The sequence below is a fragment of the Globicephala melas genome, chromosome 4 (assembly GCF_963455315.2).
Source record: "Globicephala melas chromosome 4, mGloMel1.2, whole genome shotgun sequence".
In the NCBI taxonomy this organism is placed as follows: Eukaryota; Metazoa; Chordata; class Mammalia; order Artiodactyla; family Delphinidae; genus Globicephala; species Globicephala melas.
Window position 1 is genome coordinate 88,409,102 of NC_083317.1, and position 288,358 is coordinate 88,697,459.

At 37.8% G+C, this 288,358-nt stretch overlaps 1 long non-coding RNA gene and 1 other non-coding gene across 3 annotated transcripts; one reads left to right on the top strand and one right to left on the bottom strand.

Moving 5' to 3' along the window:
- Positions 1 to 59,433: 59,433 nt before the first annotated feature.
- On the bottom strand, positions 59,434 to 233,119 carry LOC132597201 (uncharacterized). Of its 2 annotated transcripts, none has more exons than XR_009563616.1 (3): positions 232,997 to 233,119; positions 151,076 to 151,137; positions 59,434 to 59,652 (listed from the first exon to the last, which is right to left on the bottom strand). It is a non-coding gene; the product is annotated as an uncharacterized lncRNA (long non-coding RNA). The 2 variants fall into 2 exon arrangements; XR_009563617.1 differs by lacking the exon at positions 232,997 to 233,119 and adding an exon at positions 157,320 to 157,450.
- Positions 64,149 to 64,251, top strand: LOC115857646 (U6 spliceosomal RNA). The gene has a single exon (XR_004041322.1). It is a non-coding gene; the product is annotated as a U6 spliceosomal RNA (small nuclear RNA).
- Positions 233,120 to 288,358: the final 55,239 nt, after the last annotated feature.

Sequence of the window (288,358 nt, forward strand, 5' to 3'; positions counted from 1 at the left end):
TAACTTGAATCACAGCAAAACTTTAAAACATTTGCACTCCAAAGACTCTGTTAAGAGAATGAAGACAGGCTAACCACCTCGAGAAAATATTTTTGAATTACATATCTGACAGAGGATTAGTAACTAGAATATATAAAGTACTCTAAAAACTCAGCAGTAAAAACCAAACAATCCAATCAGAAAGTAGGAAAAAGACGTGAACGAAGATTTCGCCAGAAGATATACACATGATGTTTCACATAAGCTAAAAATATATTCAACTTCATTAGCCATTAGGGAAATGAGGACTAAAACCCCAATGAGATATCACTATACACCTATGAGAATGGCTGAAAGAAAAAGTAGTGACAGCAGTAAATGTGGAGAAACAGGATCACTCATACCATGCTAGTGAAATTTTAAATGGTGCAGTCACCCTGGAAAACATTTTGGCAGCTTCTTGTAAAACGAAATGCCCAACTACTATACAACAATTGATCTCCTGAGCATTTACCCCTGAGAAATGAAAACTTATGTTCATGTAAAAATCTGTAGTTGAATGTTCATAACAACTTTATTCATAATAGCCTAGAATTGTAAACAACCCAGATGTCCTTCGATGGGTGAATGGCTATAAAAATTGTGGCACATCCGCACCACAGAATATTACTCAGCAATAAAAAGGAACAAACAATTGATAGACACATCAACTTGGATGAATCTTCAGGAAATCAAGCTGAGTGAAAAACACCAATATCCAAAGGCTACATCATGCATGATTCCATTTATGTAGCAGTTTTGAAATCACAAAATTTTAGAAATGGAAAAGAAATTAGTGGTTGTCAGGGGTCAGGGACAGTAAGGGAGGAAAGACAAACGTGACTATAAAAGTGCAACAGAGGGGGTCCTTGTGGTGACGTGACTGTTCTGCACCTTGACTGTATCAATATACGACCCTGGTTGTGATATTGGAGCACGGTTTTGCAAGATGTTACTTAACACTGGGGGACACTGGGTAAAGGGTGGTACCTCTGCATTATTTCTTACAACTGCATGTGAATCCATAATTATCTCAAAACAGAAAGATTTTTAAAAAGGGTTATGGGGCTAAAATATTCTTTTAAAAAAGGAGCTGCTGGACTTCCCTGGTGGCGCAGTGGTTGAGAGTCCGCCTGCCGATGCAGGGGTCGCAGGTTCGTGCCCCGGTCCGGGAAGATCCCACATGCCACGGAGCGGCTGGGCCCATGAGCCATGGCCGCTGAGCCTGCGCGTCCAGAGCCTGTGCTCCGCAACGGGAGAGGCCACAGCAGTGAGAGGGCCGCGTACCACAAAAAAAAAAAAAAAAAAAAAAAAGGAGCTTCTTCATCCTTACTTAATTAGAACTGCAGTTGGACCCATTCTAACAGAAAACATAGCCTATTTTTCAAAACTATGAGAGAAATTTTTTCCTAGTCATTTAATGTTCTCTCCTCATCAAGAAAGTCTTCCTTATTCTAATCTAAATAGCTCATGTTCTATCAGCTTATTTTCTCTGAACCTAATGAGAGAGGAAAGGTCACCATCCTCAGAATGTTATTCCTCATATAGGAACTGACGTTTTAAAATAGAAATAATTTAATTATTGCTTTTCAACTGATATTTCATGAGCTGAATGTCTGACAAGCCTTCCTATCTAATCAAATGATAGCATTTCATAGCCTTTTAGTTTCTTTGGACTTGTAAAGTGGAAACAAACCAATCAAAACCCTGGATACTCACTTTTACCTGTTCCTCTTTTAATGAAAGGTGATGCACCACCTTTCCTTTGTCGATATTTTTACTTCTTTACTAGGACTTGGGTGGTGGGGAATATTTTGCTGCTAATTGTACTGACGGGTCATTTCTACTTTGGAGGAGAATATTCATTGTTGAGCAAACATATGCCTTAACTTTCTGGCTTTCTTCCAAAATTTCTCTTTTTTTCCCAAGGTTGGTGAGTCAGTTGCCATTTCACAAGAGAAATGATTGGGCCTGGAGCCATCCCTAAATTTTAGACTGCATTATTATTAGGAGGGATACGGTTGCATTGACAGTGCTGTCACTGGGGTGTGTGACCCTCAGGGTACAACTGGTTGCAGAACTCATCTTTACTGTCTCTGTTCAGTGAGTTATATCGTGCTTCCTTCTCGGGAGGAGGCTGGCACAGCCAGTCCTAAGAAGGCAAACATTAATCTCCTTTCACCCCTTTAGGCCTTAATAAAATCGACTCAACTGATCCTTGAAGCCATGTGCTGTTCTCTCAAATACAATCAACTTTTATCAATTAGAAGGAAACTGATTTTTGGGTGCTTTTATGGTAGGAAAAAAAATGGAAGTAAAGATGCCATTTATCTGTAAACCATTTTTTCTGGTTGTCAAAGTTATTTGTCTTCTGCTTTTTCTTAAAAACAAAACAAAACAACCACAGTGAAAGAAAAAAAAAATCTTCTGCCCTGCTTTCTTGACTTTATTGATGACAGTTGGTTACAAATGTGCAGCAGTGGCCTGAGGTGCAGCATCTCAATAGGAAAACAGCAGCACAATGATAAGTTGTGATAGAGCATAAAAGAGTTGGTGTAGTTTCAATATTGGTGTTTTTTGTTTTTGTTTTTAATGTTTTTTTTTTAATTTGATTTTATTTATTTTTGGCTGCGTTGGGTCTTCGTTGCTGCACGCGGGCTTTCTCTAGTTGTGGTGAATGGGGGCTACTCTTCATTGCGGTGTGCAGGCTTCTCATTGCGGTGGCTTCTCTTGTTGCGGAGCATGGGCTCTAGGCACGTGGGCTTCAGTAGTTGTGGCTCGTGGGCTCTAGAGCGCAGGATCAGTAGTTGTGGTGCACGGGCTTAGTTGCTCTGCGGCATGTGGGATCTTCCTGGACCAGGGATCAAACCCGTGTCCCCTGCATTGGCAGGCAGATTCTTAACCACTGCACCACCAGGGAAACCCAATATTGGTGTTTTTTAAGGTAGGAAATATTTTATTTTTTCCTTTAGACTAAGAGCTAAAAATGGAACAAGGGACTGATTTATTACAATAGAGAAGTCTAGACTAAGACACGCTCCTTTAACGTCTATAATGAAAGCTCAGCCTCTTCTCTATGTCATCAGCATGATCTTAAATTAGCATGACCATCCACTGGTCGCCTCTAATTTGCAGTAACTGGATACAAGAAATAACAAAGTGTGTTCAGTCCTCAGCATCAGCAGGATGCTGGTTGGGGGCCTATCCTGAACATAAAATGAAACAATAAATGAGTGTGATAGTGCTTCATACACTGTCAAGTGTTATAAAAATAAAAAATTGCTTTTGTGATAAGTCAGAACAAAATAAATGCTAAATATAGGTAGGAGCAAAATTCTGCATGTTTTCTGTAATAGAAAATGAGTCCTTTGAAAACAGGGACTTTTGCCATTATGTTTATCTTTGTAATTTACCTTTCCTGAAAACCACCTCAGTCTTCTGATTCCTATCCAACTTTTACTGTGCAATATACAAATGATGTTTTTTGAATTAACGTCATTAATGCTTGAATTAACTACTTGAATTAACTGCTTGAATTAACTCTGGCAAATATGAAAGATGAGGTGCTGGTCCATCAACATCAGCAAGCCTTGTGCCTGTGGTACTTCTCTACCCTACTGTGAATTTGAACACAGTTGTCTCTCACCTGGTACCCATATGACAAATGACTCACCTGGGTAAAGGCACCTGGTCTGAGCTCAAATTATTTTATACAAATTAATCAATTGAGTAAGCCTTTGTTCTTTCCTTTTCTTAGGTACTTTAATTGTAAATAAAAACATCTAAATATATGAAACAGAAGCAAAATGCTTTAAATGAGATTTAACTCAGTTCTACAATCTCTCCTCACCCTGGAGCTGTGCTTTGGAAATGAAGCTACAGATAAGATATAGACTTTGCCCTCTAGAAATCTTAAAGAAGTACAGAGAAGAGAGAGAAAATAATATGCATAAAGTGTGGTGGTGAATATGCAGAAAAGAGTGCTTAATACTGAGTTTGCAGGTGAGGGTTCTTCTAGAAAAGTTTGCTCAGGAAGAGGACATTTCACTTGAGCCTGAAAATGTGGGTCAAATGCTGAGAGGCAAGGAGTACAATCATGTCCTGCTGAAGAGTTTTCATGCCCAATCTCTTCCTTTCTCTGGAAAAAGAAAGGAGTCTACCAAATGGGTCTTAGCTTGAAGAAGCATGTTATAGTAAAGCAAGACATTGAACTATTGCCCAGAGAGACCTTAGTAACAAATTTTAGGTCTCTTCTGCTCCTTTACGTTTTAAAGTAAAGCCAATATACTGTGGTTAAAAACATGGGAGTTGGCATCAGACAAGAATTGGGTTCAAATCTCAGCTCTGCTACATGAGCAAGTTATTTAACCTTTATAAACCCCACTTTCTTTTTCATTAATATGAGGATTATAATGGTATTTAACTCACTAGAATTTTGTTAGGATTAAATGGCATCCTGCATGAAAGGGGCTTAACCAAATGCCTGGCACTCAGAAAGCATCTAATAAACTTAAGCTATTGCCATTACCAGGAATATCACCCTTCACTACTATATTTCTCATGCCTGCACTCTCCATTGTGGGAAAAAACACAAATTATCTATGCTAGGGCAAAATGCTTGATTTTAAAACGTGGATTTGGCTTACGAATGCTAATAAGAGGAAAAGGTGATTTGCACTTACCCAACTTCACCATGAACGGAATCACGCCAAGTGGGGCATACAGTGCCATCGTCAGTGTCACAGAGGAAAACCTACATGGCTGCCTCTCCTCATTCCCAGCAGCAGCAGTTAGAGCAAGGGTTGATTTATGATGCCTCCCACGGCACAGGCCATCTGGGATGACTAAGGAGATCATCAAGTTGGGAGGGTCACTGTTTCGACTTGAACAATCTGTATAAGCTTGGACTCTCCACCAGAAACGTAGCTCATTATGCTGCTAAGCTATTAACTATCAACGTTCATTTTGAAATATAAATTCTGCTCTCTTGCCTACCCCACTGATCTGGTTATAATGTGCTGTGTGTAATGGAAAAGTACATAGGGAAAAGGTGGAAATTTAAAGACTTACTAAAACTATAACAGCAGTTGATGACAATGCCGATTTCTTCATGCAAATGAATTCCTTTTGCCAACTATCAATGTTCCAATTTAACTCATTGCCCCAATTTTAAGTATCATGTTTAATTAGGTATGTAATGCTCCTGTTACTATTCCTTTGGCTTTCTTTCCTGTCCAGGAACTTATTCTTATTTGGGGTTTGTCTTGCTTTTCCTTTTGCTACTCTAATTTATTTTCCTTTTTTAAATTTAAATATTTCCCATTTTAGCTTTTCGGGGGCAGAGGAGGAGCAAAAAGAATGTTTTGAAGGATATTACACGAAGACTTCAATTTATCATTAACAAGAAACCATTATACTGGTCCGTCCTAGGGCATGTACACACAAAACTCATTGCCCAACCAAACCAAACCAAACCAAAAGCAAAATCTATGTACCATGCATTGCACTAGGCACCAAAGATAGTACAGATGAATACATGTATTTCTTATCTTGATAAGGTGGTTCTCACTGATGAGGCTTATGCTTCTTAGTCCCTTCCTGTGAAAGCATTCTGGGGCTTTGCTTAGTTCCTTAATTTTAATGGAAGGTACCAACTATTGTTCTCAATGGCTCTGGCTTGCTAAGGACTATGTTAACCATGTACTGCTGAGCCTCCCTGCAGAAAACTACCAATTAAATGTGGGGAACAATATCAGATTTAAATAATGGCATGCAATAATTTTATATTATATAAAATACTCCATGAATTTAATATCATTTGCATACTTTAATAGAGCCATGTAGCCTTGCAATGCAGCTTACTTTGTAATAACTTTTTCATTCTCAGTTTCTTTATACGCCATGGGCCATAGCCTTAGTTGCTCATACTGACCTTAGCTTGACTTTTCTTTTATCTCTCTCAAAAATGTTTAAACGTCCTCATCTTTAGGTCCCATACCTTAGGGTGAACTGAGCATTACAACATGTCTCTGTCTTCAAGTATTCCCTATAACACATTGATATCCAACTATAGTTGGATATCCCGGAGCCATTTTACCCCCTGTTAGAAAAGATAAGTGTTACTATTTTCCAGAGGCCCCATTGCAACCATAACCCTAAGCAATTCTCTCTCTTGAAATTCAAAGAGTTCCTTGCTTCTGATTCTGGAACAATGTCAATAACTGTAGGAGAAGCTCTACTCTTTTTTGCCAAGCTAATTTCTATATAACAGCTATCAAAATGTTCTAAATTTTTCTATGGATCTCAATCTCACTGTTCTGTTTCTTTTTGGATACTATCCAATCTTATCTTACTTTTATTTTTAAATTCATTCAGTAGGTCACTCTAATTCTAAGAACCTTCTAAACAAAGCCAATCTAACTCAAAACCTAACTCTAACTTCTTTTATCCAGGCTTCATTAAATCTACTCCTTACCCATATATTTCAAAACAAAAAAGAGTTTGCTTTATCTTCTGTATTGATCCAACTGATGCAGCAGATGTTCATATCTATAACTGGCGTGACCATGTTCTGTTCAGGAAGATTTCCCATTGCTACAATTTGAATAAAGCCAGGTCAGCACAATCTACTGGCGTCCATTAGGCATCTCTGATAACTAGGATACAAGGGCAGCTGAGAGGCCCAGAAAGAATTCACTCTTAAGCTCCCCACTGTTAGTCTACCTATAAACATAAAGAATTGCTTGGAATGTGGACATCATAATGTTTTAAAAAATCCAAAAGGATAATGTGAGTGCTCATTCTGTGTGGGACCAGATGTGGGCAAGGAAAAATATGTACCCTGGAAAATAAAAAGAAAACACTGTCTCTCTGCTTAACCAAAATAAAACACAATTCCTTTAAAGTTGATCCAAAAATTTTAACAAAGGTACGCCAGAGGAAATGTCAATCTAATCATTTCCCCAACATCCCATGTGATTTTTACCAATCACATTACAAGGATTAGGGAAATTTGCTATAGTCCCTTGGATGTACTGCCACTAATCTTACTTTTAATAACCACCTCTTTATAGAAAAGTAAGCATGCTTTCCTGATGAGGACAGATCATGGGAACTGCTTTCTATTAACAACTAATGATGAAACAAACCCTTTCTCAGGGTTTATAGTCTCCGTCCTATATCTGTCCTTCCTTGGGACCCCCAGGTTTTGGACTCTGTCCTACATCGCTTCCTGTGGTGTCATCCTACTTTCATTATTTGCTACATTACCTGTAAGATAGCTACCAGAAGTGCCCGCATAGAATCTTGTGAATCGAATGGGATTTAAATGGAGAAGGGACCTTAAGGGTATTTGCATTTCCTCCAGATATAGAGATAAATACTCAAAATTAATTCTTATATCCATAATTTCTGATTAAGTCTAGTGTTGAGGAAGATCCTATTCACCAAAAGGAATCTCCAAAGCTAGTGCTAGCATCTCAAGTCAAATGTGCAATATGTGCCCCCAAGAGGTAATTTCAACATGGTTCAATTGCAAACATTCCCGTTAGCCATGGTTTTACTTACCTGATGGAGCTTTCCTATTGAACATAAAAGTCTTTTATATAGTATTGTATATACAGAGGATTATTTAATCCTTTCATATAATATGTGCTACTAACTTTTGCTACTATATTTCTATTTCAACCTCCAAGTAACCGCCACTGCAAAATACATTTATTCTTGGGGCTTCACTGGTGGTGCAGTGGTTGGGAGTCTGCCTGCCGGGCTCTGCAGGTTGGGAGTCTGCCTGCCGGTACCCCTGGGGACACGGGTTCGTGCCCCAGTCCGGGAAGATCCCACATGCCGCGGAGCGGCTGGGCCCGTGAGCCATGGCCGCTGAGCCTGCACGTCCGGAGCCTGTGCTCCACAACGGGAGAGGCCACAACAGTGAGAGGTCCGTGTACCGCCAAAAAAAAAAAAAATTTAGTCTTTCTGAAAGACACTGCTGTGTAAGCTGATGATTATTCAGCTTCTGTTTCTCAAGGAAGATGGGGAAGGTTATCTGCTATCTTTAAAATTGTACATTGTACTTCTATTAATGTCCTTTCTTCTTTGTACATCCACTTTTGAAAGACTTCTACTATATTTTACTGGTTACCTTGATTCTGGTGGCAAGAACAAGCAGTATGCTATGGCTATGAATTAACTATTTGCTGCCCAGCATACACAAAATAGCCTATACTGCTAGGTTAAGAATTATTAAAATTCTCCTCTCAGCATCGTGACATATCTAATTTTTTTCTAACTTTACCCTTCTCCTTTCCCTCACAGTTATAAAAATAGTTATAAATATTATAATAAATATTAGTGATCTTTGCCATTCTCATTGATTAGAAGAGAGTAAGTGATGGAAGTCTGGGCTTCCCTGGTGGCGCAGTGGTTGAGAGTCTGCCTGCCGATGGAGGGGACGCGGGTTCGTGCCCCGGTCCGGGAGGATCCCACATGCCGCGGAGCGGCTGGGCCCGTGAGCCATGGCCGCTGAGCTTGCGCGTCCGGAGCCTGTGCTCCACAACAGGAGAGGCCACAACAGTGAGAGGCCCGCGTACCGCAAAAAAAAAAAAAAAAAGAAAGTGATGGAAGTCACTCTCCTTCATTAATAAGCACTGAAATATGTTCTCTGCAGCTTCAGTCACTCTCACATGTTCTTTTCCAGAGCAGAGTTACAACATCAAACAGAGAGAGGGAGAAGAATATCAGGATGAGACCAGGAAGTGTTCTACAAAGGCTGACTTGGTGTATGTTTCCTGGCCTTTCTACACACCTAATGTATACCTCTATACCAGTGACCAAATACTCCTATCAATTAGCATTAGAGGAATAAGAAAGGGAAAGGGACTTTTTTTGTTGTTAACAAATGTTAGAGTATAATACCATTTTTCATAAACTATGGTCAGTGGACCACGTGCATAAGGAAAATCTTAAGTAATTGTGGAAAATTCAGATCCTTGGACGGCATCTCAGATCTAATGAATCCTTGTCTCTGTGAGTAGTCTCCTGAATTTTTGGCAGGCTTTCCAGGTGAGTCATAAACATACTACAGTTTATGATTACTCTATGGGTGTGGTCAAAGAATAATATGTTTACTGAAGAAGGCTAGGCTTAGCACTTAGTTAATAGTGCTACTTAGTTAATAGTGTTAATAGGTATGAATATGTAATAAGAATATTTGCAAATAGCATTCGTTATGGGTTATTAAAAGATTAGTAATATTGGATGCAGTTAGAGGAAGAAAAGTGATTATGCAAAATGCTTCTCAAACTTTATTGTGCATACCGATCAGGTGGGAATCTTATTGAAATGAAGATCTTGATTCAGTAGATCTTGAGTGTGACTTGAGACTCTCCATTTCTAACAAGCTCCTGGGGGATAGTGGAGCTGCTATCTGTTATCTGCTATCTGTCTGTGGATCATAGTTTGAGTAGCAAGGATTAAGAAGGTTTAAATGTAAGCTTACAAGAAATTTCCCAAGAACCTCTGGTGAATAGTTACTTCAAATAACTATTTGAAGTATTAAAAAATACTATAAATAGCTATTTGAAGTACAAAAATGAATTTTACTGAGCAAACTCCAAAATTTCTAGTGGAAACACAAAAAGATATTGTTCAATTTGAGATCGAGGAAATATGAATACCTTTGGAACTGTTTCCTTAACCTGCCTGTGTTCCATTTGACTTTCTACCTGACATGATTTGGGTTGGGAAAGCTGTAAATATAAGCTATTTTCCCTTCCAGAAGGGAAAATGAACCTGTTTCAAGGTCTGTATAAGTCGTAGCATTTTATGGAATCGGACATGACAGACAGTGTATGAAATAATGCAGGAAGAAGTGTGATTTCAAGAAGATGGAGGGTAACTGGCATCAATAAATTAATGAGTTGACCAATATAAACTAAAATAATTACTGGGGAATTAAACTTACATGAGAAGCATTGTGCTAAAAATTGCATAGGGATTTTAAAATGTAATCCCCAAACAGTCTTATGAAAAAAGTATATTTTCCTACATTTTACTCTTGATGAAATGAAGCTCAGAGAAGTTTTCCTAAGATCACACAGCTGGTAATGGCAAAAGCAGGACTCCCATCTCTCTGACTCTCAAGTCTCTAATCATTCTATTATGTCAAATTGCCTTCCTCCAAAAAAGGAAAGAAAAGAAAAGATACTCAGCATTATCAGAGCTGTCCAGCACTCATGCCATTCTTTTCATAGAGCATGAATTCTACATGGGGATTGATACTGCCTCAATAGTAAAAATCAGTTCCGGGGCAGGGGCGTGAAAAAACCCTTAGTTATTACAATAGTTGGAGGACCATGGTGCACAAACAGATAAACAGTATATCAGTGGTAATAAAATATCACAGAGGTTGGAGGAGGTAATTAGGGGAAAAAAAACTGAACTGAAAAGGCTCCTGGGGCTTCCCTGGTGGCGCAGTGGTTGAGAGTCCGCCTGCCGATGCAGGGGACACGGGTTCGTGCCCCGGTCCGGGAAGATCCCACGTGCCGCGTAGTGGCTGGGCCCGTGAGCCATGGCCGCTGAGCCTGCGAGTCCGGAGCCTGTGCTCCGCAACGGGAGAGGCCACAACAGTGAGAGGCCCACGTACCACAAAAGAAAAAAAGGCTCCTGGTGGGTGGAAGGCTAGAAGAAGAGTGTGATAATGAAAAAAAATTGAGAAACAGATCATAGAGCATGAAGTTCAACCTTAGAAGAAACACTGACTTCCTTCAACATTGTCACAGACAGTAGTGATGACCCACAGATTCTAGCATATTGGAGTTATCCATCACCAACCAAGGGAAATGCAACTCACAGGGGGGTAGATGACTCCATATTGAGACAACTGTTAACCATTCATATGGCTGACACGGTTAATGTAGAATTCTGCTGCTTTCAACAAATAACTTATTCAGAGAAGAAAAAAGTAAGAAGGAAGGGAGGGAGGGAGGAAAGGAAGAAGGAAAGAAGGAAGGAAGGAAAAAGCTGATAGCAACATCCTTTAGTAGGCACTATTTACCCAGTATAACCAGAATATCGTCTACAGTTGCCATTTAGAATTCTCTAAACCAAATATCTACCCAAAACCACACAATAAATCATCTGTTAACTCAGTACTTTACAAGAAAACAAAAGGGATTAATTAGTTGTAGCAACTGATACCACATGATAGAATGTGAATTGCATACATCTTTTTTTGTTTGTTTGTGGGTTTTTTTTTGCGGTACGCGGGCCTCTCACTGTTGTGGCCTCTCCCGTTGCGGAGTACAGGCTCCGGACGCGCAGGCTCCGGACGCGCAGGCTCAGCAGCCATGGCTCACGGGCCCAGCCGCTCCATAGCACGTGGGATCTTCCCGGACCGGGGCACGAACCCGCGTCCCCTGCATCGACAGGGGGACCCTCAACCACTGCACCACCAGGGAAGCCCTGCATACATATTTTCAAACAGTTTAGTTAAATCTGAGATGGAATGGCTGAACATGAATGGAAGGAGGGGCAGGGGGAGTCTTTGGTGCTGAGGAGCTTCTGACAAAGAACTCTTCCTAAGGGAATAGGACTTATGCATGTGGTCCGTTCCCAGCACCACACTCTGGAAGAGGAAAATTGTGAGTGTAGGACATCATCTGTCCCTCTGCTTATTCTCCCAACCTGTATCCTCAGGGGGGGGAAAAATGATGGTCCACAGATTCTGAGTAAAGGAGCCTTGTCTGAGAAGAGAAAGATGTAAGTCAGGTGGAAAGAATTGTTTTCTTTAAGAAACTGGGAGCGTAGGATAAACTGTTTTTAGGACCCAGATACAGGAGTATAACACATAGGTGAGGAAGAGGAATTCTTCCTAGTTGAGCAGAAAATGCAGGCTGATCTTGCTGCATCAGGAGAACTGATGCATTAGTGGCACAGAAATATTTTGTTGGCAGAGCAGAAGGGCTTCAGAACTTCATGACGCTGGCACAGCGTTGTTCTGGCCAGCTGTGGTGGAAAATGGTGTGAATAGTAATGATAGCACTTTCAAAGGGATTCAAAGGCAACAGACATCACCTAATGAAGGCAGAGCTAGCACAACAGAAGAGGAGAATGGCATATCCATTAGGACTGGGCCTGTGAACCCAATAAATGAGGTGATTTTGGAAGGTTCTACAAGATAAATGGGAGACATGGAGGGTAGCAGGAGATCCTGTCAAAAACAGGAGGTAGAAATAAGACAGTCATACTGTAATTGCGATGTGACTTTTTATTTCCCTGCTGGTCAGGTTGGTCTGCCCTGGCCATGGGAAAAATCAATTGTATATAAAAACAAGATACAGATAACACAGAGTGTGTTCCAGATGTTACACTACCCATCGTCTCTTTTGGGCTCATTCATTGTAAACGGGGTCATGTCTCTCTGGCTCTGGTCTACATCCCCTTCTTTAGTCATCCAGCTTTTTACCATCTCGCACACTTCTGAGCCCTCTTCTCTCTAAGTTCTATGCCTTTTGAAATGGATTTGTAATTTCTTGTGCAAAAGAGGTGAAAGAAAAACAAAGTAGAAGCATATATAATCCTCTACTTTTCCCATTCCACCTTCCCTGCCTTTTAAAAAAGAAAATATCTTTTCTGGGTTTTGCTCCTACTAATATTTGTTTTGCTGATAGGTATTAGTGAAGAAGAGAAATAAGGTAGAAACTGAGATCAAACAAAGTGCTCTACTTTGCATGTGAACATACAAGAGAGAAAGGAGAACAAAGAAATGAGGAAAAGAAGAGAAAGTGAGAAAGAAAAAGAGATCACGAGAGAAACTGCTGTAAACATAAAAGCTACAATTATAAAATTTCAGGGAGAAAACAGTGGAGAAACTTTTTGATACTATGAGTAGGCAAAAATTTTGTAAAGAGAACACAAAAGGAAAAAAGTATAAACTGAATTTCATCAAAATTAAAACCTTCTGTTCTTCAAGAGACATTATTAAGAAAATTAAGAACTAAGCAACAGTAAGGGAGAAAATATTTGCGGCACACATATATGACAACGGACTTATATACAAAATATATAAGGAAGACTTACAGTGCACTAGTTAGAAGACAACTTAATTTTTTAAAGGGAAAACTCTGCAACAGGCTTTCTGCAAAAGAAGATATACAAATAACCAATAAGCACTTTAAAGGGTATTCAACATTATCAGTCATCAATCAAATACAAGTAAGAGCCCCAATAGGATACAACTAGAATGGCTAAAACAGAAAAAGCCCAAAACGCCAAGTGCTGGAGAGGATGTGGAGCAACTAGAACTCTTATTATAAACTGGATCACTTTGGAAGGCAGCTAGGCAGTTTCTGATAAACTTAAACATTAATTTATTGTATCACCTAAAAAATAAAAACGTGTTAAAAAGAGTTGTGCATGAAGGTTCATAGTAGCTTTTATCAAAACAGTTAAAATCTAGAAACAATGCAACATCAATAGGAGAATGGATAAACAAATTATTGTATTTTCATAAAATAAAATACTACCCATCAATGTAAAAAATGAACTATTGCTACACCAAGGACAAAACTCAAAAGCATTATGTTGAGCAAGAGGAAACAGACACTCTGGAGTTATGACGCTGTTTGGCCTCCTAGAACAAAGCTATATGAGCCACCAGAAAATTTTAAATTACCTAAGTGGTTCCCATTAAATTTCTATTTGACAGACACTCTGGAACAAGAAAACTGATGACATCAGCGTCTACAAAACATCAGATCAAAGGCTACTTGGGGAGAGCTTCCCGGAAGATGGCGGAGGAGGAGGACGCAGAGATCGCCTTCCTCCCCACAGATACACCAGAAATACATCTACACATGGAGCAACTCCTGCAGAGCACCTACTGAGCACTGGCAGAAGACCTCAGACCTCCCAAAAGGCAAGAAACCTCCCACGTACCTGGGTAGGGCAAAAAAAAAAAGAATAAACAGAGACAAAAGGATAGGGACAGGACCTGCACCAGTGGGAGGGAGCTGTGAAGGAAGAAAGGTTTCCACACACTAGGAAGCCCCTTCGAGGGCGGAGACTGCGGGTGGCAGAGGGGAAAGCTTCGGCGCCGCGGAGGAGAGCACAGCAACAGGGGTGCAGGGGATAAAGCGGGGAGATTCCCGCACAGAGGATCAGGGCCGACCGGCACTCACCAGCCCAAGAGGATTGTCTGCTCACCCACCGGGGCGAGCGGGGGCGGGGAGCCGAGGCTCAGGCTTTGGTTGGAGCGCCGGGAGAGGACTGGGGTTGGCGGCGTGAACACAGCCTGCAGGGGGTTAGTGCACCACGGCTGGCCGGAAGGGAGTCCGGGGAAAAGTCTGGACCTGCCGAAGAGGCAAGAGACTTTTTCTTGCCTCTTTGTTTCCTGGTGCGCGAGGAGAGGGGATTAAGAACGCTGCTTAAAGGAGCTCCAGAAACGGGCGCGAGGCGCGGCTAAAAGCACGGACCCCAGAGATGGGCATGAGACGCTAAGGCTGCTGCTGCCGCCACCAAGAAGCCTGTGTGCAAGCACAGGTCACTATCCACACCTCCCTTCCGGGAAGCCTGTGCAGCCCGCCACTGCCCCGGTCCCGGGATCCAGGGACAACTCCCCCAGGAGAACGCACGGCGCGCCTCAGGCTGGTGCAACGTCACCTAGGCCTCTGCCGCCGCAGGCTCGCCCCTCACTCCGTGCCCCTCCCTCTCCCCGGCCTGAGTGAACCGGAGTCCTCGAAGCAGCGGCTCCTTTAACCCCGTCCTGTCTGAGCGAAGACCAGACCCCCTCAGGCGACCTACACACAGAGGCGGGGCCAAATCCAAAGCTGAGCCCCTGGGAGCTGTGAGAAAAAAGAAGAGAAAGGGAAATCTCTCCCAGCAGCCTCAGAAGCAGCAGATTAAAGCTCCACAATCAACTTGATGTACTCTGCATCTGTGGAATACATGAATAGACAATGAATCATCCCAAATTAAGGAGGTGGACTTTGCGAGCAAGATTTATGATTTTTTCCCCTTTTCCTCTTTTTGTGAGTGTGTATGTGTATGCTTCTGTGTGAGATTTTGTCGGTATAGCTTTGCTTCCACCATTTGTCCGAAAGTTCTATCCATCCGTTTTTTTTCCTTAATAATTACTTTTTACTTTAATAACTTTATTTTATTTTACTTTATCTTCGTCCTCTTTTTCCTTCCTTCCCTCCTTTAGACAACGAATCATCCCCAATTGAGGAGGTGGACTTTTAGAGCAAGATTTATGATTTTTTCCCTTTTTCCTCTTTTTGTGAGTGTGTATGTGTATGCTTCTGTGTGAGATTTTGTCTGTATAGCTTTGTTTCCACCATTTGTCCTAGGGTTCTACCCGTCCTTATTTTTTCTCTTAATAATTATTTTTTTATTTTAATAACTTTATTATATTTTATCTTACTTTATTTTATTTTACTTTATCTTCTTTCTTTTTTTCTTCCTTCCCTCCTTCCTTCCTTCCTTCCTCCCTCCCTCTCTCTCTCCCCCCCTCCTTTCTTTCTTTCTTTCTACTTCTACTAATTCTTTCTGTCTATTTTTTTCTCCCTTTTATTCTGAGCCGTGTGGATGACAGGCTCTTGGTGCTACAGCCAGGAGTCAGTGCTGTGCCTCTGAGGTGGGAGAGCCAACTTCAGGACACTGGTCCACAAGAGACCTCCGAGCTCCACGTAATATCGAACAGCGAAAATCTCCCAGAGATCTCCATCTCAACACCAGCAGCCAGCTTCACTCAACGACCAGCAAGCTACAGTGCTGGACATCCTATGCCAAACAACTAGCAAGACAGGATCACAATCCCACCCATTAGCAGAGAGGCTGCCTAAAATCATAATAAGTCCACAGACACCTCAAAACACACCACCAGACGTGGACCTGCCCACCAGAAAGACAAGATCCAGCCTCATCCACCAGAACACAGGCACTAGTCCCCTCCAACAGTAAGCCTACACAACCCACTGAACCAACCTTAGCCACTGGGGACAGACACCAAAAACAATGGGAACTATGAACCTGCAGCCTGCAAAAAGGAGACCCCAAACACAGTAAGATAAGCAAAATGAGAAGACAGAAAAACACACAGCAGATGAAGGAGCAAGATGAAAACCCACCAGACCTAACAAATCAAGAGGAAATAGGCAGTCTACCTGAAAAAGAATTCAGAATAATGATAGTAAAGATGATCCAAAATCTTGGAAATAGAATAGACAAAAACCAAGAAACATTTAACAAGGACCTAGAAGAACTAAAGATGAAACAAACAAAGATGAACAACACAATAAATGAAATAAAAAATACTCTAGATGGGATCAATAGCAGAATAACTGAGGCAGAAGAACTGATAAGTGACCTGGAAGATAAAATAGTGGAAATAACTACCACAGAGCAGAATAAAGAAAAAAGAATGAAAAGAACTGAGGACAGTCTCAGAGACCTCTGGGACAACATTAAATGCACCAACATTCGAATTATAGGGGTTCCAGAAGAAGAAGAGAAAAAGAAAGGACTGAGAAAATATTTGAAGAGATTATAGTTGAAAACTTCCCTAATATGGGAAAGGAAATAGTTAATCAAGTCCAGGAAGCACAGAGAGTCCCATACAGCATAAATCCAAGGAGAAATATGCCAAGACACATATTAATCAAACTGTTAAAGAAATTGAAGATGATACAAATAGATGGAGAGATATACCATGTTCTTGGATTGGAAGAATCAACATTGTGAAAATGACTCTATTACCCAAAGCAATCTACAGATTCAATGCAATCCCTATCAAACTACCACTGGCATTTTTCACAGAACTAGAACAAAAAATTTCACAATTTGTATGGAAACACAAAAGACCCCGAATAGCCAAAGCAATCTTGAGAACGAAAAATGGAGCTGGAGGAATCAGGTTCCCTGACTTCAGACTATACTACAAAGCTACAGTAATCAAGACAGTATGGTACTGGCACAAAAACAGAGAGATAGATCAATGGAACAGGATAGAAAGCCCAGAGATAAACCCACACACATATGGTCATCTTTGATAAAGGAGGCAGGAATGTACAGTGGAGAAAGGACAGCCTCTTCAATAAGTGGTGCTGGGAAAACTGGACAGGTACATGTAAAAGTATGAGATTAGGTCACTCCCTAACACCATATACAAAAATAAGCTCAAAATGGATTAAAGACCTAGATGTAAGGCTAGAAACTATCAAACTCTTAGAGGAAAACATAGGCAGGACACTCTATGACATAAATCACAGCAAGATCCTTTTTGACCCACCTCCTAGAGAAACGGAAATAAAAACAAAAATAAACAAATGGGACCTAATGAAACTTCAAAGCTTTTACACAGCAAAGAAAACCATAAGCAAGACCAAAAGACAACCCTCAGAATGGGAGAAAATATTTGCAAGTGAAGCAACTGACAAAGGATTAATCTCCAAAATTTACAAGCAGCTCATGCAGCTTAATAAGAAAAAAACAAACAACCCAATCGAAAAATGGGCAGAAGACCTAAATAGACATTTCTCCAAAGAAGATATACAGACTGCCAACAAACACATGAAAGAATGCTCAACAACACTAATCATTAGAGAAATGCAAATCTAAACTACAATGAGATATCATCTTACACCTGTCAGAATGGCCATCATCAAAAAATCTAGAAACAATAAATGCTGGAGAGTGTGTGGAGGAAAGGGAACCCTCTTGCACTGTTGGTGGGAATGTAAATTGATACAGCCACTGTGGAGAACAGTATGGAGGTCCTTAAAAAACTACAAATAGAACTACCATATGACCCAGCAATCACACTACTGGACATATACCCTGAGAAAACCATAATTCAAAAAGAGTCATGTACCAAAATATTAATTGCAGCTCTATTTACAATAGCCCAGAGATGGAAACAACCTAAGTGTCCATCATCGGATGAATGGATAAAGAAGATGTGGCACATATATACAATGGAATATTACTCAGCCATAAAAGGAAACGAAATTGAGCTATTTGTAATGAGGTGGATAGACCTAGAGTCTGTCATACAGAGTGAAGTAAGTCAGAAAGAGAGAGACAAATACCATATTCTAACACATCTATATGGAATTTAAGAAAAAAAAATGTCATGAAGAACCTAGGCATAAGACAGGAATAAAGACAGAGACCTACTAGAGAATAGGCTTGAGGATATGGGGAGGGGGAAGGGTAAGGTCTGACAAAGCGAGAGAGAGGCATGGACATATATACACTACCAAACGTAAGGTATATAGCTAGTGGGAAGCAGCCGCATAGCACAGGGAGATCAGCTAGGTGCTTTGTGACTGCCTGGAGGGGTGGGATAGGGAGGGTGGGAGGGAAGGAAACGCAAGAGGGAAGAGATATGGGAACATATGTATATATATAGCTGATACATTTTGTTGTAAAGCAGAAACTAACACAGCATTGTAAAGCAATTTTACTCCAATAAAAATGTTAAAAAAAAAAAAAAAAAAACAAAGGCTACCTGGGTGGTCATGCAGGCTTGACTGCCAAGAAGCATTTGTGAGCTTTCTGAGATGAAAATGTTAAACCTCTTAACTGCGGTTGTAGCTATTCAGGTGTATGTGTTTGTCCAAACTCATCAAATTGTGTACATAAAATATGTGTGTTTTGTTTTATGTAAAGTTCATTTCAGTGATACTGATATAAATAAATAAGATAGTGATTAGTGCTATGAAGGAATTAAAAGAGAGTCATAGGACAGAGAATGAGAATGGGGGTGGAGAAATCGACTTCAGATGGCAAGATCATGGCTGGGGAAGGGTTTGAGCTAAGACCTAATGACAACCATCAACTGACTATGTAAGGATCTGAGAAATGAGGGTTCCAGACAAAGTGCACAGGTCCTGAGGCAGGAGACAAGTTTGTCATGCTCCAGGAATAGACTGAAGACTGGTGGTGTGGCTGAAACTCGGTGCAAGAGGAAGAGAGTGGTAGAGGCTCCTCAGGACCTACCTCTTTGACTAAAGAGGACCTACCTCTTTGACTAAAGAGGTAGGTCCTGAGGAGCTTTCTAGCGGACTTTAAAAAAATGTAATGAGAAGCCACTGGAGGGGGTTAAACAGAGAAATAAGATAATCTAATTCACTATTTTAAAATATTACTGTGACTCTTTTGTAAGGACTTTTTAACAATGCCTGGTGAATGCTAGGGGATCAAGAGAGAAGTAGCAAGTGGAGTTAGGAAACTACTGACACTGTGGCTTAGTCTAGGCTGGCTGCAGTGGATACAGTGAATTAAATAAGTGAGGGTGTATATTAAGACCTTCAGATGATTAGAGTTGGGGATAAAGAAATAAGTCAGATAAGACCACCAAATTTAGTTGTTGATCCGATGGGAGTGTGATGGTGCCATTTATGGAAATAATGAAGATTTGGGGAAGAACAGTGGGGAGAATGTAAGTTAAGTAAGCCTTTGGACATATGAGTTGAAATCTCAGAGAAGTCAAGGCTGGGGATGTAAATGTGGGTGTAGAACTTTTCTTGGCTGTGGTTTGAGAGAGATGTGACTACGAAAGGAGGTTCGGAGAAGATGAGGGGAAGGTAAATGAGCTGGGATGCAGGCAACAAGCGCGAAAATATAAGAAAATGGTTCTCTTTGAGAGCCTTCAGAAAGGAACATGGCCCTGATGACATGTTGATTTTAGTCCAGGGAGACCTGTGTCAGACTTCTGAACAGTAACATAAGACATTTATGCTGTCTTAAGCCACTAAGTTTGTGGTAATTTTTTATAGCAGCAATAAAAATCTAATAGTGAAGGACTCAGTTCTGGGAACTTTCAATATTTAGAGGCCAACCTAAGGAAAAGTCAGCCAAAAAAGCTGCGAACAAGGAACCAACATGAGAATAAAAAGTCCAGGAGAGGGCTTCCCTGGTGGCGCAGTGGTTGAGAGTCCGCCTGCCGATGCAGGGGACACGGGTTCGTGCCCCGGTCCGGGAAGATTCCACATGCCGCGGAGCGGCTGCGCCCGTAAGCCATGGCCGCTGAGCCTGCGCGTCCGGAGCCTGTGCTCCACAATGGGAGAGGCCACAACAGTGAGAGGCCCGCGTACCGCAAAAAAAAAAAAAAAAAAGTCCAGGAGAGAATGGCATCATAAAAACCAAAAGGAGAAGGAAGTAAATAACTGCATCAAATGTGCCTAAGATGTAAAGTGTGGTGAGTAAGGAAAAGTGACTGTTGGGTTTGCCAATATGGAAGTTGGTGATGCTCACGGGGGCAGTGTCAGTTTGGGTGATGAGGACAGAACCATACTTGAGCAGAGAACAGTGTGCAAGAAATGAAAATGGGTGTGATGATAACCAACAATTATGTTAATATGTTTTCTTGTGAAGATGAGCAGAGAAATAGGACCAGTGTTTCCAGCTGGGACAACTGGGTAGATGGTAAACTTGGGATAAAAGAAGGAACAGTTAGGGACTTTCCTGGTGGTCCAGGGGTTCGGACTCCGAGCTTCCACTGCAGGGGGCACAGGTTCAATCCCTGGTGGGTAACTAAGATCCTGCATGCTGTGTGGCCAAAAACAAAAAAAGATGAAAAAAAGTTATGGGGAAAAGATACATTTGAGGTCCCTGAAGGTGGAGATGTTCAGGAGTCACTTGCACACACGTTTGCAGCTTGAGATTCACCGTGGACCCTGAGAAAAAGAGATACAGATTTTTCAAATCAAGGAAATAGAAATGTTAGTTTAAGTCTTGAGTGAGCTTATGAGATTAGTCAGAGAAACTTAGAAGTAAAGGGAAAGAGAAGTAGCATTGTATGTAAACACAGTACTAACCTAGATGGAAATTTACAATTTATAAAGTAGAAGTATATGATCCTGCTAAAATGAAAAAAAAGATATTGATGCTGTTTTAGAAGCACACTTCAGAGCTTTGAGATTAAAAGTAAATGATCAATAAATAACAAAACTGGTGCTGAGGCAAGATAAAGTAGCTTCAGCTATCAATATAGCTGCTGGAAGCCTTATTCTGCTAAAGGCAGAGCATCAAATAGTTCTTGACATGCCCTGCTGATAGTTTCATTGCTCAAAAGGCAGAGGTGATAAAGGCAGCAGTGAGAGGAAATGCTATTGGCACCTAATTCTGATCAACAATGGGAACTGATGAAGGTATAGAAGTGATGGGAACCTGGGGTGAGAATGATTATGCCATCTTTGAGTTTATAACAATGTAAGAAGAGAGAGATAATATTGTACAGTTATTAAGGGTATACCTCTGGAGCCCAGCTTGCAAGATTCAAATTCTACTTCTGACACCAGCTGATGGATAGCCTTGGACAGGTTACTTAATCACTCTATGCCTCAGTTTCCTCTTCTGTAAATAGGAATGATAAAAGTAATTAATTCATTGGGTTGCTGTGATAACTGAATGAGCTACTACTTGTAAAGCACTTAGGACAGTGGTTACCACAATAAAAATATTTTAAAATATGTTAATAATATAATAATAATATCAATTGTGTACCTTAAATTTCAGGGAAGTTATTTTTTAAAAATGTGTAGAGGAGGTGCATTTTCTAATGTACAGGGAGTGGATAAATTAAGTTTTCAGGAGATGATCCCCCTTTACTGGGTGTCAGAGAATGTCCACTTACACTTTTCAGGTCATTCAGCACTGAACCAAGGTTGATGTAGTAACCTGCAGTAGTCAAGAGAAGGAAGCAAAGGGTGACTTAAAGTCTTTTTCTAAAGGAGGACCACACCTTAAAATGAGGAAGCCAAATTCAGTCAACAAGTCTCAGATGAGAAGTCAGGGTAGGGGCCTGGGACAAAGCCAAAATGATGGAGAAATGCGTGGGCTCTAGAGCAGAAGAGGAAGTGACAACAAGGGTGGGAGGGAAGCTGAAGGGCCCAAGACTGAACACCTGTGACCTCATGTTTCCAGAGTCTGTTGTTGTCCTTAGTCATATGGTATGACTGAGGACCATGCGGATTTTGACACCAATAATACTAAATTCTGACTATGTGATCACAAAAGATTCCAGACCAGAGCAGAGGACACTGTTGGGAAACAAGTGAAATATTTTATCTTTTGTTTCACAAATATTTGTAACCACATACACACAGTACACTCTCTCTCTCTCTCTCTCTCTCTCTCTCTCTCACACACACACACACACACACAGATCCACCACATAAATTGGTGACAGCAAGATTTTGGAGGATTTAGAGCTATGGAAGATACTTTTTAAGGAAATTGGAATCCAAATGCCAAACATAAGAGGGGATGGTGTGGGAAAATAAACTCGTGGTATGTGTGATGGTTAATTTGTGTGTCAATTTTGATGCCCAGATTAAAGAGTGTTTCTGGATGGGATTAGCATTTGAATTGGTGAACTTAATAAAGTAGATTAAGATCCCCAATGTGGACGGGCATCATCCAATCTTTTCAGGGTCTGAATAGAACAACAGTAGGAGGAAGGGGGAATTCACCCCTTTCTTTCCTGCCTCACTGCTTAGCTGGGACCTCTCATTTCATCTTCTTCAGTCCTCATACTGGGATGTACACCACTGACTGCACTGGTTCTCAGGCCATTGAACTTGGACTGAATTGCACCACAGGCTTTCTTGAATTTTCAGCTTGCAGATGGCAGGTTGTGGGATTTCTCAGCCTCCATAATTGTGTACACACAAACACACACACACAGTGTATTTTCACCATCTTTTAAAACAATCAGAGGATTCTGGGAATTCCCTGGCAGTCCAGTGGTTAAGTACTCTGCATTTTCACGGCAGAGGGCCTGGGTTCAATCCTTGGTCAGGGAACTAAGATCCCACAAGCCGTGTGGTGCAATAAAAATATATATATATCTATATATCAGAGGAGTCTACCACAGTGGACCATCAATCCTGCATGGCGGTCAGTTGAAGATGGATGAGTAATGGCTGCTCTTTCTGTAGGTGTACTTTTGGTTCTCTAGTTCTCCACCTTTTACCAGCAGGGCCATTGTAGGATTTGAATTTGTGAACCATGATCAAGCACCAAGAGTCAGGGAAAAGAGCACAACACCCAAAGCAGTTGGCAAAAAAAAGAAAAGAAAATATTTGAAGAGGGAAAAGCAGTTAGCAACTTTGACTTACATGCATGGACCAAAGTGTGTGTGATGGATAAATTAACTGACCTGGTTTAAAGGGAAACAGATACAAAACCATTTATAGTTGCAAAGGACACTTCTTGATGAGCTCAGATTTTAAAGGAACATTGGAAGGGGATTCAAGGAAGAAGGGACATAAAATTAAAGATTAAATAAGAAAGTTGGTTTGGATGTCTAAGAAAGAGGTTGAATACTCAAAATGAGCTCGTTTGCAAAAACTTTTTGAAGGCAAAATAGTGGACTTTTTTCTTTTTGCTAAGGTCAGAGCAAGAAGGAGATGAAGGAAGGCGGTCTGCTGGTAACAGATAGTACAATGTTAACGGATGACAAACAGCAAACAAGGCTCAACTAACTCCTATTTAGCTTTCATCTTCTCCAACCAGAGAATGATCTGGAAAGTAGCAAAAGGAGAGCAAACGTGGTTAGGAGGAAATTGAAAAGCAAGAGAGGCAAGGAGATAGTGTGAAAATATAAAGGCTTTTTAATCCTCCAGTCTCAGAAAAAAATTACATCTCAGTGGAGTGAAAGAACTAGAGATTTGATTACAAAACCACCACAGTCTTTGAGAACACCTAAAGAATAGAAAAAATTGGAATTAGAATAAAAGAAATATTTTTTCTTTTCAATTATTATTTTGTTTTCTCTATTAAAATAATACATGTTGGAAATAGGAAAGTTAGGACTTACAGAAAGGTTACAGGAATTAAAAAAGAAATCATCTATAATTTCAGCTTTTAGAGACAAGTGTGATTACCACTTTGGCATAGTTTCTTTCTGAAATTGTATATGCATTTTTAGGTAGTTGTGATGCCCTAGACTACACTATTGTTCATTGAGTTTTCCTGACTTTAGCATTAAATCATAAACATTTTTCAATGCAATGGTAACTCTTCAAAAACATCTCTTTAATAACTATATACATGACATGATATTATATATTATAGTTATGAAATTATAATCATGTAATATTTATACATTAAGATTAATAATATTATATAGTTTTAAAATTAAATATATATATTTTTTCCTCCTAAGTAATATTTGTTTCCAGTTTTTCACTGTTACAAATAAAGTGTGATGGACATCACTACATATAAATATTTGTTCCTTTTCCATATTTTGCCTCAGGATTCATCCTTTATTAAAATTTGAGGTAAAATGACTCTATAAAAGGTCTCCATGCACATTATTGAGCTGATTTTCAGAGTTTGATTCAATGTACATATATGAGAATGCTTTCCCATGGAATCCTCAAATGAATTTAGTATCACAATTACTTAAGATTTTGTAACTTAAGAGTAAAAAATGTTATCTTGTTATTTTGATTTGCATTCTTTTGAATCTCGGTGGGGTAGAAGAGTTTTGATATGTTTATTAGCCATTTGTATTTTCCCCTGTTATTATCTCCTTATATCAATTGTCATTTTTTGGTAAATGTCTTTATAGAATGCTTGAAATTTTTATTCTGTTTTAGGGTAGAAAAGGTTATCAATGTAAAAAAAACCCTATCTCCTTTAATTATTTTTGTTTTGGATAGTTTATCTGATATCAGTAATTGAATTTCTTCTTTTTGTTCCCGATTTTCTGGTATATCCTTGGTCTATCTTCTCATAGTCACCCTTTAACATGATGTTGTAAGCAGCACAGAGACCATTTTTTTTAACTTTCTATTTATAACCATTACTGAAAGGATTAGTATTATATCTTATATTTTGTTTTACATCTTCTATTTTGATGTGTTTCCATACACTTGACTTTGTTTTTACTTTTATTTGTGCGAGTCTATTTTTTGTTTTATTCTGTAGTAGTTTGAGGAGTTATTGTTTTCCTTAATTTTACTAGTGATAACATTTCTCATATATTTCTAAACCTGTATTTCTCTATTTTCCAAGGACAAAAAGAAATTATGAACTTGAATCACTTCTCTACTATAGGAATTTATCACTCTTATGCCATTCTTTTTCCTCCCACTTCTCAGTTTTGTTTATTTTTTTAATGAGAGTTATGGACCTGGCTTATTATTATATGTTGTTCTAATATATGAAATCCATTTTTAGTAATTATTTTTCAATTTTGTATCCTATTGAATAATCACACTACTATAGTTATTTTTTATTCATCCAGTTAGGTTGTTTTAAATCTCACAAGCATCCTTTTATGTTGCCAAATTAATATTCTTAGCTTGTTAAGGGGACTGAAGAATATGTTTTTTTGAAAGAGTACATAAGTCTTATGTTTAATGGAGCTTTTAATACCTAAGAAAATTCTTCTGTGGTCTTTACATTTGAATGACATCTTAGATGGGCATATGAATCTTGAGTCCCTACCACTTAACTTCAACAAAGTTAAATGCCAGACTTTTCTCTACCTTGAGTTATCCACTTAAGTATATCTTCAGTTGCAAGAAAAGGAAAATAAGGAATATATTTTCAGAGCCCTTAAACACAGCTATTATCTTGCTTTATCATAATAAACACAACTCTTAGTCACTATTCTCTGTCTTCTATAATTTTTTAACTTTCTAAAATTTCTTTGTCTTTTTATTCAGCATACTGGGAGAGCTTCTTAGCTTATTATTACCAATTTGGTTTTCTCAATTTCATTCCTTTACTGTTTCTAATGTGAATTCTAATTTTTCTCTTTCAGGTAGTTTCCTTCTATAACCTACTACTTTATCCCATCATTTTCTCTCCCTGTAGTCCTGAAATGGATGTCATAATCTACCCAGATAATTTGTCTAAACCAGTCATAGCTGTTTTATTTCCCATTTCAGTAATTGCCTGAGGATCTGAGGAGAAATTGACTAGGAGATTTTGCACAATGCTTTTCCCCTATAACTAAGAGACTTAGGAAGAGTCATCTCTTTTTATCATGTTCACATTCATATGTGTGGATGTGACACGTGGAACTGCTGCTTGAGACTGTGAGGTAAGCCAGCTTGAAAACAAGGAACCAACACAATTAGGTTGGAAGAACACAGAGGCCCTGATGACAACTTGACCAGTGTAATGAGCCTACAATACTATCCACTTTGCCTCCATACTTCTAGTTATTTGAGAAAATAATGTATTTATTGTGTAAGCCATCCCACATCAAAATTGTTGATTGCAGCCAAAGACATAATTAATACTGGCCTCTGTTTCTACTTCATACTGGACACATTATTAGACTTTCATTAGGAGAGTAAGGGAAATATTGTCAAGCATTTTCCACCTCTTATAGAAAATTATTTCTAAAGTATGTTCTTTTTCTGAATCTTCAGGGTAATTTTTTTTTTGCCTTTATACTGAAAAATCTTTCCATAAACCCTATGTCATGCTGTTTAATATTACCCTGCTTATTCATCCTTAATACTTCTATACTGATGCTTTATTTTATAGAATACAGAATACATGTATTAATCCTATCCAGATACTTAGCCTACTGTGTACTGGTGAATTCTTGTTTTTAGACCAGACCTGCCTGCAGTAATGTGTTCAGTATGAGATAATGTGTTCAGTCTCTATTGTGTTGAAAAGGGAGGGGGGGAGAAGTGTTATCTGTCCCACTAAGGAAATGCCTTTTCCTCTAATTAGTCTGTTTAACTATGGTAAACAGTCAGAGGTATTGTAATTCTTTTTTGTGCAAGGGAAGTACATAAAAAACTACATCTATCAGTGTGCACTACTTAAATGGTCCACATTATTGCTCACCCAGCACCACATACAAAGCTTTCCCTGAGATAAGTTCATAATACAAGATACAATGCAACACTTTCTCCTTTCTCTACTCTCCATCATGTTTTATTCTGGAAATTATAACTTCTGAATGAAATTAGAAAAAGAGGATTGCTGGAAAAATTGGAGGAAGGTGCATGATACTATTGTATGGTGGAACATCACTCTCCTGAAATGTCAAGGACTTGACCTATTCCAGACTCATGACATTTCCAATTTTAATTTAATGTTAAAGAAGTAAAAATCATGAAAAAATAGATTGAGCATATAAATATGGGAAATGAGATAAAATATGTTAAGAAGTAAATGAAATTTAAAATCCACTGGACCACAGGGGAATTCCAGAAAGCTTGTTTTAATGGAAAAAATATTGATCTCCCAAATCAATCATAGATTACATGCCTTTTGTTTGTTGTACATGAAAAAGAAAAAAAAATGACAACAAAATATCAGGTATGCATATTCTGGGCTTCTGTGTATCATCACAAATTGTTTATTTAGTCTGCCTATATCCTATCATTCATCATTCCAAATTTTTATTCAATTATTACATTGGTGTGATTTTACAAGCAGATGTTCATTTAAACAAAAAAGACTCGGTAGATTGTCCCTTTTGTATATTTTGGCATTAGCATCCTGGATATATTATTTTCTACCAAAGTTCTTGTGCATCAGGGTTTGGTTGGCTGCCAGATTTTCTGTTCAACATAATCCTTAAGTCACAAAGTTAGGAGGAGACATTGGGGATGCAGTTGTCCATGCAATTCTGGTACAGCATGTGGATTGTGTCTATACTAGAATGTATATTCCAAGTCAATGGAAATTCCCCTCACACAGTAGCATATGGTCTTTTCTTATTTTTAGTTTCCTGTGCCATTGCAATTTTTGTCCTTTAACAGATCTTTTCAAGTATTTTATCTTAGAGTCATAAGAGGACATAACAGCCTTTGCGTTAATTATAACTTCTCTATTATAAAAGGAGAGGTATAAACCAGTAAGCTTGGAAGTATTTCTCTTAGACATTCTATTAACTAATAAAAGTAGTAAACAGGATCTAAGGAGTATTTCAAATAGAAGAGTGGATCCCAAAGCATGAGTGTGTGTTCCTTTTGTTTATGCCATACCTACTTAGCCTCTTTTCCTTTATAGTCTCTTTTTCTTTATGGTGAAGCTGACTCTACCGATAGATATGATAGGATGCTAAAAATCAGTGTCATCAAATGTTTTCCTTGCATCCCTGAGGTTTGTGGGGAGCCATGGTTTAGGAAGGGATTGAGAGGAATGGAGGTGATGAGTGTAGGTGTTCTATCTTCCTACCCTACCTATCTTTCAACCACAGCAGCTCCACATTTTTTATGTTCTATAAATTATGATTCCATATTAGACTACGTTTGAAAAAACAAATTATGTTGCTTTTAAAAATAGAATCCAAAAACATTCCTATTGATGAAGTATTTTTCTCATAGAAGGAAATTTAATAAAGTCTCTTATGATATTCTTGAGACTCACAATAAAGTGTGGACTGGACAAGAGTACAGTGGAGCTAGGTTGTAGCTAGTTAAACAACCATGCCTACCATACCAACCTGCTCTTCTCTAGTGATATGGCAATGAGATCCTGACCAATTAAGTATTTTGGTTACCAACTTGAAAGGTTAAATGATATGCCATTTAAATTTGCAGGTAAATAAAAACTGAGTTAACCGGGTAATATGCTGAGTGTCAATCAATATTCAAAATTACTTCAACAGACTAAAAACTAATAAGACTAAGTCAGAGATATAGTTCAGATCCACCCTTAAGCCTTAAACATAATTTTCTCAATTGAAAAACAGTTGAAGTATAACTTAAGTACTTCATTCAAAAGACACCAACATGTACTTATGAACAGCAAGCCCACATGAGCCAAAAACTATTCAAGAAAATAAATGTAATTTTAAACCACATTATGTGTAGAATTTATAACACTTCCAGCTGGCCTCTACAGTGGCTGGTCTATATCTGGAGAGCATATTGGGTTTGTGAAACTAAAATATTTATCAAGGAAGGTGAAGAAAATATTGAGAGATGAGCTATGTTACATGAGAAGGGGTTGTAGGGGTTGAGGATGTTGGGACTAGAGAAGAGATGGCTAAGAACAACATCAAACTGGCATCAAACACCCGGAGGCCTACTAGATGAAGTAACACTTTTCTATATTCAAAAGGACAAAACCAGGACCAATGGACAGAGAATATGGAAGCAAAGATTTGGTTCAGTACACAGGAAAAAATTATAACTAGGACTATCCTACAAGAAATGGTTAGCCTCACCAAACAGACTTACAGATCTTGGTAAATCTTCAAGCAGAAGCATTAGGTAAAAGATTAAATTACAAAATCCTGAAGCATTTCTTTTAGAATTTAAGCTTCTATGATTCCATGTACAATAGAAGTGTGAGGGAAGATCTTAACTTTTCGGTAGCAGTTTACCCACATGGAAACATGGGAGGACACCATGATTCACGGCTAAGGACATGGGATGGCCACAAGGGAGAATAAGCTCATGGTGATTATTTATCACTTTATTTCTTTTAAATGAAAATAGAGCATTCCAAACTATATGACTTTAGAAGAAAAATGAACTCTTGGTTAATGTTTTCGGCATTATAAATTACTTATGACCCAACTTGCTGTTTTTTCATTTTTGTTGTGTTGAAAGATGATACATCAACTCTATGAGACATTTTAAGAGTAAGAAATATTATCTTCATCTCTAACACACTATTTTTTCATATCATCTATTTTGTCCTCATGTATTCATATTTTTAGGTTTGCCATTATCCAATACCAACATTTTCACATATATCATTAAAATTTTTACCTTTTTCTACTGTTCTATAGCATTCATAATATGTCTCACTAACTGATTAATATTCTCTTTCCACAGTGTTTCATAATCAATCTATAAGGTTTGGGGTTTTTTTTGTTGTTGTTGCTTTTACACATAATGTTAAAATAAATAGCTTGTTGAATTCTAAATGTTTCTTGGCTCTTATAAATAATTGCACTTACAGAAAAAAACTTTAGGATTGATTTATAAAGTTTAGAAAAGGCCATATTGTAATTTTTACTGAAGTTGCATTGAGTTTATATGGTAATTTGAGGTAATGTCTTTACAATATTGAATCTTTCTCTTAAGAAACAACGTATTTGTCTTTGGTTAGTTAAGATTTTTTAAATACCTTTTTGTATAGCTGTACAATTTTGTTCACAAAGATCATACATATTTCTTAAGCTATTGTTATATTTTTGATACTATTGTAAAAGATAACTTTTTTTTTTTTTTTTTTTTTTTGCGGTACGTGGGCCTCTCACTGTTGCGGCCTCTCCCGTTGTGGAGCACAGGCTCCGGACGCGCAGGCTCAGCGGCCATGGCCCACGGGTGCAGCCGCTCCGTGGCATGTGGGTTCTTCCCGGACTGGGGCACGAACCCGTGTCCCCTGCATCGGCAGGCGGACTCTCAACCACTGCGCCACCAGGGAAGCCCAAGATACCATTTTTAATGCAGTTTTCTAGTGGTTTCTTTGCAAAAGTACAAACCTAAAAGTCTTCGTAATCCAAGAAGGTAACATAAATGATTCTACCCTTTTTGAATCAATTAATAGAAAAATTATATTAATACACTTCCTACAGTTGAGCTGATCTAGCATTCCTGAAATAAAAATCATGGTTGATTCTGTTGTATTATTAATTTTAATTCACTCTTAATATGTGTTTTTAATATTTTATTTAAAATTTTACTTCTACATTCATAGGTGAGATTGCTCTAAGTTTTCCCTGCCTTGTTTTCATATCAAGGCCACTCCTTTTCCTGACAAATTTTAAAAATTTTAATCAAGCTTTCTTTCACCTTTTTGGTTTCTTTGAGTGATAGAGCAGTTCTATCTTATATTTACAGTATTATGTTGACTGTTTTTTTTAATTTATAGAAATGTATTTTAAATGTTTCCTCTTAATTGCAAAAGCAATCATATGCATAACCTCTTACCATATTCCAAAATAGAGGCTCCAGCATACATTTTTCCTGCCTATTCTCCCATATTTTGTTAAATTCATGTAGAATTCTAACTTTTCTTTGATTGTAATTTTACTGTCTATTTTGCCTCATATATAAGAAAGAGTTACCTCTTAGCTATAATTTTAAATTTCATAGCCATATCATCGTCAACTACTTACATTTAATTAAAGTTTTACTGGATTCTTCTCTCCCTCACTACTGCTTCTTATATCCTAGGTATTCCCCTTGAATTCATTTATTTTTACTATTGTTTTGCTGGAATATTACCTTGAATAACTTTTTTTCCAGTAAGTACCTATGTAGCATATCGATTTTAGTTTTTACCCATTTTGGCATAAAATTCTATGATCAAATCCTGTTATTAAATTGCAGACATTGCTCCATAATCCTTTAGCATTCAGTTTAACAAATAAGAATTCATTTTTTCATTCCTCTTTCTCTTAGATTTTCTCTGCACTTTGGAATTCAAAAATTTTACCAAAATTTATCAGATTTGTGTCTTATTTTCCTCTTTAACAATGTTATCTTAAAATGTTTGAAGAGCTCTTTCAATTTGAAAAAAAACTTGAATTTCTTCAATGTAGGCAAATTTTCTTCTAATATACTATTTTTTTCCATACATATTTTCTTCTAGCATGTCTATTAAACTGATATCAGATATTTTAGATCTGTCCTTTGTCTCTTTTTCCATAAATTTAACATGTTTATTATTACACTAGTACTCAATACATTAGCTTCCAGATTAATAGTTTAGCTGTCAGCCATGTCCCTTTTGCAATTCAAACTTTCTATTGACCTCTTTAAATAATAATATGTTTTACATTTCTATTCTCCAATTCTCCTCCCCACTTTCATACCAGCAGCCTATTCTTGCTCTATGGATGATATAAAAGCTCAATAAAACACTGCAAGAATATCAAATAGACTTACTTTAAGGTTTTCTTTTGTTTCCTGAATTAACTATTTTTTCAGAGGTTAGATCTTTTATTTGTTTACATTACTACCTCCTTTTCCTTCAAGTGACTTTTGCTTAGCGCTTCACTTTACTTATGAACATCTAGAATTAATCAGTTTAATAACCTATGTTTCCTTAGCACTTGTGAAGAATCATTTTTCTCTTGTCAGTGAATATGCCTCAAAGTTGCATGAGCACTATGGCAGGAGGGAAAGGGAACATACAGAGATGAGCTTCCTTTCATGCTCAAGACACTTTCTTGACATGAATTCTAAAAGCCACGAGTTACTAGTCTTGATTAGTTCTCCAGCCCTAATGCCCAGACAGGGAGTCCACTTTTGCAAACTCTATTTTATTTAGAGATCTATATTTGCTAGCTCTAGTCTGGAGGCAAAACCTAATCTAGACACCCTGGAAAGAATGGTGAACTAAAAATCTTTCGGTGATTTACCTGCCAATTTTCCTGTGCTTAACAGCAGCCTTTACTCTAATCTTAGTTTCTCACTGTTCTTTCAGGAAAAGCAACACTCACTTTTCCAGTACTGTCTTTCAACTATTACAGCTCCCTCCAAAATCAATCCTAACACATCTGTTTTTCTTTTCTAATTTTTTCAGTTTGTGATATACTGATGGCATCCTTCCCAGTTCTTCAGAATACTGTGGATTTCTTACGTCACTTCAATGAGATTTGAGAACAGATTAGTGTTAAAGGTATGCGCTCAGTCCCTCAACTTGAACCTGAAGTCTCCCTTAAATTTAACCTTTAATCTGAAGAAGATTTTGCCAATAGTCCCAGCAACAATTACTTTCTATTTCTTGAATCCTACTAAAACTTTTCATATAACTCTATTCATATTCTGTCACATTGCATTATAATTATGTACATGTTTTTCTCTTAAATTGACCATGAACTTTATGAGGATAGCAACAACATATTTGTGTGTCATTTCCAGGGCCTAACACAGTGTCTCGTGTAGGGTAGGTACATAATAGTTATTTAACAAACAGATGAAGGAATGCATACTTCAAATAGGAAAAGTGCTAGCATGAGATGCGAAGACACCAGTTTTGGAAGGTTTCTATGAGTGATTTTTGAAGCTTCTGCAGAGAGTAGAATTCAAACTTCGTAAACCTGTTTATGTCATGATTCCTTATGACTTTAAATACTTATGAAACACAAGTATCCAACTGCAGTTGCCAGACTTTTTAAAAGAAACGGTGATTGTCTCAAGCCCTTTCCCTGTTGGTGGCTTGAGGGAAGACTAATGTCCCACCAAAGATTTCTGCAAACTTCTAGGGAGCTTGTTTCTCATGGACACCTCTAACCCTAGCCCTTGCTTCTACAGAATTACTTTAAGAACTGTCTGGCTGTCTTGTGTGTGTTATACCTTTTCTTCATTGTGTCAACACAACAGGGCACTTGATCATGGTCATTAGTAAAAAAGGAAGCTAACAAGCAAACAAACATAACTCATAGAAAGCTTTTGTGTGAACATAAGTTATTATAAAATGATAATGGATCAAAGTGGGATTTACCTACACAAGGCCAAGAACTGAAGATTGAACATTAGATTTTCCTGTTCCAGGAGCCCTTTCATTTAGCCAATAACTGGGAATTTTCTATCAAATAAATGACCCCATAGAGCATACAGGCTTTTGTGATATTGCTGGCTCCCCTCTCTCTTAGTCCTCATTCCTCTCTCCTTTGCCCATTCCTTCCCTCCCAGACTGCTCCTAAATCCAGCTTCTCCTCACTATAATATTCATCTTTCTTTGAACCCATCTTTTGAACTTAGCTCCAGGAGCACCTTTGAATATCCAAAACTGATTCAAGTGTTTACATGAAGGAGCTCTATTAGCAGCCCAGTCATCTATGACATTTAGATTTTATTTAAGGACCCATCTTCCTTAAAAGGAAGTTATGCTTTTAAGTAGTAAAGCTTTTATATTTGTATTAAATATAAAAATAACTAGGTATATTTAATTATCTGCCTTATTTCCAAAAATTCAAATTTTGCCCAGAACATAAGCCCCTAAAATCAATCACTCACACACCAAAATCTGTGGACATTAATTCACCTAGCAGGCTATGTGACATGAAAAGACTAAGAAATATTGAAATAATCCACACATCAGAAAAGCAGCTATTTTAGAATATTTGTGTGTAATCTATTCACAAGCTAATCCATCCGCAAATGCCATACATTCAAATAATTGCAGAAGAAAATATAAAAATTACATTGTTATGTCATTATTTGATGATGATAATTCCAAAATGCCAATCCACAGGAAAAGAATGAGACAGCTATTTTATTATTTAGAACATAAATTCATTGGCAATATTTTTCTAACTAAAAAATATATATATATGACATACTTAGGTTTAGAAACCTAAGTATATTTAGAAACATACTTAGGTTTCTAAAAGAAAATATTTTTACCCACAAAGTGCTACTAGTCACTATAAAACAAAGAGTTCACCAGTGGTATTTACAGCTTAATTAAAAAAAAAATTAACAAAAACAAAACATTACCCAGGTGTGATCTGTAATACATATTTTCTACATCTGTTTACAATGAATACGACTGTGAAAGGAGTGTTTGCTCTCTGTCCATGGACCATTTGCTATCTCTAGAGAAAATAACAAATGGTATATTATTTCATTTCAGCACAGAAGAGAGGAAAGTTCAGCTAGCCTGTGCTTAAAGGTCCATTTTTCCATTAAGCAGCAATTACTATTTTTATTTCTTAGAAATGTTACTATCTTTATTTTTACTGGTTATAAAGGTAATATTTGTTTCTTGCTGAATTTTCAAATAGTACAGAAGTAGATAAAATAAAAATTGTACCTACTTCTAACTTTATCTTACTCTGTGTACCCTTATAATTCACAATTTGGGGGGAAATACATAGCTAACATACATACATAAAACATAGTTCTGACCACAACAGGAAAATGTTGGTTTTTATCTACAAGAAAGGGTCTTCTTTAATTAAGAGCAACATGCTCTTCTTTTATTTTTTTAAGAAAGGATTAAGTAATCATCTATTACCTAGGACAAGCAGCAATTACTCTTAAGTCTCCTTCCCTCTTCCATCCTGATAACCCCTCCAGAAGATTCTAGGACCCAATGAAAAAAATCATAATAGGGTACCAAAACTATTGTCTCTCCTTGCATACCATCTTTGACTTTGAGTTTCCTTTGCATTTGATAAATCCAGTTTCAACACATGCATCCAAGAATTATTGGTACAATTTTCAACATTACATGCATTATAATAAAATTTCATTCCAATATATATCTAACGTATGCATCATCCTGCATCACATTATATTGGAATTTGACAATTTTTTCCATTCATAAAATTTCTCCTATAGTTTGAAGAAATTTTTTCTTAAATAATTAATAATAAATAATTGTTACTGATCAATTTTTAAGGTTTAATTTATTATTCAACATTTCTTTTTAAATCCTGGGCTTTTTTCCCTAATTAAGTCTGTAAGGAAATCCATTCCAAAATGTTTCTTCTTCAAATGACAAATTAAATTTTAGAATTTAGAAAATAAAATATTTATTGTAATCTCCACTCAACTGTATTTGCTGCAAATTTATGTCAGATGGGTAGAAAGTAGATCTTTTTGTATTCATACAGCAACATGAGTGTATACACTTTTATACAAAAGGGAAAGTAGGTAATTAGTGGGATGGATTTTGGGGGAGAATTTATTTAGTCGATCAACTATTATAACGAGGCAATTAAAATGCAAAACTTTGATCCACAATATGCACAAAATTAAATATGAAACAGGAAGACAAATCCATTTTATGAGAGCAAACAGAATTTTGGTATGACAAAGACATATCAAGTGTAACTAGCTTTTCCAGTTTTCTAATGAAGATTATGCTATAAAACTTTAGGAAACTAGGAACTGAGAATAATTCAAATCTATCTTCTTAATAGAAGCATCAAAATATATACTATACAATCCATTACTTAGTATCATCAAGGAAAAATAAAGGTTATATAAATCTGCGGCTATATACAACGCACTCTGCTAAAAGTTGCACTTTCCTTTAATAAACTGTTATTTTAAACTGTCTTTGTGTGAAGCATAGACACCTCTTTTAAAGCACCCACACGTATATAGTTATATCCTGTGTGGCAATCCTTTTAGGACCTTAATGTCAGAAAATGATACTGGAAGCAGTAAATGGTGACTCGATTGTGATGATAATAACCTCATTCTTTCTTTTTGTTTTCTGAATATCTAGGCACACAACCCCAAACAAGGCAATCAATGCATCTTTAAATAGAAAGATGAACAACAAATAACACTGAAAATTTCTGAAGAATATCTAATTGTGTGAAACAAACCAATTATGCTACAGAATTCCATCTTACTAAGCTGAATGTGACCAAGTTACAAACCTTTGATGAAGTCTTTTTATAGGTACACACCAATATTTGATTAGCCTCATGTTAAATTAAGAGACAAATGAGGGCCTGCCAGAGAGCAACCAATCTATCAAGCTGACAAATCATCCAGTGTAGGAAATAGCCCTGACCTATATAAGTAGTAGATCTTTTACCCACACTTAAAGAGTCAGCCATGCTTTAACATTTTGCAATATTAAAGCATAAACAGAATTTGGGGAGAAAGATACCACTGCATTAAAAAATAGCATTTTTTTTTCCTTAGAGGATCTCAGGTGTTTTCCAACCTCTAGGTGCATGCTTTGGTTCCAGGTCAATGGGCGGTAGCAACATACCTTTGAAAATCACCCAAGGGAACTGTACTTATTTATCTCATTTTTTCATGGAGAAACCCAGCTTCCACTTGCCTTCACTGGCAGGCCTTTCCAAATCCCTCCTTTGATCTTGACCAGTATAGCTCTTCTTAAAGTGATAGGATGAGTAGATCACATTCTAATAAATTGGCTGATTGCTACTATAGTCATCTTCATTTTACAGAATTGGAAAATGATAATCACCTTTATCAAAAGGGGAATTCATTACTGGATAAAGGAGAAAGGGGTTTAGCGACAGAATTTGTAAAAGTGAATTCTAGGTTACATGTTAATTTAATAAGACCTGTTGGAGAGCGAGTCGGAATAAGGAAGGTTACACCATAGAATGTTTGCAGTCATAAAAGTGGGGTAAGTTAAGCACATAAATTTTATCTCTTGAAGCATAAAGTCCAACTGAAGATGAAATGCTCATGCTATCCTCCCAAGATAGTGACAATGGGGATTTTTACCCATTATGATGACAGAATGTTTGTGATATTATAATGAGAAAAAAACACATGCAAATAAATGAACACATAATAAGAGGCAGTAAGATACTTGATCTAGTAAACTTCTTGATAAAAGGTCTAGGGAAAAGTGGAGGAAAGGTTTGTGCCACAAAGAATGACATAATGAAGGATAAGAAATTGACATCTGTATAAAAGGGTTAATATAAACATTCAGCTCTGGAGACTGCTGACCTCTTGGTTTTTCCATTGATTGTGGTCAAGTCAGTATGGGAACAGAGTTATGCAGTTTTGTTTTGTTTTTTTCCACATCTAGCCTCTTCTACTTATCTGCTTGGGTGTCCAGAAATTCAGCACTGGGGTAAATGGGTGCTGATTAACTCCTCTGGTTCCCTGGGTAAGATGGCCTGGGATGGTACTTGCCTCTAATATTGCCCTCAATATTGCTCAGAAGTGTTGGATACACCCATAGGGGTAATCAAACACATAGTCAATAGAAAATGACTCTAAAATTTATTATCCCAAAACAATTCAATAGTGAAACATTTACTTGTATTATGAAGTTTGATTTGTACATCACCCAGATTGTCCTAAAGCACAGCTCTGATCAGAGCCTTACAGAGAGTAGGGCACCTATGAGGGACTCAATCAGGGTGTCCTAAATGAAAACTCTCACTACATTTCTCAAACTGTCTTCCGCTCACTCTTGCTTACTGAATACAATTTCTGTGCTTTTCCCCAGCATGCTAAATTAAGCACTAATTTACCTTTCCAACATTGTCTCTCTCACCTTTGGTCTTGAAAATTTCTGTTCACAGATCCTCTAGAAGAGTGTTATAAAAACATGTATCTTCTCATATATTTTTTTAAACATCTTAATTGGAATATAATTGCTTTACAATGGTGTCTTAGTTTCTGCTTTATAACAAACTGAAGCAGTTATACATGTATCACCATATCTCTTCCCTCTTGCATCTCCCTCCCTCCCACCCTCCCTATCCTACCCGTCTAGGTGGTCATAAAGCACCGATCTACCTGTGCTATGCAGCTGCTTCCCACTAACTATCTATTGTACATTTGGTAGTGAATATATGTCCATGCCACTCTCTCACTTTGTCCCAGTTTACCCTTCCCCCTCCCCGCATCCTCAATCCATTCTCTAGTAGGTCTGCGTCTTTATTCCTCTCTTGCCACTAGGTTCTTCATGACCATTTTTTTCTTTTTTTTTAGATTCCATATATATATATATATATATATATATTAGCATACGGTATTTGCTCTTCTCTTTAGGACTTACTTCACTCCGTATGACAGACTCTAGGTCCATCCACCTCACTACAAATAACTCAATTTCGTTTTTTTATGGCTGAGTAATATTCCATTGTATATATGTGTCACATCTTCTTTATCCATTCATCTGTTGATGGACACTTAGGTTGCTTCAATATCCTGGCTATTGTAAATAGAGCTGCAATGAACATTGTGGTATAGGACTCTTTTTGAATTACGGTTTTCTCAGGGTATATGCCCAGGAGTGGGATTGCTGGGTTGTATGGTAGTTCTATTTTTAGTTTTTTAAGGAAACTCTATACTGTTCTCCACAGTGCCTGTATCAATTTACATTCCCACCAACAGGGCAAGAGGGTTCCCTTTTCTCCCACCCTCTCCATCATTTATAGTTTGTAGATTTTTTGATGATGGCCATTCTGACAGGTGTGAGATGATATCTCATTGTAGTTTTGATTTGCATTTCTCTAAATGATTAATGATTTTGAGCATTCTTTCATGTGTTTGTTGGCAATCTGTATATCTTCTTTGCAAAAATATCTATTTAGGTCTTCTGCCCAATTTTGGATTGGGTTGTTTGTTTTTTTGATATTGAGCTGCATGAGCTGCCTGTAAATTTAGGAGATTAATCCTTTGTCAGTTGCTTCATTTGCAAATAATTTCTCCCATTCTGAGGGTTGTTTTTGTTTTTTGTGTGTGTGTGGTACACGGGCTTCTCACTGTTGTGGCCTCTCCCGTTGCGGAGCACAGGCTCCAGACGCACAGGCTCAGCAGCCATGGCTCACTGGCCCAGCCGCTCCACGGCACGTGGGATCCTCCTGGACCGGGGCATGAACCCATGTCCCCTGCATCGGCAGGTGGACTCTCAACCACTGCGCCACCAGGGTAGCCCTCTGAGGGTTGTCTTTTTATCTTGTTTATGGTTTCCTTTGCTGTGTAAAAGATTTGAAGTTTCATTAGGTCCAATTTGTTTATTTTTGTTTTTATTTCCATTTCTCTAGGAGGTGGGTCAAAAAGGATCTTGCTGTGATTTATGTCATACAGTGTTCTGCCTATGTTTTCCTCTAAGGGTTTGATAGTGTCTGGCCTTACATTTAGGTCTTTAATCCATTTTGAGTTTACTTTTGTGGATGCTGAGAGGGATTGTCCAATTTCATTCTTTTACATGTAACTGTCCAGTTTTCCCAGCACCACTTATTGAAGAGGCTGCTTTTCTCCACTTTATATTCTTGCATACTTTATCAAATATAAGGTGACCATATGTGCGTGGGTTTATCTCTAGGCTTTCTATCCTGTTCCATTGATCTATCTTTCTGTTTTTGTGCCAGTACCATACTGTCTTGATTACTGTAGCTTTGTAGCATAGTCTGAAAACAGGGAGCCTGATTCCTCCAGCTCTGTTTTTCTTTCTCAAGATTGCTTTGGCTATTCAGGGTCTCTTGTGTTTCCATACAAAATTGTGAAATTTTTTGTTCTAATTCTGTGAAAAATGCCAGTGGTAGTTTGATAGGGATTGCATTGAATCTGTAGATTGCTTTGGGTAGTATAGTCATTTTCACAATGTTGATTCTTCCAATTCAAGAACATGGTATATTGCTCCATCTATTTGTATCATCTTTAATTTCTTTCATCAGTGTCATAATTTTCTGCATGCAGGTTTTTGTCTCCTTAGGTAGGTTTATTCCTAGATATTTTATTCTTTTTGTTGCAATGTTAAATGGGAGTGTTTTCTTAATTTCACTTTCAGATTTTTCATCATTAGTGTATAGGAATGCAACAGATTTCTGTGCATTAATTTTGTATCCTGCTACTTTACCAAGTTCATTGATTAGCTCTAATAGTTTTCTGGTAGCATCTTTTGGATCCTCTAGGTCTAGTATCATGTCATCTGCAAACAGTGACAGCTTTACTTCTTCTTTTCCAATTTGGATTCCTTTTTTTCTTTTTCTTCTCTGATTGCTGTGGCTAAAACTTCCAAAACTATGTTGAATAAGAGTGGTGAGAGTGGGCAACCTTGTCTTGTTCTTGATCTTGATCTTAGTGTAAATGTTTTCAGTTTCTCACCATTGAGGACGATGTTGGTTGTGGGTTTGTCAGATATGGCCTTTATTATGTTGAGGTAAGTTCCCTCTATGCCTACTTTCTGGAGGGTTTCTATCATAAATGGGTGTTGAATTTTGTCGAAAGCTTTCTCTGCATCTATTGAGATGATCATATGGTTTTTCTCCTTCAGTTTGTTAATATGGTATATCACATTGAGTGATTTGTGTATATTGAAGAATCCTTGCATTCCTGGGATAAATCCAACTTGATCATGGTGTATGATCCTTTCAATGTGCTGTTGGATTCTGTTTGCTAGTATTTTATTGAGGATTTTTGCATCTATGTTCGTCAATGATATTGGCCTGTAGTTTTCTTTCTTTGTGACATCTTTTTCTGGTTTTGGTATCAGGGTGATGGTAGCTTCATAGAATGAGTTTGGGAGTGTTCCTCCCTCTGCTATGCTTTGAAGGAGTTTGAGAAGTATAGGTGTTAGCTCTTCTCTAAATGTTTGATAGAATTCACCTGTGAAGCCATCTGGTCCTGGGCATTTGTTTGTTAGAAGATTTTTAGTCACAGTTTCAATTTCAGTGCTTGTGATTGGTCTGTTCATATTTTCTATTTCTTCCTGGTTCAGTATTGGAAGGTTGTGCATTTCTAAGAATTTGTCTATTTCTTCCAGGTTGTCCGTTTTATTGGCATATATTTGCTTGTAGTAATCTCTCATGATCCTTTGTATTTCTGCAGTGTCAGTTTTTACTTCTCCTTTTTCATCTCTAATTCTATTGACGTGAGCCTTCTCCCTTATTTTCTTGATGAGTCTGGCTAATGGTTTATCAATTTTGTTTATCGTCTCAAAGAACCAGCATTTAGTTTTATTGATCTTTGCTATCGTTTCCTTCAGTTCTTTTTTATTTATTCCTGATCTGATCTTTATGATTTCTTTCCTTCTGCTAATTTTGGGGTTTTTTTTTGGTTCTTCTTTCTCTAATTGCTTTAGGTGTAAGGTTAGGTTGTTTATTTGAGGTGTTTCTTGTTTCTTAAGGTAGGATTGTATTGCTATAAACTTCCCTCTTAGAACTGCTTTTGTTGCATCTCATAGGTTTTGGGTCATCATGTTTTCATTGTCATTTGTTTCTAGGTATTTTTTGATTTTCCCTTTGATTTGTTCAGTTATCTCTTGGTTATTAAGTAGTGTATTGTGTTTGTATTTTTTACAGATTTTTTCCTGTAATTGATATCTAGTCTCATAAAGTTTTGGTCGGAAAAGATACTTGATATGATTTCAATTCTATTAAATTTACCAAGGCTTGATTTGTGACCCCAGATATGATCTATCCTGGAGAATGTTCCATTAGCACTTGAGAAGAAAGTGTATTCTGTTGTTTTTGGATAGAATGTCCTATAAACATCAATTAAGTCCATCTTGTTTAATGTACCATTTAAAGCTGTGTTTCCTTATTTATTTTAATTTTGGATTATCTGTCCAGTGGTGAAAGTGGGGTGTTAAATTCCACTTTCACAACTGGACAGATCATCTATGATTGTTTTACTGTCAATTTCCCTTTTCATGGTTGTTAGTGTTTTCCTTATGTTTTGAGGTGCTCCTATGTTGGGTGCATAAATATTTACATTTGTTATATCTTCTTCTTGGATTGATCCCTTGATCATTAGGTAATGTCCTTCTTTGTCTCTTGTAATAGTCTTTGTCTTAAAGTCTATTTTGTCTGATATGAGAATTACTACTCCAGCTTTCTTTTGGTTTCCTTTTGCATGGAATATCTTCTTCCATCTCCTCACTTTCAGTCTGTATGTGTCCCTAGGTCTGAAGTGGGTCTCTTGTAGACAGCATATATATGGGTCTTGTTTTTGTATCCATAAACCCAGTCTATGTCTTTTGGTTGGAGCATTTAATCCATTTACATTTAAGGTAATTATCGATATGTATGTTCCTATTACCATTCTCTTAGTTGTTTTGGGTTTGTTATTGTAGGTCTTTTCCTTCTTTTGTGTTTCCTGCCTAGAGAAGTTCCTTTAGCATTTGTTGTAAAGCTGGTTTGATGATGCTGAATTCTCTTAGCTTTTGCTTGTGTGTAAAGGTTTTAATTTCTCTGTCAAATCTGAATGAGATCCTTGCTGGGTAGAGTAATCTTGGTTATAGGTTTTTCCCTTTCATCACTTTAAATATGTCCTGCCACTCCCTTCTGGCTTGCAGAGTTCCTGCTGAAAGAACAGCTGTTAAGCTTATGGGGATACCCTTGTGTGTTATTTGTTGTTTTTCCCGTGCTGCTTTTAATATTCTTTCTTTGTATTTTATTTTTGATAGTTTGATTAATATGTGTCTTGGAGTGTTTTTCCTTGGATTTACCCTGTATGGGAGTCTCTGTGCTTCCTAGACCTGATTAACTATTTCCTTCACCATATTAGGAAAGTTTTCAATGATAATCTCTTCAAATACTTTCTCAGTCCCCTTCCTTTTCTCTTCTTCTTCTGGGACCCCTATAAATCGAATGTTGGTGCATTTAATCTTGTCCCTGAGGTCTCTGAGCCTGTCCTCAATTCTTTATATTCTTTTTTCTTTATTCTGCTCTGCAGTAGTTATTTCCACTATTTTATCTTCCAGGTCATTTATCCGTTCTTCTGCCTCAGTTATTCTGCTACTGATCCCTTCTAGAGAATTTATAATTTCATTTATTGTGTTGTTCATCACTGTTTGTTTGCTCCTTAGTTCTTGTAGGTCATTGTTAAACGTTTCTTGTATTTTCTTCATTCTATTTCCAAGATTTGGATCATCTTTACCATGATTATTCTGAATTCTTCTTCAGGTAGACTGCCTATTTCCTCTTCATTTGTTAGGTCTGGTGGGTTTTTACCTTGTTCCTTCATCTGCTGTGTGTTTCTCTGTCTTCTCATTTTGCTAAACTTACTGTATCTGGGGTCTCCTTTTTGCAGGCTGCAGGTTTGTAGTTCCCATTGTTTTGGTGTCTGCCTCCAGTGGTTAAGGTTGTTTCAGTGGGCTGTGTAGGCTTCCTTGTGGAGGGGACTAGTGCCTGTGTTCTGGTGGATGAGGCTGGATCTTGTCTTTCTGGTGGGTATGTCCAAGTCTGGTGGTGTGTTTTGGGGTGTCTGTGGCCTTATGATTTTAGGCAGCCTCTCTGCTAATGGGTAGGGTTGTGTTCCTGTCTTGCTAGTTATTTGGAATAGAGTGTCCAGCACTGTAGCTTGATGGTTGTTGAGTGGAGCTGGTTCTTGGTGTTGAGATGGAGATTTCTGGGATATTTTTGCCATTTGATATTACATGGAGCTGGGAGGTCTCTTGTGGACCAACATCCTGACTTGGCTCTCCCACCTCAGAGGCAGAGCCCTAACGCCTGGCTGGAGCACCAAGAGCCTGTCATCCACACGGTTCAGAATCAAAGGGAGAAAAACAAAGAAAGAAAGAAAGAAGAAGATAAAATAAAATAAAGATATTAAAATAAAAAATAGTTAAAAAAAATTTTAAAGTAATAAAAAAAAAGAAGGAAAGAAAGAAGAGAGAAACCAAACCAAAAAACAAATCCACCAATGATAACAAGCTCTAAAAGCTATTCTTAAAAAAAACAAATAAGAAAAAACGGACAGAGAGAATCATAGGACAAATGGTAAAAGCAAAGCTATACTGAGAAAATCACACACAGAAGCATACACATACACACAAACAGAGAATTAGGGGGAAAAAATGTATATATAATTGCTCCCAAAGTCCACCTCCTCAATTTGGGATGATTCGTTGTCTATTCAGGTATTCCACAGATGCAGGGTACATCAAGTTGATTGTGGAGATTTAATCTGCTGCTCCTGAGGCTGCTGGGAGAGATTTCCCTTTCTCTTCTTTGTTTGCACAGCTCCCGGGTTTCAGCTTTGGATTTGACCCCACCTCTCCGTGTAGGTCGCCAGAAGGCGTCTGTTCCTCGCTCAGACAGGACAGGGTTAAAGGAGCAGCTGATTGGGGGGCTCTGGCTCACTCAGGCCAGGGGGAGGGAGGGGTACGGGTGCGGGCGAGCCTGCGTGGCAGAGGCTGGCATGACGTTGCAGCAGCCTGAGGCGCGCCGTGCGTTCTCCGGGGGAAGTTGTCCCTGGATCACGGGACCCTGGCAGTGGCGGGCTGCACAGGCTCCCCAGGAGGGTAAGTGAGGATAGTGCCCTGTGTTTGCACACAGGCTTCTTCGTGGCGGCAGCAACTGCCTTAGTGTCTCATGCCCATCTCTGGGGTCTGCGCTCATAGCCGCAGCTCGCGCCCGTCTCTGGAGCTCCTTTAAGCAGTGCTCTTAATCCCCTCTCCTCGTGCTCCAGGAAACAAAGAGGCAAGAAAAAGTTTCTTGCCTCTTCGGCAGCTCCAGACATTTTCCTGTTCTCCCTCCCGGCTAGCCATGGCGTACTTCAGTCTGTGTTCATGCCGCCAACCCCAGTCCTCTCCCTGGGATGTGAACTCCGAAGCCCGAGCCTCAACTCCCAGCCCCGCCCGCCCCATGAGCAGACAAGCCTCTCGAGCTGGTGAGTGCCGGTCCGCACTGATCCTCTGTATGGGAATCTCTCCGCTTTGCCCTCCGCACCCCTGTTACTGTACTCTCCTCCATGGCTCCGAAGCTTCCCCCCTCTGCCACCCGCAGTCTCCGCCGGTGAAGGGGCTTCCTAGTGTGTGGAAACCTTTCCTCCTTCACAGCTCCCTCCCACTGGTGCAGGTCCCGTCCCTATTCTTTTGTCTCTGTTTATTCTTTTTTCTTTTGCCCTACCCGGGTACATGGGGAGTTTCTTGCCTTTTGGGAGGTCTGAGATCTTCTGCCAGCGTTCAGTAGGTGTTTTATAGGAGTTGTTCCACATGTAGATGCATTTCTGGTGTATCTGTGGGGAGGAAGGTGATCTCCGCGTCTTACTCTTCTGCCATCTTGATGCTCCTCCTTCTCATATATTTTTAAGTTGGTATTGAAAAAATTTTGTTACAAGTTTAAATTGTTATAAATATGTAATTCTAAATATTTATGTCTTTAATAAACATTATAATGTTTATTATATAATTATTATATTACTGTATATATATATTCAATGAAATCTAAATAATATAATTTGATAATCACCATAACCCATTTAAAATGCACTTAAACATGACCTTCTTTAACAGTCAGAATTTTTACATCACTCACTTTTTTCCTTAAACTCATATCTCCATTATTCTCCCTCAGAATTTTATCATAATGTAGTTTTATGCTTGAAAGTCTTTTATTGATCATTTCATTGTATGTCGCTGCAACAACTACCTGTCTCTTTAGATATATAGTTCTCCTTGTGACCACAAAATATTAAACATTAAATATTAAAGTATTCAATAATCTGATAATTTTTTGGCCAAAGTAGACGGCAATGCTCTTCTATGATTCTGAATAACTTTTCAATGAAATACAACATACCAATTTGCCTCCCATATGTGTTACTTTTGTCAAATATTTCATAATCTTTTGGAAGTAAAGTTTCATTTTCTCTCTTTCTTTGAAATAATGCATAATACACCCCTGAAATGCAGACAGAAACACAGGTACATGAAAATGCTTACCAAGCTCACAAGATGGAGAATGGCAAAAGTGCAGCAAAAGCACTCTCAAGAGATTGGCCTTTACCAGCTTCCTTTTTACAAATCTTAACTATTCTAATTCTAAGGTAGAGAGAGATATTGAACACTGGCCTGACTTTATTGGCTGGATGAAAAAAGATGCCACAACCTTCAGTACTTCTTACCACCAGGACCAATTCTTGGAGAAATGCAGTATTTGACAACTTTAGGAAATGGAAGAAGCTAGTTTACTGAACAAAATGAGCCATCATCAATTCTGTTGGCCAATTTCTGAATTCCTATCACCTTGACCCAGGCCATAATATTCTATTTCTAATGCCAAGCTTTGCCTTAACCCAAATATGTATAAGATGGGAAAAGATGGAGAATCCTACTGCTACTGACCATGGCATAATTACTGGCAGACCGCAGTATTTCAAACATTTGTTTTGTTTTCTGTTTGGCACCTCAGAGTATTTTCATCTCAGAGCAGTTTACCAGAGTAAGACTCAGAATGGGTGAAAACTGAACTTTCTCTGTCAAAATAGAAGAAAAAGGAAGTGAAAAAGGAAAACCAGCACATTAACTCAAAGTCAACTAATTAAGGACCTTAGTTACATTGGCAAAAAATCTCTTCATCCTTTCCCATGTCAGACGCCTAATCACAGAATGACAACTACTATATTTGCAGGCTCCTTTCATACTCTAAGGAGGGGATTATATGGGGCATGAACCCAGGAAGCAGGAATCTTGGTGGCCATCTCGAATCTGCCTACCACACAAAACCAAACAGATCTTCCTAAATTTCAAAAAGTGCTAACATTTACTAATGCTATTCATTTACAAATAGGCTCTACACACATTGTCTTTAACTAAATGCCCCTTTTCTATTTGACCCAGCTTTCAAGGCCTAGTTCAAATTCCTTCCTTCCACAGTCCTTGATCTGTATTTCCCTTATGGTAGTCTTATTATTTGTGTAAATATTTTATTCCCTTTATAGACAAGTAACTCCTTGAACCATATCTGATTTATCTCTACAACATTCACAGGATCAAGTTGTGCCTTGAAAGAGAAGGCACCAAAATATTTGATTAATGATTAAATGAAGAAGTAAAAATTTGCACTATCTAAACTTGAGTATGTTTCTAGCTCCAGCTTCTCAGCCTCTCTCTATGCTTATCTTCAGTTATGTCTATGACTAGGTTGTAAAGATACAGAAAACAGGGATGTAAGGTACGCTCAAGGATGTATTGTATAATACAGAGAATATGGCCAGTATTTTGTAATAACTGTAAATGGAAAGTAACCTTTAATAATAGTATAAAAATAAACATTAAAAAGAATAGAAAACAGGGTCAATGTGTTCTCTGTCTTTCCTAATATGTTTCATTATAAAACTTAGATGTAATTTCTACATATATGTGTATTTATAACCAAGTGGCCTTAGCTCACTGATACAGACTGACTCTAAGAATAATCGAGCATGTGCCAGCTGTGGTTTAAGGTAATATGTTTTTCATTGTTTCCACCTATTTTGAAGTGGGGAAAATTAATACTGTTGAAATATCTGAAGAAGTCAGAGCTGTTTGGGATTCCAGGTTTCCAATATTTAGCAAGTATCTTCCTCCACCAGATTCCCACGGGAAATTTGAATAGAAGACCCACTACTTCAAAATATCTTCCTGTGACTATCACCACAAACCATTCTGTGGAACCCCCCAGCTCCGGTAAGATGAACAAAATCACTGGAAAGCCACAGTGGAAATATTCGGCCTTTAGTCTAAAGCCCAGGTGAAATAAATAAATAAATAGATAGATAGATAAATAAGAGGGTCCTTGGAAGATCTATGACAGACTCACATCTTAACCTTGACCCTGATGATCTTGCCACACAAATGGCCATAGGTAATCCCCCCACGAAAAAAAAATGCATCAGAGGAAAGGAAGCATTTTTCTCTTGGGCTAAGAGCAGAGTTCAACTAACTCTCACACTGCTGAGACTTTCTAATACAGGAAGGTCCCCTCCTTTGGGAAGTAGCCCAAGACCCATCTACCATACAAAAGACGGAGTAATTCCAAAAGGGAGAACTACAAGGGAAGCAAGTCATGCAGACATGCACACTTTGAAACTCTTTGTCAGGGGAGAAGGGACACCTACTTGCCCTGAATTTACAGATTAATATTATACTTGATCTTGCCCCACAGCAGTCCTTGCCTTGTCAGGTAGAGAGAAGGTGTGTGGGACATCTCTGAGAGAGCTCCTACCTGTTTAGGGATCTGACATGATGAGAAATCTTCCTTCCTAGTATTCTGTGGATCATGTTTTATTAGATGCTTACTTGTTCTGGTGATTGGCCCTCTCCATTTCCTCTTTTCCTAAGTACCTGTCAAATACTGAAGAAAAGAAAGTGAATAAGCTTGACATTAAAAAAAGAAAAAAACCCTGAAGTCCTTTAAGCTAAATAGGCCACTCTGCAATAGAGGAAGTTGCATAACAAGTAAAAATCCTTGAGAAAAAAAGAGAAGCATGCATGCAGGATTTAATTGCCAGAGTCTAATTAGTTTTTGACTGGTGCTATAAAACTTAGAGAGAAGCAAAGATAAATATTTCAGCTAATTTCCCTATGTACTGTGAATAAAAGAATGGAAATAATTCTCAAAATTGAATGTTATGAAGTCATTTGCAAAGTATATTAAGCCAGTTCTTCTTTGTAATGAAGTATCCTTTACAGTTTAAGAGACTTTCCAGAGCTGACATTTCTCTCATAAAGAACATGGATCTTGTGGCTTCATTATGACTTCTTGAAACAATCTGAACTTTAGACCTTTTCATCTGCCAGCTGAGGACACATCTACACACTAACTGGTGTTTAATAGCAGTGCAGGGCACCAAGGCTCAAAATTATTTCAACTCTCATGACCTAAAAATCTGGCCAGTAGACATGTTGAAAGCCTCTTTCCTAACAGCTCATTTCTTTTTTCTCCCCACACTCAGTGAGAGAGTTGCACATTGTGCTGATTTAAAAAAAAAAAATCAGATTGCATGGTGGAAGGTCACTGAGAAATGAATGTCATTATGAAACAATTCAATGCATCACTTCCTTTCCTCTGATCAGTTTGATTCCCTTCACTGGAGGCCTGATAACTTCCCCCAAAGTGGTCTCCTGTGCATGATTACCTTGAGGCAATCTAGGTGATGCTACATTAGGGAGGTGAGAAAGAGCAAATATGAAAACAGAAATTACTATGTATAAGTTTGCAAATGAGTCAGTAAGGCTCCCTTTGCCACCTTCACTGAGAAGCAAATATGTTGATTTCATTTTGAGTTATAGATTCTGATGCTCTTACCTTTAGCTTGGTGACTGGTAAATCTATCCAACATGCAATTTCATTTTATATAATAGTTACCTTTTTAATGGTTCTTTAAATATCCTATATCAGTTTGTAGGGTTTATCCCCACATGTTTGCACAGCAAAAGAGCATATTTTCTCTTCTAATTCAAAAGGCATCCATGGGGTATTTTATTCTGGAATGACATTTGCTTTATAATGAGAGTGTTTCCTTTCATTATGTATTAATACATTTATAATTTGTTGATACCATATTTTTTCCAGTGCACAATTCATTATTTTCATCTGGAGAAGAAAACATAGGACAGAAGAACTTGCAACTAGGCTGTGAGCTCCTTGAGAAGAGAGAACTTAGTTCCTAGCACAGGAAGCAACAAAATCTGAGTAAATTATTTGTTAAATTAGTAAAAGAATTAGTGTAATAGCAATACTTATAATATATATGAATATATACAAATATATACAAAATTTTCACCAAGTGAATCCACTGTACTTAGGAATTAACTATGCAAATTACCTATTGATAGCAACTGACTCAAGATTAAGCCTCATATATTTGGAAGTATAACATGCAATTTAGAGGCAATCAAATGCTATTTCAAATAAATATTTTAAGGAAATACAGAAAAAGTTGAATAAAGAAAATATGATATAGTTTCCAGTAATGGAAATGGATATAATCCTGGCATTTACCACCTAAAATATTTATAATTTCACATCTAAGGCTATTGTAGACAATTATAAAAACTGTCATCAACTAAGTGGAAATATTGCATATTAACATTATTCATGCAACAATATTTGTTTTTTAAATTGTATTAAATTGATTAAATTGTATTGAAGAAAATTATATTAAACTGCCTACAACCTTGTCTATGATTCTTGGGTTCTGTGATTTTTTTCCTCCAAAACAGATTCTGTCATTAAACAGGAAACTACTTAAAGTCTGGAAACACATTTCCTTTATCTTGGTATTCTCTTCATCTTGCACCTAAATTTTTATGGAATAAGAAACAGTGAAATATATGTTAATTTCTGAGAATTGACAAAAATACTCTGGGCTTCTTATATAAACATGAAATTAGAAGATTTGTTCAACAATTTGTAAATATGAACTCCATATATTATTATTTATCAGAGAAGCATGAGGATTATGACTGCCATCATTCAACTGCCTGTGGGAACCATTTGATAGAATGGAGTTTGTGGGTCAGTTAGAAGAGTACTGGCTAGGAGCTGAGAGACTTTGGCCTTCTCATGATCTTAGCCACTTATCTTCTTTGGGTCCTATTTCCTCAAGTGGAGAATGATGAATTAAATTAGGTCCATAGCTGTCAATATTTTTAATTCATGATAGCCTTTGTTCAAACAAAAATCTTTCTTGGAATTTACATGTGCAAAAGAGGTAATAGCTGAGATGTTCCTATTGGAATGGAGTGAGGGCTCTTCATCCCTCCTAGTTCACTCTTCATTTACCTGTCTTTCTCCTACCCTACCTTCCAGTGGTAGCTCCTTAGGGAGTGGGGCATCTCAAGGAACTCTCATGAACCAAATACTAGACCAGGTCACTGAATCACTAAAATCCCTTTTTAGTTCTAAAATTGTGACTTTAGCATTCAGTACTAATGGTAGCCTAGGATATATCTCTATAATTATGAGCTAGAATATAGCCAAATATGCAACATAGATATTATTCATACTGTTGTTTTCTAAACTAAGTGTAATAATGAAGGCATAAACAGGAATAAAGTGATAAACTTCAGATCCCTTTTAATTCTAGTGACCGGTCAGTAATGACTGAGCAGCTCCTCACTTTTACTTTGCAAACAGTGGCTAAAACTGGCCAAGCCAAGCCAGCATTCTGAGATGATCTTCTGCAATCAGAAGTGGAGTCTGAAGTCCTCACCAAGAAAATAAGAGACAGACACTAACTCATTAGAAATTAATAAGTAAAAACTGCAATAGTGCCAAGGCCCAAGGTGACAAGAGAGAGGGTCAGAAAGATCATTTAACTTTGGGAGACCAGAAATTGAAATATAACAGTAAATTGTGAAATCGAACTTCAGGGTCATAGAGACAAGAGTAAAGGTAAATAAACCAGAAATAAAAGAATCAGAAGAAGTATCTAAGTTATTCCAAAGTCATGAGCTAGCATTTGTGAGTTATAAGCAGGCTAGGCATGTGAATAGTCCTGGTCTAAAGAACCAGGAATGAAGGGAACAGTTTAATTTTGTGTGTGTGTAGCTAAAATTATTATCAAGGGATTTTAAATGTCTAAATTTCCCTCTTTCCCTGTTACCGCTGATAATTAAGAATTAGCACTATTCATGCCAATTTATAGTTCAGCAAAAACAGAGACAATCATGACTTAAACAGGGCTTACCAGTGGAGAAGGGGACCATGAAAAATGGCTTTATTTTTCTATCAAAGATCTTAAAAAGTAAAAATACACATAATTCTCTTAAAATACTGTCTCTAAGATGCAGAGACTTAGAATAGCTCAGTCCTGACCCTAGGTTATGAAATCTCACTTCTCAATATCCTGAACTTTTGCAGTGGATTCAAACCTCACCTTTCCCTCTTTTGCTAATAACTACTCTGCAAAGTGCACACAGGGCTTCACCACCTTCAAACACCCCTATTCTCACAGGGGTTTAACAATCTCTGTCAAAAATGCATATTTTAGGGCTTCCCTGGTGGCGCAGTGTTTGAGAGTCCGCCCGCCAATGCAGGAGACACGGGTTCGTGTCCCGGTCCGGGAAGATGCCACGGAGTGGCTGGGCCCATGAGCCATGGCCGCTGAGCCTGCGCGTCCGGAGCCTGTGCTCCACAACGGGAGAGGCCACAACAGTGAGAGGAAAAAAAAAAATGCATATTTTAGACTGAATCACATATTTTCCCTCCCCTCAAGTTAAAATGATGTATTAGAGATTGAAAATAAATAAAAGTAGACTGCACAAAATATAGCTCATTTCCCCAGAATGTAAATGTTAAAGGCTGATGTGTTAACAGGCCAGATGACTCCTTTCATGATATACATGTGCCTTAGCAAAAGCCTTTAATCTCTTCAAGTCCTGATTTTCTTGGTTGAAAAATGGAAAATCAAAATTAAAGTAGTAAAATCTCAGCTTCAATAAGGAGTGGAGATTTATGGTTTAATTTGGTACCAGGCTAGCCTGATAACTGCCTCTCCCCAACTTCCATTAGGCTTACACCCATACACAGATAGTCTGTGACGGTGTCCAAATGCAAACATCTACAAACAACCCCTGGAGACGTTCCTTCCAAAAATAAAGCCAATGTCAATTGAGGAAAAAAAAAAAACAAAACAGAATATATATATATATTCTTTTTTTTAACTTCATAAAACAAAGCACTCCAACATTCCTGAAAGAAAGGTGGGGAAACACCTACTGCTTATCTTCATAGATCAGAAATCCAAGATCTGTACTTGTGATTCTCAACCCTGGTTACACATTAGAAACCCCTGAAGATGGCTTGAGGTAGGTAGAATTCTAAAGATGCCCCCCACCACATACATACACACACACACACACACACACACACATACATATCCACAACATTCTCATGACCTGGTTATCTGATCAAACACTAATATAAGTATGGTTGTAAAAAGATTTTTTAGATGAAATTAAGGCTAGTTACCAATCAACTAATTTTAAAATAGAGAGATTATCCTGGATAATCCATGTGTTCCTATGTCATTACATGGGCCCTGAAAAGCAGATAAGGAAGGCAGAAGGGTCAGAGATACACTGCAGAAGAGAAGTCAGGACAGATGAGGCAGAAATGGAGATTGGAAAGAACTTAAGCACCAGAAGGACTCAATCCATCATTACTGGCTGTGAGGACCGAGGCCAAGAACCAAGGAACGCAGGAGGCCCCTAGAAATTGAGTGTGATCCCCAGACACAGCCAGCAGAGAAACAGGGTCCTCCGTTCCACAGCTGCATGGAAATGAGTTCTGCCAACAATGTGAATCAGCCCTGGAGTCATCTTCCCCCAGAGCCTCCAGAAAGGAACACAGCCCTGCCCACAACTTCACATAGGCCTTGCAGACTTGGAGCAGAGGAGCCCACTGAGCCTGCTGGGCTTCTGATCTACAGAGCAATGAAATAATAAATCGGTGTTGCTGTAAGCCATTAAGTTTGTGGTAATTTGTTATGGCAGTAATAAAACACTAATAGGTGCTTTCTCTCTTAAAAAACTTAGATGATAAGGCAAGGCACCAGTATTTTTCAAAAGTTTCCTAGGTCACTGCTAATCAAACTTTAATGTGTATAGGAATTCTAGTCATCTTGTGAAAATGCAGTGCCCAGAGTACTATTATTTCGGGAAGCTCATCATTCTATATTAATTTCAAGACTGCAAATTGGTGGAGTGGATGTAGAAGCTGAGTGATATAGAAAGTGAAGGCAGAGGGGGGCAGAATACACCCTGATGGGTGTGGACACAACAAGCAAACCACAGCAGGTGGGATTTTTAAAAACTGAGCTGCAGGGTACAAGCAGAAATTCTAATTTTTGAGTCCTTTATTAGTTCATAGCACCACAGCTATTAGTTCATAGCAGTGGGAATAATGAGAAAATCTCACCATTGTAGGGCAAAAAAACAATAGATGAAGAATGGCCAGATTCTGTTGATGATCAGTAATGATGATGAGAAATGGATTTAACCAGCAGGCAGTTTCCTAATATGAAAAGCCATGGGAACTCCAGATACTTTATCTTAGCTAACTGTGAATTTGGATAGATGTTTCCTCATTTCCTAAAATAAGGAGAGGGGCAATGATAAAACACTAATGAAAAGGAAAGAAAGCATCACAACAATTGAGTAAAGGAGCACATCTCTGAAGACAATCTACTGCAGGAACCTGGAGAAAATTTAGAATAATATTTTGCATCCTCCCTGGGATACAAGAAGACATAAAATCTATTAAAAAAAAAGAAGAAGAGATGATAAGGAAATAAAAAACATCAAATTAAAAGGCTATATAGAGTGACTTCTGAGTGGAATAGTGACTGGAAAAGAGCATGAAGGGTATTTCTGAAGGCTGGTGATGTTCTGAATCTTGCACTTAGAGCTGGTTTCACAGGTGTGTGTATGATGTAAAAATTCATCAGGATGTATTTTTTGATACATATACTTTTCTGTATATATATTTTAGTTCAATAACAACATTTAAAGGGACAGAAATCACTAATGCATCAGCAGAGGATAAAAAGCAATAGGAAGAGATAAAAAGAAGGTTCAATGTGAAATGAAAAATTGCAATGAAACTAAAACTACAATAAGCAGAAATAAAACCTGAGTATGAAACATTGAATAGTAAAGTTGGTACTCAGAAATCTAATAAGTTATGTAAAGTAGTTAATTTGTAGAGTCCTTAGAACACAAAAAGCACATTAAGAGTTTATAAAAAAATTTAGAGGAAAGATGACATTAATAGTGAAGAATAAAGATGCAACCAGAAGTCCTAGGTCCTCCCAGGGAGGAAATTTGAAAAATTGAGGCATAAGTAGAAAGAACAGTTCAGAGTTTGAAAATACATTTGTTTTTGCCATTTTTAGAAAGCTACCTTAGCTTTAGTCCAAGGAAAATTGAAAAGATAGGTCAAACAAGATACATCCAAGAATGGAAAATTAAACAATATTACAATGTTAAATCATGCAAGCATTTAAGAGAAAAAAATGTAGTCCCACAAGAACAGGAATGTCTGTCGACTTAATTCTGCAGCATTTCCCCAGTGACAAGAAAAAGAGCCTGGCATATATGAGTTGCTCAATAAATATTTGTTGAATAAGTGAATAGCAAAAAGAAAACTATAATTTAAAAACTGCTTATCATAAAAAAGAAAGAAAACTTCAAATTTTTCTTCAGTAAAATAAATGTAGAAGAAAATAAAACTATATGCACTCACATTTGAGGCAGAAAAAGAAATCCCTTGGCAAGGAATTTCATATGCAGTTAAATTTCTCTTCAGAGATTAAGACAATATAGACACATTTTCAGATATAGAAAGATTCAGGAAATAGATCCCTTATCAGCCCTGCTTGAAAGAAAAATTTCTTGAAGGTGTATCCCAGCTTACTGAAAGATGATCAAGATAAGAGAGAGATGAGAACTCAAGCATGTTAAACATAGAGTTAAAGCTGATTAATAGTTTAATATATGGTGATAAAGTAAATATCAAGGGATTTCTTAAAATAAAAGATAGGTAATGTAAGAATGATGTTCTACCAATCACCTGAGTTCTATTTATATAGATAGATACTAAAAAGTGAGGAAAGGAAGTCATGGTAGAAGAATGAGAGAGAGTAAGAAGGAACTAAAGTGAAATCAATTCCTCATTTTCATTATGGAATATTTTTAAATGTATCATTTAATCCTTCTTTCAGAATTATAAAACACAGAGCTTGCTGTTGAAGTTACAGAAGAAAGTAAAAGCAAATAAAACATAATCCATACATAAAACGAAAAAAATAAAGATATAAGGTATATGGCATTTGAAAAGATGTTCAAATTAAGACCAAAATATTAGATATAATAATAATTGTGAGTAGGCTGAGCCACCCCCATAAAAGAACTTTTCACAGTGGGTATAAGCAAAATCAAACCGTATGCATCTTATAAAACAATGCATACGAATTAATGTGAGAAAAAAGAAGAAAGGCTAAGATATTGCTCAGCTAAACAGAGAGAAAGAGAATGGACAGGGGATATTAATTTATAAAATATACAAATCAAGGCAAAAAATCGTTAAATTTGAAAAGTTATTGACGAAAAGAGGCAACCATGAATATTTTAAAGACATATTAAATAACATGAAACTCAAGAACACATTGACAAGAAGCAATGGTACAAAACCTTAAGTTAAAAATAAAACGTTTCAGTTAACTTTGCACTCTGAAAATTAAACTCTGGCCCATGAAAAGTTTAGGGTTCCTTATGACCTGGTTCCTAAAGCAAACCTACCATTCTGGCTGATGGATCATCTGGCTGATGGACAGTTATCACTGTCACACCAGGCTTTGATATTCTATTACCTGGAACCTTCTTCAACGCATATTAATTTTTTTTTTTTTTTTTTTTTTTTTTTTTTTGTGGTACGCAGACCTCTCACTGTTGTGGCCTCTCCCGTTGCGGAGCACAGGCTCCGGACGCCTCTGCGGCACGTGGGATCTTCCCGGACCGGGGCACGAACCCGTGTCCCCTGCATCGGCAGGGGGACTCTCAACCACTGTGCCACCAGGGAAGCCCAATGCATATTAATTTGAAGCAAGGCTAATTTGCTACCTCTTTTAATCACTGGATACTCATGCCAGGCCTGACTCACCATCTACAGCTATGTCATTTTCCTTAGAAAAGGTTCAGCTCAGCCTTTTCTTCCCCTGTGACCTATGCACTGAACTTCCAGCCCGTCTCAAGCCTGAGTCTGCCTGTGTTATGATGCAGATACAAAAGGCTGGAGTTGTATATTTCTCAAAAGCAGATTTTGAGAGATGGGAAGAGCCAGCACAAAGGTAAAGAGGTGCAATAGTCCCAGAAAGTGAGTCTGATTGATAACAAAACACTGGAATTGCCAAAGATAAGTTACTTATAACAATAAAACTACTTTAAATTGAATAAGCCATAACTCCTGCCTTTAAGGAACTTCCAGAGAGGAAGCAAAAACACTTAACCTTATCACTTAAAGTTTATAAAATATTCTTATGTGCATAATCTCATCTTTCACAATAATCCTGCCAGATAGGTCAATAGCTCTTGTAGTTCCCATTTTACAGATGAGGAAACTCAAGCTCATAATGGCTGAGTGACTGACTATGATCACATGGCTAAGTGGCAGAGTCAGGAACTGGACCAGGTCTTCTATATTCAAATGTATCAATAGTACCCTATTGAGCCTTTCATAACAGTGGAAAAAATTCTTCTTCCTCTGCCACCTTAGGTTCTCCAGCTAGGACTCTGTAATTAGACTTCAAAAGACAGATTAATAAGAGAAAAACCATTTATTAACATGTGCATCTTGCATACACATGGGAGCATTTAGTGATGAGTGACTCAAAGGATGGTTAGAACCTGGGCTGATACAGTATCTTAACAAAAGAACAGATTTTAAGAAAAGTCAGAAGACAAAGGAAAAACACTTTGGGCATCTTAAGGTGGCAAATTGTGGGAAGACAAATACATTGGGAAAACAATTGTAGGTAAGGGCTAGTTTTAGCAAGGTCTGTTATGTAGATTACTCTGGTGCTGTATCTGGGCTGATAAGAGTCTAGGGTTGTCTTCAGCGATTAACTTCTGTCCCTTCTGGTAGAGAGGGGAGTGGAGACAACTTTACAAATGTATGTCCTGCTTTTAGGTAAATAGAGGGAGTGCAGAGAGCTTTTCTTGTATCTGCTTCTCAATTGCTTTCAGCTCAATATAATCCTTATGCCAAAGTGGTATGTTTTGGGATGGCATACTCTGCTACCCTTCACTTTTGTGCTACTTCTGAAATGTACCTCAGGTACACTGGTTGCGTCTTTAGTTCCTTCTTGACTTGCAAATCGACATTTGGAGGAAATTCAGTGGGTTTATGGCAGACTATTGCTATAGCAGTAACAGGTCACAGACTTTTAGCTTTGTGACAGCTCAAGTCAATGACAGGCACAATACCATGAAATATTCCTCCATTTTCTTAATAAAGGGCTTTGTCCTAAACTTTGGGGACCACAAGGAATCCCATGAAGATTCAGCCCAGATTAGGATGAGTCTGCCAGCCTCTGGAGAAGCAGAACAAATAGCTATGCCCTGACTCTGCTTCTGCTGGGAGGACCGACTCCGCCTGATCTCTGTCTAGTAGCGCAGCAGAAATATTAACTCTAGATTCCATTGCTGCCTCAATTCCCTGCCCTCAGTGTGTCAGCAGGAGCCTGGTAATGTGACGACGATGTTCTGTTCACATTTGGATGCTGAATAATTCTTAACTTTTTCAAATTAGGAACATTATTAGAAATTTAAAATAATTATATGTATTAGTGACTGAGCCCCAGTGAGTTGGCAGTTTCTAAGAATGTGGAAATGACAGATCTCTTGGAGATCTGATTCCCAATTAAGATCAGTCAATTCTCTTAAGCACTGACTCATTTGTAAATATCATCCAAAGTGGAAACTATTTAACTAGGAGTTTGAAATTCTAGAAAGGAAAGACATGAAAGAAATGAGCTCCAGCCAGGTTTTTTAACCTAACCAACAAATGCACTGTGTAAAGCACCTGGGATAATAATTAACTGGCTTTAATCTTTCTTTTCAGGTTTCTGATACCTGAATACATGTTAAATAGAGAAGGTTTTTTAATTTTTTAAGTTTTCTCCCTTCAGAGTTCTTTAAAATAATAGTCTTTCAGCTTTACTTAAAGGGCCAGGGGACTTTTTGAAAGAGATAAGACATCACTAAATTCTTTGTTTTTATCCCTAAGTAAAACAAATTGCCTAATTAATAAACATTTTAGATCAAGGACATGAAAGTAGCTCTGTTGAGCGCATAAAATATACTATAAAATATTTGTTCCAAACTACAGTGTTAATTATCTGAAAAAAAGAAACATTGATTATTGAATGTGATTTCTTCCTCTCACATATTCAAAGTAAATGCCCACATATTTTCCAAAAGAATATAATCTAGTGAGAGAAGATGGACAGATGAGAACAATCCTGCTGTTCCATTAAAGGCAGCTTCCACAGAAAAGGAAGGAGCAATTCTTCTAGACCTCCTGTGACAATATATGGAGTCAAAATAATTTTGAGAATGTTCTCTTCCCTTTATTCTCCATTACTGGGCTTAGATCCAGGCAAGAGGCCCTGCTTTGAGCCCTACACTTTAGGGAGGGCCGTGACTGCAATGTACAACAGAAATGTACCAACATATAGCACGATTCTTGCAACTAATGCTGCTCAGACCCCAGTGAAGTGCTCCTCTACATCTCTTCCCCATGTCCTCAAAACGAAAAGCCGTTATACCTGAATTCCATGAGTGAGTGCTGTGCTGCAGGCACAGGGGACAGACACTGCTTCAGAGAACCAGGAAGAGTTGAGTGGTGGCTGCCCTCAGGTGAAAGAAAAGACAAATTCATCCTTCTTCTCAGAGAGCTTGAATGCTCTAGATAATGAAGAATCAGTGTCCAAGTAGTGCCAAATGTCCATTTTTCAGCCTCTCTCGGTGTTCCAAATCATGTTTCTGAAATTACTGACAAATTAACATGACATTTGCAACAGGTGCACATAGTGGTTGAAAAACATTTTGCAATATTAGACAATTTATGTTGTTATAATTTTGCATATGCATGTGGAGATACCGATTCTTTACCTTGGAAAATAGAATTGCCAATAGTTTCATTTTTATAAAAGTATTTTACAAGAGTAAATTTTGTAATTAAATTCTAAAATTCAGATGTTAAAATTGTTTTGACTTAAAATTCTAATACACGTTAAATATGATTTAGTCTTTGACTTTAATAGAGATTTTAAATAGTTTGTGGTAAAGAGCTACTTTGAAAACATAAAAATTCTTTGAAATTTTCACTTTCTTTCATTGATCTAATTCACATCTTGAAGAAAAGTTATTCATATTCTGTACACTTTTAATGAAACTATGTTGTTATTTTCTAATCTTTCAGATCAATGTGAATTAATACATCAAATTATGGTTGAAGTAGAAGATACAATGGGGCTGGGAAAAGAAAAACTATTGTAAAGAAAAAATTTTAAACCTCAAAGAAATAATCTGTTGAACTTTTGAATAGCTGAATACAATGAAAATTAAGACCTTGTAAATGAACCACATAACATATTTCAGCAGGACATTACAAAATCTTTATTTCTTATTTAAAAAATTATGGATCAAAATGAGCAAAAAATTACTCTCATCAAATAAACAACTTGAATAGATCAAGTGATTTCTTCAATAAATATTTTAATTGCTGATCAGAATAGTGGGAAATAAAAATAATTGCTCATATCAAATTTCCAACTCGGGAGCAACAAATGCAACTCTGGCCTGCCCAATAAAATGAATTACATTTATGAAATTTAAAAAGTGGATAAAAATACAAAACTGGGGAGCTTTACTATGATTATTAGAAAATTACCATCACCATACATTTGGAATACTTTCTAGAAACACACAACTTGCTTCAAATCATTCATTTTGATTTTTCATTTGACAAGCATTGCAGAAAACGTTGCTTGACACCACACGTTTTTTCAAATGGGCAAAGAGAGTATAAACTGCCCTTTCTATTCTAAGTGCAAAGACAAAGTATTTTATTATTACTCTTCCATGTTCCACAACCAATCTTCCGAGATCAGTTTTGACCAATGTAATATCTGTGACTGAAAACATTTAGGTTCTTGATAGCACATACACACACACACACACACACACACACACACACACCACAAAACATAAAACATCATTTGTACCCACAAAAGTAAACATGCAATTACTAGAACTGAAACTATTTGAATAAATAGCAAACAAAAAATAGTTTTAAATAAAGACAAGTAAATGGTAATACTACAGAACACTGGAATGGCATTTTGTGGCACATTTATTTTGTGACCCTGTTAGTACAATACTACAAAAAAATCTAGATTTTGTAGAAGTCATTTCAAACAGTGATACTAGAATGGCCAAATATGTAAAACAGTTTTAAAAATATTGTAATAAATGTCACTACTTAGGATTGACTGCTTAGCAAATACTCTTAATTAAGAATTGCCAATGCTTATTGATGGAATTGGTTCATTTTTTCTTTTCTTCCCTAGGACTGGCTTTGTGAATTATGAAAGTTAAGATATATACCTTTAAGATGTATCATTCGGTAAGAAAATAACAAGCCATTATCGGTAGTCTAATTATATAATTGCATTATTTATGGTCACTGTGAAATGTATTTTATGGAGTTAAAAATCAGCATATAGGATTTGATAGTATATTTATCACATTTGGGGAAAAAAAGCAGAATATTTCAGTCCTTTATTTAAAAAGATGTCTAATCAATTCACAAGAAATCTATAAAAATAACATTTAAACATCTGAATAAAGGCTCACTTTACACATGAGAAATGCAAATTAAAACTACACTAAGATGCCACCCCTCACCTGTCAGATTGGTAGAAATTAAAAAGAATAGCAACACACTTTTGCAGGGCTGTGGGGACATAGGCGCTCTCACATATTTGCTGGTGCAAAAGAAAATTGACACAACCCTTTGGGGACGAAATTCAGCAATATCTAAAGCACTTACACATGTGTTTACATTTTGACGCAGTGATACCACTTCCAGGAACTTTTCCTGAAGATAATAATAATAATATGAAATACGTATACACAAGATTGTTTTCACTGTCATTGAAAAATATTGAAAACATCCTAAATGCCATCCATAAGATAGTTGTTGAATAAACTATGGAACATCCACACAATGGACATTCTTTTATTTAAAAAGAATGGGGAAGATGTTTATGAACTAATAGACAGGGATTTTCAGGATATTGTTAAGCACAGCATTATGTCAGGCAGATGTTTGTGGTTTAAAGCTTTCGTAAAATGTTTTTGTTATGGTTACTTTTCCCATTCTTCGTAAATACTCTTTTTTAAAACTAATTTTGTCTTCATAATTATGTTTTCTTTTTCTTAAACAAACAAAAAGTCTCCTGATTTCTATAAACTTCTGGTTATACAAAACCAGCATTTTCTTCAGACTTGTGGACTATGGTATGTAAGTAAAACATGTATTGTCTTTTACTTGATTTTTCTGATAGGTTTTTCACCAAAATTACTCCAAAGCATTTTTCTAAAGCAGCAGTTCTCAAACCTACCTGAGCATCACAATCAGCTGTGGACCTTTAGGGTAACTGAGATTCCTGAGCAACACATAAGTCTAGGTGCTGCTCAGGAACCTGTGTTGTCTGAAAGCCCTGTAGCTGATCCTGAGACTCACTTGGGTTTGGGAACCTCCACTAACATGTTTACAAAATAAGAAAGAATAAAATTATTTTTGCTCTGTATTTTTTTATCTAGTAGTTTGTGGTAATTATCAATAACTTTTTAATCAGAGCTTAACTAATTGGCCAAAAGTGTCTCATCCTGAAATTGGGCGATTTTAAAAACAAAATAAACACTAGTGAAGAATTCTGCTTGCTTCACACAGCAGTTTAGTTGAATGATACCTGGACTAAAAGCCAGTCCCCAGGAATTGATTCCTGCCTCTGATACATTCCTGGCCTGCGAGTTGGCAAGGCAGTTAATGTCAGTATCTGGTTTCTCTTTTGTAAAATGTGTACAGGTTGGTCTTTTTCACGTAGCGCTGAGAATCAACGAAGATACATGATATAAAGTGTTCTTGTACACTAGTAAGTATTATAATTCTGAATATAGTTCTCATTATGTTTGAAAGCCTGTGTATTTATTATATTTTTTAAAAGTTTAATTGTATATTTAGACTGTGCTCTTTTTATATATTAACATCTATCATCTATCTATCTATCATATAACTATCTCTTTCCATTCATTCATCTATTCCACCACCTTCCCTGTGAATTAAAACAAAACATGAACTTTGGTTGCTTGGGAATACCACGTTTGCCTGTATTAATGCCAGTGTCAGCATCAGGCAACTCACAGAGGATCTGAGGTGGAGTCATATACTGAACATCTAAGGCAACATAGAAATAACTCTCCTGGTGATGAACAGGAGTTCCAGACTTCTTTAAAAGACAGACGAATGATTATGTTCCATATGATCTAATATAAACATTTACATCTATTAAGCATATATCTTTCATAAATTCTGGCAGAACCAAATACAATTCACAAACAGTTATTATATAATTGCCTTATTTTCTGATGCATATTGCATACCATTATTTCAGAAAACATACCAAGTAAAATCATATTTATCTTAGATAAATGCATCCTGTATATTTTCAATAAAGTGAGAGAAGTCACCACAATAACTTAAAAACCACATATGGCTGAGAAAAATGCCAAAGGGGGGAGAATTAATTTTGATTTTGGTGGTATGTTTCCTGAGCTGGAACAGAACCCTGAATTGCTGGTGGCATTCACACCTCTTCATTACTGCTGTTAGCAATTCTTTATCTACTTCTGGAGTCTGTAAAAGCTGAGTGTATCAGAGAGATGCCAAATTCATATATAACTCCTGATACAGTGTTATGAAAATGATTCATTAATAAGCAATATTCAGACCTCTGTGATGAACTGTGGAGTCCAAATCAATTCACAGGGGACATTTCTCAATCTTTTTTCTTTTCACATTCTCTTATTTTGAATACATTCAAAGTAAAATCATGGCTACTGTAATTCTGTAGCAACTTTCAAGCTGAGAACATTGTGTTAACTTATCATACAATCATACTCTGTATTCTGGTCCTTAGACAGGTGGCTTTCACATCTTTTTGATTGAAAGCAACTGTAAGAAATATATTTCATGCCCTGACGTGGCACACTCACCACCCTCCCTTGCAGCAAACACATACAGTTAAGAAACAAAATTTTTGAAATAATACACTTACTTATTATTACCATTTTTACTTGTTCTATTTTCCTCTATTCTGTGTCTTTGTAAAATACTGGTCACTCAATTAAATTGATATAATGTTCCACCAACATGCAGCTGAAAAAAAACTGCCTTATTGGTACTGTCCAAAACTACTTGGAGTTCTGAGCTTGGCAACAGCACACTAAAATTGGAACAACTGGAGATTAGCATGGCACCTGGGCAAGGATGACACACACATTTGTAAAGAATTCCATATTTTTAAAAAAGTCACTTGGGGAATTGTCCAATCATGGATGAATGGACAAGCAAAATGTAATATATACAAACAATGGAATATTATTTAGCCTTTAACAGGAAGGAAATGTTGACACCTGCTAAGACATGAAGGAATCTTGGAAACATTATGCTAAGTGGAATCAGCCAGTCACAAAAGAACAAATACTTTATGATTCCACCTGTATAAGATAGCTAGAGTAATCAAATTCATAGAGACAAAAAATAGAATAATAGTTGCCAGGGCCGGAGGAAGGACGAATCAAGAGGTATTATTTCATGGGTATAGAGTTTCAGTTTTGCAAGATGAATAGAGTTCTTCGGTTGGATGGTGGAATAGTTGCATGAAAATGTGAATGTACCTAATGCCACTGAACTTTACACTTAAAAATGGTTCAAATGGTAAGTTTTATGTTATGTATACTTTACCACAATTACAAAAACATCACTGGACAACACAAATTTCATTGATATATTTCAGATTGATTGAATCAGAGGTTGGGATCCTGAATCTGGGAATTTTTAAGAGCTATCCAGGTGAATTTGGTGCAAAGTGGTTTGGAAATCACTGCTTTAGAATATAACTATGACTTTCCCTCCTAACACCCACATTCTTTTGCCATTTCTCTGAGAGAAACAAGAAGTGTGTGGTGAGACCCGGCAGATCCTAATTTTACTCCTGATCAGGATTTTTTTTTTTTTTTTTTTTTTTGGTACGCGGGCCTCTCACTGTCGCGGCCTCTCCCACTGCGGAGCATAGGCTCCAGACGCGCAGGCTCAGCGGCCATGGCTCACGGGCCCAGCCGCTCCGCGGCATGTGGGATCTTCCCGGACCGGGGCACGAACCCGTGTCCCCTGCATCAGCAGGCAGACTCTCAACCACTATGCCACGAGGGAAGCCCGGGATTATTTTTTTAAAAAGATTAAAATTTACCCTCCCAAAGACCTCACCTCCAAATAGTATTAGGATTGGTCATTAGGATTTAACATATGAACTTTGGGAAGACACAATCATTCAGAACATAGCAGCTATCTTTTTTTGTGTGTTTTATATACCAAGTCCTGTACATACATTAATTTATCTAACATGGCAGTGTCCCATTTAGGATTTTTATTTTATTGATGAGGCAACAGAAGCTCAGAAAAGTTAATACCTTGCCCAATGTCTGAAAGCCCATACCTGATGGAAACTACATCTATCTGGCCCCCAAACTTTTAGTCTTTTCAACACTATCCTCCTTCTCTGCACAATTTTATTCCATTTTTCCACAGCACAGTGGAGGAGACCTCATTATTGTCATTTTAAAAATAAGAAAAGAACCTCAGGGAGATGACTTTATGAAGGTCACCCAGGAAGGCTTCCACGTTTTGATTCGATTTTCACCCATAAAATAGAGCAATTTTACCTCTGAGAAATATATTGAAGAAATCAAATAAAACTGAATGTCATAAAAATAATGCGAGAAGAGTAAAATCTTGATTAATACGGAAGTGCCAGGCAGCTACGGTTAATTGAAGGTTAACTAGAGGCTTCTTTTTGTTTTAACCTTTAATGCTGAAAATCCTTTCAGAATAGATTTAGCCACATCCTGGTTTATGTAAGTTTAGTGCAATGAACACAGTTAAATCTTTCTTTGAGTGTTTTCTTTTTCTTTTTTTTAACTTCTGTATATCCTTGTAGATGTGGATCATATAGGAAATTGATTTGAATTTTTATGGAGGCCAGGAAAAAAACTAAAATTGGCTCTTTAGACCAAGTCTTTCATAGGACCTCATATGGTCTCTTGCTTTAAAATAAAGCACCAAAACAGTTCCAGGTCTAGTTCATTTTTTTGTTTTTGCTGTTTGTCTGTTGTTGTTTTTTTTCCTTTGGAAGGTGTTTTTTTTTGGGGGGGGGGTTTGTTTGCTTTTTCTTTTTTGTGAGACTGATTCAAGGAGGTTGGTCTGTGGAAGACAATTATACAATTGAATAGTACTTTAAGCTCCTCTCCCTCCAAATGGAATATTAGGCTGAAGAACTATTACCATTTTTTCTGCTTATACAGGATATTCCCTTATATCGAGGAAAAAATGTATTTACAATTCTATAGATTGTTCAGAGATAATAAAACTCTGAACTTTTTCATTTATTAGGAAAAATATAAAGGTGCGGTTTTCTCACAGAAGCCAGTGAAGTCCCACTCTGAACAGTTGACCTCAATCTCCCTTTGCCTAGACTGACACCCATCATCCTTCCCTGTATGCATTATCCAGCGCCTTTACTATTTTCATTGAAATGCATTTATTGAAACAGAGGGATGAATAATTTGATGTGGGAAAGAGTGAAGACAGAATCAAAGAGACACACACCAGAAATGGCTACTACAAGTGCTTTGGGTGTCTTTATTGGCTGGTCAACACTATAGATTTTATAGATTAGCAAAATAAATTTAGAAATAGATTTTATTGTTTAAATTAGTGATTTTCAAAATAGAGACTAAAATAGTTTTTAAAAATTAATAGAAAATTGGGGCCTTTCTAGGAGTTAATCTGCGGCAAGTATTTCTGGTTACAAAAGAACGTTTAATTTATACACTTTTATTCTTATAAAAGATGCTAGTAGAGGAAAATAAAATACCAAACATCAATAAATGTTATGTTGGCAAATATAGAAAAATAAAAATATAAAATATTTTAGAAACATTTACTCTGCCATAAGACTATAGTTTAAAAGTCTAACCAAACATTTCCCTTTAAGAAGGGCCCCCTACGTTTGATTACTACAGAGGCCTCTGTCTAAACACTAGTTTGGAAGACTACTGTTGACCCAGGTCTGACAAGGTAGTCAGCTGAATCCTACTGCTATAATATTGCATTGTCTAGTGAATGTTTCATCCTAGGTATAGTCTTAGCACCCTAAAGGAAAAACATAAAGCCAAGGAGTGGTAGAGTTTATAGGACAGTTTTGTGTATGCTGGCTACTAAATGACTATATTTGCAGAAGAATTTCATTTTTAATTACTTAGAAAGTTTGCTTTCTTTACTTAGAAAGATGCCACGAAAGCAGTATATAACCTTCTCCTGCTTACAACTATTGGCTATTGATTTCTACCCAAAGAAGCCTAAATACTTGTATATCCAGATTGGTTTAGGTCAGTTTATAACATGATACATCAAAATAAAGCTTGAGTGAGATTCCTAAGGATATTCAGCCAGTGCATAGACTGAAAGATCAATAACATCCTTTCTACTTTAAAGACACAGAACTCTTCCTATGAGCCTACATTCGGAACATTCCTAGAAAAGGAATCAGTTCTCTGGAACATTTTGGTGATTAGAAATGACTTTGCCAAGAAGAATTTGCTCACACCTGTGTTCTTGGATTGATGGTTCTTTTATAGAAATTGTTTTTGCTATAACACAAGTAGACCTTAAATGAGAACATAGAAAGCACGATGAGAACATAGTCCCAGCATTTTATATGGAAGGGGTTGTAAGTAGGGAGTACACCTGAAGGGGCAGCGATTGAGTCTGGCTACCAGAAAAGAAGCTGAAGGCTGTCCCAGTCAGTGTGAAAAGTAACCTGAAGTTCTCATGCATATGATCTTCTTAGAGAAGAAGTAGGACCACCCTCTTTTCCCCTCTACATAGCCCTCTCAGCCTTCCTGCTGCAATTCAGAATCTCTGCTTTCAGGCTGAGCTTAATGTTTACCTGAGTCTTGCATTACAAGATTTAAAAATTGTTGGGGAGATGCCAAATGATCTAGCAGAGAGATCCACAACAAGACACATAATTCAAACAGGTTTGACAGACATAGGATTCATATTTCTAGTATATTGCCTGGAAAGTCAATTGCCTTTCATGTCTAGTTGCAAAGAGTTAACAATCCATGTAAAACCCAAAACTTACATTTTCAGCAGAAAATCTGGCTCCATGTTTGTGAGAGTTATTTATGTTATTAAGAGGGCTAAATGTCACTTATACATATCACCACATTTGTGGAGATGGATATCAGATATCTTAATCTTCAAAGCTGTTATATATTGTGGTTGGAGACATATTCTATCAAACTACTCCTTTTTCTAACACTTGCCAAGGTGATGACAGAGAGAGAGTTGCCTAACCTGATGAAATTTCATTTCCCAAATTCTTCTATCTCATCTAAGTTAGTTTGGGTCAGCATCTATCTTTCCTGCTTTCTTCCATCTGTTCTATTTTCACACTTGTCTAATTTATCATTTGATTGATACTCTAGCTATCTACCATATTGTTCAAAAGACAAAGAGAACATTATATCTTTAGAATTTTAATAAAATAAATTTAAGTGATTTTAGTCTCAGTGCCTTTCCCAGCCCACAACCTTACTCTACCTTTACTATGAGCCAGTTGCTCCATAGCTACTGGAAAGACAGTAAAATAAAAGGGTAGTACAAGCTTGAGGAGGGGGCTAGGGAAATAGTGAAAGTTTGTTATGCACCTCCCACTATAATGGCATTAGCTGAAAGCTTACTTTTCCTTGAAGATGTTGAAAGATCCGAACAGCACTCCTTCCCTAACCCTGAGAAAAGCTATATAATATACAAAATAATCATTTTTCTTGAGCTCATTAGAGAGCTGAAGTCACAAGACAATCAAGTAAACTGAATTCTAAATAAGGACAAGCCTCATCCAAAAGAAGCCAAGACATACAAACTTATTCACCTCAGGCAGAGTATGGGACATACATCAAACAAGTGGGTAAAAAGAAATCAGCTAAAGTTAACAAATTCTTAATACCAAGTGTGACTCTGCATTTCAGTTAAGAATAGCTGGTGGAGTGAGACACAAGGGGAGTTCACACCCACTCATACCCTCTTTTCCACAGACCTCCATCAGGGGCTTACAAAAAAAATGGAGGCAGCGCAAGTGATGAGGTGAGCCCCGGCAGTGGCACAGATGTGAAGGCGGTGAACAGCAGCTGCTAATGACCAGGCTAAGGCTGTGCCTACTTCTCTGAAGTGTTCTTTCCTACAAAACAAAAGCCTTAATCTGCTATTGTGGGGAAATAAACTCTCTCCTCCCAGGGCATGAGTAGAGATTCATTGCTTCTGAGGTAGGAATAGATGTAAAACCTGTCTGCCTCTGGGAAAGGGGTAGGGGAGCCTATCATCCTAAGGACACAACCAGAGATCCATTCTTGCTGAGTTAGAAGTAGAAGCAAAACTCCTTCTCCTTGAACCTAGCATCCTACACTCTTCAAACAAGAGATCTGCTATTACTGCAGGAAAGGTAGAAAACCTCTGCCTAAGAATACTGAAGAAAGGAGCAGGAATGGAGAAAAGGCCAAACCACAGAGACCCAGGCACACAAACCCACCTAAAACTGACCAGGAAAGTAAAATGCCCTACCCCCACGAGAAATCTCATGGCAGGGACTACCAAAACCTGAGACTAGAATTTGGACACTGAGAAAGAACTTCCAACTTCCCAGGTACCACCCTAAATACAAGCTAATGGAAGCCAAACACTGGAAGAACTGAAGCCTGTACTATACCAGGAACAGGTTTACCAAGCCCAGCTCAGCTATGGAAATCCACTCCCCACACCTAGAGCTTTACTGAAAAAGAGTCAAGTAAAGAGGGGTGGGGGGAGGGGGGCTTTACCATTTACTGGCATATATGCTATTTATCTCAGATTCTATACTTCTTTTTAACAACGTTAATCATTTAGTCAAAAAATATAAGACACACACTGAAACAAGAAAAAATCCATTTCAATAGTTAAAGCAATTAATAGAACCAGAGGAATGACTCAGATATTTGAACAACCAGGTGGGTCTTTAAAATAGTCACGATTAATATGTTAAAGTATCTAGTAGGAAAGATAGATCACATACAGGAACAGATAAAAATTATAGCAGAGAGAAAGAAATTAGTTTTTAAAAGTTGAGTACATGCTAGTAAAAAGAAAGAACCATCAAAGATGAAGATTTCCTTCACTGAACTTATCAGAAGACCAGATACTACTGAAAAATAACCAGTGAATGAGAAGATAGGTAAATAAAAATATCCAAAATGAAAGGTAAATAGAAGCAACAGAGAGAGAGGGAAAGAAAGAGAGAAAGAAAGAAAGAAAGAAGGAAGGAAGGAAAGCAAGCAAGCAAGAAAGAAAGGAAAAAAGAAAGGGGAAGGAAAAACAAGAGGGAGGAAGAAACAGGAATGGAAGGAAAGAAGAAAAGAAAAAAGAGAGAAAGAGAAAAGAGTATCCAACAGCTGTGGTACCATATCCATTGGCCTAATATGCATGTGTCATGCACCTTCTCCCAAAAGAAGAAGAGAGACAGAGTGTGGTAGAAGACATAAAGAGGTAATGAGAATTTTTCAAGATTAAAGGAAGAAGACAAACCACAGATCTAAGGATCAGAGGACACACGCGCGCGCACACACACACACACACACACACACACACACACATATATAAGAGTCAAACTGCTTAAAACCAAAGAAAAAGAAAATATCTTGAAGGCAGAGAAAAGAGAAACATTACATGCAAAGAAACAAAGATAAGAATATAGCAAAGCAGAAGGCAATGGAGTGACATCTTAAAAGTGTTTAAAGATATAGAAATTGTCAATCCAGAATTGTACACCCAATAAAACTACCTTTCAAAAGTAAGGCAAAACAAGTTTTTTTCTTTTCATATCAATGACTGCAGAGATAATTCTTTGCCAGCAGAACTGTGCTAGAAGAAGCATTAAAGGAAGTTCTTCAGGCAGAAGTTTTGGTTCTATAAAAAACTAGATCTATACAAAGTAAAGAGGAGTACTAAAAATGGTAAAAATGAGCATAAATATAAAACATTTTTATTTTTTCAATTTAGAAGCTAGTTGAAGATAATATTTGACAAGGGCCAGGAATACTCAATGGAAAAAGGATAGTTTCTTCAATAAATGGTGTTGAGAAAACTGTATATTCACAAGCAGAATAATGAAATTGGACCCCTATCTTAAACCACTCATAAAAATTAGCTTGAAATAGGTTGAAGACTTAAACATGAGACCTGAAACCATAAAACTACTAGAACAAAGCACAGGGAAAATGCTTCTCAAGATGCATCTAGGCAAAAATTTTTGATATGACAAAAAAGCACAAGACACAAAAGTAAACAAGTAGGACTACATCAAACTAGAAAGCTTCTGCACAGCAAAAGGAACAATCAACAAAATAAAAAGGCAAAATAAGAAGTGGGAGAAAATATCTGCAAACCTTGTACCTGATAAGGGGTTAATATCAAAAGTATATAAGAAACTCATACAACTAAATAGCAAACAGACAAGCAAATAAACAAAACAACAACAATAATCCAATTACAAAACAGGCTGAAGAGCTAAATAGACATTTTTCCGAAGAAGATATACAAATGACCAAAAGGTACATGAAGAGATGCTCAACATCGCTAATCATCAGGGAAATGCAAATTGAAACCACAATGAGATGGGCTTCTCTGGTGGCACAGTGGTTAAGGATCTGCCAGGCAATGCAGGGGACATGGGTTTGAGCCCTGGTCTGGGAAGATCCCACTTGCCATGGAGCAGCTGAGCCCGAGAGCCACAACTACTGAGCCTGCGCTCTAGAGCCCGTGAGCCACAACTACTGAAGCCCACGCACCTAGAGCCCATGCCTCTCAACAAGAGAAGCCACCACAATGAGAAGCCCGTGCACCGCAACGAAGAGTAGCCCCCGCTCTCCACAACTAGAGAAAGCTCACATGGAATAATGAAGACCCAATGCAGCCAAAAATAAAAATAAATAAATAAATAAAATTAAAGCAAAAAAAAAAACAACCCACAATGAGATATCACTTCATGTCTCTTAGAATGGCTATTATCAAAAAGAGAGAGAGAAAGAGAAAGAGATAACAAGTGTTGCTGAGGATGTGGAGAAAAGGGAACTCTTGTGCACTGTTGGTGGGAATGGAACTATGGAAAACAGTATGAAGGTTCTTCAAAAAATTAAACGTAGAACTACCACATGATCCAGCAGTCCCACTTCTGGGTAAATATCCAGTGGAAATAAAATGAGGATCTTGAAGAGCTGTCTGCACTCCCATGTTCACTGAAGCTTTATTCACAATAGCCAAGACACTAAAACAACTTAAGTGTCCATCACTGGAAGAATGGATAAAGAAGATGTAGTATATAATATATATACTATATATATAATGGAATATTATTCAGCCATGAGAAAGAAGGAAATCCTGCCATTTGTGATATGGATGAAACTTGAGGGCATTATGCTAAGTGAATTAAGTCAGACAGAGAAAGACAAATACTGTATTCTATTACTTACATGTGGAATCTAAAAAAAGCTGAGCTCCTAGAAACAGAGAGTAGAATGGTGGTAGCCAGGGACTGGGGGGTAGGGGTGGAGAATAGGGAGATGTCAGTCAAAGGGTACAAACTTCCAGTTATAAGATGAATAAGTTGTTTTACGGCATAGTGACTATAGTTAATATTATTTTACTATATACTTGAAAGTTGCTAAGAGTAGACCTTAAACGTTCTCACTATAAAAAAGTAATTATGTGAGGAAATAGAGGTGTTAACTAACCCTACTCTGGTAATCATTTCTCAATATAAAAGTGTATCAAAAAAAGTGTATCAAATCATCACAATGTACACCTTCAACTTATACAATTTTTTATGTCAATTATATCTCAATAAAGCTGGAAAAAATCAGCTACAAAACTGTATGTGTTAACAAACAGTAAATGATATATGAGGTGCTGGAAAGAGTGTATAGTGTACTCTTTCGAGAATCTTGGCTGTAAAATAAAGGAAAAAGTTAGGTGAACTAGAATGAGACAATGAATCAATTACCTTTTTTGGCTTTAGTTAAGGAGAAATTTGAATATGTTGAAGACAGTTGATGAAAATTTTAGTAAGAAGAAATAAAGATGGGAGAGAAAATGTGCTGGGGCTACTTTTAGTGGGAAGAAATGTGATTCAGACCCATATGGAGGAATTAGTCTAACACTGATGGACAGACACCTCTTCAGTAGAAACAGAGCAAAAGCAGTAAGCGTGGGTATGAACTCAGATGACTGTAACTGTTTATTGTAAATTTTTATAGGGTTGAGTATTTAGATAGTGTCCTGCTGCCTCCTTAAAGTTTTGATTTTAAATGTTCCATAGCTTTTATAAAGTAAGTTCTGAAGAGCTGAAAGCAAAATGGAGGATTTGCTGAGTAACAGTTGCATAATAATATAATAATAAAAATAATGGCAGGCATTCCATTCTCAGAAGCCAAAGAGGAGAATGAGTACCCTTTATATCATCTGACACCTATTGGAACCAGAAATATAATATTTATCTGACGAATACATTTTTGTAATTAAAATATTCTTGAAAAAAATAAATGGTCTTATGTACTTTGAGGGTCAACATCATAATGGAAAAAAAATCTACATTTTATTCTGAGTTTTAAAGTCTGTCTTCCCAATCGAATAAGATGCTTGTGGCTAAGATGTGTTAATAAAAATATCCCAGAACTCTACTCTGTAATATGTATTTTTAATCACTTTCTCCAGATAACTTAATTTCTTTCTCAGATTTTTAAAATGAAGAATGACACGTCATTGTTATGACACAATGAGGTAAGATTTCAAAGTGTGAGTGGGTGTTAGGCAGAAGAATACTGCTAACAAATTAAAAAAATGTAGGTTGGAGTCCCACATACCATTTTAAAAAACAGTCATGTCTATTCCTCTCAATCACTTATTGCTAAAAATAAAATATCACAGGATATAAAGTGTCAAAGAGGCAGTCAAGAGACTTCCTTCACATTTTTCATTGCATAAAATTAATTGGTTCAATTGAAGTTGGAGGATTGTCTGGGGGTTTCTGATAAATGCTCTTTAAAAACCTTGTAGCAGTAGGTTTTGAAGTGAGAGGGAAATCTATTTATTAGTACAAGATGTTCCATTGGAGGCATTTGTAATTTGGTCAAACTAATTCTAGAAATAAATGTTCCCATCAGAAGTTGCATGCATTGCCAATAAAATAAATGTGAGATAGAACTAGTGCACAGAGAGAATGTTGCTCTTAGCGGAAATATAAATCTTTTTTTTTTTTTTTAGGTGAGATCAAAAACTCTAAGTAAATCTATTTTCCTTGTTATGGTGCAGAGTACATATAAGGCTCTCATCCTGGTCTCAGAGTCTCCGTTAAGGGGCACAGTCCTTAGTGTCATATTGTTTTTCTTGTGAATAGAGTTTGATAGAGACATGTTGTTTGTTTTCAACTGTTAAACGAATGCTGGCCTGTGAAAATTCCAAGACAGATCACAGGGTAAGAAAGAGTTGGGTGAGTCACCAATAGTTTAGAGTATATTATACTACAGTATCTAAAATTGAAAACTTTAGAGTTTACTACCACTACCACAGCGTGAGTTGCTTGGGTTCAGTGGTGATGCAATGGAAAGGGCCTCAGTGCAGGGCTCACCTGGCCCAAGTTTGCACCTTAGCACTAAAACTTTTGAGTCAAGTTGGCCAAGTTACCTTCCTGGGGCTTAAGATATACTTGCATAAATGGAAATAATGAAAACTGCTTTCATCAAAAATTTGTTGAGTGAATTACCCAAGAAAATGTATGTTAGAGCAATCTGTAAATTTCAAAGATCTATATAACTTTAAGGAATTTTTATTATTGCTAAGAGTAGCAAATGTCAAAGCTGCTCCAGAAAGTAGGGCCAACAATGAGTATTTGAAACTCCCTCTTGGTCCTGATTTGGGAAATCTTTTCATCAGTCACAACAGTTATTTATTTAACGGCTTTAGTTCTGTGTCTTTTTAAAAAGTCCTTGACCAAATAATATCAAACCTTTTAAAGAACAGATTTCCTATTTTAATGACTTGCTAGGACTTAATGGGCCACAATGACTAAGTGTGACTGATCACTGTCATGTTCATATGTTGCTGTGCATATTCATATGTTGCTATGGTTGAGTGTCTAAAAAAAAGCTTATTCATGAAGACAAAGAGAATTGCATGTGTTGCTTACAGAACCTCACACCATGGTGGGAATGGAGCAGGAAGCACAAACAACCAGGTTCACTAACTCAGAATGAGAGCTAGGAAATAACAAGGGTGCAGTTGTATTTTGTTTCCTAATAGAAATTGGGCATCTTTAGCCAAATATCGATAATTTTTTAAAACACTTTAAAATTCTTCCCCCCACACTTTTCATTTTCCTACTTTTCTAAAGTTACATTCTTTTATATATGACTACTTTTCAAAATGCTTGTCAATGGATGTCACAGGATATAACAGGAAGAAATAAAACAGTGTTTCAGTACCTCTATGTATAAAAACACAGAGACATATTCTCCCATTTCGCCCACCTCCACACACACCCACTGTGGAAAGGATATGTGTTGGCTTATGAATGTGTTCCCACTCAAAGATTTTGCTGCAACGAAACAGTTAACTGACTTCAGAGGTGTGTGTCAAACTCCCTCTGAGGAAAAATTGTGCTGGTACATCAAATAAGCATTTGGCATTGCCGAAGAGCACTGGAAAAGACCCAATGTCATAGTCAGAGTTTGGAGCATGCCCAGATAGTACAGATGAGGGATCAGAAAAAAGGAGTTCAATTCTGAGCATTCTGTGTTGGAAGAATTGGTTCCATTTCAGAAGCTTTCATTGCGTGGTGACCATGTGTCCACACTACTCTAGGCACTGGGACCTCACTGGAGAATAGGCACAAGTCCCTCCCTCAAAGAAATCACAGAGTCCCTGAGCAGGGATTTCTAATGTCCTGTGGTGTGATAGAGAGACAGAAGACGGATTCATTCTCAGCCTAACCTGAGCTGACTCAACTGAGTTGCCCATTAAATGATGACTAGAGATTGTCCCTGATTACAATGGTTCAACTTAACGATTTTTTGAGTTCACTATGGTGTGAAAGCTCTATGCATTCAGTAGAAACTGTAATTCCGACTTTGAATTTTGCTCTTTTGCCTGGCAAGCAATATGCAGTAGATACTCTCTTGTGATGCTGGGCAGGGCAGCAAGCGGCAGCTCCCAGTCAGGAGGGGAAACAACCCATACATTTACAGCCATTCTGTACCCAGACAACCAGCTGTTTTTCACTTTCAGTGAAGTATTCAATTAATTGCATGAGATATTCAACACTTTATTATAAAACAGGTTTTGTGTTAGATGACTTTACCCAACTATGGGCTAATGTGAATATTCTGAGCACATTTAAGGTAGGCTAAGCTAAGTTATGATGTTGGGTAGGTTAGGTGTTTTTTTTGTTTTGTTTTGTTTTGTTTTTTGTGGTACGCGGGCCTCTCACTGCTGTGGCCTCTCCCGTTGTGGAGCACAGGCTCCGGACGCGCAAGCTCAGCGGCCATGGCTCACGGACCCCGCCGCTCCGCGGCACGTGGGATCTTCCCGGACCGGGGCACGAACCCGTGTCCCCTGCATCGGCAGGCAGACTCTCAACCACTGCGCCACCAGGGAAGCCCTAGGTTAGGTGTTTTAAATGAATTTTCGACTTAGGATAGTTTCAACTTTTGATGGGTTTTTCCGAACATAACCCCATCATAAGAGGAGGAAGATCTGTAGATATCAGCCATCTCTTGGGAGCACTGAAAAAGCAAAAGCATTTAGACTGAGAGACGGCATATACCAAGGCAGTTCAGCATTGCAGGGACACAGAACATGGGATAGAAGGGCAAGCAATGAAGCTTGGAGAAATAAGCAAAAGTCTTTATGAAGGGATTGTTCTCTTTTTAAGGATCAAGGAGCTTGGACTTCATTCTGCAGATATAGTTTCATAACCTCTCTTATCATCAACTTGACCTGGAAAGGTTCTCTTTCTTAACACAGATTCCTGCTCCACCTCTCATCCTTTAAACAGCTATCAATTTAGTAGGCCCAGGATGGGCTCTGGAATATATCAGTTACAAAGAAAACAAAAATCCTTTTAAAGGAAAACAGAAAAACACAGTATAGAAATAAGTCTGTCAGGAATCACAAAAAAATATAATTAAAATTTGTTTTGCTATGTTGATTTAATATTTGATATTATTTAATATTTTTTCATGATAAACCAACAAGCTCTTAACAAGTAATAGATGAGAACTTTCCTAATCTATTAAAGGGTATCAATCAAATATACAGTAAAGAGCATGCCTTATATTGAAATTTTAGAAATTTTCCTACTAATGTCAAGGGCAAACTGCGGCTCTTGCTGTCACTATTAAGCAACATCTTACTAGAATATTTGACAGAAGGAGGGGGAAGATTAGGAGGTAGACAAAAAAAATAAGAAAAGGAGAGGTACAGAAAATGTGAATATTCATGAAAATTATCAACTTAGAAAATCAATAGGCATCTAGAATGAATTATTAGAACTAATTAGAACATTTTCCAGTATTGTTGAATACAAGATGAACATAAAAATTAATAATGTTTCTATACAGTCAATAATACAGTCAATAATCATTTAGAAAATGAAACCTTAAAAAGGATTTGACTGACATTAAAAAAACAAACAACAACACTGCAAGATATCTAGAAATAAATCTACCAAAATGTGTAAGACCTGTGGGGAGAGTATTCTCAAACTTTTGAAGGCCATAAAACAGACCTGAATAAATGGAAAATACATAAAATTCATGGATGGAAAAACTCATTATCATAGTGATATTAATTCCCACACATTATTAATTAAATAGAATTAATTGAATTAAAATTCAATTATTTTTTCCAACTATTTATTTATAATACTATGCCTAAGTTACATGGAAAAAACCATGCATTTCTGCCCCATTTCAGGAAAAGTTTCCAATCAACACCAACTATGTGGTGACAAGTATCTGTAATTGTGACATCTTTGGGTTAAGACTAACAGAAATTCTTAGAGGACATTTTTATGGTACGTGACAAAATGGTTTTAAAATTCAAAGAGAAAAGTAAAGAATCTAGAAGAATCAAAAAAGTTTTGAAGAAAAAAATATGAGATGGGGGCTTGCCCTACAATATCAAAACATTATAAAGCTATGACAACAGAAATAGTGTTTTATTGGAATGATAAAATTGAGAAAAATGTCTAGAAACAGACCTACACATATGGGAACTTGGTACAGGACAGAAAAATTTAGTTGGAGAAAAATTGGGTAATTGCTGGAACAATCGAACATCCACATGCCAAAAAGGAACAAGAACAACAAAAAGAACCTGGACCTGTTTTCCACACCTTTTATTAAAAGTTAAGTAAAAATGAATCATAGACCTAAATATAAAAGAAAAAATATAAAATTTTTATAAGAAAACACAGTAGAAAATCTTTGCAGCATTTGGGTTAGGTAAAGAGTTCTTGGATACAACACCAAAAGCATGGTCCATAGAATAAAAAAAGAGAGAGGGAGAGAGAAAGAGAGAGGGAAAGGAAGGAAGGAAGGAGGAAGGGAGGAAGGAAGAAAGGAAGAAAGAAGGGAAGAAAGAAAGAACGAAAGACCTTATCAAAATGAAAAACTATTGCCCTACAAAAGAACGTGTCAAGCGAATGAGAAGATGAGACACAGATGGAGGAGAAAAAAAAAAGACCAATTCTGCCCAACTTGGGACTCCTCTAATGGGATTTGTTTGCTCTGGAGCGCCATACTGAGTTGGCCAAGACTTCATCAGATGTGTTACAGTCTGAGGTTTTCCCTGCTCAATAATGTTTCCTTCCTTCTTTCCTTTCACAAGTTTCAGATCCATATAATGATATGCTTGCTCTCTTCACTGTGTCTCATCATCTGCTTTCCAGAGGATACAAACTAACATTGTTCTAAATGCTAGAAGATAAGAGATTAAGGCCATGAGGTTTGGGACCCAAGAATTTCATAAACAATAAATTTGTGAAGTATGAAAGTAATAGAAGCACATTTTATAATATACAAGATCTAGAAAAATATACCCCAATATACATTTTGTTCTAGATTTCTATTGTTTAATTTGCTCAACCTTTTCCTATGCATACTTGCAATAATTAGAGAAATTTAATCCATTATTGGGAAATACTACAGCCACCCACACTACCACTACATCTTCCTGTCAAACCACATGGCTGATGGAATAAGTGAATGAATTAATGAAAGCCTGATGCATTTAATACTATTTTTGTCAGTGTTATTGAGAATAGTCAAAAATATATTGAAAGAGAAGATTGATAAATGAGGACTGTATATTAAAACATAATAGAAAATAAAAATTAAAAGTATTGACATGCCAAAATAAATTATGCAGATAAATTAATATGGGAAAAATGTGCTTAATTTAATTACTCTATTTTTAAATTTATTTTTTTATTGAATGATTCTTTAAATTTCATAGTACTTTACAATTTTCAAAAGAGAAAATATTTTTAAACTCATGATATTGGCAAAATATATAAAAATACTCAGTGTGTTAATATTATAGAAATAAAGGCACTTTTTAAGCATCAATATTGAAGGGAACATTTTTACAATATTTATTGAGGGCATTTTGGCAATATGAAATAAACTCCTTTTTTATTGAAGTACAGTTGATATACAGTTCTGTGCCAACCTCTGCCAGATAGCAAAATGACTCAGTTATACACATATATCCATTTTTTAAATATTCTTTTCCATTATGGTTTATCCCAAGAGACTGGATACAGTTCCCTGTGCTCTACAGAGGGACCTTGTTGTATATCCTTTCTAAATGTAATAGTTTGCATCTACCAACCCCAAACTCCCAGTCCATCCCTCTACCTCCCCCACTCCCCCTTGACAACCACAAGTCTGATCTCTATGTCTGTGAATCTGTTTCTATTTTGTAGATAGGTTCATTTGTGCCATATTTTAGATTACACATATAAATGATAATATATGGTATTTGTCTTTCTCTTTCTGACTTACTTTGTTTGGTATGATCATCTCTGGTTGCCTCCATGCTGCTACAAATGGCATTATTTTGTTCTTTTCTATGGCTGAGTAGTATTCCATTGTATATATGTACCAAATCTACTTTATCCATTCCTCCGTCAATGGACAGTTAGGTTGTTTCCATGTTTTGGCTATTGTGAATAGTGCTGCTATGTACATCGGGGTGCATCTTTTTGCATCAGGGTGTATCTTTTTGAATTATAGTTTTGTCCAGGTGTATGCCCAGGGGTGGGATTGCTGGATCATATGGTGATTCTATTTTTAGTTTACTGAGGAACTTCCATACTGTTTTCTATAGTGGCCGCACCACCTTATATTCCCAGCAACAGTGTAGGAGGGTTCCCTTTTCTCTACACCCTCTCCAGCATTTGTTATTTGTAGACATTTTAATGATGGCCATTCTGACCAATGTGAGGTGATACCTCACTGTAGTTTTTGTTTTGTTTTGTTGGCCACGCGGCTTGTGGGATCCTAGTTCCCCCACCAGGGACTGAACTCGGGCCCTCGGCAGTGAAAGTGCAGAGCCCTAACCACTGGACCACCAGGGAATTCCCAGAAATAAACTCCTTAATAATGCACATATTATATGGTCTAGGAATTCCAGTTCTAATGTTTAGTCCTGAAGTAATATTCCTAAAATATAAACCAAAATTATTTTTCAGAATGTTTTTTATGACATTTTTTATAATTGCAAAAAAATAATGGGAACTAAATATGTCACTAAACTTAGAGTATTGAATGAACAAATTCTGAATTGTATATAATGGGTTATTCCTTTGACACTTAAACAATGTCAAAAATTGTGTTTATTGACAAAGAAATAATTTATACAGCATTGTTAAGTAAAAGAAGATTATAAAATACATGAGGTGGGCTTCCCTGGTGGCGCAGTGGTTGAGAGTCCGCCTGCCGATGCAGGGGACACGGGTTCGTGCCCCGGTCCGGGAAGATCCCACATGCCGCGGAGCGGCTGGGCCCGTGAGCCATGGCCGCTGAGCCTGCGCGTCCGGAGCCTGTGCTCCGCAACGGGAGAGGCCCGCGTACCGCAAAAAAAAACAAAAACAAAAATATGAGGTATACTAACAGGTTCTGAATACTTATTTCAAATAATCTTTATAAAAACAACATTCTGCTCAGAAGATTAAGTAACATAGTAAATGTCACCAATTAATAAGTGGTAGAGCACGATTTGGATCCAGAGCTACCTGTTTCAAAGGCATGCACACTTTCAGCTATACCATGATTATGTGATTTTAAAATAATTTTAATAAAAACTTCAACGTTATAAAATGAACAAAGTCAAAAGAGCTTTTAATGAAAGCACAGTATTACCTTCCACCTTCCCCCCACTCCAGTCTTCCACCCTAAAGTCAACTTTAAATTCTTTGGTTTTACTTCTAAGACTAATGATAAGTTCCATTAGTCTCAATGGTCTTGCTTATTTAACTAAATAAAATATCTGTTGACTCTCTAATTTGAGATACAATCTCTCTCCCATACTTTCCAATTTTTCATAGTTATGTTATTTTTTGATATCTCTATTGGACAAATTGTGCCCAAACCTTTACTTTTTACTCCATCAATTTTTAGAAAGTATTTGACTTCACTAAGTCTTGCTGAGGATTTCCAGTGTGATGTTGGATAAAGTGGTGATAGCAGGGACCCTTGTCTTCTCCACAACATCCAGAAGAAAACTAAACATTTCAGGATTAAGTATGAAGTTCATCATGTGTCTGTTTATTTTTGGTAGATTCTCTATATCATACTATGGTAGTGAACTTTTATTTCTAGTTTTGTAATGTTTTATATCATAAAATATTTATTGAATTTTATCAATTTTTTTCATTCTATTTAGCTAATTAAATTATTTTCTTCTTCATTCCATTAATGGGTTTAAATTGATTAATTTCAAATGTTAAATCAAACATATTCTTGAAACAAGTCCAACTTGCTCATAATGTCTTATCCTCTTATATATTGCTGGATTTGGTCTGCTAATATTTCATTTGGATTTTAACATTTCTGTTCTTGAGAGATTAATTCATAATTTTCCTTTATTGGGACATGCTTATCAGGTTTAATATCAAGATTGTGCTTGCCTCATAAAAGAAATTGGAAAGTGTCCCTCTTTTCCTAATCTTTCAAAGATTTGTCTGTGTAAGATCTGTGATGTTTGATGAATTTAACAGGTCAGTCCATATGTGACTGAAATTTTCTTTGTGGGGTGATTTCTAATTAAAAATTTCGTTTCTTTAATAGATATAAGACTATCCAGGTTTTCTATTTCTTATTCTGTCAATTTTGGTGAGCTGTATTTTTCTAAAAAGTTGTCTATATTATCCAAAATTTTTCACTGAGTTTGAACAAGTATTTATTTCTTCCCATAATTCTGTCCTTTTGTATTACGTATTTTGCTTCCATTTGAAAACATACACACATTCATAATGTTTATGTCTTCTTGATGAATTGACCCTTTTATATTATGAAATAGACCAAATCCATGGGGGTTGACATCTATTTTATATGACATTATTATGTAACCTTCTTACAATTACTGTTTGCATGATATATCTTTTCCATCCATTTCCTTATAACCTCTCTGTGTCACTACATTCAAAGTGCACCTCTTGTAGCATATAGTTGGTTCTTGCTATTTTACTGACTCTGATAATCTTTGTCTTTTAATTAGAGTGTTTACTCCATTAATATTTAACATAAGCATTGATATGGTTGGAATTAAATGTACCATTTTATTATTGGTTTTCTGATTGTAATATTTTCTTCATTCCTGTTTTCTTTTTCCTGATACTTTTGTATTGTTTATTTTTTAAACTTACATTGCAATATATCTACTAATGTTTTGCTCATATCTCTGCACATATTAATGTTTAATTATGTGTTTTTAGTATTCTGTTGTTTTCCTGGAAATGCCCACATATATTCTTTTTTTTTTTTTTTAACATCTTTATTGGAGTATAATTGCTTTACAATGGTATGTTAGTTTCAGCTTCACAACAAAATGAATCAGTTATATATATACATATATTCCCATATCTCTTCCCGCTTGCGTCTCCCTCCCTCCCACCCTCCCTATCCCACCCCTCCAGGCAGTCACAAAGCACCGAGCTGATCTCCCTGTGCTATGCGGCTGCTTCCCACTAGCTATCTACCTTACGTTTGGTAGTGTATATATGTCCATGCCTCTTTATCGCTTTGTCACCGTTTACCCATCCCCCTCCCCATAGTCTCAAGTCCATTCTCTAGTAAGTCTGTGTCTTTATTCCTGTTTCACCCCTAGGTTTTTCATGACTTTTTTTTTTTTTTAAATTCCATATATATGTGTTAGCATACGGTATTTGTCTCTCTCTTTCTGACTTACTTCACTCTGTATGACAGACTCTAGGTCTATCCACCTCATTACAAATAGCTCAATTTCGTCTCTTTTTATGGCTGAGTAATATTCCATTGTATATATGTGCCACATCTTCTTTATCCATTCATCTGATGATGGACACTTAGGTTGTTTCCATCTCTGGGCTATTGTAAATAGAGCTGCAATGAACATTTTGGTACATGACTCTTTTTGAATTATGGTTTTCTCAGGGTATATGCCCAGTAGTGGGATTGCTGGGTCGTATGGTAGTTCTATTTGTAGCTTTTTAAGGAACCTCCATACTGTTCTCCACAGTGGCTGTATCAATTTACATTCCCACCAACAGTGTAAGAGAGTTCCCTTTTCTCCACACCCTCTCCAGCATTTATTGTTTCTAGATTTTTTTGATGATGGCCATTCTGACTGGTGTGAGATGATACCTCATTGTAGTTTTGATTTGCATTTCTCTAATGATTAGTGATGTTGAGCATTCTTTCATGTGTTTGTTGGCACTCTGTATATCTTCTTTGGAGAAATGTCTATTTAGGTCTTCTGCCCATTTTTGGATTGGGTTGTTTGTTTTTCTGTTATTAAGCTGCATGAGCTGCTTATAAATTTTGGAGATTAATCCTTTGTCAGTTGGTTCATTTGCAAATATTTTCTCCCATTCTGAGGGTTGTCTTTTGGTCTTCTTTATGGTTTCCTTTGCTGCGCAAAAGCTTTTAAGTTTCATTAGGTCCCATTTGTTTACTTTTGTTTTTATTTCCATTTCTCTAGGAGGTGGGTCAAAAAGGACCTTGCTGTGATTTATGTCATAGAGTGTTCTGCCTATGTTTTCCTCTAAGAGTTTGATAGTTTCTGGCCTTACATTTAGGTCTTTAATCCATTTTGAGCTTATTTTTGTGTATGGTGTTAGGGAGTGATCTAATCTCATACTTTTACATGTACCTGTCCAGTTTTCCCAGCACCACTTATTGAAGAGGCTGTCCTTTCTCCACTGTACATTTCTGCCTCCTTTGTCAAAGATAAGGTGACCATATGTGCGTGGGTTTATCTCTGGGCTTTCTATCCTGTTCCATTGATCTATCTTTCTGTTTTTGTGCCAGTACCATACCGTCTTGATAACTGTAGCTTTGTAGTATAGTCTGAAGTCAGGGAGCCTGATTCCTCCAGTTCCTTCTTTCGTTCTCAAGATTGCTTTGGCTATTCGGGGTCTTTTGTGTTTCCATACAAATTGCAAAATTTTTTGTTCTAGTTCTGTGAAAAATGCCAGTGGTAGTTTGATAGGGATTGCATTGAATCTATAGATTGCTTTGGGTAGTAATTTTCACAATGTTGATTCTTCCAATCCAAGAACATGGTATATCTCTCCATCTATTTGTATCATCTTTAATTTCTTTCATCAGTGTCTTATAATTTTCTGCATACAAATCTTTTGTCTCCTTAGGTAGGTTTATTCCTAGATATTTTATTCTTTTTGTTGCAATGGTAAATGGGAGTGTTTTCTTGATTTCACTTTCAGATTTTTCATCATTAGTATATAGGAATGCCAGAGATTTCTGTGCATTAATTTTGTATCCTGCCACTTTACCAAATTCATTGATTAGCTCTAGTAGTTTTCTGGTAGCATCTTTAGGGTTCTCTATGTATAGCATCATGTCATCTGCAAACAGTGACAGCTTTACTTCTTCTTTTCCGATTTGGATTCCTTTTATTTCCTTTTCTTCTCTGATTGCTGTGGCTAAAACTTCCAAAACAATGTTGAATAAGAGTGGTGAGAGTGGGCAACCTTGTCTTGTTCCTGATCTTAGTGGAAATGCTTTCAGTTTTTCACCATTGAGGATGATGTTTGCTGTGGGCTTGTCATATATGGCCTTTATTATGTTGAGGAAAGTTCCCTCTATGCCTACTTTCTGCAGGGTTTTTATCATAAATGGGTGTTGAATTTTGTCAAAAGCTTTCTCTGCATCTATTGAGATGATCATATGGTTTTTCTCCTTCAGTTTGTTAATATGGTTTATCTCATTGATAGATTTGCGTATATTGAAGAATCCTTGCATTCCTGGAATAAACCCCACTTGATCATGGTGTATGATCCTTTTAATGTGCTGTTGGATTCTGTTTGCTAGTATTTTGTTGAGGATTTTTGCATCTATGTTCATCAGTGATATTGGCCTGTAGTTTTCTTTCTTTGTGACATCCTTGTCTGGTTTTGGTATCAAGGTGATGGTGGCCTCGTAGAAGGAATTTGGGAGTGTTCCTCCCTCTGCTATATTTTGGAAGAGTTTGAGAAGGATAGGTGTTAGCTCTTCTCTAAATGTTTGATAGAATTCGCCTGTGAAGCCATCTGGTCCTGGGCTTTTCTTTGTTGGAAGATTTTTAATCACAGTTTCAATTTCAGTGCTTGTGATTGGTCTGTTCATATTTTCTATTTCTTCCTGATTCAGTCTTGGCAGGTTGTGCATTTCTAAGAATTTGTCCATTTCTTCCAGATTGTCCATTTTATTGGCATAGAGTTGCTTGTAGTAATCTCTCATGATCTCTTTTATTTCTGCAGTGTCAGTTGTTACCTCTCCTTTTTCATTTCTAATTCTATTGATTTGAGTCTTCTCCCTTTTCTTCTTGATGAGTCTGGCTAGTGGTTTATCTATTTTGTTTATCTTCTCAAAGAACCAGCTTTTAGTTTTATTGATCTTTGCTATTGTTTCCTTCATTTCTTTTTCATTTATTTCTGATCTGATTTTTATGATTTCTTTCCTTCTGCTAGCTTTGGGGTTTTTTTGTTCTTCTTTCTCTAATTGCTTTAGGTGCAAGGTTAGGTTGTTTATTCGAGATGTTTCCTGCTTCTTAAGGTGGGCTTGTATTGCTATAAACTTCCCCCTTAGAACTGCTTTTGCTGCATCCCACAGGTTTTGGGTCGTTGTGTCTCCATTGTCATTTGTTTCTAGGTATTTTTTGATTTCCTCTTTGATTTCTTCAGTGATCACTTCATTATTAAGTAGTGTATTGTTTAGCCTCCATGTGTTTGTATATTTTTACAGATCTTTTCCTGTAATTGATATCTAGTCTCATGGCGTTGTGGTCAGAAAAGATACTTGATACAATTTCAATTTTCTTAAATTTACCAAGGCTTGATTTGTGACCCAAGATATGATCTATCCTGGAGAATGTTCCATGAGCACTTGAGAAAAATGTGTATTCTGTTGTTTTTGGATGGAGTGTCCTATAAATATCAATTAACTCCATCTCGTTTAATGTATCATTTAAAGCTTGTGTTTCCCTATTTATTTTCATTTTGGATGATCTGTCCATTGGTGAAAGTGGGGTGTTAAAGTCCCCTACTATGAATGTGTTAGTGTCGATTTCCCCTTTTATGGTTGTCAGTATTTGCCTTATGTATTGAGGTGCACCTATGTTGGGTGCATAAATATTTACAATTGTTATATCTTCCTCTTGGATCGATCCCTTGATCCTTCTTTAGTGTCCTTCTTTGTCTCTTCTAATAGTCTTTGTTTTACAGTCTATTTTGTCTGATATGAGAATTGCTACTCCAGCTTTCTTTTGGTTTCCATTTGCATGAAATACCTTTTTCCATCCCCTTACTTTCAGTCTGTATGTGTCTCTAGGTCTGAAGTGGGTCTCTTGTAGACAGCAAATATATGGGTCTTGTTTTTGTATCCATTCAGCCAATCTGTGTCTTTTGGTGGGAGCATTTAGTCCATTTACATTTAAGGTAATTATCGATATGTGTGTTCCTATTCCCATTTTCTTAATTGTTTTGGGTTCGTTATTGTAGGTCCTTTCCTTCTGTTGTGTTTCTTGCCTAGAGAAGTTCCTTTAGCGTTGTTGTAGAGCTGGTTTGGTGGTGCTGAAGTCTCTCAGCTTTTGCTTGTCTGTAAAGGTTTTAATTTCTCCATCAAATCTGAATGAGATCCTTGCTGGGTAGAGTAATCTTGGTTGCAGTTTTTTCTCCTTCAACACTTTCAATATGTCCTGCCACTCCCTTCTGGCTTGCAGAGTTTCTGCTGAAAGATCAGCTGTTAACCTTATGGGGATTCCCTTGTGTGTTATTTGTTGTTTTTCCCTTGCTGCTTTTAATATGTTTTCTTTGTATTTAATTTTTGACAGTTTGATTAATATGTGTCTTGGCGTATTTCTCCTTGGATTTATCCTGTATGGGACTCTCTGTGCTTCCTGGACTTGATTAACTATTTCCTTTCCCATATTAGGGAAGTTTTCAACTATAATCTCTTCAAATATTTTCTCAGTCCCTTTCTTTTTCTCTTCTTCTTCTGGAACCCCTATAATTCGAATGTTGGTGCGTTTAATGTTGTCCCAGAGGGCTCTGAGACTGTCCTCAGTTCTTTTCATTCTTTTTTCTTTATTCTGCTCTGCAGTAGTTATTTCCACTATTTTATCTTCCAGGTCACTTATCCGTTCTTCTGCCTCAGTTATTCTGCTATTGATCCCATCTAGAGTACTTTTAATTTCATTTATTGTGTTGTTCATCATTGCTTGTTTCATCTTTAGTTCTTCTAGGTCCTTGTTAACTGATTCTTGCAATTTGTCCATTCTATTGTCCATTCTATCTCCAAGATTTCGGATCAACCTTACTATCATTATTCTGAATTCTTTTTCAGGTAGACTGCCTATTTCCTCTTCATTTGTTAGATCTGGTGGGTTTTTATCTTGCTCCTTCATCTGCTGTGTGTTTTTCTGTCTTTTCATTTTGCTTATCTTACTGTGTTTGGGGTCTCCTTTTTTGCAGGCTGAAGGTTCGTAGTTCCTGTTGTTTTTTGTGTCTGTCCCCAGTGGCTAAGGTTGGTTCAGTGGGTTGTGTAGGCTTCCTGGTGGAGGGTACTAGTGCCTGTGTTCTGGTGGATGAATCTGGATCTTGTCTTTCTGGTGGGCAGGTCCACGTCTTGTGGTGTGTTTTGGGGTGTCTGTAGACTTATTATGATTTTGGGCAGTCTCTCTGCTAATGGGTGGGGTTGTGTTCCTGTCCTGCTAGTTGTTTGGCATAGGATGTCCAGCACTGTAGCTTGCTGGTCGTTGAGTGAAGCTGGGTGCTGGCCTTGAGATGGAGATCTCTCAGAGATTTTTGCTGTTTGATATTATGTGCAGCTGGGAGGCCTCTTGTGGACCAGTGTCCTGAAGTTGGCTCTCCCACCTCAGAGGCACAGCACTGACTCCTGGCTGCAGCACCAAGAGCCTTTCATCCACAGGGCTCCTTAATTTGGGATGATTCGTTGTCTATTCAGGTATTCCACAGATGCAGGGTATATCAAGTTGATTGTGGAGCTTTAATCCGCTGCTTCTGAGGCTGCTGGGAGAGATTTCCCTTTCTCTTCTTTGTTCTCAGAGCTCCCGGGGCTCAGCTTTGGATTTGGCCCCGCCTGTGCGTGTAGGTCGCCGGAGGGCGTCCGTTCTTTGCTCACACAGGACGGGGTTAAAGGAGCCGCTGATTCGGAGGCTCTGGCTCACCCAGGCCGGGGGGGTAGGGAGGGTCACGGAGTGCGGGGCGGGCCTGCAGCGGCAGAGGCCGGCGTGACGTTGCAGCCTGAGGCGTGCCGTGCGTTCTCCCGGGGGAGCCGTCCCTGGATCCCGGGACCCTGGCAGTGGCGGGCTGCACAGGCTCCCCGGAAGGGCGTGTGGCTAGTGACCTGCGTTCGCACACAGGCCTCCTGGCGGCGGCAGCAGCGGCCCTAGCGTCCCATGTCCATCTCTGGGCTCCGCACTCTTAGCCGCGGCTCGCGCCCGTCTCTGGGGCTGGAGCTCTCTCAAGCAGCGTTCTTAATCCCCTCTCCTCGTGCACCAGGAAACAAAGAGGGACGTAAAAGTCTCTTGCCTCTTCGGCAGGTCCAGACCCCTCCCCGGACTCTCTCCCGGCCAGCCGCGGCGCACCAACGCCCCACAGGCTGTGTTTACGCCGCCAACCTCAGTCCTCGCCCGGCGCTCCGACAAAAGCCGGAGCCTCAGCTCCCAGTCCCGCCCGCCCTGGCGGGCGAGCAGACAAGCCTCTCGGCTGGTGAGTGCCGGTCGGCCCGAACCTCTGCGCTGGAATCTGTCCGCTTTGCCCTCCGCACCCCTGTTGCTGTGCTCTCCTCCGCGGCTCCCAAGCTCCCCCACTCCGCCTCCCGAAGTCTCCACCCGCGAAGGGGCTTCCTAGTGTGTGGACACTTTTCCTCCTTCACAGCTCTCTCCCGCTGGTGCAGGACCCGTCCCTATCCTTTTGTCTCTGTTTAGTTTTTTCTTTTGCCCTAACCAGGTACGTGGGGGGTTCCTTGCCTTTTGGGAGGTCTGAGGTCTTCTGCCAGCGTTCAGTAGGTGCTCCGTAGGAGTTGTTCCACGCGTAGATGTATTTCTGGTGTATCTGTGGAGAGGAAGGTGATCTCCGCGTCTTACTCTCCACATATATTCTTGACTTATTAAAGTCTATATGGAAATTAGTACTGTTAAAACTTCAAAGACTTTAGATTATTGTAATTGCTTTATATCCTTTTCTCTAATTTTTTTTCGTTTCATTCTTGGATGTTATATATGTATATCCAACATTATACGTAGTGCACTTATTATATATAACATATTATATATACTATATATCCCCATAAAATTATTTTTGTTTTTAAAAATCAACATTTATATTTACCCCCATATCTTCTATTCCTCTTATTTTCTTTCAGAATCTCATTGACTTCTCTGTAGGGAGAATCCCCCTTAGTATTTTCTTTAATGTGATTCTACTGCTACTGTATCATATCAGTATTTCATTTGCTATTATCTAAAGCTTTATTTTCTCTCATTTTTGAACAATATTTTCAATGATAACAGAATTCCAGGTCAGAGGGCTTTTATTCTCTCCCATCAATACTTTGAAGATATCATTTCATTGTATTTTGTTTGTTTGTTTGTTTGTTTGTTTTTTGCGGTACGCGGGCCTCTCACTGCTGCAGCCTCTCCCGTCTCAGAGCACAGGCTCCGGATGTGCAGGCCCAGCGGCCATGGCTCACGGGCCCAGCCGCTCCACGGCACATGGGATCCTCCCGGACGGGGGCACGAACCCGCGTCGCCTGCATTAGCAGGCGGACTCTCAACCACTGCGCCACCAGGGAAGCCCTGTATTGTATTTTTATATGATACATTTTATCATTTTTGTTCAAAGTCATTTCCCATGTTTACTGTTCTTTAAATGTAATGTATCATTTTCCTCTGAATGATTTAAGGTTTTCTTTATATTTGTTTTTCAACATTATGACTTTATAAGCTTAAGTGTTTTGTTTAGTCTTTTAATTTTGTTTAGGGTCACAGAAATGTTTGAATCTGTGATTTGATGTCCTTGAGCAGTTTTTTGGAAAATTCTCAGCCATTATCTTTTCAAGTACTTCTTTTACCCTATTCTCTCTGTCTCTTCTCCTTGGACTCTATTTACACATATGTTAGACTTAAATCATATCCACTGTGCCTTGTGCTCCATCTCTTGATTTCCCTATGCTTTAGTCTGGGTACTTTCTTCTGATATATTAGGATTACTAATTCTGTCACTAGTTTTCTTTTTGCTTTTTCTATTTTGGTGTTAAACGGATCCATTCAATTCTTAACTTCAGTCATGTTTTCCATTTCCGAACTTCCACTAGATTCTTTTTTATAATTTCTGCTTATCTGCCAAAAATTCTCCACCTTTTCATTTAATTTCTTTTAATCACATTTATTTTATGATACCTGATTTTTTTTCTCCAGATCTGTTTCAAAGCTCTCACTTTAGTATCATGATTGTTTCCTTCCAAGGCCAGTTCCTTTATTTCATAACATTTCTTTCTTGGTTTTATTCCATTTTTCTGATCTAGATTCTTAAATAACTTTCTCAGAAATGGTGGATAAAAAGTAAAATTTATGAATTCTTACATGTCTAAAATAACTCTTTTGCTCTTACCCTAGGTCAGTACTTCAGCTGACCCTCAAAAATTGTGTTTAAAAATGGGTTCCACATGAATGACTTTATCAACATCCAGTGTAGCTAATAGTAGGTATGATACTAGTTTTTTTTTCATTTATAGGTGAATTAAGGATATGTGTGTGAGGTCACCTGTAGCAGATGTTCAAAAAGACATAATCAATTAGTCCCATGTTTTCAAGCTTTTAGTTTCTCTGGCCTTTACTCAGGAAGCTAGACTTCTGACTCCATTGTGGTTTCATTGTGCATATTATGAAATATGGCTCTTTTTCCTCTGTTTTACCTTTCAACATGTCATCATGGCTTCAACTGACTTTAGTCTTCCAGAAATTTGTCTCTCTCCTTTCTCACTCCTTAACTCTGTCTCATGATTCACTTCATTGTTTAGGGTTTATATGGTTTTTTAAAATTAATTTAATTTTTTTATACAGCAGGTTCCTATTAGTTTTCTATTTTATACATATTAGTGGATATATGTCAATCTCAATCTCCCAATTCATACCACCACCACCCGCCCCCCAGTTTCCCCCCTTGGTGTCCATATGTTTGTTCTCTACATCTATGTCTCTATTTCTGCCTTGCAAACCGGTTCATCTGTACCATTTTTCTAGATTCCACATATGTCTTAATATATGATATTTGTTTTTCTCTTTCTGACTTACTTCACTCTGTATGACAGTCTCTAAATCCATCCACGTCTCTACAAATTACCCAGTTTCATTCCCTTCTATGGCTGAGTAATATTCCATTGTATATATGTACCACTTCTTCTTTATTCATTCATCTAACAATGGGCATTTAGGTTGTTTCCATGTCCTAGCTATTATAAATAGTGCCACAATGAACATTGGCATGCATGTGTCTTTTTGAATTATGGTTTTCTCTGGTTATATGCCCAGTAGTGAGATTGCTGGGTCATATGGTGATTCTATTTTTAGTTTTTTAGGGCATCTCCATACTGTTCTCCATAGTGGCTGTATCAATTTACATTCCCACCAACAGTGCAAGAGGGCTCCCTTTTCTCTACACCCTCTCCAGCATTTGTTGTTTGTAGATTTTCTGATGAAGCCCATTCTAACCGGTGTGAGGTGATACCTCGTTGTAGTTTTGATTTGCATTTCTCTAATAATTAGTGATGTTGAGCAGCTTTTCATGTGCTTCTTGGCCATCTGTATGTCTTCTTTGTAGAAATGTCTATTTAAGTCTTCTGCCCACTTTTGGATTGGGTTGTTTGTTTTTTAATATTGAGCTGCATGAGCTGTTTATATATTTTGGAGATTAATCCTTTGTCCATTGATTCATTTGCAAATATTTTCTCCCATTCTGAGGGTTGTCTTTTCATCTTGTTTGTGTTTATACATTTTTTTAAAGTTTTTATTTCTATACATTGTCAGAGAGATGAAAAGTGAATTGAGTATTCTATATTTATTTTCTTGAGTCAGAACCCCACATCACTTTTAAAATGAATAAATGAGCAGGTAAATGAAGGGACATTTTATTACAGCCATTTACTTATTTCACAAATTAATTGTAATATCATGACATATGCCAACTTTAGCCTTCAGGATTTCTCATTCTTTTTATTACGCTACTTTGTTTTCCATTTTTGGATATATACTTAATGCAGGTTAAATAAAATGATTGTGATCTGACACTTTCTAGGCCTACATTTTTTCATAATTCAGACCAGGGGCTTGTGTTTTCTAAAGAAGTTGGGATAAAAAGCGTTGACCAGAGATTCGCCAGCATAATTATAATTTTTTGAATCTCTATAAATTCTTCAATAGAGATGAATTTCAATGCCTTTAGTGCTTGGCACCACAGAATTGAAAGAACTTCAAAAACCACTGTCATCAATCATGCATGGCAGTTCTTTACCCAGACACATGTTAAGGGATTTAATGGGTTCTTATGATGTGTGCACCTTGAAATTTCTGAGTTTGATTTAAAAGAGCTCACTAGGATATAATTAACTCAGAACTTAGAGCCTTGTGCATAATTTAGAGGCAATTACAGTTCAAGGAAATAATAAGCCAACTTTTCAAATTCAAACAAAAAACAATCTGGAAAAATAGAATTAATCACTGGCAATTACTGAGTTAAAATTTCTAACTTATTACCTGAAATACTCCCACGTAATCATGCATTCAACTCTAACTGAGCCAGTAACTGTAATCATAATTGGGGATGTGCAGGCATTAAAAACTCAAAAGGCCATAAAACATATGAATCTCCTATTTTTTAAAAATAACTGCTTAAACTTTCCACCCTCAAAGTTTGTAATGTAGTTTAAATCCTAGTAGTTGTACCTTACAAATCTGAAACTTGTGACAATTTTAAATGGTTTTTAGACAAAATATAATTTGTACAATTTTGGAAAATAGGTTTGAAAAATCAGTAGTAGGAATCCTGTTTGTTCTTTTAAGTAGTTTTAACATGTCTTCTAGAGTCTTATTTGGATATTAATTGTATTTTAAAGCAACCAGTACGCTAACTACAAACCCTCTTCTATGTCTCATTAATAGGGCCTGGAGCTAGACTGTTTTAGTTACTGCTACACTTGAAAACAATAAAAATAATTTCTGACTTTTCATTACATTTAAAGTAGCTTAGCTTATTCTCCCTGATTAGTCCAAATAAATGGAAATTTTACTATACCTATCAGTAGTTTTAAAGCCATCTCTCACATAAATATTCATTAAGACTATAAAATGACATTTCTTCCTGTAATCCAATAATAAGGAAAATTAAAAGGTTTAAAGATAATTTGTGAAGATTTATTCATAAAGAGAGAACATTTATTTCATTTTAAAGAAAAGTCAATTCCATGACTGCCACAAATTGAAGAAAGCGGCATCCTTGCTTACCTCTCATCTTCTGGGCAAGTAAATCTCCAGTGCAGGTGCATCCAAAATGCTGCCAACCAAGTCTGCACATTTTTCCTTCCTTTTCTCAGTCATTCTACAAACCTCCCTAAGTTGAATTTTGGAAGGTTACTTTTTGATTATCATAACAAGTAAGCATTAAAAACAACAACTATAACAATGAAATTGTCCTTTGTATATAAAAAAAATAGCCCAAACATAAAATGAAAAGACAGTGAAAAAAATCAGATATTTAATATTATGATAGTATTTGGCATATGGTAGACATCAGCAAATTTCTCCAGAATGAGAGTAGTGAAACCTTAACACAAGGAATGAGGTTAACTCTTAGTCAAAAGGCCAAATAATAGTACTAGTAATAACGACAATAAAAATACTATAAAATAAATCTGCAGAATTATGACTGAGAAGATTTAGAAAATGCCTAAGTCTAATAAAGAAAGATCAAGTTGTTTTCTTAGGACTTAATAGTCATAGCAATTTCAATCCAAGCAATAATCTGACAAAAGAAAACAATAAACACAAACAAGTGGTCTGTATATTGTCTCGCAAAAGGTACACTATCATCATAAGGATGACTGGGTCAGAACAATCCACGGGGAGGTAATCCATCTATTATTGTATCCATAAAGGGAATATGGCTGGATCACAATTTCCATGATTAGCCTACTGTCACTAATTACAAATTTCATCCAACTATTCCCTTTACTCTGATTTCATGACTAACAAATACATTTTCTATAATATTTTGGCTTTCATATAGACTTTCCTAGAAAAGAGAGGTGCTAATCAAAATATAAATTGTCATATATAGTTAAATTTCTCTTTCTAAATCAATAAATTAGTATTCTTGTTTTTATAGCCATGTCTTGTGAGTCTAGTTATAGAAAACCAATATCCCTAAATGAGCTAATTCCAAATACTGCCAAAATTTGTGTTTCTTGGCCTGTAAGGCTGAGTTACACCTAAATCATCATCTTTTAAGACCCAAATACAGAAATCAGCTGAACTCCTTGTCAACATTTTAGATATTTATATTATCCTTTTAGTTCCATGAGTATGAAAAGATATTCCATTGTGTAACTGAGTGTTCACTTTTGTACTTATGTTATTTATTATTTGTTTACATAAAAATATTTATTGAGGAATTATACAATTGTGTCAGGCATCATGCAAGTCGCTGAAATGAGGAAACAGATTTTGATACATGCAATGATAGAATGTACATTCTATACCTAGCAGGTCTTATCTGTTGAGCATGTTGTATGTATCAGGCATTGTTCTCAGAACTCTTGTGCCTATTATTCCATTTAATCTGTTCAACCACTCAATTAGATATTCTTATTCTTTTTTTTTAAGATGAAGAAACTGAGATGGATAAAGTTCAAAGTTTAAAAGGTTAAATAATGTCTCAGAATCACACAATTGAGATACAAAGTCAGAGGCAGTGTCTAAATATTGATGGTATATGGATTCCCTTGGTAAGAAAGAGAAAAATTAATAACACAAAATATAAAAATGTAAATGACAATTAGTCTGATGAAAGACAATTTATAATGATATATGAAAATAGTGTGAAGTAAGACCAGATATGTAGGCAGGGAACACATCATAAAGGATTTTTGTACCATGTTAAGGAGAAACCACTTAAGAGTTTTAGCAAAGAAGATTGGCTCTTTTAAAAGATCACTTTGGTTGCAAACTGGAGAACACAAGAGTCTGAATGGATGTAGAGAAACCATTTAGAAGTAATTTTAAGAATCCAGTGTGAAAAAGACTAGAAGTCATGGAGATGTGGAGAAGTGGACTGCTTCCCAGCACTAGAACATAATGTCAACAGAACTCATGACATGCCAAGGACAGTTTCTAGGAAACTGACTTGCCCAGCTTAATGGATAGTACAGCCATTCCCTGAGACAAAGATAGAAAATAATCACATCTTCTAAATTACGTTCACAAATCCTTACTAATATCACACTTCTTAAATGTGTCAAGCCATAGCCAATTGTTTCTTCACTTTCTGACCGTCACAATGTGTATTTCAACTAAGTCTTCTTTACAGTCTCATTCTAGGTTTATGCTCTTACTAAAAGGATGCAGGGAAATGATCTCTCTGTCTAGAACTGTTCCCATTTGTCCCTTCCTGAATACTCCGCCTTGTCTTTTCTTTGCCACTAGATTTTTCTTATTAAAAAAAACAAAAACAAAAAGCAACTAAAAAAAAGAAACTTTATTTTTTAGAGCAGTTTTAGGTTCACGGTAAAATTGAGAGGCAGGTACAGAGATTTCCCGTATATTCCCCAATGGTACATATGTACAGCCTCCCCCATTATCAGCACTTCCCAGCTGAGTGATACATTTGCTACAATTTATGAATTTACATGGATAAATCATAATCACCTAAAGTCTGTAGTGTACATTATGGTTTACTCCTGGTGTTGTACAGTCTATGGGTTTGGACAAATGTATAATGTATCCAACATAATAGCATCATAAAGAATATTTTCACTGCCCTAAAAAATGCTCTGTGCTATGCCTATTCATCCCTCCCCTCACCCCTGGCAACCACTGATCTTTTTACTGTCTGTATAGTTTTACCTTTTCCTCAGTGTCATATGGTTGGAATCATACAGTATGATACAGCTTTTTCAGATTTGTTTCTTTCACTTAGTACTATGCATTTAAGTTTCCCCCACGTATTTTCATGGCTTGATAGCTCATTTCTTTTCAGTGTTGAATAAGATTCCATTTTGGGATGTTCCACCATTTATTTATCTATTCATGTAGTATAGGACATCTTGGCTGCTTCCAAGTTTTGGCAATTATGAATAAAGCTGCTATAAACATCCATGTACAGATTTCTGTGTGGACATAAGTTATCAATTCTTTGGGTAATGGCCAAGCAGTGCAATTGCTGGATTGTGTGGCAAGAGTATACTTAGTTATGCACGAAACTGCCAAACTGTCTCCCAAAGTGGCTGTACCACCCACTAGATTTTTTTTTTGTTTTTTTTTTTTGCAGTACGCAGGCCTCTCACTGTTGTGGCCTCTCCCGTTGCGGAGCACAGGCTCCGGACGCGCAGGCTCAGCGGCCATGGCTCACGGGCCCAGCCGCTCCGCGGCATGTGGGATCTTCCCGGACCGGGGCACAAACCTGTGTCCCCTGCATCGGCAGGCGAACTCTCAACCACTGCACCACCAGGGAAGCCTCACCCACTAGATGTTTAACCATGTTCATATAGCCAAAATTTCAGAAATATTTCTACAATATTTGCAGATATTGTACACTTGAAATCCAGATCATTATTCAAGATTCTAATGAATGGTACCTCCTCCAGGAAATTCCATCTTTCTTAACTCTACCTTCTTTGCAGCCCCTCAGACCTTTCCTTCAACCTATTTTATAAGAATCACTTCATTTGTTTCGAATTCTAGCTACTTGTTGTTATAACTTCTCCCTGACCCCATGTTTAAAGATGTGCTGTATTTGTGTCTCTATTTCCTTCATGCCAAGCATAGTTTATTTTGCATATAATAGAGGCTATGTCAGTTGGTAGTGCAATGATTAGAGAACCATAGTAAATACAATAATGCCTGTGTAAGTATACAGATTCCTAATAAAAAATATTCAGTTGGCTATGAGTTCAAATACATTAGAAATCATTACAAAGAAATTAAAAGGATAAAAATTATAATTATAAAAATTAAATATGTACTATTTTTCTAAGTGCTGATGCCTCTTGTAACATGTTTTGTTTTTGAATGTTCCAAATATTTCCAAAACACTGATTAAGTGGCTCCATTTTGCAGCGACTCGGGGAAGCATTCAACCAATGCAGAAAACCTTACTTCAATAAGGGAGAAAAGAGCTTAATCTTGATTTCAGATCTATGCGCTAATGACTATCTTCATGGCAGCTGTCTTCTATGGTTTCACCAGTTGATCTTAAGGAGTACAGTTCCTTGGAAATATACAAACTAAAATACATTTCCTGAAAACTATGAAAACACGATGAAACATTAATCAAAACTAAATCATCTATAAGAGTTGTACCATGTGCCTGGCACTAGAACTATTACTGGTCACTGAAAGGAATGAACAATTACATTAGTAATTCGTCATTAGCCCTGAGGAATCCTACTAAAGTGTTCTCATAGCTGATTGAAGTGGAGTGGAGGCAAATCAGAGAAGGCTGTGAAGGACACAGTTTCTGCAATTTTACATTATTTGACTATGTCCTGATTCTGTTGTGAATGAAGCTGTGGCATTTTGAAAAATCAGCCCATAATGGACAGTAATCCTGAAACTAAAGTGAGGGGAAAAAATTGCAGTACGAGCGGTACAAAGATCATAGAAAACATGACATTTACATAAATGCCACTTTCTAATTTAATGAACTTGGGCAAGTTCCCTAATCTCACTGTGCCTCCCTTAATTCCTCTGTAAAGTGGGAAGAGTAGTAGTTCCTACCCCTGAATGTGGCTGTGGGGATTAATGTGTTAATACAGGCAAATTGCTTTGGACACATGGAAACTATCAGTAAGTGCTGTTTTTGTTATAGTGGTTGTCATTTCCTCAAGATGCCTCCAATTCAAATTAGTTTTCTACAACCTCCAATCCGGATCAGCTCTACAGTGCTGTGGAGACCAGGATGGCCCCTCCACTCTTCCAACGCATCCTCTTCTATGGCTCCTCTGTAAGTTGGAGTCCTTCTGTGTCTATTTTTCATGTCTGTTCTGGGGGCACGTCCCTCCCATTCATTACAAAACAACCCCCCATGGATGCCTTCTCTTTCCTTTAACCTCTGCTCTTCCAGCCCCCAGTCTCCTATCTTTTTCTCCTCATTTCCTGATATGCAGTGATGTTCACTTGGTTCCATTGGGTTCCAATCTACCTAGATAGGCCTGGGGGATGGGAGTGGAGAGGGCAGGTGAAGATCAATTAGAAGACTGTCTCCATTGTCAAGTTGGCCTCTCTCTTACTGTTCCTAAAAGTACCTCTGTCTCTTCCTCATCTTGACTTTATTATCCTAGCTTCAGGGTCTGCCAGGACTCAAAAAACGGCCCTAGGAAAAGGAAGATGTTAAAGAGTGAAAAATTCACCTTCCACAAATTGCAAATGATCTTGTAAAATCCAAATCAAATCAGGTCACTTCCTCTTTAAAACATACTCAGAACTTCTCATTGTATTTAGGATAAAATCCAAACTCCACACTATGGCCAACCCGACCCTGCATGATCTGGCCTCTCTGCCTACTGTTTCTACCTCATCTCTCACCACTCTCCCCTCCTCTGCACATCACCAGCCTTCCTTAGTTTCTGCACAGTTTAGTCTCTTTGCTGCTTCCAGGCATCTTCCTGAAACCATCTTCTCTCACCTCTTTCCCTCAATAACTCCTTTGTCTCCGTTAGGTTTCAGCTTGACTGTCACTTTCGTTGCAAGCCCTTTCCTTTCTGACTTTTCCACCTAAATTAAAGTTTTATGCATTTTCATAACACCATGCATTTCCCTCTGGAGCATTAGTCATCATTTATGACTGTATATTTATTACTTTGAAAGAGTTCTAATGTCAACTTTCTCCAGTAGGCTCTTCATGGACCATGTCTGTCTTGCTCACAGCTGATCCACAGGGATTCAGGTGCTTATTTATTAAATAAATGTTTCTATGAATTCACAGTGTGGAAAACACCTAAATACGTGGTGTTTAGAGTTCTATAGACCTTACCAGCTATCGGACATGGGACTTCACTTCTCTAAGCCTCAGGCTCCTCAGCAGTAAAATGGAGTCACATACCTCACAGTCTTATGCAAAGTTCACAGCATTGGGACAGGTGCTTAGCAAACACTGAGGGACTCTCATCCAGTCTCCCTGCCATTATGCTTGCCTCCCACTGGCTGTTTTTACAGCCAGCGTGTTAAAAGAGAAGTTGGATCACACTGTTCCTCTGCTTGAAAATCCCAATATCTCCCCCATTCCATCCAAATTCCTTGGAAATACACAGCCCCATGAGCTGCCCCCTCCCCTCCCCTTCCGTTTCCCAATCTCCTCTCCTATCACCCTCTCCCTCTCTCTCCTCCAGCCACATTGATCCCCTTTCTTACCTTTGAGCACACCAGACATACTTCTGCCTCAGGTCCTTTTCATTGGCTGTTCTTTCCATTGGGAGAAGTTCCTTTCAGTAATCTAAACAGCTGCTTCCTCACTCTCTCCAGGGACTATTCTATTTTAATTACAATCACTCCTTGCCCTCAACAGTCCCCACCTACCTAAGCCTACTTTATTTTTTTGTCATCTCACTTATCATCCTTCAAAACATTCTAAAAGTGACTTATTTATTATGTTTATTGTCTGCCTTGCAGTACTAGAATGTAATGTAAACTTTATGAGAGAAGACATTTTTGTCTGTCATATTAATTGCGTATCCCTAATACCTAGAACAGGACTTGGCCTATAGAAGGCATTTAATAAATATTTTAAATTAATAAATGTAACTATCTTATTAGGATTATTATTATCATTATATAAAGATGAAATCTATTCTCCTTAAGGCACCCTTCTATGGAGTCTATCCCCATTTACATAATAAAAAAGTAATCTAGTTACTTGTCCCCATGACACCTTCAAAACAATTTGACACTTCAGAGAATTAATTAAAGACAAAGCCAAAAATTGCCTTGCATTGAGAGGCAACTTGGGATTTTTGCCATTTGGTCATTCTTATTTGAAATGTCCTGTTTTGCCAAGTATTTTTCATATAATTTGGCATTTTGGCCTTTTCTCACCAATTTCTGCTTCTGATCAAAGCTGAATATTTGCATTAAGCCACAAACGGAGAAAGGATCAAGACCTTGTTATTTTCCCCTGTCCATCATTCCCTATCCTCAGGCTCCCTTAGGTGATTACGAGGCCTGTCTCCCATATTTGTGCGTCTGGTCCACTGTGCCCCTCTAGATCTTGATTTCTTGATTTTGCCTGACATAATCCTGCTGCTTCTCAGTTGCTCACACCGATTTAGCTACTTGGCCTGATTAAGGCTTTGACTGACATCAGTATTTGTCTTTTAGAACTCTATTTGATCTGGCTTTTCCAATTTGGTCCTATTACATCTTGTTATAATTTCTAATTTCCCTTTGGGGTGTCTTGGGGCTTGAGGCTGGGGGCAGGAACCAAGAAGGGACCATAATTGCAATGATGTGGGTGGTGGGAAAATGATATATATTTTAAAAGGTTAATTTAGTAGTTAAAGCACCTCAAACCCTTTCCTGACGGGATTGTCACATGGGAGACACAGGAGAAAGAGACCCCCTTGGGATACAAAATTATGGAAGAGAATAAAAGCTAGTGAGAAATAAAGATTATCTGTTTGTTCAGTTCCTCCAGGGCAAGGAGGCCATGTATTACCTTACTTTTGTATCCTGAGCACCTAGCATGCAGTCCAGTTCATACCAGGCAAGAATAAATGTTTCTCATTGAATATGTTGGTAAAGATACACATACGGCAGCAGCACTAACATAAATTGGCAATGGATTATTGTCATTATGTGGTTATTTTCCATCAGAAGTATATCATGACTAAGCAGTTAGCATAATCTAAGTATATGAGAAAAACATACAAACAATATTCAGAAGGTCGTTTTACCATGCTTTCCATGGCAGAAAAAGAAGTGGATGTGGGTGAGACAGAGCAAACTAGCTCACCAGTGTCTAGATTCTTAGAAAAATCTCCCAGGGTTGTAGGGAGGATTAATTATGTGAATCCACTTATAGCACTTAGAAAAGGACTGCCATAAGTGCTCAACTTACTAGAAATGTTAGTTACTATTTTTACTACTTGTAGAACTTTTTAAGAATATATATTCCTGATTCTGATACACAGGACCCATTAAGTCCAGGCTCAAGGAGCGAAAGTTTTAAAGCTCCTCTGCTGATTCTAAAGCGAGTCATTGACCTACCACCTCTATGTCCCAGGGAGCCTGTGTGCTAACAGAGTGAGAAAGACATGGCTGGAGAACTCTGTTCTCTCTTACACCAGTCCTGGAACCAGAGGGAGACAGGAGCCCATATTCCTTTTCATGTTCTGTGTCACTAGTCGTAAAACCCTGGCCCTTAATGTATTTCAGAGGTGGACAATCATAATGTTTAAGGGCATTGTCATTCCTCTCACTTCAGACACCAGGTTTAGAACTTGGGGGAAAAAAAATCAACATTTTCATGATTCTGGATAGTGTGAGCCTGAAAGTCAGTGAGCTTAAAGAAAGATATCCAAACCCTAACTGTCCTTAGTTCTACATAAGAATTTCCAACTCAGCTGTACAAAATGAATTTCATTATCTCTTTTTATCTTGATTCTCCAATAGTATTTTCTCTCTTGGTTAAATGATCTATAATTCAACCAGTCTCCCTTAGAAATCAAGGATTTATCCCCATCTACTCTAGCTTATTCACCACCAAAGAGTAGATATGAATATAGATATATAGATATCTATGAATATGATGTATATAGAAATGTATACATATGAATATATAATAATATATAGATATATAGATCCAGTTAGCTCATGAAACAGTCCCCTGTCCCTTTGACTGCCACACTGTCCTCTATACCACATCACTCTCCTGCTTGAAGCCCTCCATTGATTTTTCCATGCCTGAAGGATAATATGCAAATAGCTTGGTACAGACCAGAAGGCTCTCCACAGCATACTGGAAGCAATATACCAAGCAGTTAAGGAAATGGGCTTTGGAATCCCACAGAGCCGGGCTGAATCACGACTTCATCACTTACTAGCTGTGTGATCTTGGGGAAGTAATTTTCCTATGGCTCAGCTTCCTCACTCATCAAATGGAGATGTTAATAACGCCCTCATGAAGTGCTTAAGAATATTAAATTATATATGATGCTTATCATACCTAGTAGAATAAGTGCTAAATAAATGGTGGTAGTTGTCACTGATGTTGTTATGATTAGTTGCAGTAACATAATCTGTCTCCAATTTATCTTTTTAGGTCTATCTTTCCACCCCGCACCCTCCCGTGTCTCTCCACTTCCATCTGTCCTCTGTACCCCAATCACATCCGACTTCTCACCACTCTCTAAACGTGCCCTTCTCTATCATAGCTCTGTGACTCTGCACATGTCCTTATTTCTTCCTGTATTTTGCCTTTTCAGATTCTCTGAGCACTATTCATCTTAAAGAACTGCTTCAAATCGCACCTCTTCTCTGAGGCCCTTTTAAGCTTTTCCTCTTTATAACAGCACTCAGTTCACATTTCCATTATAGGTATCCTTATACCAAAAAAAAAAAAGTATGGTATTGTCAGGATGCTCTATTTAATCAAAGATTAAATAAACTGTAAGTGGCAAAGAAATGTAATCATTTCAAAAATAAAATACTCTGTAGAACTGCAAGAATTTCTGTTGCAATCCAGGAGAGTAAAGACTGCTAAGAAAAATAATGAGCAGGCATGAAGTATTTTCATTATTTTTACTGAAGCTCCAAAATAGATTCTCCTCACTGCAGTTTCTTTTGCGGGTCTGTATGCAACAGTGCAGGGGCAGGTGCAACCTCTAGCAGTCCTGCTCAGCCATTGGTTGGTGCCACAGTGGGCCCCTCCCCCAAGCGAGCAACTGTCAATGAGGGACAATTAGTGGTCCTGCTAAGCCATTGGTCAGCACTGCACTGGGCCCCTCCCCCTCCCCTCCTCTGTATAAAAGGAGCCCAAATTCTGACTGGGACAAGATGGGTTTTTCTGAGATATTAGTCTGCCATCCTCTCTGTCTGCTAGCTTTCCGATTAATGTCATTCTTCCTTGCCCCAACAACTCGTCTCCCCATTTATTGGCCCGTCGTGAGACGGGCACAGCGAGGTGCGATCTGGTAAAAAATTTGGCGAAGCCAGCCAGGAGCCTTGCTATTTGTGACCAGCAGGCTCTGCTTGGGGAATTTTTGGGTAAGGCCCTAGCACCTGCAGGGACCACTTGCCCTGAGGATCTTCCCTTCAAAATTCCTGAAGCAGCACCGGCTGCCCCAGCGCTTGGCAGTTGGAGCAAGGAATTGACATTTGGGAACGAACAGGCTCCATATAGTAGGATAAGTCACTGTGGTGTGTATAACCAGGAACATTTTCCCCTCTCAGTTCGGGCTTTTTCCTTTAAGGGAAAAGCCAATTTGTTCATTTGATTGGGGTACCCTGTTGAAGAAGGGACTTGTTGCTGGAGTCTACCTGACTTGTCAACCAGTTCATTGGCTTTTGTTCTGCATTCATTCATGATAGAATCTGTTTGTGCTTTTGGTATCGGAATTTGCTTGTGCTTTTTGTTTTTTGTTGTTCTTGAACTTATAAACATGGGAAATACCCCATCTGTCCCTAAGGAAAGCCCTTTGGGGCGTATCTTAAATAAATGGTCAATATATAGCTGTGGGCCTATGACTAAGGAAGAGACGACATTCTATTGTAATAGTGTGTGTTCCCAATATATGTTAGGATCAGGAAAGCAATGGCCCTTGAATGGCTCACTAGTTAATTATTATACAATCTTGCAATTAGAATTGTTTTGGGAAAGAGCAGGTAAAAATAATGCGATTCTGTGTGTAGAAGCGTTTACGCTATTGTATCAGGAGGAAAAGAAGACAGCTGTGGCCTATGGTACAGCAGTATAGAGGGAAAACCTGTTCTACAAGAGGGAAGCAGAGCAAGTGAGAGCAAGGACATGCTATTTCAAAACTTAAACCCCCCTCCGGCCAACCCGGCTCCCCCACTGGCTGAGCAGGCTGCACCAGCAGTTGTTCTGACCACCCCCATGCCACCAACATATTCACCACCTCCTGTTTCCCCTACTTATGGGAATCAATTAGAAGTTTCTACGTTAACCCCTGGGGCATATGGGCCTGGTTTGGTATCACCATCTAAGACCCGACAGGGCACCCAATTTGGACAAGGAGCCACTTCAGGAGCAGGGCAATTTCCCATGCACTGATATCCTGTGGGAGGCCTTAATGCAGATGGACAACCAGCTGGCTTTCTATGGATGCATAAGCCATTCTCAACTTCAGAGTTGTTTAATTAGAAAAACCATAACCCTACATACTGAGAGGACCCCCTCCACATGACTGAATTTTTCACTTCTTTCTTTGCCACTCACTATTCCTCTTGCGCAGACATTCACACTCTATGAATATGACGCTTACTGGGGATGAAAGAAGGATTGTCATTGACAAGGCTAGAGAGGAAGCACACCAGCTTCATCTTGCAGATCCAGATGGAACTCCAGAAGCAAATCTGGCAGTTCCTATTGCTGAGCCTGACTGGGATCCTAATAATGGAGATATGCCACTCCTAAAGCATTATAGGAAGTATATCTTAGCGGGTCTCTGAAAGGGAGTACCTAGGCAAAATAGCTTAAACAAAATTCAGGAGATACACCAAAAACCCAATGAGGATCCATCAGAGTTTCTAGAAAGAATTTATCAAGCTTATAGGCACTACATTGATGCAGACCCTGAGGCCCCCGAAAATATGAGAATGGTAAATATGGCCTTCATTGGGCAAAGCATCCCAGATATAAGAAGAAAATCACAAAAGTTAGATGGTGCATTTGAAGTGAATCATTCTCAATTGGTAGATGTTGCTTTTAAACTGTTCAACAACAGGGAACAATGATAGAACAACAGGATGCAAGACAGAATGCCACTTTCCTGGCAGCAGCATTGGATTCCCTGAAGGCAAGTAACTGAAGAGAGGTAAGTCACCATCAGGGAGGGAACAATGTGCTTACTGTAAGGAGAAAGGGCATTGGAAAAAAGATTGCCCTAGGCTAAAGAATAAGAAAGAAAACAACAAAAGAAAGGTGGGAGCCTCTCATGGTAGAAAGAGAGGTACACTCTAATGATGAATGGAGATGCCTGGGGGCATCCTTGGGCTTGAGGCGTCCAATTCCAATTTCTCCACAGGAGCCCTGGGTAACTTTGACAGTGGGGGACAAGTTGATTGACTTTCTGATAGAAACGGGTGCAACATACTCCGTGGTAAACACCAAGGTGGCACAGAAAACATCTCAATCCATCATGGTCACGGGAGTTTCAGGAGAAGTACAAAATCATTCTTTCTTACAGCCTCTAGACTCCTGTAGATTGACGTGTCAAAATACCAGCCAATGTATTCAGAAAAGGACAAGGAAAGGGGCCAGAGAGTGGGGATTCACTCTCTATCACACCTTGCCTGCCTAGAAATGTAGTGCACAAGGAATTGTTTTGATTCTTGAGGCCCTCTTGGACACTATGTTGCAGCGCTTTCATAATAGTATCCATTATGGGAGAGATGCCACCACATAATGGATTCAAAAATATACAATGGGGCCTAACCTACAAAGGACCATCCAGTGAGTCTCTCAAAGTTGCATGATTTGTGCTAAAAATAACCCAAAGACTGCTGTCACACCTCCCCAGGTGGGGGCTCAACACAGAGGAGCCTGTCCCACCAAGGACTGGCAAATAGACTTCACTCAAATACCTCGAGCCACAGGAAATTTCAGATACCTGCTAGTACTTGTGGACACTTTTTCAGGATGGGTGGATGCATATCCCACCAGGACAGAAAAAGCCTCCAAAGTGGTTAAAGTCCTCCTTAAGGAAATTTTCCCCTGATTTGGACTGCCTAACTCCCTTCAAAGTGATAATGGGCCTGCTTTTGTCTGTAGCATAACCCAACAAATGTCTAAAGCACTGAAAATTAATTGGAAGCTACATTCATTCTGGAGACCACAATCAACAGAAAAAAATGAGAAAATGAATTAGACACTGAAAAAGAACATTGCTAAAATATGTCAACAGACTAATTTAACTTGGGAAAAGCCCTTACCAATTGCCCTGCTACGGATCAGAGTGACTCCCAGAAACAGGCTTAAATTAAGCCCCTTTGAAATAGTATATGGTAGGTCATTACAGGTGTCTGCCACGCGGGAGACTCTATAAATGCTCTGAAAGATCTTGCTGTTGCCAGTTATGTTAAAACTCTGGGCACTATACTAACCTCTGTTCATGAGTTTGCTTCCAGCAGGTCTGCCTATCCAACTGAGGTAGCCTTATACCCTTTCCAGCCTGGAGACTGAATCCTCCTTAAAACCTGGAGAGAACAAGGGCCTGAGCAACAGCTGACTACAAGGTGGACAGGACCACATATGGTATTACTTACCATGCACTTATCTGTCAAGTTAGCTGGAGTAAAGCCATGGATACATCACACTTGGGTTAAAGTAGCCCCAGTGTCAACAGAAAATGACCCAACTCCTGAGAGGCTTAGAGAGCAATGGGTTTGTGAACACTTAGAAGGGTTAAGGTTGCTCTTCAAAAAGAATAAGCACTGAGATTAAAAGTTCATTGTAGAAGGAGTTTCATCTGGTTCAAATAGTTGAAGACAAAGAAAGAGAACTGTATTGCTAAAAATTACTAAAAATGTTAAGGAATATTCCTGACCCAAAGCTGATCAATTCCCTTTCACAATCATCCCCTCATTGTCCCTGTTCAGCAGGAAGTCACCAGAAAGATCGTCACCCCTTTTTCCCACAAGATTGTGGAATGGACACTGACAGTGGGAAGTTGTAATAGGGGCAGGGGAGACACAACATATAACAGCCCTGCTCAGCCATTTGTCAGTGCCGCAGTGGGCCCCTCCCTCCTCTGTATAAAAGGTGCCTGAATTCAGACTGGGACAAGATGGGTTTTTTTGAGACACTAGTCTGCCATCTTCTCAGTCTGCTAGATTTCCAATTAAAGTTGTTCTTCTTTGCCCCAACAGCTCATCTCCCGATTTATTGGCCTGTCGTGTGGCGAGCAGAGTGAGCTTGGGCTGGGTAACATGTACACTGTACTGGAATCTGATTAATCAGTAATAGTTACTCTACAAATATTATCTGCAAGACAATTTTCCAAGTCCTAATCAGATCATTAAAGGCGCTATGCCTAATAAAACTGCATCCCATCCTGTCATATGACACTGACAGATGGTTTCCCCGTAGGAAATGAGAACTATCAATAGCATTCTTCATAGACACAGATTTTGGATAATGGTAAGGTGTTAACAGACCCATTAATATATTTTTTCATTTTGGTGGCACGATAATAAAATTTAGCATTAATGACACAGTTTGAACTCAATAAGCTATTCCATAAAATCCTTATTTACAAGTAATTGATAACAATTGTGAAAAACATTGTTTTGTTGTTGGCCATCTGTAGCAGTGTATGGAACCAACTCAGAGATACATGGTGCTGTTTCTCCCTCCACCTGTATTGGTGGACAGGTTACTGCCTACAGGTATTTGCCTTCAGGAAACCATCAAAGATGGGCACTAATCAGAACTATTCCCCATGACAGAAACGACCTTCTCAGTCATCCAGCAAGAGGATATTTTAGAGCAGTTCCACTGTAGACACTTTTCCCCTCAAATATCATATTAATATAACTGTTTTCCTTCCTTCCCTCCCTCCTTCCAGAATTAATAAATATTTATGTATGGTGATAATAATAATGTTTTAATGAGATGACACCAGAAGGGACATTTATTGAATACATTATTTTAAAATGTCTTGGTATATATATACTATCTCTTTTAGTATTGTAACAATTCTAAGAGCAAGGTACTACCATTTGATTTTTACATATAAGAACACTAACTCATCAGTAAAATAACTTGTCCAGGATCACATGGTTAATAAGAGGCAGAATTGGAACTTGAATCAAGGTGTGTCTGACGCCAAAGATTCTCTTTCTGTAATATTAAATGGCCTGTCCAAAGAAAAGGAAAAATTAGTCAATTGGTTTAGCAGTGCCTTCAGTTATAGGTAACATAAACTCAACCATGATAACTCAACCAAATAGCGATTTGTTGTTTGCATAGACCAGGAAATCCAGCACTGGCATGGCTGCTCAAGGACGTCATGGAGGAACGAGGCTTCCAGTAACTTCTGATCTCCTCTCTTTAGAATGTGCTTAATTCCCTTGGTTGCAGAGGTGACTCCCTTCTACTGGTCATCAATCCTTTACTCCAAACAAGAAGTGGTAAAATGTGAAGGACAAAAGGCTTATGTGAGCTGAATCTATCCTGTCTTATCAAGAAAATAATAGCTGGCCAGTAGTGTTTCCTGGTGACTTCCACTTAGTCATTAGGACAGTGTTGTATGAGCGCCCTTTATTATAAGGGAACCTGGGGAATTAATGTGGATTTTAGCTGTGTACATTGACAGAACGAACAAAGTGGGGTTCTATGAAAAAGCAAGGATAGAGTTCTGTCAGGCAGCAGTATCTGGCAACAAAACTATAGCTGGGAAAATGAGAATGGGAACTCAGTAAAATATTGAAAGAAATCTATGAAGTCAGAAAGAGATGATTCATTATTTCTCACCAAAAAATATATTGGACAACTAGATAAAAAGGATTGTGAGGGAGTCATTTCCCAAACACTTAAGTACATTCTCTGTTAACCTCCCTATTGGTCTAATTACTTAGGTACCAAAGAGTAGTATCCTCTGATAGCTAGACAATCCCATTTATACTGCAAGAAAAGGGCCACTTAGGACACTCAAATGTAGCATAAAGATTCAATTGGAGAAGTGGTCTCTTAGCCTTTAGGATGATTTCAGAAGGAATCTATGGCCCTATCCATACCCAACGCTTCAATAAATAAACAAATCAAGGCTGCAGACCCCAGACATTTTAAGATAGAAATCACTGTCACAGTGCTTTGGGAATCAAACAATTGTACCTCTGAGCTTGATGAAAAATAGAAAGAAAAGCAAAGAAACTTTCAGATGACAGAGTTCATTTAATCAACTCTTGCTAAGTTAGGCCTGGTTACACTGATAAGCTGCTGAGTCTTCAAACTTGAGACATGCTGAATATTGCCTGTTGATGAAAATAAGCCCCTTGCTTTTCCTCTCCAGCACAGACCTAGAAATTCATTGTAATTATTCTTTGTAACATGCATGGATATATATGCATCTATACATGTAAGGAATTTTATAAAGAGAAGTTGATGAGAGGAAATTAGTGTCTCTTCCCACCGCAGCATCAAGCTTAACGACATAGAAAAAAACAGGTGTTAAAGCTCATGTGCTAAAATTGGGAGGTTTACACCTCCCTTTGCATGGAGTACTTGCAAATTCATAAAGCTTTCCACATTTCCCCAAGATTCCCTTGTGAAACTTTGTCTGACCCTTTGCTCTCAGAGCAGTTGCTACATCCCTGTATTAACACGTGCCTCACTGTATTTAATTATGAGTGTACATATTTGTCTTCTCCACAAGGCTGTAAGTTTCTTGAAGGCAAAAGCACTGTATAGGAAATTGAACTTGAAAACAATAGACAGGGATGTCCTGAATTCTCCATCTCTAGAATCTTTAAAACTAGTTGTTGGTCATAGAAATGTGTAGAGGCAAGACGCTAAATCAAATGACTCTTTCAAGACTCCCAATCCAAAAATCTGTTTTAAAAGCCATCCTTTAAAAACAGAATCAGAAAACATCTATTTGGTTATCTGGAATAAAACGTAATTTCACGTTCTCTGTACTACTTAATTGGCTCTTGCTAAAAGAACATTTAAATTCTGAGTCTCAATAAAGCTACAATGGTAATTATAAAAGATTCAAGAATAGTATTCATGTCTCATTTCATCACCATAAAACTACTGCCTAAATCTTACTTATTTCTATAGGCCAAAAACAGCTACCACAGGAGCAATATCTACTCTACTAATCATCACTAATAGCTTTTAACAGGACTGAGAGTTGAAACACCATCATTGCTATGTAGCTGGATACATAGAGAAATATTAGAATGTGTTAAATCATACATTTCAGGGACATTTTCTTAAAGAGATTAATGCCAAAACCCACTCTTATAAAGGAATAGAAAAAGAGCTCAAACTCTGATGGTTGTGAATACAGAGGGCTATAGAATGATGCCCCCAAGAACTTGGAAACGAGACAATAAGACTGGCTCTGAGAGTTAAACCAAGAGATCAAAGCAGAGCAGAAATATGCAAGGTTGCCTCAAAGAGACAGAATGACTCAGGCCTCCAGGGCTTGAAGACCAGATTAACTGTATGAACATTCCTAAAGACAGAATATTTTATTCACAGGGTGTCTGTCAGTTATAGAAGCACAGAAAAAGTTAGAACCTGAAGGTCCCTGGGGTAACGTGGGCATCACTTCTTAGCTAGACTGTCCTTAGCTTCTCTTGTAAATTTAGTAAGGTGAGAAAATGTACTCACCATCCTCATCTTGATTCATCACTAAGTGTTGCTCTGCTGTACATTTCGGCCCTGTGCACTTAAGTCAAAATGAGTTCATCTGATGCAGGTCTATCTTGTTCACTGTGATATCGCCAGTGCCCAGCATGGTGCCAAACGCAGTGCATGCTCAGTACTTTTTTCAAATGAGTTAATAGCTCTGAGACTTGACAAGGGAGAACGAATGGGCCTTTGAGTCCAGGATTCTGGAATGCAGAGCTAGAATTGACATATCGATTATGAAGATTATCAACTGGGGAGGATCTTCAGCAACCCCATTTTATTGGATCAAACAATTAAATTTCTGGCTTCACAAAAACTGTCTAAGCAAACTAGGAGCAGCTTAAAGGGAAAACTTTTTTACAAATTGAAGGTTTGTGGCAACGCTGCATTGTCAGCTGATGGTTTCTTTCAGCAATAAAGTATTTTTTAATTAAGGTGTGTACATTTTTTTTAGACATAATGTTATTGCAAACTTAATAGACTACAGTATAATGTGAACATAGTTTAATTTGCATCGGGAAACCAAAAATTTCATGTGACTTGCTTTATTGCGATATCCGCTTTACTGAGGTGGTCTGGAACCAAGCCTGCAATATCTCCAAAGTATGCCTGTAGTTGACTCATGTTTTATTTATCTATTTTTAATCCAATATGGTGATCTATGCCTTTTACTTGGATATTTAGACCATTTATAAGATATATGGTAAGGGTTTAAGTCTATCTTGCTATTCGTTTTCTATTTATCTATTCTGCTCTTTGTTCACTTTTCGTTTACTACTTTCTCTGGATTAAGTAATTTTTATAATTTTATTTTATACTTCTGCTTACTTATAACAATAACTGTTGTTATTTTACTCATTGCCTTAGGGTTCATAGAATGCATCTTTAACTTGTCACAATTTATCCTCAAGTGATATTATATTGCCTCACATATATTATAAGAACCTTACAGCAATATCCTCGATTTCTCTCCTCCCAGCATTTGTATTATTGTTGTCATACATATAACTTCTACATATGTTATAAACTCCATAGTACTTTGTCACTACTTTTGCTTAAAATGCAATTATATTTTACTATTTTTGATGCTATTCATTCTTTGGGTATATCCAGATCCCCATCCAGAGTGATTTTCTTTTGCTTGATGAACTTCCTTTAACATTTCTTGTAGTGTGAGTCTGCTAGATGAATTCTTTTACCTTTTGTATGTCTGAAAAAGTATATTGCCTTCATTTCTGAAAAATATTTTTGCTTGGTTAGGAGTTCTATGTTGTCAGTTTTTATTTTCTGTACTTTAAAGATGTTGCTTGACTATCTTCTAGCTTGTACTGTTTTTGATGAGATATTTGCTGTCTCCATCATATTTGTTCTTCTAAATGTTGTGTCTTCTCCAGCTGCTTTCATTTTTATAATTGCTATTTTAAATCAATTTGATTACTATGATTTTTCTTCAGGTTTCTTGTTCTTGGGTTTGGTTGAGCTTCTTGAATCTGTGTTTTTAATTTTATCAACTTTGTAAATACTTCAGCCATTATTTCTTCAAATACATTTTCTGTTTCATCCCCTTCCTTCAGAGACTACAATTACATGTATGGAGGGCTGTTTTAATTTCCTCTGCACTTCGCTGATTTATAGGATGCTCTGTTCACTTTTGTATGTTTGTTTTCCCTACCTGTTTTATTTGAATGCTTTCTAACCTTATGCATTCATGGTCAGTAATTTTTTTTTTCTGCAATGTATAACCTGCCACTAATTCCATTCAGTGTATTTTTCATCTCAAATATTGTCATTTGCATCTCCAGAAGTTTGATGTGATCTATTTTTATATCTTTTATTTCTCTACTTAGCCTATTGAAATTTTTCTCTAGCTTCTTGAATGTCTAGTATTCAATTATATAATGATTTTAATGTCTTTGTCTACTATTTCTGCCATCTGTGTCATTTGGGGTCAATATCTCCTCTCTGCCTCTTCTCTGACACTCTGCCTTATGGACTCTAGCCACCTTTACCTCCTCAAACCTCCAACTCAGGCCCCTCAACAAAGAGAGGTCATCATGCTCCTCTTGGGTCTCCAACCCTGTGTATTGTCCTGGAAATTTTCTTAAAACAGTAAGCTAAGGCAATCAGAGGGCTCACCTAGTTTGCTTACTGTCTCTTAGGGATCAGTGTGCCTCATTGTCTATTGTCCAATGTTTCAAGAATCATTGTTTTATATATTTTGCCCATTTAAGTTGTGTTTCTGTTTTAGTAATTTCAGGTGGAAGGATAAATCCTCTCCCTGTAATTCCATGTTGGCAGAAAGCAGAAATCCAAATTGATTTTTACTTTTTGTCTTTTAACTTTCATTTTAACTTTTAAATATATATAAGTCAAGTAATTTCTAGTGACACCAATATTTGCCAGGCACTGTTCTAGGTACTGGAGATACAGCAGTGAACAAAGCAGCCAAATAGCCCTGTTTTTCATGGAGAAATGGCTGTCTCTTTTAGAGAAATGACTGAGTCCTGAAACATTGTTAAAAATTCTGTACCCCATTCCAACATGTGTGTATCAGAGGGTTACCCACATTACCACACAATTCTCCCACACCAGCTGGGTATCCTATAATTCAACTCAATTCTGACGCCATCTACCTGAAGATAGAATCAGATTTCAAGAGTTAAAATATCAGTCCTATAAGACTGCCCCCCTCCCCAACTTCAGACACTAATCACAAGTCCAGTTTGTCACCTGTGCTTCTGACCAACCTACTATCAGAGGTTCCAATGACCCCCCTCCTGGTTAATTTGCTAGAGTGGCTCATAGAATTCAGAGAAACATTTTACTTACTAGATTACTGATTTATTATAAAAGGATATAACTCAGGAACAGCCAGGTGGAAGAGATGCATAAGGCAAGGTTTGGGGAAAGGGTGTGGAACTTCCATGCCCTCTCCAAGTGGGCCACTCCCCCAGCACCTCCACGTACTCACAAACCCAGATGTTCTCTGAACACCCTCCTTTTGGGTTTTTATGGAGGCTCCATTGCACAGGCATGATTGATTAAACCATTGACCATTGGTAATTGAACTCTATCTCCAGCCCCTTTACCCTCTCTGGAGGCCAGGGGGTGAGACTGAAAGTTTCAACCCCCTAATCACATTGCTGTTTCCTCTGGTGACCAGCCCCTATCCTTAGGTGACCTGTGACCAAGGAGCATTCCCAAAATAACCTCATTAACATAACAAAAGACATCTTAATAGCTCTCATCACTTAGGAAATTTCAAGGGTTTTAGGAGCTCTGTGACAGAAATAGGACGAAGACCAAATGTATATTTCTTATTATAAATCACAGCATCACAATTGTGTTACAAGAGAAAGCAAGACGTCTACTGTAATCATGTCAAAAATATTCAGAAGCCAACTGAAGAAGTTTCCACTTGCCAAAGAGAGGACATTTGAGTATTAGTAGAATAATAACTGTGACGCATTGATGCATATCCAATATGCTTAAATCTATGAATTTATAATGATACTAAGAAAAGAATAGGTTATCTTTGAAAAATGCTATGGGATTAAATTGTTATTTTGATAACTAAGAAATATAGAGAAAAACTTAAATATTTTTCCTACCTTTCCTAGAACCAAATAGTAAATACAGGAAGTTTTTCTTTAGATAATTATTTCAACTAATAATAGAATTACACTATTAATATTTTGCAAACTCTAATGAAATTTCTTTTTTGCGGTACGCGGGCCTCACAGCTGTGGCCTCTCCCGTTGCGGAGCACAAGTTCCGGACGCGCAGGCTCAGCGGCCATGGCTCACAGGCCCAGCCGCTCCGCGGCATGTGGGATCTTCCCGGACCGGGGCACGAACCCGTGTCCCCTGCATCGAGCAGGCGGACTCTCAACCGCTGCGCCACCAGGGAAGCCCCTCTAATGAAATATTTGCTCTAGTTTATGAAGATCAGTGACTACTAACATCACACACTAAAAATAAAAACCATACATTATGTGCCCCTTCTGGAATACCACCTAAGAACTATTCTTGCTAAAATCTCAAATACAACTCTAGTCAAGCTTCTAGAGTTAACTACCTAATTTACAGAAAGTATAGGAAACAAAAACATATTAAACAATACTGTAGAGACACAGTCAGAAAATCCAGATTGTGGGAAACTTTATGGGACAAACATCCTGGTTTAGTCAACAAATAAATAGCATGGAGGAAACAATGAAGTAGGAGGAAGCTATGCATTTAAGAGACATTCTGGCGTGGCAAATTTTGTTCCTCTATACCTTCAAGTTTTTCCCATCATGACTACAGACTTCATAATTTATTTGATGTCCTTCCTTTCCCAGAGGTGTTAGTATCTTGAACATAAAAGGCATTCAGTAACTATTATTGCTTAATTTGTTGCAAAACTCTGTAGTTAAGAGTTATAGAACTCCTTGAATGTGCTGAGGCATTTTACTGATAGCTAATGGTAATGAAATCACTGTCATTCAATTAAATTTTTCAGGGAGCACCTACTACAAGCAAATCCTATGGTGGCAAATTTAATAGCGAGATAAATAACTACAGTCTCTGTCCTGAAGGGTCCCATCAGATAAGGGAAAGTATGGAAACATTGTGGTGAATGCCAAAAGAGAGGGAGATGTTATCTCCCTCTCTTTTGGCATTCTGTCCAAAAACGGAGATGGGGGGATGGAGAGAAAAGAGAAAGAGAGCATTCCAAACGGTAAATCCAGGAAGACAACAATTTGGTGGGCAATGGGTCTATAGTTTCATTGCTCGTGGCTTTGAAAAATGAGCAGGACTTCAATATTTGGGCAAAGATCTGCAGGCCAGGAATGAATGAGGATGATTTCAGAGGGATGACTCTTTTCCTATGATTCTGTAATTAACTGTGAAGCTTTACTCTATCTCATGTCTACTTTATTTAAAATACGAAGAGCAAGGATAATATATCTCTTCTTTTGTAATTTGTTGCAGTAATATTTTTACTTTCATGGTAATATAATAATATTTTAGACTGTCGCTAATTTCTTTTTTGCAAATATCACAATACTTGAGTCAAGGGTGACATTTGGTCTTTTGACATTTTGTATTCAGCCACCCAGAAAAAGACAGTTTGCATCATTAAATGTTGCCTTTTGAAGCACTCAGTAGGGAGTGGGGGCAGAAATCCTATGTTAATATGAAAAATGAACCATCAGATACATCCTAATTTTTGAAATAACATTTTTTTACAATTTAAATATATGTTTTGTGTTTTATTTTTATTTCTCTGTGGTATTATAAAATCCTTTAGAATGTACTGTAATTCACTTAATCGCTAGTATATTCTAAGAGGCCCTTCTGGGAATTCTTAACAGAAACAGCATGAAGTGGGCGTTAAGAACACTGCAGCTTGCTTTATAATTTACAGTGTAGGTGTAAATCCTTTCTCTTAAGAACAGCACAAAATTGCCATTAAATTCACTTCAGGAACATTTAAATTAGGTACAGTTATATTTTAAAATAACATTTTGTATTTTCCTCGTTATACTCAAGTGAACTGTTCACCCGAAGAACAGCACATGTATAATGTATAATCGGTGTAACACCGCATAATGACGATTGTATAATAAATAAGAACAATGCTGTTAATTAAGATCTTGATTGAGCCCAGAATTACAGTAGTGAAATATCTCACATTGTCTCCAGGCCATTTGGTTCAAATTGTCAATATTAACCTCCTAAGCTTTCTTTCAAAAGATGGGTCCACACTGGCAAAGCCTGGGAAGTCAGATAGGAGAGAAAGAAAAATGCTTCTGCTAATGTGCCCCTACTTCCAGATCATAGAGAGATGCTAAGAAAATGCATGTTTATATAGAGCCATGAAGGATGATGAAGAAAAAGAGTAACATTTGTGGAAAGTAGAAAATTGTGAGTGTAGCAAGGGTGACAAGTAAATTGTGAACATCTGTGTGGCAGGAAATACATAGGAGGGGGTTTGTGGTAAAAACCAGAAGCAGCGAAATGCATAGGCAGGTGTACTTCGAGTTAAGAGGTGTGGCCTCAGAAATGGGAGAAATTGTTTTATGAATATTTCCTTAGTTAAGTTTTTTCTATGAAGGAATAAAATTGGAGCTAATCAAATATTTAATATTCAGGATTTGAACTGTGACATTTTCAATAACGTGATGATAAGGTATTCAAATAAAATTGAAAAATCTTATCCAGCCTAAGTATAAAACACAGACACTCAAATACAACATTAAAAAGTAGGAAGTCTGGTTTGATGTATTATTTGTTTATCCATTCCAAATATTTATTGTGACCCTTCTAATTATCAGGCACTGCTCTAAATACTAAGGATACAGCAGAGATTGAGACAAAGTCCCCACATTTTTGGATCTGGTATTCTATTGAGGTAGGGAAGAGACTATACATATGCCCAAATAAATAATCTCATATAGTCATATTTTAAGCTAGGAAACAAGTTAATGTGATGGAGAGCATGTGTAGGGGTGAGTCAGAGCAGACACTCTATGAGTTGGAATGATGAGTAAAGGCCCTTTGGGAAGGAGGCCGCTAAGGCAGAATCTAAAGGGAAAGGATTCCACGCAGAAGGAAGGGCTGGCACACAGATATTGATTCTGAAGGGACCAGGCATTTCCAAGGGATGGAAGAACAGGAGTGGGACTAAAGTCTCACTGCCAAGGTGAGAGTGATAAGAAATGATATTGGAGGCCTGACCAGTGGCTAGATCTTGTGTGTCTTCCTAGCCCACAGTGAAGAGCTCAACCATGGGACACTATTGAGGGGTTTTAAAAGGAGAGACACAGAATTTGATATACATTTTAAAAGAATCAAGCTGCTTTAGGAAGACTGTAAGGGAATAAAGAGTGGAAACAGAACAGTTAGGAGACTGCTGCATTAGCTCAGAAATGTCTTACATTAAGGTAGTGGAAGTAGATATGGTGGAAGTGATGCATTCATTTCATAATTTGAAGGCCTATCTAAGAATATTTGCTGATAAATTAAATGTCTCTGTTTTTCATTCTAAACAACTGGGTGAATGGTAGAAATTAGTTTGGGGGTGAAATGAAATACTAGTTTGCACAGGTAAATATGTAGAATAGACAGTTGGATATTTTAGTCCAAGTTTAGAGGACAGAACAAAGTTGAAGATAAATGATTGAGTGCCAATAACATGTAGATGATACTTAAAGGCATGGGATGAGCTCATATAAGGAAAGAGAATAATTAAAGAACAGGGCCAAGCACTAAGCCATGGGTGTAAGTCAATATTTCAAGGCCTGGAGGAGAAAGAGGAACCCAGCACGAAAGAATGACGGTGAGGCAGGAGGGTTGAACATGATGAAGTCAAAGAATCAACTATAGGGGTTTGATAGGATGACGGTTATTGCTGCTGATCTTAATGAAAGCTGTTTGGGGGCAGCTCTGGGGATGCAAGCCTGGGTAAAGTGGGCAGAGAGAACTTGGGAATAAAGAAGTAGAAAGAGGAGGTGTAGATAATTGTTTCCAGGACAGTGGCTATAAAAGCAGAGAAAAAAACAGGTTAGTAGATGAAAGGAGCAAGACATAATGTCAGGGACTGTTTTTTTATTTCTTTGTTTTATTGTTTCTTTTAAAATAGCTAATATTAAGGCACGTGCACATGCCAAAGAGAGTAACCCAGTAGTGAGGAAGAAGTTAATGCTGCAGGAAAGAGAGGGAATAATTGCAGAAGCAAAGACCTTGAGGTACTGAGAAAGGATGGCCCTAATTTCCTCAATGATGCACTAAGCATTTGTTTACTGTAACTCTTAGCTAAGCCATTGAATAGAGTGATTCTAATTTAATTGTTCTGGGCTGGGTCCTGGGCATCAACATATTTTTTAAAAGCTCCCCAATTACATCTAACGTGCAGCCAGGGTGGAAAAGCAGTAATCTAAACAAAAGTGTTTTGTGTTTAGCATTTGGGGGGCTTTTCTTTATAGTTTGATGACATCTATATCTGTCCCCAGCAGTTTACTGTTTACTTGTGCGTGAACTTTATATAAACATAATCATACTGTCTGTATTCTGCGTGTCTTACTTTCTTTTGGTTTCCATTGTGTTTATGGGATTCACATGGTGATGCGTGCAGTTCCAGCTCATTCATTGTCACTACTCTAGATGGTCCCAGCAGATGAAAATGTATGATTTCTCCATTCCCCTGTTTAATGGATATGGGAAACACTTTTTCTTCAGTTTTTGACTATTGCAAATCACATTGCCATGAGCATTCTTAAATATGTAATTGATTCACTATCACAATTGTTTCCTGGGAAAGGAGAATATAAACTGGTATAACTAATTTAGAAAATAATTCAACATTATGTATTTGTCTTTAAAAAATGGTAATTATATTTTATGTTCAGTTCCATAATAGCATATCACAAACTATATTTTGAAATTGTTTTGAAAAGCAAATGGTTTACATTTGGTTGCAATTCAATTTGATCTTCCTCTTCATTATTTCTTTTATTATGTTTATACTTAAAAAAAAATTATCCACCACTAAATAGTAGTTCAAAATTCACCTAGAGTTTTCTTAGTTCCATTTATTCTACATTTAGCTTTCTAATATACCTGAAATTTTCTATTAAATAAAATTGAAACACAAATTATAAATTGGCAAAAAAATTACAAAAAGAAATTAATAGCCAAAAACTCAATGGGAGGAAAATCTAGTAATAAAAGTGACTTGAGACATGAACAGATAATTTACAAAAGAGACATAATTGCTAATTAAACACAAGGACAGTGTTCAATCTTAGTAATTAAAGAAACAAAATGTAAAACTATTATATAATGTTTTTCACACTTGTCAATATTTTGAAATAAAAATATCTAAGTCAGTCATTCTTAAACACTGCTTGTAGTATTTATCAGTACCAAATTCTTGGAAAACAATTTTATAACATATATCAAGAGCTGTGGAAAAAAACAAGCTATAATTATATGCCTAGGATTTTATTATAAGGAAATAGTTTGAAATGTGGATAAGGATACGTATTCAAGGACGTCCATTGAAGTGTTATTTATAATAGAAAAGGGAGAAAAAGGCTTGAAATAATGTAAATGCCCCCAAATAGGGCAAGCATTAAATTAGTTGTTTGCTCATACAATGGAATAGTATTAGTTTATTAAAAACATGTTTCCTAAGGATGATGACGTAGGAAAATACTAATAACTGAGAAAAAAAGATAGTTGTGTATAACTATGATCTCTATTTTATGAAATGTTTCCATTTCCATCTATCTTGCTACCTGGCTTGCTTGCTCTCCCTCCCTCCCTCACACTTTCTCTGTCAAAACATACGCCAAAACATTGATGGAAAGAAAGGAAGTAAATTTTGTTTCTTTGTAGTTTGTTTTTACATATCTTTAAAATGCTATTAAGATGCTTCTCTGTGTTTGATTTAGTTGAAAAGAGTGCTTGACCTCTTAAAATACAGCAGGTTAAGTGCTGAGAATAAAACCATCCTGGCTTGATTTGCTCAATTTTACTCTGTAAACACACATCCTTTTCTGGGTGCTCAGATCTGTCAAATCAACCTTTGTCCCTCATTGTCTATTTTGGTCTTTTCTTATTTTAAATAAGAAAAGACCTGTATACACCTTTCCAACAACCACCAAAAACAGCCATGATGATCAAGTCTAGGGGAGCTGATGGCCCGACATTGCCATCTCGCGTTGCACAAAGAAGAGAAGGATAAGAAAAAACCAGCAGAGCTGCAGCCACACTGAGTACATACCTCCAGAAGCCTGTGTAAATGAGTGAACCACAGGGACTCTGGGGGTGGAGGAGGGGTGCACTGGGCAAATACAGAGACCCCAGGGAACATCTTCTGATTAGTGTTGACTACTGGTTCTCTTTGAGATCTTGTCAACTGTAAAATGGGGGTGTTATGATTTCCCTTCCAGAGATGTTATGGAGTTAAATGAGAGTGACTTAAGCAGAATACCTGTACAACAACAGTAGGTAATAAATGAATGTTGCTATCATTATTTACACCACTTCAAATCCTCAAGCAGAGAACTCAAGGCATCTCTCCTCATTGAGACAGTTTAGACCGTTTAGCTAATACATTATAAATGATGAGATGAAGTCATAGTGTTGATTTCCCAAACAGGACATATCGATCCTCTCTTGTAACAACATCCTTTTTTGTAATAACTTCAGTTTTTGTTAGGCCACATTATTGACACACAGATTTTGTGAGATGAATATTGATGCTGCAAATCTTGCTCCATTCTTTAAAGTGTAATTAACCATTTTATTTTTATCTGATGCTCTAAAGGTGTCAGTAAGTGTTAGTAAAATGCTAGCATTTTTCTTTGGAGACTGGGAAAAATAACCTATGCCAAGCAACTTACTTGAGGTTGAAGGAGAAGCATGTGGCTGGAGCTGCAACTTTTTTCTCCTTTTTGCACACAGAAGAAAATGTCAGATCTGTGATGGAACTGGCAAAAGATTGGAGATGATTTGGGGGCATAGAGGAGGAGATGTTTCCTCAGGCAAGTGAAGCAGAATTAGGGAAAGGGGGCAGCCTAGGTCAGATTTTCATACAGACCCCAGGAGGAAGGCAAAGCAGGGCTGCAATGGATGCAGCAAGATTGAATATAGAGATATCTGCAAAATACCTTTGTCCTAATGGGAGCATGGACAAGAGACATGAGTGAGGAGGACACATCTCTACTCTAGGTTGGCAGGGATGACTGAAAAGGCCAGGCATGGCAAGAAGGCACACACTAGCTCTCTGACCAGTGTCCAGTGACGACGGCACAACCTCTACTGATGGTGTGAGGTCACACTTCTTCAGGACAATGTCCTTTGTACAGCATCTGAGAGTCTTCCCCAAGGAAGATAACCCAGTAGGCAAAATCTGTGCTCAGCAACCTGAGACTTCCTGTCTGTGCACCTTTGTCCCTTTTGAGGTGCTTTCTTCTTGTCTTCCTTCAAGATCACAGTATCAACCCCAGCTGTATAAAACATGGGCTCAGAAAGGAGATGGTCATGTATACCCAGATGTCCATTTTTACTTCCTCAAGAAGGAGGAATATAGAAGGCTTCATCACCCAATTAGAAAGATCAGTAAATAATTTTGGAAAACAGAAGATCAACACCTGGTAGGAGATCCATTGTAGCCCAGTCCCCAATTTAAAGGCTTTCACAAAAACTTCTCTTCTCAAAACTATCTCTGCCCCAAACCTGCCAGTTGTAGGCGGGAGTCTGGTTCCCTGTCAGTTGAAGGCATCAAACCTCCCATAAAAGAACGCATCAAGCCACCATCACTCAGCCTCACCTTAGCATGATATACCATCCCTTGAGCAAACTCATAGCCAGTAGAGGAAGTTGTGCCAGTACAAGAGTAGAAAGAAAGGTACAGAACCACAGTTTTTACCTTGGTCATATAGACAAGTTACCTGGGGAAGGGTAAAAATAATATAGTTTCCTGACTCCATTCCAGACCTACTGAATCACAATTTTTGTATGGTTGGCCTTTAGCATCTTCATTTGTAAAAAGATTTCTGGATAATTTAACGCATAGTTCAGTTTTGGGAAGTCAACATGGGGTAAAAGACCTTGAGTAAACCTCGTAGCAGCTAGAAAATCACAAGCTTATTGCTCTCTAATTCAACTTAAGCCCTGCTATCTTCAGCATTTGCGAGGTGTGTCAGGGCAACCTGATGGTCGATACCAGCACAAGGTAGTGTTGAGCATCTCAGGACATCTTATCTGGAGGCTTACTCCTTTTTCCATGGACATGGGCAAGAGAGAGAAACCATAGATACTGAATCTTATATTTGATTCCAAATCTTCAAAGTGCTTGAATAAAATGAACACTGTTAGAAATAGCAAAAAATCAAGCAAAATCAAATAAAACAAAACCACCTAAATACTCTTCAGTTAGGAGGGGTTGATTAAGTTGTGGTATTTCCATCCAATGGAAATAATTTCAAGTGATCCTGAATAAGTACATTTATAAACCTAAAAAAGATGACATACTATATTATAGACAGAAAAATAAACATTGTATATAACATGTCTAATATCTGCTCAAAATTACACATTATCACATACATACAGATTCAGATTATGAACAAATCTTTAAAAAATGTAACAGAATGTTCATTATGGCTATCCCTGAGTAAGGAGATTATGAGTAATTATTGTTGCTTCCTTCCCAGTATTTTCTGATATACTTGCAAGGAACATGCATTATTTGTTCGTTTTAAAAAAGTGAAAGAAATTACCACAATGTTCTCAGCGTCTCTCCCCATAGCTATCACAATACCTTCTCCTCAAACCTGTCTGCTTTTGAGCTCACAATGTTTGAATATAACTTTGATAATATCTTAAAATGCAGATCAAATTGTTTCTATCCTCTCCAAATTCAGTGATGTCTCATTAGCTACCAAACGAGGTCCAGCTCCTACTTGGGTCATTTGAGTTTGCTCGTGATCTTTCTTCAGGTGTGTTTCTCACTTTAACTGCTCAGTCCATCCCTCCATACTCCTTGTGCTCTCATCCCATCAGAGCACTCCTGGTGCTACCAGCACACAGAATATTTTTAATGCTGGATGGCTTTCCTACTTTTTTTTTCTCAACTTTTTCAATCATACTCACTCTTTGATGACTGCTCAGAAATTACTACCTACATCAGGCCTCCCATCGACACTCTCAGAGTTAATGGTCCCTTCCACTACACCTACACTGCACATTGGCTGAACCTCCTTGTATCACCTATTTTTTTTTTATTATATTGTTGCTTTTTTTTTTTTTTGCGGTACGTGGGCCTCTCACTGCTATGGTCTCTCCCGTTGCGGAGCACAGACTCCGGACGCGCAGGCTCAGCGGCCATGGCTCACGGGCGCAGCTGCTCCGCGGCATGTGGGATCTTCCCGGACCGGGGCACGAACCCGTGTCCCCTGCATCGGCAGGCGGACTCTCAACCACTGCACCACCAGGGAAGCCCTATCACCTATTTTTATTCTTTCATGTTCATCACTTATAGGTTTGCTTCCACTGGCAAATGAAGACTCCTGGAGCAAAGTCATAATCCTGTTCATCTTTGGATCTTTCATAGTTCCCAGCTCAGTGTACTGTGGATTGTGCTCACCAATAAAAAACACATTATAGTGACTTACATAAAAGCCTGAAATGTTAATAACCCATTTAACAATACACTTCTTGAAACCTACAGGTTTGGAGAAACTGAATCACCCCTACATAGCTGGCGGTAATGTAACATTGTTCAGCCTCTCTGGAAGTAGTTTGACAGTTTCTCACAAACCTAAACAGGCAAGTACCATATGATCCAGCAATTGCAGTCCTGGGCATTCAATGAAGAGAAATGAGAACTTAAGTTCACACAAAAACTTTGTATTAACCATGTTTTCTACTTCCTGTGTTTGATGGGGGGTTTTTTGTTTTTTAAAATTTTTATTTATTTTGTATACAGCAGGTTCTTATTAGTTATCTATTTTATACATATTAGTGTATACATGTCAATCCCAGTCTCCCAATTCATCACACACAACCCCCCAACCCCCATACACACCCACTTTCCCCCCTTGGTGTCCAGACGTCTGTTCTCTACATCTGTGTCTCTATTTCTGCCCTGCAAACCGGTTCACCCGTACCATTTTTCTAGATTCCACATATATGCATTAATATACAATATTGGTTTTTCTCTTTCTGACTTACTTCACTCTGTATGACAGTCTCTATGGAGAACAGTATGGAGGTTCATTAAAAAACTAAAAATAGAATTACCATATGACCCAGCAATTCCACTACTGGGCATATACCCAGAGAAAAACATAATTCAAAAAGATACATGCACCCCAGTATTCAGTGTGTCTGATGTTTTGACATCTGGGGCCTTGCTGACTAGTGATGGACTGCCCCTCCAGTGGTTGGTTAATGGTTTGTAGATTTCTCCAGAGACCAAAGCACTCTCCCTGGAGCCTGCCTTTCATATGCAAAGGAATTAATCCAAAAGCCAAATCCCCAATTTGGCTGCCTGCTTCATGGCAGCTCTTACATTTCTGAGACAATATTTCCCTGCCCTAATCACCCCAGGGCCAGGCATCAGGCAGCCTTTGTACCCTAGAGCTCACTGAAATTGTTCAAATTACCCAATCCTAACCTTGTTCTCTTGCTTAAGCTACGCTTCCCTTGAAAACTACCATAAAGGCCTTCCTGCAGTTCCCCTGCACTTTCTCTCTGCCTTCCACTGACCTTAGTGTTCTCTTATGTGACCCTGCATGGCATGGGATGCTCTCTTCCTCTTGGGAACTGTGAGTAATAAACTATCATTTCAATGGCAATGTCTCCTGACCTGTTGGCCTCATCATACATGAATAAAACAAAACTCGGGTATGTTGTAATGCAAATCTGTACATTAATGTTCATAGCAGCTTTATTCATAATAACTCAAAACTGGAAATAACCCAGATATCATTCAAAGAGTGAATGGTTAAACAATCTGTACTATATCCATACCACAGAATATTACTCACCAATACAAGGGAACAAACTATTGATACATGCAACAACTTGGCAGAATTTTCAGAGAATTATGTTGAGTAAAAAATGCCAATCCCAAAAGGTTACTTCAAGATTCCATTTGTAATAGAATTTAGAAATGACTAAATTATAAAAAGTAGAACAGATTGGTGGTTGCCAGGGGTCAGGGTATGGAAGATGGGCAGGAAGTATTAGTATATTTCAGTAAATTAGGTTGTCTATCCAAAGTCACCCTCCTGCCAGGTAAATTCTGCTCCTCGTTACAACACCTATTTCTAGACCAAATGATAGCTATGCAATTAAAACACACACACACACACACACACACACACACACACACTATAAAATATTGCTTATCATAGCTTTCATAGGGCAGGAAAAAGAAATATAATGGAAATTATACACAGATCATCTGATGTTGAGGAAAACTTAAGAAGAAGAACAATATACAGAAGTGACTAATAATATCAAAGTGATTATTTATTATACATTTACTTTAGAAGGAATCATTGGTGATGAGATTAATGTATCCAACCAAAGATTTTAATTACAAAACGATGTAATCACCATATCTGTAAATCAAGAGACCAAGTAAGGCCATGATACATAGGGAGTTACAAATAATGATCAAGGGCAAAATTATGTACAAGGAGACTATGCTTACACACCCAACACTCCATCAAAGTCATGTTCAAGGCGAAATGTGTGGTTGTAGGTATCAATCAAAACACATCCAAATGAACACCAGATGACTAAAATGTGAAAGAACAACAGGAGGTAGCTGCAGGAAGTGGAGATAAGGCCACCAAACCATCCTATAAAACAGGAGCCTGAAGTGTGTGGAGGGCACAAGGGTGGGGGCTGCTGACAAGATTTGCCTTCTGAAATAGAAAGGATGAAGGCCTTGTGAGTCAATTAATGGGATATGAGGAAAGTTCATGGAAATCAGTAGAATACTGAACAAAAGGTATGGACAGGTGGGCAATAAACGGCCCCCCACTTTATTTCCTGTTAATTGCAGAAATGGGGAAGTGGGTACAGGAGGGGTAACGGAAAGTAAGTTCAGTGACAGCTGTCCCAGTTGTTGTTTCCCCTCCTCTGGGAGGGGGACTTCTCTGCTAACTCTGACACATACCATTATAAGAAGTTTCCACCTCTTCCAGGTAACAACTACAGAGACATACATCTACACAGCATATAAAAGGAGGGAAATCTGTGACCATTTGGGGCAGAAACCAGGTGACTATTTGGTTCAAGTGGGTGATGAGAGGGTGGGGACGGTAATGCTGATTAGGAAAGACTGATTAAGAAAGAAATGCTGATTAAGAAAGACTATCTCTTAAGGCTCACTTTCCTTCCACAGTCTATTATGCCAAGCTTGTATCTATTCAGAGAAAAGTAAAAATTCTTAAGAGTTATTTTACAGTGGATTTGGGCTACTATAAGGGATATTTGGCCCTCTTGAGGAGATTTTCTGAAGAAAGTCAAGTCCTCATGGTGTATTAGTCAGTGAGGGCTACTGCAACAAAGTACCAGAAACTGGGTGACTTAAACAATAGAAATGTATTGTCTCATGGTTGCAGGAAGTCCAAAGAAGTCCAAAATTAAGGTATTGACAGGGTTGCTCCTTCTGAAGACCATGAGGGGAGGATCTCTTCCAGGTCTCTCTCCTTGGCTTGTAGATGTTCGTCTTCTCCCTGTGTCTCTTCATATCATCTTCCCTCCATGTGTGTCTCTATGTCCAAATTTTCTCTTTTTCTAAGGACACCAGTCATATTGGATTAAGCTCTATCCAAATAACCTCACTTTAACTTTGAATATACTTGTAAAGGCCCTACATACAAATAAGGTCACATTCTGAGGTATTAGGGGTTCGGACTTCAGCATATGAATTTCATGGGCATAACACATGTGAAATCATAGATGAGGTATTGACTAACAATTATTTAGGTACTTTATGTCCTGGATTGGGTTTACAATGTTGATGAAGATTACCTACTAGATAATAAAAAAAATGGCTCAAAGATTGGAGAGAGAAGAGATTCAAACTATTTTAACTCTACTGGAGACAGGCAACTAAGTTACTGTCCTATTAGAGACACTTGGAAGCTAAAGGCATCCAGATTGGGCAGGGTGTACAGTGGGAAAGGGAAGATAAAGTAGTCTTGTGAGTGGGGGCTTTGAAATATTTTAATACACAGATGTTTTTGCTTCTACATATGAAAGTAGAAAAACAATGTGTTATTTACTTTCCTACCTCATAAATGCCAGGTGGGATCCTCCATTTCAGGAGGAGTGGCATGTACAGAAGTAGCAGTATGGCGTATACATTGCACCCTAACCTACCTTTAGTGTCAAGGTACTCCTCCAGAGGTATCTAAACGCTCCTGTCTTTTGCCACCAATAGGTGGACCAGGATTTAGTACAAGTGACCCTACCCAAAGGTTTCATTTGGATTATGCCCCACTGGCTAGAGAACAAAAAGTCTCAGTCACAATAGCCCTGACTTCCACCAGCAGGTAGGGGGAGAGAGATAATATTAGCAAAACAATATTCAGGAGCATGCTTACCAACTAAAAGTTTCTTGAGATTATGTGAGCAGACTTACAATGCTCAAATCTCTCTGGGAGTCAAGGAAAAGTTGTCTGTCTTCAAACCTCACCATCCGAAGAGAAGTTTAGCACCTTGCTGCACTCTTTGGGTATTGAGACAGCACATGCCTCATCTGGGCATTCTACTTGGTCTTTTATGTCATCCAACCTCCAAATCAACATTTTTTGAAAGGAGCCCCAGGCAAGAGGCTATGTAGGAAGCTGTCCAGCAAGCTGTGGCTCAGTTTCCACCTTTGGGGCCACATAGTCCTATTACCTCTTTGAGAAAAAAGTCTCTGTGACTGATGATTTCACCAACTGAAGCCATAGACAAAGGGAGGCAGTCAGTCCCCATGTGGAGGTTCCTCTGGGGTCCACCTTCCTGACAGAGCCACCAGATATTCCTTTGGAAGCTAACTATTAGTTTGCTTCTGGGCTTTTCTGGAGAGTTGACATCTGAATATCTGACAAATGGAAATCCATGCCTCCAGCCTGATAGTCTCATCTTGGAGTGGTTGAACTCAGACTCAATAGCAAACAAGGTGGGAAGGGGCCCAACAAGCTTCCTGGCCAAATGGAAATGGTACTAGTGATATCTTGGCTTTACACGAAAAAGTGGCAGCAATCTCTTTGAGGGAAATTTTTTCTAAAAACTTGGGTTTAGTTCACTAATTGTTCAGCTAAGATCAAACGTGATGGTACCCCCTGGCCTACTCTGACTGTTCCACCTCAGCACCAGCTATGTAACACCAGGCTATTCTCAGAACTCTAGACAATCATCTCCTGGAGGAAACTTGTTATATTTTATTGACTCTTGTTTTGTTACCGGTAACCTAACCATTTCATCTGCCACTGGGAAAACTAAGACTGGCAAGTTAAAAACACTCCTCTTTGGGGCCAGGCACTGTGGAAACAAATTACAGCTGCTGATTAAGTGTGTGGGTCACTCACGTAGATGGCCACAGTAAACACCTGCTCTTTGATGAAACTGACTGGCAGTACCACCCCAATTGCTACAACTTGACCATCATCAGACCTGGAAAGACATCCATCACCACAGACTGAGCACAAACTAAAGGAATCTATGTTTCTGGTGCAGAAGCTGCATTGTATGCCTGACTTTGGACTCCTTTCAAAATTGACCTGTTTGCCTTGGGATGAGGAAGCCCACATTACATGGGATATTGCCCCTGCCTGCTCCTGGTAGGTTGACCGTATGGGACTTTTGACTCTCTTTCAAGGTTATCAGTGCTTCTTCACTACTTTTGACAGTTTTTCTCCATCTGTTTCACACTCATAATGGCATTTTTTGATGAGTAGTGTGTTTACATTTGGTGAAGTCCAGTTTATGAATGTTCCATGGTTAGCACTTTTGGTGTATTGCTTATTCAATAGTTTTTGACCACAAAAAACATCAATTTTGTATCGTTCACCAAAACTAATAAGGTTCAACTGTATTAATATATGTCCCATATATTAATTCATTTAATTTTCACAATAAACTATCAGGATAGACATCCCCATTTTACAGATGATGAAACTGAAGAAAGATCAAGTAGCTTCCCTCTAAGGTCACACGGTTAACTAATGACTGAGATTCAAACACAGGCAGTCTGGCTCTGAAGGCTGTGCTCAATCATGATGCTGTATCTGTTGCACATTCCACCTGGCACTGAAGTATCAATATATATGTCTCTCTCTCTAGTCTATGTGCTCCTTGAAGGAAAAACTGCTTACTTGTCTTTTTAACCCTTGCACCCAGCACCTTGCACATGGTGATGTCAATAATATTTGAGGAATGAATAGATAAACGAATGGAGAGGTCTACACCACTGCCACCACCAGGGACTGCTGGTTGGACATTGCAGGGGCAATGGTCATGTTCTTTCAGCCTTGATGCGTTTGCATAGTGTATCTGCTGACCTTTGAACATACATCTGGCTTTAAGGAGCTCTCACCTTTCAGATCTTCCCTCTTTAATTAAAGTATTTAATATCATAATATAGATACTCATAAGTAATATGGTAATTGCAAGTGGGGGTCTCTAGGTATTAAAAAAACACTATCTCAAGGACAGAAAAATAGTGCATATAAAGGATTACAAAAATTAGATGTTATTCTCCCAATTCTACTGGAGAACCATTTCTACTCTTTCAAAAAAATTCTGCATATCTACTATTATACCCTCATATAACTATTATAACCACATATGACTACATACACAGTTCTATATATCTACATAATATAGTTATGTCTATAAATAGAATGTAATCCAGTCACAAAGAGACTAGTTTGTGGCATATTTGAAATATTATTATCATATTCATCAATAAATTTGGAAGAATCTCACTATCTCCCTTTATAATTTAACAACATCATTGTTTGAAAAAATTAGTTATTCACTCTTGGCATTGTTGCATGCTACACTAGCATACTTAGGTGAGAAAATTTATGAGAGTTTCTCTAGGCTGTTCAGTGACAATGAAGATGAGTTATGTTATAATTTTTGGTAATTAGCATTCATAAAAACAGAAACATCCTTTACATATAGTCAAGGTATAAAACTCCTTCCCAGATTTAAAACCTCTAAATAAATCACTTCTAATTTGTGCCTTAGAGTTGAATGCCCATTGTGATTTACCAATTCTAACTCATGTCAGCCCTGGTGCAAAGGATATTTTGCAGAAATCTTAGCTTTGCTATATAACTTTAATATCACTGTAAGTGAGAATTGCTGAAGCCAGATCTGAGTGTTCTGCAATAACATAATTTTATTTGTTTTTAGTACTACCTGTGAAGGTATTTTACAACTATTTGATCTGATGTAAAATAAAACCCTTATCCTAACGTTCTAATTTGTATTCAGCTTTGAGAGAAAAATTTCTTCACCACATAGGTAGCATGTAGATAAATATATGTTTCTATAAATAAGCAACTGGAAGAACACACAGGAAATGTTTTTCAAAACCTAACTCATTATTTTTCATCCTATTAGGGCCCTTTAAATAAAGGTGCCTTGAAAATTCCAGATGTTCTTATTATTATTATAGTCATTTAAATTATTAGTAGTAATATACCATATTAATTGCTCTTAATGAGGATAATAAATAACTACAATAGTAATAATAAAAATTAATTGCCCTTCATAGAATAAGTTACATTTTGTAATGTTTCTGGATGGGTATGGTTAGCAACACTGTTAATTTTTCCCAGAATACAATACAAAACATAATTTTGATTAGGGTATTAGAAGATCCTACAACCCAAAATTTTATATGCATAATGTACCACCAGCCAAATTCAGGGGTGATATGTTATGAATGTCTCTGCTAAAAGAGGAATGTACAAATACTTTCCTATACTACACTCTCACGCAAAAGTCAGAATGATGATGACAATGAAAATGTCCAGAAATATAAGCTACAGAGAGATGTATAGAATTCCAGGATTTCTAGATTAAAGAATTTGTGAGACTCTTGACTGACCTTTTATTTTAAAATGCACTTATTGGAAATAGAATCTGTAAAACAAAACAAAAACAAACAAACAAACAAACAAAAAACCAACTACCTGAAAACAAAAGTCCAGGGCCAGAAGTCTTCACTGGAGGATTCTACCAAACACACAAAGGAGAACTTATACTGATCCTTCTCAAACTCTTCCAAAATATTGAAAAAGAGGGAAGACTCCCAAAGTCATTCTATGAAGCTATAATCACCCTGATACCAAAATCAGACAAAGACACGACCAAAGAAGAAATTACAGGCCAAGGTCTTTGATGAATATAGATGCAAAAATTCTCAACAGAATATTAGCAAACCAAATCCAACAACACATAAAAAAAGATCATACACCACAATCAAATTGGATTCATCCCAGGGTCACAAGGATGGTTAAATATATGCAAATCAATCAATGTGGTACACCACATTAATAAAAGGAAAGACAAAAATGACATGATCATCTCAATAGATGCAGAAAAAGCATTTGATAAAATTCAACATCTATTTAGGATAAAAACTCTTACCAAAGTGGGTATAGAGGGAACATATCTCAACATAGTAAAAGCTATTTATGACAAACCCACAGCCAATATAATACTCAATGGTGAAAAGCTGAAAGCCTTCCTGCTAAAATCTGGAACAAGACAAGGATGCCCACTCTCACCATTTCTATTCAAGATAGTATTGGAGGTCCTAGCCACTGCAATCAGACAAGAAAAAGAAATAAAAAGTATCCAAATTGGAAGGGAAGAGGCAAAAGTGTCATTAGGCAGATGACACAATACTATATATAGAAAATCCTAAAGACTCACATAAAAACTACTAGAACTGATAAATGAATTCAGCAAGGTAGTAGGATACAAGATTAACATGCAGCAATCTGTTCATTTCTTTACATTAACAATGAACTGTCAGAAAGGGAAAGTAAAAAAAGATCCCTTTTAAAATCACATCAAAAAAAAAAACAACTTATGAATAAACCTGACCAAGGTGGTGAAAGACTTATATGCTAAGAACTATAAAACATTGATAAAGGAAATTGAAGATGATTTAAAGAAATGGAAAGATATTCCATGCTTTTCAATTGGAAGAATTAATATTGTTAAAATTGCCATACTACCCAAAGCAATTTACAGATTTAATGTGATCCTTATCAAATTACCCAAGACAATTTTCACAGAACTAAAACAAATAATCCTAAAATGTATATGGAACCTTAAAAGACCCAGAATGGCCAAAGCAGTCTTGAGGAAAAAGAACAAAGCTGGGGCACAACCCTCCCAGACTTCAGACAATACTACAAATTTACAGTAGTCAAAACAGTGTGATATTGGCACAAAAAAAGACATATGGATCAATGGAACAGAATAGAGAGCCTAGAAATAAACCCACACACCTACAATCAATTAATGTTCAACAAAGGAGGCAAGAATAAACAATGGAGAAAAGACAGTCTCTTCAGCAAGTGGTGTTGGGAAAGCTGAACAGCCACGAGTAAATCAGTGAAGTTAGAACACTCCCTCACACCATACACCAAAATAAACTCAAGATGGCATAAAGACTTAAATATAAGACATGACAGCATAAGATTCCTAGAAGAGAACATAGGCAAAACATTCACTGACATAAATCACAGCAATGTTTTCTTAGGTCAGTTTTCCGAGGCAATAGAAATGAAAGCAAAAATAAACAAATGAGACCTAATCAAACTTAGAAGCTTTTGCATAGCAAAGAAAGCCATGAATAAAATGAAAAGACAACCTACGGACTGGGAGAAAATATTTGCAAACGATGCGACCGACAAGGGCTTAAGTTCGAAAATATACAAATAGCTCATATGACCCAATAATACATTGTGTGTGTGTGTGTGTGTGTGTGTACACATACACACATAATGGAACACTACTTAGCCACAAAATAAGAATGAAATAAGGCCATTTGAAGCAACACGGATGAACCTAGAGATTATCAAACTAAGTGAAGTAAGCCAGGAGGAAAAAAACTATAGGATGTCACTTATATGTGGAATCTAAAATATGATACAAGTGAACTTATTTACAAAACTGAAACAGACTCACAGACATAGAAAACTTATGGTTAGCAAAGGGGAAAAGGGGTGGGAGAGGGATAAATTAGGAGTTTGGGATTAGCAGATACAACTTCTATATATAAAATAGATAAACAATAAGGTCCTACTGTATAGCACAGGCACTATATTCAATATCCTCTGATAAACCATAATGAAAAAGAATATATATATAAAACTGAAACACTTTGCTATACACCAGAAACACAACATTGTAAATCAACTATACTTCAGTTTTTTTAAAATGCACTTATTGAATTCCAGCCCTAGAGATTCTGACTCAATGGACCTAGACACAGGCTCATAATCTATATATATTTTTAGCATCTTTATTGGAGTATAATTGCTTTACAATGGTGTGTTAGTTTCTGCTTCATAACAAAGTGAATCAGATATACATATACATATATCCCCAAATCTCCTCCCTCTTGCATCTCCCTCCCAATTTCCCTATCCCACCCCTCTAGGTGGTCACAAATCACCGAGCTGATCTCCCTGTGCTATGCGGCTGCTTCCCACTAGGTATCTATTTTACATTTGGTAATATATATAAGTCCATATCACTCTCTCACTTTGTCCCAGCTTACCTTTCCCTCTCCCTGTGCCCTCAAGTCCATTCTCTACATCTGTGTCTTTATTCATGTCCTGCCCCTACGTTCTTCAGAACCATTCTCTTTTTTTTTTTTTTTTTTTAGATTCCATATATATGTGTTAGCATACGGTATTTATTTTTTTCTTTCTGACTTACTTCACTCTGTATGACAGTCTCTAGGTCCAACCACCTCACAACAAATAGCTCAATTTCATTTCTTTTTCTGGCTGAGTAATATTCCATTGTATATATGTGCCACATCTTCTTTAACCAATCATCTGTTGATGGACACTTAGGTTGCTTCCATGTCCTGGCTGTTGTAAATAGAGCTGCAATGAACATTGTGGTACATGACTCTTCAACCCTCAGAATGGGAGAAAAGATTTGCAAATGAAGCAACTGACAAAGGATTAATCTCCAAAATTTTCAAGCAGCTCATGCAGCTCAATATCAAAAAAACAAACAATCCAATCCAAAAGTGGGCAGAAGACCTAAATAGATATTTCTCCAAAGAAGATATACAGATTGCCAACAAACACATGGAAGCATGCTCAACATCACTAATCATTAGAGAAATACAAATCAAAACTACAATGAGGTATCACCTCACACCAGTCAGAATGGCCATCATCAAAAAATCTACAAACAATAAATGATGGAGAGGGTGTGGAGAAAAGGGAACCCTCTTGCATTGTTGGTGGGAATGTAAACTGATATAGCTACTATGGAGAACAGTATGGAGGTTCCTTAAAAAACTAAAAATAGAACTACCATATATGTTTGTTTGTTTGTTTTGTGGTACTCAGGCCTCTCACTGTTGTGGCCTCTCCCGTTGCAGAGTACAGGCTCCGGATGCACAGGCTCAGCGTCCATGGCTCATGGGCCCAGCCACTCCGCGGCATGTGGGATCCTCCCGGACCGGGGCATGAACCTGCGTCCCCTGCATCGGCAGGCGGACTTTCAATCACTGCACCACCAGGGAAGCCCCCATATATGTATTTTTGATAGGTATCTCAGAAGACTTTGGTGAAGGATTTCCCATACCACACTTTTTGAAAAATGTGATCTGGAAACACTGAAGTATCAAGCAGGCTGCCAAGATAGACTCAGACATTTAGAGTGAGGCTGAAACCTGGTTATCAGAGTCAGATGACATCAGGGCCAGGCTGGAAGTTATGTCCTAGAGGTTGGGTTAAATCTCCATCCTTGTTCATGTCCAAGATCAGATTGGTCTTAAGAAGTGAGGTGGGGCTGAAGCTACAGGCAGGGAAGTAAGTGGTCCTGGCTGAGGACAGGAAAAAGCCCCAGAGACTAGGAGAAAGGCAGCCCCTGCCACTCGGCACTCCTCTCATTCATACCCCATGGATACTCTGCAGCCAAGTGGAGTATAGTATGGCTCTCCTCTCTCAAGTCAGCCCAGACTCTGGGTGTGAAAAGGAGCCAGTCTCTCTCTTCTCAACCTTGCTGGAGTAGTCCCTGATATAAGAAGATTTTCTGAAAAGTTGTCAAGTGGAAACAAAGAAGAATGAGGAAGGCAGAACAACCTGGGGCTGGGATTATGAGGATACACTGATGGGTAACTCTCTCTGGACTTACCAGTGAAGTTGACTTCTGCTTTGTCAATGTCACATCTATGAGTAAAATAACTTCCTGGAATTCACTTAAAGGCAGGAGTAGAGCTGCTATAGAAATCAGTGATTTCTAGTTTACCTGACCATCAAGGTCTAGGGAGCATTAAAATCCCTCCCCCAAAGATTCTCATTCAATAGGTCTTAAGTATAGTTTAAGAATCTGTTTTTTAAATAGTGTTACAGTTAATTCTTAAATGCAGCCAGAATTGGGAACCACTGTACTAAAACATATCGGAAAGTTAACTTATGCCTGAATACTGTCTTCGTTTTAATGAGTTTAAGCTTGAAAATTCTAATAATTAATTCTAGACTTATTAATTACTACAGCCAACTGTACAATTTTCCATGTGTGTTTGAAATACTGCTGAGTGTTTTCATGACTCTAATTATAATTCAAGTTAAGATATTTTAGCTAGAGTTCATCAACAATTATTAAATTAGTATTTTGTAAGTATGTTGCTAGTTCTCTTTCACCTAATGACCCATGGAAGAAACAAGAGTGTGACTAAAATTTTAGCATGAGACAATAGTTTTCAGAAAACGAAAGGGCAAAGCCTAATGAAGAAAAGGAAAAAAAACACAAAACTCATATCCTCAAAGCCCAGTTAAAGTGTAATCTTTAGCAAATTATAAAGTATAGATTTCATATAATATACTTTCTTTGTGAGCAAGGTTGACAACAGTAATGACCACGAGGTTTATTTAGAATTTTTCCTCAATTAAGAGGAGATGGTAAAGCAGAGGGAGAGAGAGAGAAGACAGAAAACTGAGTTTTGTTTTACTGTCTAAAAGATAAAGAAATGTTAGCTGTGGAAGCTATCATTCTTGAGCTAGTCATAAGAGCTGAAGAACAAAAAATAATATTTAACTTTCAAAAGATAAGATAGATGTTAAAAATCCTACTTAGAAGACATTTAAAGCAAAGTAGCATCAAACTACTCAATTTTTGGTCACTTTTAGTATAGACTAGAAAGCTCTATGATTCTTGGAAAAATTATGTAGCAATTGAGAGAAAAATGTCATAGAGAGCTATTGTATAGGACACAGGATCTCCCCTGGAAACTGTCTCATTTTTTTCTGCAAACTACCAATTAGCTCTCATCCTGCCAAAGCCATCTATATCCATATGGTTACTATAGGGCTTTCCCTGATAGTACAATGTAACCTCACCCCCTGGTTACATTTGATTGGTCTTGAGGTAGGCATCTGACCCAAGCTGAGCAAATAACTCTTCTCTGGGAATTTGGTAGGGGTTTTAATAGATTCCTCCTCATTTTAGCTGCTCCCTTGAAAAAAAGTGATGAATTCTTGGGAAATTACTACAGAAACTACCTCCTGTCACAACAACTAGAAAACAGAGAAGTCAAGTCTGCGATAAGAAAAAAGAAAGAAGTAAATGTGAAAAGAGAAGCAGAGACAAGAGAAAAAGTGTCTGTGGCAATTTATATCCTGGTGCTGATTGTTCTTCAGGCTTGGATACACTCAGTTCTACTTCATGCTAGTCTAAATCAGGCTTTCATTATTGCAATCAAAAGATTTCTAAATAAGGTAGAGGGAGAATGCAATAGTATTGGCCAAAAGGGACAAAAGTCAAATGCCCAGAAAAGAGGACTCTGAAATTACCAAAGATTGCAGACTGGGGAGGGCTGAAACCAAATTGTTAGTAATGTTGTTACTGGAAAGGAAAAAGGAATAACCAGACTCAATCCAGGAACCCAGATATAGGTAGTTGATACCTAAGGAATTTGGTTACCAGGGGATTGGTCAGGTTGGAAAGGCTTTAAGTAGATAAGTTTTGTGGAGGTAGACAAAGTTAGCATCCACATCTGAAAATCAACCTCCAACTTCTGACTGGAGAAGAGGAAGAAGTGCTATGTTCATTTTCTAGAAGATCTTGATTCCAGTAAAACAGAAAGAAGAGGCTCCCATATTGGGTTTATATCCTGTCTTTGCTGTGGCTGATATCTTTTGGTTTATCTAGCTCTTTTAGATACTGTGAGGTTTTTCTACATACAAGTGAAAGATGTTTGTATCATATGTATTAATCTCTTAATGATCTTCATTTTTTAAGATTGAGTTAAATCTATCACTGAACATGGTAATACCTAAATTATAAGGATAATGAAAATACAGGTGTTATTAACAGCCTTCTAAGGATGGGCCTTGAAAATTCAAGCTAGTCATTGACGACATGTGTCTCTGAAGGCAAATGTCATAGATTATGCAGTTTAACTCATGTCATATAAATTTATCTGCTACTAAGCATATCAAAATGGTTCTGTGAATTACAGAAAAATTTAAAATGGACATATATTTAATCTGCACTCCTACAGATTGCTATTATTTTAATCACTACGTTGATGTGCTAAGAATACTTAAGGAGCTCAGTTGCACTGACAAATCAATTAAATTTAAAAACTATGTAAAATTTAGATAAATGGACCTTACTCTGTTGATAGATATGAAAATCTCTTAGATTTTAAGTGCAATAGGATCAGTGTGATAGTTACTGAACCAGTTCATTACATAGTGCCTAATACTGGGTACCTGACCTCAAAGTTTACTGAGAAAATATTCTAAGATGATGACATGCTATGTAAGGTTTTTATAGAATGAAAAAGTACTGAGTTGGGGGAATGAAGAGTAGGGATCAAAATTCAGGGGGTTTTTTAGTCTTAATGAATTCAAGCAAGTGAGTCTCTGAACCTCAATTTTTTAAAATGAAATAATGTAAATAGTACTTTTCCTTCCACCTTAAAAGGGTGGAAGTGAAGAAGTCAAATAGCGCTGGAGAAAGCTCTTCGCAAAAAAAGAGAAAGAAATACAAATAAAATAAAGGAAGACCCATTCCACTCCTACTCCCAAAAGGTCTCTACATTACCAGCTAATAACCAGGACTGAAACTGCTGAAAAGTGAGAGTGGAAACAAAAAATCGGGAATACATGGATGGCTTTAGAAGTAGCAGAAGAGGAAGACGCTTTTATGATGTGACTTTGGATGTGGCAAAATGGTTCCTCTGATTAAAACCAAAATAAGTTGGGCTTCCCTGGTGGCACAGTGGTTGAGGGTCCACCTGCTGATGCAGGGGACACGGGTTCGTGCCCTGGTCTGGGAAGATCCCACATGCCGCGGAGCGGCTGGGCCCGTGAGCCATGGCCGCTGGGCCTGCGCGTCCAGAGCCTGTGCTCTGCAAAGGGAGAGGCCACAGCAGTGAGAGGCCTGCGTACCGCAAAAAAAAAAAAAGAAAAAGAAAAGAAAAGAAGACCTTGTCTTCTTACTTACTAAGGCCCCAGGCCCCCAAGATGAAATCTATATCCACTTGTCAAAATGTACTACCAAGTAAAAAAATGATCTTTGTTAGTAAGCTCATAGTCTAATGGCAGAATTAAATTCATATGTGAAAATTTGCAATATGTAATGTGATTAATTCCATAACAGAAGTGCAAACTTCAGTGAGAACAAGCAGAAGGGAGGTAGAATTGGGAAAAGCTTTTCTCAGAATAGGCTTTCTGGTTGAAGGTATGAGAAAAGAATTGGCATGAGAAAATTGGATACCTCAGAAAGGAATCCATAAAACGTACGACTATTACACAAAGAGAAAACAAACGGTGTGAAAAAATAGATTGCTTTGCCAGTAGTATTATGATTGGTAATTTGGGGACAAATTCCGGACTATTTGGGGCATAATCTATTTGAGTTCCTTTTTAGGTTCTACTGCTACCTAATCAGCTGCAGAAGAAAATAGTGGCAAAAGAAGTTTCCAAAAGAAGAGTGGAGAAATTGTGGGTGACTATATTCCTGAAAGCTGAAAATTTTAGTTAGAATGAAGAAAGCCAATACCATTCTAATGGTAATACTATTCTAATACCATTCTGATTCTCTATGACATGAAGGGGCTCTAGGTACTTTGAGTGGTTTCATATGCCCAGATCTTCTTTTGTTTGAAATTCTCCCAGGTACATATTGTCAGAGCAGGAAAATAATATTCACAAATATAAAAATAATATGCTAATAAGCACCTCTGCTTACTTTTTCTTGAACATCTTTGAGAAAAACTACCATTTCTTTCCAGAATTACTTACAGTTAATTTTCACACTAGGTAGAAGCAACTCACATCATCTCAGTTTCACAGTCGGTCATATGCAAACCTGTTGCTATCAAAAACTAGCTGAGAATTCATGGAATTTCTCCTTAATGGCCCAAATGCAAGTGTTCCGATTTCTAGTCTTCTATAATAATTTCTTTGCTGAGTTTCCTTTCAGTTTCACATGTAATTTTTCTTGGATAAAGAAGAAAGCCCTAGAGGATTTTCCTTATTCTCTACTGCTTCAGAAAAACAGAATTTTAAAATAGCTATAGTTTGCCCAATGGAGAGAGAGAGAGAGATGAGTAACTTTCAAACAGTTACAGCTCTTCTAAATATCCTAGCAGTGTACTCATTATTTGCATTAAAGTTAAAAAAAAAAAATTGCACAGCAAACAGAACTTACATCCATCTGAGGTAACATGTTTCATTATATTTTATTATCCCCAAATCAATTCCTAAAGCAATGTGTGAATTAAAATGTTTTATCCAGCATTTTCAAGAAACAATTTAAAATTACACAGCTTATAACAACTTGCCAGAAATATTGCAAGCAGCCATTAATTCACTCTAAACCAATTAAACTCTACATTAATACATGCAGTAATATACATATACTTGTTTCTAATTTCCTTTTGTAATGAAGCATGGGTACAAGGCATAGCCTCACTTGATAAAAAAATTTTAATCCTCTTGTTTGATCTTTCCGTGTCCTCTCTGGCCCCTACTACCAAGTGGCAAAAGTCACTTTGTCCAGTATCACCTTCATTTTTCATTTATAAAAGAAATTTATTTTAAACAGTCATCTATACTCTGTAGTGAGTTTCTAGGTACTCTGAAAATACCTTATATTTCAGGACATTTTATCCTTAAATCCATGGGGAGGTTAACGAAAAGTACATAATAAATGTTCCAGGATTTAAGGTCAACAGTATGGGAAAAACGAATGCAAATTTCACTCATTCGTAGTCAAGATCAGTTATGTATTAGGCTTCTCTAGAGAAACAGAACCAATAGATAGAATTATTCCCATCTACATTTTTACAGATACTTCCAGAAATAATATTTAATCTGGGCACTCCATGAGCAGTCAAGTTGACAAATAAAATTAGCTATCACAATTTCACCCCTTGTCAACTTGGCACCCATTCACATCTTTTAAAACCATACTTAATCTCCAAATAAAAACAATAACAAGGTCATATTTGTGCCTAACATGGTATAACTGTCCTTCATACAATCGAAAATTCACTAATCCCTTGCCCAGAAGAGGAGGTAAATTTCTTGAGTGATGCTTCCTGCTCTCCTTGATATCCCATAACTTAAATATTATGATGTAAAATTAGCAGTACTTAAATGTTATGATATAAAGCCAATGTTACATAAGTGAATAAAAGAGAAAAATATATTTCTACACACATATACACAAATGTACATGTGTACAAATGCATATGTGTGTAGAAATATAAGCAAAATAAGAAGGAATTACTCATGACAATTCTAGTTCTCATTTCTGTAACTGGTCATATGATCATAGCTGGTATTTATAAGTACCTTCTTCCACTACTCATACATTCCCTTTACCTTCACCAAGCATCTCAGCTGGTCATAGTTCTTTATCTTCTGCGGTGACCCAAACCTTTATTCCTAAAGGGTCTGGGCCATTGTAGTCCTGCCTGGACTGAGTTGTAGTTTCCATTGACCTTAATTCCAAGGCATGGTAATTCTTAGAGATGCCCTAAGGCATTGCCTGTATTTCAGACATACTCTTCCTTATCTTCATAGTATAGTAATAGTCCAATTTCCCCTTAGCTGGAATCAATCACCAGAGCCAACACGTTGATTCCCCTTTGCCTTTGAATTTCCTTGTCTTTGCCTCCTTTTTTTGAATGCCTTCCTCTACATTAAACTGAGGCATATTATTTTGACTGCTGATTCAGAGGCATGAGGAGCTTAAAATGGCCAAGTGGTAGTCTTAACTCCAGTTCAAGGGAATCATTATTGTGTCTCCTGGTGGAAGGATTCCTCCCTCTGGAACTAAGACCCTTAAGCTAGCAGGGCATAAAGTTGTTTGAATAGGATTTTGTTTGTGGGTCACTTAGGGTTAATAGTGAGTGGTGCCACTCCCATTTCCACCCCTTGAATCATAGATTCCTGAATCCTGGCCATCAGAGAAATAGCCCCATATATTGGACACTGATTCACAACAAATGCAGCCTTCTAGAAAACCTTGCCCCAGCCCTGCAAGGTATTGCCACATAGCTGGTACTGTAACTTAGTCTTCAAAAGAACATTCCACTGCTCTATTAAGCCAGCTGCTTCACAATGGTGAGGAACATGGCAAGACCGGGGAATCCCAGGAGCATGGGCCAATTACTGCACTTCTTTGGCTGTGAAGTTTCTTTATCAGAGGCAATGCTGTGTGCAATTCCATTACGGTGGATAAGGCATTTTATAACTCCATGGATGGCAGTTTTGGCAAAGAAGCATTGTGTGCAGGGAAGACAAATCTGCAACCAGAATAAGCGTCTATTCTAGTAAGAACAAAATGCTGTCCCTTCCATAATGAAAGCTATCCAATGTAATCAACCTGCCACTAGGTAGCCAGCTGATCACCCTGAGAATGGTGCCATATTGGGTTACCAGTGTTGGTCTCTCTGCTACTGGGGAACTGGGCATTCAGTGGTGGCAGTAGCCAGGTCAGCCTTAGTGAGTGGAAGTCCATGTTGCTGAGTCCATGCATAACCTCCATCCTGCCACCATGTCCACTTTGTTCATAAGCCCATTAGATGATGACAAGAGTAGCTGGGGAAAGAGACTGACTGGTATCCACAAAACAGGTCATGCTATCCATTTGATTATTAAAGTTCTCCTCTGCTGATATTACCCCTTGGATGAGCATTCACATGGGAGACAAATATTTTCACATTTCTTGCCCATTCAGAGAGGTCTATCCACATACATTTCCCAAATTTCTTTGTCACTAGTATTCTAATCATGGTGTTTCCAAGTCCCTGACTATCCAGCCAAATCACTAGCCACAGCCCATAAGCAGTATATAAACAAATTTCAAGCCATTTCTCTTTCCAAACAAAGTGAACAACCCAGTGCTCTGCTCTATGTTCTAGAAGGAACTTCCACTGGAAGGATTTCCCTTCAACCACTATCATTCAGGGATGTCCCAGAGAGGGACAATACTACAGCTGTCCATTTTCAGGTGGTACCTGCAGATTGTGCAGAACCATCTGTAAACCATGCCTAGGTCTTCTCTTCTTCTGTCAACTGATCTTAGAGAATTCCCCATGAAGTCACAGATGGAGGCTAGGTGAGAGAAGGCAGTGTAGCAGGAGTGGGGACCATGGGCATTTGGGCCACTTTTTCATATGACTACTTTCTTGTGCCTTCAGGGTCTGCTTGGGCCCAATCACATATACACTACTTCCATTTGATGACAGATATTGCCATACATGCCCAACTTTGTGGCTTGGAGGTCAAATAACACCCAGTTCATGATGGACAGCTTAAGTTGTAGTAATTTGGTGGTCCATGGTAAAGTATTCAGTGGTCCATGGTAAAGTATTCAGTAGTAATTTGGTGGTCCATGGTAAAGTATTCAGTCTCTACTAAGGTCCAGGAGCAGGCCAAGGGCTGTTTCTCCAAAAAAGAGTCATTATCTGCAGATAATAATGGTAGGGCCTTGCTCCAAAATCCTAAAGACCTGTATTACAATTCAGCTCTAGGTATATGAGACCTCTCCCATCATGACTTGACCTCTAAAAGGCCTTTGTATCTATCATCTAGAGGAAAATATGATGCTGTAACTGATCTAATCAGTGACTGAAAATTGCATGAACAGAAGATCCCAAAGTTTTAGTTACTTAAGCTGTGCACACTTTTAAATCTTGTATTGGCCTCAGCAAACCATTTGGAGAAGCAGCAACATATATTAAGGAAATGCAAGAAGAATTCTAAAGCACAAGAAATACTGAGGTTGTAATTAATTATTTTTAGTGTAACATTTTAGTTTTTGTCCATTTAAAGCATAGTTATTAATTAGGCTAAATTCTTCCCAGTATTTCATTTAAGTATTTCTTACTTAAATACTGCTCTAGTTTTTTTTAGTACTCTGTGGTATGAATCTTATTTGCTACTGGTTGGCATTGTTACCCATAAGAATTCCAGAAAATTTTCAATCTGTGTTTCTTGTTGGTGATTCAGATGATCCAAGTTAACCATACTAGTGTTCTCATTTAGTATTAATTCTGGATTAGCATGCCCTTGTTCTTCCTAACTTGTCAAACTTCACATAAATATATTTCCAATTGTGAGATAATTGTATATAAATTATAATGATACATCTCTAGCTTCATACCTTGAATGGCAAACAGCACCCCTGTCTGCCACTGATAATTCAAGCACCATTGGATCTTCTGGATCATATGGCATAAGTGGTAGAGCAGCTTGGATGTGTTGCAGACTCTTCTCTTGTTCTGGTTTCTATGCAAAACTAGTAGGTTTTTGGGTCACCTGGTAAATGGGCTGGAGTAGCACATCCAAATAAGGAATACGTTATCTCCAAAATTCAAAGAGGCCTAATAGGTACTATGCCTCTTTGTGGGTTGCAGGAGGGGTCAGATGCAACAACTTATCCTTTACCTTAGAAAGGATATCTTTACATGCCTCACATCAATGGATCATTAGAAATTTCACTGAAGTAGATAGAAGGCCCATGAATTTTAGTCAGATTTATTTCCTGCCCTCTGACATACAAATATCTTACCAATTAAGTGTAGATTGGTTGCTACTTCTTGCTCACTAGGTCCAACAGTATAATGTCGTCAGTGTAATTGACCAGTGTGATATCTTGTGGAAGGGAAAAATCAAGATTCCTACAAAGTAAATTATGACATTGGTCTGGAGAGTTGATATACCACAAGGTAGAGAAGTGAGTAAAGGTGTATTGCTTGCCTTGCTAGGTGGAAGCAAACCAGGATGGAGAAAAAGGCATTTGTCAGATCAAAAGCAGCATACCAGGTACCAGGGAATGTGTTAATTTGCTCAAGCAATGAAACCACATCTGGTACGGCAGCTGCAATTTGGAGTCACACATGGTTAAACTTTTGATAATCCACTGTCATTCTCCAAAATCCATCTGCTTTCTGCACAGGCCAAATGGGAGAGTTGAATGGAGATGTGGTGGGAATCATTATCCCTGCATCCTTCAAGTCCTTCAAGTCCTTGATAGTGGCACTAATTTTTGCAATCTCTCCAGGAATGTAGTATTGCTTTTGATTTACTATTTTGCTCGATAGGGGAAGTTCTAAAGTCTTCCACTTGGCCTTTCCCACCATGATAGCCCTTATTCCATAGGTCAGGGAACCAGTGTGGAGATTCTATCAGCTACTCAGTATGTCTATTTTATTTATGCATCCTGGAACTGGGGAAATAACCACAGGATGGGTTCTGGCACCCAATGGAAAGGTGGACCTCAGCTAAAACCCCATTGATCATCTGAGCTCTATAAACTCCCCACTCAACTGGTGAGGCACAGTGATGTTTTGAATCTCCTGGAATTAGTGTCAGTTTAGAGCCAGAGTCCAATAGTCCCCAAAAGGTCTGATTATTTCCTTTGCCCCAATATAGAGCTGCCCTGGTGAAAGGTCATAGGTCCCTTTAGGAAAGCCTGGGAGAACGATTAGCTGTATAACTTTTTGGTAGTGTACCAGGGGTCTTACCTCAAGGCAGCCCACCTTCCCCTTCACTCAATGGGTTCTGAGTCTGTAAACTAGCTCAAGTCTGTCGACTGATTGAGGGTGCATAACTCTCTGATTTTATAATTCAGGTTAGATTTGTTCACGTGACCTAGAACTTTTCTGATTCTACAGATCACGTAAGAATTTAGTAGGCTTTCTATCTATTTTGTACCTAGGAACACCGTGATCAATTAGTCAACACTATAGACCTGAGTGAGTCAGACTATTCTGACTGCTGCTTTGACTCTGTTGTCCATTATGGTAATGGTACCCACTTGCCTCTGGCAGTTGGAGCGACCACTTGGCCCCTGACACCCTGAGATCCAATTACTCCCGTCGCATTTAGGTTTCCCAATTCAGTGATTGCAATTCCCCCGTGAGATCTGGTCTACAGAGAAGTGTGATCACAGACCTTTTCAAGGATTCTGGGACTCCCTTCACAAATTCATTCCTCACAGTTTTGGTGAAAGGTGTGTCTTCTGGACCCTTCCAGTGTGCACAAGCAGGTCTTAAACCACGAATCCACTCTAACATTCCAATCTCCTTAAGCCTTTGAATCCCTTCCTCTCCATTCATTAAACCCAGGCATGTCCAGCATTTTCAGTTCACTTACAGTGGGTCATCTGTTGGTCCATATTTCAGTCAACCAACCAAAGAAACTTTTAGAGCTCTTCTAACTCCCCAGGCTACAGCATCAAGGGCAGAATATTTACCTAGTGAGCCCATGTCAATGAATTCAGCCTGATCCAACTTTATGTTCTTTCTTCCATTCTCCCATACCTTTAGTGTCCATTCCTACACATTTCCCCTATACTTCTGTCTTTATAAATTAGAAAACTCAAGTAGTTCTTTTGGAGTGTAATGCACCTTCTTATTGGTCACAAATTGTACTTCACCTTTAGGGACCTACCAGGACTTGAGTCTAGTTATAAGTCTAGAAGCAAAAAGGGATCGTAGGAGTGGCTCCTAAGGAGAATATGGTGAAGAGTCACTAGAATTTAGTGGTCCAATGTCCCCAGCTTCAGTAGAGTCTTCACACATGTCCGCATCCCAACTAATAATCCCATTACTTCCTAATAAATGCCCTCACTTCAACAGGTGACACCCTGTGAGTCTTGGAGTTCAACTTGCATTGTAATTCAGTAAGTTGCAGAATGAGGTTCTGCATTTGATTTTCAGCAATTTCAGTTCTGTAGGTACAAGAGATAAATGTCCTTCACGGCACACAGAAGTTTTTAGTTATTTATGTATTGCTTGAGCTAGGAATTTGAATTCCTGTGCTCATTCTTTTCTTTTGCCACTTTGTCAGTGATATTAGGAGCCAACGTCATTATATTCATTAATTTTCAAAAAATGTTCAAAAGTAGCATATAAAGTGACACCTAGCTCCTTGCTTCTTATAAGTGATTGATTAGGAATATCCAATGCAGGTACTTTGCATATCTCTATAAACAGTTCACACTGTGGACCATCAGTGCTGTCTTTACTACTTAAAATAAAGTCATTAGCATCTTTAAATCTAATTAGATTAAAGAGATAATTCCTGACTCTCTACACCAACACTTGTATTAGTCAGTGTTCTCCAGAGCAACAGATACTGTAGGAGATCTATACATATAAACTGATAGATTGATTATGAAAAATTGGCTCATACAATTATAGAGGCTGAGAAGTCCTATAATCTGTTATTTGCAAACTAGAGACCCAAGAAAGCTATGGTGTCATTCAGTCTAAGTCCAAATGCCTGAGAACCAGGGTAGCCTATGGTGAAAATTCCAGTCTGAGGGCCAGAGGAGATGAGAGGAGAGGAGAGGAGATATCCCAGTTTAAGCAGTGAGGCAGATAAAAGAATTAAAAGAGATGAGTTCCTCCTTCCTCCATTTTTTGCTCTATTCAGGTCTTCAATGCACTGGATGATGGTCACCCACATTGAGGAGGGCAACCGACTTTACTGAGTTCACTGTTTCAAAAGCTAACCTCATCTACATACACCCTCACAGATACACCCAGAAATACTATTTAATCTGGGCACCCCGTGGCCAGTGAAGCTGACACATAAAATTAACCATCACAATTAATATACCATTCTTACCTTTACATTTTCAATTGTATATAGAAACTGACCTCCAATCCAGAATATTAATATCTTTCTGAAATCCACTCAAAGATAAAGAATATTGGCTAATTGTATAAGAGTTACCACATTAATCATTAATTTCTAATAGCGTACTAAAAATTCTTATTTGGGTCCAAAACAAGCATATTGAAATTTCTATAAAAATCAATCAATTTGAATAAAATTTCTCATCCCAAGAAAGTTTCAAGTATTTAGTATAGGGAAAGAGAAATAATGCTACTGAGCTTCTACTATGTCCTAGACTTTTTAAGTGGATTTGCTTATGAAATTTTTACCAAAAATCTTAGCTAATAAGGAAATGGATATTCAGAGTTTCCATGTTTGCCAGTGTCACACAGTTTGTGGCAGAGTTGAAATTCAAACCTACCTCTAATCCCAAGTCTGTGTTCTTCAGATAATATAAACCATCTACTGAATGAGTCAACTCTTTCTATTTGAGAAATGTTACTGTCCATACATATATAAACATTGCATGTACTTGAGAATATTGCATTTTGCTTTTTTTCACTTGACTTTATGGCAAAAGTATTTTTCCGTGTATATGTATAGGCTCTAAAATGTTAAATGTTTACATCTTTCTAATGCGTTTTATTGCTAGTACACTACAATTTCTTTAACCATTTCCCTAATATTAGGCATCTAAATTGTTTCCAAGTTCTTTTATTATAGATAGGTCCAAGTAAGGTAGTCATTCCCTTAGATTTTTGTTTCTATTAAGCTATTTCTTTAAGACACAGTTTTAGTTGTGAAATTCATGAGAGTAAAGGAGAGAAACATCTATATAGCTCTTACTATACACTGCTCCTTTTCTTCTCAAACAGATGCACTAATTTAAAATGAAATATTGCTACTTTTAAAAGGAGCCATTGTCAACACTCACGTTCTACAACAGGGAGAAAAACATGAAGCTTCAGGAATTTATCACTCAAAAGTGTTGTGGATTGATTGCCCTTGAAAAAGATAGTGATAGACCTCTTCCCCTCCCCTGAATTATGTTACATCCCAGAGGACTGAAATGGTCATTAATTTTTAATATTATCTCTTCTCAGTGAAAAGTATAATGAATTTTCCTTATATACTCTTATAGGATTGAAGTCCTAGAAATTCTGAGATTTCAGGGCATGTATAGTGAGGCCAGAAAATGTTAACCAGCTGCTGAGTTCCTGGAGAAGAGTATATAGTAAAAATAAGAGTAATTGTTAATTTACCTACAACATCAGTTCTTACCATACTAAGAACGATAGATGTCTGTACATCGTTTTCCTGTTTAGACAATATTTTCCCATTTGTTTGATCTTGGGGATGGGGTGGGGAGTAGATTACACTAGGCTGGGGTTTATGAGATATAGAGAACTGTGTGCCAGGAATAAAGGTAGTGCCTCTGTCCTTATTGAAGTTAACAGTTTCGTTGGATTAAAAAGACATCATCACATTAAAAGTTAGCTATATGCCAAAGAGGGTGATATTAAATATCTTACAAGCAAAATATATAATGTGTAAGAATATAAAAGAAAAACGTTTATTCTTGATTTGAGTGATCAAGGTAGTTATTATTGCTGAGGTATGGAAATTCCTTTTCAGAAAAGTCATATATGATGAGTGTCCCAGTTACATTCTGGCCCTTCTCCTGCCCTCCCATCATCACCTCAGTGCACTGGATCCAGGCCTTTGGGAGCATCCCAAGGGGTTTCCTTTAGGAAGGTCAGCCAAGTTCTGGATCTCACACTTCCTTGCCATCTCTGGAATAGATCCTTTTAGCAACCTGAGAACAGAGGGCTGTGCCCAGTGATCCTCTACCACTCTGTAGCAAAAGATTTCTCCTGCATCAAAACCATCCATGTCTAAAAACTTTGGTCAAGTCTGAGTGTGAAAAGTATCAAACTACAAGAATGGGCAGTGAAAGGAGCTGCTGACCGCAGGAGACAACTTAAGTGCATCCATTCATTCAACAAATACTTATGGAATACCTACAAGATATCTGGCTCTGGGTGCTTATACACATCATTAAAATATGAAGGAGGGGACTTCCCTGGTAGTCCAGTGGGTAAGACTCCATACTCCCAATGCAGGGGGCCCGGGTTCAATCCCTGGTCGGGGAACTAGATCCTGCACGCATGCCGCAACTAAGAAGCCCTCATGCTGCAACTAAAAAGTCCCGCATGCCATAACGAAGATCCCACGTGCTGCAGCTAAGACCCAGCACAGCTAAAATAAATAAATAAATAAATAAATAAAATATGAAGGAAAAATGTAGTATTTAATTCTGAATATAGGACAGAAAATATTCACATAATTTATTTACAGTAAGAACAAAGAAAATAATTTACTCCAACCCCCTTATTAAGAATATCAAATAGCTTAGACTACCAAAAGTGACTTACTCCAAGTCAATAAGTGGTTAGGGTCAAAGCCAGATCTTAGAATTCAAATTATCTTATTCTTTGCTAATCCATCTTACCCAAAGGTTCCATGAAGACATTTTCATCACTTTTGCCTTGCTGAAATTTTCAATCCTCTTCCCTGAAAGAAATTGTGAAAAATGTTTCTCAGTGAAGAAGTAGTTTTTATCTTTCTTATTATTATATCCCATGATTGTTAGTTCTTCACTATCTAATATTTATTCTTCAATGAAGTGACCTTGAGTAACTAGGTAAACATCTACAATGCTTCACAAACTATTACAATGGCTCAAATAATGGTATAAATATTAAAGCTGTGCTGTTCATCAAGATAGCCACTGGCCACATCTGGCTAATTGAGTTAAATTTTGAATTGAAATTACCTAAAATTAATTATTCAGTTCCTCAGTTGCACTAACTGCATTTCACATGTTCAATAGCCACAGGTAGCCAGTGGCTACCATTTTGAACAGTGAGGATATACATTTCCGTCATTGTAAAAGTTCTATTTTAAAGTATTGTATTAAAGCAATGAACCCACTTTTCACCCTGCATTGTAAAGAATGAATTAACTTACAAAAATGCATTTTTTTCCAACACATTCTGCCTTGAGTAATAAGATATTTGCATAAGGATGAGCAGGAAGAGGGATTTTACTGAGAAGCAGTACAAGGGAAATACAATCATCTCGTGTTTTCCTACTTCCCTACTTGCAAAACTGAATGTTTAAATGGCATTCTTTGAATGCCACAGATGCTGAAAATCTTCCTCTTCATATAACCAGAGTTTGAAAGCTTTTCCATAAGTCCTGTGAAATGATTTATGGAGAAACAGCATTACCGTTCACTATGGTACTCACTCTCTTGCACATATATTAAATATAAAACAAATAAATAATATATACTAAAGAAAACACATATGATTATTTAGGAAGAAAAGTTGTTTCCAAATGGATATTTAAATGAAAAACCATAAGAGAAAAGATAATATTTTTGACTATGAATATTAAATTGGGCACATCCTTCTTCCAAAAGTAGAGAATTTTGTAGAAAATCATGGAAGCATAAAAATATTTTTATGTAATAACATTTATAGTAGTAAAAAGTTTAGAAAACCTAAATGGCCATCAATACAATATTAACAAAACAAAATAGTCACTTCCATACAAAGTCATATTATATAGACATAAAAGAGAATGACCAGAACAACTGAAAATGCAGTCTTCTCCCAGGAAGGAGCAGTGTGATTTCACATAACGGAAATAAAAAGTGTGCATATACAAAAAATAAATAAACAAAAAGGAAAGATAACCCTAAAGTACTAATGTTGGTTACTCTGGTCAATAGTATTTAATATTTTGGGTGTTTGCTATTCTCTATTTCTCTCTCTCTTTGTCTCTGTCTCTGTCTCATTCTCTCTCCTTACCTGTCTTTGCTAATTGTTTTTTTGATATTGAATATGTACTACTATTATAATGTAAAATGTATAATATATTTTAAAATAAAAAACTATTTCTCTAACTGGATATCATTTTAGTACAGAGTTCAAACAACAAATACATGAATGTATAAACAAACAAATACAAAAATAAATATAGCTAACTTCCCCAACACACTTAAAATATAGTTTTGGGACATCTCTAGAAAATGAAACAGAGTTTACTTTTGAGTATATTGTAAGAAACGAGTCTATAAGGAATCAAGTTTTACCTAGTTACTAGCCTTGATTAATAGTATAAAAGCGACAATGAAAAGAGCAAGAGGAGTTTAGAAATAAAAAATAGAACTGAGGAGATATATATATATATATATTCATACTGTGGCACTGTGTCCTGATAGTTATAGGACTATTCCCAAAGTTTGAGTTTTAATTGGATTTTTAAAACCTTGAAAGGTGAAACAAACAAATCAATAATGCTAAACAAAGCAGTTTATTAGTCTGGTTACCAGCTTTATGTATCTTTATTTTTTTCAAATATTTACTGTGCACGTTGCAGGCAATAAGTGAATTTTCTAAAAGAACAACTTTTAAAAGAAACTCAAAGATTGTAAGTTTTTCTTTCCTTTTCCTCTGAACCTTAATGAGATCAGGTTCACATAGGTATTACAAACTGGGGAGGGAAGAAAGAAGAATAGATGAAGGGGGTGGTGATGGGAGAAAAAGTTCTAAACCATTTCAGTGGAGTAAAGATCAATTTCATTTTAATATAATTTTTAATGGTTGTTCAAACTCCTATAATGCACCCACACACAAAAGGCTTCAGTTAATGTGTGTGTATTTTGAGCAGTTCCCCTCTTCGACCCTCCAGTTTAATTTCCGTCCTTCAAATGAGATGAATGGAGCGTGAAGCAGGTCATATCTCAATGCTGACACATGCGTTGCAGATAGAACACACAGCCTGGAGAAGCAGCCAGTGTGGAGATTAAATCAAAGCAGCTCTGAATAGATGGGAGGTCAGCCAGGGCCAGCTTTGACATTTGATAGGACCTTGTGATCAATCAGACCTTTCTTCACTCTTCCAGTCTTCCTTATGACAGTGGCCTTAAAAAACAGATGGGATATGTTACAAAGTGCAGGAGAAGCACTAGATTGTGAAAGGAGATAGGTGTCAATACTATCAAAGGGACAACTGTTATTTGAAGCAGCCAGCAAATCAGAAGGCCCTGCTTTGCTGAAATTGCTATGTTAAAGTATGCCTTTCATCATGTGAAATCCGAGCCTTGAGAACGATGAGATAATTTTTAAACTGCTTTTTAAAATTTCTTACCTCCTATACATTACACTGTAAACTTTGAACTTTCCTGATATCCTAAGGTTAAATTTTAGCCAGTCTTCACTCTGTGAATAAGCTGTGTTTCCAGCAAAGCCAAGCTTGGTCTTTGCTCTATTTGTTTGTTTCTTTGTCTTCTGGGGAACACACACACACACACACACACACACATAAAACCAACACATGATAACCTTTGGAAGAAAGGAATCAGAGGGTATTAATGTGGAGCACTCACTGGGTGGGGACCTGAGCATAGTTTCAGGAAATCCCAGTCGTGTCGCCAAGAGGGTCATGAAAAATGAATGGCCCTGGAGGAGCACTGTGACAGACTGTTTTAGTGAGTGGTAATAGGCCATCTCTAGGATGAAAGGCCATGTTTTACAATTGTACAGGCTACCGGCTATCACACCATTCATTATGCCTGCCTGATTTAAGGGAGATGCCTTTTATGGGGGTGACATGGGAGCAAATTATTTTCAGGAGTACCACAGCTCTCTCTTCTCCTCCTCCACCTACCTCTCCATCAGGACCACCGTCATCCCAGCCGCATAAATACGCTCTCATATTTACACAAGCACATCCTCTGAATTTCTCCCGTCATAGAGCATTTCATACTCATAGTTAACCTCTCCAAAATGTGTCACCTCAGGGTATAGTGGGATGGGAAAGCTGTAATGTGGGAGCGTGGCCTAAGGAGGGTTGAGATACGGAGGAATAGCACAGATTCACTCCGCTACCTCTCCTTATGAGATGTCTTGTTGGGAGACTGCGAGCCAAGGTCATCTGGCCTTAGAGACAACTATCGAGCTAATCTGCAAAGTGAGTTTCCAAAGTCAGATTTTTACTTGACATGTACTCCAACTTCACAGAAAAGATAGCATTTGGGTCCCGTTTTGTTTCTTGGTTGCAGTGGTTTGTCATTAGCTAAATATGCAAAATTACTCAAACTCTGGACAGGTTCTGATGAGAAACCAATTGCATAAAATTTTCTCTAAGTTACTTTCCAACACTAATACTTTGTGATTGAAATTCTAAGATAGAAGTATAATACAACCAAAAATTTCTATCAGCAGATTAGATATTCTGGTAAAAATAACTCCATAGAACTTGTTGATGCGCTAATTCAATAGCAACATGCAAAATTCCATTTCAAAAAAAAAGAATATTTAAATCTATTCAGAAGAGTTATCATTAGAGTAATTTGTTTATGATATATGATTTAGGTCCCTTAAGGTGTTAAGTGAAAAAAAAAAACTTTATATTTCACACTAGACTGTTGAGGAAAAGATACATATAACATACTTAGATTTTAACAAAGTTAATTCAGCTGCTTTCTTAATACAGCTGCAGTACAATCAGTAGTTAAAATATGGTATCTACAACAGTGCTTTCATCGTCTGTGTCACAGGGTTTTCTGAAGAGATGGTATAGTTACTCTGATAAAATTTTCCAGAGAGAATCATAACATAACCGAGAGACCTTTGGATTATGAAATGCACTTGTGTTTATGTATATATTTAATCTATGCAAATTGTGCCCTGATTCTGGCCCCTAAGAGCTCAGATGTTTGTGAGAATTTAGAGATTATTTACAGAGAGCATTTTTTGGGAATAATTTTATCATTGAAATGTGACACAAATCTTCCAAAATGGTAATTCTCTCTAGCAAGGTAATCCTTCAAGAGGTTTTTATGTCTCAGAGAAAACTGTGTGTAATCAGAAGACTCCATAAAATACATGTTGGTTTGAATCATTCTCTATAATTCCATTTAAATATTGCCAGCTCCAGACACAGTCGAAATTGCCCTGTATCTCATGCACATCTGATAAAGAAGTCAGAAAAAGTTGGCAATTGGCAGTTGAGTAGCTAAAAGAGGAAGGAACAAAAGCTTTGCTGTTGTTTCCCAATTAACTTTCTTTTCAAGTGAAATTTTGAAAAGAAAAAATAAGAAAACTGGAAATGACCTAAAAATTCTGGTGTGATAAGATAAACTTTGGCCTGACCATCACCCTGTTACTGAATACATAGTCTGAGTATGAGAAAGTGGACCAAAAAAACACAGACTGTATTTTCCAACAATTATTTTTAAAACTTATGCTAAAACTTAAAAGTGAGTGATATAAGGGATTCAACTGTAAAGACATTAAGTTTGTTGGAAAATTACAGGAAAAAGCAAATAAAAAAGTTAAGACTCTTAACCAAAATTCCATTTTTAAAAATGGAACTAATACCACATTCTTAAAAAAGATCTGCTTTCTCAAATAGAACAAAGACAGTTGTTAATATTGAGTCCATTGTATTTTATATTTTACTTGTCTTTTAAAAATAACAAACATGTAAGCCAATGGCATTTGTGAGAAAGACCCCAGATGCATAAGGTATGTCATAAATGCTCTAGCACATAACAGTTTAAAATACATGCCAGCTCCCTGTCCCCTTGTGAGAAACAGAGAGGTGAGAGTCTTGGTTATAGACATAACATGGGGTTTTTGTTGTATTAGACCAAATGTCGCTGTAAACCCTGAGATGGAGCCCTTGGGATCATGTGCTCCTGATACTAAAAATCAATATAACTGTCCAGTTCAAATATCTCCCACATTCTGGACATTTAAGATCAGCCAAAGTTTTCTTAGGGGTAAAGGCTGTAACCTGGTGACAGAGTTTATTTCAGCTTGGGTAATCACTCCTCCCTTCAAAAACATCATGGGCTCAGATTTGGCAAAGGGGCCTATCTGGATTCAAAACCCATCTCGGGCTGCATCCATATAGACACTGAAAGGGCTAACCCTCGTTCCGTTTCATCAGCATTGTGCCATTAAGAGAATCCACCCTATTTATCTACACTGTTTATTAGCCTGTTTATGCAAAGAGGCACAGGAGATTTTTGCCTGGAGTGATTAAGAGTTCAGGCCTTGCAGACAAGGCAAGCCTGAGCTCAAATTTCAGATCCACCTCCTACCAATGTGTGACATTGGGCAAATCTCCCTAAAGTAGGAGTAATAGTGATATCTACTCCAAAGGGTAGTTATGACAATTATCTAAAATGATTATATAAAGCAATTTTCACAGTTTTGGGTACAGATAAAGCATAACATAAAGGTTAGCTATTGTTAAATATTAATCCAACCTATTTTACCTTTGAGCATTCTAACCTGGAAGAATTCCAAGGACACAAGGGAACATCATGCCCTAATGGACTTTTTAGCTATCATTTTATAATTAAAGGAATTAATTAATCGAAATATAAAGCAAGATAGTGGAGAGGTAGGAGACCAGACTTGAAGTTGGTAGACTTCAAATGGTAACTAAAGGATTCATTAACAATGACATCTTATTAAATGGATTGGAATTGCCTCTTCATAAAATATTGCATAAGAGCAATTAGAACATTTTAGTACAGTTTGTCTTTTAGAACACAAATGTATTTTAATCCATTTCTGCATAATAAATTATCCTAACATTTACAGGCTAAAAACTATGAAACATTTATTATCCAACAGGTCTTACAGATCAGGAATCCAGGATCAGGTTACCTGGCTAGATTTGACTTAGATTCTCTTATGCAGTACATTCAGTTTCGGCTGGGGCTGCACTCATCTCAAGCATTGACTGGGAGGATCCAGGCTTATTCACAAGGCTGTTGGCAGGCCTCAGAAGGTCTACTTTCAAGCTCACTCCCATGGAACTCCCCTCAGGACTGCCTCCTGAATTGGCAGCTGGCTTCCCCCAGAGTGAGTCATTCGAAAGACTGAGAGAGCCTGTAGATGGAAATCACGGTCTTTTATAATCTCACCTCAGAACTGAGATCCTATCACTTCTGCTGTATTCTACCTGTTAGAAGTGAGTCAAAAAGCCCAGACCACACGTAATAGGTAGAGATTACATAAGAAAGTGATCCCGGGAAGCAGGGATCACTGGGGGGCCACCTTAGACACTACCTATAGTCTCTCCTCTGGCTTCCAATGGTTTATATCTCTCTGAAATGCAAAATATACTCACTGTCCCCAAAGACCTCAAAATTCTTATCCCACCTCAACATCAGCTCAAAGCCCTGAATCTCATCATCTAAATGAAGTCCAAGTATGGATGAACTTCCTCAAGTGTAATCCCTTGGTATAGTTCCTTGAGACTTGTAGACCTGTGAAACCAAAGAAACAATCTGCCCCCCATGCCCCACACACTCACCCAGCATGCAATGGTGGGACAGGCATGGAATAACCGCTATAGACAGTCCTGTTCAAAGCGGTGGGTGGGAGACACAGAGGAATTAACTAGTCCATGGCAATTCTGAAATTCAGCCAGGCAAATGTTGGGAGATCCTTGATTAGGTCTCATATCTGAAATAATTCTTCATTTTCTCCACTCTGTCCTCTGGGCTCCTGGTTCCACCCTCTTCTGAGTCATCTCTCCACTCTCATAAAAGGTAGCACATGTTAAAATTCTAGTGATTCAAAGGACAGTCTCTCCTCTTTGCATGCTGTCTCTTCCCCCTCAGTCCAAGCTGGTGATGTTTCTGCCTATATTTTTTTTGAGAACTTTGTGAGTCTCCTGTGTAACTTCTTGCTGTCAAATTCAATAGACAAAAACCATACCCGCAAACCTCTTCTGGATAAATCCCTCCCTTTCTAGGCCTTCTGCTAAGTCGACTGAAGGGCAATGTCCTGAAACTTCCTAGAAGTCCTATTGTTTGAGAGACTCCTTGGCACACTCTTAATCTCTTTAAAGGGCCTTTAGTCTGATGGAAGGTTCTCTGAGGCACTACCTTAGATCTTTTCAAGATCTTAACAGAAGATTCTGTGGCTACACCCTGGACTTTATCTCTTACTTCATACAATGTTCTCCTAGTGCTGCCCAGAGAACATTTTTTTTTCGATTTTAGCATCCTGGACCTTTTGAAGAGTCTGAGAGCTTTCAAACCATCATGGCGTGGCTTCTCTTTCTTTAAGAGTCCTTCCCTGAGTTTCTCTCCCTCTCTTTCATCTCATACTTTACTTCAAGCAGCAAGAAGAAACCAGGCGTTACCTAAACACTTAGCTTGGAAATATCCTTAGATAGATCCCCAGTTCATTCAGTATATTTCCTACTTTCTATATTACCACAGGCAAAAGTATTGCTAAATGTCTGCCCTTTACTACAGCTTCCAATAAGATTTTTCTCCCATTCTTTTAGGTCTTCACTACCAGCCTCTACAAAATTCAAAATTGTACGAATAGTACATTCAAAGCATTTGAAGTTTTCATCAACACTCTCCTCAAAATTCTTACAGTGTTTCCAACTTCTACACACTGCCTGGTTCCGAAGCCACTCCCACATTTTAACTTTTGTTGTGACCACTTGCAGATGCCAAAATCTATATCAGTCGGGGTTAGAGTTCACGTAGCATTTATACAAAGAGAACCATTAGAATAGATAGATTGATAGGTTAGATAGCTGATAGATCAATAGATAAATGATAGATAGATACATAGACAGATAGATAGGTTTTTTTTTTAAATAAGATTTGACATCATACAATTCTGGGAGATGTTTAATAAGCCTCCAGAAGGCTGTTGTCTTTAGTTTGACGCTGAAGCTTGAAGTCCAATGTAAGCAGTTGGAAACGGAAGAGTGATGTAAAGCGGATCAGATAAAAGAGAAGTTGAAATTCACAAGCATGACTTGAGCCCATGAAAACAAACTATTAGAAACTGTGTGTGTGGTTTTTTGTTTTTGTTTTGTTTTTTGAGAAACTGTGTGTTCTTATTGCCTGTGACCTTAGTGGTGTGAGTGTCTTGAAGCAGCCAGGGGTCCCTGGTCATGAATCTAAAAATATGCACCTGGCCCAGGAGTCAGCAAAGCTAAAGTAAGATCCATTAGAAGGTAGAGCAGTTGCAGACATGGCTACTGTCTCCTTCACACCAATGAAGAAGCCAGCAGAGAAGCAATACAGGTACTAGATATAAAAGAGGTGTTGCTACAGTTCCACCCCCCAGATCTCCCAAAGATTCTGTCTCATGGCCCGTCCTCATCAAAAACATACAGAAAAGGAAATTTTGAGGAATGTGGTTCAAGGGAGTCAAACTGATACATTAAAAAGCCACCACAATAAGCTCCTTTAATAGTGTATGTATGTACTTTTAAAGAAACTTTAATCTATTTTATCTATTCAACAAATGCCAAGAAATATTCTGCGTGCTAGGAGTACAAAAATGAACAAAGCAGACAAAAATTCCTGTTTTCTTGGAGTTGATTCCCCATTTCAGGAATATTGACAACAATCAAAACATAGTGAATAAGTAAATTATATAGTACCTGAGAAGGTGAAAAGTGCTATAAAAAAATCCAGATAAGGAGATTGGGACTGTAGACTAAGGAAGGATTCCATAGGCCTCAATGAGAAGGCAAATTTATACAAAGACTTAAGGGAGATGAGAAAGTTGCATGTATTAACCATGCAGATATTTGAAGAGAATTTCCTTAGTACTTAGAAAATGGTATATAGTCCACAAATGAAGGGATCAAAGAGTATATAACTGAATAAATGAATGAATAAAACCGAGCCAAATATAATGGGAAGAAATAAGACAATGTAGGAGCATTGTCTCCCCACAAGCTTTTCAGATGAGTTGCATTGAGGAAATATTTCTGTTTCCTGTAGTTAGGATATTTGCTGGCAAACATCCTGGACAATTTAAAAATCAAATTCATTGCAATAGTGTGAGGTAGCTGATGGAATCAAAGAAACTGATTAGCCAGGCCTTGGAAAGAAGAAATCAGGACAGCTCACATAGTGCAGGTAAAGAGGATTAATGGATCAGTGAGGATTCTCTTCAGAGTACCATTAACAAAATGAATCAAGGACCATGTTTCATTTTTGTGTCATTCCACTCAAGACTCAAATTCATGGGGGATTATCTCACTGTTCAAGCCTGGTCACATGTCTATAGACTAGTGGGAAGAAAGGCAGGACAGCTGGACTAACAGTGCCACCAAGATCACTTGGAACAAGGGTCATTAATTCTTCAAAGGAAAAGCATGTGTTACTAAATGAAGCAGGAAGGGATATTGGGCAGGTAAAAGCAATAGACAACCACCACCACTATCAAAACTCTTTGTAACTGGCTGATGATCTACTATATGTACATAATAGGTAACGAGACTCCAAAGAAGGTATAGATCCCAAAGGTTTTGGTGATTTAAAGATTTAAAGACAAAGCCAAGTATGAGATTTTTCTACTCTGTCCCCAGCCCTAGGGCCATCTTCTATTTCAAGGGTGGCTCATGCTTTGCCTACTTGGCAATGGTGCATAGAAACAAGTAGTGGAAGGAATGGAAGGGAAGAAATGTCTTGAACTAAATAGGATGATTAGAAACACCTATTGCCTATAGATATGACCTTGGGTGATGAATTATCATTCTGAGACCACATAAAAAGCCAGGAGCATTGCAAATGGGATAAACAGATAAACATTCAGACACTGGGGCTGTCTTGACTGTAGAAAACATTACTTGTTTCTTCTCAGCCTATTTGTCAATGTCTTCTTATTCTATTGCTAACATTTCACTGACGGGTATATTTAAAAAATATTAATTCAGAACATGAATCTTTCCTTTCTTCTCTAAAATGTCTTTGGCTATGTGATACTTTCACACAAAGGAGCTTATTTTTGGCACTCAAAAAATTCCTTTTCTTCCTGCTGGCAAGAAGAATTCACCCACTACCTGCTAGTGCAAAATACTTATTTTGCTTAAGAAAAGGAAAAAAAGGAGGCTCCTCCAAATGATACAGAAAAAAAAAAAGATATTAAATTTTAAAAAGGACAAAATGACTCCTCTTTGAACATTTTCCAGAACAACACACTGCTGCCTGTGTATTGTTCCAGAGGCTAATAGTTATATAAATGCCTCTCGAACAGCATCTATTTCATAGCATCATTGTCTTTCCCACAAAAGGAGTAGGCAATGGAATAATGACTCACTTTTTAACACACCCTTATTGATATCCAGAGCTCATCAAAGGAGAGATTACTGCATTATTTTTTCAATTTTCTTTCCTCGTTTTCTTCTTATTGTTCATTTTTTTGTCTTTATTATGTTCTTCTTTGATGTGTGCATAGGACCCCTATGTTCACACTGGTGTTGTAAGGAGAAATTAGACTAAGAATCAAAAGGTTCGAAATCCCTTTGGTCTAGTAGTTTACTAGGTACTCTGAGGCTGATATTTTCTTTAAAGAGAGGGAGAAAAGTGGAGACTTTGTAAACAAGACTTGTGGAATTTGATGCTCAAATGGATATTATGGGGATTAGACTAAAAGGTCACTTTTTAAAATTCTTGGTTGCTTGGTAATTTAGATCATATCACACTTTGTTAGGAAACTATAAAGTTAATTATATGATAAAAAATAAACTTGATTATCAAAAAATCAACATGGTGGAGTAGGAGACGTGGTACTCACCACTCACCATGAATACATCAAAAATACATCTACATGTGGAACAATTCTCACTAAAAAACTAACTGGAAACTGGAGGAAAGACTTCTGTACAACCAAGGCTGTAAGAAAGATCCACATGGAATCAGGTGGGAAGGGAAGAGAAGCAATCAGGTTGGGACCTGTGCTCCTGGAAGATGACACAGTAAAAGGGAGATTACATGGGTGGAGATCTACTCTGGGGAGTAAGCTATTCCAGCCACATATTAGGCACCACAGCCCTGGGGTCTGACAAAGGGAAGTCACTTGGCTGGTTGGTGGGACACTGGGACTGACAGGAGGGCTGTGTGAAGCCTGGACTGTGCTTAGGAGGATCACACAAACACTTGCTTATTCCAGAAGCAGGGTGAAAAAGGTGGATTGAGAATGCACAGGTGGCTACTGGTTTACTGCGATGGCCCTGGTGCACACTCCAGCCTGAGCCAAGCAAAAGCTCCAGCCCCTCTTACTTCACACTGCAGCTCCCCACTGGAGCAAGGGCTGCCAGGGCCAAAGAAAGAGCTCAGCGGTGAAACACAGAGGGGACTCAGATAAGAAGTGACAGCAGAGCACAGCAGGGGCAGCCATTACTGGCACTTACACAGGCAGTGCATCAGTAGCAGTCCTGATCTCTGATGACAGCTGGACCACCACATCCCATGACCTGACACATGCAAAGAGCCCATACGGGACCCACCTGCCCTGAAACATGGCTCCACAACAGGGCAGGAGTGGCAGAGGCTGAGGGGCATGATTGGCAGTGAGAGACAAAAGAGACTCAGGCCCAAAACTGCCTCTGAGCAAGGCAGAGACAACCATTACTGGTATTTGCACAGGAAGCACATCAACAGCAGCGCAGACCTCTGTCTGTGCCAGGTTTCCACAGTCTGCACCCCTTTACAAGTTGAGGGCATGCACATGCCACTCTTGCTCCAGCACTGCTTCCCTCTGGGGCAAGGGTGTCAGTGCTGGAAGAGGGGAGAGCACACACTTAAAGCAAACAGAGCCAACTTGGACCCAACCCTCGGGGTTTCAGCTCCAGCAACTTTGGATCAGATCCCAACTCCCACAGGGCAGTGACAGCCACTGAGCAGAGGGGAAGCCCCACCTCAAACTGGGTTTGGACCTAGTTCCTCCATCTCAACCCCACCTCCTACCAAGGTGAGAGCTGCCAGCACACCTTAAAGAAAGAAATGAATTGTGTTCATGTCAAATCCAACTCTCCCAACAAAGGTATTAGGCACATGCAGACTGAATAGGGACACTCCCACATAAGGACACCCTTTCAAAACAGCAATAGGTAACTGTTTCACCTAAATTCATAGAGATAAAGTTAAGCAAAATGAGAAGATAGAGGAACTGGTCTCACTTGAAAGAGCAATAAAAAAAAAAAAACGCTGAATAATAAATAATGAAACAGAAATAAACAATTTACTAAATAAAGAATTTAAAGTATTAGTAATAAGAATTAACTGAACTTAGGAAAAGAATAGATGATGAACACAGTGAGAATTTTAACAAGGAACTAGAAAATGTAAAGAAGAACCAGTCAGAACTGAAGAATATAATAACTCAAATGAAAAACATGCTAGTAGGAATTAACAGCAGACTAGGTGATGCAGAAGAACACATAAGTGATCTGGAATATAGAATAATGGAAATCATCCAGTCAGAACGTAAAAAGCAAAGCAAATTTTAAAAAATGAGAACAGCTTAAGAGATCTCTGGGATAACATCAAGCATACTAACATTCACATTATAGGGGTCCCAGATGAAGGAAGAGGATAAAAAGTGTATTTAATGAAATTATAGCTGAAACTTCCCAAACATGAAGAAGGCAACAGATATCCAGGTACAGGAATCACAGAGGATGCCTAACAAGATGAACCAAAACAGATCCAGACCAAAACATAACCTAATTAAAATGGCAAAAGTTAAAGATAAAGAGAGAATTCTACAGGTAGCAAGAGAAAAACAAAGAGTCATATACAAGGAACTCCCATAAGGCTATCAGCTGACTTTTCTGCAGAAACTTTACAGGCCAGAAGGAAGTACAAAATATATTCAACAAGATGAAAGGAAAAAACCTACAAACTAGGATACTCTACCCAGTGAGACCATCATTAGAACTGAAGGAGAGATAAAGAACTTCTCACACAAGCAAAACTAAAAGAGCTCATCAATACTAAACCTACCCTAAAAGATATGTTAAAGTGTCTTCTCTAACTGGAAAAGAAAGGGCTATAGAAGAAGTAAGAATTTATAGGAAAGGAAAAATTTGACTAGGAAAGACAAATATATAGTAAGGACTGAGGATTAACTACTTAAATAAACTAGTATGAAAATTAAAACACAAAAAATTGTAAAAGCAACTATAACTACAATAAACAGTGAAAGGATAAACAGGAAAATGTAAAATATGATATCAAAACCACAAAATGTGGGGGAGGCAGTGAACACATAGGTCTTTTAGAACGTGTTTGAAATTAAACAACTACCAGCTTAAAACAAGTAGTTATAGTTGTAGGTCAACATATAGGAGCTTCATGGTAACCACAAATCTAAAACCTACAATAGATATACAAAAACTAGAAAGAAAGGAACACAAGCATATTACCAAAGAATATCATCAAACCACAAGGAAAGAAACAAAAAGAAGAAGAAACAAACAGAGAAGAGCTACATAAATAACTGGAAAACAAGTAATAAAATGGCAATAAGTACATACTTATCAATATTATTTAAATGTCAAAGGACTAAATGATCAAATCAAAAGACAAACAGTGGCTGAATGGATTGAAAAAAAGAGAGAGAGACCCATCTATATGCTGATTACAAGAGACTCACTTCATAGCTAAGAAAGATACAGACTGATAGTGAGGAGATGGAAAAGATATTATATGCAAATGTAAATGACAAGGAAGCAGGGTTAGTAATACTCAAATCAAACAATGTAGACTTTAAAGGAAGTCTACAAAAAAAGACAAAGAAGGGTATTATATAATGATAAAAGGATCAATACAAAAAGAGGATATTACATTCATTAACTCATATGCACCCAATACAGGAGCACCTATATATATAAAGCAAATATTATCTGACATGATGGGAGAAATTAACAACAGTGTAATAATAGTTGGTGACTTTAACATCCCACTTACATCAATGGACGATCATCCACACAGAAAATCAATAAGGCAACAATGGTCTTAAATGACACAATAGATGATTGGACTTAATAGATATCTAGTGGACATTCTGTCCCAAAACAGCAAAATACAAATTATTTTCAAGTACACATGTAAGCTTCTCCAGGATAGATCACATTCTAGGCCACACAATAAGTCTTAACAAATTTAAGAGGACAGAAATTATATCAAGCATTTTTTCTGACCAACAGTATGAAACTAGAACAGTATGAAACTAGAAATCAATTACAGAAAGAAAAATGGGAAATATGTGAAGACTAAACATGTGAAGACTAAACAACATGCTACTACAAATACCAATGGGTCAATGAAGAAATCAAAGAGGAATTCAGAAAACACCTCAAGACAAATTAAAATGGAAACACAACTTTCCAAAATCTGTGGGATACAGCAAAAGCAGTTCTAAGAGGGAAGTTTATAGCAATACAGGCCTTCCTCAAGAAACAAGAAAAATCTCAACCTAACTTACCACGTAAAGAAATTAGAAAAGAAGAACAAACAAAGCCCACGTTCATCAGAAGAAAGGTAATAATAAAGATCAGAGTGGAAATAAATGAAATAGACACCAAAAAATGGAAAAGATCAATGAAACCAACAGCTTTTTTTTTTTTAAAGATAAACAAAATTGACAAACTTTTGGCCAGGTTCAAGGAGAAGAGAGCAGACCCAAATAAACAAAATAAAAAATGAAAGAGGAGAAATAACAACCAATACCGTAGAGAAACAAAAAATCATGAGAGACTACTATGAACAGTTACATGCCAACAAATTGGACAACCAAGAAGAAATGGAAAAATTTCTAGAAACATACAATTTTTAAGACTGAATCAGAAAGAAACAAACAATCTGAACAGACCAATCACTAGTAGTGAAATTGAATTTGTAATTTAAAAACTCTCAGGAAACAAAATCCAGGACTGGATAGCTTCACAGGGGAATTCTACTAAACATATAAAGAAAAGCTAATACCTATCCTTCTCAAACAATACGAAAAAATTGAAGAGGAGGGAGCACTCCCAAATTTGTTCTATGAGGCCTCCATTACCCTGGTACCAAAACCAGACAAAGATACTATAAAAAAAAAAAAAGAAAAAAGAAAAATTATAAGCCTATACCTTTGATGAATATAGGTGCAAAACTCCTTAACAAAATATTAGCAAACCAAATCCATCAATATATAAAAAGGATCATACACCGTGACCAGTGAGATTGAGTCTAGGGATGAAAGTTTGGTTCAATATTCTCAAATCAATCAGTGTGATACACCATATTAACAAATTGAAAAATAAAACCCTATGATCATCTCAATAGATGCAGAAAAAGCATTTGACAAAATTCAACAACGATCATGATAAGAAACTCTCACCAGAGTGGGCATAAAAGGACCATATCTCAACATAATAAAGGACTCTGATGACAAACCCACAGCTAACATCATACTCAATGGTGAAAAGCTGAAATCTGTTCCTCTAAAATCAGGAACAAGGATGCCCACTCTTGCCACTTCTATTTAATATAGTACTGGAAGTCCTAGCCACAGCAATAAGACAAGAGAAAGAAAATGCATCCAGATTGGGAAAGAAGAAGTAAAACTGTCACTGTTTGCAGATGACATGACACTATACATAGAAAATTCTAAAGTCTCCACAAAAAAATTATTAGAACTAATAAATGAATTCAGCAAAGTTGCAGGATACAAGATTAATATACAGACATCTGTTGTTTTTCTATATACTAAAATTGGACTATCAAAAAGAAAAAGCAAAAAACCAATCCTGTTTAAAATGGCACCAAAAAGAATAAAATACCTAGGAATAAGCTTACCCAAGGATGTAAAAGACCTGTAATTTGAAAACTATACAACATTGATGAAGGAAACTGAAGATGGTACAAAAATGGAAAGATAGCCTATGCTCTTGGATTGGAAGAATTAATACCCAAAATACCCATGACATTTTCCTCACAACTGGAACAAAGAATCCTAAAATTTATATGGAACCACAAAAGACTCTAAATAGCCAAATGATTCTTGAGAAAAAAGAACAAAGCTGGAGTTATCATGACCCCTGACTTCAGACTATACTACGAAACTGCAGTAATCTAAACAGTATGATACTGGCACAAAAACAGACACATAAATCAATGGAACAGAATAGAGAAACCAGAAATAAACTCAAACTCCTATGGTCAATTAATCTACAACAAAGGAGGCAAGAATATACAATGGAGAAGGACAGTCTCTTCAATAAGTGGTACTGAGAAAACTGGACAGCTACATGTAAAAGAATGAGATTAAAACATTTCCTCACACCATATACAAAAATAAACTCAAAATGAATTAAATACCATTTTGTAAGACCTGAAACCATGAAACTCCTAAAACAGAACACAGATAGAACATTCTTTTTTTTTTTTTTTTTTTTTTTGCGGTACGCGGGCCTCTCACTGTTGTGGCCTCTCCCATTGCGGAGCACAGGCTCCAGACGCGCAGGCTCAGTGGCCATGGCTCACAGGCCCAGCCACTCCGCGGCATGTGGGATCTTCCCGGACTGGGGCATGAACCCGTGTCCCCTGCATCAGCAGGTGGACTCTTAACCACTGCGCCACCAGCAAAGCCCGGTAGAACATTCTTTGATATAAACTGTAGCAATATCTTTGGATCTGTCTCCAAAGCAATAGAAATAAAAGCAAAAAATAAACAAATGAGATCTAATTAAATTTAAAGCTTTTGCACAGCATAGGGAGCCACCAACAAAACAACCTACAAAATGGGAGAAAATATTTGCAAATGATATGACCTACAAGGGGTTAATATCCAAAAAATAAAAACAGCTCGTACAACTCAATATCAGAAAGAAAAAAAAAGAAAATTATAAAATGGGCAGAAGATCAGAATAAACATTTTTCCAAAGAAGACATACAGATGGCTAACAGTCACATGAAAAGATGTTAAACATCACTAATTATTAGAGAAATGCAAATCAAAATCATAATGTCACCTGTCAAAATGGCTATCATCAAAAAGTATACAAATAACAAATGTTGGTGAGGATGTGGAGAAAAGGAAACCCTGGTGGGAATGTAAACTGGTGCTGTCACTTGGAAAACAATATGGAGGTTGCTCAAAAAACCTAAAAATAAAACTACCATATGATCCAACAATTCCACTGCTGAGTATATATCCAAAAGAAAAAAAAAAAAAAAGAAAAGAAAAGAAGGAAAAGAGAAGAAAAAACTAATTTGAAATGATACATTCACTCCAGTGTTTACAGCAGCATTCTTTACAATAGCCAAGATATGGAAGCAACCCAAGTGACCATCGACAGATGAATGGATAAAGGAGATGTGGTATATGTATATATACACATATTTATATTATATATAATATATTATTATTGCAATATTATAGTTTAATATAACAATAATTAATATATTATCTTATATAATTAAAATAATATATTAATTGTATTATATAATAATTAATATATTATATAATAATTATATAATATATAATACTCAATATTTATTTGTTGTGTATTTATATTATATGTAAATATTATATATATATTATTCAGCCATAAAAAAGAATCAAATTCTGTCATTGCAACAACATCTATGGACCTAGAGAGTATTATGCTTAGTGAAATAAGTCAGAGAAAGACAAATACTGTATGTTATCACTTATAGGTGGAATAAAATGAATGAATATAACAAAACAGAAACAGACATGGATATAGAAAACAAGCTAGTGGAAACCAGTGAGGAAAGGGAGAGGAATGGGGGGAAGATAGGGGTATGGGATTAAGAGACACAAACTATGTTTAAAATAGATAAGCAATAAGGATATATTGCACAGCACAGTGAAATATATAAATTATTTTGTAATAGTTTTATCTGGAATAAAATCTATAAAAATATTGAATCACTATGCCGTACATTTGAAACTAATATAATATTGCAAATCAACTATACTTCAATACAAAAATAAACAAAAAATAAATAAAAATAAACTTGTTTAAATGTTTCTCACTGAAATTGGTCATAGAATGACATATAGTTTTGCTGGATTTTGGGGGGGACCTAAATTAGAAAATTCTGCAAGCTATCCAATTTTTTAAAATTAGCAAGATGCCATATAGAACACTTAGGTCTTGGGATATCGATTACTGAACAACTGGTCTGGAAAATTAAAGATGCTTTCCAGAGAGTGTTATTAGAATAAGGATTGAAGAAAAGCCTTCATATGGAGAGAACTAGACACAACTATCAATAAAAAGCAGTTGAAAGGATAAATTATTATTCTAGGAGATTATATGTTTATAATAGGAAATAAAAGGTATGCAACTATAGATGGCATCACAATACAATGAAAAAAATCCTGTAGGGAATAGGTAGTCACTAGTTCCCTGATGCCTTCCACTAACAAGATGAGGTCATCTGGAATTACACCAAAATCCTGGGAAGTCATTGAGAAGACCTAGTCCCCAGGAGTCCATGACTTGCCCTATATCCCTGCAGGACCTCAGTTTTCTCTTATGGTAGATAAAGAATTGAGAGCAATATGGTTTTCCAAAGCTACAGGTTTATAACTCTGGTGGGTCACACCTTCATATTGACACTTCCAAATCACCTTGGTATTTCTACTTCAAATTCCACTTTCCTTCCTTCACCCACCAGTTACTTATTACTTGTCCCAAACTCTTTTTCTCAGCTCCATTCTTGACCCCTCAACATGGCCTCTTATTTTAGACACTTGACCACCATGTTTTAGGCCAAAAACCATGTCTCACTCTACCCCATATCTCTAGCACTGACACCTAACCAAATGCTTAGTAAGTGAGTGATGAATGAATGATGTATAAATACATAAAGAAATATGTGGATGAATGTTAAAGGAATAAATGATAAATGTCTGGGTAAAAGATTCATCCTTCATATCACTGAAAATGTGGAAGATACGTTTTTGATGACAATTTCAATTTTCTATGAAAACAATAGTACTATAGAGAGCCACGATATTACAAAATAATTTAGTGCTCTACTTCATTAACATCATAGGTAAAATAGGCTTTTTGTAGTCCTGTTTGATCCTCCAGCGAGAACTTGACTCTTTTGTAAATTCTGAGCTGTGCTCTCAGCTCCAATCTGACTAACGCATGACTTGTATGTTCTTTAAGTTGGAGAACATCAGAAAAAGTAGAAATTAACTCTCAATACTCCAAATTTAACATGACTTGTAATGTTTTATGGAGGTTTTAAATGCTGACAGTCATGAGCTGACACACAGAATATAGCTCTCCACCCTTATCCAGGCATCAAGCACATTGCTTAGAGAAGTGCGACCGCATGTCAAAGGGAGAACAAGTGCTCTGTGACTCTGAAGACAGAATCAGGATCCAAGACAGCAGTCACCAGTAACAACCTGAAGAAGACTAAGACTTCTAGTAATGGAATGGGGCTCCCCCTGAAGTAGGCAGCTCACACACCTTTGGGCATATTTAAGAAACAGAAGTACCTGGCATTTGTGCAAAAGTTTAAAACTGACAAAAAACTTTACACATTAAGCCTAAAGAATTCTGGGCCACCCTAAGGATTCCTTTGCCCATTGAGCAGCCACTCCAAGCTAGATCTTGACTAATGGCTCTCTTTAAAAGTTGGCGCAAGGACTTACCTAATCTGTCTGTCTATCCATCTGCTGATCCTTCCATCCATCCATCCACTATCCATCCATCCACCCACTCATTTTACTCATAAAAATCCTCTAAACCTGTCTTTCCCAGGAGTGCTTATGCTCATGGCACCCGGGACATTCCCTTTCCCCCGTGTTCTCCCTTCCCTGGTATTCTTTGCTCTCCTTCCCTCCTGCTGCTCAGATATGATTGTCCCAATCCAGGACCCTCCCCTGCACACACTGTAGGATGTATATATTCTGCAGCCTAACCACTCACTATGACTTATTTCCTCTCCATGAGACAAACTCCTTAGAATTCTGGGGAATAAAATTTCTCCTCTTGTCACTCACATTGATTCTTTTATTTTTATGACACCATGTGAAGAAGGCAACATTAGTATTAATGTTTCCACTTTGGAGCTAAAGAAAGAGAGGCCCAGAGAAATTCTGTTACTGGCCTAAACTCACATAGGTAAAGTGATAGGACCATTACCCGAATCTGGATCCTCTGGCTCCAAGCTTGGTGGTCTTTCCATAAGTGGGACAACTAGGAACTGATGATTTAAATGGTAATTTAAATTAAATGATTTAAATGGGTAATTCTTTCTTAAGGCTCGAAGACTCTATGTATATATGATTCAATTTTTAAGTGTTATTTGTTGATAAAACAAATATGGGGATCTATAAGTGTTCCTAATACCAATCTCTTTTTATAGAGTACATTGCAGCAGTTATAAACTCAGGGTACTATTATTTAAGTTGGTTAAGATACTTTAAGCTTATACAAAAAGGCCAATTTTATTTCATTATTATTGCTATTGTGTCATTTTAACTCAGACAGGTTAATTTAAGGAAAAAAAGTATTTCAAAGGCAGTAAGCCACAATGGTACTTGGCCAGCTGGCTAGAAAACTCTGAAAATTAATGATCACCCCTTAAAATTTTCTCTAGAGCTGCATTGTCAGGAACTTATTCTTTCTAAATTTAGCCATTGGCAAACAGTCACCCTTAAATCTAATAATATTTAGTATGACTTTCCATACATATTAGGGTGTGTCTTCTTAGTAAAATTATTATTTAAACAACTGTTATTTTGTAGCATAAATGAATCAAGATGAGTTGTGCTGGGGAACTAGAAAAGAAACTCCAAGGAATGAGCCTCCAAATGTTTGTGGTAAACAGTTTAGCCTGGGTTAGAGGAAAATCAGTCTTATTTCAGCCCTATATTCACATACTGTAAGTCTTCAAGTATCCAAGTAAGATGATGATAAATGTCACAAAAATCCAGGCAGAAGGAGGCTGCATAGATCGTCAGTCCTCAGTAAGATCTTGCTGAAGGCCAACTTTTAGTGAATAAAATAGTTACAATTGCCGTAAGTTTGGGGGTATAAAATGTGTTAAATTTGCATAAAATTTACATAAACCTACTTAAATGATTCCAGCTGCCAAAGCAAAATATATAGGCATCTTCTTACATTATCTTAAACTTCATATACCTTAAAAATGAGAGAAGGGTTTTGGAGAATTTGGTTGTAAGATTTTCTGAAGAATGCTATTACAAAATTTGATAGCTTGATTAAATAAAATAACTGGGTTAGGGGAAATCTGTTTGGCTAATTTTAATTCAAGTGAACCCATTTTTAAAAATCTTCATTGTTGAAAATGTGCCTAAAATATGTCCTTTTTTTCCTCTCCTTAATTAGTTCAGTATATGTATCGAATATTATTAGAGGAGACAGGGTCATTTAGGTGAAAACCCAAATGGGTTCTACTCCTAGGCCTGACATCTGTGGCCCTGAGATATGAGGCAAATACTCGAAATTCTTGCATTTTCGATTTTCTCAGTTGTAGAACACAAGACAGGGCTCTCTAACCTGACTCTAGAGAAGATCACCTGAGGGCTTTGATTAAAAATTACAGCCCCAGGACCTGCTCTGAGAGTTCCTGATTTGAAGGAGCCAGAAATCCATGTTAATAAGCAGCACTGTATATGACACCAGCACAGTTTTGGTCAGAGCACCAGAGTTAGGAATTGCCTGACTAGAGGAAATCTAAAGGTCCCCAACAAATCTAACAGTTTATGTCTGCTTAACTCTTTGATGTTTAAGTACCTTGAAACTTCATAACACCTGTGAAGGTCAAGTACTTGAAGAATTTGAGGTCTTGAAATTAGCACTGGATCAGGAGTGAAGGGTTAGAATTCTTATGTGTTTCACTCACTGGATGCATTACATTTGCCATTCGTTGTAATCTTTACACATACCTATAAAGTGAAGACTAATTCATTTCAAAGATCTCTCAAGTTTAAAACTCTACAAAGAACTTGATACGAGAATGAGAATCTAAGTTATGTGACATATACATTCCACAGAAACAGTCTCTGTGTAATTGATATGAACCTCATGAATGGAAGCTTCAGCACATTTGAAACCTGATTCAAACCAAGCTCTAGTGCTTCTCTACAGAGAGCTTCCCCAAAATGTCTCATATTTCTATTTTAAAATAGAAATATGGAGAAAAGAAGGCAGAAAGTGTCTTTAGATGCTTTTGCTCAAAAAGCTAATTATTATGTAACAACTCCATTCAAGCTCTCAGTCAAATATGGTGCAAAATATTTGCAATAAAGGACAAATCTGGACTAACTTTCTCTACTTTGGGTCTTGAGGAAAGAACTGTGCAGTATAACTGAAACATAAATCTGTTTGCAGTGGTCAATATTCTAGAGGTAGTAGAAAAATACGTTTTCTGATAAGGCATCAGTTTTGCAGTGAACACAGTGAAATATGTTACTTTCAAGTTGAGTCCATTTTTGAAATTCCAGGCAAAGCCATCACAGCCCCTGTCATGGAGGCTGGATAATTGGGATTCGTTGCACAACCTATATTCTCTAAAAGATGATTGACAGCACTGCAGTTTGTGCTGTGTAAAACTGGCCACATTGTCAAAACCTGGGCAAACACAGTTATCACAAAAGATTAATTGAAATTCAGTTAAATACAAAGATAGGAGTTTTCTTTTCATACCTTTTTAGTACATAATTTTTAAAGTCATGATTAGAATAAAAGAAGTTATCTAGACTTACACTCTCCAATATGGTAGCCACTAGCCACATGTGGCTATTGACACTTAAAATGAGTCTAATACAGGAGAAATGCAAATCAAAACTATAATGAGATAACACCTCACACCAGTCAGAATGGCCATCATCAAAAAATCTACAAACAATAAGTGCTGGAGAGGGTGTGGAGAAAAGGGAACCCTCTTGCATTGTTGGTGGAAATGTAAATTTATACAGCCACTATGGAGAACAGTATGGAGTTTCCTTAAAAAATGAAAAATAGAATTACCGTACAAGGCAGCAATCCCACTACTGGGCATATACCCTGAGAAAACCATAATTCAAAAAGAGTTATGTACCACAATGTTCATTGCAGTTCTATTTTCAATAGCCAGGACATGGAAGCAACCTAAATGTCCATCGACAGATGAATGGATAAAGAAGGTGTGGCACATATATACAATGGAATATTACTCAGCCATAAAAGGAAGTGAAATTGAGTTATTTGTAGTGAGGTGGATGGACCTATAGTCTGTCATACAGAGTGAAGTAAGTCAGAAAGAGAAAAACAAATACCATATGCTAACACATATATATGGAGTCTAAAATAAATGGTTCTGAAGAACCTAGGGGCAGGACAGGAATAAGGACACAGACATAGAGAATGGACTTGAGGACACGGGGAGGGGGAAGGGTAAGCTGGGACGAAGTGAGAGAGTGGCATGGACATATATACACTATCAAATGTAAAATAGGTGGTAAGTGGGAAGTAGCCACATAGCACAGGGAGGTCAGCTCAGTGCTCTGTGACCACCTAGAGGGTTAGGGAGGATGGGAGGGAGATACAAGAGGGAGGAGATATGGGGATATATGTATCTGTATAGCTGATTCACTGTGTTATAAAGCAGAAACTAACACACCATTATAAAACAATTATACTCCAATAAAGATGTTAAAAATAAATAAATTTAAAAAAGAGAAAAAAATGAGTGTAATACCAATTTAGATATGCTGTAAGTATATAGTATGCACCAGACTTCTAAGACTCAGTTTTTTTCCTTTATAAATGCAAAATATCTCATTAAAATTTTTATATTGATTACATGTTCAAGAAATAATATTTTGGATATATCAGGTTAAATAAAATAAATAGCAGAATTAATCTCATTAATTTTTATTTTAATGTGATTACTAAAAACTATATATACACGGCTCACATTATATTTATTGGATGGTATTGCTTTCAACAAAAGATGAGAAAATGTACCTTGTCAAAACAGCTTCATGGATCCTATTTGAAGGTCATTATAGCATATAATCATACATACAACATATGAGTTCAAGATAGTAATGTTGCTCCATACCAGTTTATTTAATGCTAGACGCATACTGATGCCTCTCTAAACTACACAATTGTAGTTTCAGAATATTTTTTATTTATGTTGAAAGGACTTTAATATATAACAGAGTGCCTTAGAGAGTCTTAGAACTGCTAGATACCCTAAAAAATCATTTAGTTCAGTCCCACCTTTTAGGGAAGTAAACTAAGAAATAGAGAGTTAAAGTGATCACCTTACTATCACTTAGGAGTAAAATTAGAACTGGAGCCTAGATCTCTGAATTCCAAACCATTTCTATCATAGCAGTGCTACTTAAATTTGACTGTGTTTCAAAGTGAGAATAAAAATATTCCTTGCTTTCCCCCCGCAGTAAATAGTCTTATTTTTACAAAAGAATTTCAATTCAAAAACATTTTTTTCTGGTTTGCACCTTTTGGCTACCTCATCTAATTCCCTGCCCCTTCCCCACCTCTGGTAACCACAAATCTGATCTCTTTTTGTATAAGTTTGTTTGTTTGTTTGTTTGTTTTGGAAGTATAATTGACCTACAACACTATGTTGGTTCCTGTTACCTGACATAGTGATTTTTTATTTCTATACATTTCAAAATGATCATCATGGTAATTCTAGTTATAATATGGTACCACAGTTATTGACAATATTCCCCACATTGTACATTTCATACCTGTGACTCATTTATTTTGTCTGGAAATTTGTACCTTTTAATCTTCCTCCTATTTCTTTCCTCCCCTCCACCCTGCTCTCCTCTGGTAACCACCTGTTTGTTCTCTGCGTCTTTAACTGCTTCTGTTTTATTATGTTTGTTCATTTTTTTGTTTTTTGGATTTTACATATCTATATATGTGGAAGAAGATATAACAATTATAAATATATATATACAACTAACATAGAAGCACTTAAATACATAAAGGAAATATTAACAATTATAAAGGGAGAAATTGACAGTAACACAATAATAGTAGGGGATTTTAACACTTTAATATCAATGAACAGATCAATCAGACAGAAAATCAATAAAGAAACATTGGCCTTAAATGACATTACACCAAATGGACTTAATAAATCTACATAGGACATTCCATCCAAAAGTGGCAGAATACACATTCTTTTCAAGTGCACATAGAACATTCTCCAGGAAAGATGACATGCTAGGCCACAAAGCAAGTCTCAGTAAATTTAAGAAAACTCAAATCACATCAAGCATCTTTTCTGACCACAACACCATGAAATTAGAAATCAACTGCAAGCAAAAAACTGCAAAAAACATAAACATGTGGAGGATAAACAATATGCTACTAAACAACCAATGGATCACTGAAAAAAATCAAAGATGAAATTTTAAAACACCTTAAGACAAATAAAAACAAAAACACAATGATCCAAAATTTATAAGATGCAAAAAAAGCAGTTCTAAGAGGGAAGTTTATAGTGATACAAGCCTACCTCAGGAATAAAAGAAACAAATCTCAAATAAAGAACCTATTCTTGCACCTAAAGGTACTAGAAAAAGAAGAACATACAAAACTCAAAGTTAGTCGAAGGAAAGAAATAATAAAAATCAGAGCCAAAATAAATGAAAAGAAGACTAAAAAATAATAGAAAATATCAATGAAACTAAGAGCTGGTTCTTTGAAAAGATAAACAAAATTGATGAACTTTTAGCCAGATTCATCAAGAAAACAGAGAGGGCCCAAATTAATAAAATCAGAAATGAGAAAGGAGAAGTTAGAACTGACACCACAGAAATACAAAAGATCATGAGAGATTACTATGAACAACTATACACCAATAAAATGGACAACCTAGAAGAAATGGACAAATTCCTAGAAATGTTTGCTCTTCCAAGACTGAACTAGGAAGAAATAGAAAATATGAACAGATCAATTACCAGTAATGAAAATGAATCAGTAATAAAAAAATAAATAAATAAAACTCCCAACAAACAAAAGTCCAGGGGCAGATATCATCACAGATTGATTGTACCAAACATTTAGAGAAGAGTTAACACCTACCCTTCTCAAATTGTTTCAAAAAATTGGAAGGAATGCTTCTTAACTCATTCTATGAGGCCAGAATCACCCTGATACCAAAACCAGACAAAGATACCACAAAAAAAGAAAATTACAGGCCAATATCACTGATGAACATAGATGCAAAAATCTTCAACAAAATATTAGCAAACTGAATTCAACAATATATTAAAAGGACTATACACGATGATCAAGTGGGATCTATCCAGGAATGTAAGGCTGGTTCAGTATCTACAGGTCAATCAATGTAATAAGGCACATTAACAAACTGAAGAATAAAAATCATATGATCATTTCAGTAGATGCAAAAAAAGCTTTTGACAAAATTCTACATTCAGTCATGATAAAAACTAAACAAAGTGAGTATAGAGGGAAAATATCTCAATATAATAAAAGCCATATATCATAAACCCACAGCTAACATCATACTCAACAGTGAAAAGCTGAAAGGTTTTCCTCTAAGGTCAGGAAAAAGACAAGGATGCCCACTCTTGCTACTTCTGTTTAACATAGTACTGGAAGTACTAGCCACAGCAATGAGACAAGAAAAAGAAATAAAAGGAATCCAAACTGGAGAGGAAGGAGTAAAACTGTCACTGTTTGCAGATGACGGATACTATACATAGAAAATCCTAAACATGCTAACAAAAAACTACTAGAGCTCATCAATGAATTCAGTAAGTTTGCAGGATACAAAATAAATATACAGAAATCTCTTGTATTTCTATACAGTAACAATGAACCAACAGAAAGTGAAATTAAGAAAACAATCTCAGCTGCAACCACATCAAAAATAATAAAATACCTAGTAATAAATCTAACTAAGGAGGTAAAAGACCTATACTCAGAACACTGATGAAAGAAACTGAAGATGACACAGATGGAAAGATATACCATGTTCATGGCTTGGAAGAATTAATATTGTTAAAAGGACCATAATACCCTAGGCAATCTACGGATTCAAAAGCTATGTTTTAAAAAATTGCCATAATTGAGACCATACTCATTAAGACAATTAGTCTGATTAAAGTAATTTAATAATGTCCTATTATTTTTCTCCTTCCCCGATAAATATAATTTGACCTAAAAGGATTTTGTGATACAAAATAATGAAAACATAAAACTCACAAATTACCAAGAAGGCAATCAGTATTTAAAATAGGATATGTCTAAATAGAAGAAGTAGGGTGGGAGGAAGAAACCAGCTTGACTTAAAGAGAAGCATAATGCCTGGAGCAAAGATGGACCTCCAGACAAACTGGTTGGACAGGCAGACTGTCTGCTATGAAACAAAGAACAACAATACCCCTGGAATGATCAAGTCACCTAAACAGAGGGAAGGAGGACACTGACCAAACTTGCAGGAGATATTTTTAAAACCTCATTAACTTAATAATTTGACACAGAAGAAGGGTAAATGAAAACTGTTACTTCTTTATTAGAAAGGGAGACAAAACTGTCCCTGCCAGAGGCTCTCGAGATATTGACTTGGGCTCTTTAGTGAGTACTTAACCCCTTCGAGGGCTGTGTCAATTGAGGTGCTGCATCAGTCAAGCCCTTGGAAAGTGAAGGATCTAGTCAGACATTTTACGGTTTTCTCATTGAAAAAAATAAAATAAGGTATTGATATTACATTTTGTGGGCATTAGAAAAGAAGAACTAAATTAATTAGTTCTTTTGAGGTCCATTTAAAAGATAGTCTCAAGATTAAAGGACAACAGTCCTTCTAAATACTGCTTTGGCTAAACTGACCAGTTGTTTTGATCAAATTCTATGAAACGTAGTGTATAACATGCCAGTCATGGTACCTGCGCATGCTAGGTACCCAGTAAAATTTAATTATATCTGAATCACTCAGGAGATGTCACTGTAAATAGAAGGTTAGGATGATTAAGGACAGGAAAGAATCAAGCAACAATATTCTATTTATTTCAGCATTCTGATTTTATTTAAATTTTGACATTCCAATTGCAATGTATTTTCATTACATGTAATCCAGAAAATATAAAAATATAATGTTGAAAGTATAAAGAATATAAAGTATAATAAAAATTCTTTTCTTCTTTTATTTTATCCAATGTTTTTTTGTCTCACAATGTCTTTTCCCTTAGCATTTGGGTTTTCTCAAACATAGTTTTATGTTACTTCAGTCTCTCTCTAACTGTTTTCTTCACTGGGAAACCACTTTACTGAGCTTGACAATACTTGATGCTCAGTGAAAGACTAAATAACACTAACATCAGGAAAGCCTCCTGGCCACCTAGGGAAGATCAAAGAGCGTTGGTATCTCTATGGGGTCACCAGCACTTTAACTGTAAAACTCAATGTTGTCATTGCACCTAGAAGTGATCTGGCTCAGGGGAACCAATTCCCACTAATGAAACCATTAACAGCTAGCAAGTTAACTGCTAATCCATGAAGACAAAAAGATCTAACGAAAAAAGACAAGAAAGTTCATATCAGTCAGTCAGACATTCTTCTATAAGACAGTATGCATGGGAAGCTAAATAATAATTAGTAACTTGATTGAGGTAGTTGGTCTTAATGTGTGTCATCAGACTATAAAGGTCAGATGCATTTATCCACACACTTGTATTTGCCTGCCAAAAGGTCTGGGGTATTTGAAGGACTAGCAAGAACATTCTTTTCCCCTAGAGTACAGGAGATATTCCAACAAATGTTACTTCTTGACACTTCTTCTAAATTATTCCAGGATAACCATCTCTCTTCTTTTAATACTGTCTTTCTACAAAAGCGTATCATAAAATTGGTTAAATTTCAGATTACTACATCACAAACACATTCCAATTCTGCTTTTCTAAGAAGTCTCCTTGATTAGAGTTTTAGGTGTTATCAAGACTTTTCAGTGCTACATTTACAGGTGTCTTTTAGTTTACCCAGAGCGAGTGCTAATCAAATCCGTTATGTGCAGATTTTATCAGGCCAACTCATTGAAGGTGATGCTATTTCCAACTTCTTGGTAGATACGTTACTATTGCACTCAGTATTGACTATATAAGGTCTCCTATATACCCTTCTTTAGTAATAGAAGTATTGAGCTTCTTTCTAAATAACTCAGGATATGTCTAAATCCATTTTCCGTGGGGAATTTAGGTTTACGTGACTCAGTCACTTCAGAGAATACAGTATCATCATCTAAAAATTCCAGATCTAGACAACCAGATAATTTCCTTTGGAAGGGCAAGTGCTTCTCAATTTTAATTCCTTTCCAGCCTTCCAAAGCCAAGTAAACATCATGAAGTGGGCCTTTGGCAAACTTGGCTTCACTAAGTGATGTTTCCATTTGAAATTACAAATATAAAAGCAATCCTTATGTTCCATTTGCCTCCACCATAAGGATAGACCTATTTACTTCAGATTTTAGTGTAGACTCAGGATTGTATATTGTGCTTTACTCTGCAGGAACATCCTGACTCAGATACCTATGTAATTTCTGTGAACTACTCAGAACAAATTTTCTAAAACAAAGTCACTATATAATATCTAAGAATGTTTAGTTCTTACACTAACTATAGCTTTTAGGAAGAGTACAGATTATAATTTTTATAAATATTCCATTTGTTAGATCCCTGGGGATCTCTATTACATCAAACCAGGTGCCGTCTTTTCCCCCTCACAGTCCGTATTTTAACAATCATTCTTAGTACAGTTGTATTACAGTTTTTATGAAAGGTAATAATACATAAAAATCCTAACTAAGCAGGAGGCAAAAGAAGATGAAAAGTACCCCTTCCTCATACTATCAAAGTCCGAATTTGGGGAATATCTTTTTATTTTTGCCCATGATGGCTAAATTTCTAAGGAAGCTTCTGGAACTGGATACGCCACCTCTCATTTTCCATCAGGTTATAAACCAAAAGTAGAGTGATGTACAAAGGGCAGGTATGGTAGGAGAGGTAGGGTTGTGGGAGTTGGTGACAGGTCAGTACATGGACTCTCCCTTCCTTTGAACTTTCTAGAAGTCCAAAGTAAGTTGTAGTTGCAAACATGAGAGAAATATCAAAAGCTCATGAAATCAACTAAATTAACTGTGAAAGGTAAGTTATAATTGTTAATCTTAATTATTTTAAAATGCAACAGTTTTTTTAAATTGACATAGAAAAAGAAACAAGAAAAACTATGAGCACATTGACACACAGCATAGGTGATAATGCGGTGATGCTTACTACCATCTCAGCAGTGATTGTATATGTTCATACTTTCTTATCTTTATATTACTTGGATAAGAAATCTCATAATTTTTGTCATAATTGTGATCATGATAAGTGATCATTAAATTTTTGTCTCCATAACTGTGATTCCTTGAAAATGTCAAAAACTAAGGTATTTTTATCCTATTCCAACAGTCTCTAATCATTTTCCATTTCTCTCCCACTTCCTTCCTTCTCCCCTTCCTTCTCTCATGCTTCTGCATTTTCCTTCAGCAAGTTTAGAATTTCTATAAGAAGTTGGCCGCGATTATCTCCGTCCAGCATAAGAAACAACCCTGCCATGATGAAGGGCAGATCCAGACTATGGTGCCTGATAAATTGGCTTGCTACAGCCCCACCCAATTTAACGGACTTTAATCTCTGTGCAACTTTTTATGCCTTACTATGTTACTCCTCACTCCCACTAGTGATGCTCTCTCACTTAGTCTCCAACTTGGCCATGTGCCTTAGTGGAGGCACTGCAGCCCTGTTACAACATAGTTCTCCAGCTGGAGAGTTGTAGCATGAGTTGTAGCAGTTATGTTAAGCAAACTAGCATGAGCTTTTAAGACCCCAAAATGTACCCTGGAAATCCACAAATATCTCTAGGATACAGGAGGCAAAATTAGGAGAAAACATGGAATTTGGAAAAGAACATAAGAGGAAAGAATGAGCAAAATAATAACAATTTTGGGTAACAGCCAAAAACATAAGTGAAAGAGGGGAGGTATTTTTGACCCCCTAACTAATATATTAAAATGTGTCATTTCACATACTCACACTGCATGCATGATTTGGCTTTCTTTTTCTCAGCCACAGCAACAGCTAGGAATACTTCGTTGACAGTTTTTACCTCATAAATTTGGTTCCCTGATCCGAATTTTCTTTACAAGGGGGAAAAAAAAAAAAGAGAAAACTTAAAGATCTTCTCTCAAATGAGATTGTCTTTCCCTTGGAGTTTTCATTGATTTATAACTGCATCGATATTTCACATTTCTTTTAAAACACCGTGTTCTAATGTTCAGTCTGGCAGAGGCTTTCCTTTGTATTTGACATGATGTCCACCAAATCTTCCTATTACGGAGAGAACTTGGGGTCCTGGGAAAATCAATAGACATTTAGCTACCAGGGAGACAGGGAGATGAAGCAACGTACATGGTGGCCACTAGCAACTACTGGGATAGGAATGTCTCAAAAGGCTGAAATGAAGCCACAAGTCTGCAAGTTGTGGAATGTAAGCAGTTACATAACCACTTTTTGGGTTAATTATTCAGTCTCTCTGCTCATATTCCCTTTAGATGAGTTGCCCCTGGGAGCAAAGCATTGTCATTTCACTGTGACAACTGCCTCTTCACTGACCATCGTTTTGTCAGAAAGGGAATGGTCTTTCAGAGAAGCCATATTTGTTTAAGTTTCTAAATAACAAATCTTTGGTCTCCATGATTCACATTGCTTTGCCATCAGTTTTAGACAGTGTTCAATTATACATCGAGTGAAAGCCAAGTCTTCCCTTTCAGGTCCGTGCGGCGAGCCGCCTCCGACCAGCAGAATGCCGAGTCGCCACACGCAAGATTCTTCTCGTATCACACTTTATTGGAGCACAGCTTGGTTAAAGAAAAGATGGAAGGAAGACCCCGCAATCCTATAGCAGTCTGCTTATATAGGGATTAAGAACATGTGTCGCTCTGTGATTGGCTTTCGCTGATGGTGCGACTTGTGAGCCAGCATCGGATAGGTCGCTACTTTAAAACCTCATTAGTATACTTAGCGCAAGCGCAGTGGCCACAGGAAGGATGATTCAGCTTGCTTCAGCTTCCTGCTGCGTGGCAGTTAGCTGACCGCGCCCTACAGGTCCGCCCTTGTCAAAAGCCTGCCTCCCCACGATTTGTGGTGGGTGTTCCATCGTAATGATTCTGCTAGCTGCCTCGTCCCTCATCTCTGCCCCAAAATCAAATCATCTGCTAACAATAGTAGCCTTACTGAGGAGAAATGTAGAAGAAATTAACTGTGGTCCTCAGAAGGTATTCTGGGAAACAGCATTCGACATCAAAGTCCAGCTCTGAAATGCGACCTATCATGGGCTGGACAGACAATGCTTTGTGAGTCAATGGCTAACATGTAAACAGATGGCATTCTCCCCACCAACACTCCACCCCACAGCTCCTGAGGGTGAGATCCTGCAATTCACTGCTTCACAGTGGTTGAGGCTATTGTTTAACAAGTTTCCATTCATCATGAAGGCAAGGACCTGAGTCTTACTTGGGAAATGTTTTGTATTAAAGATTTCAAGCAGCAAACTTACCATCAAGGAGAAAGAACAGTCTCCTGTGGGAAATAGCCCAACTTAAAATAAAATTGACCAAGCAGAAAGTTATAAATAATATTATTTTAACAGGGTTTTGAGGTGCAGCCAAATATTTTGGAATGTTCTCAGTCCAAACAAAGCCAGCATACTTCTCATTTTTTCCAACCTCATGACTGAGACGAGAGATAAATGGAAAGGAAAAAAAGCCCACAGTTGCGAAATGCAAATTTAAAAGAAAAATCAATCTGGACAGTCATAAAAACCAGGTGGCAGGCAAAAATTAGACTCATTTATGAAGAAATGCACAACATTCTTTAAAACAGGCAATAATTAAGGTACAGTGAAAAGAGCAAAGAATTTGGAGGCAGAATAAAGTTTAGATCCTAAGTCCATCACTCATAAAATGTGTGCATCTGGCTACATTTCTTAGCTTCTCTGGGCCTCACATTCCTCATCTAGAAAATGGCGATGACTTTTATCTGACTTTCTCAGAGTTGTTACAAGGATTTAGAGTTCAGGAATGGAAGCACCTAGCACAGCATTCAGTACAAACAGGACCACCAAATTTCCCCTGTCTTCCACTGCTTCCCAAGTCTCTCCTTTCCTCCCTACCCCCACCCAAGCACACAGGAAGCACTAAAGATGCCTTGGATTTAAATGTATTAAACAGCTTGTTTGTTATTAAGAGTGGTTGTGTAGCACTAAAAAAATGCTATTGGACTAGAAATCTACTGAAATCAGTCTGTTACTGATTTTGTGACTAGTATTAGATTTGAGAAGTGGCCTCCCTTCTCTGGGCTCTCTTGTCTTTAAAGTGAGGCCACCGGAGTAGAAAATCTACAAGGAATCTTCCAATTTTCGCATTCAGGGAATTGCAGGGATCTACGCCTATATGAACCAAAAGTTTTGTTTTGTCTTGTTTTGTTTTTACCCTTTCTTGATATGTTATTTCAAAACAAGTTTTAATATAGCTAGAATTGGTATTTTTCTTTGATATGTGGAAATCTTAGTGACAGCAAAGTGAGCCTTGTTTTCAGAAGTTCAATACGTGTTTGTGGGATGAATACGTTACACTAATTAGGATGAAACAGAATGCTGCTATTAATATAAAACCTTGGTTCAATCCTAGCGCATGGCTCCTCCTTAATTATAGCTCTCTTGCCCACTACTCCAATTTTACGGAAACATCAAAAGTGCTGCCCCTCAATATTGTCAAATGAAGGAACAAGTGGTTAAAAATCTTCTGCTTCTGAACCATGTTTATCCATAGTTCATGAATCCTTTATTGTTTTTATGAAGCTCAGGAAGTTCAAAAAAATAAAATAATTATCTCTCCCAAAATAAATAAAATAATTATAAGCTATCCTTTCCCGATAATTCCTAAGGAAAAAAAGAAAGGACCTAAACTTACGGACTCTGAGTGGTACATACGTATTTCCACCTCTACACCTTTATCCATGTCTGGAATTCCCTACTTCCATCTCTTTCTAGGCTTGGTAATTATCTACCTTTTCAAGATATAAGTGTAAGTCTTATACTTCTTTATATCCTCAAGACCTAGACTGGTCCAGCACATAGAGGATATTCACTAAACATACATGGGTGGCATTTAGAGTACTTTCTTTTTTCTAGTGTGTCACTATGTAGCAGCCCTATCACATTTTTCTTTATTTGTTTTTTAAAGTTTCAATAGATTATACTTAGTCTATCATGCATACTATCTTGGAATATATACTAAACTTTAAGATTAGGATCTAAATGGCATGCTAAAAGATTTAGTGAACATTCCAAATGGTCTGATTTCTACCCAGAAGTGGTTAATAGGATATGGCATATATTATTGAAGATACAAAAAACTTTAAATATCGATAGCACTTTGAAATTCACTGTGCTTTCATTACATTCTATCAAAGTGAATCTGGGCATACCACAGATAGAAGCCCTGCATTCAGTATTTCTGACATCAAATCCAGGACTTTCTTGACTACATCACAGCTATTAAAGGCCCCATGATGTGATGGACCTACTCTGAGTGGGAGGGAAAAAAAAACCTAAAGGAATATCAGAAACACCACTACCAAATAAATGAAATGGAACCACAGCAAATCACTCGACCATAAGAACTAGGAGAAAGAAAGACTACACTTAATTTTAGAAAAACGCTGCACATACCTAAAGCCATCTAGAGCGATGCCACATATTAATATTTTCTAACTTAAAAAGGCAAAGCGAAAGGTTTTATATTCACACCCGGGATGATCTTCAATGGCTCTTCTATCATAGCTGCCCCAGGATAACGCGATTACTGTCACTTCCCACCTGACACAGCCTTGTTCACCACTGTGGCTGCAGCCGCAACAGAAAGAATAGCATCTGTACTATGAATACTTTATTGATTTTTTTCTACTATTAAAGCAATTTAACATTTATTACCTCATTTAATCCTAAAGCACCTGTAAGGGAGAGAGGATTGCCTTCTTTCCTATCTCTTTCAATTTACATATGAAGGAAAGAAACTCAAAGGAGTTAAGCATCAAGTTCCAAATCAGAGACAAAATTGTGACAAATAAAAAGTATTTACAAGAGTTTGATTTCCCAAGCATGGACATTCCCAGTTAAGTTCCCTGCTCCAAACTTTCTTATGGTTAGGATCCTTTCTTCCTGATGAACTAAGACCCAGGGGGAAGAGAAACCAGACAACAATTTAAAATATCAGTCAACCATTCAATTAAAAGCAAAATAAAAGAAAAACAAAAAATAAAATATCTCACTGCAAGGACCAGGACTTGGCTGCTTTTGGGAGGAATCAGGCAATGGCCTTAATACAATAAGCAGATAGTCCATGGATTTTGATAATCCATATTAAGTTCCCCAGGAAAGTAACAAGGACAAAAATCTTACGATAAAATATTTGGGGGAAATCGGTTAAACATAGTGAAATAGGTTTCTTTATTTCAAGACTTCAATGTACTAATAAATAATGTAAATTTGCAAGAAAGAAGACAGTATGCAATTTTCCTCAAGTAATTTAAATTATTTGACTGTGGAACCCTTTCCCTCACACTTTTTTTCATGGAACATCTTAAGAGGTTAAAGTTTAATGGATACAGCTTTGGGGAGAAAGTGCTCTATCTACATCTCAGCAATTTAGTGATCAGCTGTATGAAAGCTGAGGTGTGTAACCAAGTGGTTGAATGTTTTCAAATCCATATGTTTACAGTGTTAGCAATGTCTAGATTTATTTTAATGCCTTTCACGTATGATGATTGCACAGAAAGTCATAGGCATATATTTGTAGAAATATAAAGGTCAAGTCCAATCCTTGAGCTTACTAATTTGTGATTATTTCATACTGTTTTGATTTCTGTTATATAATATAATCTGTTATGCTTGAAGTAGAAGAAATAATTTTCATTTGGCCTTGATTATGTGTGAAGTCAAGTTTCTAAATATGACAGGCCACGCAGACAAGGAAGTAAGACAGTATCGTATACCATAAAAAGTGACTCCACTACAGGAAGTGATAATAGCTTATTGATCACTTGCATGAGGCAAGCTTTGTTTCAAGATTTTTCTTAAATGGATTAATTCAATTAATGCCAGTGAAGACCCTAAAAAGTAATTATTATTTTCTCTTTTTACAAGCTGAGAAATGCAGCAGAATTATGTAATTCGTCCAAAGTCATCCAACTAATTAATACATTGGTGTGGCAAAATTTGAGCCCACACAGTCATTTGCAGAGTTTGTGCATCTAGCTATCACATTAAACTACTTTGCAAGCATTCACAATAGAAACGCAACCTTTTTGGAATTTCTATTCTTGCTCCTTAAAAATAGATATCACTCAAGTAATATGTCTCTTCCATAACTGCAGATTGAAAGAAACACATTTGTTCTCACATTGGAAACAGGGAAACAGTCCAACACTAAAGTTTAAATTACTTTTCTCCTTATATTAAAATCAACTCCTTTGATATCTAGCCCTGGCTGAACCAGTGAAAAATCACACAGGAAATACCAACAGGAGGCACCAGCTTGATTTTATAGCAGCCTTAATAGAAATGAAAATATAACTTTAACGAAAAGATATGTGGCTGACTTTTCTCCCGTTGTTCAATATTACTGATATACTTTCCTAAAGGAACGTTTTCACTAAGCACATTGATATGTGATTTAAGTATAACAGTTCTACGAACTAAAAAAGGTTAAAAGATCTTAGATAAAACTGTGACAGTCAACCTGAAAATTACTGGTCTCTAAGATGTACCTTTTAATCATTTCTGAGAAGGAAACTTAAAGTGAGGAACATTTATTAGTAAATTGATTTTAGCTTTGAACTGATCCCTAATGGCTCTGAGAGAAGTCCTGGTTTAACCTTGGGATATATTTCATTATCATGTCTATGGTCAGAGCTCTTTACCATGTAGACTGAAACTACAATTCTGAAAGAGATGTGCTCTATTCAATAAGATCAGTCTCCTATATATGTTTAATTTCAAACTTTGGTGATGCTTTATGAAGTCTTAGCAATAAGAATAATACTAAGAGTACACAATCCAAGTTTAATAATACCAAGCACTTATAAGATTTTTCCCAACTATATGCAAAGACATTGTCTAATATTCTTCTTGACAATATCCTTGAAACCCAGGCGAGTGACAAGTCTTATTCTCCATATTTTATAGGAAAAACCTCTGAGTCAGAACAAAATGAAAACATACTTAAGGTCAGACTGAAGGTTCATGTTGATATCCTATATAGTAAAGTGATTTTTTTTTAACTCTATTTCTTTGAATGACAAGTGAGGAGATAAATGTGATTGTGTCATTCTTTTTTCCACAATTTAATGATGATCTATCTATATGTCCACCTACTTGTTTGCTTATGCTCCTCAGCCTTAAATAAAGAAACTGAGGATGTTACTGAAACAATAATGTTTCTTCTGTAGTCATATAATGAGCTTATAAAAATACTAAGTGCTGCGGTTTCTCTAAAGAAAATCATTTGCATTACATTGCTTACTTCAACCATCATGACAAAGCCTGCTTCTTCTAAAGCAGGTCTAAAAAATAGCTAGAATTGATTTAAAGAAAATAGGTAAAGGTCCTCATTTCTTTGATACCTTGATTTGTTTTAGAGTGTATTTAATAATCTGATATACCTGTCAGTCACCCCAGTAGAGGAAACCAAAACACTCCGAGTATTTTAAGCAAGAAGTTATCCAGTACAGGGAATAGGGTGTTTATAAGATTGTGGATTCTAGGCTAGGTCTCCAGAACTTGCTCCCAGAATACCACAGAACTCCCCTACCAGGGACTCCAATCCTACCACTAGAACTATTGAGCACACTGCAGAGTAGTGACCGGACACCAGGAAGCTGGAATCAGGAACCCACTGAAGCTACGGCTCCTGCTTCCACAGATGTCTCCAGTCCCAGGGAGCTGAGAAAAAGCCATTGGAAGTGCTCTTGCAAAGGAGCATGTTGTCTTCAACACCCTGTTTGCCAGAAACACACACCCAAAGGGAACAGGAAGTCACCCTTTGTCTCAGTTTCACCTGCCAAGTTTTGTGTGCTCATCTATTTTGCAAAAGCCAATTTTCAGCCAGAACTCCAGCTACATGGAAGTCTGGAAAACTTTTAAGCATTGAAGTTTATGCAGTACAGAGAAGCACAGCAAAAGACAAATGGAATGAGATTGAACAAGATATTACACAATATCTACAAAATATGAATTAAAAATATTAGCTATGATTAGCTTTAAATCACTTTTCATCAATTATAAAGCACCATTAGTTGCATGATATACCATTTTCCTAAGAAAGAAAAAATACTATCCATTACAAAGATGCCTTCAATTGTAAGATGCAGGTAATTTCAAACAAAGTAACATGTAAAAAGATGTGCATGTTAGAATCGATGAAATACAAGTCATGATAGATTGTAATGGTATGATCTTTTCATGATATTATGCATGGCCATATAGAGCAGTTTATAGTTTTTAGAGAAAAATTGAAAGTTTCAAATATATTAACATTTCTATTTTAACTGACATGCTAATGTGTAAAGAGAAAAGTACCAAAGGATAATAGAATGGTAAAAGACTGGAAGAGATATTTTATAATTTACCAATACATGGATGTTACCAAATTAAATAACTGAAAACTATTTATTCCTCTCTATGTCAAGAACAGATTACATTGTAAATTTCCCTATGAAGAAGTTCTGACCTTGTTGAGAAGTGGAAAAAGATATTTTATGAGTGATGTTGAAATACATGAAATCAAGACACCCAGAGTGACTGTATTCCATCAACTTCAACGAACCACAATTGCTACCCAAAACATCACCCTGGATAAAGTGCTTCCTGGGGAGGGTACAGAGAGTCAGAGAGCCAGGAATATGTGCAAAACTATAACTTGTGAGTCAACTGGAAGCCTAGGAGACAACCAGGACCCTTGGCTAAGGCTCAATGTAGATGGATACACAGCAGGGTCTGCACATGGTTCAGTACCCTGGAAGTCAAGTGCGGTTGCAAAAGGAGAAGCAATCAGTCAACAGCGCTGAGATGGCTTACGATTGGAGCCTGAGGTAGATATTTGTTGTGTACCTACTACGTGCCAGGCACTATTCCAGGTGCTGTTAACAGAAGAAGCAACCAGGGTCCCATAAGATCTGTAAAGTAGTATTCAGAGACCATAGTTCTCAGAACAGAGTGTGTTAGCTGGTCCTGACAAAATTATTTCAATGAAGGCTCAATTATTCCACTTCTGTTTTAACTTGTCAAATGGGCCTGGTGGCCTGAGGTCAGAACTTAAAGAGCTGTCCCCTGAGTTGCTGAGAGGGCTGGGCACGTTCTGCCATCACCAGAAAGCACAAGTGTTTTTCCATAGTAACAATCTGTTCCTGGGTACCAGCACCAAAATGTCTAGAAAATAAAAGTGGGCTTGTGATATTTATGGTACACAATATATTTTGCTGTCAGCTCAAAGGTTGCCGATGTCATTTGCCAACAAGTTGCTTATTTGATTTATGGAATAATTAATTATATGTAAGATAAGCCGTGCACTGAGGAATGGAAGCTATAATTAATCAACTCTCATAGCAAAGAAATCTTTATGCAATTCTGAGTGCAAATTTATGGACCCCAAAACCAGTGTCTCTCAAACTGCTTTACTTTTTCTTGATATCCCATTCTTCAGGTGTGGGCCAAGGAATGTATGTCTAATAATAACCCTTTATATTCTTTTGATGCTTTGTAATTTACTAGTGATTTCTGATGTGTGCTATTTGGTTGGGTCATCAGCGCACCCCTACAGGGAACACAGAGGAGGCATTGTAACCTGTTCTGAGGGCTGAGGAAACAAACCCTGAGAGGTTAAGTGACTTGCCCAGTGCTACCTAGTCAATGTCAGAGCTGAAGGAAACCCTGGTACAGGGACCCCCAAGTCTGCTGTGGAAAATGCCACATGTTGTAGGAGGTAAGGAAGAGTACAGCTTCGAGTACCTGGATTTAAGCCCTGACTTTGCCAAGCAAGTCCTGTGTGAACGAATCTCTCAACCTCCAGGAGCCTCTGTTTCTTCACGTATAAAAGGGGACAACACAATTTCTATTGCAAGCTTCTGGTGAGGATTACATAAAATGAAAGAAACCCTGGGAAAGCCCCTCTCTCCTGGCGCCTGGGACATGAGAGGTACCTAAAACATCACCTTCTGGCTGCTTCCCATCTCTGTGCCCAGCCCTGACTGGCCATTCTTCTCCACCTCCACAGCTACTGGGTGCTCAGTTCATCAAAGACTCCCCGTAATTCTGCCACATCAGGGGAAGATCAGACAGCCTTAAAATGAACCCTTTTCGATACTTCAGTAAAACCCTTTTGAAATAGATCCACTCCAAAAAATGACTGTGCCTCAAACAAAACAATATTTGAGCCAGGTTCACATTTTTTTTACGATAACAAATGTCTCAGTCTAGACAAAGCCATTTACGTGGGGAACAGAATTTTGACCAGTGCTGCACAGTAGCTCTAGATACTTTCATGTCTGTCTTCAAGGAACCTAGAACCTAACAAGAAAGGACTTACCAAGAGAGAGAACATATATAATAACAAACATAAATCCTTAGTTATCTTTTTCTTAACTGAATGTGAGAGCTAGCTTATTCATCAGTCAACCTTAACTCACTGCTAATAAGAATTACAGTTTTATTTCCTTACAGATGAGGCAACTGTTAATTATAATAATACCCTGTGTTCAAAATACCAACAGTGGTTTTCTTATTAATTAATGGTCAATTCACTCAATCAAAAAGCAACAGTTGCTTTCCCTAGTGTCATTTCTGACTGCAAGTTTCAGGGCTTTTATTAAAATAAAATCTCTGTTCTCACCATAGCCATCTCTCCTGGCTGGATTATTTCCTACTGAAATCTTGCTGGAGTGTGTCTGTGTGCATGTACCTGTGCATACGAGTGTCCTGGAGAATGGGAAAAGATGGCGAACACATGGAGGAGTATTTACTGCAGAAACCTAACATGGAGTGCAGTTCATGAAGTGGGTCAAATAGCCCCTGATTTATTGCTCTCTATGAGAACATTTTCATCACCATCAATAATACTTCTCGGAGCACAGTCTCTAAGTATGCGATTTCCTCTCTAGGCTGTGGAATATGACTGCAGACTCAGCCACAGAACAATTTTCCAAGACATTCTTAAGGTAACTTGAGATTATATACTGAAGAGGTTAGACTATTTTTCATCAGAGACACACAAGCACCAATTTTTCTGATCACCCCTCCATTGAGTGTAGTCTGTGCTGATCAATTTGATCAGAAGTAACAACTGAAATGAATTGATCAGAACGGTTCTGCTACTGAGCTCAGCGATATTTGCTGTGTAGGAGAAAATGAAAAAAGTCACCTAAACGGTGAGTTGTTTGTGGTCTTGTGCCCCATATAAACATGTTGAACATATTCCTCCTGGATGGCTAAAAAAAAAAAAAAACAACTCTTTTATTTGTTTTGAATTGGGTACAGAGAGGGGTGGTTTAAAAGAAGAATGGTGGGGGAAGGGAGGATATTGTATAAAATGTACGAATTACTTTTAAGCAATTTAGAATGGAGCTTATGTTAACAAACACATATCAACCCCTCCCCAGTTAATGGTCCTGTGCCAGGAAATGTTGATAGAAAGACAAAAAAGGTATCGCAAGTGGTCCTCATGGAGCTCACTGCCTATCTGGGGAGACAAGGAGTGCGCCATGATGACGTGGTACAAAGTATGAGGGAAGAATCACAAGACGCTGTGGATACATGTTGGAGAGCAAGGCGGTAACTCTGAAGAGGTAATTGATGACCTGAGACTGAATGGTTGAGTAGGAAGCAGCCTGGAAGCAAGGGGAAGGGGAAGAACATTCAGGAGAGGACATAAAAGCCAAAGAGAGTATTGCAGGTTAGGGGGACACTGTCCAGGGTGACTATGGCTGGTGCCAGGGCAGCAGGAGGGGAAGCCGTGAGAGCTAAGGCAGGGTCAGACCTTCACAGGCCTGTATGGCCTGATGAGGAGAAAGCTTCAGAAGGATTTCAACAGATGACATGACTCAACCTACTTTTTGAGGCATCTATGGCAGCAAAGTAGAGGGTGGGTTTGAGGAGGGTGAGGCGAGAGGCAGGGATGCATGCAGAGGCTGTGGTAGTCATTCTCACCATCGAAGGACTTGAGTCAATGCAGAGGAGTGCAAATGAGGAGGGCATACAGCTTAAAAGTAGGTACAGCCGCTCCCTGACTTAGGATGGTTTGAGTTACAATTTTTCGATTTTATGATGGTGCGAAAGCAATACACATTCAGTAGAAACAGTAATTTGAATTTGAGTTTTGATCTTTTTCCCAGGCTAGTGATATATGTATGGAAATACCCTCTTTTGTGATGCTGGGCAGGACAGCGAGCTGCAGCTCCCAGTCAGCGGACGATCATGAGGGGAAACAACTGATACACTTACAACCATTCTGTACCCATACAACTAGTTTGCTGATCACATTCAGTACAGTATTCAATAAATTACATGACACTTTACTATAAAATAGGCTTTGTGATAGATGATTTTGCCCAACTGTAGGCTAATGTAAGTGTTCTAAGTATGTTTAAGGTAGACTAGCCTAAGCTGTGATGTTCAGCAGTTTAGGTATATTAAATGCTTTTTTGTCTTTAGATAGTTTCTCCTTACAATGGGCTTATCAGGATGTAACCCCATCGTAAGACGAGGAAGATCTGTATAGGCTAATGTGCTGGTGATTAAAATAGTAAAAATCACCTTATAAATTCAATCTTGGTTTATTCTTCGTTCTCTCCTGGTCTTATTAGGCAGCTTAATACCTGGTCCCGGCATCAAGAACTTTTGGGTTTTATAGTGAATTCAGTATTTAGTTTGTTTTTGTTTTTATCAATAACAAAAAGCTGCAAAGGCGAATCACTGACATAACTGGGATAACTGAAAGGAAGCCCCTTTAGCTCTTTTCACTATTTCGTGCAGAAGATGTTAGAAACAGCATTTTCAGTTGTTAACATTACACATCAAAGACAGTTGACTTTTACTAGAACTAACATTAAAAGCAACACAAACAGCAGCAGCAATGGTAATCGTCAAGGGGAAGTTTCCAGATGAGTCATGTCACTCAACCAGTGGAGTATTGCTGAGAGTTAAGTACCAGTAATTACAGGGGATGTAGTTACTGAGTTGCAGCTCTGCAAAAGGAGGAATAAAATACTCTGTCCAACATAAAACACTCATTTGCTATTCTGTCCCTAAAAGTTGCTCCTTGGATCCATCTCAAAAATATGTCACAAAAGACAGATTGTTTTTCCAGCTTACTCTTTTTGTCCAGATGTCACTAAATGTTCAAATGTTCATAGTTTGGCCTTGTACAGAACAGAAGCTGTTTGGCTTTTTATCATCGTTTTTATTTTCTCAGTAGGTCCAGATTACTTTTTATTTCATGTTCTACCAGGTATAACTGGAACACATTTTTTTTCTTCTTAAATACACAATCATATATTTAAAACTTTTTTCAGCACACAGTTTTGTCGCACAGTAAAGGAATTATAACAGTTTGCTATACAGAAATGTTAATGATTTTTTTCTTCCTCACTAAATGCTATTTGCATGTAACTGATGTTAGATTTTTTTTTTTTTGCCCACCTCACAATAATCATAGTGAATTTAATCCTGCTTATCTTTCATGCTGAACAAAAGTCCCATCTATACACATGTGTGTGTGTAGTGTGTATATAGAGGTCTGAAGGTGACAACTGGTGCACAGACAAAATAGAGAGTTTAGAGATCAAAATTATAAAGATAAAAGCCCTCTAAATATTATGTAGATAATGCCTGTGTCTCCCCATCAGTCCTCCTTTTTTAATACTTCAGATATATAAGAATGCATCTCATTCCTCTCAGCCTTAATCTTTCACTACACTTTAATGAAACATCTTAAATACTTGTGACACATCCACTGTGTTCAATTCACAGTGCTAGAGCCTCAAGGTACTTACCATTCAGGAAACACTGTAGGATAATTATAGATATTTATAAAATAAGCCAGATTGAGGGACCTGAGAGAAATACAAAGAAAATTCAATGAAGAGATTAGAGAATGGGAGGAATCATGGTCATCTGTAGGAATTAGGGAAAGCTTCATGAAAGAGGTGAGTTTGAACCCTTAATGATGGGTAAATGTTCTTGATGGGAATGAAGGTGGTTCATAAGAAAGAAGTGGCAAGGACAAACCCAAGATGGAGTGTGCTATACAAAAAGTACACCAAGTAGGCACCTGTGGGTGAGTGTTATGTAGTAGAAGTCAGTGAGATAAGAGTCTGGAGGGAAAATTGACTCAGATATGAGATTCCTAGAAAAACCCAAGTCAGACAGACATATTTGAGTTATAAATAGAGAGCCACTGAAATATTTGGAGTAAGAAAATGACTATCATAACTATGTTTAAGAAAAATTTATCTGGCAGTTACATATTTTAAGATGAGGGAAGACATGGTACATTAGGAAGTAGGGAAATTAGGAAGAGATCTCTTTAGAACAGTGGTATCGAATAGGACCTGAAGAGAAATAGTGAGAATAGAAAAGAGAAGCTAGATGCAAGCTCATTCTTTCTGCGTCATGGCCAATGTATCATTTTACTGTGATTGGCAAAGCCACCGCTTTATGTGTGGAAGTAGGATGGCCCTTTTGAGTGATGTTCTGTCGTAGACTGTTTCAGAGGTAGATCAACTGGTTGATGCTGATATATTTCCTGCGAGGGGCGACTCACTCATTAGAACTCAGGTATTTACTATAGAAAAATATATATATATACGTATATATACACTAAATTTTTCTTTTATTTTGGGAACCAGAATGAAGTAGGAGGATACTATGTTGGAAAGGCAGAAAGCTAATGAAAATTAAGTGTTCAAAAGGTTCGATCTTTCAAATGCCACAAGTCTATGGAAACAGGATCCTGGGGTCCAGATGTCAGTGTTACTGACATCTGAGTAACTTCTGTTACTCAGAAGTCACATGTTGAAAAGACAGGCAGAAAGGGAAACAAAATAGGAACTATGTTCTGGGAAGCATGTAGGGTAATTTTCAATCAACGTTTAATAAATACATATCCAGCACTGTGCTAGGTTCCATCCAGACCTTACAAAGTCCACAGTCGAGTGTGGTGAATTGTAACTAGGGCAGGGAATGGGGAGCACATGGTATGAATGAATGGATTTGAAGCATGGTTGAGTGTTAGAACAGTTTAAAAAGTTAAGATATACTGGCTTGGAAGTATTTATCTTTTGAGAGAAAAAGATTTCCCTGTGGGCACTTTTATTTATCCAATTTTTGGAAGAGGAGTTTTCATTTTGTTTCCTCTGACAGAATGTGGGATGTATTGTGAGGCAGAATTGATAGGATTTGCATGGTGAGGAGGCAGGACCCATTCAAGGCTCCAGGAAGTCTTGATCCGGGAGAGTAATGGGGTGAGAGGGATATCACAGTGGCTTAGTCCTTCCCCACCATGCACTCTGGAAAAAGACCACCCACCAAGACGATTCACTGTTTTTCTGTGTACCTATCCCACGTACACATTTGGTAGTTGATGGAAAGAAGGAGTAAAAGGAGTCATTTTAGATGAAATTTCCATACATTCACAATTCAAGCCAAAGACAGCCATTAGAAAAACCAAAGAACTGACTTCTCATTTCACTAACATTCCTTTGCTTCTTTAATCAAATTTCTCTCTCCTTACCTCAAACCCTGTCCTTTCTCATCGTGAGTTCTAGGGACTTGTCTTGTTACTGTAGTCACAAGCCTCCTTTGACTATCTCATTTTTTCATTTGTAAATGGAAATTTGATCCCTGACCCTTAACTTCTTGCACACAGACCTAGTAAGCATATTCTTTTAAATTCTCTGTGCTCCTTTGTAAGAATTACAGTACAGGATATTTCAGCCCAAGAAAATACAATTTCTTTTCTTTTTTTTTCTCTGCCTCATAGCACCATTCTAAATATATTACTCTACAGAAGAGGTTCTCAACCTTGGCTGCGTATTAGAATAACTTGAGGACATTTAAAAATCCCAGTGCACAAGCCATACCAAAGACCAGTTAAATCAGGACCTCTTGGGGGTGAAACTCAGGCACCAGTGTTCTTAAGACTCCCCAGGTGAGTCCATTGTGCAGCCAGGATTAAGCAGCACTGATCAACAGCAACACTTATTTATTGATACTTCTCAGTTCCATGAACTGGCATTAATTTTCATGATTCTTGTGCCCATGTTATTTTCCTAGCATCGAATTCCTTTCCCTACTTTATCTTCTAAAAAAAACCAGACAAAACCAAACCTGCGCAGTCATCAAAGCCCAACTCAAATGCCCTATTCTTTACAGAGTCCTCTTTTCTTCCCCATCACCAGTCTAAACTTAATTGTTTACCCCCCTCTCTCCCATCCAAGCTGCTTGAAACCACATGAAACACTGAGTTTTGAACTCTGGATGGCTGTGGACATGTATTTTTCCCAAACGGATTTTAAGCTATTTGAAAATAGGGATATGGGCACATAGTGAACACTCAATAAATATTTTAAAATCAAATTAATATTGCCAAAAATAAATAATATAAATCAATCTATACCCTTCCTATAAATAACGTGGGGGCGATGACTTGTCCCTTCTATTAAAACTAAGTTCTTTGAAAAGCCATAATACCATTTCTTATAAAATCGTGGGATGTGATTTACTATTCCTGGCAACAGCTGCTGCTCATCAATGATAACTTCAAAGTCAGTGATAACATAATTCAGCAGACATGGTGATTCTCAACATATGCATGATGCCATATGGGCTTCAATACAGCAATACTTCCTGCTCATACAAATACACTCCAGGTTTTGTTTTGTAAAACTTAACTTAGATTAAATGAGCACTGGCCAAAGCATCTAAAGTCCTCCCAGGATAATGGCTATAGACTAAATGTGGGGGAGGGGGAGAGAGAATTAGTTTTGAGGGTAACAGAACACAAAACCCACTTCTTCTGGAAGAGACAATTTAAGCATGACCAAGGCATCTTCCCTGCATTCCAGGTGTCCCTGCCTTTCCTCCCTGCTCCAATTTAAACCCTGGATTTAATTTTATCTTAAGGTGACTGGCTCCACTATCAAATGGGGAGCAACTTGCAGGTAAATATTACTTATGTTATGTTTTACTCTTTTTTTTCATATATAACACTTACCTATCACAGTTCTTATCACACACAACAGGAGTCAAAACATTTCATAAGTCAGTAATTGAACAAAAGGAAGAACCCTGAATTGATAAAGGTAAGCATTAGTATGAATAGCTCTGTCTCAAAAATGTCCCCTTTTCCTGCCTATGGAAAGCAAGCACCAATTCCAGCCAACCCCACAAGTACAGTGATTTGAACAGGTGCCCGATTAGATAGGAACACCTAGAATAAAAATAATTAAATAGACAAGTGATAAATCAAGCAAATATTGAGTGAGTGATATTACTTAAAAGTGTACAAATTTTAAGTTACAAATTTCACTTACCCACTCAAAATCTTAAGAAGTTACAGTTAACCTATAGGACCAGAACTAGGGTGAGGGAAAAGAGGCACTCACTTTGGGTATACAATTTAAGGGGGTGCAAAAAACCTTGATAATCAAGGTAAATAATATTTAATGCAATATTCTTAAAAATCAAAAAATGTAAAACAATCCATGATAAACAATTATAAGGACACAATCCATATGGGATAGATTTGCAAAATATTATATGAGCATTTTTATATCACGAGCAATATTATATGAATGTTACTACATAATGCTGTTAATAAAGCTCTCAGTAAGATAATAGCCCACAGGCTTTGGTGCAAACAGCTTTGAAACTATAACCAGATATGCACAGACATGGGCTGCTTTATAAAAGGAAATCATTTAACACCAAAGGCTGCTGTGGGTGATTTTCCATAAAAAGCAGCAAATAATTTCTCACGTTTGGGTTTTAATATGTGTTGGGTTTTAATATAAAAGTATCTATTGTGATAGAAAATAAATTGATACTGCCCCCATTATAGTGCTCTAACAAGTATTTATATATTGAAAGACATATGCTTTCATTTGACTGTTCACTCTTCTATCATTTCTTGAATGTCTAGCATGGTGCTCGGCACTGAGGCTAATGCGTTGGCCAGCTAGGGGCAGACACACTTGTCAGAAAACACCAGTAATAGAATACTGAGAAAGATACAAGAGAAAGTGATGGGGTTACCATGGAGACGGGAATGACTGCTCCCTAGGGAAAGGATAAGGGGACAAGCTGAAAAATATTTCAGGTCAGGGTAATATAACTAATTAGTTAACACTCACTTTTCAAAACTACTTTTTCCCCCCCTAACAGCTAGCTGGCGATATGTATGAATTGCCTTAAAATTCAGAATAATTTTCATGAAGCACTTCCATTTTAAGGAAATTACCTGAAAGAAATCTCAGTGGAGTTGTGTTAAGATTTCTCTTTATGAATGTTGATCATAGTTCTTTCTATAATATAATAAAAATCAAGGAATAAACCTAACTAGACAATATGGCTTGTTGAGTTACATGTACGGTATAATGGAATACTTGCAGCAATTAACAATCTGTTGGTAGGGAATCAGTAATGCCACAGAGTGGTGTACACACCTGCTGCCTTTCAAAGGGTGCTCCCTGGTCTGGCAGCACGGGCATTCCCTGGAGCTTGTTAGATAGGCGATATGCAGAGTTCCAGGCCCCAGCCCAGACCTAATGAATCAGAATCTGCGTTTTAACAAAGTCCCCAAATGATTCCTATGCACATTAAAGTTTGAGAAGTACTGGTGTATGCTATATATTTTTTTGTTTGTTTGCGGTATGCGGGCCTCTCACTGTTGTGGCCTCTCCTGTTGCGGAGCACAGGCTCCGGACGCGCAGGCTCAGTGGCCACGGCTCACGGGCCCAGGCGTTCCGCGGCATGTGGGATCTTCCCAGACCGGGGCACGAACCCGTGTCCCCTGCATCGGCAGGCGGACTCTCAACCACTGCACCACCAGGGAAGCCCCTATGCTATATTTTTTAAGCAAAATAAAAGTATGTGCATGATGATTCCATTTCTGGCTCCTCCAGGTTTACTCAATGAGTAGATAGAAACACACATCAAAGCGTACACAGTGATGATCTCTTGGGACTTTTTATTTTCTCTGTGCTTTTCATTTTCTCCTTTTCTTCATGTTTTCTAAATATCCAACTACAAATGTGTATTCGTTTTGTTACAAGAAAAAAGTAATTTCTATTAGCGTACTTTCTCTTTGCTATTTTTCTTTTAGTTTATGATGAGTGAATTATTTTCTGTAAGATAAAAATTCAGGTCAATTGCACATTGAGGTTTGCAAATTTGAAAATATAATTTCACATCAATTGGTTCTAGGACCATATATCTAGTACAATTTTGATTTTAAATATTTCTTTACCTTGTTTCCATAAGAATATTTGTCTCTTTCTATTTATGTATCTTGGCTTTCTGCCTGTTAAAGACAACTATGTTTGTAGCACGTCAGCAGGTTATGTAATCTCTCAGTTCTTGGTTTCCTTTGAACCTCACCCTCTCCCCTGTTGCCATCCTAAAACAACTAAGATACACAAGTTTCCTATTTTTCTCTTTTATTTTGTTTTAGGACTTGAAAAGCCTCCTTTAAAAAAACAAGTGTAATTAGCATACCCAGCTGTTACTAGTATGAACCCCCTTTGGGGGCTATTTTAAATCCCAGACTCTTCTTAGAGGAGGACTCTGAGGTTAGGGGACACAGGAGGTGCCAGACTGGAAGCCAAGGCAAGAGGGAGGAAAGACCTCCACCTGGAGAGTTGCACAGGTGGGCCCTGGTAGCATAGAGAAAACATGACAGAGAAAAGGGAGGTGTCAGAGGATAAAGAGAGCAGCCTACCTCCGAAGCTTGACTCCAGCAGTCCCAGCTCATTCCAAGACACTTAGGGAATACAAGAAAAATCCCATTCCAGTGCGAACCTTTCTAATGTAACACTTTGTTAATGAATCAGTGCACATGTCCTCTGAGAAGGGACACAGTAATTGTGCTTTGCTTTTCCCATTCCGGGGATCTTATAGAACAAGTCGAGTAACAAGGCCCATCAATGCAGCAGCCTGATTAAGGCAAGCCTTGCCCTGTCGGGCATCTGTGCTCTTTTCTGTAGCAGGGACCTTAAGCAATAGCAATGGGAAGATAAGGAATTCAGAGAAGTCACAGGTAGAGGAGATGGGGAAGATTATTGAAAAAAATACTAGAAGAAATGGAGAGGAAGTAACAGTTATGGAGGATCTGAAGGGCAGGCTTTTTCTATATGATCTCATTTAATCCTCACAACAGATTGTGCTGTATGGGAGCTGGCTGAGATTCAGTGAGTTCATCACTTTCCCCAGTTGATTCAGCTAATGATGGTGCAATAGGAATCAACGTGGGTTTAGCTAGTTCCTTCCACATTAACACACTACCTCAAGAAACAATTCTGATTATGAGTCATTCACTGTATCCCAAAAAGCTTAAAACTTTAAAAAGTTCCCCAAAGCATCCCTTCCCTGATTCATAGACTATCTTCCATCAGAATATCCTAGGTATCTTGTCAAAATGCAGATTCCTGATTTCTTCCCTGACTGGGGCATAGGAATTTGAATTTGAAACATTTCCCAGGTAGTTCTGATGCGCAGACCACCCACAGGCACACCTAGGAAGGGCATATGCTACACATTAGAAGGAGACCCTTTGTCATTCTTAGAGCAAATACTTAGACCCTTTTCCACCAACATGGCTTTGATAACACTACTCCCTCCTCTTGGTCTGCACTCCATATTTTTCTGCCTGGTTCAGGGCTCCCTAAGGTGGAGGAGAAGAACCTGAAGTGAGAAAAGCGGAGGTTGAGTCTTAAACCTCATCATTAACTAGTGGTGCTAGGTAAGGAAGTAACAACCTCTCTAAAACTTAGTTGACTTTTCTGTAAAATGGAGAGCATAGTTCCTGCCTCAGCCACCTCACGTGAGGATTGTGAGGAACTAATAGGATTTAACTAAAATGGACTCATAGGCTGTTACTGATGTTTCATACACATGTTAGTAATTGGGTGAGGAGTAGGGACTGTGGAAAGTGGAAACAGCCTGGGCCTTGACATCAGACATGAATCAGAGTCCTGGCTCTGCCCCTTACTAGCTCTCAGCCTGAACACTTAACCTCTCGGAACCTGTTTCCTTTTGTGTTAAAAGAGAATAATAAACGTGTACGCCCAATAGCAGGAATGGAATTAACCGAAACATCCATCAGTAGGGGACTAGCTCAATTAAGGATATATTGTTCATACTGTCAGAAAGGAGCGCCTTCTCCCCACTCCTGAGTTCCATGGAAAGGGACTTTTTAAGCACCCCAATGGCCTCTCACCTGCCCTTCAGTCCCTCCACCCCTGGTAAAGTGGCATAACATATCTAAGTGGTAGGTCTTGGATCAGCCTTGCTCTTCATTTGGAGAACTGTGCTAGGCTACACAGATGGGTTTTACATAGGCAGGTTAAGTATTAACAAGCCTACTTGACTAGTCACGTAAAACTGCAGCCTCTGGTTCTGGCCTCTATCTGAAATAAAATTAAATCTGTGGCCTCCATGTGCCATCCATTTGTTTTGTTCTCAAATTATTCAGAATGTGGGAGCAGGGGGCAGGGGAAGAGGGGTGCTATTTATTGGATCCCCTCAAAGTTCCAACATGTATATTGTAAACTGTGTAATGACTAAAATAAAAGAGGGGAAGCCATATGTACTTATTGTCATGAACATTACCTTGGGATATATTGTTAAGTGAAAAATGTCAGTTGCACAACAGGGTATTTTAGTGTATTCCCCTTTGTATTAAAATAAAGGATGTATTCACAGAGAAATGCACATATATTTAATTAGGAAGTTACCAGAAAAATATAGAAGAAACCATTTACTCTGGTTGCTCTTGGGGATGGAAACCGGAGGTGTGCGGTGAGATGTATGTGCTCTAACGTGATTTTAACTTTTAGTTATACTTGTATTACTTTTTTAATTAAAAAAAATTTAAAATGCCCATCTGTCACGTTGTTGTCTTGAGGAGTAAACAGAAGTGCAATGGCAAATGAAGCCTGCATAACAGAGTCAATAAGTCCAGCTTCTTTTCTTCATTTTTCTACCAGGAAGTCAGCTCCCCTTTGCCAATAATATTCCTTTGGAGCCGTTGCAGGTCACTTTTTTTGGACTGCCCTCTAACTTCTCTTAGCTTCAGCTGTGCCCTTAGTCATCAGAGGGTCTCCCCCAACCAGAAAGAAAGCTACAGGACAGCAAGGGACCAAGAACCATAGCTCTCCCAGCACCTAACCCAGTATCTTAACACATTAGAGAGCCAAAACATGTTTGTAGCACTGAACAGAACACAAGGCTCATAGAGCCCAAGCCAACCACCTACTCGAATTGTCAAGGAGATGGAGTTGGCATAGAGAAAGACTTTGCATGACTCTGCTAAGCAGGAAGCACAGCTTCAGAGAGCAGCTGAGGCTTCCCGGCAGAACACAGACTCAGCACGTGACGTTATGTGCAAAATCACCACATGTGTGCTGCTTGCAACCATCTTCATCACCTCCTCACACGGAAACGTTAAATGGAAACACACGGCTAACACAAAACAAATCTGACTTATCTTCCCTCTGTGTGTTTGGTAATTACTTATTGGAGTTTAAGAAAGTATAAATTAAAAATTACCGAAGCAAGGGAACATGAGCTGAAAGCTCCTTTGAAGTTTTTTACCTTGGGCATGGTTTATAAAATTATACATTGGTGTTACAGGCTGAGAAGTTGGGCTAAAGTCCGTCTTGGATAGTAGTGGACTCTCTTTGAAAGATCACAGACTAGGAAGTCACACAGAATATGTCCAAATCCTGACTCCACCCTTGCCGGGTCGGTGGCATATGCTCTCTAAGCCTTGGTTTCCACTGCTATGAAATGAGAATACTTACCCTGAGGGTGTAAATGGTAAAATACCTATAAACTACCAGATCCCTATTCATGGTAATAATTATTAATATAGAAATTAACTGATGAAAAATAATAGAACTAACTCTGACTAATCATCTGTTCAATCATTCGTCTTGATTTTTTCCACTGGTCTGTGATCTCATAGAGCGTGGAACCCTCCTTTGTTCATTTTTATGACCCTAGCACGGAGCACCTTGCTTATATTGGGCTGGCCAAAATGTTCGTTCGGTTTTTTCTGTAAGATGGCTCTAGTAGCACTTAGTTGTCTTTAACTTCATTCAAAACAATTTTGTTAGATTGTATGTGACAGCTGTCATATCAGAGTGCATTAAAAAAAAGACTTATAATTGGTGAATTTTTGTGTAGCCATTTTAATATTGAAGATGGAAGAAAAAAAGCAACATTTTCAGCATATTATGCTTTATTATTTCAAGAAAGGTAAAAACGCAGCTGAAAAGCCAAAGAAGATTTGTGCAGTGTATGGAGAAGGTGCTGTGACTGATCAGATGCGTCAAAAGTGGTTTGCGAAGTTTTGTGCTAGAGATTTCTTGCTGGACGATGCTCCACAGTCAAGTAGACCAGTTGAAGTCGATAGCTATCAAATCCAAACAATAATTGAGAACAATCAACGTTATACCATGCAGGAGATGGCCAACATACTTGAAATATCCAAACCAAGCACTTAAAGTCATTTGTACCAGATTCGTTACGCGAATTACTTTGATGTTTGGGTTCCACATAAGTTAGGCAAAAAAAACCTTGACCACATTTCCACCTACGATTCTCTACTGAAACGTAATGCAAACGTTCCGTTTTTAAAACAAATTGTGATGGGCGATGGATACTGTACGATAACATGCAACAGAAGAGATTGTGGGGCAAGCGAAATGAACCACCAACAACCACACCAAAGGCCGGTCTTCATCCAAAGAAGGTGATGTTGTGCACATGGTGGGATTGGAAGGGAGTCCTCTATTATGAGCTCCTTCCAAAAAACCAAACGATTAATTCCAAGTACTGCTCCCAGTTAGACCAACTGAAAGCGGCACTCGACAAAAAGCATCCAAAATTAGTCAACAGAAAATGGATAATCTTCCATCAGGATAATGCAAGACGGCACGTTTCTTTGATGACCAGGCAAAAACCGTTACAGCTTGGCTGGGAAATTCTGATTCATCTGCAGTAGCCATCAGACACTGCACCTTTGGATTTCCATTTATTTCGGTCTTTACAAAATTCTCTTAATGGAAAAGATTTCAATTCCCTTGAAGACTGTAAAAGGCACCTGGAACAGTCCTTTCCTCAGAAAGAGAAAAAGTTTTGGGAAGATGGAATTATGAAGCTGCCTGAAAAATGGCAGAAGGTAGTGGAACAATACGTTGTTCAATAAAGTTCTTGGTGAAAATGAAAAATATGTCGTTTATTTTTACTTAAAAAACCAAAGGCACTTTCTGGTCCACCCAATATATAGCTCACTCCTTAATAAACATGTATTGAATAAAGAGAAAGAAAATTTGAAATAACTTCAAACCAGGCTAGCCAATGTCATTTCTACCCATATTCAACATGAACTTCTGTATCAGTGCACTTGGTCTCTTCCCACTTCCTTTTCACATACCATACTCAATTCTAAGAAAGGGAAAAACAGCAGGCCAATTGCGTGGAAACTGGTCCTAACTCATTTAAGATTTCCAAGAAAGAGGATAAGTTAAAGGCATGCTCCTTGAATTGAGAAACCAAATTATCAGACAGTGTTTCTTAGCAACATGCAATTTGAATCTCCCTACCTCAAACCTGGCCCTGTTGTTTTGGGGCTCAATTTATGTTTTAAGTAACTTGCTCTGGGACACAAAAAAGAAACTTTGCAAAAATAATTACAGTGTAAAATTTGGTCTTTATAAAACCATAGGGTTGCATGGAAAGTTGGTTATTTCATATTCCCCCAAATATACACTAAACTTCTACTGTGTGCCAGGCAATATTAGATTCAGAAAAACCTCAACACGATTAAGACGTGACCCTATTCCAAAATATTATGCTTGCCATCTAATAAAATAACTACATTTCCCTTCTTTCTCTCTTTCTCTTATATATGTATATATTAAACATTTTTTTTATCCATTCAGTCATCAATGGACATTTAGCTTGCTTACATGTCTAAGTTTTGGGAATAATGTTGCAATGAACATGGGAGTTCAGAGATGTCTTTGACATCATGATTTCAATTTCTATGCATATATATACAAAGTGGGATTGCTGAATCATATGGTAGTTCTATATTTAATTTTTTAAGGAATCAACATACTATTTTCTGTAGTGGCTACACCAATTTGCATTCCCACCAATAGTATACAAGGGTTTCCTATTTGCCACAACCTCCTCAACATTTATCTTTTCTTTTTTTAAAAAAATTATTTTTAAGTAATAGCCATCCTAGCAGATATGAGGTGATATCTCATTGTGGTTTTGATTTGCATTTCTCTGATGAATAGAGATGTTGAGCATCTTTTCATATACCTATTGGCCACTTGTAGGTCTTCTTTAGAGAAATGTCTATTCAAGTTCTTTGCACAATTTTTTTTTTAAACAACAACTCTAAAACGAAAACTATAAAACATTGCTGAGATTGATTTTCTGTGTGTGAGGTATCATTTTTTTTCTCCTTTTATTTATTTTTTTATACAGCAGGTTCTTATTAGTCATCCATTTTATACACACCAGTGTATACATGTCAATCCCAATCTCCCAATTCATCACACCACCACCACACCCCCTGCTGCTTTCCCCCCTTGGTGTCCATATGTTTGTTCTCTACATCTGTGGCTCAATTTCTGCCCTGCAAACCAGTTCATCTGTACCATTTTTCTAGGTTCCACATATATGCATTAATATACAATATTTGTTTTTCTCTTTCTGACTTACTTCACTCTGTATGACAGTCTCTAGATACATCCATGTCTCCACAAATGACCCAATTTCTTTCCTTTTTATGGCTGAGTAATATTCCATTGTATATATGTACCACATCTTTATCCATTCATCGGTCAATGGGCATTTAGGTTGCTTCCATGACCTGGCTATTGTAGATGTGCTGCAATGAACATTGGGGTGCATGTGTCTTTTTTTTTTTTTTTTTTGCGGTATGCGAGCCTCTCACTGTTGTGGCCTCTCCTGCTGTGGAGCACAGGCTCCAGACGCACAGGCTCAGTGGCCATGGCTCACGGGCCCAGCCACTCCGCGGCATGTGGGATCTTCCCAGACCAGGGCACGAACCCGTGTCCCTTGCATCAGCGGGCAGACTCTCAACCACTGCGCCACCAGGGAAGCCCACATGTGTCTTTTTGAATTATGGTTTTCTCTGGGTATATGCCCAGTAGTGGGATTGCTGGGTCATAAGGTAATTCTATTTTTAGTTTTCTAAGGAACCTCCATACTGTTCTCCACAGTGGCTGGATCAATTTACATTCTGACCAAGAGTGCAAGAGGGTTCCCTTTTCTCCACACCCTCTCCAGCATTTGTTGTTTGTAGATTTTCTGATGATGCCCATTCAGACTGGTGTGAGGTGATAACTCATTGTAGTTTTCATTTGCATTTCTCTAATGATTAGTGATGTTGAGCAGCTTTTCATGTGCTTCTTGGCCGTCTGTATGTCTTCTCTGGAGAAAAGTCTATTTAGGTCCTCTGCCCATTTTTGGATTGGGTTTTTGTTTTTCTTAATATTGAGCTGCATGAGCTGTTTATATATTTTGGAGACTAATCCTTTGTCTGTTGATTCATTTCCAAATACTTTCTCCCATTCTGAGGGTTGTCTTTTCATCTCCTTTATGGTTTCCTTTGCTGTGCAAAACCTTTTAAGTTTCATCAGGTCCCATTTGTATATTTTTGGTTTTAGTTCCATTACTCTAGGAGGTGGATCAAAAAAGATCTTGCTGTGATTTATGTCAAAGAGTGTTCTTCCTATGTTTTCCTCTGGGAGTTTTATAATATCCCGTCTTACATTTAGGTCTCTAATCCATTTTGAGTTTATTTTTGTATATGGTGTTAGGTAATGTTCTATTTTATTCTTTTACATGTAGCCATCCAGTTTTCCCAGCACCACTCATTGAAGAGACTGTCTTTTCTCCATTGTATATCCTTGCCTCCTTTGTCATACATTAGTTGACCATACCTGCATGGGTTTATCTCTGGGCTTTCTATCTTGTTCCATTGATCTATATTTCTGTTTTTGTGCCATTACCATATGGTCTTGATTACTGTAGCTTTATAGTATAGTCTGAAGTCAGGGAGTCTGATTCCTCCAGCTCTGTTTTTTTCCCTCAAAACTGCTTTGGCTATTCGGGGTCTTTTGTGTCTCCATACAAATTTTAAGCTTCTTTGTTCTAGCTCTATAAAAAATGCCACTGGTAATTTGATAGGGATTGCATTGAATCTGTAGATTGCTTTGGGTAGTATACTCATTTTCACAAAATTGTTGCTTCCAATCCAAGAACATGGTATATCTCTCCATCTGTTGGTATCATCTTTAATTTCCTTCATCAGTGTCTTATAGTTTTCTGTATACAGGGCTTTTGTCTCCCTAGGTAGGTTTATTCCTAGGTATTTTATTCCTTTTGTTGCAGTGGTAAATGGGAGTGTTTCCTTAATTTCTCTTTCAGATTTTTCATCATTAGTATATAGGAATGCAAGAGATTTCTGTGCATTAATTTTGTATCCTGCAACTTTACCAAATTCATTGATTAGCTCTAGTAGTTTTCTGTTGGCATATTTAGGATTCTCTATGTATAGTATCACATCATCTGTAAACAGTGACAGTTTTACTTCTTCTTTTCCAATTTGTATTCCTTTTATTTCTTTTTCTTCCCTGATTTCCATGGCTAGGACTTCCAAAACTATGTTGAATAATAGTGGTGAGAGTGGACATCCTTGTCTTGTGCCTGATCTTAGAGGAAATGCTTTCAGTTTTTCACCATTGAGAATGATGTTTGTTGTGGGTTTGTTGTATATGGCCTATATTATGTTAGGTAGGTTCCCTCTATGTCCACTTTCTGGAGAGTTTTTTCATAAATGGTGTTGAATTTTGTCAAAAGCTTTTTCTGCATCTATTGAGATGATCATATGGTTTTTATCCTTCAATTTGTTAATATGGTGTATCACATTGATTGATTTGTGTTTACTGAAGAATTCTTCTATCCCTGGGATAAATCCCACTGGATCATGGTGTATGATTCTTTTAATGTGTTGTTGGATTCTGTTTGCTAGCATTTTGTTGAGGATTTTTGTATCTATATTCATCAGTGATACTGGTCTGTAATTTTCTTTTTTTGTAGCATCTTTGTCTGGTTTTGGTATCAGGGTGATGGTGGCCTCATAGAATGAGCTTGGGAGTGTTCCTTCCTCTGTAAATTTTTGGAAGAGTTTGAGAAGTATGGGTGTTAGCTCTTCTCTAAATGTTTGATAGAATTCACCTATGAAGTCATATGGTTCTGGACTTTTTTTTGGTGGAAGATTTTTTGGTTTTGTTTTGTGGCACGCGGGCCTGTCACTGTTGTGGCCTCTCCCGTTGCAGAGCACAGGCTCCGGATACACAGGCTCAGCAGCCATGGCTCACAGGCCCAGCCGCTCCGCGGCATGTGGGATCTTCCCGGACCAGGTCACAAACCCGTGTCCCCTGCATCAGCAGGTGGACTCTCAACCACTGCGCCACCAGGGAAGCCCTGGTGGAAGATTTTTAATCACAGTTTCTATTTCATTACTTGTGATTGGTCTGTTCATATTTTCTATTTCTTCCTGGTTCAGTCTTGGAAGGTTATACCTCTCTAAGAATTTGTCCATTTCTTCCAGGTTGTCCATTTTATTGGCATAGAGTTGCTTGTAGTAGTCTCTTAGGATGTTTTGTATTTCTGCGGTGTCTGTTGTAACTTCTCCTTTTTCATTTCTAATTTTATTGATTTGAGTCCTCTCCCTCTTTTTCTTGATGAGTCTGGCTAATGGTTTATCAATTTTGTTTATATTCTCACAAAAACAACTTTTAGTTTTATTGATCTTTGCTATTGTTTTCTTTGTTTCTATTTCATTTATTTCTGCTCTGATCTTTATGATTTCTCTCCTTCTGCTAACTTTGGGTTTTCTTTGTTCTTCTTTCTCTAATTGCTTTACATGTCAGGTTAGGTTGTTTATTTGAGATTTTTCTTGTTTCTTGAGGTAGGCTTGTATAGCTATAAACTTCCCTGTTAGAACTGCTTTTGCTGCATCCCATAGGTTTTGGATCGTCATGTTTTCATTATCATTTGTCGCTAGGTATTTTTCGATTTCCTCTTTGATTTCTTCAGTGATCTCTTGGTTATTTAGTAACATATTGTTTAGCCTCCATGTGTTTCTGGTTTTTACATTTTTTTTCCTGTAATTGATTTCTAATCTCATAGCATTGTGATCAGAAAAGATGCTTGATATGATTTCAATATTCTCCTCATTTAGCTAAAATTCTCTCCTCATTTAGCTAAAATTTTATCTACAAAGTCTTCCTTTCAGCTCATGACCTTCTCATCTACAAGACTTACAATCTATTTAGAACTACTATTTGAGCAGTGTCTCTGCTAGAGGTAGGGTCACAGACCTGCCTTCCCAATCCTAACTTGTGAAGAGGATTCCCACTCTTTAGCTGTACAGAATTGCTTTCTTTGTGTGGAAACTAACTTTAAAGGTAACTATTTGTTTGGTATTAAAGATCCGAGATTTCTTTAAAGATTTACAGGATAGCTTTGATTTTGCTAAATATTATTTATTTGACAGCTTTAGTACCATTCTACTCAGTGTTTAATTTTGTTAATACTACCAATGTCAGCTAATACAGCCCGAGCACTTTCATGTAGCAAGAACTGTGATGTGTATAAGAATTATCTCACTGGATCTCTAAAACAGCCCTATGAGGTAGGTTCTGTCATAATCATCCCCATTTCACAGATGAAGAAACTGAAGTTTGGAACACTTGAGTAACTTGTTCAAGAGCACACAGCAATAAATTGCTGTATAAAGAGCTGAACTCAGAAGTTCAAACACTTAAAGAAGACAAAACCCAATCCCCAAATACACATAAAAGAGGTAAAAGTAATTTCTGTGAGGACTTCACATATACCAAAGATCTTTAGAATCAGACATACATAAACTCGTTTTATGGTTCTCCCCTTCTCTAGTTAGGGGACACTGGGAAAATTACTTATTCCTCGTTACCTGTTTCTTTATCTTTACAACTCCTTGAGATTAATACCTCTTGATGAGCTCATAATGATTAAATAAGATAGTATCTGTAAAGCACTTGGTACATAAAGGAGGGAATAATAATAGCACTATTATTATTCTAATGGGCTTCACATCTTGCATCAGATTTAAAATTCAGATTTCTCTGAAAGGAAGTTCCACCATTTATTAGTTCCATGCTCCTGGGTATTTTAGTTAAATTTTCTAGGCCTCAGTTTCCTCATCTGAAAAGGTGGGGATAATAATAGATACCTACTCATAAAATTCCTATATAGCAGTCCCTGACACACCCTAAGTGTTCAGTGTGTTATCTGTCTAATGATTATGACAATGGCTAGACATAATGGTATAGTGGACTTGTTCAAAGTTCAGTACATATGAGGACCAGTGTGCATGAGAACTTGATTTGGAAAAAAAGAGACACAGTATGTGAACAAATCTGTTACTTGGAATTGTCTGCTGGCCCTGCCTGATCAGACTTGTCTGAATCCCATTAGAGCCATAAAGACCCATGGAAGAGCTGTGCCATATCAAGCCCACTGTGAACCCCCACTTACAGAGAGCAATCCAATTGGGAAAGAGCAATCCCTTGGGCACAGTGTTGGTTCAATTCCTCAGAACAGTGGAACCACCCACAGTACTCAGGAGGATAGCAGCACACAGGACAGTGAAAGAGACTACGATTCTTAAGGAATCATCAATAGTAGAGCAGCAGAAGGATACAGGATTTAGCAAGGGCCAGCTTGGAGGTGAGCACATCTAGGGAAATAACTGAGGAAGACTTTTCAGAGAGTTCTATTATACAGATGGAGGCAATGAGCCAGAGTAATTTGAATAATGACTAATAAGGTAACTTCATTTACATTCACAGGCTGATGAGGTCTGAAAAAATTCAGGTTACATTATAATAAAGACACGTAATTATTATTATTATTATTGTGGTATAATTGCATTTGAAGCACAGACTTTGCTCAGAGCTGCTTGCTTGACACTTTGGATTGCACCAATTTTCTAATGGCACAGACCCAATTTTCTGATGATTTGAGTTTTGACTTTCTCTTGACATTGCTTAGTGGGTCAACATGAGTAAGCTTTTAAGAAATTGTGTATTTGTTCCTTAAGTACATTTCGTTTTTTAAAATGTTGACGTGTTTTTCCATGTGCCTAATTAAAGTTTACATAAACCTTCATGTTTGTGCTTTCCCTTGCATCCTGTGAGAATATGTTTTAAATTGACTTAATTAACATAGGAACAATTAGAAATAGGAGGCCCTGCATTAGTAAATTTTTCATTATTCATTAAAACCTAAAACATATTCCTCTTAAGAATGCCCATTCAAGAGGTTACTATCTCAAATATACGTGTAACATGCTTATCCAGTCTGATTCACACTACAGATGCATCAGAAGGATTAGGGGATAGAATAAAATTTTTTTTACATTTTTTGTTCAGTTTAATTTTCTTAATGTTTAATAAGAAAGCCACAAAGCTATAGTCATCTTGTTCAAGGTCTCGTAAATATTCAACATAACTAGAGAGATTAGTTTTCTTCAAAAGGCCAATTTATACATTCAGTACTGCTGAAATTGAATTTTTTGCTTTAGTTAATTTCTCTGTAAAATAAATCCCTCCCCCCAACAAAAACTCTTTAAAAAGGTAAATAATCTGTGAACTGATAGTGAAGTAGCTCAAGGAAATGAAGCATATGTTTTCAGTAGAGGATAACAAAATATGAATGTCTTTTCAAATTTGCCCTCAAAAAAGTGATATTTATTTGGCAAACTGTCTAGAGAGTTAAGCTGCCTCATAGAGGTCTCTTTACTATGAAGCTGATCTTCATCCAATCCTATATTATAGGCATTAGTGAGAATGCTATCAGTTGCCTGGCTGGTTAAGAATGGACTTCCTTAAATATTTCTTATGTGACAACTAATCCTTCCAATACTTACATATGGAAAGTATGTCAACAAAAATATCTAACCAAAAGATAACTTCTGATTATTTAAAATGCACATTCAACATAAAGGAGCATAAAGCCTTTGAAGAAAGATAAATTTTTCAACACATCAGCAAGTATTTCTCAGCAGAATCAATACCATTATTAATTAACAATAACTTTTTATCAAACACTTAGAGTCACTATGCTAAACACTTTACACAGATTATATTACTTTTCTAATTATAACTATGGATTATTACATAATTATGGGGAGGTGCTATTATTATCCCTATTTTAGAGATGAAAAGTGAGGCTTGGAGAAGTGAAATAACTTAAGGTCAGATAATCAGATTACAGAGGCACAAGTCTAGCCCATAAAATTTACATTTTACAAGCTTGCTTTTATCCACCATATTAGGCACAAGATATTGTGATGAGAGCTAAGAGGGAGAGGGAAGATCTGTAAGCCTGAGTTCCTGCCTCAAGTTGTTTATAATCTCATATCTAATGTAAGGAGGTAACACTACAGGGCATAACCATCCCAGGCGCACTGCGTTCACCTCAAGGCTCCCTCTCTCCAGCATTTTACTCATTCCAAGGAGAGGTGCTTGGACACTTGAGGAAGGGAAGCATGAAAGCATTCAACTCCTTTGCCCTCAAAATAGGGCAAAAAATTTAAATTTGGCATCATGATCACAATACCTAGAAACTACCTAGTACTAAATCTTGAGATTCAGGAAAATACAGTGGGGTTTTGGAGGAAGAAGGTAGAGACCCTGTCATAAGGGAGATCAACTGGCAACACAGAATCAGCTTAATGTGGGAAAGTTAGAATGTATCTTCTTTATGACACCAAATTCCTACGGTTCTGGTACAGTCCAGGTGGCTGCAGTACCTGCTTAGAGAAAAGCTAGCAACTGAAATATCTATTTTCCATTTAACATTAGTGAGACTTGGCATTGACAAAATCATTTTCATAAAGCAGAAAACCAACTTGTTTCACAGGTCTTCCTATCTGCATGCTACTTTCTCACGGTGAGTAGTAGATTAATTCTCTAGCTTCTGAAGAAAACTTTTTCTTAGTTTATTTCGACTACCCTTGTGTAGAAGTGACCTGAATTAAAATTACCTAGTCTATTTTTAGTAGATTATTTTAGATTTTTCCCTCTAAAATTACAGTTGTGCTATAATGTGCAAATTTTCATTGCTTTTCAACATGAAATTAAAATTACATAGTTATAAAAAGAAGAACCTCAATTTACAATTTTTGAAAAGAAGTCTTGGACTTCAAAGTATAATTACCTAGAGCTCATTAAAATGCAGGATTATTAACCCAAGAGCTGAAGTTTCTAGTAATAGCAGATCTTTTATAAGAGTAATTATAAGAGTCATAAATATTAAGCATGACAGAAACACTCTACATTTAAAGGGAAAGTGTGTGCTCATATCTTTACCAAATTCAACATGAAAAAGAAGACAATAAAGGAGCCGCCAGATTGCTAAAGAGTCGAGCATAAGCCCTATGTTTGGACTCCTTGTTAATGTAAAGCATTATAATAAAATGTTCCAAAATGTTCTATGTATGAAAAAAAAATCAGTGGATAATATATATTAATTAGTAGGAAAGGTATCTAGTAGCACCTTAAAGTATCTTTTTCCTAAACTGTTCTGGGAAAAATAGCAGGTAGATATAATATACTCAGTATGATATTTTGTAAAAATGTGAAGGGAAAATGACTAGAAAGAAATTTGCTTAAACATTAACAGCAGTAATCTTTGAATGGTAAATTTATGGGTGATCTTTCCAGCTTTTTAATAACTTTCAGTAATTTCTCAGCTTTCTAGAATGAGCACATGTTTCTTGTAGCTCACCTACAGCAACTCTTAACAATTAGAGGATTTTTCCCCAAGATTTCTAGTTCTTTTTCATAATGATTTGTTCTTGTTTTATATTTAAAATGGTATCCTTTACATGTCTCTGGATATTAATTAAATTTATTGTGTTTTGTGGCTGCCTATCCCTTTTAAATTATATTCTGAATCTATTTGCCCAGTTTGTCTGCAGGGAGGGGTTGAGACTTGCTGCAAACTTGCATAGCAGTGTTTTCCATATATGTTAGTGGGGTCATGGGAAAGGTGGATGTGCCACTGGGCTAAGTACCTTCATTCTGCGAATGAAGTTTCCTTTCACTTCTAGTTCATCACCAGTCTCCAGGAGCACTGCCTTGTCTCTATACCCAAAGTCCCATACTCCTTGCTCCTACCTGGAGGTAGACAGTGTCATTGCTGTCCCTAGATTGCCTCCTGCCTGTTGCTCCCGCAAACTCTGCTATGAAGCATCCTGTTCTGTTTCCTCTTTGTTTATTACTTCCCTCTGTAGATTATGATGTTTCCCTTCTCCTGGGATTGTTTTAAGTGTGTGCTATATATTTAATCACTAACATAAACAAACAAAAATCTTTCCTATTTTTCCTAAATATTTGGACTGAAGAGGCAGACCACAAATTGTATTTAGTCTGCCATCTTCAAACAGAAAAAGTAAACAAAAAACATTTTTTATATGTTACTGTAAAACTGTCATTTTAGTAAAGTTAGATTTCTGCTAATTAAAAAAATTTTTAAGTGCTGCAATGAACACTGGGGTGTTGATATCTCTTCGAGATCCTGATTTCCATTCTTTTGGATAAACATCCAGGAATGGGATTGCTGGATCATATGGTAGTTCTATTTTTGATTTTTTGAGGGACCTCCACAGTTTTTCCATAGCAGCTGCACCATTTTACATTCACACCAACTGTGTACAAGGATTCTAATTTCTCCACATCCTCACCAACATTTGTCTTTTGTTCTTTTGACAATAGCCATCCTAGCAGGTGTGAGTAGTAGCTCATTGTGGTTTTGATTTGCATTTCCCTGAAAATCAGTGACATTGAACATCATATACTTGTTGTTCACCTGTTCATATACTTGTTGGCCACTTGTATGTCTTCTTTGGAGAAGTGAGTATATAATTCTTTAGCCGTAAATGGTGATAAATAGATGAATGGATAAAGAAAATGTGATTATATATATATAATGTCATGTAGTATGTATACATATTACAATATAATGTGTGTGTGTATATATATAATGTAGAATGGTGGTTATCAGGGGCTGAAGGGAAGGGGAGATGGGAAATTGCTAATCAATGGGTATAAAGTTTCAACTATACACGACAAATAGGTTCTAGGGATTGGCTGTACAACATTATGCCTATAGCTAACAATACTGTACTATATGTTTTAAAAATTAAGAGAGTAGATCTCATATTAAGTATTCTTACCACAATAAAATAAATTTTTTTAAGAAGTAAAAAATACAGAAAGAATGGAAAATTCACTAAGTCATATTCACTAAGTTAATTGGTGCCTAAGGCATCCAGTTCCAAAGATGTGATAGAAGTACCAGCACCACCTGGTCCTGAGTTTTGCCTTTTAATATTGTTCTGGTGGTATGATTTTTTTTTCTTTTTTTGCTTTTGAGGATTTCCTTTTATTTCTTTTGGTAAGTACATGAAGATTCATAGATTTCCACTTAAAGACTGACTCTTTAAGCATAAGTTTATTAAGAAACAGCTATATCATAGTCAAATAATCAAGTAATTAAATTAAAAAATATTAAACTATTAAGAATTCTAAGTGTATATCAGGGTTACAAATGACTTGAAGTGCTATAACTAATGGAAATTTATTTATTCATCAAGTCTATCTGGGGACATGTCACAAAGCCTAAATCATTCAAATATCATCAGAATGGAATAAAGGAAAATGTCAGCCAGTGTTTTGGAACAGGCCCCTTGAAAATGTTATTAATGATATAATTTCACTTCAGTTCTCTCAGAAGCCTCTTGAAAAATCAGAAGGTTCAGTCTTTTAATTCTGACCTAATCTTTATGAATGGAATATAGTTGATCAATATGTTTCCTATAAAACTTTATTTTCTTCTTTTTTTAAATAAAAGCTGAGAATCAAATGAAAATAATAACTAGAAAAAGGAAAATGCCAAAATGGTTATTCTCTTAACTCATGAGTTGGAAATTTTCAAACTGAATTTTATCCTTTTGAGGTTCAAGTTCTATTTACAGCCAACAAAATGAGATTTCCTGGTTCTGTATAAAGGAGAAAGCCTTAAATTCTTTTCAACACCAAACATGTCTTAATAAAATGCATTTGACAATATAAGGGTAAAGGAATCAGATTCAGGCAGCTTAGATTTCTTTTTAAATACACAGCAGTTGGAATTTGAAGAGGGAGAGGCTTGGCGCAGAATACCTTTGGCTTTGCCTGAAACATTTAGGAAAAGAGATATAGTTGAAATCATTTGCCAAGTTCCAAATGTGGTTTGTTTCTCCAATATATAAAAATTATGGTATTAACTTTTCCTAAAATTACCTCCAGTAGTTAACTATAGGAAAATCACAACAGAGAATTTCTTAAATGGGCAAAAAAGGAGAAGTATAAGAATTGCAGTATATTCCTGCTGACTAATCTTTGGCTGTGTCTAACTTAAAGAGCCTGTCTTCCTAAACTTCTGAACTTAGATTTGGGCAGAACATTAGCAGAGAATTCACCTCACTCTTTTACATACTATTTAGGTGGTGGGGTTGGTAAACAGCAAACTTGAAAGGAGAGGCCTTGCCAAGGCTAGTCACATTCACTGGAGATACAAAGGTGAAGACAGTTAGTGCATCTGATCCTGGTATTTACACCATCGAGAGCCACCCTTAAGCTGAGCTGCACTGATGGAGGAAGGGAGAGGCAGAAAGGACTCTGTGGTCATCTTCACATATTACGACTGGGTCACAGCTGAGAAGCAAAAGAAATCATCTCTACGAATGGCCAATAAGCATAAAAAGATACTCAACTGCATTGCTAATCACAAAAAATACTAAACTGCAGTAATAAAACTGTATATTTATCAATCATTTTCACCTCTCAGATTGGCAGAGATTACAAAGATTCATAGAAACTAGTTCAGGGAAGGTGTAGAGAAATAGCATTTTCTTGTAATAATTTCTTGTTATAACTTTTCTGGAGAGAAAATTTGATAAAATTCAACAAAAGATCTAACAATTCCACTTCTACAAATGTATCCTAAAGAAATGAAGACATATTCTAATATGTATGTATAGGAATATTCATTTAACATACAAAAACCATGTTGTAATTTGGGAAAATTATAAGCACCTCAAAAGCCTGACAAAAGGAGATTGGTTGCACATGTTATTATGTATTCATAAGAGCCATTAAAAGTGATATTGTATCAACTCTCTGTTAAGAAAATTTTTTAAAAATGAAAAGAAAAAGAAAAGAAACTACTTTGTATTTTTTTAAAAGTAATATTGTAGAATATATACTAAAATGTGATAATGTTCATGATATAATTGCTAAGTGAAATAGAGCAACCTAAAACACCATATTAGAAGATGATTACATTAAAATAGGTATAAAGAAATTGCTCTCGTGCCTTTGATCTCTCTCTCTTAGAGTGTTCAAGGACTCTTTACTTTCACCACACCCCTGTACCAGCTCATGGTGATCTCAATCAGACTCATGGGTTTAAATACTATATTTGGTTTCCTGGTCGATTTAAACCGGGAGTGCTGCTTGTGTGAGGCGCAGGCGAGAGCCGGTGTGCGTGTAGGCCCCTGCTTGTCTGGCAGCCTCCAACTACCCGGTGGCCATGATAGCCGTGTGGCTGACAGGGTCTTGGTGCTCCAGCTAGGTGTCCGACTTGTGTCTCTGAGGTGGGAGAGCTGAGTTCAGGACGTTGGTCCATGAAAGACCTCCCGGCACCATGTAATATCAAACAGCGAAAGCTCTCCCAGAGATCTCCATCTCAACACTAAGACCCAGCTCCACTCAATGACCAGAAAGCTACAGAGGTGGACACCCTATGCCAAACAACTAGTAAGACAGGAAAACAACCCCACCCACTGGCAGAGAGGCTGCCTAAAATCATAATAGGTTCACAGACGCCCTAAGACACACCGTGAGATGAGGTTCTGCCCACCAGAAAGACAAGATCCAGCCTCATCCACAAGAACACAGGCACCAGTCCCCTTCACCAGGAAGCCTACACAACACACTGAACAAACCCTACCCACTGGGAGCGGGCACCAAAAACAACGGGAACTATGAACCTGCAGCCTGCAGAAAAGAGACCCCAGACACAGTAAGTTAAGCAAAATGAGAAGACAGAGAAACAGACAGCAGATGAAACAGCAAGGTAAAAACCCACCAGACCAAACAAATAAAGAGGAAATAGGCACACTACCTGAAAAAGAAATAAGAGTAATGATAGTAAGGATGATCGAAAATTTTGGAAATAGAATGGAGAAAATACAAGAAAGTTTTAGAAAGGACTTAGAAGAACTAAGAGCAAACAAACAATCATGAACAATACAATAAATGAAATTAAAAATTCTCTAGAAGGAATCAATAGCAGAATAACTGAGGCAGAAAAACTACCACAGAGCAGAATAAAGAAAAAAGAATGAAAAGAATTGAAGACACTCTCAGAGACCTCTGGGATAACATTAAACACACCAACGTTTGAATTAAGGGGTCCCAGAAGAAGAGAAAAAGAAATGACCTGAGAAAATATTTGAAGAGATTATAGTTGAAAGCTTCCCTACTATAGGAAAGGAAATAATCAATCAAATCCAGGAAGCAAAGAGAGTCCCATACAGGATAAATCCAATGACAAACATGCCAAAACACATATTAATAAACTATCAAAAATTAAATACAAACAAAAAATATTAAAAGCAGCAAGGGAAAAGCAACAAATAACATACAAGGGAATCCCCATAAGGTTAACAGCTGAACTTTCAGCAGAAACTCTGCAAGCCAGAAGGGAGTGGCAGGACATATTTAAAGTGATGAAAGGGAAAAACCTACAACCAAGATTACTCTACCCAGCAAGGATCTCATTCAGATTCGATGGAGAAATTAAAACCTTTACACACAAGCAAAAGCTAAGAGAATTCAGCACCACCTAACCAGCTTTACAACAAATGCTAAAGGAACTTCTCTAGGCAGGAAACACAAGAGAAGGAAAAGACCTACAATAAAAAACCCAAAACAATTAAGAAAATGGTAATAGGGACATATATATCAATAATTACCCTAAAGTAAATTGATTAAATGCTCCAACCAAAACACATAGACTGCCTGAATGGATACAAAAACAAGACCCACATATATGCTGTCTACAAGAGACCCACTTCAGACCTCTGGACATATACAGACTGAAAGCGAGGGGATGGAAAAAGATATTCCATGCAACTGGAAATCAAATGAAAACTGGAGCAGCAATTCTCATATCAGACAAAATTGACTTTAAAATAAAGACTATTTCAAAAGACAAAGAAGGACACTACATAATGATCAATCCAAGAAGAAAATATAACAATTGCAAATATTTATGCACCCAACATAGGAACACCTCAATACATAAGGCAAATGCTAACAGCTGTAAAAGGGGAAATCGACAGTAACACAATCACGGTAGGGGAATTTAACACCCCACTTTCACCAATGGACAGATCATCCAAAATGTTAATAAATATTGAAACACAAGCTTTAAATGACACATTAAACAAGATGGACTTAATTGATATTTACAGGACATTCCATCCAAAAACAACACAATACACTTTCTTCTCAAGTGCTCAGAGAACATTCTCCAGGATAGATCATATCTTGGGTCACAAATGAAGCTTTGGTAAATTTAAGACAATTGAAATCATAGCAAGTATCCTTTCCAACCACAACGCTATGAGACTAGATATCAGTTATAGAAAAAAATCTGTAAGAAATACAAACACATGGAGGCTAAATGACCAAGAGATCACTGAATAAATCAAAGAGGAAATCAAAAAATACCTAGAAATAAATGACAATGAAAACACGATGACCCAAAACTTATGGATTGCTGCAAAAGCAGTTCTAAGAGGGAAGCTTATAGCAATACAATCCTATGTCAAAAACAAGAAACATCTAAAATAAACAACCTAACCATACACCTAAAGCATTTAGAGAAAGAAGAACAAAAAAAACCCAAAGTTAGCAGAAGGAAAGAAATAAAGATCAGATCAGATATAAATGAAAAAGAAATGAAGGAAACAATAGCAAAGATCAATAAAACTAAAAGCAGGTACTTTGAGAAGATAAACAAAATTGATAAACCATTAGCTGGACTCATCAAGAAAAAAAAGGAAGAAGACTCAAATCAATAGAATTAGAAATGATAAAGAAGTAACAACTGACACCACAGAAATTCAAAGGATTATAAGAGATTACTACAAGCAACTATATGCCAATAAAATGGACCACCTGGAAGAAATGGACAAATTATTTGAAAAGCACAACCTTTCGAGACTGAAATAAGAAGAAACAGAAAACATAAACACACCAATCACAAGCACTGAAATTGAGACTGTGATTAAAAATCTTCCAACAAACAAAAGGCCAGGACCAGATGGCTTCACAGGCAAATTCTATCAAACATTTAGAGAAGAGCTAACACCTATACTTCTCAAACTCTTCCAAAATATCGCAGAGGGAGGAACACACCCAAAGTCAATGTACGAGGCCACCATCACCCCTATAACACTATTACTCAACATAGTTTTGGAACTTTTACCCATTGCAATCAGAGAAGAAAAATAAATAAAAGTAATACAAATCAGAAAAGAAGAAGTAAAGCAGTCACTCTTTGCAGATGACAGGATAGTATACATAGAGAATCCTAAAGATGCTACCAGAAAACTGCTAGAGCTAATCAATGAATTTGGTAAAGTAGCATGATACAAAATTAATGCACAGAAATCTCTTGTGTTCCAATATACTAATGAAGAAAATTCTGAAAGAGAAATAAAGGAAACACTCCCATTTACCATTGCAATAAAAAGAATAAAATACCTAGGAATAAACCTACCTAAGGAGACAAAAGACCTGTATGCAGAAAACTATAAGACACTGACGAAAGAAATTAAAGATGATACAAACAGATGGAGAGATATACCATATTCTTGGATTGGAAGAATCAACATTGTGAAAATGACTATACTACACAAGCAATCTACAGATTCAATGCAATCCCTATGAAAGCACCAAGGGCATGTTTCACAGAACTAGAACAAAAAATTTCACAATTTGTATGGAAACACAAAAGACCCTGAAAAAGAAGAGCTCTTGAGAAAGAAACACAGAGCTGGAGGAATCAGGCTCCCGAACTTCAGACTCTACTACAAAGCTACAGTAATCAAGACAGTTTGGTACTGGCACAAAAACAGAAATATAGATCAATGGAACAGGATAGAAAGCACAGAGATAAACCCACAAACATATGGTCAACTTATCTTTGATAAAGGAGGCAAGAATATACAAGGAGAAAAGACAGTCTCTTCAATAAGTGGTGCTGGGAAAACTGGACAGCTTCATGTAAAAGAATGAAATTATAACACTCCCTAACACCATATACAAAAATAAATTTGAAATGGATTAAAGACCTAAATATAAGGCCAGACACTATAAAACTCTTAGAGGAAAACATAGGCAGAACACTGCATGACATAAATCACAGCAAGATTCTTTTTGACTCACCTCCTAGAGAAACAGAATAAAAACTAAAATAAACAAATGGGACCTAATGAAACTTAAAAGCTTTTGCATAGCAAAGGAAAACATAAACAAGACAAAAAGACACCCCCCGGAATGGGAGAAAATATTTGCAAATGGAGCAAATGACAAAGGATTAATCTCCAAAATTTTCAAGCAGCTCATGCAGTTCAATATCAAAAAAACAAACAACCCAATCCAAAAATGGGCAGAAGACCTAAATAGACATTTCTCCAAAGAAGATATACAGACACATGAAACAAACACATGAAAGGATGCTCAGCATCACTAATCATTAGAGAAATGCAAATCAAAACTACAATGAGGTATCACCTCACACCAGTCAGAATGGCCATCATCAAAAAATCCACAAACAATAAATGCTGGAGAGGGTGTGGAGAAAAGGGAACCCTCTTGCACTGTTGGTAGGAATGTAAATTGATACAGCCACTATGGAGAACAGTATGGAGGTTCCTTAAAAAACTAAAACTAGAACTACCATATGACTCAGCAATCCCACTGGTGGGCATATACCCAGATAAAGCCATAATTCACAAAGAGTCATGTACCAAAATGTTCATTGCAGCTCTATTTACAACAGCCAGGACATGGAAGCAACCTAAGTGTCCATCAACAGATGATTGGATAAAGAAGATGTGGCACATATATACAATGGAATATCACTCAGCCATAAAAAGAAACGAAATTGAGTTATTTGTAGTGAGGTGGATGGACCTAGAGACTGTCATACAGAGTGAAGTAAGTCAGAAAGAGATAAACAAATACCGTATGCTAACACATATATATGGAATCTAAAAAAAAAAAAAAAAAGTTCTGTAGAAGCTAGGGGCAGGACAGGAATAACAACCCAGACATAGAGAATGGAGTTGAGGGCATGGAAGGGGGAAGGGTAAGCTGTGACAAAGTGAGAGAGTGGCATGGGCATATATACACTACCAAATGTAAAATAGGTAGCTAGTGGGAAGCAGCCACATAGCACAGGGAGATCAGCTCAGTGCTTTGTGACTACCTAGAGGTTGTGGGATACGGAGGGTAGGAGAGAGACACAAGAAGGAGGAGATATGGGGATATATGTATACGTATAGCTGACTCACTTTGTTATAAAGCAGAAACTAACACACCATTGTAAAGCAATTATACTCCAATAAAGATGTTAAAAAATAAATAAATAAATACTTTATTTAAGCTAACAACTACTAAATAAACATCTCTAGTCCAGATTTCTTCCTGTACTCCAAACCCATCTATCCAAATCTCCATCTGCATAGAAAATGTCTCAAACTTAACATTTCTAAAACCAAGCTCCTGGGCTCTTGGTTCCCATAAAACCTGAGTCTTCCAGAGTCTATCTCATCTCAATTAATGCCAACTCCATTGTTTAAGATACTCACCCAAAAAACGTGGAATCATCCTGACTCCACACTGACTTTTATATCCCACATACAATCCACTAGCAAATCCCATCAGCCTTCCTTTCACAGTATAGACAGGATCTAATCACTGCTCCCTACCTCCACTGCTATCATTCAAATCCGAGCAAACATTATAGCTCATCTGGGTTATTAAAATAGCTAAATCTCCCTGTTTAAACTCTCTGCCTTTATTGTCTCTTCTTCATGTTTTATTCCTCTCCACTTATTGTCTATTCCCTAAACAGCAACAGAGTGATCATATTAAAACATAAGTCAAAACACGTGACTGTTTTGCTCAAAACTCTCCAAAGACTTCCTACATCACTCCAAAGAAAAACCAAGTCATCCTAACGGTGCACAAGGCCCTACCTGATCTAGCCGACTCATCATTATGACCAGCTTCCAGCATCTCCCCCACTGTTCACTCTACTCCAACTATGCTTGCCTCTTTGTTGTTTCTTAAACCTCATAACTAACACTTGCTGTTCCATCTGCCCCAAATACCCTGCTCTGAAATATCTACATGGCTCATTTTCTCACCTCCTTCAGGTTTGTCCATAAGTGTCAAAAATGGGGCTTCCCTAAATGCCCTCTTTAAAATAGGAATACATCCTATTCCCCTCTCCTATTCCTTTCTCCTCACCCATGTCCTCCCTATTCCCATTTCCTTGCATTTATTAATGCCTAAGATACTATATAATATACTTATTTACTTATTTTCTGAGTTTCTTCCCACCCCAGCTGGAACATAAGCTCCACGGGGTAAGGATTTTAGGTTTGTTTGAGTCACTACTGTATCCTCAGTGCCTGAAACAATGTCTGAAACAAAGCAGGGGCTCCAAGAATAATTGGTGAATGAATGATAAAGACATATACTAAAGTGTGCAGTACTTACCTTAACATTAGTTTAGACTAATGTATAATGACACGTATCCACCATTGTACCATCATACAGAATAGCTTCACTGCCCTAAAAATCTTCTGTGCTATATCAGTTCATACCTTCTTCCCCACCAACCCCTGGTAGCCACTGATCTTTTTACTCTCTCCATAGTGTAACCTTTTCCAGAAAGTCATATAGTCAAAATCATACAGTATGTAGCGTTTTCAGATTGCCTTCTTTCAGTTACTAATATGCATTTAAGGTTCCTCCATGCCTTTTCATGGCTTGATGGCTCATATCTTTTCAGTGCTAAATAATATTCCATTGTCTAGGTGTACCACAGTTTATTTACCTGTTCCCTTACTAAAGGACAACTTCCAAGTTTTGGCAATTGTTAATAAAGCCACTATAAACATTTGTGTGCAGGCGTTGTTTTTTTTGACCATGCCGCATGGCTTGCAGGATCTTAATTCCCCGACCAGGGATCGAACCCGGACCCTGGCTGTGAAAGCACAGAGTCCTAACCACTGTACTGCCAGGGAATTCCCCATGTGCAGGTTTTCATATGGACATCAGTTTCTAACTCATTTGGGTAAATATCAAGGAGCACAACTGCCAAATCTTGTAGTAAGAATATGTTTCGTTTTGTAAGAAACTGCCAAACTGTCTTTCAAAGTGGCTGTAACACTTTGCATTTATGTCAGCAATAAATGAAAGTTCCTGTTGCTCCACATTCTAAACAGCATTTGGTGTCAATGTTCTCGATTTTGGCAATTCTAATAGGTAAGTAGTAGTATTTCATTGTTGTTTTAATTTGCATTTCTCTGATGATTTACGACGTGGAGCACCTTTGCATATGCTTATTGGCCATCTTTATATTTTGGTGAGGTGTGTGTTTACATCTTTTTCTACTTTTTAATCAGATTATTTATTTTCTTATTATTGAGTTTTAATAGTTCTTTGTATATTTTGGTAATAGTCCTTGATCAGATATGTCTTTCGCAAACATTTTCTCCTAGTCTGTGGCTTGTTTTCTCATTCTCTTCAGATTATTTTTATAATTGAATAGTCTCCATTTAAAAATATATATATTATAGATCACATGCCAAGTGAGTATTCAATTATTTCAACTTCGTCTGTGTACATAACAACTATTTTATGTTAGTTATACCATAGAGAATGCACATGAATCAATATAGCCTGAATCTATATAACTGAATATCCTTCTGTGTATCTTTCCTTTTTTTAATATACACCTTAAAATAAATGTAGCCATTGCTGGGATGCCTCATTCCTCCTAGTCCAGGCCACATCTTACTTTTTATAGGAAGAGCAAAAGCAAATGCTTTATTTCTAGACAGAGCATCTGTCTTGAGTCCCAGATTTCCTACCTGGTGAATTAAGCAGCACTCTCTCTCTCTTTACCTTGTACAGGAATTGCCCCAAGCAGATACTCCAGTCTGCCTTGCCTTTATACCTGTTCTGCTCTGCAGAACCAAGCATGACTGCCTTGCCAGAAGTTTCCCTAGCCCCAAAGAAATCAGTCACCTAGGACCCACCTCAGCTGAAAAGTGTTCAAGGAGTTCACGCTCCCAGAAGCCACAAAGCTTCCAATCCAACCATCTGTGATCAAAACCCTAAGAGGCCAAATATCCCCAACAGCCAAAATTCTATCCTCCCTCTCAAATTTTCCAACCTCTTCAAAGTTTTCACTTTCATTATCTTTTCCTTATCTCTACTAAGGCCTGCCATAGGGTCAGAGGGAGATAGATGGCATCTACCCCACTCCCTAGCCAAGAGACTCCCCCTACCAATCCATGTCTGCTTCTAATAGAAAAAAAGGGCTCTCTTGATTACTACTAAGGGTGCTTAAGCACATTTCTTAATCTGCCTGAACCTCAGCTTCCATATCTGTCAAATAGAGATAAAATTGTCTTACTTTCAGGGCTATTACAAAGACCAGAAATGGTGTGTAAAATGCATTACATATCTTAACTACTCAACAAAGCTGCTCCGGTTCCCACTGTTCATTCTATGCACATGTCTCAGTTAGTTCCCTGTCTGTCTGTTCATACCTTTCCAAACTCTCAAATCCATGTTGCATCCCAAGGCTCTTCCTTGAGAACGTACATGTGAGAAGACAGGATGTTCATTCCTGGTTTATGTAAGTAATATACCTTGTGAGATGAACTTTTCCACTTTCTAATTCCTGGCTAAGTAAATAGAAAAAATAAGGCTTAGATCTGATGTTACACATTGAGCATATTCAGCAGTATCAATCTGAGGACGACTTCTAACTTTATAATCAGTAGGAAACATTTTACTGTTACATCATGGACTGTTAGAGATGAAAGGGAACTAAGGCACAGAGAAGTCTCCTACCTCCTGGCCATAGCAATTTTCCCTGTGCCACTCAGTTACCCTCGTTGCCCTGTACTCACCACACTGCTCTGATTTACCATACTAGAATAATTACATGTCTACTCTTCCAGCCACTTAACCCAGAGGTGGAGTTAGGCTGTACAGATCTAGCCCTGGAGTGACTGGGCAGAAACAGGCTGGAAGGTGGGGCCTGCAGGGTCTGAAGATGGTAAGAAGGCCGTACACTTTCACTACCTTCTCTTAATGCCCCTGGTGTTGCTGCCAGTTCAGCCTCTGAAATATCCTCATCATAATTTTGACAATTGTTGTGTTAACCATTATTTTTAATTGTTGAGAGGTACCATTTTTAGAGATTATTCTTTCCTTGATTGCCTCCTAGCTATGTTTCTGATGTATCCCCACTTCTACCTTTCTGATATGCTCATTTATAATCAAGGGAGATATTTAGAGATTGGTTAGCAATTTTCCCCCTCAACCCATGTAGCACGAATGACCCTGAACCTCTGCAACAAAGAACCACACCGTATGGTTGAATGGGCAATCTCTAGAACCAAGACAAGGCTTAGAGACTCAGCTCTGAAATTACTTATTCCTGTTTATCTGCATTTGTAAGTTATAAACTGAGGCTTAGTTTTTCATCTGTAAGTGGGGACAATAATATCAAATTTATAGGATTATTGATATAACACTTTGCAAATGATAACCCCCATAAATCACACATGTCATCTGTGATTTTAGTTTATTTAAACAATTCCAATTGAATAAATGAAGATAACAGGCACACTATTTGGTAGACAAGGCTGGACACCACCAGCAGAAAGCCAGCATGGCCTTAAGAATAGGTTTTGATGCCTTTTAAAATACACTGCCCAATTGAATGTTGCACCGTGAGGATGGAGAAACGACCGAACTCTTAGCAAATGTACAATGATACTGTAAAGATTGTGGTCATTACTAATGAAATGTTTGCAGAGGGTAAACATCTTCCAACTGTTAGCAAATCAAATTAAATATCAGAATGGCAGGAGGTCACCTGGTATTTGAAAGACAAACCAAGTGGTAGTTATAAGGAAACCAATTAGAAGATTAACAAAACTGAAATGGCTTATTGTTATATAAGTTACTATTTAAAACTCAAAGTTTTTAATTCAGAAAATAGGAATCTTAGAAATTCTCTAGCCGTATCTTCCTTGTGGCCCAGAGTTGTGAAGTGATTTGCTCAAGGTCACACAAAAACGTTGAATGAGAATCTCTAGATAGTTCCAGGTAATATTTAAGCTCTTACATTAAAAAATAAAATTTAAACAAGATGGCTGTTATATATATGATAAGCTACTGAATTCTTTTTTCTGTTGTATATGAAAAACTCCTAATTATTCAGTGTTTATTAAGAGCCAGGCATTATAGATAGGATTTCACATACATTATCTCATGTTTTTCTCTCAACACCCAGTGAGGTGGGAACTACTATGTTTCCCATTTAAGCGGTGAGGAAACTGAAGCTCTGAGAGGTCAGTAAACTGGTTCAAAATCACAGAACCAGTAAGTAGTAAGAGTCAGGCTTCAAATCCAGGTCTGCCTGACTATACAGTTGGTGCTTTTTGCATTGTCTTTCTTTTGATTCTCAATCTTTGCAAAGATCAGTTATTAAAGATACCAGAGTAACGAATCACCTTGGTGTTTCACAAGAAAATTTAAGGCAGTCCAGGGTGGAGCCTTTCTGATGCATTATCGCTAAGCCTAAAATATAACCCCCAGCAAGGTCAATGGGCACTTTTCCGATTTTGACTCCTGTTTTGAGCTTCAGCAAGGCTATTCAAAAACACATCAAGACTACAGAACAAGACACAGCCTTCCCCAGACCACAGGAATATCCATTATGTTCCTACAAATATTGTTAGAAAGAAAATTGCGAACAAAGAGCCCCTCTGGTGGAGTGAGAGATGTTCCAGGATTAAAGTCGGGAAGTCTGACCCAGTGCGACCACTTCATACCTCTGTGACCTTAGAGCAAGACTCTTAACCTCACCTGTAAAATGAGACAAGGCTTTGAAAGAGTAAAATGGAATAATTTTAATATCCCTTGAAAAGCTATGAAAGTAAATTATGAACAAATATTTATAGAATCTATCATTCTTTCAAATAATAATAGAATGTAGAGGAACCTACTTGGTGCCAAGTTTAAAAAACAGTCCCTGCCTTTAAGGAGTTGATGAGCTAAGTGGTAAAAAGCTAGATACACAAAAACAAAACAAAACAAAACAAAAATTAGACATCTGGTTTTCTTTCCCCATTATTTTCAGGCTACAAATAATGTTGGCATACGTGGAATAAAGCATTTCTTTTGCCTTTTGAAATATTTTCTTAGGATAACCTCTAATTTAAAATTATGTCTACATTTTACTGGTTTAAGGTATCTGTTGCTGCAATAATTAATCATCCCAAAACTAAGTGGCTTAAAACAATAATCACTTTTTCATTATTCTTTACAGTTGACTCGCCTCAGCCAGACAGTTCTTTCTGTGGGTCTCTTAGGTGGTTGCAGTCAGCCCATAGCTGGTGCTGGAATTATTTCCAATACTTCCTCACTCACAAGTCTAGTGAGTCCACAGTTGATGCTGGCTGTGGACTGAGACCTCACCTAGGGCTCTCGCCCATAACACCTATACATGGCCTCTCTGCATGGCTTCTCCATGTGTGCTCTGCTTCCTCATGACATGGTACCTGTATGCCAAAAGCAAGCACCTGAGAAATCCATGCAAAAGCCATATTACTTTTCATGACCTTGCATCAGGAGTCACATAGCATAACTTTGGCTATAGTCACGGACCCACCCAGATTCAAGGGGAGTGAACATTATCACTTCTCAATAGAAGGAGTGTAAATGTCATATTGGAAGAAGAGCATGATGAATAGAAGACCATGTTGCAGTTATCTTGCAAAATACAGTCTACCACAAGGCATAATAAGCAAAATTCAAAGGTCTATTACACCTAATGAAAATTTGTTAGGTATATGTGCATATGAGCAAAAGGAATACAGAGAAAGTTACTATCAGACTGGGGTATTGGGGTAAAAGAATTGTCATTCTCCCAAATGTATGTTTTTGCTACCTTGTGTTTTCTTTCAAAATGCTCACCATGATACCAGATCAACTATGTTTTCCAGTGTGGACAGTAGGAAGAACTCAGGTGGGGAATAAGGATGTAAGCTCGCACGGTGGTTTAGGGCCTCGGTGGAAGATTAAGAGGTTGAGCCCTTGTTGTTTAGGTTACAGGAGGCCAAAGACATCCATTGAGAGGGTCAGCCTGTGTGAAGAAGTGCTTTAGGAAGATGCATCTTAAACTGGATGGGGAATGGAGGCCCCTACGGGCAAAGACAGTAGTTCAGACTCCACTGTGATAGACCAATTGTAGAGGTGCAAAGTCCTCAAGAAGGATGGGAGAAAGAAGAAAGGAAAGGAAGTGGAAGAAGTCAAACACATTCCACAGGAAGAGGGACTGGGATTTGGAGACTGGAGAGTTGTGCAGTGAGCTGGAGAAGAGAGAGCCAAGGACACTTCTGAGTTTGCTGGCCCAGATAACTGAAAGAACCTGTGAATCACTCACTGACCTAAATGGGAAGGTTGAGTAAGGGGCAGGGCACAAGTTTCAGGGGAAACAATGGGAAAAATTCATACAGTTCCTCTTTTTTTCCCACCCAGTTCTTTACAGATGAGTTTTAAAGATACAGGCATAGAGATGTGTTTGTGAATCTATGTTAATCTCGCTCAAGACATCAACTCTTCATTTTCAAACTTATAGACTCGCCACATCCATGCCTTCATCTCTCATTTAACATTTTCTTGTATACTCTTCACTGAATAATTTCTACTTGTATTTCAGGTCTCAGCTTAAAAATCCTTTCCTTGGGGAAAGCCTTCCTCTGCTTTGAGATGAAATTAGATTCTCCTGTTAGACGCACACACAGCACGCTGTAGGGCTCCTTCACAGCACTTAGCACACTTGTCATTATTTAAGTATTTGTGAAAAGATGTCAGTACCAGTGTTCCTCGCTAGAACATGAGCTCCACCGTGAAGGAGCTGCATCCTAAGTGTCTTCCCTGCTATCCCCAGTGCCACCCACTGCACCTGGCACATGGCTGGTGCTCAGTAACTTTTGCCTGACTAGCCAGTTCCTGGGGCTGGATACTACCAGTGTAAAACCTCCAGGGGAGAGAGATCAAGTAAAGGAGGCCAAGTGGTGAGGACTCTGGTAAACTACAGTATGAGCCACTAAAGCATTCAATTCCCACCAAAAGCAAAACAACAACAAAACAAAACAAAACAAAATAACACTGTGTACTAAATAAAACATATCTTCAGTTGTCTCCGGCTCACAGGCAACCTTGTAACTCTGATTCAACTTGTATTTTCTCAGGTAGAATTGCCCCATACTAGGTAAGAGTCAATCAACTGACATTCACAGCCAATGCGGATCTTCCACAGGGTGCTCTGACTTAATACAATCACCTTCATTAACGCTGTTCTAATATGAATTCTGAACATCAGCAAAGGATGCTATTTAAATCCTGTTCCCACATGTCATCTACCGCCCCTTTCTATAATCCTCTTCCATTCATTGAATGTAGGACCTGGAGAGAAACGTAAGCATCACCCATTCCAATCCACTCATTTTACAAATAAAGAAATTGGGACAGATGACTTCCATGGCAGGTCACACAATTGGTTATTAGAGACATGAAGATATACGATAAGAACCCAAACTCACCTGAGCGCCATCCAGTGCTTTTCCCATATCACCACATCATCTGAAATGAAGCTCAAGGTGAGTTTTAAAACTGCAACACGGCTTCCGGGAAGACGACGGAAGAGTAAGACGCGGAGATCACCTTCCTCCCCACAGATACACCAGAAATACATCTACACGTGGAACAACTCCTACAGAACACCTACTGAACGCTGGCAGAAGACCTCAGACCTCCCACAAGGCAAGGAACCCCCCACGTACGTGGGTAGGGCAAAAGAAAAAAGAATAAACAGAGACAAAAGGATAGGGACGGGACCTGCACCAGTGGGAGGGAGCTGTGAAGGAGGAAATGTTTCCACACACTAGAAATCCCCTTCCCGGGCGGAGACTACGAGTGGCGGAGGCGGAAAGCTTCGGAGCCGCAGTGGAGAGCGCAGCAACAGGGGTGCGGAGGGCAAAGCGGAGAGATTCCCGCACAGAGGATCAGGGCCGACCGGCACTCACCAGCCCGAGAGGCTTGTCTGCTCACCCGCCGGGGCGGTTGGGGCTGGGAGTTGAGTCTCGGGCTTCGGTCGGAGCACCGGGAGAGGACTGGGGTTGGCTGCGTGAACACTGCCTGCAGGGGGTTAGTGCACCACGGCTAGCCGGGAGGGAGTCCGGGGAAAAGTCTGGACCTGCCGAAGAGGCAAGAGACTTTTTCTTACCTCTTTGTTTCCTGGTGCGGAGAGGGGATTAAGAGCGCTGCTTAAAGGAGCTCCAGAGACGGGCGCGAGCCACGGCTAAAAGCACGGACCCCAGAGATGGGCGGGAGACGCTAAGGCTGCTGCTGCCGCCACCAAGAAGCCTGTGTGCGAGCACAGGTTACTATCCACACCCTCTTCTGAGGAGCCTGTGCAGCCCGCCACTGCCAGGGTCCCAGGTTCCAGGGACAGCTCCCCCGGGAAAACGCACGGCGCGCCTCAGGCAGGTGCAACGTCACGCCAGGCTCTGCCGCCGCAGGCCCGCCCCACACTCCGTGCCCCTCCCTCCCCCTGGCCTGAGTGAGACAGAGTCCCCGAATCAGCGGCTCCTTTAACTCCTTCCTCTCTGAGCGAAGAACAGACACCCTCTAGCGACCTGCACGCAGAGGCGGGGCCAAATCCAAAGCTGAGCCCCTGGGAGCTGTGAGAACAAAAAAGAGAAACGGAAATCTCTCCCAGCAGCCTCAGAAGCAGCAGAGTAAAGCTCCACAATCAACTTGATGTCTGTGGAATACATGAATAGACAAAGAATCATCCCAAACTGAGGAGGTGGACTTTGAGAGCAAGATTTATGCTGTACAGTTTTGCTTCCACCATTTGTCCTAGGGTTCTATCCGTCCTTTTTTTTGTTTTTTTTAAAATTTTTTTCTCAATAATTATTTTTTATTTGTATAACTTTATTACATTTTATCTTACTTTATTTTATTTTACTTTATCTTCTTTCTTTTTTTCCTTCCTTCCCTCCTACCTTCCTTCCTTCTTCCCTCCCTCCCTCCCTCCCTCCTTTCTTTCTTACTTTCTTTCTTTCTTTCTACTTCTACTAATTCTTTCTTTCTACTTTTTCTCCCTTTTATTCTGAGCCGTGTGGATGAAAGGCTCTTGGTGCTGTAGCCAGGAGGCAGTGCTGTGCCTCTGAGGTGGGAGAGCCAACTTCTGGACACTGGTCCACAAGAGACCTCCCAGCTCCACATAATATCAAATGGTGAAAAGCTCCCAGAGATCTCCATCTCAACACCAGAATACAGCTTCACTCAACGACCAGCAAGCTACAGTGCTGGACATCCTATGCCAAACAACTAGCAAGACAGGAACACAACCCCACCAATTAGAAGAGAGGCTGCCTAAAATCATAATAGGTCCACAAACACCCCAAAACACACCACCACATGTGGACCTGCCCACCAGAAAGAAAAGATCCAGCCTCACCCACCACGACACAGGCACTAGTCCCCTCCACCAGGAAGCCTACAAAACCCACTGAACCAACCTTAGCCACTGGGGACAGACACCAAAAACAATGGGAACTACGAGCCTGCAGCCTGCAAAAAAGAGACCCCAAACACAGTAAGATAAGCAAAATGAGAAGACAGAAAAACACACAGCAGATGAAGGAGCAAGATAAAAACCCACCAGACCTAACAAATGAAGAGCAAATAGGCATTCTACCCGAAAAACAATTCAGAATAATGATAGTAAAGATGATCCAAAATCTTGGAAATAGAATAGACAAAATGCAAGAAACATTTAACAAGGACCTAGAAGAACTAAAGACGAAACAAACAACAATGAACAACACAATAAATGAAATTAAAAATACTCTAGATGGAATCAACAGCAGAATAACTGAGGCAGAAAAACGGATAAGTGACCTGGAAGATAAAATAGTGGAAATAACTACTGCAGAGCAGAATAAAGAAAAAGCAATGAAAAGAACTGAGGACAGTCTCAGAGACCTCTAGGACAACATTGAATGCACCAACATTCGAATTATAAGGGTTCCAGAAGAAGAAGAGAAAAGGAAAGGAACTGAGAAGATATTTGAAGAGATTATAGTTGAAAACTTCCCTAATATGGGAAAGGAAATAGTTAAGTCCAGGAAGCACAGAGAGTCCCATACAGGAAAAATCCAAGGAGCAGTATGCCAAGACACATATTAATCAAACTGTCAAAAATTAAATACAAAGAAAACATATTAAAAGCAGCTAGGGAAGAACAACAGATAACACACAAGGGAATCCCCATAAGGTTAACAGCTGATCTTTCAGCAGAAACTCTGCAAGCCAGAGGGACTGGCAGGACATATTTAAAGTGATGAAGGAGAAAAACCTGCAACCAAGATTACTCTACCCAGCAAGGATCTCATTCAGATTTGATGGAGAAATTAAAACCTTTACACACAAGCAAAAGCTAGAGAGTTCAGCACCACCAAACCAGCTTTACAACAACTGCTAAAGGAACTTCTCTAGGCAAGAAGCACAAGAGAAGGAAAAGACCTATAATAACGAACCCAAAACAATTAAGAAAATGTGAATAGGAACATACATATCGATAATTACCTTAAATGTAAATGGACTAAATGCTCCCACCAAAAGACACAGATTGGTTGAATGGGTACAAAAACAACACCCATATATTTGCTGTCTACAAGAGACCCACTTCAGACCTAGAGACACATACAGACTGAAAGTAAGGGGATGGAAAAAGATATTTCATGCAAAAGGAAACCAAAACAAAGCTGGAGTAGCAATTCTCATATCAGAAAAAATAGACTTTAAAATAAAGACTATTAGAAGAGACAAAGAAGGACACTACATAATGATCAAGGGATCAATCCAAGAAGAAGATATAACAATTGTAAATATTTATGCACCCAACATAGCAGCACCTCAATACATAAGGCAAATACTAACAGCCATAAAAGGGGAAATCGGCAGTAACACATTCATAGTAGGGGACTTTAACACCCCACTTTCACCCATGGAGAGATCATCCAAAATGAAAATAAATAAGGAAACACAAACTTTAAATGATACATTAAACAAGATGGACTTAATTTATATTTATAGGACATTCCATCCAAAACAACAGAATACACATTTTTCTCAAGTGCTCATGGAACATTCTCCAGGATAGATCATATCTTGGGACACAAGTCAAGCCTTGGTAAATTTAAGAAAATTGAAATTGTTTCAAGTATCTTTTCCAACCACAGCACTATGAGACTAGATATCAATTACAGGAAAAGATCTGTAAAAAATACAAACACATGGAGGCTAAACAATACACTACTTAATAACAAAGTGATCACTGAAGAAATCAAAGAGGAAATCAAAAAATACCTAGAAACAAATGACAAGGGAGACACGATGACCCAAAATCTATGGGATGCAGCAAAAGCAGTTCTAAGAGGGAAGTTTATAGCAATACAATCCTACCTTAAGAAACAGGAAACATCTCGAATAAACAACCTAACCTTGCACCTAGAGCAATTAGAGAAAGAAGAAAAAAAAACCCCAAAGTTAGCAGAAGGAAAGAAATCATAAAAATCACATCAGAAATAAATGAAAAAGAAATGAAGGAAACGATAGCAAAGATCAATAAAACTAAAAGCTGGTTCTTTGAGAAGATAAACAAAATTGATAAACCATTAGCCAGACTCATCAAGAGAAAAAGGGAGAAGACTCAAATCAATAGAATTAGAAATGAAAAAAGTATAAGTGGGCTTCCCTGGTGGCACAGTGGTTGAGAGTCCGCCTGCCGATGCAGGGGACAGGGGTTCGTCCAGGAAGATCCCACATGCCGCGGAGCGGCTGGGCCCGTGAGGCATGGTCGCTGAGCCTGTGCATCCGGAGCCTGTGCTCTGCAACGGGAGAGGCCACAACAGTGAAAGGCCCGCGTAGAACAAAAAACAAAAAAAAAAAAGGAGAAGTAACAACTGACACTGCAGAAATACAGAAGATCATGAGAGATTACTAAAAGCAACTCTATGCCAATAAAATAGACAACCTGGAAGAAATGGACAAATTCTTAGAAATGCACAACCTGCCAAGGCTGAACAAGGAAGAAACAGAAAATATGAACAGACCAATCACAAGCACTGAAATTGAAACTGTGATTAAAAGTCTTCCAAAAGGGGGCTTCCCTGGAAACGCAGTGATTGAGAATCTTCTGCCAATGCAGGGGACACGGGTTCGAGCCCTGGTGTGGGAGGATCCCACATGCTGCAGAAGAACTACGCCCATGAGCCACAACAACTGAGCCTGCGCGTCTGGAGCCTGTACTCCGCAACGGGAGAGGCCGCGATAGTGAGAGGCCCGCGCACTGTGATGAAGAGTGGCCCCCGCTTGCCCCAACTAGAGAGGGCCCTCGCACAGAAACAAAGACCCAACACAGCCAAAAATAAATAAATATATTAATTAATTAAAAGAAAAAGAATGCAAAACAATTCTTAAAAAAAAAAAAAAAAATCTTCCAACAAACAAAAGCCCAGGACCAGATGGCTTCACAGGCAAATTCTATCAAACATTTAGAGAAGAGCTAACACCTATCCTTCTCAAATGTTTCCAAAATATAGCAGAGGGAGGAACACTCCCAAACTCATTCTACAAGGACACCATCACCTTGATACCAAAACCAGACAAGGATGTCACAAAGAAAGAAAACTACAGGCCAATATCACTGATGAACATAGATGCAAAAATCCTCACCAAAATACTAGCAAACAGAAACCAACAGCACAGTAAAAGGATCGTACACCATGATCAAGTGGGGTTCATTCCAGGAATGCAAGGATTCTTCAATATATGCAAAACAATCAATGTGATAAACCATATTAACAAATTGAAGGAGAAAAACCATATGGTCATCTCAATAGAAGCAGAGAAAGCTTTTGACAAAATTAAATACCCATTTATGATAAAAACCCTGCAGAAAGTAGGCATACAGGGAACTTTCCTCAACATAATAAAGGCCATAAATGACAAACCCACAGCCAACATCATCCTCAATGGTGCAAAACTGAAAGCATTTCCACTAAGATCAGGAACAAGACAAGGTTGCCCACTCTCACCACTCTTATTCAACATAGTTTTGGAAGTTTTAGCCACAGCAATCAGAGAAGAAAAGGAAATAAAAGGAATCCAAATCAGAAAAGAAGAAGTAAAGCTGTCACTGTTTGCAGATGACATGATACGATACATAGAGAATTCTAAAGATGCTACCAGAAAACTACTAGAGCTAATCAATGAATTTGGTATAGTAGCAGGATACAAAATAAATGCACAGAAATCTCTGGCATTCCTATCCACCAATGATGAAAAATCTGAAAGTGAAATTAAGAAAACACTCCCATTTAGCATTGCAACAACAACAAAAAATATCTAGGAATAAACCTACCTAAGGAGACAAATGCCCTATATGCAGAAAATTAAAAGACACTGATGAAAGAAATTAAAGATGATACAAATAGATGGAGAGATATACCATGTTCTTGGATTGGAAGAATCAACATTGTGAAAATGACTCTACTACCCAAAGCAATCTACAGATTCAATGCAATCCCTATCAAACTACCACTGGCATTTTTCACACAACTAGAACAAAAACTTCCACAATTTGTGTGGAAATACAAAAGACCCTGAATAGGCAAAGCAATCTTGAAACTGAACAACGGAGCTGGAGGAATTAGCCTCCCTGACTTCAGACTATACTACAAAGCTACAGTAATCAAGACAGTATGGTACCGGCACAAAAACAGAAAGATAGATCAATGGAACAGGATAGAAAGCCCAGAGATAAACCCACGCACATATGGTCACCTTATCTTTGATAAAGGAGGCAGGAATGTACAGTGGAGAAAGGACAGCCTCTTCAATAAGTGGTGCTGGGAAAACTGGACAGCTACATGTAAAAGTATGAGATTAGATCACTCCTTAACACCATACACAAAAATAAGCTCAAAATGGATTAAAGACCTAAATGTAAGGCCAGAAATTAACTCTTAGAGGAAAACATAGGCAGAACACTCTATGACATAAATCTCAGCAACATCCTTTTTGACCCACCTCCTAGAGAAATGGAAATAAAAACAAAAGTAAACAAATAGGACCTAATGAAACTTCAAAGCTTTTGCACAGCAAAGGAAACCATAAAGAAGACCAAAAGACAACCCTCAGAATGGGAAAAAATATTTGCAAATGAAACAACTGACAAAGGATTAATCTCCAAAATTTATGAGCAGCTCATGCAGCTCAATAACAAAAAGCAAACAACCCAATCCAAAAATGGGCAGAAGACCTAAACAAACATTTCTCCAAAGAAGATATACAGACTGCCAACAAACACATGAAAGAATGCTCAACTTCATTAATCATTAGAGAAATGCAAATCAAAACTACAATGAGATATCATCTCACACCAGTCAGAATGGCCATCATCAAAAAATCTAGAAACAATAAATGCTGGAGAGGGTGTGGAGAAAAGGGAACCCTCTTGCACTGTTGGTGGGAATGTAAATTGATACAGCCACTGTGGAGAATAGTATGAAGGTTCCTTAAAAAACTACAAATAGAACTGCCATATGACCCAGCAATCCCACTACTGGGCATATACCCTGAGAAAACCATAATTCAAAAAAGTCATGTACCAAAATGTTCATTGCAGCTCTATTTACAATACCCCGGCGATGGAAACAACCGAAGTGTCCATCATCAGATGAATGGATAAAGAAGATGTGGCACATATATACAATGGAATATTACTCAGACATTAAAAAAAACGAAATTGAGCTATTTGTAATGAGGTGGATAGACCTAGAGTCTGTCATACAGAGTGAAGTAAGTCAGAAAGAGAAAGACAAATACCATATGCTAACACATATATATGGAATTTAAGAAGAAAAAAAAATGTCATGAAGAACCTAGGGGTAAGACAGGAATAAAGACACAGACCTACTAGAGAATGGACTTGAGGATATGGGGAGGTAGAAAAAGCGAGAAAGAGGCATGGACATATATACACTACCAAACGTAAGGTAGATAGCTAGTGAGAAGAAGCTGCATAGCACAGGGAGATCAGCTCGGTGCTTTGTGACCACCTGGAGGGGTGGGATAGGGAGGGTGGGAGGGAGGGAGACACAAGAGGAAAGAGATATGGGAAAATATGTATATGTATAACTGATTCACTTTGTTATAAAGCAGAAACTAACACACCATTGTAAAGCAATTATACTCCAATAAAGATGTAAAAAATAATAATAAAATAAAATAAAACTGCAACACTATGAAAATGTTAGACACAAAACAATTTTCATCATGTACCTATTTTAATATAAAACATAAATATGCATATGGATAAACATTCTCACACATTGTTTTTCTTTAATTTTGGGCATGACCCAGACTGGGATCTGAAATTGATCCCTTGCTAATGAAGGACAACTAAAATTCAAAGATCTAATGATAAAAATTGTTTATATTTGACAATAAATAATGCAGTAATGGAATATTTATTGATCCCAGGTTCAATAGCTCAAATGAGTGATGGACTAGGAAAGGCCTGCCACTTTCTGAAGGCTTACACACAAGCGCAATCCTCCCTGTTAACACAATGTGCTAAAGCACAGAGCCAAATATCGACTGATCTATCTGGATACTCTAGGCTGACTCATTTGCAAGATGGTTCTTTTCTTAGATTCTCAGAATAGAAACGACATAATATTAGCTTTTGTACATTGAAAAAAAAAATAGTGTGACCTTGCTTCCTGTTACTGCTGTAAAACTGAAGAAAACAGAGAGGTGTTAAAATGGCCTAAAATTTAAGTTGATTCTGTGGGCTATCTGTCTCACCAACTACCAACAGTCCTCCTCTGAAGACCTTCAGAATCCCTGTGCCACTGTGCTTTGTTCGCATTTTAATTTCCTCAGAACTCTAGAAAAGATCCAAACCTACAACCTCGATGCCTTTTTCCCTTCCCCATGCCTCCCTGGCACAAGTGCCAAAGAGAAACCACCTTGCTGCCTCCGTTTACTTACAGAATGATAATGTTTCAACATAACAGAGGGGCTGTTTGTGCTTTATCTTTTACTGCATTTTTATGGGGAACAATATATTTTCTTATTTTCCTCCCCTGATACCATAACAATCTTTCCTAAATTAAACATGTAACAAATTTCTCATACAACTTTATTCCCAGGTTCTTTTTAAACCATCATTAAATATCTTCATGCTGTTTGACAGTTATTCCTCATCAGTGTGTTACCTTAGAGACTGCAGGCTGTAAATGGAGGTTTACAGTGTGCAGACTGAGAGGAAGAGATTTGAGGATACGAGGGGGTGGTGACTGGACCCTCCCCATAACTGTAGGCAGAGATAGGCACCAGGGGACCAGAAAGGTGCACACTTGAGAAGCAGAGTTCATCCTGTTTATCTTTGCATGCCCAGGACCTTTGTATATTCCAAGCACAACAAGGTTATGTGGAGATATTTGAAGGAAGGAAAAGGGGGAGAGAGAGGAGGGGGATATAGGAGAAAAGGTAGAAGAGGGAAATGGGGGGTAGGGAAGAGGCTAAAGGTTGGGGAGATATTCAGTGGAGAATAAAGACAGGTGGAAAGTACCATACCAGAGAGAAATCTGGAGAAGTCTTCCAGATTTGATCCAAGACAAAATGTACATAGATGGCAAAGTGTTTCCTCAAGGGCCATAGGTCCTGAAGAAAATGACAACCTGCAAAGCAGACTGAGGCCTCCCCCAACGTCAGAGACCACACTCTGCAGTGGACATAGGCAGCTGTGATCTAAGGGGCATTGTGACAGCCAGGAAGGTGGGCTCAGGGGGAGGTACAGAGCTGAACTACACTGGCAAAGGTGGCAGTCACTGGATTGGCAGAAATGTGTGTATCATAGTAAAACTGAACTAACAGCCATGATATCTGAGAGGAAATTACATGGGCCAGAAAGAAACACACTTAACTTATCCAATAGTTGTAATTATCTGGATTTATGGATCACATCACTGAGCTTATTTGAAAAGAAAAGAAAACAGACTAGAATTAGATGTTGGCTATAGTCAAGCAGCTGTGTGTCAGCTTTAATTTGCAGACATTCTCTTTGACACACAGTCTTTGTGGTGTTGAGCAAGAATTGGTAAGGCTTCTAAGTGCCTAATTCATATTACTTTTGCTGATGTGTGGACCTCATCTAAAGAACCATTAAAACAAACAAACAGAAAAATCCTGGACACTTGAGCTATATTTAAGTCCCTTAGGTAACAAACTTGTGTAGGATAGTGCTACTTTGGCACTTGTTATTTCTGGAGTCAATCCATACATGTAGATGGATATAAAATCAATCATAGAAGAGGGAAGGAATATTTTGATCAATTTTTAGTGAACAATCTAATTCAGCCAATATTTCTTGGGAATCACGTATACTGCTGACCACAGGGTTAATTTTTGTGTTAGACTTCGCAACGGGTTTTGATATTGTATATTGCAAATGGTGATGGTCTGCTTATAATAGAATGAACTGTCACCTGTGGAGATTCCTCAGCTATTTGAAGTGTCTAGGAAGTAGCTTGGAATAAAAAAATATACCTCATTAGAAGTCAAAAGAGCTGGTTCTACCTCAGGCTTTCCCACTAACTGGGAATGTGATCTCAGACAAATCCCTTCATCTGGCCAGGCCTCAGTTTCCTCATATGTGACATGAAAGAGCTGGACCAGATGATCCTTAAGAGCTCTTCCAACATCAGCAGCTGAGATCCAGACACAAAATAAGGAGCAACAACGAAATCCATAACCAAAATCCCAGGAAGTGTAGGAAAGGGGTCATCTCCATAAGGTCTCTACTCCTCTGCCTTGGAATTCATGGAATTGACCAAGACTACAATAGTAATCACTGGTTCTGATAATTATGTAACAGGTGCTCAGGAAGGTGGCTTTTGACATCTGAAAACATAGAGTAGAATGGTAATGCACGCAAGCGGAAGTCTAACAACACTCTGCCTCAACCAGTAATATTCATAGGGATGAGGAAACAGAAGATTAAAGATGATATTAAAAAACACACACACACAGAAAACAGAAGGCAGAGTACAGCCAAGTCCAAATGTTTTGGGTTTGTTTAGCTTCATTTTTCAAAATAATTTTAGGTTGATAGAAGAGTTGCAAAAGAGCATAGAATTTCCTTAGGCCCTTCACCCAGCTTCCCCAATGTTACCATCTTACATAAACATAGTAAATATCAAAACTAAGAAATTAACATTGCTACAATAATATAAACTAAATTACAAATTTTATTCAGTTTTTATTAAATTACAAATTCCAGTTTTTCCACTAATGTCCTTTTCTGTTCTGAGACCCAAACCCAAAGGCCTGATTTTAATTGGGACAATTTAAGATTTTCCTTGCAAGACCCAGAATTGCCAAAGGAATTCTGAGGAAAAAGAACAAAGCTGGAGGCACAACTCTCCAAGACTTTGGACAATACTACAAAACTACAAACAAATCAAAACAATGTGGTATTGGCACAAAAACAGACATACAGATTAACGGAATAGGACACAGAGCCCAGAAATAAACCCACACACCTACAGTAAATTAATCTTAGACAAAGGAGGCAAGAAATATACAATGGAGAAAAGACAGTCTCTTCAGTAAGTGGTGTTAGGAAAGCTGGATAGTTATATGTAAATCAATGAAATTAGAACACTCCCTCATACCATATACAACAATACACTCGAAATGGTTCAAAGACCTAAATATAAGACATCACACCATAAAACTCCTAGAAAAGAACATAGGAAAAACATTCTCAGATATAAATCATAGCAATATTTTCTTAGATCAGTCTCCCAAGGCAAAAGAATTAAAAGAAAAAATAAACAAATGGGACCTAATCAAACTTAAATGCTTTTGCACAGCAAATGAGACCATCAACAAATGAAAAGACAATCCACGGAGTGGGAAAAAATATTTGCAAACCATGCAACTGACAAGGGGTTAATATTCAAAATATACAAACAGCTCATATAACGCAATATAAAAGAACACAGGGAACATGATCAATATTTTGTAATAACTAAATGGAGTGTAATCTTTAAAAATTGTGTAAAAATAAAAAATAAACAAAAAAATTAGAAGAAACATCCCAAGGAACTCAATCAAAAAATGGGCAGAAGACCTAAATCGACATTTCTCCAAAGAGGACATACAGATGGCCAACAGGCACATGAAAAGATGCTCAACATTGCTCCTTATTAGAGAAATGCAAATCAAAACCACAATGAGGTATCACCTCACACCAGTCAGAATGGCCATCATCAAAAATTCTACAAATAATAAATTCTGGGGGGTGCGGAGAAAAGGGAACCCTCTTGCACTGTTGGTGGAAATGTAAATTGATAGAGCCACTATGGAGAACAGTATGGAGCTTCCTTAAAAACTAAAGAAAGAGCTACCATATGATCCAGCAATCCCACTCCTGGGCATATATCTAGGAAAAATGAAAACTCTAATTTGAAAAGATACATGCACCCCAATGTTCATAGCAGCACTATTTACAATACCCAAGACATGGAAGCAACCTAAATGTCCATTGACAGATGAATGGATAAAGAAGATGGATGACTAAGACACCAATTTGATTACCTTACCTTTATTTTTACAGAACAAAAGCCAACATGATCAGTTTCAAGGGATTCTTCTAAATATTTAATTTTCCATTAATTCCTGAATTCTCTTGGTTACTCCAAGGTTTTCATATGGTATAGTTTTACTAGAATTAGATTTGGACTATTAAGAATTCTGGAGACACAATTACTATGCCTCTACTAATTACCTCTTGCTCCAACCCACAAAATTAGGCTAAATATCCTCATCTGTGCTCCTTTAAGCATATCTCATAATTATTCTTTTTTTTTTTTTTTTTTTTTTGCAGCACACGGGCCTCTCACTGTTGTGGCCTCTCCTGTTGCGGAGCACAGGCTCCGGACGCGCAGGCTCAGCGGCCATGGCTCACGGGCCCAGCCACTCCGCGGCATGTGGGATCTTCCCGGACCGGGACATGAACCCATGTCCGCTGCATCAGCAGGCGGACTCTCAACCACTGCGCCACCAGGGAAGCCCCATAATTATTCTTATTACACTATCTTATAATTGTGCAATCTACAATGAACTTCTGAGTGAGAGTTTTTTCATCCAATTATACCAAGTACCTGACAGATGTTAGGTACTTGGTAAACACCTGTTGAATAAATTCATGATAACTTTTCTTCAGTACACCAACATTATCTATACACCAATATTAAACACATAAAATTCTTTAAGTTAGCATTGTTGATGCTAGTCAATAACAAGCAAAATTGTTCAGTGGCATATATTGTCAAATTTCCTTACGAGAACACCAAATTTTAGGCCTACATTCTCCAGCAAACCCTTAAGAGAAAATTTATTTTATAACCAACTAAAAGATCTCTGACCTTCCTATTCCCTTCAAGGCATATTTCTGACTCAAAACAAATATGTTTTTATTCTTTTCATGTTTGGGAGATTTGTCCACTAAACAGAGCAAGAGCTCCTTTATTTTAACTGCGGCCTTAAAGTACTTAAAACACTGCCACTCACTATAGGCTACTCAATAAAAAACTGTCCTTAGTGTAATCAAAAAAGAGCAGAGACGATGAAAGCCATTCACTGCCATGCTTCCAATGCTTTATGACTACTTCTTCAAACCACCATTCACTCTCATACACGGTGACTCAGGCAAACCCATGTCCTTCTCAATGACAGGTCCCAAACCCTTCTGGCTTGACCTACTGGGAGGTAGGCCTTCATGATGAGAATAAAGGTTTTAAAAAGTTTCTGATCAGCCAGCTGGTGGATAGGACAGAGCTCTGAGTAATTAAAGATAATTTACTCATTCATACATATGTATTCACACTGTAAGCAAATCTGCCTACAAACCACATCATTGTAGAGGAACAGAGCTCAGGAGGCCCTTGTAGAGCATCATGCGGTATGCTAAGGAGGTAAAGTGGCTCACTAAGACCTCACTGTTAAAATCCCAGTTTGCAGTCTACATATTTCACAATATAAATTGTCGGATTGATTCTTCTAAAATCACTGCTTCAAAACTGGATGCCAAAAGTAGCAGCAGCGGGCATCGCAAATCAGACCATGTTTTTCCCTTCCTTGAAACCTTTTAATGGATTCTGATTGTGCTGGGGGTCCAGCCTGTGGGCATGATTTACAAGTGCTGTGGTGTTCTGGGCCTTGCATACACTCTAGCTTCATCTCTCATCATCTCCTCTCTCACTGCACAGGCTCCCATCCCGCTGTCCTACTTGTGGTTGTTTTGAGCTGCTGGTCCACATTCCCATTGCTAGACCCCTGTTAGACCCCATCTTCTATGCTTCCATCTCCTGCTATGACTCCCTACATTGGACTGTTTAGCCCAACATTGAAATTCACCTGTTTTCTTTCCTGTTTTCTCTACAATATAATAAATAACTTGAGAGCAGCAATCATGTCTATATGATTCATTGCTTTAGTCCCAGGACCTTGTACAGTGCCTGGTGCATTATAAGTAGTAAATAAATTTTTTTTCAATGAATTCATACATTTAAAGAAGGAAATAAACATTCCTGTTAGTTATCTTCAAATAATATCTAAATATCTCATTAATATCACTTCCCCCTAGAAAAATAACATTATATAAGTCTAAACCCAAACCATATGATATTTTATAAGGGTTAGTTTGCTATAAATAGAAAATTAATTATTACCATTATAATTATTACCAAGCACCATACTATATTTATGCCCTTTAATCAATTAGGTTACAAAAAAAAAAATTATATCTACCTACACTATTCCCTGCAAAATGATACCCAGTTTCAACATGCTGGGTCCCTAGAGCTCTGATCCACTAATTTTGGATTTACAGCCATCTCTATTATACCTAAACGAGAGTGCTTTCAATGACTATTCCCCAAGTACTGGTACCCAGGCACTGTGCCATTGGAGCCCATAATCCTTGATAACCCTCAGAGTAAGCAGCCTGCACCCCTCTGTATATGCATTCTCCTGGCTATAAAGACCTCCCATAAAAAATGCTTTATAGCACAGTGGCTTTTTTTTATATAGTTTTATGGTTTTATATTCAGATCTATGATCCATTTTGAGTGTTTTTTTGCATATGAATGGCCAATTGTTGCAACATTCTTATTTTTTGTGTTTTGTTTTGTTTATTAAAAGATTTAATTTTGGGCTTCCCTGGTGGCGCAGAGGTTGAGAGTCTGCCTGCCGATGCAGGGGACACGGGTTCGTGCCCCGGTCCGGGAGGATCCCGCATGCCGCGGAGCGGCTGGGCCTGTGAGCCGTGGCCGCTGAGCCTGCACGTCCGGAGCCTGTGCTCCGCAACGGGAGAGGCCACAACAGTGAGAGGCCCGCGTACCGCAAAAAAAAAAAAAAAAAAAAGATTTAATTTTATTTATTTTTGGCTGCGTTAGGTTTTCGTTGCTGCACGCAGGCTTACTCTAGTTGTGGCGAGTCGGGGCTACTCTTGATTGCAGTGTGCAGGCTTCTCACTGCGGTGGTTTTCTTGTTGCAGAGCATGGGCTCTAGGTGCGCAGGCTTCAGTAGTTGGGGTGCACAGGCTTAGTTACTCTGCGGCATGTGGGATCTTCCCAGACCAGGGCTCGAACTCTGCATTGGCAGGCAGATCCTTAACCACTGCGCCACCAGGGAAGTCCCTGGCATTTTATACATATAAAAGAGTTAAACTTTTATTCTTGTAATATTCCAGAGTTTTTCAGAGGGTATCACATGACAATAAAGCGGTCTTTCCCACAAGTATTTAGTTTCCTGTCTTCTTCTGCATGTGAATAAAGGATTGCATTTGGATACCTGCTGAAATAAGCCTTAATTGATTTTTTTCAGGTGTTTCTCACTGCCATAGCAACCTTAATCAAATACCTTTTCATGAATAGCCTTGTCAATTGCAATATAATATTCTCACTGAATACGGTCTCCAGTTCTCTTTCTGCCAAGCTCTCTGGAGCTTTCTCTTTCTTGACCTAACCTTTCCTTCAGATTCCTAAGCCCCATGGAAATAATATACTTAAATAGCATGTATGATTTTTAAAAATCAGAACCTCCTATGAGCCCCATAAGTAATGACACATACACACACACAAAAGACAAAAATAGATCATGCTTTCAAGGCTAATAGATATTTTTAAATTAATTTTTATTAGAGTATAGTTGCTTTACAATGTTGTGTTAGTTTTTTTGTTTGGTTTTTTTTTTAAAGAAGATGTTGGGGCTAGGAGTTTATTAATTAATTTATTTATTTTTGCTGTGTTGGGTCTTCGTTTCTGTGTGAGGGCTTTCTCTAGTTGTGGCAAGCGGGGGCCACTCTTCATCGCGGTGCGTGGGCCTCTCACTATGGCGGCCTCTCTTGTTGCGGAGCACAGGCTCCAGACATGCAGGCTCAGTAGTTGTGGCTCACGGGCCTAGTTGCTCCGCGGCATGTGGGATCCTCCCAGACCAGGGCTCGAACCCGTGTCCCCTGCATTGGCAGGCGGACTCTCAACCACTGTGCCACCAGGGAAGCCCTGTTGTGTTAGTTTTTACTGTACAGCAAAGTGAATCAGCTATACATATATCCCCTCTTTTTTGGATTTCCTTCCCATTTAGGTCACTGGCATGATTTGTCAAATATCTGTAATCCTTCTCAAATAACCTTTGAAGGAAGTGTTTTGTTTTTTCTTTTTTCCTCCCAAGAAAAGTCATCATTCATCTTAAGAGAGAACATCTTGTCGAGTGTTGCAGTTCAACAAAATAAGGAAAACATCTCTGCCAAAATGCAGCAAATGTGATTACACAAGGCCAAGGAGAAGCCCATAATTAGATCATTACCATGGAAACAACCTAATTACATGTGTAAAGTAGTGAGGGCTGAGTCGCAGATCTGAATATGTTAATGCCATTGTCTATGTTATAATATTTCTGCTACTTAGCCTTCCTCAAATGTAATCATATAAGCCATATATTTAAATCCCATCTCAGTTTAAATGAATGAAAAAATACTGTGCAGTTATGTGAATGGAGTTTAGGGTTATTCACTATCTTTGTTATAAACACACACCTGTACACTTAAATGAGAAAAAAATGTGTGTATTAATAATAAATGTACATGAAAAAATGTATATTAGCACATAGATAGCCTTAAGTATGCATTCTGTAATTTCACACTGTGCAAAAATTATAAGGACAACCAAAGTTAGGGCAAGGTGATTACATTTTTTAAATTTATACTAAGGAATAATTTTTTGTGGTCCTCTATTGGTTATTTACAGTCCAATTGCTTTTTAAGGTCTCATTTGATCCCTGAAGGCTAAAATGTGAGTGTCCAATTATTTGTTGTTCAAGCCACAGTCAAAGGTATAAGCCACATCCCCAGGGGCAGTGGAGAGCCTACCCAGAACAATTTTATTAATATAAGGGCCAGTTAACTTTTTAAAATTATCAAAACTAAATACCTGTTCCTAGCTGCCTTTTAACACTATTTACAAATATTCTTGTGTTTGAATTTGTTAAACATCTTCCATTTTCTATCCTTGCTTGTCCCAACAGGACCCTCTTCTGTCAGTCATCTCGGACACTGGCTGTCACTTGCACTACAGGCAGGTTTTTTTTCCTTCCCTGCTGAAGTTATAAGCTGGGTTTTGGTGACGTTGCTTTCGTCCTCCTGTGTGGTGCCATTTAGAAAAGTATCTTCCCCAGTAGACTCTGACCTCCCCAGCTCTCTTGGAAACAGCATGGCTTCCAGAAGTGAAGAAGGCAGGACAGGAGATAATGCTGACAGTCCTCACTCCCTGCACACACACCCACACACACACGTGATCAGGCTCAGAGGGAGCGGGTAAGGGCGTGAAGGGCCTTTTTATTTTCTCACTGGTCTATATTTCTCATGTCATCTGTGCCTCTGATTCTAGCCATGCTCCTCTCCTTCTGTTATTCCCTACTCTTCCCTACAGACACAAGGAACCGGTCTCCTGCTGGGGAGGAGGAAAGGAGAGATGAATGGAGGAAATTGTGGCTCTTTGGGGATGGGGACGCAAACTCATTCTGGAGCTATCTTCTATGTGCCTTCTGTAGCTTTCTTCTCCCAGTGCACCATACACACATGCACACACAAACACAGACACACACATCTGGGAACTGAGTGGGAGAAGTAGCCAGTTTATCAGCAGTTCAAGGATCCTGGTCCCCAATAACAACATCTTTTGTGTACTATAGATTCTATTGAAACATAATTTTTTGCCATAAAATTATACTCATTTCTACCAAAGATAGCCAAATTAAGACTAATTTGTTTCCAAAATAAGTCTGTATTCAATCAGCTTGGCCTGGTTATTTACGTAAGTACAGTAAGAATAGTGATTGGCCATATAGGCTCTTTTAAATTTGCTTTGCTGGAACTTTTTACAAGCACTCTCCAGACTGAATTTTTAATAGCCTCTCAAGGCTAGGAAGCCAAGCCAAATATTTGCCATCAGATTTCACCTGAAATACCTACAGATTTGAGTGAATTCTTCTCTTCCTGAGGTCTCTCAAAACTCCTGAGGTGTTTTTTTTTTTTTTCCCTGGGCCTGCAAGGAAATGACCTTCCTTTTTCCCTGGCAGGTTGCTGGGAACCCTGTAAGCAAAGTAGCAGGCTACTTTTCCAAGGGACTTTGTTGTCTCCATAAAGCCAACCTTAGTTCCTTAAAGCTGTCTGGTCATATCTGAGTCTATTTATGTCTCTCTCATACATGACATTCCAGTCAAAGTTTTGGTAATATAATCAATGTTTCTAATTGTGTCTTCTTATAGGAGAACAGATTCTTATTGAACTTATACAAGTAACGTTCTCACCAAAACAATAAGAATATTCATTGAGAGTTTCTGAATCCTCGAGGGATCGGGTAAGGAGAAAAAGATAAGTGTTTCAATTCTACTTACAAAGGTATAATTTACCAAATTGCTTTAAGTCACAGTTAGCTTAAGAAAAAAAGAGAAAAAGGTTTTCTTAAATTTGGAGATGCAAAACATTTTAAAATGTTTCAAATTTTAAAAATCATAAAAATTATAATCATCTTCCTCATTTCATTTAGTCCCATGTAATTAATTCTTTCTTTGCTTGACCTTTTGTTAGAAGTTTTATGAAGCCATCAGTTTCTCCATTAGGGTTCTATAAATTCTTACCTTGTTCAGTGGTATGATTTGAAAGTCATCAGAACTCATATTCTAGAGCACTTATTAGGTTCTTTTCCATGAATTTCTCTGAAGATGATACATATTTGCAGGAAGATTTGTAAAGTATATGAGTAAAACAATAACTGTAAATGATAAAAGGCTTAAAATGTCCATTACTAAATGTCTGATTCATCATAATGGAACTGACAAGGAAATTTGGTTATCTCTGTAATGCACAACATTTTAAGATAATAACTAGAATTATGACTGATAACATTACATTAAGACATATACAAATTTTAGAAATTCTATACAATTTTTAGAACATTTATGATAATAATATTTACCCATACAATATAAACTAATAAAGTTTATAATCATTTATTTGACAATGCTTCCCATGTAATTTTTTCCCATGTAATTTAATATATCAAATAACCCTAATTAGGTTAGTATCTCTTTTTTATAAAGAAAGAAAACAAATATTTTGAGATGTTACAGGAGCCCTCTGGAAAACCCCTAAGTTATTTCTAGGTCAATAAGACATCTTCTAGAATTCAATTTTTTGGAAGTTTGTCAAAGATATCAAAAAGGTTGTAAAACACTTGGTCAAATAAAATCATAGGTCACTGTGAAATAATACTTAGTTATCCATTTAACCAAAGTGACAAAGACTTCACAGGCAAATACAGAAAGTTAAATTGTTGTAAAAAGCTTTAGCTCTTTTAATATTGAGAAAACTCAGTTGTTTTTGTTTTCCTGAGTAATCAAAGATCTGATAAAGACAAAATATATAATCTTTGCTTTTATAGATAGATTACATTAAAAGTAAAGAAGACCTTTGTTTTCAATTTCTCATTAAGAGCAGACCAATAGTCTAAGAAAACTCCATCCCTTTAACAGAGAAAAAACAAATTTTAATTTTGTACCAGCTTACTTTTGATATTTAAACTCATTTACTTAATAAAATTTATTCCAGTCTCAGTCAGTTCTAACCACACATAAAATTCCTTTCTAAAGATCACTTTTTCCACAAATCTTCTACAACTTTCTATGTTTATTTTAGTTTGTACTTTGTTCTCGTTCCCATTTAGAAGTAACCAGCATTGCTTTAGGACAAAATCACTTTCCTTCCTCTCAAAATGTATTCCCATACCTCATGTCATTTTTCCCCAAAAAACACATATCTTATTTTTCCTTCTATAGATGTTTTCCATATTATTTTTAGTAGCTTTAACTGCATACATTAATTAGAATTCTTAACCCTTAGAAACCTTAATTTATAATGAAAACTAAGAAGTAAGCCACTGTGAACTGTCTGTTACTGCATTCTTTAGATTGACAAATTCCATAATTTGTAGAACATACATTTTCTCATAGCAGAACTCTTTAATGTGTTTGTTAATAGAACGAAACATCTTTAGTTCCTCTGTAATAAGAGGTCAAGGTAGGTAAAATTAAATTTGTTTAGCATTTAATGTTCCAGTATTTTATCTTATTTGGAAATAATCTGGACATTCAATAAATCCTCATCATTTAATTTAATTCTAAGGGTGTAAGTTACCAAAGAGATTTGAGAAAATATTTCAGTAGACATACCATAAAACAATCATTGCTAAAAAGCTCATCTAAAATCTTTTTTCACATTTACCTCTATTTAACTCATTTGTTCTTAACAATCCTACTTAAGATTACTCATGAAAATTTCATGAGACATTAAAACAATTAGTCATAATCTTAAGTTTCATTGTTCTTGTTTCTGACAAACTTTGCAACAGAGACATGAGCCCATCTGACGAGTTAACCCAGGTAGAACAAAAGTTGTTTATCTGCATTATATTTGATGCTTATAACTCTGAAGATATTTCTGTATTAATTAAAGCAACAAGCTTAAAATTTGCTTTTATTTACCAAAAATTATCCTACATCATGTGAACTTGAAAAAAATTGGGGTTAGTTTTTATTATATCTCCAAGGTTTAGAAATACCGTTAACCCTTGAACAATGTGGAGGTTAGGGGTGCTGATGCCCCTTTAAATCAAAAATCCATGTAAAACTTTACTATAGGCCCTCCATATCCTTGGTTCCACATCTGTGGATTCAACGAACCATAGATCATGTAGTACTGTAGTATATACTTATTGAAAAAAATGTGCATATAAGGGGACCCGTACATTTCAAATCTGTGTTGTTCAAGGATCAACTGTACTTAATTTATAGATGCTTATCTTTAAGCTAATTAAATAGAGCCTTTTACAAATTAATTTTGGCAATACCATTCAGAGGTAGAAAAATACCATATCTACAATGTACATCCATAAATATACACAAATACAGGTAGACACAGACAGCGATATCATAGTTTTCGTTTTAAAACTTTAGTGATGAATCAGTAAAAACTCACTAGTTTATAAATTACGGTTGGAATAAATTAAGTTTACTCACTCAAATGACTAAAATCTTTTATTATTTGTGTAAGACTTTTAGGATCTATATTTGCCTTTGATAAATAATCTTAAGAAGTCTGTGATTTAGAGTTTGGGCAAGAGAGCTCTTTTTGCAGTTTGTGTTTAATAAGACTTCTCTCCCTCTTTTTTCTTTTTTTTTTTCCAGTTTCAGGTTCTACCAATTGAGTTAATCTGGGCTCAGTCTCAGGTGTGGTCTATGGTCTATGTTTACATTTCAAAGACATGATAAAATGTATAACTTTAAGCAACAGAGAAAAAAATTGTAGGTTTTCTCCTAGGAATTTTGGAATATATTTGTCTATTATCATAAGTCTGGGTAATTACCATAAAAATTTTTTCTTAACTAGAGGCCAATTTTACTCCAATATCTTAATCTTTTAAAATATCTACAAGCATTTTGAGAGGAATAGACAAGTTTCGGGTATTGGTAAAGATAGGTGGGACTTGACTTGTTTCTAGAGTTGCATTTGTGGTGCTGTAGAAATCTACAAGATAGAGACAGTTGTTTCTATTAGCCCTTGAATATTGGCTTCCTGTTGGTCTATCTCTTGATTATTTTTAGAAGAGCCTGAGGAATTGCTGAGAGGATGGAGAATTTTTTTCAAGAAGGGAAATTTACATTGGATCTTTGTTTTAAGTTTAATTTTTGTTCTTTCATCTTAATAAGGGATTCCCTAAAACTTGCTGTTATGTCTGTGTGTTTTCCTTTAAATTTGATCCTCCTATGAGTACCAATATGGCAGCTGTCTATTATGAGAGCTCTCAATTATTTTTCCTTTCAAATATAGCCAATTTCAAGGATCTGCCATTTGGCTATTGATGAGTAGGATCTTATATTAATTTCAAATAGCAACTCAAACCAATAAGTTTTTTTATGGCTTAACCAAAGATGCAAAAGACATCTCACAAGAGTGTATCTTTCCCTCACAAGATCTAGAAAGTTCACTCCCTAGTTAGTTTAAAAAAGGAAAAGCTCTTCATTGCTACAGGTGGTAAGAATGGTGTAGTGAAAATGGTGTCTCCAGTTTCCCATGAGAACGTGGTATGCCTCCAGTCATAGACCTGCTAATCTGTGACACCAGGCAGGTGCTACTGGAATGGGACTTTTGCATCACTAACAAGCAACAAAGCTTGAGATGACAAAGGCTCCTTATGGACTAAGACCCCTTATGACAAATTCCCCTGAGAGTTAGAATAGCCAAAAAGAGAAAGTGCTGCTTATGACACTGTGTCATGAAACCCCAGTCTATTCAACAGGCTACTAGATGCAACCCAGTAAGTACACCTTCTGCATGGCAAAGATCAGACAGAATATTCTCAATCATCACAAAGCCAAGCTCTCAGGACACAGAACAAGAGGGAAGGAAAAACCTCCTATAGTGTTTTTTTTGTTTGGGTTCTTTTTTTTTTTTTTGCGGTACGCGGGCCTCTCACTGTTGCGGCCTCTCCCCTTGCGGCGCACAGGCTCCGGACGCGCAGGCCCAGCAGCCATGGCTCACAGGCCCAGCCGTTCCGCGGCATGTGGGATCCTCCCGGACCGGGGCACGACCCCGTGTCCCCTGCATCGGCAGGCGGACTCTCAACCACTGTGCCACCAGAGAAGCCCAAACCTCATATAGTTTTTACATAGCGGACCCACAGCAAAGTTTGTCTAAACAGATACACGTCCAGTGGAAACTGTTAGCTTGCTAGTCTGTGAGGCCAGCTTGAACAGCAGATGTATAAAGGGCCTATGTTCTGCTCTATGGTTCTTCCTTCTTATGACAAACGACACATCAGACAGAGACAAACGGTGACCATCTCCAGGAGGAAAGGATCAATACAAATTGAGAGTACTCATTTACCAAATACCGGAGTTGCTAGGTCCCAAGAAACCAGTTCCACAAATATTGATATTTTCTCCTGCTAATCTAAATTTAGAAAGAGAGAAAAAGAACTCTGATGACTTTTCCCTTCCTTCAGACCACGCAGGCAGAGAGTGGGAAGCTGACGTGCTAAGAATTTTTACTTTCTACTGGCTTTTGTTAGTGGTCCCAGGATCTCTCAGCTGTAGCAGCCTGGGGTTGGGAAGAGGGGAGCGGGGTCCAGTCAATATCTTGCCAACTGTGCCAACTACTGGGGAGGGAGAAATCCCCCCCATCCCTCTTGAGTTCCTTTAGCTGGTCTAATAATTAAATTGACATGAGACAGATTAGCAGGAGGAAAAAAATTTAATTTGTATGCAAGGAGATCTTATAGCAATGGGATCCCCGAAGTGACCAAAGCAGGCTGTTTATATATCATTTTTACACAAAGAAACAATTATTTGTGAAGATTTAACAAAACAAAGGGGCTTGTGCTTGGGGTAGCAGACTAATGAAGAACACAGTTTGTTCTTTGTTAGCCTTGAATACCCTAACTCTGGTGATAAAGATGCTTTTTATCCTCCTGGTAGAAGGAAGATACCTTCACATGGAAGATTTAGTTCCCACTTTCAGTGTGAAACGGGGGGTGGGGGGCGGGGTGGGGAGTTGTTGTCAGATGAGGCTTTTTTAAAATATCGTTTTTTTCCATCAGCTGTTTCTCAAGTAACTAATTCAAAATAATCAATATGCCATTAAGGCACATTGCGGGCGGCTTGCCCTAGGCCTCAACAGCTGTAACAGAGGCTGAGTCTAGCCTTCACTCCCACATTCAGCCTGTGTGGTCCCAAACCAGGATGCTAGGTTCACTCAGGCTCCCCCCTCCCTTTATCGCCCTGCCATCCAGCATACAGCACACACACACTGCTGGGACAGAGAGAAGGAGCCTGAAATGGAGACAAGATGACTATATTTGGGCTTAAACACATCATATAACCTCTTTAGGCTTTAATTTTTTTTTTTTCTTTTGATGGTGGCCGTGGGAAGGGAAACTGGAGGGGGTGGTGAGTGAAGGAATCTCTACAATCCCTTCCAGCTATTACATTCCATGAGGAAAATTAATTTTCTTTATGTACTTCTTTCATTAGCTTCCTCCCAGACTGAAAAACCTTCAGTGACTCCCCATTTTCATAAATTCCAAATGTGAAAGCCACTGCCTTTCATAATACACTTTAATCCAGCTACAGTTGTTTTGCCCAATCTTGTTTCTCTCTGTATTCTTTTCCTACAATTTCTCACCACCAACTCACTGGTCTAGCAAGGTTTTCTCACAGATCCACACATCCTCAATCCCAGTTTTTTCTTGACCCCGACGCTGCTTCCTTATTCGTGAACCTAACACATGGTAGCCACTCAGTAGATGTTTGTGGCTGGACTGTTGAACCATGCTCTCCTCTACCATCCAAATCCCATCCCAGTTTTCAAGGAACAGATCAGGCCCTATCCTATCTGGGAAGCTTGTCCTGGTTCCTCTGAATTAAATTACATTATCATGCTCTCCTATAATCCACAGAATTAATGTTGTAACACACCATTTAGGACCTACAGTCATGACCTCTTAATCACTGTTAAAAGTGTGTGGAAAATTTAATCTACTCATTAAAAGTAGACATTCTGAAGACTAATAGCAAGTCTTCTATTTCTTCATAATTACCACACAACCTAACCCCACACTGAATCCTTGATAGGTACTCAGGAAATATTAAATTGATGGGCCGGGAGGCGGTCTGAGAACATTTCCTCTCCTGGGGATGAATATAATCCCTATCATACAATCTCCACTTGGTAAAATACTCATCTTTCGAAAAGAAACTCAAATGCCAGGTGAATGTGGCCTTTTCTCTTCTTGTATACGTCTACTGGCACTCCTCATGTTGCCATAATTATTTGTTTATACATCTATCTTCCCACGTGAACAATGAATTCTTTCCCTTCAGAAAAGAACCAAATTTCACTTTTGTTGTACTTCTATGCCCAGTACTACCCCCACAACATAATAAATATCCAATAATGTTGATAAATGTATAGAACGAATGCACATACCATTTACAAAAAGGGTGGAGTTTTGCTTTGCTCTCTCTGAAAACTGTAGAACCAACTTCTGACAATTGTGATAAAGAATTAGTGTGACGCTTGAGACCCAGTTGATAAGTTCAGGATCTAAGTCATATACACGGTCAGGGGATAGAATTATCCATAGGTTTCTAGTATCTATACCAAATCTTGCCCCCAATTACCTTTAATAGTTCTGAGTTGACTGTGCATTATACTGCATTCTGTTGCTTTTGAAATCCCAATTGGAGAATCATTATTTACAAACCACCTTTAAGAAATTAGCATAGTTAATACATTAGAAAGTACAAAGAATGTACCTGTTCTTCTCCTGGGGTCATCCATAGATTGCTATGAGACTTAAATTGCTCCCTTTAACACCACATGTGTACCACTCATCAGTACTATCTACCTCAAACTTAGCTTATTAATGTATTACATATACTCTACTGGATGCATATTCTCTGAGACCAGGGACAGTTTTAGACATCTCTCTGTTCCCCGTAGCGCCTAACACAATAATTTCTATGGGTAGGGGCTAAGTAAACAGTTACTCTATGAATCTATTAGTGATCATATTCCAAGATTCGGTTGAATTTTAAAACTCAGCAACAGTGGGGGGACCTTCAAGATGGCGGAAGAGTAAGACGTGGAGATCACCTTCCTCCCCACAGATACACCAGAAATACATCTACACGTGGAACAACTCCTACAGAACACCTACTGAACGCTGGCAGAAGACCTCAGACCTCCCAAAAGGCAAGAAACTCCCCACATACCTGGGTAGGGCAAAAGAAAAAAGAATAAACAGAGACAAAAGGATAGGGATGAGACCTGCATCTCTGGTAGGGAGCTGTGAAGGAGGAAAAGTTTCCACACATTAGGAAGCCCCTTCGCTGGTGGAGATAGGGAGTGGAGGGGGAAGCTTTGGAGCCACGGAGGAGAGCACAGCAACAGGGGTGCAGAGGGCAAAGCGGAGAGATTACCACACAGAGTATCGGTGCTGACCAGCACTCACCAGCCTGAGAGGCTTGTCTGCTCACACGCCAGGGCGAGTGGGGGCTGGCAGCTGAGGCTCAGGCTTCAGAGGTCAGAACCCAGGGAGAGGACTGGGGTTGGCTGCGTGAACACAGCCTGAAGGGGGCTAGTACGCCAGAGCTAGCCAGGAAGGAGTCCAGGAAAAAGTCTGGAGCTGCCTAAGAGGCAAGAGACATTTGTTTTGGGGTGTGTGAGGAGAGGGGATTCAGAGCACCACCTAAATGAGCTCCAGAGATGGGCATGAGCTGCAGCTATCAGTTTCGAAACCAGAGATGGGCATGAAACACTAAGGCTGCTGCTGCAGCCACCAAAAAGCCTGTGTGCAAGCACAGGTCACTATCCACACCTCCCATTCCCAGGAGCCTGGGCCACCTACCACTGCCAAGGCCCTGAGATCCAGGGACAACTTCCCCAGGAGAACGCACAGTGCGCCTCAGGGTGTTGCAACATCATGCCGGCCTCTGCCACCAAAGGCTCACCCTGCATTCGGTACCACTCTCTCCCCACGGACTGAGTGGACCAGAGCCCCTTAGTCAGATGCTAGTTTAACCCCCTCCTGTCTGGGAAAAGAACAGATGCCAGAGGGTGACCTACACACAGAGGTGGGGCCAAATCCAAAGCTGAAACCCAGGAGCTGTGCGAACAAAAAAGAGAAAGGGAAATTTCTCCCAGAAGCCACAGGAGCAGCAGATTAAATCTCCACAATCAACTTGATGTACCCTGCATCTGTGGAATACCTGAATAGACAACCAATCATCCCGAAATTGAGGCAGTGGACTTTGGGAGCAACTGTAGACTTGGGGTTTGCTTTCTGCCTCTAATTTGTTTCTGGTTTTATGTTTATCTTAGTTTAGTATTTAGAGCTTATTATCATTGGTAGATGTGTTTATTGATTTGGTTGCTCTCTTCCTTTTATATATATATATATTTTTTTTTTCCGTTTTCTCCTTTTGTGAGTGTGTATGTGTATGCGTCTTTCTGTGATTTTGTCTGTATAGGTTTGTTTTCACCATTTGTCCAAGCGTTCTGTCTGTCCGTTTTTTTTTTTTTAGTATAGATTTTAGCACTTGTTATCATTTGTGGATTTGTTTATTGGCTTGGTTGCACTCTTCTTTCTTTCTTTTTTAAAATTACTTTTTAATGTTTTTATTGTAATAATATTTTTTATTATTTTAATAACTTTATTTATTTATTTATTCTTCCTTTCTTTCTTTTTTTTCTCCCTTTTCCTCTGAGCCGAGTGGCTGACAGGGTCGTGGTGCTCTGGCCGGGTGTCAAGCCTGAGCCTCTGAGTTGGGAGAGCCAAGTTCACAAAACTGGTCCACCAGAAACCTCCCGGCCCAACATAATATCAATCGGCAAGAGCTCTCCCAGAGATCTCCATCTCAATGCTAAGAACGAGCTACACTTACTGACCAGAGAGCTACAGTGCTGGACACCCCATGCCAAACAACAAGCAAGACAGGAACACAACACCCCCCCATTAGAAGAGAGGCTGTCTAAAATCTTAATAAGTTCACAGACACTCCAAAACACACCACCAGACATGGTCCTGCCCACCAGAGAGACAAGATCCAGCCTCATCCACCAGAACACAGGCACCAGCCCCATCCAACAGGAAGCCTACACAACACACTGAACCAACCTTACCCACTGGGGGCAGACACCAAAACCAATGGGAACCATGAATTTGCTGCCTGTGAAAAGGAGACCCCAAACACAGTAAGTTAAGCAAAATGAGAAGACAGAGAAATATTCAGCAGATGAAGGAGCAAGGTAAAAACCAACCAGACCAAAGAAATGAAGAGAAATAGGCAGTCTACCTGAAAAAGAATTCAGAGTAATGATAGTAAAGATGATCCAAACTCTTGAAAATAGAATGGAGAAAACATAAGAAAGGATTAACAAGGAACTAGAAAAACTAAAGAGCAAACAAACAATTATGAACAGCACAATAAATGAAATTAAAAATTCCCAAGAAGGAGTCAATAGCAGAATCACTGAGGCAGAAGAATGGATAAGTGACCTGGAAGACAACATAGTGGAAATAACTACCACAGAGTAGAATAAAGAAAAAAGAATGATAAGAATTGAGGACAGTCTCAGAGACCTCTGGGGCAACATTAAATGCACAAACATTCGAATTATAGGGGTACCAGAAGAAGAAGAGGAAAATAAAGGGTCTGAGAAAATATTTGAAGAGACGATAGTTGAAAGCTTCCTTACTATGGGAAAGGAAATAGTCAATAAAGTCCAGGAAGTGCAGCGAGTCCAATACAGGATAAATCCAAGGAGAATCATGCCAAGACACATATTAATCAACTTATCAAAAATTAAATACAAAGGAAAAATATTAAAAGCAGCAAGGGAAAAGCAACAAATAACATACAAGGGAATCCCCATAAGGTGAACAGTTGATCTTTCAGTAGAAACTCTGCAAGCCAGAAGGGAGTGGCAGGACATATTTAAAGTGATGAAAGGGAAAAATCTACAAAAAGATTACTCCATCCAGCTAGGAACTCATTCAGATTCAATGGAGAAATTAAAACCTTTACACACAAGCAAAAGCTAAGAGAATTCAGCACCACCAAACCAGCTTTACAACAAACGCTGAAGGAACTTCTCTAGGCAGGAAACACAAGAGAAGGAAAAGACCTACAATAACAACCCCAAAACAATTAAGAAAATGGGAATAGGAACATACATATCGATAATTACCTTAAATGTAAGTGGATTGAATGCTCCAACCAAAAGACATAGACTGGCTGAATAGATGCAAAAACAACACCCATATATATGCTGTCTACAAGCACCCAGTTCAGACCTAGGGACACATACACACTGAAAGTGAGGGGACAGAAAAATATATTCCATGCAAATGGAAATCAAATGAAAGCTGGAGTAGCAATTCTCATATCAGATAAAATAGACGTTAAAATAAAGACTATTACAAGAGACAAAGAAGGACACTACATAATGATCAAGGGATCAATCCAAGAAATAGATATAACAATTGTAAATATTTATGCACCCAAAATAGGAGCACCTCAATATATGAGGCAAATGCTAATAGACATAAAAAGGGAAATTGACACTAACACAATCATAGTAGGGGACGTTAACACCCCAGTTTCACTAAAGGACAGATCATCGAAAATGAAAATAAACATGGAAACAAAAGCTTTAAATGACACATTAAAAAAGATGGACTTAATTGATATTTATAGGACAATCCATCCAAAAAGAACAGAATACACTTTCTTCTCAAGTGCTCATGGAACATTTTCCAGGATAGATTATATCTTGGGTCACAAATCAAACCTTGGTAAATTTAAGAAAATTGAAATCGTATCAAGTATCTTTTCCAACCACAACACTATGAAACTAGATATCTATTACAGGAAAAATTCTGTAAAAAATAAAAACGTATGGAGGCTAAACAATACACTATTAAATGACCAAGAGATAACTGAAAAAAATCAAAGAGGAAATCAAAAAATACCTAGAAACAAGTGACAATGAAAACACAATGACCCAAAAGCTATGGGATACAGCAAAAGCAGTTCTAAGAGGAAAGTTTATAGCAATACAATCCTACCACAAGAAACAAGAAAAATCTCAGATAAACAACCTAATCTTACACCTAAAGCAATTGGAGAAAAAAGAACAAAAAACCCCCCAAAGTTAGCAGAAGGAAAGAAATCATAAAGATCAGATCAGAAATAAATGAAAAAGAAATGAAGGAAACTATAGCAAAGATCAATAAAATTAAAAGCTGGTTCTTTGAGAAGATACACAAAATTGATAAACCATTATCCAGACTCAACAAGAAAAATGGGAGAAGACTCAAATCAACAGAATTAGAAATGAAAAAGGAGAAGTAACAACTGATAAAGCAGGAATAAAAATGATCATAAGAGATTACTACAAGTAACTATATGCCAATAAAATGGACAACCTGGAAGAAATGGACAAAGTCTTTGAAAAGCACAACCTTCTGAGACTAAACCCGGACGAAATAGAAAATATAAACAGACCAATCACAAGCACTGAAATTGAGACTGTGATTAAAAATCTTCCAACAAACAAAAGCCCAGGACCAGATGGCTTCACAGGCGAATTCTATCAAACATTTAGAGAAAAGCTAACACCTATCCTTCTCAAACTCTTCCAAAATATAGCAGAGGGAAGAGCACTCCAAAACTCATTCTACAAGGTCACCATCACCCTGATACCAAAACAAGACAAAGATGTCACAGAAAAAGAAAACTACAGGCGAATATCACTGATGAACATAGATGCAAAAATCCTCAACAAAATACTAGCAAACAAAATCTACCAGCACATTAAAAGGATCATACACAATGATCAACTTGTGTTTATCGTGGGAATGCTAGAATTCTTCAATATACAGAAATCAATCGATGTGATAAACCATATTAACATATTGAAGGAGAAAAACCATATGATTATCTCAATAGATGCAGAAAAATCTTTTGATAAAATTCAACACCAATTTATGATAAAAACCACCCAGACAGTAGGCATACAGGGAACTTACCTCAACATAATAAAAGCCATATATGACAAAGCTCCAGCAAACATCCTTCTCAATGATGAAAAACTGAAACCATTTCCACTAAGATCAGGAACAAGACAAGGATACCAACTCTCACCACTATTACTCAACATAGTTTTGGAAGTTTTAGCCACAGAAATCACAGAAGAAAAAGAAATAAAAGGAAGCCAAATCAGAAAAGAAGTAAAACTGTCACTGTTTTCAGATGACATGATATTATACATAGAGAATCTTAAAGATGCTACTAGAAAGCTACTAGGGAATTTGGTAAAGTAGGAGGATACAAAATTAATGTACAGAAATCTATTGCATTGCTTTACACTAATGAAGAAAAATCTGAAAGAGAAATTAAGGAAAGACTCCCATTTACAACTGCAACAAAAAGAATAAAATACCTAGGAATAAACCTACCTAAGGAGACAAAAGACTTGTATGCAGAAAACTATAAGACACTGATAAAATAAATTAAAAATGATACAAACAGACAGAGAGATATATCATGTTCTTGTATTGGAAGAATCAACATTGTGAAAATGACCATACTACCCAAAGCAATCTACATATTCAATGCAATCCCTATCAAAATACCAAGGGCATTTTTCACAGAACTAGAACAGAAATTTCACAATATGTATGGAAACACAAAAGAACACGAATAGCCAAAGCAATCTTGAGAAGGAAAAAGGAGCTGGAGGGAACAGACTCCCAGACTTCAGACTCTACTACAAAGCTGCAGTAATCAAGACAGTATGGTACTGGCACAAAAACAGTAATATAGATCAATGGAACAGGATAGAAAGCCCAGAGATAAACCCACACACATATGGTCACCTTATCTTTGATAAAGGAGGCAAGAATATACAATGGAGAAAAGACTGCCTCTTCAATAAGTGGTGCTGGGAAAACTGGACAGCTACATGTAAAAGAATGAAATTAGAACACTCCCTAACACCACACACAAAAATTAACTCAAAATGTATTAAAGACCTAAATGTAAGGCCAGACATTATAAAACTCTTAGAGGAAAACATAGGCTGAACACTCTATAACATAAATCACAACAAGATCCTTTTTGACCCACATCCTAGAGTAACGGAAATAAAAACAAAAATAAACAAACGGCACCTAATGAAACTTAAAAGCTTTTGCACAGCAAAGGAAACCATAAACAAGACCAAAAGACAACCCTCAGAATGGGAGAAAATATTTGCAAATGAAGCAACTGACAAAGGATTAATCTCCAAAATACACAAGCAGCTCATGCAGCTCATATCAAAGAAACAAAAACCCAATCCAGAAATGGTCAGAAGACCTAACTAGACATTTCGCCAAAGAAGATATACAGACTGCCAACAAACACGTGAAATGATGCTTAACATCACTAATCATTAGAGAAATGCAAATCAAAACTACAATGAGGTATCACCTCACACCAGTCAGAATGGCCATCATCAAAAAATCCACAAACAATAAATGCTGGAGAGGGTGTGGAGAAAAGGGAACCCTCTTGCACTGTTGGTGGGAATGTAAATTGATACAGCCACCATGGAGAACTGTATGGAGGTTCCTTAAAAAACAAAAATAGAACTACCATATGACCCAGGAATCCCACTACTGGGCATATACCCTGAGAAAACCATAATTCAAAAAGAGTCATGTACCAAAATGTTCATTGCAGCTCATTTACAATAGCCAGGACATGGAAGCAACCTAAGTGTCCATTGACAGATGAATGGATAAAGAAGATGTAGCACATATATACAATGGAATATTACTAAGCCATAAAAAGAAACGAAATTAAGTTATCTGTAGTGAGGTGGATAGACCTAGAGTCTGTCATACAGAATGAAGTAAGTCAGAAAGAGAAAAACAAATACCGTATGCTAACACATATATATGGAATCCAAAAAAAAAAAATGGTCATGAAGAACCTAGGGGCAAGACGGAAATAAAGACACAGACCTACTAGAGAATGGACTTGAGGATACGAGGAGAGGGAAGGGTAAACTGGGACAAAGTGAGAGAGTGGCATGGACATATATACACCACCAAACGTAAAATAGATAATTGTGGAAACAGCCGCATAGCACAGGGAGATCAGCTCGGTGCTTTGTGACCATCTAGAGGGGTGGGATAGGGAGGGTAGGAGGGAGAGACGCAAGAGGGAGGAGATACAGGGATGCATGTATATGTATAGCTGATTCACTTTGTTATAAAGCAGAAACTAACACACCATTTTAAAGCAATTATACTGCAATAAAGATGTTAAAAAGTAGTAATAATAAATTAATTAAGTTAAAAAATAAAGTCATGTACCGCAATGTTCTTTGCAGCACTATTTACAATAGCCCAGACATGGAAGCAACCTAAGTGTCCATTGACAGGTGAATGGATAAAGAAGATGTGACACATATATAGAATGGAATGTTACTCAGCCATAAGCAAAACGAAATTGAGTTATTTGTAGTGAGGTGGGTGAACCTACAGTCAGTCATACAGATTGAAGTAAGTCAGAAAGAGAAAAACAAATACCATATGCTAACACATATATATGTAATGTAAAAAAAAAAAAAAGTTCTTAAGAACCTAGGGGCAAGACAGCAATAAAGACGCAGACGTAGAGAATGGACTTGAGGACTCGCAGAGGGGGAACGGTAAGCTGAGACAAAGTGAGAGAATGGCATGGACACATATACACTACCAAATGTAAAATAGATAGCTAGTGGGAAGCAGCTGCATCGCACAGGGAGATCAGCTCTGTGCTTTGTGACCACTTAGAGGGGTGGGATAGGGAGGGTGGGAGGGAGACACAAGAGGGAAGGAATATGGGGATATATGTATACATATAGCTGATTCACCGTTATACAGCAGAAATTAACACACTATTGTAAAGCAATTATACTCCAACAAAGTTGTTAAAAAAACAAATTAATAAAATAAATGCACAAATTCAAAGAAAGGATTATGGGAAAATGAAGAGTAACCAAAAAATAGAAAAAACATTACAGTATATGACTATCAGAATAAATTTGAATTCAGGAAGTGGGAGTTTCTAGGAAGGCAAGAAAAAAGAATAGTTTTCTAGAATCACTTGTTTTCTTAGTAAAAAAATTCTCTGTGAACATGTAGATAAGATTGAAGGAACCCACTTGGACCCTCAGAGTTAATATGAAGAATATTTGAAACTAAAGACATTTGAGATTCAAAAGATGCAGAAAAAAGCCTTCTTGGAGCTTCCCTTATCTCACTAAATGCAGAAACTTATGGAAATGAAACGGTCATAAATTTCCATCCCGAGGAGAGTTTTATGGCCATGAAAATATGGAAAATACCACTTGTACCTGCATAAACAATGATTATCACAAGCTTTCTTATCTCCAATTTGGTCCACTAGAAACCCATTTATTCTTCCCATGCAAGCTTCTTATCCCCTCTCCCTTTCCTTTCTTAAGTTAGATATATAAGCATCTAATTTTAGCCATTTACCAACTACTTATTTTGTGAGTTTCCATATGCATATAAATAAATTCTGGTTTACTTTTAATAAATAAATAAATAAATAAATAAAAATAAAACTGAGCCACATGGGAGAAACACTCTTATCACAGTATCAATAATGATCATCTTTTGCCCGAGCAACTTATTTGTTTTACATGGTGATCTTAATGAATCGTATTATCACTCTGATTTCTTTTCTTAAATTTGTCCACTAGACATCTTCGAACCAACTTGATGGACCACAAGTAGCAAGTGCATGGTTCTTCAAAGTACAATTTCGCATACAAAAGGCTGTCTCCTTATTTCATAACTTTATTTTCTCTTTAATTTTTCCTACTAATTTCAATTTAAGATTATCTTGTTATATAATATGCATCTTTGTAAGCTGTCTTAACTTATTTTCAGCCCAAACAGGTATTCATGAACATAAATAAACAGATATATGATATAATAAATATAAATAAATAAATACCAAATCTACGATTTTCTTGATTAAATATCATTCCCAACTGTGTTAACTGATAAATTTCCTTAAATTGTTATTACTAAATCACAATTTTAATTACCCGATAGATTATTCATAATTCTGCTCATGCTTGAGAAATACCTTTTATTTTCCATGTAATCATCTGGCCTCTTTATTACGTACTTCCAACTTAGGTAGTGGCTTTATGGGGAAAAAAAGAGAATGAGAAGGTGAATGATAACTGTCTTCAAGATTATCTTTGTACTTTAAGAGCTAAGATACAATAATAACACTTATAGCACTTACCATAGGCTGGCATTGTACTAAGAATTTAACATCACTGTTTAATCCTCACAACAACCCTAAGAGATAATACTATTATTATTATCCCATATTTGTAATGAGGAAACTAGGCACTCAGAAGTTTGGTAAGTTGCCCAAGATCACACCTTGAGTACATGACACAACTGGGATTGGAGCCCAGGCCAACTGTCCCCAGAGTTGGGGTCCTAACAATTTTGCCACACTGCCTCAACTATTCTGAGTCTCCAAATGCTTAAAAGCCTTGAAATGTTAGCTTCCAGTATTGTCCAGAAACTATGACAAATAAAGGAGAAAAGGCAAACCGGATGATCAGTTTCTCCACTGCAAGTAAAAGACGATTGTCCCCTCAAACCCACTCTGCTCCCCAAGATAACATTTCCCAGATCTTGCCCTTCTAAGTCATATAAAGCATTAATGGATAGTGCTTTAATATAAACTTTGTGGATTTTTAAGAAATCCAAATGCTATTTAAGTGAAAGGGATTGAGAGAGAAAGGGGAATTTTCTTTCACTCTTGATAGCAAAATTATTCATTGCCTCTTGCTATTAGAAGTCATTTGTTGCTTCAGTCAATACTGCCTAGGGCAGACCTGGAGTTTATTTGCTATTTCTGTTTTTGAGCCCTGAAATGAGGTTATCGATTTATGATCAGTGTAACTCCTGGCTGACTCCTGAATGCTATGATACACTAATATAGGGTCTTGAGGAAATCACCTGCTATCCCTCAAGGCAGGATCTGCATCTTGTTCATTTTCTGTCACTCCAGCATCTAGCACATAATAAACACTCAATGAATATATGCTGAGTGATCTGATTCATAAATTATTCTTTGGGTATAGATTTTAAGTTTCTAATGAATAGACTCTGTTTAACAACTTATATGGTGCTGCTAAGATTGAATAATATAGATATGATCAAGTGAATGAACTATTTACAGTTTCAAGTTAAGTGGTAAAAATGGTTTATGTGTGACTGAAGTCATATGCTAGAAGACATGTGAAAATAAAATCTTTGCCAATAACAAAAATTTATTTTAAACACCATGAATACTATTTCACAAGGAACCAGCTTCTTCATAATTCATTAACGAGTGATTCGGCTTTTTTTACTTCTTTGGCAACCTAAAAGATAATTAAGCTTTCACATCCTCCCCATTTTAAACCTTCATCGTGTTATACATAAACCCCTAGGGATATGGGTCTTAGAAAAATAAAAGACTTTATATATTTCTCTGGGACACTAATTAAAAGATTTCTGTTGGGGCTTCCCTGATGGCGCAGTGGTTGAGAGTCCGCCTGCCGATGCAGGGGATATGGGTTCGTGCCCCGGTCTGGGAGGATCCCGCATGCCGCAGAGCGGCTGGGCCCGTGAGCCATGGCCGCTGAGCCTGCGTGTCCGGAGCCTGTGCTCCGCAGTGGGAGAGGCCACAAAAGTGAGAGGCCCGCGTACCGCAAAAAAAAAAAGATTTCTGTTAATTTGTTTAACTGTAAAGAGCTCATTATGACGCCATTCAGAGGAGGTTTCACCATAATAAGTATGAATGGGGTGAGAGAAGACAAGTCCCAGTTAACCTGGAACTTAGGTACAGATATATCTGGCATTTAGCTTTAGAAGAAATCTGTCCATTAAGCTGTTTCTATTAATCTGGTGACTTATGTGGTGGATGAAGAATCTCTTAAAAAACTTCAAGCTATATTCCCAGTTGAGGATCAGATGCATACAGAAATGCGTAGAGGACTAAGGATGTAGGCAGGCGAAGGAAGCTATAGTGCCAGAAGGATTTTGCAGAATTTCTGAGGGAAAGTGTTCCAGAGAGGAATGTGACATGACAAGCCTGCCTCAGCCATGGAACCGAGCGTGAGAGGGGATCCAGGTACAATGGCCAGTCCTAGTGCTACTGCAACAGCCCCACCCCCAGCGCTAGATGTGTGAACGACACCATGCTCCCCTGCACTAAAGAGGGGCCCACTTAGCTAGGTGTAACAGCAAAACCAGGAAGCTCTTCCCTACTCACTTCCCAGAAGCCTGCCACCCTGTGGGCCTCAAGCATGGAGGGCTTTGGGGCCAGACTGCTGGGCAAAGCTCTACTCTTCAGATGGGTACAGGCTGGTGGGGAAGAGTAGGAGGAGCCCAAGACTGGATCTGTGAAGGCACATAAGGTATCAACTGCAGTGCACAGAAATGCCTGGGGTAAACTCTGCAGGGAATGACATGCCTGTCTGAATGAATAGAGCTTATGGCCAGCAAAATATGTCTATCCACTACAGAATTCAAGCTTATCTCTACATTCAGTTTGTAAATTCTTCTGTAAGATAAAATAGAAATAAAATTATAAATCTATATATCCTTTACTGACATCATGTATAATGGTTTCATAAACCTTGTCTCATTTCTTTCTTGAAACAACTTTGTGAGGAAAAGAGTGGGCATCATCCCTATCTAATAGATGTGGAAACTGAGGCTCAGAGAGACCAAGAGATTTGACATTGATCATACAGTTCATGTAACTCCAGTGACCATAAAGTTCCACAAATCAGGGATCTCTGTGTGGTGCTCACTTACTGAACCACAATGCACTCATCACTTGTTCTAGGAGTTCATGAGTATTGATAAGCCATGATGTTAAAGTTGGTGGACTAATTGGAGTAAACACAAGACTGTCATTCCAATAGCTATGTGCAGGGATTTACTCATTTCAAAGCTATTCGTTATGGTGTCTTTCCCTATCCTTTGCTTCCCCTGTCCTCCAGCTCTACTTCTCCTCCTCCGTCTCTCTTCAGATAGGCACCAAGGATGTCCTGCAGTGGTGGTGCTGGGAGCATAGTGGTTACTTGGGAAAGAAGGATGGGAAAAAGAGAGAACGAGGGAAAAGTATATGAGAAAAGGCATAGAGCAAGATGGAACTGGCAGAAGTCCTGCCCATCTCTACTCACCGTATGCTCTTTAAAAATATTCCCAGAGTCCTTCCCTTTTTAAAATCTCATTTAGCCAAAATGTGTAAATACAATTAACCAAATGCAGTAATGTACTTACTGGACAAAAAAAGCCATAGCAGCTTTTTTTCTTTTTTTTTTAAATCAGCAAACAACACAACGTATCCCTAAGGCCTGCCGAAACAGAGCAGGGGGTGTAAGACACCCAAAACTTTTCAGTATTAAGTGGGGTTTTAGCATTTTCTTTTCTTTTTTCCCCATTTTCAGAGGCAGTTGCCCTTTGCCACATCTTCTATATATTCGTGTAGAAGCCTGTCCTCCAAGACAGCATACACAGGCCAGGCAAGGAACCGTGCAGGCAGTAAGGGCCATCCAGTGTGTCCCCAGTGCTCTCTCCAGGACTGGAAGACACCATGGAGAGGAAATACTTTCCAACTGATTTTTCTATCTTAGAGAGAAAAGCAGGTAAAATGAAGGTTGCCAGGGGCAGGTAGATTGGCAGAGACAGTTTGGTTTCTAAATATTTCAGTGAGAGTTCACACCAGGGTCAAGCAGAGCACTCCTAGTTTCTGAACAAAAGAAAAGTTGTCTCCATGCTGGCAGTCCATGACCAGGTGGAGGTCGCCTGTCTCTGTTCCCATAGAGCAGGTGATTGCACCCACCATGTAATAAAGGTCAGAAGGGTTGGTTGCATATGCCTGATTAAAGAGTCCAAGCAAGTACAATGAGCTTTGAGGAGTGAATCAGGGCCAGCCCTGACCACAGCTATTCAATGAATTCCGTTCCTCAGAGATTTATGAAGTGCCTGCCACATGCAAGGCACTGTACCGTGAATTAAAATTTTAAAGAAATTCCCACAACCTCTATTACTTTTGATTAATAACCCTTGGGCAAGTAGAGTTACTATTGTTATCAAATGATGAGCTGAGGCCCAAAGAGGTTCTGTGACAGTGAAGAGGTATTGGAGTCACTGTGCCTGGCTGCCGGAGGCCCACTGTATGAGCTAGGGCCAAGTCTCTCACTTGGGCGTCAGTTCTTCAGCTACAAAGGGGAGGGTTGACCAGTTGGTCTCTGTCAAATACTCCTGATAGTTTGTTTTTTATCTACTGTGGCTAACATTTGTTGAATACCTGTTGACATGAAGTGGGTACCCATGTTACACAAAGGGATATTTCTAACATTCTATGATTTGTTTAGGTCTCATTGTCTCAAAATAATACCACCCAAAGTTTATACTTAATTATATTTATATTAATTTATTAGTGTAGAAGAAATAAGGGAAAAGTAAGCCATATTTTCTTTCCTTCCTCACTGGCATTTTTTAAGGCAAAAACTGTGTCTCATCTCACTCCTTGCTTTTAGTTTTACAAGGAATGTGGAGTCTGAGCTGGAGCATCAAGACTTGCAGAGTAATTTTTTGTGTTGTTGTTTTTGGTTTTAGCATGAAATATAGTTACAGAGAGAAGAGACTTTTTAGTTCATCCTAGGGGTGACTCAGAAGGTTATGGAAAGTAGGAATCTAAAATTCAACCTTTTGAAAATCCATTGTCAACAGGTTTTATGATATATATATTGTTCTCAGCTGTTATTATACATTTCTGTTGTGGTTTGCATTTTTTAAAGGATTTTATAATTATTTAGCTGACTCTGGTGATAACCTTCTAAATTAAAACTCAGCCTCAGTAATGGATGTTTTGACTCCACTTGCCAAGTCCACTAACAGGAAATGAGTCAAGACCTCTGGTTGGGAAAGAACCTTTCTGTGTTTCTAGCAAGTAAACTGTCATCACATTTAATTGAGATTTGAGAAATGGGTAGCAAAACAGCGGTGAATGATGATATTTGCAAATTAGTTGAAGTCAAGTGAATTTTTGCCTGGAGTGTTCAGACTGAAAAAATAAATATAAGGAAAATCAATGTTAGTGGAGAGAATCTTTCTTGTTTCCCTGCTGATTTTCCATGAATTAAGATGCACATATTTGATTAAGCTTGGAAGCCCCTGTCTTTTTTGACCCTTTAAGGGAGACTGTCAAATTTGAAATAAGATGTAGATGTAAGATTACGATGTAGTGGAAACAATCTTTGAACTTACTACACTGATCAAAGTAATGGCTTAACTTGTACCTTCCCCTACTCAGCCCATAATATAGATTTCTTTTTTTTCCAGGGAATTATTTCAAATGCTTCCTAAGGCGGGAAAAGTGCTTTTCAATCTTCCTCACTTTCAACTGTGATATGGGCAAAGTCATCAATACCCATTTCTGCCAGTAATTGACATTCATGGTTATCAATGAGCCTACCTAGTGTTCTGTTCTAAGTGCATTCTTGTTGTACGTTTATAAAATTTAGTATGTGAGGTTAGTGCAAAAGTAATAAGCTTTGAAAGAATGTTAGATAACAAAGACTTTGCTTTAGACATAATCATCTCTAACATGTATGTCTAATAATCTGAGTTATCGAACAATTCTCTCTATCCCAATTATAATACATTTATATTTAATTTATATTTTTAGAGAAATTGCCATATATTTAATGTTAATCTCTTTTTGAGAAAATGTTTTACATTTTCCAGATAATACAATAGAGTCTGTTTGGGCTTAATAATTAACTTAAAATCAGACAAACTCTATTTTTATATAGTAATATGATTAAAAACCAGTTTGGTTTTTTATGTTTGCATCTATGTAGATGATATGTATGTGTATATATATGTACACATATATGAAGGTTAAAATTTTATTTGATCACTCTAAAATTTTCTCTGATCATCCTCTACTTCAGTAAGTTTTAGTAAATATTAAGCTTCAACAAATAGTGGTATTTTTTTCCTATGTCTAATTTGTGTTTGAATCCAATGGTAAATAAAGAGGAAAAAGAGAAGTTAATCCTTGTCATAAATGACAATTGATCTAACATTTTGTTTTCTTTCTTTCCAAGGTCTGTAGCTGGATTCTAGAAAGGGCTACATGGATAGTTTTCTGATAAAAAATTTCACTGTGATTCTATTCAACCCGTTTTGTTTTTACATGGGGTATGAATCTTTATAAAATCAAAATATGTTCTCATTCAAAATTAGCTTTATTTCCAATGCTGATATAAAAGGCCTCAAAATTTTTTCAGTGTAATTTTCCGCCATGAAGCATCAGGAAATACTCCTAAACTTGTGTGCCACGTCAGGTCTACGGACTGATTGTTTCCCCTTCATCAGGGAAGGAAAAAAGGAGTTTCAGGGAGGGGCGGGGAATGAAACAGAACTCTCATTTTTGACATGTCAAAAGTAATTTTTAGCCCCTACAAATGCTTAGAAATGGTCTAGGCTTTAAATTACCATAATTCTAACCCACTCCCATGTAAGAAAATCTCAGTGTAGTATATTCAAGTACTTAAAGTATTACCTCAGTTGTTTCTAATTCCTGCACAACTTCCCAGCACTTTGGCATTACTCTTACCTTTATTCTTCTCTAATATGTTTTACATTGATTTTTTTCTATTCTCTGCTGACTGCACAGTCTGAAAATGCTTTACCCTTAAAGTCAAGGTCAAGTTTGCATTACTGGAGTAAACAAGAAGGGAAGATGGAGAAGAGGAGAACTTAAAACAAAGCCATGAAACCAAGAAACATTATGGAGCAAAAATATGTCTCCTAAAAAAAACAAAGAAAGAAAGAAAACAATGTCTCTCTTTTGGTATTTCTCTTTCTTCTACATTTGTCATTCAAGGTGAGGAATATTAATATAAGATGCCAGTGAAATTTTTCCCCAAGCATTATTTGTGAAGAAACTAGTCTGGCATTAAATATTCCTATCACTATGTAGAATTATAGATCTGATGAAATGAAATTTCCAACCATACTATTATGCTCAGGTACTATACTGGAAAAACAAGAACTACACATTATGGCTCCAAGAAAAGTTTAAATAAATTAGTGCTGGAAAAATATGCTAAAAGAACCCCATAAGTTTGAATAATCTTGTAGAGTTGTTGCAGGTTTTATAAAGATTTCCTCTCTATCTCAGGGCATAACTATAGTAATTTGACAGCTAACCACTTAAAAAGATAGTATTTCTTGAAATGTTCATAACTTTCCATTTATAACAAAGACTGAAAAACAACAAACTCATAAAAACATATTTCTTCTTTTCCTAGCCTAGTTCAAAGCAAAGGTTTCACACAACTAAAAGACGGCATTTTAAAACTTCAGTGCGACACATCTAATGCAGACATGGTTATCCAATGCAAAGTTAATGCAATTAGATATCTGAGACATCAACTTTTTCATAAAGACCCTCCACTGAAATAGTGTGTCTCCTTAGAGAGAGGCCTTTTAATTTAAAATCAGTCTAGACATGACCCTTTTCATAATCTGTGCCCATTTCATGATGTGGTGCGATGTCATGTCATCCAGAAAGCAGTTTCAGTAACTGGTTTGCATTCACATAGACTGCCTAGTTCACCTTAGACATACATATCCCATCATACAGTGTGTCACAGATCTCTATCCACTGAAAGCACATTTTCACTAAGATTAGAAACCTACATATGGGCTTTGGTGAAAAATATCAGTACCTACCCAGCACCCATTCCCTCTTCTTTCTTTTTTTAGCAGAACCTAATTTTGTCTAAGTACCACCTTTCTTCCCTATGGACCACAACTCCAGGGGCAGACTCAGTGGAATGTGGCTAATTCTACCTTCTTTGCCAAAAATTGATTTAGGAATGGGAATGTGATCCAATTCTGGACCAGAAGATGTGAGAAAAGGCTAATAGGGGGATTCTAGAAAAAAAGAGAAGCATGAGAAGAGACTCTTTCTTCCACATCTGGGTATTATTGCATATAAATGGTCTACTCAGAATGGATTCAGCCTTCTTTCTGTCAGTCTTAAGATGAAACAAACTCAAAGGATAGGAGAGTAAAGATTATTTTTAAAAAAAGATACTTGATATCATTTTGATAACACTGAGGCATGGTATCAGCCCTGAGGCCACCCTACTTAAGACTTAGCTATGTGAGACATTATTATTATGGTCATTTAAGACTTTTGGCACCTGGGTTTCTATTATTTGCAGCCAGAAGCATGCTAATCAATTTCTCTTGGCTTCCTTCAACAGTCTCTACCTTCTGAGCTCATGCCTTTCAGAAGAGAGATTCCAAAGCTAATGGCTTACCCTCTTACTTAACTTGAAATTTTCTGCCATAAACAGATAAACTTACAGAAAACTTTAAAAAGATAATTTAATGATATGGAAACGTTAACTTCTGAAATGTATCTTGGAGGAGTTGTTTGGCATTTCCTAGCAATGTTTCTAGCCAGTGTCACGCTGCTGAGTAAAGCTGTGACTGACAGAGCATTCAAGTGACCATCATGTATGCAACATGAGCCAGTTTATTAAAACAGATCGGCATGATGGGGACAAACAAAATTCCAATTTGTCTTCACAACCTTTCTCAAACCTGCTGTCACGTTTATCTTCTCCACCACTCAGTGAATCTTGGGCATAGTCCACAAATTTGCTTACTTTCAGGGACTACAGAACTTTTCAGGAACTAAAAAATCCCATCCAATCAAATACCAAAACTTCATCTCTCCTCCAATTCAAAGATTCTCTCCTTTCTCCCAGCTCGGATCTGTTTGTGGACCTTTCTTTGTAGTCAAATGCCCTGTGTAGGACAGATATTCTTGAGTATCAAGGACTCACACAGACAGCATTCCTCATGCTTGGAAAACATTATCTGGTTAATCTCTTGAAGACTCTTAACTCCTGCTGCCTGGAAAGTCCTTGGGATCCCTTTGCTGCAGCAAGCATCCCTCTTGTGTGAGGTCTCTTCAAGATAACTTATGCTATCTTGCACAGCATCCACTAATCCCACAAGAAAAAGAACACATCTTTCTCTGCCATGTTTTCAAAGAGCTGCCCAAATTCTAGAGCTGTTGGCCAAACACTATAGCCATTAACCACATGTGGCTTTGAGCACTTGAAATGTGGCTATTGACAGCTCAAAGACTTAGTATAAAAAATTAAACTATAATGTGGCTCCCATGATATTTCCATTGGTATTTCCATTGGTACTGCTGTTGAGTCTTGCAGCTCAAAATGTGCTCCAGTCAACAACATTGGCATCACCCAGCCACCTCTTAGAAATAAAGATGCTTGGCCTTACTGTAGAGCTCAGAATGGGCATTTTAACTGGATCTCCAGGTGAACCTCTGAACTAGAGCAGTGCTACTTAATCTGAGGTCTGGGCATTCCATGCTGATCCTTGAACAGTCTGTTACCAATTCATGACAAAATAAATAGAAAAATTAAGAGTACTTTACTGTTTAGAAATTTTTATAACAATTTGACATGACTACACAGGGTGTGTGATCAGTGAAGTGTTTTACTTCATTTTTTTTAGAAATTCAGTTTTATTAAATTTTATCCAAGTAACCTAACAGTCCATTGTGATACACTGCCCTAGAGGACACATTTCAAACTCTCCCAAGAAATTTCTCACATTCTGTATGACAGCAACTTCCCTGCTAGCAAGCATCTCTCTCCTCACCGTCGTTTCTTGAAAGAGGTTTCCTGCAGTCTCCTCCCTTGACTTAAGACAAGGTCACATAGCTGCTTACCCTCCCACACTGCAGTGCTCTCTCTATTCCTACAAATTTCCTGTAAGAAATGATCCTCTAATGAATCTCCAGGCTGTTAAATGTGTTCTTTGAAGCGACAGTAGTTGACAACTAGACCAAATCTTAGCACATCCTATGAGAAACATATCTAGTGTCTCTCTTTAGAATGTGGAAAAACTGTCACTAGTTGCCCTCAGTTTTGGATTTAGCCCAAACTCCTAAGCAATGGGAAAATTCCCATTCTATATCCTATCAAGGCCAAGACTCCTGAGTTCTCTGGGGAACTTATTTTGGGCTTTGGCAGTTTCTGCTTCTTTCCTGTTGAAACACTCTTCCAATTTCCCCATATTGGTTGAAGTAGTCATGGCAATCAATTCCACTTTGAAGGTTTTAGTTGGAATAATATATAATCTTTCTGAAATATTATATCCTATGTTTCTTCTAAAGTTTAACGGAAATCTTGCAGGCATGACCAACACATTCTATTAAGATACAGATATACTTAACTTTGTGCATATCATATGTTCCTGGCAAATAGACATTTTAAACCTCTTTTTGGTCGAGTTAATGTCCACAAGCAGTTCACCATTTAAAGCAAGCTTATGCTTATTTATTTTGTAAAACAAAGACTCCTTTATTAAATGAAGAATCACTTCCAAATTTTCCATTTTAACCACATAAATACAAGATTTCCATATATCAAGTTTATTTAAAGAAAAATGTATCTGAGTTTTCACTTATATCTATTTTAATATTTTATTAATAATTTTAATATTTAGTGGAAACTACATTTTAAAAAAGCTCTGAAATTCCATAATTTCTTTATGGCTTTTTAAAAGTTTTGCTTCTTGCTACTGTACTTTCAACAGATTCATAAAATAAGCAATTCAACTCAATTTTTAAAAATTCAGTGGATATTTATTGAGTCTTTAATATGCACTAGGTGCTCTACTACACCCTAAGGGTACAAAAATGAATAAAATATGGTCCTTCCCTTGTGGAACTCAGAGTCTGCTAGATGGGACAGATTCTTACACAGACAATACAACACAATGTCAGGGACTATAAGACAGCATTCCATGCAGGATTCTGTGGGAATAGAGGGGGGTGGGGAAGTTAGCTCTTGAGGAGATTCCAGAAAGTCTTCCTGAGGAAGAGGATGCCTGAACTAGAAATAGATGGAGTCACAATAGGTTTTCCAGATAAAACATTTTGAAAAACATTCAGGGCACAGGGTACTGTATGATCACATACTCGAAAGGCATGAAACAGAGCCCAAAAGTTTTAGAGGTAAGTGGAGTAAATTGAAACTGGAGAACAGAAAGAGACCAGCTGATGGAGAGCCTGACTTACACCTAGGATCGTGATTAGGACTTAACGGTTTTCATAGGCCATGAAAGTGGCTCAGGTTCCTAACATTGTAGTAGCCAGTTAGTTTCTTTTCTGGTATAATTTTACAGTCATTTCCATAGAAGATCTTCATAGAACCTTTATTGAGTTCAAGATCACGTTTAGGGGCTTCCCTGGTGGCGCAGTGGTTGACAGTCCGCCTGCCGATGCAGGGGACACAGGTTCGTGCCCCAGTCCAGGAAGATCCCACATGCCGCAGAGCGGCTGGGCCCGTGCGCCATGGCCACTGAACCTGCTCGTCCAGAGCCTGTGCTCCGCAACGGGAGAGAAAGATCACGTTTAAAAATCAGAGAGAATGATAGCGTCCATGAAACGAGCAGTAAATAAAAAGACAGAGGCAGGAATATTTTCTAGCTCCATTCATTGATGATAGTAATTGCCATAACTTTTTTTGGCATTTAACACTTTAAACTCAAGTCGTGTTTCATTTAATAGAGCAACATTTTGACATACGTAAAGCAGATATATTTTCTTTTATGGATGAGGAAATTGAAAACAAAAGAGAGAGTCATACCACTAGTGAGTGGCAGAGGGAAAAGGTGGAAGCAGGTCTTGAAGCAACAAATACTTTGCTCTCTTCACCAGGAGATGGAATCTATGCTAATGAAATTTCTTGTCAAGTTTCAGAATGATCATTGATAATGAATACTACAAGTAACATTAACCTACCACACAGGTACAATCTTTTGGAAATTTTTCTAAACTATGTTTGACAAACTTCCTATATAGATGATGCCATTAATAATTACTAAAAACTAATTTATTGAGCACCAGAAAGTAACTGATTTTTAATTTTTCTTTCTTGCCATTGTTAGCATTTGTTTAACATCTTTATTGGAGTATAATTGCTTTACAATGGTGCGTTAGTTTCTGCTGTATAACAAAGTGAATCAGCTATATGTATACATATATCCCCATATCCCCTCCTTCTTGCATCTCCCTCCCTATCCCACCCCTCTAGGTGGTCACAAAGCACCAAGCTGATATCTCTGCGCTATGCGGCTGCTTCCCACTAGCTATCTATTTTACATTTGGTAGTGTATATATGTCCACGCCACTCTCTCACTTCAGCCCAGCTTACCCTTTGTTTTTCTCTTTCTGACTTATTTCACTATGTAGGACAGACTCTAGGCCCATCCACCTCCGTACAAATAACTCAATTTCGGGTTTTTTTATGGCTGAGTAATATGTTATTGTATATATGTGCCACATCTTCGTTATCTGTCAATGGGCATAGGTTGCTTCCATGTCCTGGCTATTGTAAATAGTGCTGCAATGAATACTGTGGTACATGACTCTTTTTGAATTATGGTTTTCTCAGGATATGTGCTCAGTAGTGGGATTCCTGGATCGTATGGTAGTTCTAATTTTAGATTTTTAAGGAACCTCCATACTGTTCTCTATAGTGGCTGTATAATTTTACATTCCCACCAACAGTGTAAGAGGGTTCCCTTTTCTCCACACCCTCTCTAGCATTTATTGTTGGTAGAATTTTTGATGATGGGCATTCTGACTGGTGTGAGGTGATACTACACTGTAGTTTTGATTTGCACTTCTCTAATGATTAGTGACGTTGAGCATCCTTTCATGTGTTTGTTGGCAATCTGTATATCTTCTTTGGAGAAATGTCTGTTTAGGTCTTTTCCCCATTTTTGGATTGGGTTGTTTGTTTTTTTGATATTGAGCTGCATGAGCTGCTTGTATAATTTGGAGATTAATCCTTTGTCAGTTGCTTCATTTGCAAATATTTTCTCCCATTCTGAGGGTTGTCTTTTCATCTTGTTTATGGTTTCCTTTGCTGTGCAAAAGCTTTTAAGTTTCATTAGGTCCCATTTGTTTATTTTTGTTTTTATTTCCATTTCTCTAGGAGGTGGGTCAAAAAGGATCTTGCTGTGATTTATGTCATAGAGTGTTCTGTTTATGTTCTCCTCTAAGAGTTTTAGAGTGTCTGGCCTTACATGTAGGTCTTTAATACATTTTGAGTTAATTTTTGTGTATGGTATTAGGGAGTGTTCTAATCTCATACTTTAACATGTAGCTGTCCCGTTTTCCCAGCACCACTTATTGAAGAGGCTGTCTTTTCTCCATTGTATATTCTTGCCTCCTTTATCAAAGATAAGTTGACCATATGTATGTGGGCTTATCTCTGGGCTTTCTATCCTGTTCCATTGATCTATATTTCTGTTTTCGTGCCAGTACCATACTGTCTTGATTACTGCAGCTTTGTAGTAGAGTCTGAAGTCCAGAAGCCTGATTCCTCCAGCTCCGTTTTTCTTTCTCAAGATTTCTTTGGCTATTTGGGGTCTTTTCTATTCCTATATAAATTGTGAAATTTTTTGTTCTAGTTCTGTGAAAAATGCCCTTGGTGCTTTGATAGGGATTGAACTGAATCTGTAGATTGCTTTGGGTAGTATAGTCAGTTTCACAATGTTGATTCTTCCAATCCAAGAACATGGTATATCTCTCCATCTGTTTGTATCACCTTTAATTTCTTTCATCAATGTCTTATAGTTTTCTGCATACAGGTCTTTTGTCTCCTTAGGTAGGTTTATTCCTAGGTATTTTATTCTTTTTGTTACAATGGTAAATGGGAGTGTTTCCTTAATTTCTCTTTCAGATTTTTCTTCATTAGTGTATAGGAATGCAAGAGATTTCTGTGAATTAATTTCGTATCCTGCTACTTTACCAAATTCATTGATTAGCTCTAGTAGTTTTCTGGTAGTATCTTTAGGGTTAGCATCTTTAGGATTCTCTATGTATAGTGTCATGTCATCTGCAAACAGTGACAGTTTTACTTCTTTTTTTAAAATTAGCATTCCTTTTATTTGTTTTTCTTCTGTTACTGCTGTGGCTAAAACTTCCAAAAGTATGTTGAATGGTAGTGGTGAGAGTCGGCAACCTCGTCTTGTTCCTGATCTCAGTGGAAATGGTTTCAGTTTTTCACCATTGAGAATGATGTTGGCTGTGGGTTTGTCATATATGGCCTTTTTTTTGCTGAGGTAAGTTTCCTCTACGCCTCATTCTGGAGGGGTTTTATCATAAATGGGTGTTGAATTTTGTCAAAAGCTTTTTCAGCATCCTTGAAATGATCATATGGTTTTTCTCCTTTGAATTGTTAATATAGTTTATCACATTGATTGATTTGTGTATATTGAAGAATCCTTGCATTCCTGGGATAAACCCCATTTGATCATGGGGTATGATCCTTTTAATGTGCTGTTGGATTCTGTTTGCTAGTATTTTATTGAGGATTTTTGCATCTATGTTCATCAGTGATATTGGCCTGTCGTTTTCTTTCTTTGTGACATCTTTGTCTGGTTTTGGTATCAGGGTGATGGTGACCTCGTAGAATCAGTTTGGGAGTGTTTATCCCTCTGCTCTATTTTGGAAGACTTTGAGAACGTTAGGTGTTAGCTCTTCTCTAAATATTTGATAGAATTCGCCTGTGAAGCCATCTGGTCCTGGGCTTTTGTTTGTTGGAAGATTTTTAATCACAGTCTCAATTTCGGTGCTTGTGATTGGTCTGTATATATTTTCTCTTTCTTCCTGGTTCAGTCTCAGAAAGTTGTGCTTTTCTAAGAATTTGTCAATTTCTTCCAGGCTGCCCATTTTATTGGCATATAGTTGCTTGTAGTAATCTCTCATGATCCTTTGTATTTCTGCAGTGTCAGTTTTTACTGCTGCTTTTTCATTTCTAATTCTGTTGATTTGAGTCTTCTCCCTTTTTTTCTTGATGACTCTGGCTAATGGTTTATCAGTTTGTTTATCTTTTTAAAGAACCAGCTTTTAATTTTATTCACCTTTTTTTTTTTGCGGTACGCGGGCCTCTCACTGCTGTGGCCCCTCCTGTTGCGGAGCACAAGTTCCAGACACGCAGCCTCAGTGGCCATGGCCCACGGGCCCAGCCGCTCCGCGGCATGTCGGTTCTTCCCAGACCAGGGCACGAACCTGTGTCCCCTGCATCGGCAGGCGGACTCTCAACCACTGCACCACCAGGGAAGCCCAATTTTATTCATCTTTGCTATTGTTTCTTTCATTTCTTTTTTATTTATTTCTGATCTGATATTTATGATTTCTTTCCTTCTGCTAACTTTGGGGTTTTTTTTTTGTTCCTCTTTCTCTAATGCTTTAGGTGTAAGTTTAGCTTGTTTATTTGAGATGTTTCTTGTTTCTTGAGGTAGGATTGTATTGCTATAAACTTCCGTCTTACAACTGCTTTAGCTGCATCCCATATGTTTTGGAGCATCATGTTTTCATTGTCATTTATTTCTAGATATTTTTTGATTTCTTCTTTGATTTCTTCAGTGATCTCTTGGTTATTTAGTAGTGTATTGATTAACCTTCATGTGTTTGTATCTTTTGCAGATTTTGTCTTGTAATTGATATCTAGTCTCAAAGTGTTGTGGTTGGAAAAGATACTTGACACGATTTCAGTTTTCTTAAATTTACCAAGGCTTGATTTGTGACTCTAGATATGATCTATCCTGGAGAATGTTCCACGAGCACTTGAGAAGAAAGTGTATTTTGTTTTTGGATGGAATGTCCTATAAATATCAATTAAGTCCATCTTGTTTAATGTGTCATTTAAAGGTTGTGTTTCCTTATTTATTTTCATTTTGGATGATCTGTCCATTGGTAAAAGTGGGGTGCTAAATTCCCCTATTATTATTGTGCTACTGTTGATTACCCCTTTTATGGCTGTTAGCATTTGCCTTATGTATTGAGGGGCTCCTATGTTGGGTACATAAATATTTACAATTGTTATATCTATCTCTTGGATTGATCCCTTGATAATTATGTAGTGTACTTCTTTGCCTCTTGTAATAGTCTTTATTTTAATGTCTATTTTGTCTGACATGAGAATTGCTACTCCATGTTTCTTTGATTTCCATTTGCATGGAATATCTTTTTCCATCCACCCAATTTCATTCTGTATGTGTCCAGAGGTCTGAAATGGGTCTCTTGTAGACAGCATATATATATATATATATAGTTCTTGTGTTTGTATCCATTCAGCCAGTGTATGTCTTTTGGTTGGAGCATTTAATTCATTTACATTTAAGGTAGTTATCGATATGTATGTTCCTATTACCTTTTTCTTATCTGTTTTGGGATTGTTATTGTAGGTCTTTTCCTTCTCTTTTGTTTCCTCCCTAGGGAAGTTCCTTTAGCATTTGTTGTAAAGCTGGTTTGCTGGTGCTGAATTCTCTTAGCTTTTGCTTGTGTGTAAAGGTTTTAATTTCTCCATTAAATCTGAATGAGATCCTTGCCTGGTAGAATAATCTTGGTTTTAGGTTTTTCCCTTTCATCACTTTAAATATGTCCTGCCACTCCCTTCTGGCTTGCAGAGTTTCTGTGATAGATCAGCTGTTAACCTTATGGGGATTCCCTTGTGTGTTATTTGTTGTTTTCCCTTGCAGCTTTTTTTTTTTTTTTTTGCGGTACGCGGGCCTCTCACTGTTGTGGCCTCTCCCGTTGTGGAGTACAGGCTCCGGATACGCAGGCTCAGCGGCCATGGCTCACGGGCCCAGCCACTCCACGGCATGTGGGATCTTCCCGGACGGGGGCACAAACCCGTGTCCCCTGCATCGGCAAGCAGACTCTCAACCACTGCACCACCAGGAAAGCCCTCCCTTGCTGCTTTTAATATTTTTTCTTAGTATTTAATTTTTGATAGTTTGATTAATATGTGTCTTGGCGTGTTTCTCCTTGGATTTATCCTATATGGGATTCTCTGCACTTCTTGGACTTTATTGACTATTTCCTTTCCCGTATTAGGGAAGCTTTCAACTATAATTTCTTCAAGTATTTTCAGTCCCTTTCTTTTTCTCTTCTTTTTCTGGGACCCTTATATTTGAATGTTGGTGCATTTAATGTTGTCCCAGTGGTCTCTGAGACTGTCCTGAAGTCTTTTCATTCTTTTTTCTTTATTCTGCTCTTAGGTAGTTATTTCCACTATTCTATCTTCCAGGTCACTTATCTGTTCTTCTACCTCAGTTATTCTGCTACTGATTTCTTCTAGAGAATTTTTAATTTCATTTACTATGATGTTCATCATTGTTCGTTTTCTCTTTAGTTCTTCTAGGTCCTAGTTAAACCTTTCTTGTGTTTTCTCCATTCTATTTCCAAGATTTTGGATCATCTTTACTATCATTACTCTGAATTCTTTTTCAGGTAGACTGCCTATTTCCTCTTCATTTGTTTGGTCTGGTGGGTTTTTACCTTCCTCCTTCAACTGCTGAATATTTCTCTGTCTTCTCATTTTGCTTAACTTACTGTGTTTGGGGTCTCCTTTTTGCAGTCTGCAGGTTTGTAGTTCCCATTGTTTTTGGTGTCTGCCTCCAGTGGGTAAGGTTGATTCAGTGTGCTGTGTAGGTTTCCTGGTGGAGAGGACTGGTGCCTGTGTTCTGGTGCATGCGGCTGTATCTTGTCTTTCTGGTGGGCAGGACCACGTCTGGTGGTGTGTTTTGAGGTGTCTGTGAACGTATTATGATTTTAGGCAGCCTCTCTTCTAATGGGTGGGTTTGTGTTCCTGTCTTGCTAGATGTTTGGCATAGGGTGTCCAGCACTGTAGCTTGCTGGTTGTTGAGTGGAGCTGGGTCTTAGCATTGAGATGGAGATCTCTGTGAGAGCTTTTGCCGTTTGATATTATGTGGGGCTGGCAGGTCTCTGGTGGTTCAATGTCCTGGACTTGGCTCTCCCACCTCTGAGGCTCAGGCCTGACAACAGGCCAGAGCATCAAGACCCTGTCAGCCACACTGCTCAGAAGAAAAGGGATAAAAAAAGAAAGAAAGAAAGAAAAATTTAAAAATGATAAATAAAATAAAATAAGGTAAAATAATTCTTAAAAATTAAAATATAAAAAGGAAAAAAAGAAAAGAGAGCAACCAAACCAGTACACAAATCCACCAATGATTACAAGCACTAAAAACTAAACTAAGATAAACATAAAAATCAGAAATAAGTCAGTCGCAGACAGCAAACCCTAAGTCTACAGTTGCTCCCAAAGTTCACCGCCTCAATTTTGGGTTGATTCATTGTCTATTCAGGTATTCCATGGATGCAGGGTACCTCAAGTTGATTTCGGGGATTTAATCTGTTGCTCCTGAGTCTGCACCTAGAAATTTGCCTTTCTCTTCTTTGTTTGCACAGCTCCTGGGGTTCAGCTTTGGATTTGGCCCCACTTCTGCATGTAGGTCAGCTGAGGGCATCTGTTCCCCACCCAGTCAGGAGGGGGTTAAACGTAGAAGCTGATTAGGGGGCTCTGGCTCACTCAGGCTGGGGGGAAGGATGGCACAGAATGTGGTGTGAGCCTGCAGCGGCAGGGGCCAGCATGACGTTGCAACAGCCTGAGGTGTGCCGTGTGTTCTCCCAGGGAAGTTGCCCCTGGATCACGAGACCCTGGCAGTGGCGGGCTGCACAGACTCCCAGGAGGGCAGGTGTGGATAGTGACCTGTGCTCGCACACAGGCTTCTTGGTGCCTCCACCTTAGCGTTTCATGCCTGTCTCTGGTGTCCATGTTGATAGCCATGGCTCACACCCATCTCTGGAGCGCATTTAGGCAGTTCTCTGAATCCCCTCTCCTCATGCACCCCGAAACAATGGTCTCTTGCCTCTTACACAGTTCCAGACTTTTTCCCAGACTCCCTCCCGGGTAGCTGTGGCACACTAGCCTCCTTCAGGATGTATTCACGCAGCCAACCCCAGTCCTCTCCCTGGGATCTGACCTCTGAAGCCCGAGCCTCAGGTCCCAGCCCCCACCCACCCTGGCGGGTGAGCAGACAAGCCTCTCAGGTTGGAGAGTGCTGGTCAGCACCGATCCTCTGTGCGGGAATCTCTCTGCTTTGCCCTCTGCACCCCTGTTGCTGCGCTCTCCTCCATGGCTCCGAAGCTTCCCCCCACCCTGCCCACACCCTGTCTCCGCCAGTGAAGGGGCTTCCTAGTGTGTGGAAACTTTTCCTCCTTCACAGCTCCCTCCCAGAGGTGCAGGTCCCACCCTTATTGTTTTGTATCTGTTTTTTCTATTTTCTTTTGCCCTACCCAGGTACGTGGGGAGTTTCTTGCCTTTGGGGAGGTCTGAGGTCTTCTGCCAGCATTCAGTAGGTGTTCTGTAGGAGTTGTTCCACATGTAGATGTATTTTTGATGTATTTGTGGGGAGGAAGCTGATCTCCACATCTTACTCCTTCACCATCTTGAAGGTCCACCGGAAGTGTTTTGTTTAATTTCCAAATACATGAAAGTTTCCTTGACATAATGTTGTTATTGAGTTCTAATTTAGTTAAAAGTGGTTAGGGAAACATACTCTGTAAACTTTTTATCTGTTTAAATTGACTGAGATTTCTATTAAGGTCCAGCATGTAATCTAGGTGACTATTCCACGAGTACTTGAAAGGAGTGTGTATCCTACAATTATTGAGTGTGGGGTTCTATGAATAGTGATTATGTTCAGGTGGTTGGTGATGTTGTCCAGATATTCTGTAACTATATTCTTACTGAATTTTTCTGTCAGCTTGTTCTGTCATCACTGAGAGAGGCTTCTAATATACCTAACTGATATTATAGATTTGTCAATATTCCCCTGTTACAGTTCTGCTAGATTTTTGCTTCATGTATTTTTAAGTTCTCTGATTAGGTGCCTACACATTAAAGATTTTTATGCCTTACTGACAAAGTGGTCCCTTTGTCATTTATAAGTACTCTCTTTTACCTCTGGTCTTGCCCCTGATCTGAAAGTCTACTTTGCGATGTTATTGTAGCCACATCAGCTTTCTTATGCTTTTGGCATGGATTCTCTTTTACTGTCTTTTTACTTTCAATCTGTGCTATTGCATTTAAGGGGCATCTGTTGATTTCTCGATTCTACTCAGGATATAGAATTGGAAGAGCGTTACTCCCATCCTTACTACAGCGACAACAATAACAGCAACAAAGGACATATTTATGCTTTCCATGCTATTCATTCAATCCCATAGATTTTGTTTCTTTTCCCTTCACCAGGAAGAACTTCCTTTAGCCTGTCTTGTAGCTTATTTCTGCTGGTGACTAATTCTCTCACCTCTTGCTTTGTGAAAATGTCTTATAATGCAAGTCTGCTAAATATGTATTCTCTTCAATAGTTGATAGGTATTATATCAGTTTTCTGTTGCTACCATAACAAATTACCACAAACTGAATGGCTTAATGCAACAAAAATTATTTTACAGTTCGGAAGTCCCACATGAACCTCACTGGGCTAAAATCAAGGTGTCAGCAGGGCTGTGTTCTTTCTGGAGGCTCTAGGAGAGAATCCACTTCCTTGCCTTTTCAAGCTTCTGGAGGCTGCCAGCATTCCCTAGGCTCA